The 232,672-nt window shown below is 49.0% G+C and overlaps 1 protein-coding gene across 1 annotated transcript; it reads left to right on the forward strand.

Moving 5' to 3' along the window:
• The first annotated feature begins 66,783 nt into the window (after positions 1 to 66,783).
• On the forward strand, positions 66,784 to 220,461 carry upb1 (ureidopropionase, beta). The gene is made up of 10 exons (XM_068005431.1): positions 66,784 to 67,002; positions 72,878 to 73,049; positions 79,839 to 79,926; positions 95,931 to 96,025; positions 140,343 to 140,504; positions 161,762 to 161,931; positions 165,369 to 165,450; positions 195,678 to 195,720; positions 213,281 to 213,435; positions 219,044 to 220,461. The coding sequence occupies exons 1-10, from the start codon at positions 66,899 to 66,901 to the stop codon at positions 219,125 to 219,127; spliced, it is 1,155 nt and encodes a 384-aa protein (XP_067861532.1). The 5' UTR covers positions 66,784 to 66,898; the 3' UTR covers positions 219,128 to 220,461.
• The last annotated feature ends 12,211 nt before the right edge of the window (positions 220,462 to 232,672 follow it).

A 232,672-nucleotide genomic window follows, 5' to 3' on the forward strand; every position in this document is an offset into this window, starting at 1 on the left:
TGTTCTCTATAATATACACAGGGGCTGCTGTTCTCTATAATATACACAGGGGCTGCTGTTCCCTATAATATACACAGGGGCTGCTGTTCCCTATAATATACACAGGGGCTGGCTGTTCTCTATAATATACACAGGGGCTGCTGTTCTCTATAATATACACAGGGGCTGCTGTTCTCTATAATATACACAGGGGCTGCTGTTCCCTATAATATACACAGGGGCTGCTGTTCCCTATAATATACACAGGGGCTGCTGTTCCCTATAATATACACAGGGGCTGCTCGTCTCTATAATATACACAGGGGCTGCTATTCTCTATAATACACACAGGGACTGCTATTCTCTATAATATACACAGGGGCTGCTGTTCTCTATAATATACACAGGGGCTGCTGTTCCCTACAATATACACAGGGGCTGCTGTTCTCTATAATATACACAGGGGCTGCTGTTCCCTATAATATACACAGGGGCTGCTGTTCCCTATAATATACACAGGGGCTGCTGGTCTCTATAATATACACAGGGGCTGCTGTTCCCTATAATATACACAGGGGCTGCTGTTCTCTATAATATACACAGGGGCTGCTATTCTCTATAATATACACAGGGGCTGCTATTCTCTATAATATACACAGGGGCTGGTATTCTCTATAATATACACAGGGGCTGCTGTTCCCTATAATATACACAGGGGCTGCTGTTCCCTATAATATACACAGGGGCTGCTCGTCTCTATAATATACACAGGGGCTGCTATTCTCTATAATACACACAGGGACTGCTATTCTCTATAATATACACAGGGGCTGCTGTTCCCTACAATATACACAGGGGCTGCTGTTCCCTATAATATACACAGGGCTGGCTGTTCTCTATAATATACACAGGGGCTGCTGTTCTCTATAATATACACAGGGGCTGCTGTTCTCTATAATATACACAGGGGCTGCTGTTCCCTATAATATACACAGGGGCTGCTGTTCCCTATAATATACACAGGGGCTGCTGTTCCCTATAATATACACAGGGGCTGCTGTTCCCTATAATATACACAGGGGCTGCTGTTCCCTATAATATACACAGGGGCTGCTCGTCTCTGTAATATACACAGGGGCTGCTATTCTCTATAATACACACAGGGACTGCTATTCTCTATAATATACACAGGGGCTGCTGTTCCCTACAATATACACAGGGGCTGCTGTTCTCTATAATATACACAGGGGCTGCTATTCTCTATAATATACACAGGGGCTGCTGTTCCCTATAATATACACAGGGGCTGCTATTCTCTATAATATACACAGGGGCTGCTCGTCTCTATAATATACACAGGGGCTGCTATTCTCTATAATACACACAGGGACTGCTATTCTCTATAATATACACAGGGGCTGCTGTTCCCTACAATATACACAGGGGCTGCTGTTCTCTATAATATACACAGGGGCTGCTATTCTCTATAATATACACAGGGGCTGCTGTTCCCTATAATATACACAGGGGCTGCTGTTCTCTATAATATACACAGGGGCTGCTGTTCCCTACAATATACACAGGGGCTGCTGTTCTCTATAATATACACAGGGGCTGCTATTCTCTATAATATACACAGGGGCTGCTGTTCCCTATAATATACACAGGGGCTGCTGTTCTCTATAATATACACAGGGGCTGCTGTTCCCTATAATATACACAGGGGCTGCTGTTCCCTATAATATACACAGGGGCTGCTGTTCTCTATAATATACACTGGGGCTGCTGTTCTCTATAATATACACTGGGGCTGCTGTTCTCTATAATATACACAGGGGCTGCTGTTCCCTATAATATACACAGGGGCTGCTGTTCCCTATAATATACACAGGGGCTGCTCGTCTCTATAATATACACAGGGGCTGCTATTCTCTATAATATACACAGGGGCTGCTGTTCCCTATAATATACACAGGGGCTGCTGTTCCCTATAATATACACAGGGGCTGCTCGTCTCTATAATATACACAGGGGCTGCTATTCTCTATAATACACACAGGGACTGCTATTCTCTATAATATACACAGGGGCTGCTGTTCTCTATAATATACACAGGGGCTGCTGTTCTCTATAATATACACAGGGGCTGGCTGTTCTCTATAATATACACAGGGGCTGCTGTTCTCTATAATATACACAGGGCTGGCTGTTCTCTATAATATACACAGGGGCTGCTGTTATATACTGTGCACAGATCGACATTTAATTTAATATTAATCTGCATGTTTTACTCAGCATTCCATTTGCTGATCGTAAGTATTAGGAGGGCTGATACCATGTAACATTTTGTATTATGGAGTTTATGGGATGGACACATCCAACAACAACTTGCATTTATACAGCGCCTTTAACGTAGTAAAATGTCCCAAGGCTTCACAGGAGCGATTTTCAAACAACATTTGACTCCGAGCCGCATAAGGAGATAATAGAAATAAAACCAGAAAATGCTGGAGAAGCTCAGCAAGTCAGGGAGCATCTGTGGAGAAAGAAACACAGTTAACGTTTCAGGTCAATGGCCTTTCGTCAGAACGGGAAGATGTTCAAAGAGTTAAAGTTTTTAAGCAAGTACAGAGCCAGGAAAGGGGGGAGGAAGAGGGAGGGGGGGAAGGAAAGAACAAAAGGGAAGGTCTGTAATAGGGTGGAGGGCAAGAGTGATTAAATGACAAAAGGGATGATGGTGCAAGGCAAGGAGGGTGGGAATGGGACAAGTAAAGAAACAAAAGATGGATCTAGAGGAGCTGTAAGACAGGTGAGCAAAAGCTTGTTCAAAGAGGTAGGTTTTAAGGAGCTTCTTAAAGGAGGAGAGAGAGGTGGAGAGGCTTAGGGCCTAGGCAGCTGAAGGCACGGCTGCCAACGGTGGAACGATTAAAATCGGGGATGCGCAAGAGGCCAGAATTGGAGGAGCGCAGAGATCTCGGAGGGTTGTAGGGCTGGAGGAGATTACAGAGATAGGGAGGGGTGAGGTCATGGAGGGATTTGAAAACAAGGATGAGAATTTTAAATTTGAGGCGTTCCTGGACCGGGAGCCAATGTAGGTCAGCGAGTGCAGGGGTGATGGGAGAATGGGACTTGGTGCGAGTTAGGATACGGGAAGCAGAGTTTTGGATGAGCTCAAGTTTATGGAGGGTGAAAGATGGGAGGCCAGCCAGGAGAGCATTGGAATAGTCGAGTATAGAGGTAACAAAGGCATGGATGAGGGTTTCAGCAGCAGATAATCTGAGACAGAGGCGGAGATGTTACGGAGGTGGAAGTAGGCTGTCTTGGTGATGGAGAGGATATGTGGTCAGAAGCTCATCTCAGGGTCAAATAGGACACCACGGTTACGAACGGTCTGGTTCAGCCTCAGACAGTGGCCGGGGGAGGGACGGATTCGGTGGCTAGGGAACGGAGTTTGTGGCAGAGACCAAAGACAATGGCTTCGGTCTTCCCAATATTTAGTTGGAGGAGATCTTTGCTCACCCGTACTGGATGTCGGACAAGCAATGTGACAAATGAGAGACAGTGGAGGGATCGAGGGAGGTGGTGGTGAGGTAGAGCTGGGTGTTGTCAGCGTACATGTGGAATCTGATGTTGCATTTTCAGATGATGTCACTGAGGAGCAGCGTGTGGATGAGAAATAGGAGGGGGCCAAGGATAGATCGTTGGGGGACTCCAGAGGTAATGGTGCGGGAGCGGGAAGAGAAGCCATTACAGGTGATTCTCTGGCTACGACTGGATAGATAAGAATGGAACCAGGCGAGGGCAGTCCCAGCCAGCTGGACGATAGAGGAGAGGCATTGGAGGAGGGTAGTGTGGTCAACCGTGTCAAAGGCTGTAGACAGGTGGAGAAGGATGAGGAGGGATAGTTTACCATGGTCACATAGGATGTCATTTGTGACTTTGATAAGGGCCGATTCAGTGCTGTGTCAGGGGCGGAAACCTGATTGGAGGGATTCAAACATGGAGTTGCGGGAAAGATGGGCTCGGATTTGGGAGGCGGTAACACGTTCAAGGACTTTGGAGAGGAAACGGAGGTTGGAGATGGGGAAGTAGTTTGCAAGGACAGAGGGGTCAAGGGTGGGTTTTTTGAGGAGGGGGGTGATGATGGCAGATTTGAAAGGGAGGGGGACAGTTCGTGAGGAGAGGGAACCATTAAGAATATCAGCTAACACACTCGCTCACCTGACGAAGGAGAAAGCCTCCAAAAGCTTGTGATTTTCAAATAAAACAGTTGGACCATAACCTGGTGTTGTAAGATTCCTTACATGAGCTAACATGGGAGCCAGGAAGGGATGTTGGGTGGGCAGCAGTTTGGTGGGAATAAGGTTGAGGGAGCAGGAGGTGGTTTTCACGGTCAAGATGAGCTTGGAGAGGACATGAGGGGAGATAGGAGAGAAACTAGCGAAAGACGCCAGTTCAGGGCTAGGGCAGGGGGGAACCTAGGGGGAGAAGTTTGGCTCAGTGTCTGAACCTTTTCTCTTTTCTTTTGTCGGTATCTTCCAAGCATCTAATTTCCCATCAGCCTTTTTGCCAATTGAGATGTTATTGTCATCCCCAAGAACCAATGGGCTGTCCCAATGTCATCACTATTATATTAGTGCCTGACTAACCTCTGAAGCCTCCCAATCACAGGATGTCCTGCTTTCAGTGACTGACGGCAAGGCAGGGAGACAAACACCTTTCACAGCCTGATTAGCTGCACTTGCCAAAATCCCAGCGATCAGCTCTGTACGGTCAGGGTCAGTAGAGAGGCAGCTGCCAAGCTGTGCCACCTGCTGCAATGGCACTGGCAGCTACCAGGCAACATAGTGATGCCACCTGCAGTGACAGCAATGGTCAGTATTGGCCAGAATCCTGGCTCCCATTCCTTTCAGGCATGCTGCAATGATGGTATGCAGATGGTGCCTGTGGATTGGCACAGTGGGTAATCTCCTCGCACCCACCTCATGCTGCCTCAGGAGCTGAGCAAGCCATCTCCTGCCTCCTCTTTCTTCCTGACGATTCCTCTATTTTTCCTATTGCCAACAACTTCCAAATCCACTTCCTCTCCAGCAGTGCCCAAGACTCCGCATGGGTCAGAGACAATTTATGGCTCTCGAATCTCTCACAATTTGCCCCGTCTTGTGACAATGCCCCTCAGTCCCCTATCCTCCCACTTTAAACTTCACGTGGATGCAGCTTTCCTTTTCCACCAAAGGTGTGATCCTGACACTCACCCAAAAGATGGATACAGGGTGTGTATTACACAGGTGTTTACAGGGTGGGTATTACACAGGTGTTTACAGGGTGGGTATTACACAGGTGTTTACAGGGTGGATATTACACAGGTGTTCACAGGGTGGGTATTACACAGGTGTTTACAGGGTGGATATTACACAGGTGTTCACAGGGTGGGTATTACACAGGTGTTCACAGGGTGGTTATTACACAGGTCTTTACAGGGTGGATATTACACAGATGTTTACAGGATGGGTATTTTTTTTTATTCGTTCATGGGATGTGGGCATCACTGGCAAGGCCAGCATTTATTGCCCATCCCTAATTGCCCTTGAGAAGGTGGTGGTGAGCCGCCTTCTTGAACCGCTGCAGTCCGTGTGGTGAAGGTTCTCCCACAGTGCTGTTGGGTAGGGAGTTCCAGGATTTTGACCCAGCGACGATGAAGGAACGGCGATATATTTCCAAGTTCGGATGGTGTGTGACTTGGAGGGGAACGTGCAGGTGGTGTTATTCCCATGTGCCTGCTGCCCTTGTCCTTCTAGGTGGTAGAGGTCACGGGTTTGGTGTTTACTGGATGGGTATTGCACATGTGCTTACAGTGTGGGTATTACACGGGTCTTTACAGGGTGGATATTACACAGATGTTTACAGGATACGGTAGTATAGTGGTATACTGGACTAGTATATCTGGAATTAAAATACTAGTAACAGTAATGGTGGCCATGAAACTACCGGATTGTCGTAAAAACCCATCTGGTTCACTAATGTCCTTTAGGGAAGGAAACCTGCCATCCTTACCCGGTCTGGCCTACATGTGACTCCAGACCCATAGCAATGTGGTTGATTCTTAATTGCCCTCTGAAATGGCATAGCAAGCCACTCAGTTGTAAAATCTCGCTTAAAAAAAATCACAATAAGAATAAAACCGGACGGACCACTAGGCACCGGACATGACAAAGGCAAACCAAGCCCAGTCGACCCTGCAAAGTCCTCCTCACTAACATCTGGGGACTTGTGCCAAAATTGGGAGAGCTGTCCCACAGACTAGTCAAGCAACAGCCTGACATAGCCATACTCACAGAATCATACCTTTCAGCCAACGTCCTCAGACTCTTCCATCACCATCCCTGGGTATGTCCTGTCCCACTGGCAGGACAGACCCACCAGAGGTGGCGGTACAGTGACATACAGTCAGGAGGGAGTGGCCCTGGGAGTCCTCAACATTGACTCCGGACCCAATGAAATCTCATGGCATCAGGTCAAACATGGGCAAGGAAACCTCCTGCTGATTACCACCTACCGTCCTCCCTCAGCTGATGAATCAGTCCTCCTCCATGTTGAACATCACTTGGAGGAAGCACTGAGGGTCGCAAGGGCACAGAATGTACTCTGGGTGGGGGACTTCAATGTCCATCACCAAGAGTGGCTCGGTAGCACCACTACTGACCGAGCTGGCCGAGTCCTGAAGGACAAAGCTGCCAGACTGGGCCTGCGGCAGGTGGTGAGTGAACCAACACGAGGGAAAAACTTACTTGACCTCGTCCTCACCAATCTACCTGTCGCAAATGCATCTGTCCATGACAGCATTGGTCGGAGTGACCACCGCACAGTCCTCGTGGAGATGAAGTCTCGTCTTCACACTGAGGACACCATCCAACGTGTTGTGTGGCACGACCACCGTGCTAAATGGGATAGATTCAGAACAGATCCAGCAGCACAAAACTGGGCATCCATGAGGCGCTGTGGGCCATCAGCAGCAGCAGAATTGTATTCCAGCTCAATCTGTAACCTCATGGCCCGTCATATTCCTCACTCTACCATTACCAACAAGCCAAGGGATCAACCCTGGTTCAATGAGGAGTGTAGAAGAGCATGCCAGAAGCAGTACCAGGCGTACTTAAAAATGAGGTGCCAACCTGGTGAAGCTACAACTCAGGACTACATGCATGGTAAACAGCGGAAGCAACATGCTATGGACAGAGCTAAGCAATTCCACAACCAACGGATCAGATCAAAGCTCTGCAGTCCTGCCACATCCAGTCGTGAATGGTGGTGGACAATTAAACAACTAACGGGAGGAGGAGGCTCTGCAAACATCCCCATCCTCAATGATGGCGGAATCCAGCACGTGAGTGCAAAAGACCAGGCTGAAGAGTTTGCAACCACCTTCAGCCAGAAGTGCCGAGTGGATGATCCATCTCGGCCGCCTCCCGATATCCCCACCATCACAGAAGCCAGTCTTCAGCCAATTCGATTCACTCTATGTGATATCAAGAAATGGCTGAGTGCACTGGATACAGCAAAGGCTATGGGCCCCGACAACATCCCAGCTGTCGTGCTGAAGACTTGTGCTCCAGAACTAGCTGCGCCTCTAGCCAAGCTGTTCCAGTACAGCTACAACACTGGCATCCACCCGACAATGTGAAAAATTGCCCAGGTATGTCCTGTCCATAAAAAGCAGGACAAATCCAATCCGGCCAATTACCGCCCTATTAGCCTACTCTCGATCATCAGCAAAGTGATGGAAGGTGTCGTCGACAGTGCTATCAAGCGGCACTTACTCACCAATAACCTGCTCACCGATGCTCAGTTTGGGTTCCGCCAGGACCACTCGGCTCCAGACCTCATTACAGCCTTGGTCCAAACATGGACAAAAGAGCTGAATTCCAGAGGTGAGGTGAGAGTGACTGCCCTTGACATCAAGGCAGCATTTGACCGAGTGTGGCACCAAGGAGCCCTAGTAAAATTGAAGTCAATGGGAATCAGGGGGAAAACTCTCCAGTGGCTGGAGTCATACCGAGCACAAAGGAAGATGGTAGTGGTTGTTGGAGGCCAATCATCTCAGCCCCAGGACATTGCTGCAGGAGTTCCTCAGGGCAGTGTCCTAGGCCCAACCATCTTCAGCTGCTTCATCAATGACCTTCCCTCCATCATAAGGTCAGAAATGGGGATGTTCGCTGATGATTGCACAGTGTTCAGTTCCATTCGCAACCCCTCAGATAATGAAGCAGTCCGAGCCTGCATGCAGCAAGACCTGGACAACATCCAGGCTTGGGCTCATAAGTGGCAAGTAACATTCGCGCCAGAAAATGACCATCTCCAACAAGAGAGAGTCTAACCACCTCCCCTTGACATTCAACGGCATTACCATCACCGAATCCCCCACCATCAACATCCTGGGGGTCACCATTGACCAGAAACTTAACTGGACCAGCCACATAAATACTGTGGCTACAAGAGCAGGTCAGAGGCTGGGTATTCTGTGGCGAGTGACTCACCTCCTGACTCCCCAAAGCCTTTCCACCATCTACAAGGCACAAGTCAGGAGTGTGATGGAATACTCTCCACTTGCCTGGATGAGTGCAGCTCCAACAACACTCAAGAAGCTCGACACCATCCAGGACAAAGCAGCCCGCTTGATTGGCACCCCATGCACTACCCTAAACATTCACTCCCTTCACCACCGGCGAACCGTGGCTGCAGTGTGTACCATCCACAGGATGCACTGCAGCAACTCGCCAAGGCTTCTTCGACAGCACCTCCCAAACCCGCGACCTCTACCACTGGGTGGTTATCACACAGGTGTTTGCAGGGTGGGCATTACACAGGTGTTTATAGGGCAGGTGTTAGTTGTTTACAGAGCAGGTGTTAAACATGTATTTACATGGCAAGTATTACTCAGGTGTCCACAGTGTGGGCATTACAGTGTGCGTATTGCACAGATGTTTTTAGGGCGAACATTACACCGGTGTTTACAGGGTTGTTATTACACAGGTGTTTACAGGGCAGATATTACACAGGTGTATACAGGGTGGATATTACACAGGTGTATACAGGGTGGATATTACACAGGTGTTTACAGGGCAGGTATTACACAGGTGTTTACAGGGTGGGTATTAAACAGGTGTTTACAGGGCATGTATTACACGGTGTTTACAGGGCATGTATTACACAGGTGTTTACAGGGTGGGTATTAAACAGGTGTTTACAGGGTGGATATTACACAGGTGTTGATAGGGTGGATATTACACAGGTGTTTACAGGGTGGGTATTACACAGGTGTTTACAGGGTGGGTATTACACAGGTGCTTACAGGGTGGTATTTTACAGGCGATTACATGGCAGGTATTACACAGGTGGTCGCAGCTTGCATATTACAAAAGTGTTTGCAGGTCGATATTGCACTGGTGTTTACAGGGTGGGTATTACAGAGCTGTTTACAAGGTTGGGTACTACACAGGTGTTTACAGAGCAGGTATTACACAGGTGCACTGTTGTTTACAGGGTGGGTGTTACACAGGTATTTACAGGGCCTGTATTACACAGCTATTTACAGGGTAGATATTGCACAGGTGTTTACAGGGTGGCTATTGCACAGGTATTTACAGTGCAGATATTGCACAGGTGTTTACAGGGTGGTATTACACTGGTGATGGCAGTGCAGGTTTTACACAGGTGTCTACAGCGAGGATATTACGCAGGTGTTTACAGGACGGTTATTACACTGGTATTTACAGGGTGGGTATTACGCAGTTAGTTACAGGGTCGGTATTGCACAGGTGTTTACAGGGTGGGTATTACACAGGTGGTTACAAAGTTGGGTATTGCACAGGTCTTTACTGGGTGGATATTGCACAGATGTTTACAGGGTCAGTATTACACAGGTGTTTACAGGGTGGGTATTACACAGGTGTTTACAGGGTGGGTATTACACAGGTGTTTTCAGGGTGGGCATTACACAGGTGTTTACAGGGTGGGTATTACACAGATGTTTACAGGGTGGGTATTACACAGGTCTTTACTGGGTGGATATTGCACAGGTGTTTACAGGGTGAGTATTACACAGGTGTTTACAGGGTGGGTATTACAGAGGTGTTTACAGGGTGGGTATTACACAGGTGCTTACAGGGTGGGTATTACAGAGGTGTTTACAGGGTGGGTATTACACAGATGTTTACAGGGTGAGTATTACACAGGTGTTTACAGGGTGGGTATTACAGAGGTGTTTACAGGGTGAGTATTACACAGGTGTTTACAGGGTGGGTATTACACAGATGTTTTCAGGGTGGGTATTACACAGGTCTTTACTGGGTGGATATTGCACAGGTGTTTACAGGGTGAGTATTACACAGGTGTTTACAGGGTGGGTATTACAGAGGTGTTTACAGGGTGGGTATTACACAGGTGCTTACAGGGTGGGTATTACAGAGGTGTTTACAGGGTGGGTATTACACAGATGTTTACAGGGTGAGTATTACACAGGTGTTTACAGGGTGGGTATTACAGAGGTGTTTACAGGGTGAGTATTACACAGGTGTTTACAGGGTGGGTATTACACAGGTGTTTACAGGGTGGGTATTACACTTATGGTTGCATAAGAACATGGGAACAGGAGGAGGCCATTCAGTCTCTCGAGCCTGTTCCGCCATTCAGTGAGATCATGGCTGATCTGTATCCTAACTCTATCCACCCGCCTTGGCTCCGTATCCCTTAATACCCTTGTCTAGCAAAAATGTATTGATCTCAGATTTTAAATTATTAATTGAGCTAGCATCTACTGCTTTTTGTTCCACACTTGTACCACCCTTTGTGTGAAGAAGTGTTTCCTAACTTCTCTCCTGAATGGCCTGGCTCTGATTTTAAGGTTATGTCCCCTTGCCCTAGACTCCCCCACCAGCGGAAAAGGTTTCTCTTTATCTACCCTATCAATTCCTTTCAAAATCCTAAAAACCCCAATCAAATCACCCCTTAACCTTCTATATTCCAAGGAATCCAAGCCTAGTTTATGTAATCTCTCCTCATAATCTAACACTTGGAACATTCTGGTGAATCTGCACTGCCCTCCTTCCAAGGCCAATATATCCTTTCTAAGGTTCGGTGCCCAGAACTGTACACAGTGCTCCAGATGTGGTCTAACCAGGGCTTTGTACAGTTGGAGCAAAACTTCCTCCCCTTTATATTCCAGTCCTCTAGTTATAAAGGCTAACATTCCATTAGCCTTTTTGATTACTTTTTGCACCTGACTACATTTTAATGATCTGTGGACGGACCCCTAAATCTCCTTGAACCTCCGCTGTTTCGAGCTTTTTACCATTTAAAAAATACTCGGATCGATCCTTTTTTGGTCCAAAGTGGATGACCTCACACTTACCTGCGTTGAAATCCATCTGCCGCAGTTTTGCTCACTCACTTAATCCATCGATGTCTCCTCATAATTTTATGCTCCCGTCAACACTACTTACCATGCAACCAATCTTTGTGTCATTGGCAAACATTGGATATATGGCTCTCTATTGTGTTATCTAAGTCATTATAAATATAGTGAATAGTTGAGGCCCCAGCACAGACCCTTGTGGGTCAGCACCCAGCCCCCAGTCCTCAGTTCCCAGTCCCAGACCCCACTCCCAGTCCCAATCCCCAGTCCCAATCCCCAGTTCCCAGTCCCAATCCCCAATCACAGGCCCCAGTCCTCAGTTCCCAGTCCCAGACCCCACTCCCAGTCCCAATCCCCAGTCCCAATCCCCAGTTCCCAGTCCCAATCCCCAATCACAGGCCCCAGTCCTCAGTTCCCAGTCCCAGACCCCACTCCCAGTCCCCAATCCCAGTCCCAGTCCCCAGTCCCAATCCCCAGTCCCCAGTCCCAATCCCCAGTCCCAATCCCCAATCACAGGCCCCAGTCCCCAATCCCAGTCCCCAGTTCCCTGTCCCCAATTCCAATCCCAATCCCCAATCCCAATTCCCACTCCCAATCCCACTCTCCAGTCCCCCATAGTTGAATAGCCTGTCTAGGTCCCCGGTGACGAAGGATCACTTGAGCAATTCCCAAGTGGTGTAGAATTATACGTCAGCGGGGAGAAGAGAGGGAGAGCCTGACCTGTGAATGACCCTTCTGTCTGCCAGACTATCAGCACTCTCTCTCTTTACAACATGCTCCTTTCTACACCACAAACTGATATTTCTTGGAGTGTGTGTATTTTTCGGTCTGGCCTCACATGCACATTGTGCTCTGCTCTGTCTCCCTCTCACTTCCCACGCAGGCCAGGCCAGGCCAGCACGGAGCTGTGACACTGCTTGTCACATCCCTGTGCACAGGGTCCTCTGTCGCAGTGATTGGTCGGGTGGGACTGGGAGCTATGTTTTTATTGCAGGTTATTCCTGTTTCCCCTGGACAAGGTGAATTTAAAATGTGCAGTGAGCGGGTCACAGGGAAGCCTGAGTGAACAGCACTCGCTCTCGAATAAACTGCAGCAGTCTTGCCAATTAAAAAATTAAAAAATAGGACCTCAAAGGTAGTAATCTCAGGATTGCTGCCAGTGCCACGTGCTAGTCAGAGTAGAAATAGGAGGATATTTCAAATGAATACGTGGCTAGAGGAATGGTGCAAGGGGGAGGGATTCAAATTCCTGGGACACTGGAAACGGTTCTGGGGGAGGTGGGACCAGTACAAACCGGACGGTCTGCACCTGGGCAGGGCCGGGACCGCTGTCCTAGGAGGAGTGTTTGCTAGTGCTGTTGGGGAGGGTTTAAACTAAAGTGGCAGGGGGTTGGGAACCTGAGCAGGGAGAGAGAGGAAAGCGTAACAGGAAGGGACAGAAGGTATGGAGTAATAGGTAAAGTGTTAAAAAAGGAAAAAGCAGGAACTAAGCGTCACAAAACAGATTTGAAAGTTCTTTATCTGAATGCACGTAGCCTTCGTAATAAAATGGACGAGTTAACGGCACAAATAACTACGTATGGGTATGATCTTGTGGCCATTACAGAAACATGGCTGCAGGGTGACAACGACTGGGAATTAAATATGCCAGGGTATTTAACAATCAGGAAGGACAGGCAGGAAGGAAGGGGAGGTGGGGTGGCTATGTTAATAAAGGAAGGAATCACTGTAATACAGAGAAATGATATTGGGACAAAGCATCAAGATAATGAAACAGTTTGGGTGGAGATAAGGAATAATAAGGGAAAAAAAACATTAGTGGGCGTAGTATATAGGCCTCCTAATAGTTGCAACTCTGCTGGAAGAAGTATTAATCAGGAGATAGTCGGGGCATGTAATAAGGGAACAGCCATAATTATGGGGGATTTTAATTATCATATTAACTGGACAAATCAAATTGGGCAGAGCAGCCTTGAGGACGAGTTCATTGAGTGCATCAGGGATGGATTTCTTGAGCAGTATGTAACTGATCCTACAAGGGGGCAGGCAACCTTGGACCTGGTCCTGTGTAATGAGTCAGGATTAATTAATAATGTCCTAGTTAAGGATCCCCTTGGAACGAGCGACCACAACATGATTGAATTCCATATCCAATTAGAGGGTGAGAAGGTTGATTCTCAAACAAGCGTACTGAGCTTGAATAAAGGAGACTATGATGGTATGAGAGCGGAATTGATTAAAGTGGACTGGGAAAATAGATTAAAGGGTAAGACGGTACATGAGCAGTGGTGTTCATTTAGGGAGTTATTTTACAACTTTCAAAATAAATATATTCCACTGAGGAAAAAAGGGTGTAAAAGGAATGACAGCCACCCGTGGCTAAGTAAAGAAATCAAGGATAGTATCCGACTAAAAACAAGGACATATAAGGTAGCCAAACTTAGTGGGAGGATAGAAGATTGGGAATTCTTCAAAAGACAGCAAAAAGTAACTAAAGGATTGATTAAGAAAGGGAAGTTAGATTATGAAAAGAAATTAGCAAAAAATATAAAAACAGATAGCAAGAGTTTCTATAGTTATATAAAAAGAAAAAGGGTGGCTAAGGCAAACATAGGTCCCTTAGAGGATGAGACCGGGAAATTAATGGTGGGAAACATGGAGATGGCAAAAATGCTGAACAAATATTTTGTTTCAGTCTTTACAGTAGAGGACACTAAGAATATCCCAACACTGGACAAACAGGGGACTCTCGGGGGGGAGGAGCTAAATACGATTAAAATCACTCAAGAGATGGTACTCAGTAAAATAATGGGACTCAAGGCAGATAAATCCCCTGGACCTGATGGCTTCCATCCTAGGGTCTTGAGGGAAGTGGCAGTAGGGATTGTGGATGCTTTGGTGATAGTTTTCCAAAATTCCCTGGACTCAGGAGAGGTCCCGGGAGATTGGAAAACTGCTAATGTAACACCGTTATTTAAAAAGGGTAGTAGGCAGAAGGCTGGAAATTATAGGCCAGTTAGCTTAACATCTGTGGTGGGTAAAATTTTGGAGTCTATTATTAAGGAGACAGTAACGGAACATTTAGATAAGCATAATTTAATAGGACAAAGTCAGCATGGCTTTATGAAGGGGAAGTCATGTCTGACAAATTTGCTTGAGTTCTTCGAGGATATAACGTATAGGGTGGATAAAGGGGAACCAGTGGACGTAGTGTATTTAGACTTCCAGAAGGCATTCGACAAGGTGCCACATAAAAGATTATTACTTAAGATAAAAAATCACGGGATTGGGGGTAATATTCTGGCATGGGTGGAGGATTGGTTATCGAACAGGAAGCAGAGAGTTGGGATAAATGGTTCATTTTCGGACTGGCAACCAGTAACCAGTGGTGTTCCACAGGGGTCGGTGCTGGGTCCCCAACTCTTTACAATCTATATTAACGATTTGGAGGAGGGGACCGAGTGCAACATATCAAAATTTGCAGATGATACAAAGATGGGAGGGAAAGTAGAGAGTGAGGAGGACATAAAAAACCTGCAAGGGGATATAGACAGGCTGGGTGAGTGGGCGGAGATTTGGCAGATGCAATATAATATTGGAAAATGTGAGGTTATGCACTTTGGCAGGAAAAATCAGAGAGCAAGTTATTTTCTTAATGGCGAGAGACTGGAAAGTACTGCAGTACAAAGGGATCTGGGGGTCCTAGTGCAAGAAAATCAAAAAGTTGGTATGCAGGTGCAGCAGGTGATCAAGAAAGCCAACGGAATGTTGGCTTTTATTGCTAGGGGGATAGAATATAAAAACAAGGAGGTATTGCTGCAGTTATATAAGGTATTGGTGAGACCGCACCTGGAATACTGCATACAGTTTTGGTCTCCATACTTAAGAAAAGACATACTTGCTCTCGAGGCAGTACAAAGAAGGTTCACTCGGTTAATCCCGGGGATGAGGGGGCGGACATATGAGGAGAGGTTGAGTAGATTGGGACTCTACTCATTGGAGTTCAGAAGAATGAGAGGCGATCTTATTGAAACATATAAGATTGTGAAGGGTCTTGATCGGGTGGATGCGGTAAGGATGTTCCCAAAGATGGGTGAAACTAGAACTAGGGGGCATAATCTTAGAATAAGGGGCTGCTCTTTCAAAACTGAGATGAGGAGAAACTTCTTCACTCAGAGGGTGGTAGGTCTGTGGAATTTGCTGCCCCAGGAAGCTGTGGAAGCTACATCATTAGATAAATTTAAAACAGAAATAGACAGTTTCCTAGAAGTAAAGGGAATTAGGGGTTATGGGGAGCGGGCAGGAAATTGGACATGAAGCTGAGTTCGGATCGGTCAATGCCCTGTGGGTGGCGGAGAGGGCCCAGGGGCTATGTGGCCGGGTCCTGCTCCGACTTCTTGTGTTCTTTAGATTTGTGGTTGGGATCAGATCAGCCATGATCTTATTGAATGGCGGAGCAGGCTCGAGGGGCCGATTGGCCTACTCCTGCTCCAATTTCTTATGTTCTTATGTTCTTATTTGTTTTCTTTAGAAGCCTGACTATCAGCAACTCCAAACACAGTGACAGCCGAGCCAATAGTGTCACTTTTCCCCATTCTGGAACTGACTCTCTGGTTACTCACAGTTCGTTCAGGTCCAACTCCATTGCTATTAACTCCTTCTTGTTAACTTATTGACTGCCTTGATAATTTGGGCCTGTGTGTGTGTGTGTGTGTGAGGCAGGTGTGTGTTTGTGTGTGTGAGTATACGGGACCGATTTTCAGGTGACGGAGTGGGTGCATTGGGGGCGGGGGGGCTTCTGAAAATCGTTGAAATGCCGAACGGATTCGGAGCCCAGCTCCAACCCGACAACTTCCGGGTTCCCCAGTGATGCGTCCGGGTGAGTGTGCAGCCCCGCGTGCGGGAGTCCCACCGGCAATTAAAGCCGGCGGGATGATAATTTGCATAGTTTCTCCGATAGTTGAGATACTTGAACTATTTGATCGACATTTTGGCAGGGGTGTGATTTTGAAGGATCCTCAGCGTGTTTCTCGTGCTGTGGGAAACACTCCCTGTTGGAGCAGACGTGTTTCAGCCAGCCGCCAGTGGGAGATGTAAAGGATTATTTGACAGGTGGGAGGAAAACGTCATTTATTGCAGCAGGGCACTCTGTCACTTCAGACAAAGTTTTGTTGCAACACCTCTGTGTTTCCACTCAAAATTCTCATTTTCCACCCAAAACTCTGCTGTTCAAACATTTTTACCTTCTTTGCGGACCCCCTCAAACTCACACTGTCAGGATGGGGGGGCACCATGGCTGCATTCATCACTTCATCCGAGGACGAGCAACATCACCAACATCACCAGCCTCGCCAGGCACGGTGTCCACCTCCGCCACGTGGAGCTCCACAACACAGCGCTGCGCCACAGGCACCTGCACAACAGCACGAAGGGCAACAACAGAGATAGCGACGTCGCAGGAGGCACTACCCTCGCAACAGGGTCTACAGCTTCCTGGACCTCTCTGAGGAGCAGTGCATACGGAGGCTCAGAGTCAGTCGCCAGGTAGTCGCAGACATCTCCAGCCTCCGTCATGCCAAGCTACTCCCGGCTGAGCCCGAGCAGCATCTCCTTACCTCTCGCTGTCAAAGTCACCACTGCCCTCAACTTCTTCACCTCCGGATCCTTCCAGGGTGCCACCGGGGACATCGCCGGGTCTTTTAGTCGTCTGCACAGAATTGCATAAGGCAGGTCACCGATGGCTTGCTTCGCAGGGCCTCGCACTACGTCGACTTCCCCATGGACGACCTCAGCCAGACGGAGAGGGCAGTGGGATTCCACACTGTGGCTGGTTTCCCACGGGTGCAGGGTGTAATCGATTACACCCATATAGCAATACGAGCACCTCCACGCGAGCCAGGACTGTTCATCAACAGGAAGGGCTATCACTCCATCAACACTCAGCTCATCTGTGACCACCGCAAGAGATTCCTTCACATGTGCGCCAGATACCCTGGCAGCTGCCATGATTCCTTCATCCTCCAGGAGTCCAACAACCCGCCCCTCTTCCACGCACCGAACACCCGCAAGGGCTGACTTCTCAGGGACAAGAGATACCCCCTGCACACGTGGCTCACGACACCTCTGAGGAACCTCCCCACCGAGCAACAGCATCGATATAACGACAGCCACATCGCTACCAGGTCTACAATTGAGCATGGTATAGGGCTGCTCAAGATGCGCTTCAGGTGCCTTGATCGTTCTGGGGGAGCGCTACAATACGCACCAGACAGAGTGGGACACATTATAGTCGTCTGTAGTGCCCTCCACAACATGGCACAACAGAGAGGGGTGCCGCTGGAGGAGGCCCCATCCACACCTGCCACCCATATTGAGGAGGAGGAGCAGGACGAGGAGGAGGAGGAGGAGGACGAGGAGCAACCCATGGGCAGAGCAGCGGCTCACCTGGCTGCTCGTGAGGCCAGGGAGTCATTGATATGTGAACGGTTTTCCTAACATCAGACAGTGTGAAAAGTCCAGTCCTCACCACCTGGATCGAGCAGCACCCACACCAGCTTCCCACCCCACCCCTCCCTGCACAAAACAGTCCTGCAACTACACATACACCCACTGTAGAGTGACCCAATGGGTGGCATCAAGTGACAGCGTTCATGGTGAACCTCATGAAAGGGCCTTATTACGGAAACCAGTCAAGAATGGCCAAGATGTGGCAGTAGTGGTGACAATAATAATATTTAATGTGTGTTTAACAAACACAAAAAACAATAAAAAACATGACCAATTGTCAAACACCCTTGTGCATCCCCTTTGTGTTTACAAAACCTTCACCTTTCGCTTCCGACTACTTCTACGTGGTGCATCCCCTGCGGCTGCAGCAGAGGTAGTGGCAGGTTGCTCTTGTTCATGTCCTGACCGATTAGATGCTTCGGGCCTATGCCCTCTGGGTTTCGGTGCCCCTCCAAAGACTGCTTGACCTGCACCTGTGCAGGGGCAGACTCGGTCACCTGGAGAGGAGGCAGCATTGCGGGTACTGGTTGAGAGGGGGCAACGGATGAGACGCAGGGGCACTTTGAGTGGCGTCCCCACTTCCATGTCCCCTTTTGCCATCGTCGCTCCCCTGGGCCAGGCCCACACCACTCCTACCACTCTGCTGGACGCGTTTGGAGGACATGTGTGAAGCCTTGTAAGGCCAGTGCCAGAGTATCTGCCTGCCTGTTTAAGGCAGCAGAATGTTGTTCACCCTGAGTCCGAAGGGCCGTTGTCAGGGCCTGAATGGACTCATTGTTGAGCCGTGCTTGAAGCTCCATGGAGTCTAGCCTTCCCTCCATCGCAGACATTCCTGCACTTACCCGCGACACTATCTCAGAGATGCCCTCACGTCCCTGTGACAGTATCTCAGAGATTCCCTCACGTCCCTGTGCCACCATTCCACTCATGCAGGAGTTGGACTCCTCCATCCTCTGCGCGATTTTAGAGAGTGTGCATGGCACCTATTCCAGCACCTCGCAAATGTGCTGCTGCCCCTCGATCATTCTCCTTTAAAAGGATGGCCCCCAGGGTTCAGCATCTGTGTCCAGCGAGCAGAGCCTGGAGAGGAGTGCTCACACCGACACGGACTCTCCACAGCTGCCCCTGCCACCAGTGTCTGCTCGTGCTCACACGTGTGTGGTAACTCACCATGTGCGACTCCAACTAACTGTGGACTGGGACCCCCCGAGGTGTGAGTATCTGCGCTGGTGGATGGCTCGCTCAGATGTGACGGTGCCCCCTCAGAGGCCGACAGGTCCTCTGAGGAATCGCCCTCTGCCGCCACAGCGATCGCCGAAGCCCCTGTAAGAGAACAGAAGGCAATATTAAGCATTATCACAAATGTGTCATGTTGCGATGAGCATACTGAGGTGCTGAAGATGGCAAGGTATGTTAACATCAATTCATATTGTGTGTGATGAATGTTAAAGTTCTGTCACCAGACGTTTGTGGGGTGCCAGTCTCAGCTTCCCCGACGGACAGGCACTCGAGGGTTCGGCTGAGCTCCAGTGCCTCCTGCTCTGCATCTGTGAGGACGACGATCTGTTGCAGCCGCCCTCTCTGGTCCTCGTCCTCTCCCGTACATTCTGGGCTCTCTTCTTCTAGAAGGGGAGAAAGAACAGACGTTTGAGTGAGTGATGGTGAAGTGGCCAACTGATGAATACATTGGTTTGGGTGAGGCTGACCGTGAAAGAGATGCATCAGAGGGTGAGTATGAGACAGAGCCATGAGATTGGATGAGGATTGGGGAGAGTGGTAGTGGTGGGGTGACTAATGGGGAGGTGAGGAAGTGCTGAGGAAGTGCAGGTAAGTTGAGGATGAGCCTTAAGTGGGTGTGAGGGGTGATGTGATAGAGTAGTGTTGGCAGTGCAGAAGGAGTTGTGGGGTGGGGGCGGTGATGTGGAAGATGGAGTGTAGGAGAATGAGTAAGTGTACTCACTTTGACTGACCTAGTTAGGTCATTGAAGCACTTCCTGCACTGGATCCATGTGCGGAGATGTTGCTGCCGCTGGTGACCTCCTCTACCACCTCGAGCCAGGTCTTCTTGGTGGCATAGGCAGGCCACCTCCTCCCGTCCGCCGGGTAAAACAGATCCCTCCTCCTCCTCACCTCATCCAGGAGCACCTGGAGTGAGGCAACGTTGAATCTAGGAGTAGCTTTTACCCTGTGCTGCTCCATTGTGGTCTGTGGGTGTTTGCTCCAGGAGCAGCCATTGGAGGACTGCCCCTTTAAACAGAGCTCCTCCAGCTAACTGCCTGTGATGCGGGTGTGCAGTCCGCCCGCTGCGCAGCTTTCAGACGGCAAACCCGGAAGCCACGTTACGTGGCACCAATTACCTCGCGATCGCGTGGGGAACAGACAGATTTTATTGTTCGGTTAACCCGAGCGACCATTCACCCCCCCCACCGCTGCCATCCCACCTCTAATATCAAGGCCATATTTGTGTATGTGAGTGTGCATGTGAGTGTGTCTGTGAGTGTGTGTGTCTGTCTGAGTGTGTCTGTGAGTGTGTGTGTGTTTGTGTCTCTATGAGTGTGTCTGTGAGTGTGTGTGTCTGTCTAAGTGTGTCTGTCTGAGTGTGTCAGTGAGTGTGTGTGTCTGTCTAAGTGTGTCTGTCTGAGTGTGTCAGTGAGTGTGTGAGTGTGAGTGTGTCTGTCTGAGTGTGTCTGTCTGAGTGTGTCAGTGAGTGTGTGAGTGTGAGTGTGTGTGTCAGTGAGTGTGTCTGTCTGAGTGTGTCTGTCTGAGTGTGTGAGTGTGAGTGTGTGAGTGTGAGTGTGTCTGTCTGAGTGTGTCAGTGAGTGTGTGAGTGTGAGTGTGTCTGTCTGAGTGTGTCTGTGAGGTAGTTAATGATTCCTGGCCTAAGACAATAGTTCAGGGGCTAAAATTGGCCACAATGCCTCTGAATTAGGGAAGGGAAAAGTCAGTCAGAACACCCGCTCCTGAACGCGAACCAGTGACCCCGATTGGAAAGTGCACGCAGGTCAGGTCAGGATCGGCCTCAACTGCAATGCCTCCCATGGTGGGATATCTTGCCTTTGCTCACTGTGTGGGCTTTTACATGGAGAACGGGAACTTGGGTGACGAATTGGAAGAGGCAGCTGGCACCGGGGAAACTGTAACCTAGAGAGAGTCAGCACCTTCAGGAACTGTACCCCAAAGAGAGTCAGCACCTTCAGGAACTGTACCCCAAAGAGAGTCAGCACCTTCAGGAACTGTACCCCAGAGGGAGTCCGCACCTTCAGGAACTGTACCCCAGAGAGAGTCAGCATCTTCAGGAACTGTACCCCAGTGAGAATCAGCACCTTCAGGAACTGCACCCCAAAGAGAGTCAGCACCTTCAGGAACTGTACCCCAGAGAGAGTCCGTACCTTCAGGGACTGTACCCCAGTGAGAGTCAGCACCTTCAGGAACTGTACCCCAGAGACAGTCAGCACCTTCAGGAACTGTACCCCACAGAGAGTCAGCACCTTCAGGAACTGCACCCCAAAGAGAGTCAGCACCTTCAGGAACTGTACCCCAGAGAGAGTCCGTACCTTCAGGGACTGTACCCCAGTGAGAGTCAGCACCTTCAGGAACTGTACCCCAGAGACAGTCAGCACCTTCAGGAACTGTACCCCACAGAGAGTCAGCACCTTCAGGAACTGTACCCCAGTGAGAGTCAGCACCTTCAGGAACTGTACCCCACAGAGAGTCAGCACCTTCAGGAACTGTACCCCAGAGAGAGTCCGTACCTTCAGGGACTGTACCCCAGTGAGAGTCAGCACCTTCAGGAACTGTACCCCAGTGAGAGTCAGCACCTTCAGGAACTGTACCCCAGTGAGAGTCAGCACCTTCAGGAACTGTACCCCAGAGGGAGTCCGCACCTTCTGGAACTGTACCCCAAAGAGAGTCAGCACCTTCAGAAACTGTACCCCAGAGGGAGTCCGTACCTTCAGGGACTGTACCCCAGTGAGAGTCCGCACCTTCAGGAACTGTACCCCAGTGAGAGTCAGCACCTTCAGGAACTGTACCCCAGTGACAGTCAGCACCTTCAGGAACTGTACCCCAGTGAGAGTCAGCACCTTCAGGAACTGTACCCCAATGAGAGTCAGCACCTTCAGGAACTGTACCCCAGTGAGAGTCAGCACCTTCAGGAACTGTACCCCAGAGGGAGTCCGCACCTTCAGGAACTGTACCCCAGTGAGAGTCAGCACCTTCAGGAACTGTACCCCAGTGAGAGTCCGCACCTTCAGGAAATGTACCCCCGTGAGAGTCAGCACCTTCAGGAACTGTACCCCAGTGAGAGTCAGCACCTTCAGGGACTGTACCCCAGTGAGAGTCAGCACCTTCAGGAACTGTACCCCAGTGAGAGTCAGCACCTTCAGGAACTGTACCCCAGAGAGAGTCAGCACCTTCAGGAACTGTACCCCAGAGAGAGTCAGCACCTTCAGGAACTGTACCCCAGTGAGAGTCCGCACCTTCAGGAACTGTACCCCAAAGAGAGTCAGCACCTTCAGGAACTGTACCCCAGAGAGAGTCTGCACCTTCAGGAACTGTACCCCAAAGAGAGTCAGCACCTTCAGGAACTGTACCCCAGAGAGAGTCCGCACCTTCAGGGACTGTACCCCAGTGAGAGTCAGCACCTTCAGGAACTGTACCCCAGAGAGAGTCAGCACCTTCAGGAACTGTACCCCAGTGAGAGTCAGCACCTTCCGGAACTGTACCCCAGTGAGAGTCAGCACCTTCAGGGACTGTACCCCAGTGAGAGTCAGCACCTTCAGGAACTGTACCCCAGTGAGAGTCCGCACCTTCAGGAACTGTACCCCAGGGAGAGTCCGCACCTTCAGGAACTGTACCCCAGTGAGAGTCAGCACCTTCAGGAACTGTACCCCAGTGAGAGTCAGCACCTTCAGGAACTGTACCCCAGTGAGAGTCAACACCTTCAGGAACTGTACCCCAGTGAGAGTCAGTGTATGGGGAACTGTACCCCAGAGAGAGTCAGCACCTTCAGGAACTGTACCCCAGAGAGAGTCAGCACCTTCAGGAACTGTACCCCAGTGAGAGTCAGCACCTTCAGGAACTGTACCCCAGAGGGAGTCCGCACCTTCTGGAACTGTACCCCAAAGAGAGTCAGCACCTTCAGGAACTGTACCCCAGAGGGAGTCCGTACCTTCAGGGACTGTACCCCAGTGAGAGTCCGCACCTTCAGGAACTGTACCCCAGTGAGAGTCAGCACCTTCAGGAACTGTACCCCAGTGAGAGTCAGCACCTTCAGGAACTGTACCCCAGTGAGAGTCAGCACCTTCAGGAACTGTACCCCAGAGGGAGTCCGCACCTTCTGCAACTGTACCCCAGTGAGAGTCAGCACCTTCAGGAACTGTACCCCAGTGAGAGTCCGCACCTTCAGGAAATGTACCCCCGTGAGAGTCAGCACCTTCAGGAACTGTACCCCAGTGAGAGTCAGCACCTTCAGGGACTGTACCCCAGTGAGAGTCAGCACCTTCAGGAACTGTACCCCAGTGAGAGTCAGCACATTCAGGAACTGTACCCCAGAGAGAGTCAGCACCTTCAGGAACTGTACCACAGAGAGAGTCAGCACCTTCAGGAACTGTACCCCAGTGAGAGTCCGCACCTTCAGGAACTGTACCCCAAAGCGAGTCAGCACCTTCAGGAACTGTACCCCAGAGAGAGTCTGCACCTTCAGGAACTGTACCCCAAAGAGAGTCAGCACCTTCAGGAACTGTACCTCAGAGAGAGTCAGCACCTTCAGCGACTGTACCCCAGTGAGAGTCAGCACCTTCAGGAACTGTACCCCAGAGAGAGTCAGCACCTTCAGGAACTGTACCCCAGTGAGAGTCAGCACCTTCAGGAACTGTACCCCAGTGAGAGTCAGCACCTTCAGGGACTGTACCCCAGTGAGAGTCAGCACCTTCAGGAACTGTACCCCAGTGAGAGTCCGCACCTTCAGGAACTGTACCCCAGTGAGAGTCCGCACCTTCAGGAACTGTACCCCAGTGAGAGTCAGCACCTTCAGGAACTGTACCCCAGTGAGAGTCAGCACCTTCAGGAACTGTACCCCAGTGAGAGTCAACACCTTCAGGAACTGTACCCCAGTGAGAGTCAGTGTATGGGGAACTGTACCCCAGAGAGAGTCAGCACCTTCAGGAACTGTACCCCAGAGAGAGTCAGCACCTTCAGGAACTGTACCCCAGTGAGAGTCAGCACCTTCAGGAACTGTACCCCAGTGAGAGTCAGCACCTTCAGGAACTGTACCCCAGTGAGAGTCAGCACCTTCAGGAACTGTACCCCAGTGAGAGTCAACACCTTCAGGAACTGTACCCCAGTGAGAGTCAACACCTTCAGGAACTGTACCCCAGTGAGAGTCAGTGTATGGGGAACTGTACCCCAGAGAGAGTCAGCACCTTTAGGAACTGTATCCCAGTGAGAGTCGGCACCTTCAGGAACTGTACCCCAGTGAGAGTCAGCACCTTCAGGGACTGTACCCCAGTGAGAGTCAGCACCTTCAGGAACTGTACCCCAGTGAGAGTCAGCACCTTCAGGAACTGTACCCCAGTGAGAGTCAGCACCTTCAGGAACTGTACCCCAGAGAGAGTCAGCACCTTCAGGAACTGTACCCCAGTGAGAGTCAGCACCTTCAGGAACTGTATCCCAGTGAGAGTCAGCACCTTCAGGAACTGTACCCCAGTGAAAGTCAGCACCTTCAGGAACTGTACCCCAGTGAGAGTCAGCACCTTCAGGAACTGTATCCCAGTGAGAGTCAGCACCTTCAGGAACTGTACCCCAGTGAGAGTCAGCACCTTCAGGAACTGTATCCCAGTGAGAGTCAGCACCTTCAGGAACTGTACCCCACAGAGAGTCAGCACCTTCAGGGACTGTACCCCAGAGAGAGTCAGCACCTTCAGGAACTGTATCCCAGTGAGAGTCAGCACCTTCAGGAACTGTACCCCAGTGAGAGTCAGCACCTTCAGGAACTGGACCCCAGAGAGAATCAGCACCTTCAGGGACTGTACCCCAGTGAGAGTCAGCACCTTCAGGAACTGGACCCCAGAGAGAATCAGCACCTTCAGGAACTGTACCCCAGTGAGAGTCAGCACCTTCAGGAACTGTACCCCAGTGAGAGTCAGCACCTTCAGGAACTGTACCCCAGAGAGAGTCAGCACCTTCAGGGACTGTACCCCAGTGAGAGTCAGCACCTTCAGGAACTGTACCCCAGTGAGAGTCAGCACCTTCAGGAACTGTACCCCAGTGAGAGTCAGCACCTTCAGGAACTGTACCCCAGAGAGAGTCAGCACCTTCAGGGACTGTACCCCAGTGAGAGTCAGCACCTTCAGGAACTGTACCCCAGAGAGAGTCAGCACCTTCAGGGACTGTACCCCAGTGAGGGTCAGCACCTTCAGGGACTGTACCCCAGTGAGAGTCAGCACCTTCAGGAACTGTATCCCAGTGAGAGTCAGCACCTTCAGGAACTGTACCCCAGTGAGGGTCAGCACCTTCAGGAACTGTATCCCAGTGAGAGTCAGCACCTTCAGGAACTGTACCCCAGTGAGGGTCAGCACCTTCAGGAACTGTATCCCAGTGAGAGTCAGCACCTTCAGGAACTGTACCCCAGAGAGAGTCAGCACCTTCAGGGACTGTACCCCAGTGAGAGTCAGCACCTTCAGGAACTGTACCCCAGAGAGAGTCAGCACCTTCAGGGACTGTACCCCAGTGAGAGTCAGCACCTTCAGGAACTGTATCCCAGTGAGAGTCAGAACCTTCAGGAACTGTACCCCAGTGAGGGTCAGCACCTTCAGGAACTGTATCCCAGTGAGAGTCAGCACCTTCAGGAACTGTACCCCAGTGAGAGTCAGCACCTTCAGGAACTGTTCCCCAGTGAGAGTCAGCACCTTCAGGAACTGTATCCCAGAGAGAGTCAGCACCTTCAGGGACTGTACCCCAGAGAGAGTCAGCACCTTCAGGAACTGTATCCCAGTGAGAGTCAGCACCTTCAGGAACTGTACCCCAGTGAGGGTCAGCACCTTCAGGAACTGTACCCCAGTGAGAGTCAGCACCTTCAGGAACTGTACCCCAGTGAGAGTCAGCACCTTCAGGAACTGTACCCCAGTGAGAGTCAGCACCTTCAGGAACTGTACCCCAGTGAGGGTCAGCACCTTCAGGAACTGTACCCCAGTGAGGGTCAGCACCTTCAGGAACTGTATCCCAGTGAGAGTCAGTGTATGGGGAACTGTACCCCAGTGAGGGTCAGCACCTTCAGGATCTGTACCCCTTGCAATGCTGGGTGGGATTTGTGCTGACCTTGGACCTCACCATGACCCTGATCGACTGGCGTCAACAAGTGGGTCAGGGTGTTAAAATATCAGGATTGAGGAACCTGAGCCCAACCCAACCACAACCCGACCTCAGCACGACCTCAAACCGACCCCAACCCGACCCCAACACGATCACAACCCGAACCCAACCTGACCTCAAACCGACCCCAACACGATCACAACCCGACCCCAGCCCGACCTCAACACGCTCACAAGCTGACCCCAATCCGACCTCAATCCGACCCCAACCCGACCTCAGTCCGACCCCATTTTCAGCAATTTAAATGTTTAAAAACCCAAATCAGGCCGTCAACGAGATTTCCGTGAAAGGCAGGAGAATAATTAACATTCAAAAGCCGCAGCCTTAACAACTGGTCACGGGGAGGCCCGGCAGCAGATCTGGAGCAGGAGGAGCCGACGGCCTAAGATCTGCTCCATTAAGCACTCCTTTTGGGCCAGGAGGAACAGGAGATATCCCCCCAGGATTGATCCTGCAGCCTTCGGCCTCCCCTGGGCCTGAACATGGCCCAGAGATTGCAGCCTCCCTACTGACCGCTGGGGGGTTTATAAATCACTCTGTCCCTCCAGTGCTGGGGGTTTATAAATCACTCTGTCCCTCCAGTGCTGGGGGTTTATAAATCACACTGTCCCTCCAGTGCTGGGGGTTTATAAATCACTCTGTCCCTCCAGTGCTGGGGGTTTATAAATCACTCTGTCCCTCCAGTGCTGGGGGTTTATAAATCACACTGTCCCTCCAGTGCTGGGGGTTTATAAATCACTCTGTCCCTCCAGTGCTGGGGGTTTATAAATCACTCTGTCCCTGCAGTGCTGGGGGTTTATAAATCACACTGTCCCTCCAGTGCTGGGGGTTTATAAATCACACTGTCCCTCCAGTGCTGGGGGTTTATAAATCACTCTGTCCCTGCAGTGCTGGGGGTTTATAAATCACACTGTCCCTCCAGTGCTGGGGGTTTATAAATCACACTGTCCCTCCAGTGCTGGGGGTTAAGATATCACTCTTTCGCTCCAGTGCTGAGGCCTTTATATGGCTTTCTTTCCCTCCAGTGCTGGGGGTTTATATATCAGTCTTCCCCTCAAGTGCTGGTTTATATATCACAATGTCCCTCCAGTGCTTGTTTTTTATTATTCGTTCACGGGATGTGGGCGTCGCTGGCGAGGCCAGCATTTATTGCCCATCCCTAATTGCCCTTGAGAAGGTGATGGTGAGCCGCCTTCTTGAACCGCTGCAGTCCGTGTGGTGACGGTTCTCCCACAGTGCTGTTAGGAAGGGAGTTCCAGGATTTTGACCCAGCGACGATGAAGGAACGGCGATATATTTCCAAGTCGGGATGGTGTGTGACTTGGAGGGGAACGTGCAGGTGGTGTTGTTCCCATGCGCCTGCTGCTCTTGTCCTTCGAGGTGGTAGAGGTCGCTGGTTTGGGAGGTGCTGTCGAAGAAGCCTTGGCGAGTTGCTGCAGTGCATCCTGTGGATGGTACACACTGCAGCCACAGTGCGCCGGTGGTGAAGGGAGTGAATGTTTAGGGTGGTGGATGGGGTGCCAATCAAGCAGGCTGCTTTATCCTGAATTGTGTCAAGCTTCTTGAGTGTTGTTGCAGCTGCACTCATCCAGGCAAGTGGAGAGTATTCCATCACACTCCTGACTTGTGCCTTGTAGATGGTGGAAAGGATTTGGGGAGTCACGAGGTGAGTCACTCGCCGCAGAATACCCAGCTTCTGACCTGCTCTTGTAGCCACAGTATTTATGTGGCTGGTCCAGTTAAGTTTCTGGTCAATGGTGACCCCCAGGATGTTGATGGTGGGGGATTCGGCGATGGTAATGCCGTTGAATGTCAAGGGGATGTAGTTAGACTCTCTCTTGATGGAGATGGTCATTGCCTGGCACTTGTCAGGAGCGAATGTTACTTGCCACTTATCAGCCCAAGCCTGGATGTTGTCCAGGTCATGCTGCATGCGGGCTCGGACTGCTTCATTATCTGAGGGGTTGCGAATGGAACTGAACACTGTGCAATCATCAGCGAACATCCCCATTTCTGACCTTATGATGGAGGGAAGGTCATTGATGAAGCAGCTGAAGATGGTTGGGCCTAGGACACTGCCCTGAGGAACTCCTGCAGCAATGTCCTGGGGCTGAGATGATTGGCCTCCAACAACCACTACCATCTTCCTTTGTGCTCGGTATGACTCCAGCCACTGGAGAGTTTTCCCCCTGATTCCGATTGACTTCAATTTTATGAGGGCTCCTTGGTGCCACACTCGAGCAAATGCTGCCTTGATGTCAAGGGCAGTCACTCTCACCTCACCTCTGGAATTCAGCTCTTTTGTCCATATTTGGACCAAGGCTGTAATGAGGTCTGGAGCCGAGTGGTTCTGGCCTCTTTCTTACCCAGTGTGAAGAAGCCCATCAAGAGAGGAATTGCTGCTGGATCTAGTAATGGGAAGTTAACCAGCGCCGATAAAAGAAATAAACGTAGGGGTGTATCTAGGCAATAGCAATCACAACACAACAAGGTTTAAAATAATGATTGAGAGAGACATGAGTGAGAGTGGTGAGAATGTGGAACTTGCTACCACAAGGAGTAGTTGAGATGAATGGAACAGATGCATTTAAGGGGAAGCTATATAAAGAGATGAGGAAGAAAGGAATAGAAGAATATGCTGATTGGGTTAGATGAAGAAGGGAGAGAGGAGGCTCATGTGGAGGGAAAATACCAGCACAGACCAGTTGGGACGAACAGCATGTTTCTGTGCTGTAAATTCTATGTAATATCCTGTCCCATCAACACTCCCAGGTCAGGTGCAGCATGGGTGAGATACTGAGTAAATCTCGCTCTACACTGTCCCATCAAACACTCCCAGGGCAGGTACAGCACGGGTTAGATACAGAGTAAAGCTCCCTCTACACTGTCCCATCAAACACTCCCAGGGCAGATACAGCACTTTTTAGATACGGAGTAAATCTCCCTCAACACTGTCCCAACACTCCCAGGGCAGGCACCGCACGGGTAAGATACGGAGTAAAGCTCCCTCTACACTGTCCCATCAAACATTCCCAGGGCAGGTACAGCACGGGTTAGATACAGAGTAAAGCTCCCTCTACACTGTCCCATCAAACACTCCCAGGGCAGATACAGCACTTTTTAGATACGGAGTAAATCTCCCTCAACACTGTCCCAACACTCCCAGGGCAGGCACCGCACGGGTAAGATACGGAGTAAAGCTCCCTCTACACTGTCCCATCAAACATTCCCAGGGCAGGTACAGCACGGGTTAGATACAGAGTAAAGCTCCCTCTACACTGTCCCATCAAAAACTCCCAGGGCAGGTACAGCACGGGTTAGATACAAATTAAAGCTCCCTCTAAACTGTCCCATCAAACACTCCCAGGGCAGATACAGCACTTTTTAGATACGGAGTAAAGCTCCCTCTACACTGTCCCATCAAACATTCCCAGGGCAGGTATAGCACGGGTTAGATACAGAGTAAAGTTCCCTCTACACTGTCTCATCAAACATTCCCAAGACAGGTACAGCACGGATGAGATACGAGTAAAGCTCCCTCTACATTGTCCCATCAAACACTGCCAGGGCAGCTACAGCTCGGGTTAGATATAGTGTAAAGCTCCCTCCACACTGTCCCATCAATCACTCCCAGGGCAAGCACAGCACGGGTTAGTTACGGAGTAAAGCTCCCTCTCCAGTGTCCCATGAAACACTCCCAAGACAGGTACAGCTCAGGATAGATACAGAGTAAAGCACCCTCTAAAATGTCCCATCAAACACTCCCAGGGCAGGTACAGCACGGGTTAGATGCAGTGTAAAGCTCCCTCTACACTGTCCCATCAAACACTCCCAGGGCAGGTACAGCACGGGTTAGATGCAGAGTAAAGCTCCATCTACACTGTCCCATCAAACACTCCCAGGGCAGGTTCAGCACGGGTTAGATGCAGTGTAAAGCTCCCTCTACACTATCCCATCAAACACTCCCAAGACAGGTACAGCACAGGATAGATACAGAGTAAAGCTCCCTCTACATTGTCCCTTTAAAACTCTCCCAGGGCAGGTACAGCACGGGTTAGATGCAGTGTAAAGCTCCCTCTACACTGTCCCATCAAACACTCCCAAGACAGGTACAGCACGGGATAGATGCAGAGTAAATCTCCCTCTACACTGTCCCATCAAACACTCCCAGGGCAGTTACCGCACTGGTTAGATAGGGAGTAAAGCTCCCTCTGCACGTTCCCATCAAACACTCCCAGGGCAGGTACAGCACGGGTTAGATACAGTGTAAAGCTCCCTCTACACTGCCCCATCAAACACTCCCAGGGCAGGTACCTCACGGGTTAGTTACAGAGTAAAGCTCCCTCTACACTGTCCCATCAGACACTCCCAAGACAAGTACAGCACGGCTTAGATCAGAGCAAAGCTCCCTCTACACTGTCCCATCAAACACTCCCAGGGCAGGTACGGCATGGGTTAGATCAGAGCAAAGCTCCCTCTACACTGTCCCATCAAACACTCCCAGGGCAGGTACGGCATGGGTTAGATACAAGTAAAGCTCCCTCTACACTGTCCCATCAAACACTCCCAAGACCGGTACAGCTCAGGATAGATACAGAGTAAAGCACCCTCTAAAATGTCCCACCAAACACTCCCAGGGCAGGTACAGCACGGGTTAGATACGGAGTAAAGCTCCCTCTACACTGTCCCATCAAACACTCCCAGGGCAGGTACAGCACGGGTTAGATGCAGTGTAATGCTCCCTCTACACTGTCCCATCAAACACTCCCAGGGCAGGTACAGCACGGGTAAGATACGGAGTAAAGCTCCCTCTACACTGTCCCATCAAACACTACCAAGACAGCTACAGCACGGGTTACATACAGAGTAAAGCTCCCTACACACTGTCCCATCAAACATGCATTTATATACCACCTTTAAGTTGGAAAAACGTTGACACTGAGCCAAAGAAGGACATGTGGAGGATGTGCAAGAGGCGGTAGTTGGAGGAACGTAGTGACAAGGTTATAGGGCTGTAGGAGGTTACAGTGAGGGGGTGGGATGAGGCCATTGAGGGATTTAAATACCAGGATGAGAATTTTAAAATTGCGGCTTTGCTGGCGGGAGCCAATGTAGGTCAGCGAGCACAGGGGTGATGGGTGAACGGGACTTGGTGCGAGTTAGGATACGGGCAGCAGAGTGTTGGATGAGCTCAAGTTTACGGAGGGTGGAAGTTGGGAGGCTGACCAGGAGAGCATTGGAATATTCGAATCTAGAGGTAACAAGGCATGGATGAGGGTTTCAGCAGCAGGTGAGCTGAGGGAGGGGGTGATGTTACGGAGATGGATGCAGGCAGCCTTGGTGATGGAGAGGATATGGGGTCGGAAGCTCATCTCAGGGTCAAATAGGACACTGAGATTGTGAACAGCCTTGTTCAGCCTGAGATGGTGGCCAGGAACGTGGATCGAATCGGTGGCAAAGGAATGGAGTTTGTAGCGGGGGCCGAAGACCATGACTTCGATCTTCCCAGTGTTTAATTGAAGGAAGTTAAGGCTCATCCAAAACTGGATGTCGGACAAACGCACAGAGGCAGTGGAGTGGTTAAGAGAGATGGGTGTCGTCAGCGTACATGTGGAAGCTGACCCCATGCCACGGATGATGATGCCAAAGAACAGCATGTAGGTGAAGAAGAGGAGAGGGACAATCTTTGGGAGACATCTGAGGTGATGGTGTAGGGGCAGGAAGAGAAGGCTTTGCTGGAAATGGTCTGTCTATGATTGGATAACCAAGTGAGGGCAGTCCTTCTGAGCTGGATATTGGCGGAGAGGCATTGAAGGAGAATGGTGTGGCCAACCATGTTAATGGCTTCAGAGAGATCAAGGAGGGATAATGCACCTCAGTCATAGCTGCAAAGACTGTCATTCGTAGCTCTGGTAAGGGCTGTTTCATTGCTGCGGGAGGGGCAGAAATCTGATTGGAGAGACCCAAACATGATGTTGCAGTAGTGATGGGCATGGATTTTGGGACGACATGGAGAGGAAAGGGAGGTTGGAGACGGGGTAGTAGTTTTCAAGGATAGAGGGGATGAGGGTGGGTTGTTTTGAGGAGGGGTGATGACAATGTAAAAAATCTTTCTGGCGGTTTTGAAATGGAGAGTAACAGTTTTTTGAGGAAGGAAGCATTTATAACTCGCAAATGTAGTAAACCATGTGGAGGATAGTAACAGACTTCAGGAGGACGTAGACAGACTGGTGAAATGGGCAGACACATGGCAGATAAAATATAATGCAGAGAAGTGTGAAGTGATACATTTTGGCTGGAAGAAAGAGGAGAGGCAATTTAAACTGAATGGTCCAATGTGCACAAATCTTTGAAGGTGGCAGGACAAGGTGAGAAGGTTGTTAAAATAGCATATGGGATCCTGAGCTTTATTAATAAAGGCGTAGAGTACAAAAGCAAGGAAGTTATGTTAAACCTTTATAAAACACTGGTTAGGCCTCAGCTGGAGTATTGTGTTCAATTCTGGGCACCACACTTTAGGAAGGATGTCAAGGCCTTAGAGAGGGTGCAGAGGAGATTTACTAGAATGGTACCAGGGATGAGGGACTTCAGTTATGTGGAGAGACTGGAGAAGCTGGGGATGTTCTCCTTAGAACAGAGAAAGGGAGATTTGATAGAGGTGTTCAAAATCATGAACGGTTTTGATAGAGTAAATAAGGAGAAACTGTTTCCAGTGGCAGAAGGGTCAGTAACCAGAGGACACAGATTTAAGGTGATCGGCAAAAGAACCAGAGGCGACATGAGGAAACATTTTTTAACACAGCGAGTTGTTCTGATCTGGAATGTGCTGCCTGAAGAGGGCGGTAGAAGCAGATTCAATAATAACTTTCAAAAGGGAATTAGATAAATACTTGAAGGGAAAATATTTGCAGGGCTATGGAGAATCTCTGAGTGAGATTACTAAATTAGTGTCAATTTAATCCTGGTGTCCTTGTGACATGTTGGGGAATCAGTCACTGTACTAGATCTTTTGGAGCTTGATCTTTCCCAACATCACCCTAACAGAGGACTCTGTGATGCCCTGGGTTTCTACAAGAACATGTTGAGAATATTGAGGAAGACTCCGAGTTCAGGCAATGACCATTGCTCCAGACTGGTGCACAGCTATCACTGGAAGAAGTACAGGGTACATGGCTTTGCATCCTATGAGAAACAGTCACAATGAGGCCTGATCACATACTCCCCGAGGATTACCCCGGTCCCCATTATTGTCCTTTCTCAGGCTCTCAGCACGAGCCTTTTCACTGATGTGTAGGAGCCACACATGGAAGTGATTGACCATGGAGATAAACAGGATCCCTTGCATAGGGTGGGAAAAGGAAGGAAAAGAAGCAAGACTGGAGCCAGAGTGACACGAAAACCCCCAGCTCACTGACCTGCTGTATCTGCTCCGCAGTGTTAGTCTCCAAGAAGGAGGATGGGCTTTACCCAGAGTGTTCATAAGGAAGATTAGAGTACACTCAGTGTTCAATTGCAGCTAGCTGCTGTAAATAGCAAGATCAAGTGGCCAATGGAAAGGCCAGCATTCCAGGAACAGCTTAGAAGTTTATTTTTCCACCATTTTTTTTTTATTCGTTCATGGGATGTGGGCGTCGCTGGTGAGGCCGACATTTATTGCCCATCCCTAATTGCCCTTGAGAACGACCCTCAGAAAGAATCTGGGGAACTACCATGGGATCACTTGACTCTCTCCACATCAGAGCCTTCACACAACACTGAGTGTACCCCGCCCCTACACCATCTCCCTCAGTGTACCCCACCCCGACACCATCTCCCTCAGTGTACCCCACCCCTACACCATCTCCCTCAGTGTACCCCACCCCGACACCATCTCCCTCAGTGTACCCCACCCCGACACCATCTCCCTCAGTGTACCCCGCCCCGACACCAGCTCCCTCAGTGTACCCCGCCCCTACACCATCTCCCTCAGTGTACCCCACCCCTACACCATCTCCCTCAGTGTACCCCACCCCTACACCATCTCCCTCAGTGTACCCCACCCCTACACCATCTCCCTCAGTGTACCCCGCCCCGACACCAGCTCCCTCAGCGTACCCCACCCCTACACCATCTCCCTCAGTGTACCCCGCCCCTACACCATCTCCCTCAGTGTACCCCGCCCCGACACCAGCTCCCTCAGTGTACCCCACCCCTACACCATCTCCCTCAGTGTACCCCACCCCTACACCATTTCCCTCAGTGTACCCCACCCCTACACCATCTCCCTCAGTGTACCCCACCCCTACACCATCTCCCTCAGTGTACCCCACCCCTACACCATCTCCCTCAGTGTACCCCACCCCGACACCAGCTCCCTCAGTGTACCCCACCCCTACACCATCTCCCTCAGTGTACCCCACCCCGACACCATCTCCCTCAGTGTACCCCACCCCTACACCATCTCCCTCAGTGTACCCCACCCCGACACCATCTCCCTCAGTGTACCCCACCCCGACACCATCTCCCTCAGTGTACCCCGCCCCGACACCAGCTCCCTCAGTGTACCCCGCCCCTACACCATCTCCCTCAGTGTACCCCACCCCTACACCATCTCCCTCAGTGTACCCCACCCCTACACCATCTCCCTCAGTGTACCCCACCCCTACACCATCTCCCTCAGTGTACCCCGCCCCGACACCAGCTCCCTCAGCGTACCCCACCCCTACACCATCTCCCTCAGTGTACCCCGCCCCTACACCATCTCCCTCAGTGTACCCCGCCCCGACACCAGCTCCCTCAGTGTACCCCACCCCTACACCATCTCCCTCAGTGTACCCCACCCCTACACCATTTCCCTCAGTGTACCCCACCCCTACACCATCTCCCTCAGTGTACCCCACCCCTACACCATTTCCCTCAGTGTACCCCACCCCTACACCATCTCCCTCAGTGTACCCCACCCCTACACCATCTCCCTCAGTGTACCCCACCCCTACACCATCTCCCTCAGTGTACCCCACCCCTACACCATCTCCCTCAGTGTACCCCGCCCCTACACCATCTCCCTCAGTGTACCCCGCCCCGACACCAGCTCCCTCAGCGTACCCCACCCCGACACCAGCTCCCTCAGTGTACCCCACCCCTACACCATCTCCCTCAGTGTACCCCACCCCTACACCATCTCCCTCAGTGTACCCCACCCCTACACCATCTCCCTCAGTGTACCCCACCCCTACACCATCTCCCTCAGTGTACCCCACCCCTACACCATTTCCCTCAGTGTACCCCACCCCTACACCATTTCCCTCAGCGTACCCCACCCCTACACCATTTCCCTCAGTGTACCCCACCCCTACACCATCTCCCTCAGTGTACCCCACCCCTACACCATTTCCCTCAGTGTACCCCACCCCTACACCATCTCCCTCAGTGTACCCCACCCCGACACCATCTCCCTCAGTGTACCCCACCCCGACACCAGCTCCCTCAGTGTACCCCACCCCGACACCAGCTCCCTCAGTGTACCCCACCCCTACACCATCTCCCTCAGTGTACCCCACCCCGACACCAGCTCCCTCAGTGTACCCCACCCCTACACCATCTCCCTCAGTGTACCCCACCCCTACACCATCTCCCTCAGTGTACCCCACCCCTACACCAGCTCCCTCAGCGTACCCCACCCCTACACCATCTCCCTCAGTGTACCCCACCCCGACACCATCTCCCTCAGTGTACCCCGCCCCTACACCATCTCCCTCAGTGTACCCCACCCCTACACCATCTCCCTCAGTGTACCCCACCCCTACACCATCTCCCTCAGTGTACCCCACCCCTACACCATCTCCCTCAGTGTACCCCACCCCGACACCAGCTCCCTCAGTGTACCCCACCCCTACACCATCTCCCTCAGTGTACCCCACCCCTACACCATCTCCCTCAGCGTACCCCACCCCTACACCATCTCCCTCAGCGTACCCCACCCCTACACTCTTTCCATAACAAGCTATTAGGCAACAGTTTTATGCCCAGCGGTTCATGGCTGCCCCCGATGGGAGCTGGAAATTTCCTCCAGCCTCCTGCACTCCACCTGCATATAAACGGAGTTTCCACCGAAGTTATGGCCGGGTTGTTGGGGCTGTAAGGAAATTCCCAGCCAGAAAGTTGCCTGGACAATGGTTTTAGGGTCTTGTGAAATCTCATAACCCATTAATCCCGACAAAAGACTGTAGGAAAATAGAAAATCAGTGAAGTGTTAAACTAGTCCCACCTTCTAATCACACACAAACACTGAGGGGCCTCGGAGACATCTCAACCTCAGGTACATTTTCTATGATACTTTACAGCCCAGCCTGGAATATTCAAGGCCCAATGTGGTGAATTCAGGTGTAGCCCCCCTGTCCGATCTTGAGTCTAGCCTCAGACAACCAACATGTCCCACTTTCCACAGGCCCTGGTCCTGGCCACAGACAGGGCCATCCCACAGCACAGACGATTCCAGCTTTATACATATAGCTGGGGACAGGTTACAGGAAACTAGACTCCAATTCCCAGGAGCCATGACCCAATAGCGCAATGATGGCCATGTTTTATTTTATATTCGTTCATGGGATGTGGGCATCGCTGGCGAGGCCGGCATTTATTGCCCATCCCTAATTGCCCTTGAGAAGGTGGTGGTGAGCCGCCTTCTTGAACCGCTGCAGTTCGTGTGGTGAAGGTTCTCCCAGTGCTGCTACGATTTTGACCTAGCGACGATGAAGGAACGGCGATATATTTCCAAGTTGGGATGGTGTGTGACTTGGAGGGAATCGTGCAGGTGGTGTTGTTCCCATGTGCCTGCTGCCCTTGTCCTTCGAGGTAGTAGAGGTCGCAGGATTGGGAGGTGCTGTCGAAGAAGCCTTGGCGAGTTGCAGCAGTGCATCCTGTGGATGGTACCCACTGCAGCCACAGTGCGCCGGTGGTGAAGGGAGTGAATGTTTCGGGTGGTGGATGGTGTTGAGCTTCTTGAGTGTTGTTGGAGCTGCACTCATCCAGGCAAGTGGAGAGTATTCCATCACACTCCTGACTTGTGCCTTGTAGATGGTGGAAAGGATTTGGGGAGTCACGAGGTGAGTCACTCGTCACAGAATACCCAGCCTCTGACTTGCTCTTGTAGCCACAGTATTTATGTGGCTGGTCCAGTTAAGTTTCTGGTCAATGGTGACCCCCAGGATGTTGATGGTGGGGGATTCGGCGATGGTAATGCCGTTGAATGTCAAGGGGAGGTAGTTAGACTCTCTCTTGATGGAGATGGTCATTGCCTGGCACTTGTCAGGAGCGAATGTTACTTGCCACTTATCAGCCCAAGCCTGGATGTTGTCCAGGTCTTGCTGCATGCGGGCACGGACTGCTTCATTATCTGAGGGGTTGCGAATGGAACTGAACACTGTGCAATCATCAGCGAACATCCCCATTTCTGACCTTATGATGGAGGGAAGGTCATTGATGAAGCAGCTGAAGATGGTTGGGCCTAGGACACTGCCCTGAGGAACTCCTGCAGCAATGTCCTGGGGCTGAGATGATTGGCCTCCAACAACCACTACCATCTTCCTTTGTGCTAGGTATGACTCCAGCCACTGGAGAGTTTTCCCCCTGATTCCCATTGACTTCAATTTTACTCGGGCTCCTTGGTGCCACACTCGGTCTGGTGTACTCGATTTTCCTTTCCCTTTTCCCTCTGCAAGGGAGTCCCTATAGGGGGCACTAGTAGCTCTAGGGTGTATCAAGACCAGAGCAAGTCTCAGTACATGGCCGTGGTAAACTGGCCAGGGAGGAAAAGCCAGCCGTGACTGTTCAGGTTCACATGCCAACAAAGACCACCCGAGAGAGGTACCCCGACCCAAGAAATGACGCCTTCTGAAGAGGGAACGGGGAGATGACGGTTCTCACAGACTTAATTATGCGGCAACCAATTTGGGACAGAGTAGTTGTGTTTCATACACTCCCAGAGGACAGGAATCATCAGACTGCACTCACCAAGGCGGCCATGGAGTTTGTTATTGGTTTACAGTTGCTGGCCACACTGCGCATTCCACTCATATCCCAAATAGCTTTAAGTACGGGTCAGTGACTCCCCATCAGCCCCTTGCAATGGCCCCAGGGAGAACCATTCTGTAAATATCAATTACCAGCAAAACGAGAGGATTCTGCTTCTGGACTGATGCCCAATTATATCACAGAACGACTGACCATTGGACGGATACGTGCTGTGCTCAATCTGCCCCTTAATTGGGGCGAACTGCATCAAAATGGGGGACACATTACTCCAGAATTGGGAGCTGTGTCTAATAGTTTTCACAACTTTGGTACAGACATTCCCCACCCCCTGACCACACTCCTACACACACTCCCCACCCCCTGACCACACTCCTACACACACTCCCCACCCCCTGACCACACTCCTACACACACTCCCCACCCCCTGACCACACTCCTACACACACTCCCCACCCCCTGACCACACTCCTACACACACTCCCCACCCCGCCCACACTCCCCACCCCCGCCCACAGTCCCCACCCCCCGCCCACAGTCCCCACCCCCTGACCACACTCCTACACACACTCCCCACATCCGCCCACACTCCCCACCCCCACCCACACTCCTACACTCACTCCCCACCCCCGACTATGACTGAGGTGCATTATCCCTCCTTGATCTCTCTGAAGCCATTAACATGGTTGGCCACACCATTCTCCTTCAATGCCTCTCCGCCAATATCCAGCTCAGAAGGACTGCCCTCACTTGGTTATCCAATCATAGACAGACCATTTCCAGCAAAGCCTTCTCTTCCTGCCCCTACACCATCACCTCAGATGTCTCCCAAAGATTGTCCCTCTCCTCTTCTTCACCTACATGCTGTTCTTTGGCATCATCATCCGTGGCATGGGGGTCAGCTTCCACATGTACGCTGACGACACCCATCTCTCTTAACCACTCCACTGCCTCTGTGCGCTTGTCCGACATCCAGTTTTGGATGAGCCTTAACTTCCTTCAATTAAACACTGGGAAGATCGAAGTCATGGTCTTCGGCCCCCGCTACAAACTCCATTCCTTTGCCACCGATTCGATCCACGTTCCTGGCCACCATCTCAGGCTGAACAAGGCTGTTCACAATCTCAGTGTCCTATTTGACCCTGAGATGAGCTTCCGACCCCATATCCTCTCCATCACCAAGGCTGCCTGCATCCATCTCCGTAACATCACCCCCTCCCTCAGCTCACCTGCTGCTGAAACCCTCATCCATGCCTTGTTACCTCTAGATTCGAATATTCCAATGCTCTCCTGGTCAGCCTCCCAACTTCCACCCTCCGTAAACTTGAGCTCATCCAACACTCCGCTGCCCATATCCTAACTCGCACCAAGTCCCGTTCACCCATCACCCCTGTGCTCGCTGACCTACATTGGCTCCCGCCAGCAACGCCTCAATTTTAAAATTCGTTTTCAAATCCCTCCATGACCTCACCCCTCCCTATCTCTGTAACCTCCTCCAGCCCTACAACACTCCGAGATCTCTGACCTCCTCCAATTCTGGCCTCTTATACATCCTCGATTTTAATTGCTTCACCATTGGTGGCCATGCCTTCAGCTGACTAGGCCCTAAGCTCTGGATTTCCCTCCCTAAACCTCTCCGCCTCTCTACCTCTCTCTCCTCCTTTAAGACGCTCCTTAAAACCTACCTCTTTGGCCAAGCTTTTGATCACCTGTCCTAATATCTCTTTATGTGGCTCAGTGTCAAATTCTGTTTGATAATCACTCCTGTGAAGCGCCTTAGGACGTTTTACTACGTTAAAGGCGCCATATAAATGGAAATTGCTGTTGTTGTTGAGTCATTCATTGCCCTACAGATGCAACTCCGTACCCTATTTGCCTTGCTGATAACTGCTTCACAGCGACCAGATGGTCTAAGAATACAATCAATTATTTTACAAAAGCTTTCCCTTTGCAGGCGAAACATTTCAATGACATTTTGGGGTGTCCTCGTCATCAGACTGAAGGCTCAAGTTGGGAAAATAGAGAGAAAAGTGAGAACCAAACCCAAAGAAGGAATGGATGTGCTGGTGGGAGGGAACGGGTTGATGCTCGGGGAGAGGACCCTTCAATGAAGCAGCTCACACCCTTGGTGTCCACCTGCTTTTTACTTCTCCCAGGCCGCTGGGTCGCTGGGCTTTGCTGGACTTTGGCAGTTTTTCGAGCTGTCATTTCTAGCTGCCTCGACCCCCACCTCCTCAGCTATTCCCTCGTTCTCTTTGTCTTGGGGTATCTTTTATTTCTGTGATTTCTCTCATTCTGCTTCTATTGACTTCATGCTAATATCACCAGCCATGTTTTCTACTCAAGCACTTTACTGGTTATTCAATCTCTTTGTGTGTCTGTGTGTGTGCCTGTGTGTGTCAGTGTGTGCTCATGTGTGTTTGGATGTTGGTGTATGCGTGTGTATGTGCGTGTCTGTATGTGTGTGTCTGTATGTGTTTGCCTGTATTTGTGTGCGTGCATGTGTCAGTGTGTGCTTGTGTGTCTGTTTGTACATGTGCATCTGTGTGCATGTATGCATGTGTGTCTGTGTGTGTTTATATATGTATGTATGTCTGTGTGTATGTATGTGTGTCTGTGCATCTGTATGTGTGTGACTGTGTTTGTGAGTATGTGCCTGTATGTGTATTTGCTTGTCACAAGATTGTGGGTTCGAGTATCAGTACTTTATTGGCTGTAAAGTACTTTGTGACGTCCTGAGGTTGTGAAAGGTGCAAGTTCCTTCCTTTAATCATAGAATCAAAGAAGGAGGCCATTCGGCCCATCGAGCCTGTGCGGCTTTTTGTAAGTGCTAATCCCATTCCCTCACTTTTTCCCCGAAGCCCTGCAAATTTTTCCCTTCAAGTATTTATCCAATTCCTTTTTGAAAGCCACGATTGATTCTGCTTCCATCACCCTTTCAGGCAGTGCATTCCACATCATAATTACTCGCTGCGTAAAAAAGTTTTTCCTCATGTCGCCTTTGGTTCTTTTGCCAATCACCTTAAATCTAGTCCTCTGGTTCAAGACCATTCCACCAAGTGGAACAGTTTCTCTCTATCCACTCTGTCAAGACCCTTCATTAATTTAAAAGCTCTGGCAAGGGAGATGCTGATATTTCACTGTAGGAAAGGGGAGGATAAACCACTGTGGAAGTCAGCCCAGCCACATTCACATATCTCTGACTGGCTCAGGAGGGGCGCAGGTAGATACTTGGGGAGAGAGGGGCAAAGGCCTGCCCACTTAGGCACAGCAGACTGGGATGAGATAAACTTAGTGAGAGAGGAAGTATTAAGGGGATTAGCATCTTTCAAAGTAGATAAATCACCAGGGCCAGATGAAATGTATCCCAGGCTGTTAAGAGAACCAAAGGAGGAAATAGCGGAGGCTCTGACCATCATTTTCCAATCCTCACTGGATACAGGCGTGGTGCCGGAGGATTGGAGGACTGCTAACATTGCACCATTGTTTAAAAAGGGAGAAAGGGATAGACCGAGTAATTACAGGCCAGTCAGTCTAACCTCGGTGGTGGGCAAATTATTGCAATCAATTCTGAGGGGCAGGATAAACCATCACTTGGAAAGGCACGGAGTAATCAAGGACAGTCAGCACGGATTTGTTAAGGGAAGGTGGGGGGGGGGGGAAATTTGATAGGGGTCCGTTTTGGGCGGTGGTAACACGATGCGCTACCACCCTGCATCCGATGGACCCTGCGCAGGCAGGACGCACGTTTGGACCCAAGGGAGCACTTACCTGCAATCAGCGTTCCGTTCCAGGCCTTGCACATGGAATCAATGCAATTCACACCTTCCACCACCAGGGGAGCTCAATCTCTTAAAGGGAGGATGTTACTTCGAAATCTCTTAAAGGTAGCTTGTACCTGTTCTTTGCTGAAAATAACAGTCTACTGTCTGCACGGAGTCTGAACAGAGATCAGACATTGCACACGTAAAACACAGATGCAGGTCCCATCTCTATGTTTACTCATTGATGAGTTATGTTAAAACATTGAATAAAGTTTGCGCATTACTAAATCCCACATCCTCCAATCTGCACGGCAGACCTCACCAATCTGCCGATCTGAGTTTGTACCAGGCCTGTGAGAGTGCGTACACCAAGGTTCTCTGCTGATGCACTCGAGGGACATCCTATATCCGCGGTGGGGGGAGGGGGGGGGGGGGGCAAGAGGCCCTCCAGACATATATCCAAAAGACAGTGGGGGGCAGCGGGGGACGAAGTCAATGCCGGGCGCACAGCATCATGAACATGGAAGTTCAATGTTTTGACATGAGTGGTCAAGGTGAGTGAGATCAACTGTCAAGTGGCGTCTCCTACCAACTGCACCACGCACTACACCCCCCATCACCCACATACCAATAAACTCTTTCCATTAGTACTCAACTCTTCCAATCCAATGCTTCCTCTCACCCTCACACATTACCACTGTTGCAAGCCGCCCACCCACACTGGGAGTTATTCAACCAAGACAGGCACCTCAGACACATGTCCCGCTTTCTGGCAGGAGAAGGTGGCGCATATCAAGAAGCAGCAAGTGGCCGTGGCATTTAGCCCCTCGAGCCTGTACCACCATTCAATGAGATCACGGTTGATCTGTGACCTAACTCCATATACCCGTCTTAGCCCCATATCCCCTAATACCCTTGGTTCACCGAAATCTATCAATCGTAGATTTAACATTCACAAGTGAGCTAGCATCAACTGCTGTCTGCAGAAGAGCGTTCCAAACGTCTCCCACCCTTTGCATGTAGAAGCATTTCCTAACTTCACTCCTGCACGACCTGGCTCTAAATGTTAGGCTATGTCCCCACGTCCTTGTATTCAAGTCTAGGAGACCTCCAAAAACAGTTGCAAATGTCTCGGCAGCCAGAAGCAATAATCCAGCCACTAACCTGTAAATCCTGCATGGTCCCTTTAAATAGCGCTGGTGGGGGGTCCTCCAGGCACTCGAAGACACGTTCAGATGGTCGGGTTAAGACTGTGCGTTGAGTTGAGCGTTAACTCCTAAAATGGTGTCTATCACTTTAAATCAGCGTTGCACGCTGATTAAAGCCATTTTCTCCCTACTTTACATGATTCCAGCGTTCGTTACCTGCGTCTGCGCAAACTCTTATACCAAGATGGCGTCCGGTGCATGTCACACAGGAAACGTGCATGCACATCCAATTCGCCATCTTGGATGTTGGAGAGGCCGTGTAGCACCGAAACAACAGGCGGAACATGACCCAATTTAACGCCCGTCGTGTCGGACTAACTTGATTGAATTTTTTGAGGAGGTAACAAGGAGGGTCGATGAGGGTAGTGCATTTGATGTAATCTACATGGATTTTAGCAAGGCTTTTGACAAGGTCCCACATGGCAGACTGGTCAAAAAAGTACAAGCCCATGGGATCCAAAGGAAAGTGGCTAGTTAGATCCAAAATTGGCTCAGTGGCAGGAAGCAAAGGGTAATGGTCGACGGGTGTTTTTTGAATGGAAGGCTGTTTCCAGTGGGGTTCCACAGGGCTCAGTACTAGGCCCCTTGCTTTTTGTGATACATATTAATGATTTGGACTTAAATGTAGGGGGCATGATTAAGAAATTTGCAGATGATACAAAATTGGCCATGTGGTCAATAGTGAGGAGGAAAGCTGTGGACTGCAGGAAGATATCAATGGACTGGTCAGGTGGGCAGAAAAGTGGCAAATGGAATTCAATCCGGAGAAATGTGAGGTAATGCATTTGGGGAGGGCAAACAAGGCAAGGGAATACACAATAAATGGGAGGATACTGAGAGGTGTAGAGGAACAGAGGGACCTTGGAGTGCATGTTCACAGATCCCTCAAGGTAGCAGGACAGGTAGATAAGGTGGTTAAGAAGGTATACAGGATACTTTCCTTTATTAGCCGAGTCATAGAATATAAGAGCAGGAGGTTATGCCAGAACTGTATAAAACATTAGTTAGGCCACAGCTTGAGTATTGTGTACAGTTCTGGTCACCACATTACAGGAATGATGTAATTGCACTAGAGAGGGTGCAGAGGAGATTTACAAGGATGTTGCCAGGACTGGAGAATTTTAGCTGTGAGGAAAGATTGAATTGGCTGGGGTTGTTCTCTTTGGAACAGAGGAGGCTGAGGGGTAATTTAATTGAGGTGTACAAAATTATGAGGGGCCTAGATAGAGTGGATAGGGAGGACCTATTTCCATTAGCAGAGGGGTTAGTGGCCAGGGGGCATAGATTTAAAGTAATTGGTAGAAGGATTAGAAGGGAGCTGAAGAAAAAAAATTTCATGCAGAGGATGGTGGGGGTCTGGAACTCACTGCCTGAAAGGGTGGTAGAGGCAGAAACCCTCATCACATTTTAAAAGTACCTGGATGTACACTTGAAGTGCCGTAACCTACAAGGCTACAGACCAAGTGCTGGAAAGTGGGGTTAGGCTGAGTGGCTCATCTTCGGCCAGCACGGACACGGTGGGCCAAATGGCCTCCTTCTGTGCCATAAATTTTCTATGATTCTTCTAGGATTCTACATGTGAGGGTAAACATCCCAAATGACTTAACGGGTCGGTGGAGGGGGGTGGGGGCTGCATTTGCAAATTCCTGATTTAATCTGTATTGTACAAGGGTTGTGAGAGGCGGTAAATAAAATTGGGGAGAAAATAAATGTAAAGGGAGTAGGGGGTGAAATTGAATTTTTATAAAAAGGTGGTTTTCAAACTACAGCACCATTTGAGAGAAATTTCTAAAAGTCCTGAAAAAATGGTCATAAAGTAAACAGCAGTGCGATGTTACAGAAAGCTGCTTGTAATCTAAGCAAGGTCACATTGTGATTGAAAGGGTTTATTACCCACTCCATGTTTAGCCTGTGACACTGAGGTCAGTGCTCTCATCCCCTGAACCCAAGTGATGATTAACTCAGCTCAGGGACCCTTGGCCATTACTAACTCAGCTCAATCTGAATACTTGAACTGTAAGCAGACATTTCATTTACTTCCTGCGTTTTAAAAAATTTATTCTCAGGATGTGGGCGTCGCTGGCGAGGCCAGCATTTATTGCCCATCCCTAATTGCCCTCGAGAAGGTGGTGGTGAGCCGCCTTCTTGAACCGCTGCAGTCCATGAGGTGAAGGTTCTCCCACAGTGCTGTTAAGAAGGGAGTTCCAGGATTTTGACCCAGCGACGATGAAGGAACGGTGATATATTTCCAAGTCGGGATGGTGTGTGATTTGGAGGGGAACGTGCAGGTGGTGTTGTTCCCATGCGCCTGCTGCCCTTGTCCTTCTAGGTGGTAGAGGTCGCGAGTTTGGGAGGTGCTGTCGAAGAAGCCTTGGCGAGTTGCTGCAGTGCATCCTGTGGATGGTGCACACTGCAGCCATGATTACATCACTAGGGACGTTACTGAAGATCCCACTGAGACCGCCCTGACCTGGCGGGGACACATCAGCATTTTGCTTGATGCTTTTGTATGGTGGTTTGACATACAGTGGCCCTGAGGCAAAACGCACAAATTATCATATTGTACCGTGCTGTACAATCATCTATCATTGCTACTGTAGCTTTAAACAGTATGATAAACAAGGGGGAGCCTGTTAAACCCTCTTGTGGTTTAGTGGATGTTGTACAATCCAACAACAGCAACAATTTTGCATTTATATAGTGCCTTTAACATAGTAAAACGTCCCAAGGCACTTCACAGGAGCGATTATCAAACAGAATTTAACACATAAGGAGATATTAGGCCAGGTGAACAAAAGATTGGTCAAAGAGATAGGTTTTAAGGAGCGTTTTAAAGGAGGAGAGAGAGGCGGAGAGGTTTAGAGAGGGAATTCCAGAGCTTAGGGCCTAGGCAACTGAAGGCACGGCCGCCAATGGTGGAACGATGAAAATTGGGGATGCGCAAGAGGCCAGAATTGGAGGAATGCAGAGAACTCGGAGGGTTGTAGGGCTGGAGGAGGTTACAGAGATAGGGAGGGGTGAGGCCACGGAGGGATTTGAAAAAAGGATGAGAATTTTAAAATCGGGGCATTGCCGGACCGGGAGCCAATGTAGGTCAGTGAGCACTGGGGTGATGGGAGAACAGGACTTGGTGTGAGTTAGGATACGGGCAGCAGAATTTTGGATGAGCTCAAGTTTATGGAGGGTGGAAGATGGGAGGCCGGCCAGGACCCAGATTTGATTCCCAGTCTGTGCTGCCATTGGATGTCAGCCGGGGTGGCAGTAGGAACATTATAATTGGCCTCAGTGCCTCTGGGCTGGGGACAGAGCGAGGGGAATCAGCCGGGGGTCCCTCTTTGGGCTGAGGACAGAGCGAGGGGAATCAGCCGGGGGTCCCTCTCTGGGCTGGGGACAGAGCGAGGGGAATCAGCCGGGGGTCCCTCTCAGGGCTGGGGACAGAGCGAGGGGAATCAGCCGGGGGTCCCCCTCCGGGCTGGGGACAGAGCGAGGGGAATCAGCCGGGGTCCCCCTCTGGGCTGGGGACAGAGCGAGGGGAATCAGCCGGGGTCCCTCTCCGGGCTGGGGACAGAGCGAGGGGAATCAGCCGGGGGTCCCTCTCAGGGCTGGGGACAGAGCGAGGGGAATCAGCCGGGGGTCCCCCTCAGGTTACTACTCAATGGCCCCTGATGGAATGTGTGTGTGCGGCCTTCAGGTGAAAGCTGGATCAGGTTGGGCTGCGAGGTCTGCCACAGCTGAATAGCCTGCAAACACTCACCGTCCAGGCTTACGTGTGAGGAATGGTGGCAAGGTATAGGAGGGCTGCTGGTGCCCGAGGAATCATAAACCCCAGCCCAACAGGAGCGGAGAGGGAAGAAATGGGAAAGTAATGAATTTTAAGAAATCCTAATTTCTCTGGTCCTCCCCAATGAAATTCTTAATCTTTACAGTCTTATACCATGTTACACCACAAAGGGATAAAAGCCTGCATCAATCCATCAACCTTACCTCAGTGGGTATCACTGTCATCTCTGGGTCAGAAGGCTCTGGGTTCAAGTCCCACTCCAGAGACTTAAGCCCATAATCTAGGCTGACACTCCAGTGCAGTACTGAGGGAGTGCTGCACTGTCGGAGGTATCATCTTTCAGATGAGACATTAAACTGAGGCCCCGTCTGCCCCCTCGGGTAGACGTAAAAGATCCCAGGGCACTAATCAAAGAAGAGCAGGGGAGTTCTCCTGGTGTCCTGGCCAATATTTATTCCTTAACCAACATCATCATAACAGGTGATCATATATCTCATTGCTCTTTGTGGGACCTTGCTGTGTGCAAATTGGCTGCTGTGCTTCTCTACGCTTTATTGGTTGTAAAGCATTCAGGATGCTGTGAGAGGTGCTATATAAATGCAAGTTCTACCTATCTAACAAAGAAATCAGCTGTTGTCAATTAACACAATTTTTCAGTGAAATAAACATCCTTTAGACAGAGACGATCTATCGTCCAGTCAGTATTAAAAAGCTTTGCTTAGACCCCATCTACTGTGTTCAGTTCTGGACACCGTACCTCAGGAAGGATATATTGGCCTTGGAAGGGGTGCAGTGCAGAATGATACCAGGGTTTAGAGGGTTAAATTATGAGGACAGGTTCAAAAGACTGGGTCCAAAACAAGGGGGCATCACCTTAAAATTAGAGCCAGACCATTCAGGGGTGACGTCAGGAAACACTTCTTCACACAAAGGGGAGTGGAAATCTGGAACTCCCTCCCCCCCCCCCAAAAAAAAAGCTGTTGAGGCTTGGGGTCAATTGAAAATTTCCAAACTGAGATCGTTCAGTTTTTGTTAGGTAAGGGTATTAAGGGTTACGGAACCAAGGCGGGTAAATGGAGTTAAGATACACATCAGCCATGATCTAATTGAATGGCAGAACAGGCTCGAGGGGCTGAATGGCCTCCTCTTGTTCTTATGTTCCTTTTTACCCAGATTACCTCATGCACTTGAGAAATGAGCGTCTCTTTCTATTTTGAGTGGTGCGCTGTGGGTAAGATGCATTCACCTGGACATCGAGTGCTCGGCTGAATATAACTGCTTTAGAATGGGAAGTGTAAATCAAATTGAGTGAGCTTTTTGGACTGCCCTCAATCCAGTTGGATCAGACGATAGTTACAAAAATGCATCAGTTTTTCCGCAGACACTTCACTCTCACTGTAACTCTGCTGTTTTACTATAGTATAAAAAGCTTTACTTGCCTCGGAAGTGCCTCTGGTTGTCCGACGGTTCGTATCAGCTGTGCCTCTGTGAGTGGATCATAGAATCACAGAATCTGCCCATCGTGCCTGTGCCAGCTCTTTGAAAGAGTTATCCAATTAGTCCCATTCCTCTGCTCTTTCCCTGTAGCCCTGCAAATTTTTCCTTTTCAAGTATTTATCCAATTCCCTTTTGAAAGCTACTACTGAATCTACTTCTACCGCCCTTTCAGGCAGTGCATTCCAGATCATAACAACTCACTGCATAAAAAAATTTTTCATCATGTCGCCTCTGGATTTTTTGCTAATTACCTTAAATCTGTATCCTCTGGTTACCGCACGATGCCCACGTGTCTCTTTCTTTCATGGTGCCCACGCGTGTCTCACTCTCTCGCGCAATGCCCACGTGTCTCACTCTCTTTCTTTCACGGTGCCCACATGTCTATTTCTCACCACAGTGCCCACGTGTCTCTCTCTCTCGCGCGCGTGCATGCAGTGCCCACGGGTCTCTCACTCTCTCTTGCGATGCCCACATGTGTCTCTCTTGTGCGGTGCCCACAGTTGTTCTCTCTCACACATGATGCCCACGTGTCTCTCTCTCTCACAGTGCCCACGTGTCTCCCTCTCTTTTGCGGTGCCCACGTGTCTCTCTCTCTCACATAGTGCCCATGTGTCTCTCTCTCTTTTGCGGTGCCCACGTGTCTCTCTCTCTCACATAGTGCCCATGTGTCTCTCTCTCTTTTGCGGTGCCCACGTGTCTCTCTCTCTCACATAGTGCCCACGTGTCTCTCTCTCTTTTGCTGTGCCCATATGTCCCTCTCTCTCTCACAGTGCCCACGTGTCTCTCTCTCACATAGTGCCCACGTGTCTCTCTCTCTCACAGTGCCCATGTGTGTGTCTCTCTCTCTCTCTCACAGTGCCCATGTGTCTCTCTCTCTCATAGTGCCCACGTGTCTCTCTCTCTCTCACAGTGCCCACGTGTCTCTCTCTCTCACAGTGCCCATGTCTCTCTCTCTCTCATAGTGCCCACGTGTCTCTCTCTCTCTCGGTGCCCACGTGTCTCTCTCTCTCTCATAGTGCCCACGTGTCTCTCTCTCTCTCATAGTGCCCACGTGTCTCTCTCTCTCTCATAGTGCCCACGTGTCTCTCTCTCTCTCACAGTGCCCATGTGTCTCTCTCTCTCTCATAGTGCCCACGTGTCTCTCTCTCTCACAGTGCCCACGTGTCTCTCTCTCACAGTGCCCATGTCTCTCTCTCTCTCACAGTGCCCACGTGTCTCTCTCTCACAGTGCCCACGTGTCTCTCTCTCTCTCTCTCACAGTGCCCACGTGTCTCTCTCTCTCTCTCACAGTGCCCACGTGTCTCTCTCTCTCTCATAGTGCCCATGTCTCTCTCTCTCTCTCACAGTGCCCACGTGTCTCTCTCTCTCTCTCACAGTGCCCACGTGTCTCTCTCTCTCTCTCACAGTGCCCATGTCCCTCTCTCTCTCTCACAGTGCCCACGTGTCTCTCTCTCTTTTGCGGTGCCCACGTGTCTCTCTCTCTCACAGTGCCCATGTGTCTCTCTCTCTTATGATGCCCACGTTTCTCTCTCGCGCGGTGCCCACGTTTCTCTCCCTCTCTTGCGGTGCCCCCATCGTCCTCTCTCTCATGGTGCCCATATGTCCCTCTCTCTTGCACAGTGCCCACGTGTCTTTCTCTCTCTCACGATGCCCACGTGTCTCTCTCTTTCTTCCACGGTGCCCACATGTCTCTCTCTCTCACGTACAGTGCCCATGTGTCACCTTCTCTCTTGTGCAGTGCCCACATGTGTCTCTCTCTCTCTGGTGGTGCCCACATGTGTCTCTCTCTCTCTGGTGGTGCCCACATGTGTCTCTCTCTCTCTATCACGCGGTGCCAATGTGTGTCTCTCTCGCGGTGCCCACGTCGCTCTCTCTCACGCACAGTGCCCATGTGTCGCTCTCTCTCTCGTGCAGTGCCCATGTGTCTCTCTCTCTCTCTTGCATGGTGCCCAAGTGTGTCTCTCTCTCTCTCTCTTGCATGGTGCCCAAGTGTGTCTCTCTCTCTCTCTCTTGCATGGTGCCCAAGTGTGTCTCTCTCGGTGCCCATGTGTCTCTCTCGCTCGGTGTCCACGTCTCTCTCTCTCGCGTGGTGCCCATGTGTCTCTCTCGCTCGGTGCCCATGTCTCTCTACTTTGGTGCCCATTGGTCTCTCTCCCTTGGTGCCCACATGTCTACTTCTCTCTGTGCCCACATGTCTCTCCCTCTTGCAATGCCCATGTCTCTCTCTCTCAGTGCCCATGTGTCTCTCTCTTGGTGCCCATGTGTCTCTCTCTCTTGGTGCCCACGTGTCTCTCTCTGTCTCTCACGATGCCCATATGTCTCTCGCTTTCTGTGCCCATGAGTCTCTCTCTCTTGTGGTACCCATGTGTCTCTCTCTCTCTCTCTCTCAGTGCCCACGTCTACCTTTCCCTCGGTGCCCATGCGTCTCTCTCCCTTGATGCCCATGTTTCTCTCTCTCTTGGTACCATGTGTCTCTCTCTCTCGGTGCCCATGTGTCTCTCTCTCCCTCAGTGCCCATGTGTCTCTCTCTCTATCTCACGCGGTGCCCATGTGTGTCTCTCTTTCATGTGGGCCCATGTGTCTCTCACTCTCTCTCTCTCTCTCTCTCGCAGTGCCCACCTGTCTCTCTCTCTATTTCACACGGTGTCCATGTGTCTCTCTCTCTATCTCAAGCGGTGCCCATGTGTGTGTCTCTCTCTCATTCACATGGTGCCCACTTGTCTCTCTCTCGCGCGGTGCCCACACGTATCTCTTTCGCAGTGCCCATGTGTCTCTCTTGCACGGTGCCTATGTCTCTCTCCCTCCTGCGGTGCCCACATGTCTCTCTCTCACGAACGCAGTGCCCATGTGTCTGTCTGTCTCTCTCGCGTGGTGCACAAGTATTTCTCTCTCTCACGCAGCGCCCACGTCTCTCTCTCTTGCGGTACCCATGTGTGTCTCTCTCTCTCTCTGTGCCCACGTCTCTCTCTCACAATGCCAATGTGTCTCTCTCGCGCTGTGCCCATGTGTCTCTTTCTCCCTCTCACAGTGCCCACATGTCTCTCTCTCAGTGTCCATGTGTCTCTTTCTTGGTGCCCATGTGGCTCTCTCCCTCTCTCGCAGTGCCCATGTGCCTCTCTCTTTTGCGGTGCCAATGTCTCGCTCTCACTCTCAGTGCCCATGTGTCTATCTCTCCATCTCTCTGTACCCACATGTCTCTCTCGCTCGGTGCCTACATCTCGCTCTCTCGCGCGGTACCCACGTGTCTCTGTCTCACGGTGCCCACGTGTCTCTGTCTCACGGTGTCCATGTGTCTCTCTCTCATGGTGCCCACGTGTCTCCCTGTCTCTCACGGTGCCCACATCTCTCTCTCTCATGGTGCCCACATCTCCCCTCACACTGCCCACCTGTCCCTCTCTCCCTCGGTGCCCAAGAGGCTCTCTCACTCCCTTGGTGCCCACATATCTAGCTCTCTCTCGGTGCCCATGTGTCTCTCTCCCTCTCTGTGCCCAAGTGTCTCTCTCTCCTTCTCTGTGCCCATGTGTCTCTCTCTCTCCCTCTCTGTGCCCAAGTGTCTCTCTCTCCTTCTCTGTGCCCATGTGTCTCTCTCTCTCCCTCTCTGTGCCCATGTGTCTCTCTCTCTCCCTCTCTGTGCCCATGTGTGTCTCTCTCTCCCTCTCTGTGCCCATGTGTCTCTCTCCCTCTCTGTGCCCATGTGTGTCTCTCTCTCCCTCTCTGTGCCCATGTGTGTCTCTCTCTCCCTCTCTGTGCCCATGTGTGTCTCTCTCTCCCTCTCTGTGCCCATGTGTCTCTCTCCCTCTCTGTGCCCATGTGTCTCTCTCTCTCCCTCTCTGTGCCCATGTGTGTCTCTCTCTCCCTCTCTGTGCCCATGTGTCTCTCTCCCTCTCTGTGCCCATGTGTCTCTCCCTCTGTGCCCATGTGTCTCTCCCTCTGTGCCCATGTGTCTCTCTCTGTGCCCACGTGTCTCGCTCTCTCTGTGCCCACATATCTCTCTCCCTCTCTGTGCCCACGTGTCTCTCTCTCTCTGTGCCCATGTCTCTCTCTCAGTGCCCACATATCTCTCGCTCTTGGTGCCTGTCTGTCTCTCTCTCGGTGCCCACATGTCTCTCTCTCTTGGTGCCCACATGTCTCTCTCCCTCAGTGCCCATGTGTCTCTCTCTGTGCCCATGTGTCTCTCCCTCGGTGCCTATGTGTCTCTCTCCCTCAGTGCCCATGTGTCTCTCTTCCTTGGTGCCCAAGTGTCTCTCCCTCTCTGTGCCCATGTCTCTCTCTCTCTCTCTCTCATAGTGCCCACGTCTCTCTCTCTCTCTCACAGTGCCCATGTCTCTCTCTCTCTCACAGTGCCCATGTGTCTCTCTCTCTTTTGCGGTGCCCACGTGTCTCTCTCTCTCACAGTGCCCATGTCTCTCTCTCTCACAGTGCCCACGTGTCTCTCTCTCTCACAGTGCCCATGTCTCTCTCTCACAGTGCCCACGTGTCTCTCTCTCTCACAGTGCCCATGTGTCTCTCTCTCTTATGATGCCCACGTTTCTCTCTCGCGCGGTGCCCACGTTTCTCTCCCTCTCTTGCGGTGCCCCCATCGTCCTCTCTCTCATGGTGCCCATATGTCCCTCTCTCTTGTACAGTGCCCACGTGTCTTTCTCTCTCTCACGATGCCCACGTGTCTCTCTCTTTCTTTCACGGTGCCCACGCGTGTCTCTCACGCTCTCTCTCATGCGGTGCCCATGTGTCTCTCTCTCTTTCTTCCACGGTGCCCACATGTCTCTCTCTCTCACGTACAGTGCCCATGTGTCACCTTCTCTCTTGTGCAGTGCCCACATGTGTCTCTCTCTCTCTGGTGGTGCCCACGTGTCTCTCTCTCTTTCACGCGGTGTCCACATGTGTCTCTCTCTCGTGGTGCCCACATGTCTCTCTCTCTCTCTCACGGTGCCCACATGTCTCTCTCCCTCTCTCTCTCACGGTGCCCACATGTCTCTCTCTCTCTCTCTCTCTCTCACGGTGCCCACATGTCTCTCTCCCTCTCTCTCTCACGGTGCCCACATGTCTCTCTCCCTCTCTCTCTCACAGTGCCCATGTGTCTCTCTCTCTCACGGTGCCCACTTGTCTCTCTCTCACGGTGCCCACGTGTCTCTCCCTCTCTCTCTCGCAGTGCCCACGTGTCTCTCTCTCTTTCACGCGGTGTCCACATGTCTCTCTCTCTCTCTCTCTCACGGTGCCCACATGTCTCTCTCTCTCTCTCTCACGGTGCCCACATGTCTCTCTCCCTCTCTCTCTCACGGTGCCCATGTGTCTCTCTCTCTCACGCTGCCCACGTGTCTCTCTCTCTCTCTCTCTCTCTCGCAGTGCCCACGTGTCTCTCTCTCTCTCTCTCTCGCAGTGCCCACGTGTCTCTCTCTCTCGGTGCCCATGTGTCTTTCTCTCTCTCGCGGTGCCCACGTATCTCTCTCTGTGCCCACGTGTGTGTCTCTCTCTCTTGCGGTGCCCACGTGTCTCTCTCCCTCTCGTGGTGCCCATGTGTCTCTCTCTCTCGCAGTGCCCACATGTCTCTCTCTCTCTCGCGGTGCCCACATGTCTCTCTCTCTCTCTCTCGCGGTGCCCACATGTCTCTCTCTTTCTCTCTCGCGGTGCCCATGTGTGTCACTCTCTCTCGCGCAGTGCCCACATGTCTCTCTCTTTCTCTCTCTCGCGGTGCCCATGTGTGTGTCTCTCTCTCGCGGTGCCCATGTGTCTCTCTCCCTCTCGTGGTGCCCATGTGTCTCTCTCTCTTGCGGTGCCCACGTGTCTCTCTCTCTCTCTCTCGCGGTGCCCACGTGTCTCTCTCTCTCACAGTGACCATGTGTCTCTCTCTCTTATGATGCCCACGTTTCTCTCTCGCGCGGTGCCCACGTTTCTCTCCCTCTCTTGCGGTGCCCCCATCGTCCTCTCTCTCATGGTGCCCATATGTCCCTCTCTCTTGTACAGTGCCCACGTGTCTTTCTCTCTCTCACGATGCCCACGTGTCTCTCTCTTTCTTTCACGGTGCCCACGCGTGTCTCTCACGCTCTCTCTCATGCGGTGCCCATGTGTCTCTCTCTCTTTCTTCCACGGTGCCCACATGTCTCTCTCTCTCACGTACAGTGCCCATGTGTCACCTTCTCTCTTGTGCAGTGCCCACATGTGTCTCTCTCTCTCTGGTGGTGCCCACATGTGTCTCTCTCACGCTGTGCCCACGTGTCTCTCTCTCTTTCACGCGGTGTCCACATGTGTCTCTCTCTCGTGGTGCCCACATGTCTCTCTCTCTCTCTCACGGTGCCCACATGTCTCTCTCCCTCTCTCTCTCACGGTGCCCACATGTCTCTCTCCCTCTCTCTCTCACAGTGCCCATGTGTCTCTCTCTCTCACGGTGCCCACTTGTCTCTCTCTCTCACGGTGCCCACGTGTCTCTCCCTCTCTCTCTCGCAGTGCCCACGTGTCTCTCTCTCTTTCACGCGGTGTCCACATGTCTCTCTCTCTCTCTCTCTCACGGTGCCCACATGTCTCTCTCTCTCTCACGGTGCCCACATGTCTCTCTCCCTCTCTCTCTCACGGTGCCCATGTGTCTCTCTCTCTCACGGTGCCCACGTGTCTCTCTCTCTCTCTCTCTCGCAGTGCCCACGTGTCTCTCTCTCTCTCTCTCTCGCAGTGCCCACGTGTCTCTCTCTCTCGGTGCCCATGTGTCTTTCTCTCTCTCGCGGTGCCCACGTATCTCTCTCTGTGCCCACGTGTGTGTCTCTCTCTCTTGCGGTGCCCACGTGTCTCTCTCCCTCTCGTGGTGCCCATGTGTCTCTCTCTCTCGCAGTGCCCACATGTCTCTCTCTCTCTCGCGGTGCCCACATGTCTCTCTCTCTCTCTCTCGCGGTGCCCACATGTCTCTCTCTTTCTCTCTCGCGGTGCCCATGTGTGTCTCTCTCTCTCGCGCAGTGCCCACATGTCTCTCTCTTTCTCTCTCTCGCGGTGCCCATGTGTGTGTCTCTCTCTCGCGGTGCCCATGTGTCTCTCTCCCTCTCGTGGTGCCCATGTGTCTCTCTCTCTTGCGGTGCCCACGTGTCTCTCTCTCTCTCTCTCGCGGTGCCCACGTGTCTCTCTCTCTCTCGCAGTGCCCATGTGTGTGTCTATCTCTTCTGCATGGTGCCCATGTATCTCTCTCTCTCGCGGTGCCCATGTGTCTCTCTCTCTCTCTCGCGGTGCCCATGTGTGTCTCTCTCTCTCTCTCGCGGTGCCCACGTGTCTCTCTCTCTCTCTCGCAGTGCCCATGTGTCTCTCTCTCTCTCGCGGTGCCCACGTGTCTCTCTCTCTCTCGCAGTGCCCATGTGTGTCTCTCTCTCGCGGTGCCCACGTGTCTATTTCTCTCACGGTGCCCACATGTCTCTCTCTCTCGCGGTGCCCACATGTCTCTCTCCCTCTCTCTTGTGGTGCCCATGTGTCTCTCTCTCTCTCTCATGGTGCCCATGTGTCTCTCTCTCTCTCTCTCTCACGGTGCTCACGTGTCTCTCTCTCTCTCACGGTGCCCACGTGTCTCTCTCTCGCATTGCCCACGTGTCTCTCTCTCTCTCTCGCGGAGACCATGTGTCTCTCTCTCTCTCTCTCTCGCGGTGCCCACGTGTATCTCTCCCTTTCTCTCTCTCGCGGTGCCCATGTGTGTCTCTCTCTCTCGCGGTGCCCACGTGTCTCTCTCTCTCTCACGGTGCCCACGTGTCTCTCTCTCTCTCTCTCGCGGAGACCATGTGTGTCTCTCTCTCTCTCTCTCGCGGTGCCCACGTGTCTCTCCCTCTCGCGGTGCCCATGTGTCTCTCTCTCTCGCGGTGCCCACATGTCTCTCTCTCTCTCGCGGTGCCCACGTGTCTCTCTCTCTCGCGGTGCCCATGTGTCTCTCTCTCTCTCTCGCGGTGCCCATGTGTGTGTCTCTCTCTTCTGCGTGGTGCCCACGTGTCTCTCTCTCTCTTTGTCGCGGTGCCCACGTGTCTCTCTCTCACGGTGCCCATGTGTCTCTCTCTCTCTCGCGGTGCCCATTTGTCTCTCCCTCTCTCACGGTGCCCACGTGTCTCTCTCTCTCACGGTGCCCACGTGTCTCTCTCTCTCAGTGCCCACGTGTCTCTCTCTCTCAGTGCCCACGTGTCTCTCTCTCTCTCGCGGTGCCCATGTGTCTCTCTCTCTCTCTCTCGGTGCCCACATGTCTCTCCCTCTCTCAGTGCCCACGTGTCTCTCTCTCTCTCGCGGTGCCCACGTGTCTCTCTCTCTCACGGTGCCCACGTGTCTCTCTCTCTCTCGCGGTGCCCACGTGTCTCTCTCTCTCACGGTGCCCACGTGTCTCTCTCTCTCTCGCGGTGCCCACGTGTCTCTCTCTCTCGCGGTGCCCACGTGTCTCTCTCTCACGGTGCCCATGTGTCTCTCTCTCTCTCGCGGTGCCCATTTGTCTCTCCCTCTCTCACGGTGCCCACGTGTCTCTCTCTCTCACGGTGCCCACGTGTCTCTCTCTCTCAGTGCCCACGTGTCTCTCTCTCTCAGTGCCCACGTGTCTCTCTCTCTCTCGCGGTGCCCATGTGTCTCTCTCTCTCTCTCTCGGTGCCCACATGTCTCTCCCTCTCTCAGTGCCCACGTGTCTCTCTCTCTCTCGCGGTGCCCACGTGTCTCTCTCTCTCACGGTGCCCACGTGTCTCTCTCTCTCTCGCGGTGCCCACGTGTCTCTCTCTCTCACGGTGCCCACGTGTCTCTCCCTCTCTCAGTGCCCACGTGTCTCTCTCTCTCGTGGTGCCCACGTGTCTCTCTCTCTCTCATGGTGCCCACATGTCTCTCTCTCTCGCGGTGCCCATGTGTGTCTCTCGCTCTCATGGTGCCCATGTGTCTCTCTCTCTCGTGGTGCCCATGTGTCTCTCTCTTTCCTATGTGCCCATATGTCTCTCTCTCTCTCGCGGTGCCCACGTGTCTCTCTCTCTCGCGGTGCCCACGTGTCTCTCTCTCTCGCGGTGCCCATGTGTGTCTCTCGCTCTCATGGTGCCCACGTGTCTCTCTCTCTCTCTCATGGTGCCCACGTGTCTCTCCCTCTCGCGGTGCCCACATGTCTCTCCCTCTCTCGGTGCCCACGTGTCTCTCTCTCACGGTGCCCACGTGTATCTGTCTCACGGTGCCCACGTGTCTCTCTCTCGCGGTGCCCACGTGTCTCTCTCTCGCGGTGCCCACGTGTCTCTCTCCCTCGCGGTGCCCACGTGTCTCTCCCTCTCTCGGTGCCCACGTGTCTCTCCCTCTCACGGTGCCCACGTGTCTCTCCCTCTTGCGGTGCCCACGTGTCTCTCCCTCTCGCGGTGCCCACGTGTCTCTCTCTCGCGGTGCCCACGTGTCTCTCCCTCTCGCGGTGCCCACGTGTCTCTCTCTCTCGCGGTGCCCACATGTCTCTCCCTCTCGCGGTGCCCATGTGTCTCTCTCTCTCGCGGTGCCCACGTGTCTCTCCCTCTCGCGGTGCCCACGTGTCTCTCCCTCTCGCGGTGCCCACGTGTCTCTCTCTCTCTCACGGTGCCCACGTGTGTCTCTCTCTCTTACGGTGCCCACGTGTCTCTCCCTCTCTCGGTGCCCACGTGTCTCTCTCTCCCTCGGTGCCCACGTGTCTCTCTCTCTCGGTGCCCACGTGTCTCTCTCGCGGTGCCCACGTGTGTCTCTCTCTCTCGGTGCCCACGTGTCTCTCTCTCGGTGCCCACGTGTCTCTCCCTCTCGCGGTGCCCACGTGTCTCTCTCTTGCGGTGCCCACGTGTCTCTCTCTCTCTCGGTGCCAACGTGTCTCTCTCTCTCGCGGTGCCCACGTGTCTCTGTCTCTCTCGCGGTGCCCACGTGTCTCTCCCTCTCTTGGTGCCCACGTGTCTCTCTCTCTCGCGGTGCCCACGTGTCTCTGTCTCTCTCGCGGTGCCCACGTGTCTCTCTCTCTCGCGGTGCCCACGTGTCTCTGTCTCTCTCAGTGCCAACGTGTCTCTCTCTCTCGCGGTGCCCACGTGTCTCTCTCTCTCGCGGTGCCCACGTGTCTCTCCCTCTCTCGGTGCCAACGTGTCTCTCTCTCTCGCGGTGCCCACGTGTCTCTGTCTCTCTCAGTGCCAACGTGTCTCTCTCTCTCACGGTGCCCACATGTCTCTCTCTCCCTCGGTGCCCACGTGTCTCTCTCTCTCTCGGTGCCCATGTGTCTCTCTCTCTCGCGGTGCCCACGTGTCTCTGTCTCTCTCAGTGCCAACGTGTCTCTCTCTCTCGCGGTGCCCACGTGTCTCTCACTCCCTCGGTGCCCACGTGTCTCTCTCTCTCTCGGTGCCCACGTGTCTCTCTCTCTCGCGGTGCCCACGTGTCTCTCTCTCTCTCGCGGTGCCCACGTGTCTCTCCCTCTCTCGGTGCCCACGTGTCTCTCTCTCTCTCTCGGTGCCAACGTGTCTCTCCCTCTCTCGGTGCCCACGTGTCTCTCTTTCTCGCGGTGCCCACGTGTCTCTCCCTCTCTCTGTGCCAACGTGTCTCTCTCTCTCGCGGTGCCCACGTGTCTCTCTCTCTCGCGGTGCCCACGTGTCTCTCACTCTCTCGGTGCCAACGTGTCTCTCTCTCTCGCGGTGCCCACGTGTCTCTCTCTCTCTCGCGGTGCCCACGTGTCTTTCCCTCTCGCGGTGCCCACGTGTCTCTCCCTCTCTCGGTGCCCACGTGTCTCTCTCTCTCTCGGTGCCCACTTGTCTCTCTCTCTCGCGGTGCCCACGTGTCTCTCTCTCTCTCGCGGTGCCCACGTGTCTCTCCCTCTCTCGGTGCAAACGTGTCTCTCTCTCTCGCGGTGCCCACGTGTCTCTCCCTCTCGCGGTGCCCACGTGTGTCTCTCTCTCTCGGTGCCAACGTGTCTCTCTCTCGCGCGGTGCCCACGTGTCTCTGTCTCTCTCGCGGTGCCCACGTGTCTCTCCCTCTCGCGGTGCCCACGTGTCTCTCCCTCTCGCGGTGCCCACGTGTCTCTGTCTCTCTCGCGGTGCCCACGTGTCTCTCCCTCTCTCGGTGCCCACGTGTCTCTCCCTCTCGCGGTGCCCACGTGTCTCTCTCTCGCGGTGCCCACGTGTCTCTCTCTCGCGGTGCCATGTCACGTGCCCCCACGTGCTCTCTCCCTCTCGCGGTGCCCACGTGTCTCTCCCTCTCGCGGTGCCCACGTGTCTCCCTCTCGCGGTGCCCACGTGTCTCTCCCTCTCGCGGTGCCCACGTGTCTCTCTCTCTCGGTGCCCACGTGTCTCTCTCTCTCGCGGTGCCCACGTGTCTCTCCCTCTCTCGCGGTGCCCACGTGTCTCTCTCTCTCGCGGTGCCCACGTGTCTCTCCCTCTCTCGCGGTGCCCACGTGTCTCTCTCTCTCGCGGTGCCCACGTGTCTCTCCCTCTCGCGGTGCCCACGTGTCTCTCTCTCGCGGTGCCCACGTGTCTCTCTCTCGCGGTGCCATGTCACGCGCCCCCACGTGCTCTCTCCCTCTCGCGGTGCCCACGTGTCTCTCCCTCTCGCGGTGCCCACGTGTCTCCCTCTCGCGGTGCCCACGTGTCTCCCTCTCGCGGTGCCCACGTGTCTCTCCCTCTCGCGGTGCCCACGTGTCTCTCTCTCTCGGTGCCCACGTGTCTCCCTCTCTCGCGGTGCCCACGTGTCTCTCTCTCTCGGTGCCCACGTGTCTCTCTCTCTCTCTCGCGGTGCCCATGTGTCTCTCCCTCTCTCGCGGTGCCCATGTCTCTCCCTCTCTCGGTGCCCACGTGTCTCTCTCTCTCGCGGTGCCCACGTGTCTCTCTCTCGCGGTGCCCACGTGTCTCTCTCTCTCGCGGTGCCCACGTGTCTCTCCCTCTCGCGGTGCCCACGTGTCTCTCTCTCGCGGTGCCCACGTGCTCTCTCTCTCTCGATGCCCACGTGTCTCTCCCTCTCTCGCGGTGCCCACGTGTCTCTCCCTCTCTCGCGGTGCCCACGTGTCTCTCCCTCTCTCACGGTGCCCACGTGTCTCTGTCTCTCTCGCGGTGCCCACGTGTCTCTCCCTCTCTCGCGGTGCCCACGTGTCTCTCCCTCTCTCGCGGTGCCCACGTGTCTCTCCCTCGCTCGCGGTGCCCACGTGTCTCTCTCTCGCTCGCGGTGCCCACGTGTCTCTCTCCCTCTCTCGGTGCCCACGTGTCTATCCCTCTCGCGGTGCCCACGTGTCTCTCTCTCTCGCGGTGCCCACATGTCTCTCTCCCTCTCGCGGTGCCCATGTGTCTCTCTCTCTCTCGCGGTGCCCACGTGTCTCTCTCCCTCTCTCGGTGCCCACGTGTCTATCCCTCTCGCGGTGCCCACGTGTCTCTCTCTCTCGCGGTGCCCACGTGTCTCTCTCCCTCTCGCGGTGCCCACGTGTCTCTCTCTCTCGCGGTGCCCACGTGTCTATCTCCCTCTCGCGGTGCCCATGTGTCTCTCTCTCGCGGTGCCCACGTGTCTCTCTCTCTCGCGGTGCCCACGTGTCTCTCTCCCTCTCGCGGTGCCCATGTGTGTCTCTCTCTCGCGGTGCCCACGTGTCTCTCCCTCTCTCGGTGCCCACGTGTCTCTCTCTCGCGGTGCCCACGTGTCTCTCCCTCTCTCGGTGCCCACGTGTCTCCCTCTCGCGGTGCCCACGTGTCTCCCTCTTGCGGTGCCCACGTGTCTCTCTCCCTCTCTCGGTGCCCACGTGTCTCCCTCTCGCGGTGCCCACGCGTCTCTCTCCCTCTCGCGGTGCCCACGTGTCTCCCTCTCGCGGTGCCCACGTGTCTCTCCCTCTCTCGGTGCCCACGTGTCTCTCCCTCCCTCGGTGCCCACGTGTCTCTCCCTCTCTCGCGGTGCCCACGTGTCTCTCCCTCGCTCGCGGTGCCCACGTGTCTCTCTCTCGCTCGCGGTGCCCACGTGTCTCTCTCCCTCTCTCGGTGCCCACGTGTCTATCCCTCTCGCGGTGCCCACGTGTCTCTCTCTCTCGCGGTGCCCACGTGTCTCTCTCCCTCTCGCGGTGCCCATGTGTCTCTCTCTCTCTCGCGGTGCCCACGTGTCTCTCTCCCTCTCTCGGTGCCCACGTGTCTATCCCTCTCGCGGTGCCCACGTGTCTATCTCCCTCTCGCGGTGCCCATGTGTCTCTCTCTCGCGGTGCCCACGTGTCTCTCTCTCTCGCGGTGCCCACGTGTCTCTCTCCCTCTCGCGGTGCCCATGTGTGTCTCTCTCTCGCGGTGCCCACGTGTCTCTCCCTCTCTCGGTGCCCACGTGTCTCTCTCTCGCGGTGCCCACGTGTCTCTCCCTCTCTCGGTGCCCACGTGTCTCCCTCTCGCGGTGCCCACGTGTCTCCCTCTTGCGGTGCCCACGTGTCTCTCTCCCTCTCTCGGTGCCCACGTGTCTCCCTCTCGCGGTGCCCACGCGTCTCTCTCCCTCTCGCGGTTACCACGTGTCTCCCTCTCGCGGTGCCCACGTGTCTCTCCCTCTCTCGGTGCCCACGTGTCTCTCCCTCCCTCGGTGCCCACGTGTCTCTCCCTCTCTCGGTGCCCACGTGTCTCTCCCTCTCTCGCGGTGCCCACGTGTCTCTCCCTCTCTCGCGGTGCCCATGTGTGTCTCTCTCTCTCGCGGTGCCCACTTGTCTCTCTCTCTCGCGGTGCCCACGTGTCTCTCTCTCTCGCGGTGCCCACGTGTCTCTCCCTCTCTCGGTGCCCACGTGTCTCTCCCTCTCGCGGTGCCCACGTGTCTCTCCCTCTCGCGGTGCCCACGTGTCTCTCTCTCGCGGTGCCCACGTGTCTCTCTCCCTCTCGCGGTGCCCACATGTCTCTCCCTCTCGCGGTGCCCACGTGTCTCTCTCCCTCTCTCGGTGCCCACGTGTCTCCCTCTCGCGGTGCCCACGTGTCTCTCTCTCGCGGTGCCCACGTGTCTCTCTCCCTCTCTCGGTGCCCACGTGTCTCCCTCTCGCGGTGCCCACGTGTCTCTCCCTCTCGCGGTGCCCACGTGTCTCTCTCCCTCTCTCGGTGCCCACGTGTCTCCCTCTCTCGGTGCCCACGTGTCTCCCTCTCGCGGTGCCCACGTGTCTCTCCCTCTCGCGGTGCCCACGTGTCTCTCTCCCTCTCTCGGTGCCCATGTGTCTCCCTCTCGCGGTGCCCACGTGTCTCTCCCTCTCGCGGTGCCCACGTGTCTCCCTCTCGCGGTGCCCACGTGTCTCTCTCCCTCTCGCGGTGCCCACGTGTCGCTCCCTCCCTCGGTGCCCACGTGTCTCTCTCTCTCGCGGTGCCCACGTGTCTCCCTCTCTCGCGGTGCCCACGTGTCTCTCTCTCTCTCGCGGTGCCCACGTGTCTCTCCCTCTCTCGGTGCAAACGTGTCTCTCTCTCTCGCGGTGCCCACGTGTCTCTCCCTCTCGCGGTGCCCACGTGTGTCTCTCTCTCTCTGTGCCAACGTGTCTCTCTCTCGCGCGGTGCCCACGTGTCTCTGTCTCTCTCGCGGTGCCCACGTGTCTCTCCCTCTCGCGGTGCCCACGTGTCTCTCCCTCTCGCGGTGCCCACGTGTCTCTGTCTCTCTCGCGGTGCCCACGTGTCTCTCCCTCTCTCGGTGCCCACGTGTCTCTCCCTCTCGCGGTGCCCACGTGTCTCTCTCTCGCGGTGCCCACGTGTCTCTCTCTCGCGGTGCCATGTCACGTGCCCCCACGTGCTCTCTCCCTCTCGCGGTGCCCACGTGTCTCTCCCTCTCGCGGTGCCCACGTGTCTCCCTCTCGCGGTGCCCACGTGTCTCTCCCTCTCGCGGTGCCCACGTGTCTCTCTCTCTCGGTGCCCACGTGTCTCTCTCTCTCGCGGTGCCCACGTGTCTCTCCCTCTCTCGCGGTGCCCACGTGTCTCTCTCTCTCGCGGTGCCCACGTGTCTCTCCCTCTCTCGCGGTGCCCACGTGTCTCTCTCTCTCGCGGTGCCCACGTGTCTCTCTCTCTCGCGGTGCCCACGTGTCTCTCTCTCACGGTGCCCACGTGTCTCAATCCCTCTCGCGGTACCCACGTGTCTCCCTCTCGCGGTGCCCACGTGTCTCTCCCTCTCTCGGTGCCCACGTGTCTCTCCCTCCCTCGGTGCCCACGTGTCTCTCTCTCTCGCGGTGCCCAAGTGTCTCCCTCTCGCGGTGCCCACGTGTCTCTCTCCCTCTCGCGGTGCCCACGTGTCTCCCTCTCGCGGTGCCCACGTGTCTCTCCCTCTCTCGGTGCCCACATGTCTCCCTCTCGCGGTGCCCACGTGTCTCTCCCTCTCTCGGTGCCCACGTGTCTCTCCCTCTCTCGGTGCCCACGTGTCTCTCCCTCTCTCGGTGCCCACGTGTCTCTCTCTCTCGCGGTGCCCACGTGTCTCCCTCTCGCGGTGCCCACGTGTCTCTCTCCCTCTCACGGTGCCCACGTGTCTCCCTCTCTCGGTGCCCACATGTCTCTCCCTCTCTCGGTGCCCACATGTCTCTCCCTCTCTCGGTGCCCACGTGTCTCTCCCTCTCTCGGTGCCCACGTGTCTCTCCCTCTCTCGGTGCCCACGTGTCTCTCTCTCTCGCGGTGCCCACGTGTCTCCCTCTCTCGCGGTGCCCACGTGTCTCTCTCCCTCTCACGGTGCCCACGTGTCTCCCTCTCTCGGTGCCCACATGTCTCTCCCTCTCTCGGTGCCCACATGTCTCTCCCTCTCGCGGTGCCCACGTGTCTCTCTCTCTCGCGGTGCCCACGTGTCTCTCTCTCGCGGTGCCCACGTGTCTCTCCCTCTCGCGGTGCCCACGTGTCTCTCCCTCTCTCGGTGCCCACGTGTCTCTCCCTCTCTCGGTGCCCACGTGTCTCTCCCTCCCTCGGTGCCCACGTGTCTCTCCCTCTCGCGGTGCCCATGTGTCTCCCTCTCGCGGTGCCCACGTGTCTCTCTCCCTCTCGCGGTGCCCACGTGTCTCCCTCTCGCGGTGCCCACGTGTCTCTCCCTCTCTCGGTGCCCACATGTCTCCCTCTCGCGGTGCCCACGTGTCTCCCTCTCGCGGTGCCCACGTGTCTCTCTCTCTCGCGGTGCCCACGTGTCTCCCTCTCGCGGTGCCCACGTGTCTCCCTCTCGCGGTGCCCACGTGTCTCCCTCTCGCGGTGCCCACGTGTCTCCCTCTCGCGGTGCCCACGTGTCTCCCTCTCGCGGTGCCCACGTGTCTCCCTCTCGCGGAGCCCACGTGTCTCCCTCTCGCGGTGCCCACGTGTCTCTCTCCCTCTCGCGGTGCCCACGTGTCTCTCTCTCTCGTGGTGCCCACGTGTCTCCCTCTCGCGGTGCCCACGTGTCTCCCTCTCGCGGTGCCCACGTGTCTCTCTCTCTCTCGCGGTGCCCACGTGTCTCTCCCTCTCTCGGTGCCCACGTGTCTCCCTCTCGCGGTGCCCACGTGTCTCTCTCTCTCGCGGTGCCCACGTGTCTCCCTCTCGCGGTGCCCACGTGTCTCCCTCTCACGGTGCCCACGTGTCTCTCTCTCTCGCGGTGCCCACGTGTCTCTCCCTCTCGCGGTGCCCACGTGTCTCCCTCTCGTGGTGCCCACGTGTCTCTCCCTCTCGCGGTGCCCACGTGTCTCTCTCTCTCGCGGTGCCCACGTGTCTCCCTCTCGTGGTGCCCACGTGTCTCTCCCTCTCGCGGTGCCCACATGTCTCTCTCTCTCGCGGTGCCCACGTGTCTCTCTCTCGCGGTGCCCACGTGTCTCTCGCGGTGCCCACGTGTCTCTGTCTCTCTCGCGGTGCCCACATGTCTCTCTCCCTCTTGCGGTGCCCACGTGTCTCTCTCCCTCTCTCGGTGCCCACGTGTCTCTCTCCCTCTCTCGGTGCCCACGTGTCTCTGTCTCTCTCTCGGTGCCCACGTGTCTCTGTCTCTCTCGCGGTGCCCACGTGTCTCTCTCTCGCGGTGCCCACGTGTCTCTCTCCCTCTTGTGGTGCCCACGTGTCTCTCTCCCTCTCTCGGTGCCCACGTGTCTCTCTCCCTCTCTCGGTGCCCACGTGTCTCTCTCCCTCTCTCGGTGCCCACGTGTCTCTCTCCCTCTCGTGGTGCCCACGTGTCTCTCTCCCTCTCTCGGTGCCCACGTGTCTCTGTCTCTCTCTCGGTGCCCACGTATCTCTCTCCCTCTCTCGGTGCCCACGTGTCTCTCTCCCTCTCTCGGTGCCCACGTGTCTCTCTCCCTCTCGCGGTGCCCACGTGTCTCTCTCCCTCTCTCGGTGCCCACGTGTCTCTGTCTCTCTCTCGGTGCCCACGTGTCTCTCTCCCTCTCTCGGTGCCCACGTGTCTCTCTCCCTCTCTCGGTGCCCACGTGTCTCTGTCTCTCTCGCGGTGCCCACGTGTCTCTCTCTCTCGCGGTGCCCACGTGTCTCTCTCTCTCGCGGTGCCCACGTGTCTCTGTCTCTCTCGCGGTGCCCACGTGTCTCTCTCTCTCGCGGTGCCCACGTGTCTCTGTCTCTCTCGCGGTGCCCACGTGTCTCCCTCTCGCGGTGCCCACGTGTCTCTCTCTCTCGCGGTGCCCACGTGTCTCTGTCTCTCTCGCGGTGCCCATGTGTCTCTGTCTCTCTCGCGGTGCCCACGTGTCTCTCTCTCTCGCGGTGCCCACGTGTCTCTGTCTCTCTCGCGGTGCCCACGTGTCTCCCTCTCGCGGTGCCCACGTGTCTCTCTCTCTCGCGGTGCCCACGTGTCTCTCTCTCTCGCGGTGCCCACGTGTCTCTGTCTCTCTCGCGGTGCCCACGTGTCTCTCTCTCTCTCGGTGCCCACGTGTCTCTGTCTCTCTCGCGGTGCCCACGTGTCTCTCTCTCTCTCGGTGCCCACGTGTCTCTCTCTCTCTCGCGGTGCCCACGTGTCTCTCTCTCTCTCGCGGTGCCCACGTGTCTCTGTCTCTCTCGCGGTGCCCACGTGTCTCTGTCTCTCTCGCGGTGCCCACGTGTCTCTGTCTCTCTCGCGGTGCCCACGTGTCTCCCTCTCGCGGTGCCCACGTGTCTCCCTCTCGCGGTGCCCACGTGTCTCTCTCTCTCGCGGTGCCCACGTGTCTCTGTCTCTCTCGCGGTGCCCACGTGTCTCTCTCGCGGTGCCCACGTGTCTCTGTCTCTCTCGCGGTGCCCACGTGTCTCTCTCTCTCTCGCGGTGCCCACGTGTCTCTCCCTCTCTTGGTGCCCACGTGTCTCCCTCTCGCGGTGCCCACGTGTCTCTGTCTCTCTCGCGGTGCCCACGTGTCTCCCTCTCGCGGTGCCCACGTGTCTCTCTCTCGCGGTGCCATGTCACGTGCCCCCACGTGCTCTCTAACGGTTCTGGTGAAAGGCACAAGGTTTGGCGCCAATCAGGACGAGGAGGAGGGGCGATCCGCCTCTGGCAGTTGGTGAGTTGAAAGCGGGCGGTGAAGAGTGGGTCCGGCCATTGTTCGGCAGCCTCGGCAAACATGGCAGCGGAAGAGCTCAGCTCCCTGGAGGAATGTTTGGAGGCCCACCTGCCCCCGGAGCAGCTCCGTCAGATCAAGAGGATTCTTTACGGCAAAGAAATCAGGTTAAAATGGGGACGGCGCAGGGCGTTGTGGGAGATGTAGTTTCCCGCGCTGCCGCTCCGCCTGCAGCCAAGCTGACTGAACTACAACTCCCAGAGGGTAGCGCGCTCACTGCTTCTGCGCAGCCGTGGTGGGCAGCGGCGCCCTCAAGGAAATTAAAGGGTCTGGAGTGGAGCAGCTCGCTGTTCTTGCAGGAACTGACCTGTCACTCACTGCGTACATATCTTAGTTTCATTTCAAATTAAAATAATCGGATACTGACTTGATTAAAACGTTACCCTCCAAAATTTCTTTTAAGCAAAAGAAATTTAAGCAAAAACTTCAGTGCAGTACTGAGGGAGTGCTGCACTGTCGGAGGTGCTGTCTTTCGGATGAGACGTTAAATCAAGGGCCTGTCTGCCCTCTCGGGTGGATGTAAAAGATGCCATGACCCTATTCTAGATTCAGGAACGGTCCCTCTGGATTGGAAAATTGCACATGTCACTCCGCTTTTTAAGAAAGGAGAGAGAGGGAAACCAGGGAATTATAGACCAGTTAGCCAATCATCTGTTGTGGGGAAAATGCTGGAGTCTATAATTAAGGATAGGGTGACTGAACACTTTGACAATTTTCAGTTAATCAGAGAGAGCCAGCATGGATTTGTGAAAGGTAGGTTGTGCCTGACAAACCTGATTGAATTTTTTGAAGAGGTGACTAAAGTAGTGGACAGGGGAATGTCAACGGATGTTATTTATATGGACTTCCAGAAAGCATTTGATAAGGTCCCACATAAGAGACTGTTAGCTAAGATAGAAGCCCATGGAATCGAAGGAAAAGTACGGACTTGGTTAGGAAGTTGGCTGAGCGAAAGGCGACAGAGAGTCGAGATAATGGGTATGTACTCACATTGGCAGGATGTGACTAGTGGAGTCCCGCAGGGATCTGTCTTGGGGCCTCAATTGTTCACAATATTTATTAACGACTTAGATGAAGGCATAGAAAGTCTCATATCTAAGTTTGCCGATGACACAAAGATTGTGGCATTGTAAGCAGTGTAGATGAAAACATAAAATTACAAAGGGATATTGATAGATTAGGTGAATGGGCAAAACTGTGGTAAATGAAATTCAATGCAGACAAATGTGAGGTCATCCACTTTGGATCTAAAAAGTATAGAACAGGGTACTTTCTAAATGGTAAAAAGTTAAAAACAGTGGATGTCCAAAGGGACTTAGGGGTTCAGGTACATAGATCATTGAAGTGTGATGAACAGGTGCAGAAAATAATCAATAAGACCTTTATGTCTAGAGGATTAGAGTACAAGGGGGTAGAAGTTATGCTGCAGCTATACAAAACCCTGGTTAGACTGCACCTGGAGCACTGTGAGCAGTTCTGGGCACCGCACCTTCGGAAGGACATATTGGCCTTGGAGGGAGTGTAGCGTAGGTTTACTAGAATGATACCTGGACTTCAAGGGTTAAGTTACGAGGAGAGATTACACAAATTGGGGTTGTATTCTCTGGAGTTTAGAAGGTTAAGGGGTGATCTGATCGAAGTTTATAAGATATTAAGGGGAACAGATACGGTGGATAGAGAGAAACTATTTCCGCTGGTTGGGGATTTTAGGAGTAGGGGGCACAGTCTAAAAACTAAGAGCCAGACCTTTCAGGAACAAGATTAGAAAACATTTCTACACACAAAGGGTGGTAGAAGTTTGGAACTCTCTTCCGCAAACGGTAATTGATACTAGCTCAATTGCTAAATTTAAATCTGAGAGATAGCTTTTTGGCAACCAAAGGTATTAAGGGATATGGGCCAAAGGCAGGTATATGGAGTTAGTTCACAGATCAGCCATGATCTTATCAAATGGCGGAGCAGGCACGAGGGGCTGAATGGCCTACTCCTGTTCCTATGTACCTATTCAAAGAAGAGTAGGGGGAGCTCTCCTGGTGTCGGAGCCAATATTTGTCCCCCAACAAACATCACTAAAACAAATTACCTGGCCATTTATCTCATTGATGTTTCCCAATGTTACAGCAGTAACTACACTTCAAAAGTACTTAATTGACTGTAAAGACTTTGGGATGTCCTGAGGTTGTGAAAGGTGTTATATAAGTGCAAACCTTTCAAAAAGCTCAAATTGACATGCTAAATAGTTGCTCAAAATGTTTTTCTTGACCTGATCCCTGAAACTGATTTTGTTAATCTGTAAACATGGGCTTTGTTATTAACAGGGAAGAGCGGAAATTTAGTGACCCTACTAACCCATTCCTCGGATCCAAAGAGCACTGGCTGCATTTACAGTGGGCAAAGGATCTGAAATGCTATAGTATTTAAAATTGTGCAAATGACTTTAATTATTCCACAGCTTTGCAGAGCTTCTGGGTTTTCTGAAGGAAATGCATATTGCAGCTGCTGTGTCAGAATTTTGGGAAACCTCAAATCTGCAAGTAGCTGGATTTTGGCATTTTTAACTCTGGCTGTGTTGCTAAAACATACAGAATATCACAAAAATACATTTCTCTGACGACTAACTGGTTTATGTTTTGTACTATAACTCGAACTTGTATAGCGCTTTTTAACATAGAAAATGTCCTGAGGCCCTTCACAGATGGGCGTTGGGAGTGGAGGGCGAGCCAGAAAGAGTGAGATTAGGAGATGAGGTGGAAAGCATAACTGAAGAGTTGGGTTAAGAGTAGATTTTATAGGTGGAAAGAGAGACCGAGAGCTCTAGGGAGAGAGTTCCAGAAAACAGGATCACTGCTCTACCACCATTGGTGGGACATAAAGGAGAGGAGTGAATAGAAGGCCAGACTCCGAGGAGTGGAGCGTGGCCCAAGGAATTTTGCTCCAGTCTAGCTTGGCGTTCACTTTTTAGGTTCCTACAGGAGCAGCAGGCCATGCTGCTGCAAATGCCACTTGATGTTAAAAGTTTTTGGATGAGCAAGTGAAGGATCAGTTGGAGGTTGGAGCTGCCAGCAGAGCCATCTAGCCATTCTTGGCATCATACCTAGGAGCAGGGCTGTCCATCACAGTCACGAATGCCAAGTCTGGAGGCCAAGATAGAGGCTGCAGTACTTTTGTGGATTCTGCTGGGGTTCCAGAGCCCGTATCTTGGTCTGTGATACGTCCATAGCTCGGATTCAGGATGCTCGTTGTAAGAACCCCTTTGGCCCCAAGAGTTTCCTCAGTTATGACTCCTGCCTCCCAAACTCACCAAGCACTTTGTAATCCAAAGGATCATCTCAGGGAGGCCATCAGCAAAGTTATTATCTTTGTTGTCAGCAGGAGCCCCATGTTTCTTTAGTGTTCTGCTCTCCAGCTACTTAGCTGGAGGCAGTACAATGGGTTTCTATAATCTGCCACCATCCAATAGGTTCCTGCAGAGCACGTGGCTTTTAGTCATACTATTTCATGGTTTCAACTTGCAATTATATAGTGCCTTTAATATAGAAATACGTCCCAAGGCGCTTCAGAGGCATAATCAGTCAAAATTGGACACTGAGCTAAAGGAAGAGCTATGTAGGGAGTAACGAAAAGTTTTAGGGAGTGTCTTAAAGGAGGAGGGATGGAGGAGGTTTAAGGGAGGGAATTCCAGTGTGTGGGGCGTTGACGGCTGAAGGCTTGGCCATCAATGATGAGGCAAAGAGAGGGGGGGGGGTGTAGAAAAAGCTGGAGATAGAGTACGGGGTGGTAGTAGGGCTGGAGGAGGTTAGAGATAGGGCAGGTCAAGGATATGAAGAGAGACATTAACACAAAGATAAAAATTTTAAATTTGAGGCATTGGGGGACTGGGAGCCAATGCAGGTCAGCGAGCAGAGTTTTGGATGAGCAGAAGTTTATGGAGGGTGGAAGAAGAGAGGTGGCCTGGAGAGCATTGGAATGGTTGAGCCTGGAGGTGATAAAGACAAGGATGAAAGCTTTAGTGATAGGTGAGCTGAGGCATGGGTGGAGACGGGCAATGAACAGAGGTGGAAGTAGGCGGCCTTGGTGATGGAGAATGGAAGCTTAATTCAGGGTCATAATAGGATGCCAAGGTTGCGAACAGTCTGGTTCAGCCTGAGACAAGGATGGGGAGTGGTGGGTGGTGGAATTGGTGGAGAGGATACGGAGTTTGTGGCAGGGGCCGAAGATAATGGCTTCAATCTTCATGATCTTTATTTGGATGAAATTGTGGCACAGCCATAACTGGATATTGGACAAAAGTCTGGCAGCACAAAGGCATTGAAAGGGTCAAGAGAGGTAGAGCTGGGTGTTTTTAGCGCACATGTGGAAGCTGACCCCATGTCTGCAGTTGGTGTCACTGAGGGACAGCATGAAGATGAGGAACGGGGGTGGGGGGAGGGGACAAGAATAGATCCTCAGACTCCAGAGGGAACTATGCGGGCACAGAAAGAAATGCTCTTGCTATGATTGACTAGATAAAAACGTGACCAAGCGAGGGCAGTTCCACGGAGATGGATAACGGAGGAGGAAGATAGTATGTTAGCCGTGAGGTCGAGGAGAGACAATGCACCATGATCACAGTCCATGAGGATGTCATTCATGAATTTCAGCACTGCAGCAGGAGTGGAAACCTGATCGGAGAGGTTCAAATATGGGGTTCTGGGAAAGATGGACCTCGATTTGGAAGGTGAGAACATGTTCGTGTTTGGATAGAAAAGGAGTTTGGCGATGGGATGGTAGCTTGCAAGGACATGTTGTTGAAGGTGATTTTTTTTTTGAGGAGGGGTTGATGATGGTGGTTTTACAAGGGAAAGGGACAGTTCCTGAGGAGTGGGAAGCATTTACAATGTTAGCTAGCATGGGGGGCCATGAAGAGAAGTTGGATAGTCAGCAGTTTAGTAGGAATGGGGCTCAAGGCAATCGGAGACGGAGGTCTCATGGACAAGTTGAGCTCAGAGACAGCATATGGGGAGATAGGAGAGAAACTAGAGGAAGACGCAGGAGGGTTGGCTTGGTGGGTCAGGGGAAAGGGGGGAAACAGCAGAAGCAGCAGAACGTTCTGGATCTTAGTGAGGTGAGGGTGGAGGGGGCAGGGGAGAGGGGTTTAAGAAGATGGTTGGTAGTGGAGAAGAGAAACCGGGAGTTATCTTTGCTTTCCAGGATGATCCCGCAGCAGTGAGCGGTTTTCGCAGAGGAGTGTGAGGCTCTATAGCGCTTGATGTGGTCCAGCCAGATCTGGCTGGACCACATCAAGCGCTTAGATGGTGCAGAGAGAGAGAGAGAGGGAGAGAGAGTAAAGGTTTTACTAGGAACAAGGGCATCAAAGGTGGACGTGAGCAGACCAGTGGCTGCAGAAGTATCATCGTGAATGGAGGGCCAAAGGATCTCATGCCTCACCCTGTTAATCTCATAAACAAGGGGAGACGTTCAAGACAATTATGGTACCTCCTATTATTCAGGCAGCGTGTACCGGAGACTAGCTGGCTACAAATAGATCCTTTCACATTTATTGTGTTATTTAGGTTTCAGTTCCAGGGTCCTAATTACCAGTACCATTTGCACCCCCCTTTTTCATCCACTCCTCAGGCCCCACGGTCACCATGAAAGGTGTCCCTCTTAATGCAGCCTACCTGTGCTACAACAGATGCATACCCATTAGAAGTGAAAATCCTGCCTGCTTATCCTCTCCCTAGCTCTGGGAAACAGGAAAGCTGCTGTTGCCATAACTGAGATGGGCTGACTCAGCAGTGAACAGCTCCGCACCACATTAGGTCATTTACCCCCTTTGCACTTAGATCCCCAAAGGTTTGATTTATTTTTTTCATTGGTCCTTCCTATATTCCAGAAACTTATATTTTTGAGAAGACACAGTAGTATAAATGAATAAAATTAAAAGCCAAGCTTTTGGAATGTCAAACTTTGATCCTGAATGTTTATTTTGCTCTTTTTCAGAAAGTTGGATTTGCCCCAGTGTGCTGTGGAAGTATCACTGGAAAGAGATTTTGAGCTGCAGGGTTTTGGGTTTGAGGCATCCCCTGAGCAGCTGCGTCAGCCTCGGATTGTCAGAGTGGGACTTATTCAGAACAAGATTCTTCTTCCTACCGATTCACCTGTGTCTGAGCAGGTACGGGGAATGAATGGGTTTATTTTAATGTTTAAATTAAAACTGATACAATGAACACGTGGATGTTATAAGGAATATACAATAACAAAATGCTGTGTAATAATATGAGAAACAGGCTAGGCAATTTTTAAAAATTTTTTTATTCGTTCACGGGATGTGGGCGTCGCTGGCAAGGCCGGCATTTATTGCCCATCCCTAATTGCCCTCGAGAAGGTGGTGGTGAGCCGCCTTCTTGAACCGCTGCAGTCCGTGTGGTGACGGTTCTCCCACAGTGCTGTTAGGAAGGGAGTTCCAGGATTTTGACCCAGCGACAATGAAGGAACGGCGATATATTTCCAAGTCGGGATGGTGTGTGACTTGGAGGGGAACGTGCAGGTGGTGTTGTTCCCATGCGCCTGCTGCCCTTGTCCTTCTAGGTGGTAGAGGTCGCGGGTTTGGGAGGTGCTGTCGAAGAAGCCTTGGCGAGTTGCTGCAGTGCATCCTGTGGATGGTACACACTGCAGCCACAGTGCGCCGGTGGTGAAGGGAGTGAATGTTTAGGGTGGTGGATGGGGTGCCAATCAAGCGGGCTGCTTTATCTTGGATGGTGTCGAGCTTCTTGAGTGTTGTTGGAGCTGCACTCATCCAAGCAAGTGGAGAGTATTCCATCACACTCCTGACTTGTGCCTTGTAGATGGTGGAAAGGCTTTGGGGAGTCAGGAGGTGAGTCACTCGCCGCAGAATACCCAGCCTCTGACCTGCTCTCGTAGCCACAGTATTTATGTGGCTGGTCCAGTTAAGTTTCTGGTCAATGGTGACCCCCAGGATGTTGATGGTGGGGGATTCGGCGATGGTAATGCCGTTGAATGTCAAGGGGAGGTGGTTAGACTCTCTCTTGTTGGAGATGGTCATTGCCTGGCACTTATCTGGCGCGAATGTTACTTGCCACTTATGAGCCCAAGCCTGGATGTTGTCCAGGTCTTGCTGCATGCAGGCTCGGACTGCTTCATTATCTGAGGGGTTGCGAATGGAACTGAACACTGTGCAGTCATCAGCGAACATCCCCATTTCTGACCTTATGATGGAGGGAAGGTCATTGATGATTTAATAATGCTAACTTTATGTTTAACAGCTGGGCCTCTCTATGCCAAATTATAATCTTTACTTAACAGTTGTGCCTGGAGTTTGAGGAGATGCAGGCACAGCAATTGTCTGGCAGTCTGTGATCAATCTTGTGGCTCTGAGGAGATGGTAAATTGCAAGAATGAAACTCAAACAGTTGATAAACATCAGCAGAATTGGGAGATTGAATTATTAGATCAAACTCACTGAGAGAGTGGCTGTTCTTTATAATGTATCATCCATTTTTAAACTAAACTTTCCATAATGGTAAGTACCACATAGATGAAAGGATAATTGCTGGTGATAGTGAGACACTATTATGGGATAATGTGTGGACTGTATCGTGAGTTAATAATAACAACAACTTGCATTTATATGGTGTCTTTTAATGTAGTAAAAAGTACCAAGGCGCTTCACAGGAGTGTTAATCAGACAAAAATTGATACTGAGCCAAAGAAGGAGATATTAGGACAGGTGACTAAAAACTTGGTCAAAGAGGTAGATTTTAAGGAGCGACTTGAAGGCGGAGAGGTTTAGGAAGGAAATTCCAGAGCTTAGGGTCTAGGTGGCTGAAGGCACAGCCGCCAGTGGTGGGGCAAAGGAAGTTGGGGATGCGCAGGAGGCCAGAATTGGATGAACACAGAGAACTTGGAGGGTTGTATGGCCGGAGGATAAGAACAGATAAGACTGAATAACTCAAATAACCATGTGATAGGTGACTTGCCAAGGCTCTCCTCATGGGCCAAAAGTAAGCATTTCATAGTTATCATTGTGCTATGGGTTTTAAAAGTAATTTTAAAAAAAAAAATTGGCCTCATCAAGGTAAGAGATATTCATGATGGGGAATGGGACACTTGCCCATTTTATGGAACTGAATGTCAGCATTGAACACTCCCCAGGTCAGGTATAATGCAGATAGTTGCAGAGTAAAGCTGCAGCACTCTCAGGTCAGAAACAGCAAGCTTGGATGCAGAGTAGCACCCCCTCTACTCTGCCCCATCACTGTGCCAGTCATCCTGGACCTCTCCCTGAATTGGGGCACTGGGTCCCTGCTATTAGAAGCTGGACTGAGACTGGTCCAGATTCATTTCATGTGGGATCCTTACAGCCAACAGACAAAGACTTTCATCTCTGTCAGGGCTGGATTTGATCAAGGGCCTAGAAGTTCCTTGAAATGAGCAAACTCCTCACTTCTGCCTTGATCAGGTAATCCTAGCAGCTGCTGCACCTCATGAATCTCAGTCTAACATACCCTAAATGCAATAACATTGTAAACCTAGGAAACTCACAGCTGTAGCACAACTGACTCTGACATATGTGAATGAGGCCAGTGTGGACTCAGTGGGAAGATCACAAGAAGGATCAAAAAGCATGAGGAGACTTGAGGAAAGCATTTTAAAGGCGCACTGGCCAAATTTCCTTGCTAAAAAACTTTCCTGCACTGCTATTGCGCTGGAAATGATGAGAAAATTCACCCCCCAGGTCCCAACAGTGAAGAGCTAGTGTCTAATAACCCACTGCACCCTCCCATCTCTTAAATCTTCTCAAATAGTTTTTGTGTAATGTTAATGGGCCTATTAGAAGCATGATGAGCATTTAATAATCCCCAAAGTAATTTCCTCTTTTCATTTCTCTTCTTTGAAATCTCCTGAGCAGAGGGATTTGGATGAAACCGTTTGGCTTTATGAATGTGCTTTACTTAAAGTTAGTCTTGAAGCTACTGAATACAGTTTAGCTGCAGGAGTAAACAAATGTGTTTTCTCATGAACTTCACTGATTTGCTCCAAATCGTGGATGCTCTAAATATCAATTAAAATCCTTACTAACATTTCTAGCATCATTTCCATGCAGACATGGCCAGTATCTGTGTTTGGGAGTGAAATGCACAGTCTGTATTCAATGACTGTATGTAATGGCTGGTTTGGAACATGTGAATACAATCTCGGAGTTCAGAATAACTACCCCAGAAAACTCTTTCTGGCCGTTGACTGTTTGCGTTGATTCCTCGCATGATTATTTTATCAGTGCGTAGCTCTGCTGCTTGTTCATAGGAGCACAGGAATTGCTTAGTGAGAAAAAAAGCAAGGTCCATCTAGTTCGTCTTTTACCACCCTGGTAGTCTCCTGATAACAACAATAATGGGAGTGTTGACTAATCGTAGCAATCAATCGCTGTCAGTTTAGTCTACAACAGACCCTGACATGTGGTGAGGAAACCCCAGTGGAGGAGAGCTTTCGGAATCATAGGTCTGTTCCTCCCAAGCATGTTACACTTACCACATGTCATGTCTCAAATTACTCATATATTGTATCCCAGAATATTATTTTCTGAAAGAAATCTATCTAATTTGTGTTTGAATCAATCAACACTTTCTGCTTCCACCGTCTCCCTAGGGAGCCTGTTCCATAGATTGACCACTCACTCACTGAAATAATGTTTCCACAGATTCGTTCTGAATTTACCCCCTTCAAGCATAGGCCGTGTCCTCTGGTTCTACTGTTCTGGACAAGTGAATCAGCTTGTCTTGGTCTACTAGTCCCTTTAGAATCCTAAAAACAGCAATCGGATCACCTCTCAACCTTTTCTTGTTCAATTTTATTTTTATAGTTATTTTTTAGGAGGAATGATTTTGTTGCTAATACTGTTCCCCAGGAGATTGTACTGCAGTAAACATTTAATAAAAAATCTATGAATATTAGAAGCACATTAGTCAGCATTGAAAGACGACTTAACCCTTTGAACTGGAAAGGTCTTCTCCCAAAACATTAGAACATAAGAAATAGGAGCAGGAGTAGGCCATATGGCCCCTTGAGCCTGCTCTGCCATTCATTAAGATCATGGCTGATCTTCGACCTCAACACCACTTTCCCGCCCGATCCCCACATCCCTTGATTCCCTTAGAGTCCAAATATCCATCGATCTCAATCTTCAATATACTCAACGACTCAGCATCCACAGCCCTCTGGGGTAGAGAATTCCTAATACTCACGTTAGCCTGTCTTTACTCTTTTCACATGCAGAATGACCTACTGTGTGCCAGTAGTTTTTTTTTCTTTACATCAGCATTGGCTTCTTCATGATCATGGAGCATCGGGATAGCTTTTCAATTTGCCACCGAGGGGTAAAACTGTTGTTGCAGATTTGCCGCCTGTTATAGAAACCACCCGATTTTCATTTCCACTAAAATAATTGGAAATTAAAGTGAGGCGGCGGATCTGGAACACCAGTTATACCCCTCGGTGGCAAGTTGAAAATCTACCCCAATGTGCCTTGCCAAAAAAAATCCCCTTCCCTTCGAAGTGTCACTTTGGCTCCAGGGTAGCGCTCTCACCTCCTGAGTCAGAAAGTTGTGGCTTCAAACAGACTTGAGCACCTGATCTCAGCTGACACTGCAGTGCAGTACTGCTTGAGCTGCTGTACTTTGAATGAGATATTAAACCAAGGCCTCATCCCCCTTATCGGGTGGAGGTAAAACTTCTCATGGAAGTTTTTTGAAGCAGAGCAGAGAGTTCTCCTGACATCTTGGTTATCCCTCAACCAACACCACTAAAACAGATCAACAGGTTATTGTTCCCAGTTGCTGTTTGTGAGAACTTACTGTGTGTGCATTGGCTTCCGTATTTGCCCACAAAACAACAGTGATTACAGTTCAGAAGTAATTCATTTGCTGTGAAACGCTTTGGAACATAGCAACAGAAGTAGGCCATTCAGCCCCTCGAGCCTGTTCTGCCATTCTATTAGATCATGGATAATCTGATCTGTACTTCAGCTCCATTGACCTGCCATTGCTGCATATCCCTTGAAACACTTGCCTTAGAAAACTCTATTGATGTCCTGAGGATGTGAAAGGTGAATTCTGAGGATGGAAATGAATACAATATTTTAGGGGTATAGAGTGCTTAGAAAACAGGGAGTAGATAAAGAGGGAGGTGGAAAGCTACAAAATGAACTACTATAATTAGGCATTTCCAATTAGACAATTCAGCATGAGGGATCTGCTATAGACTGCCAGATCAGCATCAGAAGAACGATAATTTGCTCTATGCAGAGAAAGGAAGGGTATGTGAGAACAGGAAAATTATTTTAATGAGAGACTTCAATCAATTATCAAAGAAGTTATGCTAAACCTTTATAAAACACTGGTTAGGCCCCAGCTGGAGTATTGTGGTCAATTCTGAGCACCACACTTTAAAAAGGATGACAAGGCTTTAGGGAGGGCACAGAGGAGATTTACTAGAATGGGATGAGGGACTTCAATTATGTGGAGAGACTGGAGAAGCTGGGGTTGTTCTCCTTGGAACAGAGAAGGTTAAGGGGAGATTTGATAGAGGTGTTCAAAATCATGAATGGTTTTGATAGAGTAAATAAGGAGAAACTGTTTCCAGTGGCAGAAGGGTCGATAACCAGAGGACACAGATTTAAGGTGATTGGGGGAAAAAAAACAGAGCGACATGAGGAAACATTATTTTACGCAGCGAGTTGTTATGATCTGGAGTGCACTGCTTGAAAGTGTGGTGGAAGCAGATTAAATAGTAACTTTCAAAAGGGAACTGGATAAATATTTGAAAGGAAAAAATTTACAGAAGTATGGGGAAAGAGCAGGGGCGCTGGACTAATTGGGTAGTTCTTTCACAGGCACGATGGGCCAAATGTCGTCCTCCTGTGCTGTACTATATTACGATACACAATACAATATATGGAATAAATTTCCACATAACATAGTGAAGGTGAAAACCCTGGAATCACTTAAGAAATAATTGGATGCTGCAGTAGGGGGACATTAGGATCTCGCTGGGCGGATGAATTAAGGTGGGCTGAATCACCTTCCCAGTCTTTCCTGATAGTTATAACCTCGGTTCTAGTATTATCCTTGTAAATCTGTTTTGCACCTTCTCCAGTGCCTCTTTTTTTGTAATATGGAGACCAGAACTGTTCACAGTACTCCAAGTGTGGTCTAACCAAGGTTCTGTACAAGTTTAACATAACTTCTCTGCTTTTCAATTCTATTCCTCTAAAAATGACCCCATTCAAGGATGATACTAGAACTGAGAGGGTGTAGCTATCAGGAAAGACTGAATAGGCTGGGGCTCTTTTCTCTAGAAAAGGGAAGACTGAGAGGTGACCGAAGTCTTTAAAATGATGAAGGGATTCAATATGGCAGACGTAAAGAAGATAGTTCCACTTGTGCTGGAGTCCAAAACTAGGGGCCACAAATCCAATAAGGAATTCAGGAGAAACTTCTTTACTCAGAGTGGTGAAAATGTGGAACTTGCTACCACGAGGAGTAGTTGCAGCGAATAGCATAGATGCATTTAAGAGAAAGCGAGATAAGTACACGAGGGAGAAAGGAATATAAGGATATGTTGATAGGGGGAGATGAAGATGGGTGGGAGGAGGCTCATGTGGAGCATAAACACTGGCATAGACCAGTTGGGCCGAATGGCACTGTAAAATTCTATGTAATTCTACTTTTTAATTGAGAGAATTCACCTTCACCACTTTTCAGTGGCCCAATGACAGGTTAAGAGGGGTGTAGGATTAACAGGTCAGTGGAACTTCAGTCACCAAGGCTGAAATAATGCCAACTTTTGTAAAATATTAACTTTTTGCTTTTTTTAGAAAGGGGTTAGTATTTTATTGTGTAGATAATAAATGGACCGTTTCTCTGCTTTTCTTTTAAACCCTCAGGTTGCAGCAATTCACAAACGAATCGGAGACCTTGTGGAAATAGCTGCCATGTGTGGAGTAAATGTCATCTGTTTCCAGGAAGCCTGGAGTAAGTGATCTTCTTCATACAAGGGTCCAGTGAAGCATAACGTGCAAACCCAATACCCACCCAACACCCACAAGGATCCCTGTGCACAGTTCATGCCCTGGGTTTGCTTAGCATCTGCCTGTGACCAGCCACTTTCCTGCCGGCCTCAAGGGATGAATGAATAGTCTCGAAACAGTTGATGAGATGCCTTTACATCTGTACACCCATTTTGTAGTTTTTAGGGATGATTCTGCGATCTGGCGCTCCCAATAAGGAACGCACGTTCGCAGGGAGCACATCGCGGGGAAATCGTGGCCGTGAGTTTCTGTTCATAATAGATTGAAGTTCACTCGCTGCACACTTGGGATTTCCTGAGATGTGCTCCCATGGGAAAATCAGATTTCGAAGTTGCCCCTGTTGACACGCAGGGTTAGATTGTCCCATTGTCAACTATGGTTGGTGTCTCCGGCCCATCCTGTCTCCATTAAGGTAAAGTGCCATTTCTTCACTTGTGTTTTTAAGCCGTTCCCAAGTGTGTGCTTGATTCAGTTGGTAACATTCTGCACTCTGAGTCAGGAAGCTGTGACTCGAGACTTGAGCACATAATCTAGGCTGACACTCCAGTGCAGCGCTGAGTGACTTCTGCACTGTCGGAGGTGTCATACTTTGGATGAAAGGCTGAGTCATTGTTCCATCTGCCTGTTTCAAAAGAAGAGCAGTGGCGAGTCCTGGTATGCTCAATATTCTTCATTCAGCCAACACCACCAGAAATAGATTAACTAGTTATTCATCTTACTGCTGTGTGAATATTGGCTGCAACTTTCACCAACATTATAATGAACTGTAAAGCAGTTCATTGTATGAGAAGTGCTTTGGGATGTTCTTATAAGCCACTATATAAATGCAAATTCTCTCTTCTTTAGTACTCTGTCTTGTGATTCACAGTATATCGAAGTTTTGGAGGGTGCTTCATAGGGTTGCTCTATTTGTGAAAGAGCCATAGCTATACACCTTGTGCCTGAAACTGTTTTTGTGGTCCTTTCTACTCTTCTGGCTCTCATAGCTTAGATCGGTGACCTGGGCAAGTCTTAACTCTTCATCGCCACCACCCCTCACCCACCAATCTTAATCTTGAAATCTGGGCAAGCTTTCAGTGATAACCAACGGGAAACCCTATCTGATTATTTTCAAACATCTGGAATTTATCCTGTGCCTCCAGAGGATCTGTCTCTGACAGTGGTAGATCATTACATCAGACTTTTTTTCAAGTTTGAAATATTAAGCAAGAAATGAATGATCTAACAATGATACAATATAAAATAGAAAGTCTATTGTCAAACTCCTCAGCAGAAAATATCAGTAAAAGAATCACAATCTAATGCTAAGCTATTTCCTTACTTCCACATACAGTCCCCAACACTTAAACCGCCCACGTTTAAATCTGACAAAAAGGGCAACCCTTTTGCCATTACTATTATTGTCAATAACAAAATTACCCCTCACTGTATGTTTAGTGCGCTGGCTATTTCAGGCAGAAACAGATGTTCAGTGAGTAGTTCGTACCCCATTAAGGTGCAATTACTTATTATACTTAATTGTATGATACAGCACAGAAGGAGGCCATTTGGCCCATTGTGCCTGTGCCGGCTCTTTGGTAGGGTTATCCAATTAGTCCCACTCCCCTGCTCTTTCCCCATAACTGTGCTTTTTTTTTTCTCTTCAATTCCCTTTTGAAAGTTACTATTGAATCTGCTTCCACCACCCTTTCAGGCAGTGCATCCCAGATCACAACAACTTGCTGCGTTAAAAAAAAAATTCCTCATGTCTCCTCTTATTCTTTTCCCAATCACTTAAATCTGCCATTTCTGCCACTTGAAACAGTTTCTCCTTATTTACTCTATCAAAACCGTTAATGATTTTGAACACCTCTATCAAATCTCCCCTTAACCTTCTCTGCTCTAAGAAGAACAACCCCAGCTTCTCCAGTCTCTCCACATAACTGAAGTCCCTCATCCCTGGCACCATTCTAGTAAATCTCTTCTGCATCCTCTCTAAGGCCTTGACATCCTTCCTAAAGTGTGAAGCCCAGAATTGAACATAATACACTAGCTGAGGTCTTACCAGTGTTTCATAAAAATTTGGCTTCCTTGCTTTTGTATTCTATGCCTCTATTAATAAAGCCAGGATCCCTTATGCTTTTTTAATAGCCTTCTCAACCTGTCCTGCCACCTTCAAAGATTTGTGTTCATATACCCCCAGGTCTTTGTTCCTGTACCCCCTTTAAAATTGTACCATTTAGTTTATGTTCCCTCTCCTCAATCTTCCTACCAAAATATGTCACTTCACACTTCACTGTGTTAAATTTCATCTGCCATGTGTCTGCCCATTTCATCAGTCTGTCTATGTCCTCCTGAAGTCTGTTACTATCCTCCACATTGTTTACTACATTTGCGAGTTTTGTGTCATCTGCAAACTAAGAAATTATACCCTCTGTACCCAAGTCAGGTCGTTAATATTTATCAACAGAACAATGGTCCTAACACTGACCCCTGTATACTTCCCTCCAGTCTGAAAAACAACCGTTCACTACTACTCTCTGCTTTCTGTCCTGTAGCCAATTTTGTATCCACGTTGCCACTATCCTTTTAATCCCATGGGCTTTAATTTTGCTAACAAGTTTATTATGTGGTACTTTATCAAATATCTTTTGAAAGCCAGTGTATACATCAGTCGCACGACCCTCATCAACCCTCTCCGTTACTTCATCAAAGAACTCAATCAAGTTTGTCAAACATGATTTTCCTTTAACAAATCCATGTTGACTTTCATTTATTAGCCCATACTTTTCCAAGTGTCAATTAATTTTTTCCCAGATTATTAGGCTGACTGGCCTGTAACTGCTGGGCTTATCCTGCTCCCCTTTTTTGAACAGGGGTGTAACATTTGCAATCCTCCGGTCCTAAGAAGGATTGGACGATTGTGGCCAGAGCTTCCGTAATTTCCACCCTTACTTCCCTCAGTAACCTAGGATGCATCCCATCTGGACTGGGTGACTTTTCTACTTTGAGTACTGCCAACCTTTTTAAGTACCGACTCTTTATCTATTTTTATCCTATCCAATATCGCTACTACCTCCTCTTTTACTGCTACAATGGCAGCATCCTCTTCTCTAGTGAAGACCGACGCGAAGTATTCATTTAGTACTTCAGCCATATCCTCTGCCCCCATAAGAAGATCTCCTTTTTTGTCCCTAATCGGTTCCACCCTTTCTTTAATAAGAACATAAGAAATAGGAGCAGGAGCAGGAGTAGGCCACACGGCCCCTCGAGCCTGCTCTGCCATTCAATCAGATCATGGCTAATCTTCGACCTTAACTCTACTTTCCTGCCCGATCCCTATAATCCCATGATTCTCCTAGAGTCCGAAAATCTATCTATCACAGCCTTGAACATATTCAACGACTCAGCATCCACAGTCCTCTGGGGTAGAGAATTCCAAAGATTCACAACCCTCTGAGTGAAGAAATTCCTCCTCATCTCAGTCTTAAATGGCCGACCCCTTATCCTGCGACTATGCCCCCTAGTTCTAGACTCTCCAGCCATGGGAAACAGCATCTCAGCATCCTTTGACTACCCTTTTACTATTTATATGTTTATAAAAGACTCTTGGATTCCCTTTTATGTTAGCTGCTAATCTAGTCTCATATTCTCTCTTTGCCCCTCTTATTCCCTTTTTTAGATCTCCTTTGTACTTTCTGTATTCAGCCTGGTTCTCTATTGTATTATGAAACCTACATTCGTCATACGCCTCCTTTTTCTGTTTCATTTTAATCTCTATACCTTTAGTCATCCAGGGAGCTCTAGCTTTGGATGCCCTTCCTTTCCCCCTCGTAGGAATGTGTCTACTCTGTACCCAAACCAACTCCTCCTTGAAGGCCTCCCATTGTTCAATTACTGTTTCGCCACCAATTTTTGATTCCAATCCACCAGGGCAAGACTCCTTTTTAACTCACTGAAATTAGCCCTCCTCCAGTTAAGTATTTTTATGCTTAATTGTTCCTTGTCCTTTTCCATAACTATTCTAAACTAAATGATATTATGATCACTGTTCCCCAAGTGCTCCCCCACTGAAACATGCTCCGCCTGCCCCACTTCATTCCCCAGAACTAGATCCAGTACTGCTTCCTTTCTCGCTGGACTGGAAACGCATTGATCAAGAAAGTTCTCTTGCATACATTTCAGGAATTCCTCCCCTTCTTTGTCCTTTACACTGTTACTATCCCAGTCTATATTGGGTTAATTGAAGTCCCTCATTATTACTACGCTATAGTTTTTCAATCTTTCTGTAATTTGCCTACAAATTTGCTCCTCATTCTCCTTCCCACTATTTGGTGGCCCATAGTATTTACCTGGTAGTGTAATAGCTCCTCTATTGTTACTTAATTCTAACCAAATAGATTCTGCCAGGTCTCTGTTATTACCACTATATCGTGGTCCCACATGGCGACTTGTGCCTGCAGCTCACCAACCTTATTTACCACGCTACGTGCATATACGCACATGCACTCCAAACTCATCTTAGACTGCCTCGCATTTTCCCCCGTTTGATCCTTCCTATTTTTGAATTACACTTTATTCTAATGCTGTTTATCTCTCCCAGTCCTCTGTGCACTTTGTTTCTCCTCTCTAATGTTACACCCTGGTGTCCATCCCCCTGCCAAATTAGTTTAAACCCTCCCTCACAGCACTAGTTAACATCCCCGCGAGGACATTGGTCCCAGCTCTGTTGAGGTACAACCCGTCCATCTTGAACAGATCCCTCCTGCCCCAGAACTGGTCCCAATGACCCAGGAATCTGAAGCCCTCCCTCCAGCCATGCATTAACCTGTCTTATACTATTATTCCTATACTCACTGGCACGTGGCACTAGGAATAATCTAGACACTACCTTTTGAGGTCCTGCTTTTTAACTTCCTTCCTAGCTCCTGAAATTCTGACTGCAGGATCTCGACCCTTTTCCTTCCTATGTTATTGCTTTCCACATGGACCACAACTTCTGGCTGTTTCCCCCCCCCCCCCCCCCCCACCTCAAAATGTTCTGCCCCCTCTCAGTGATGTCCTTTACCCTGACGCCAGGGAAGCAACACATCACGTCGGAGGTTGCAGAAACGCCTGTCTGTCCTGACTATCGAATCCCCTATAACCACTGCATTCCTGCTTTGCTGTGCCCCCTACGCAGTCCTTTGCCCCATGGTGCCGTGCTCCGGACTGCACTCCTTCGAGGTGTCGTCGCCCTCACCGGTATTCAGTACTGAGAAACGGTTAGTGAGTGATGCACTCCCGAAGGATTCCTGCACTGCCTGCCTCTTCCTACCCCGCTGGATGGCCACCCGCTTATTGTCCTGAGCTCTCTGTGGCTGTGGGGTGAGCACCTCCTGGAACGCACGATCCAAAAAATTCTCAGCCTCCCGTGTGTCCTGCAGTGATTCCAACCACACCCCAAACTCTGAGCTCGAGCAGCCGGAGACACTTCTGAAGTGTCCTGGATTTCCCACGTGGCGCAGGAATTGCAGGCAACGGGTTTCAGCTGTCCCTCCATTCTATTTAGGTTCTACTTATAAATAACATAAGAGGCATATGTATATATGTTTTATCTTCATACCCCTTTAACTCGTATTTATTATTCATTTTTTGAGATAGTTATTTCTCAATCAATGATAACCAACTGCAATTAATCGTAGAATCATAGAAACTTACAGCGCAGAAGGAGGCCATTCGGCCCATCGTGTCCGTGCCGGTTGAAAAAGAGCTATCCGGCTTAATCGCACTTTCCAGCACTTGGTCCGTAGCCCTGTAGGTTACGGCACTTCAAGGGCACATCCAAGTACTTTTTAAATGAGTTGAGGGTTTCTGCCTCTACCACCCTTTCAGGCAGTGAGTTCCAGACCCCCACCACCCTCTGGGTGAAAAAAATTCTCCTCAGCTCCCCACTAATCATTCTACCAATTACTTTAAATCTATGCCCCCTGGTCACTGACACCTCTGCTAAGGGAAATAGATCCTCCTTATCTACTCTATCTAGGCCCCTCATAATTTTATCCACCTCAATTAAATCTCCCTTCAGCCTTTTTTGTTCCAGCCTATCCAATCTTTTCTCATAGCTAAAATTCTTCAGCCCTGGCAACATCTTCGTAAATCTCCTCTGTACCCTCTCTAGTACAATCACATCTTTCCTTTTCCTGTAATGTGGTGACCAGAACTGTACGCAGTACTCGAGCATTGGCCTAACCAATGTTTTATACAGTTCTAGCATAACCTCCCTGCTCTTATATTCTACACCTCTGCTAATAAAGGAAAGTATCCCGAATGCCATCTTAACCACCTTATCTACCTGTCCTGCTACTTTCAGGGATATGTGGACATGCACTCCTAGGTCCCTATGTCACTCTACACCTCTCAGTATCTTCCCATTTATTGTGTATTCCCTTGCCTTGTTTGCTTTCCCCAAATGTATCACCTTACATTTCTCCGGATTGAATTCCATTTGCCATTTTCTGCCCACCCGACCAGTCCATTGATATCTTCCTGCAGTCTACAGCTTTCCTCCTCACTATCAACCACACGGCCAATTTTTGTATCATCTCCAAACTTCTTGATCATGCCCTCTCCATTCAAGTCCAAATCATTAATATATACCACAAAAAGCAAGGGACCTAGTACTGAGCCCTGCGGAACCCCACTGGAAACAAATACACCTGTCAACAATTGCCCTTTGCTTCCGGCCACTGAGCCAATTTTGGATCCAACTTGCCACTTTCCCTTGGATCTCATGGACTTTTACTTTTTTTGACCAGTCTGCCATGTGGGACCTTGTCAAAAGCCTTGATAAAATCCACGTACACTACATCACTACGTCATTGACCCTCCTTGTTACTTGCTCAAAAAATTCAATCAAGTTAGTCAGACACGACCTTCCCTTAACAAATCCATGTTGACTGTCCTTGATTAATCCTTTCCAAATGACGATTTATGCTGTCCCTCAGAATTTATTCCAATAATTTGCCCACCACTGAAGTTAGACTGACTGGCCTATAACTATCCCTTTCTCCTTTTTTATACAACGGCGCAATGTTAGCAGTCCTCCAATCCTCCGGCACCACACCTGTAGCCAGGGAGGATTGGAAAATGATTTCCTCCCTTGCTTCTCTTAATAAATGGGATACATTTCATCTGGGCCTGGCGATTTATCTACTTTCAAAGATGCTAAACTGTTTAATATTTCCCCTCTCACTATGTTTATCCCATCCAATATTTCACACTCCTCCTCCTTAACTATAATCTCTGCATCGTCCCACTCTTTTGTGAAGACAGACGCAAAGTATTCATTCAGAACTGTACCCACCTCTTCTGCCTCCACACATAGGTTAGGTTTTTGGTTTCTAATAGGCTCTACTCTTCCCTTAGTTATTCTCTTGCTCGTTATGTATGTATAAAACATCTTTTGGTTTTCCTTGATTTTACTTGCTAGTATTTTTTCATGTCCCCTCTTTGCTTTCCTAATTTCCTTTTTAATTTCACCCCTGTACTTTCTACACTCCTCTAGGCTATTGAACTCTCAGTATCTGACAAAAGCTTCCCTTTTTTGCCATATCTTATCCTGTATGCTCCTTGTCATCCAGGGGGCTCTAAATTTGGCAATCCCACCCTTTTTCTTTGTGGGAACATGTTTGTTCTGAACCCTCACTATCTATCCCTTGAATGCCTCCCACTGCTCTGACACTGATTTACCTTCAAGTAGCTGTTTCCAGTCCACTTTTGCTAAATCACTTCTCAGTTTAGTAAAATTGGCCTTTCCCCATTTGAGAACTTTTACTCCTGTTCTATCTTTGTCCTTTTCAATAACTATGCTAAATCTAACTGAATTATGATCACTACCGCCAAAATGCTCTCCCACCGATACTCGTTCCACCTGCCCAGCTTCATTCCCCAAAACTAAGTCCAGAACTGCACCCCCCCCCTTGTTGGGCTTGCTACATACTGGCTAAAAAAGTTCTTCTGAATGAAATTTAAGAATTTTGCACGCTCTACACCTTTTACACTGTTTGTCTCCCAGTTAATATTCGGGTAGTTGAAATTCCCGACTATTGCTCCCCTATTGTTTTTGCACTTCTCAGAAATTTGCCTACATATTTGCTCCTCTATCTCCCTCTGACTGTTTGGGGGTCTATAGTACACTCCCAGCAGTGTGACTGCCCCTTTTTTGTTCTTCAGTTCAACCCATATGGCCTCATTTGATGATCCTTCTAACATCATCGCTCCTCACGGCTGTAATTGTTTCTTTAACCAATATTGCCACCCCCTCCCTTTTTTATCCCCCTCTCTATCTCATCTGAAAACCCTGTAACCAGGAATGTTGAGCTGCCATTCCTGCCCCTCTAAGTCACGTTTCAGTAATAGCTAAGATATCGTACTGCCACGTGTCTATCTGTGCTCTCAGCTCATCTGCCTTAATCACTAGATGTGGAGATGTCGGTGATGGACTGGGGTGGACAAATGTAAGGAATCTTACAACACCAGGTTATAGTCCAACAGTTTTATTTGAAAATCACAAGCTTACGGAGCTTACCTCCTTCGTCAGGTGAGTGAGTCACTCACCTGACGAAGGAGGTAAGCTCAGAAAGCTTGTGATTTTCAAATAAAACTGTTGGACTATAACCTGGTGTTGTAAGATTCCTTACATTTAATCACTAGACTCCTTGTATTGAAGTATATACCATTAAGCACTGCCAAACTCTTTTGTTGTCTATTTTCTAACTTTGTTTCCTCTGCCTTCCAAACTTGCTTACTAATCTTTTATCTTCCATTTTCAGCTCTGCTTCTCTCCCTTCTGAATCTACGCTCAGATTCCCATCCCCCTGCCAAGCTAGCTTAAACCCTCCCCAACAGCACCAGCAAACTTCCCCGCGAGGATATTGGTCCCGGCCCTGTTGAGGTGCAACCTGCCTGGCTTGTACAGGTCCCACCTCCCCAAGAACCAGCCCCAATGCCCCAGGAATCTAAAGCCCTCCTTCCTGCACCATCTCTCCAGCCACGTATTCATCTGCTCTATCCTCCTATTTCTATACTCACTAGCGCGTGGCACCAGGAGTAATCCGGAGATTACTACCTTTGAGGTCCTGATTATTAATTTCTTTCTTAGCTCCTTAAAACCTGCCTGCAGGACCTCATCCCTCTTTCTACCTATGTTGTTGGTACCGATATGACCACAACCTCTGGCTGTTCACCCTCTCCCTCCAGCCACTCAGTGACATCCTTGACCCTGGCACCAGGTAGGCCAACATACCATCCTGGAATCACGTCTGCAACCGCAGAAACGCCTGTCTGTTCCCCTAACTATTGAATCCCCTATCACTATCGCTCTCTTGACGTTCCTTCTCTCCCCCTGTACAGTTGATCCACCCATGGTGCTGTGGACTTTGCTCTGGCTGCACTCCCCAGAGGAACCATTGCACTCACCAGTATTCAGAACGAGAGAACGAGATGGACTCCTGAACTACCTGCCTGGTCCTCCTTGTCTGTCTGGTGGTCACCCATTCTCTCTCTGGCTGCACCCTCTATAAAGCTGTAGGGTGACCACCTCCTGAAACATCCCAGCCACGTAGCTCTCGTTAAAGAGTGTAAACTACATTGACTTGCCTTCGCTTTCATGGGCTTCTCCGCTACGTCGACCGTGATGTCACCTTTGCAAATTTGTTTTCCTGTTTTTCCCCAACCCCCCCGACCCACGCTCTGCTCCTGCTCCCCCCGCTCCCGGGGCGCTCCGCGCTCTGCTCCTGCTCCCCCCGCTCCCGGGGCGCTCCGCGCTCTGCTCCTGCTCCCCCCGCTCCCGGGGCGCTCCGCGCTCCGCTCCTGCTCCTCCCGCTCCCGGGGCGCTCCGCGCTCCGCCCCTGCTCCCCCCGCTCCCGGGGCGCTCCGCGCTCCGCCCCTGCTCCCCCCGCTCCCGGGGCGCTCCGCGCTCCGCCCCTGCTCCCCCCGCTCCCGGGGCGCTCCGCGCTCCGCCCCTGCTCCCCCCGCTCCCGGGGCGCTCCGCGCTCCGCCCCTGCTCCCCCCGCTCCCGGGGCGCTCCGCGCTCCGCCCCTGCTCCCCCCGCTCCCGGGGCGCTCCGCGCTCCGCCCCTGCTCCCCCCGCTCCCGGGGCGCTCCGCGCTCCGCCCCTGCTCCCCCCGCTCCCGGGGCGCTCCGCGCTCCGCCCCTGCTCCCCCCGCTCCCGGGGCGCTCCGCGCTCCGCCCCTGCTCCCCCCGCTCCCGGGGCGCTCCGCGCTCCGCCCCTGCTCCCCCCGCTCCCGGGGCGCTCCGCGCTCCGCCCCTGCTCCCCCCGCTCCCGGGGCGCTCCGCGCTCCGCCCCTGCTCCCCCCGCTCCCGGGGCGCTCCGCGCTCCGCCCCTGCTCCCCCCGCTCCCGGGGCGCTCCGCGCTCCGCCCCTGCTCCCCCCGCTCCCGGGGCGCTCCGCGCTCCGCCCCTGCTCCCCCCGCTCCCGGGGCGCTCCGCGCTCCGCCCCTGCTCCCCCCGCTCCCGGGGCGCTCCGCGCTCCGCCCCTGCTCCCCCCGCTCCCGGGGCGCTCCGCGCTCCGCCCCTGCTCCCCCCGCTCCCGGGGCGCTCCGCGCTCCGCCCCTGCTCCCCCCGCTCCCGGGGCGCTCCGCGCTCCGCCCCTGCTCCCCCCGCTCCCGGGGCGCTCCGCGCTCCGCCCCTGCTCCCCCCGCTCCCGGGGCGCTCCGCGCTCCGCCCCTGCTCCCCCCGCTCCCGGGGCGCTCCGCGCTCCGCCCCTGCTCCCCCCGCTCCCGGGGCGCTCCGCGCTCCGCCCCTGCTCCCCCCCGCTCCCGGGGCGCTCCGCGCTCCGCCCCTGCTCCCCCCCGCTCCCGGGGCGCTCCGCGCTCCGCCCCTGCTCCCCCCCGCTCCCGGGGCGCTCCGCGCTCCGCCCCTGCTCCCCCCGCTCCCGGGGCGCTCCGCGCTCCGCCCCTGCTCCCCCCGCTCCCGGGGCGCTCCGCGCTCCGCCCCTGCTCCCCCCGCTCCCGGGGCGCTCCGCGCTCCGCCCCTGCTCCCCCCGCTCCCGGGGCGCTCCGCGCTCCGCCCCTGCTCCCCCCGCTCCCGGGGCGCTCCGCGCTCCGCCCCTGCTCCCCCCCGCTCCCGGGGCGCTCCGCGCTCCGCCCCTGCTCCCCCCCGCTCCCGGGGCGCTCCGCGCTCCGCCCCTGCTCCCCCCGCTCCCGGGGCGCTCCGCGCTCCGCCCCTGCTCCCCCCGCTCCCGGGGCGCTCCGCGCTCCGCCCCTGCTCCCCCCCGCTCCCGGGGCGCTCCGCGCTCCGCCCCTGCTCCCCCCGCTCCCGGGGCGCTCCGCGCTCCGCCCCTGCTCCCCCCGCTCCCGGGGCGCTCCGCGCTCCGCCCCTGCTCCCCCCGCTCCCGGGGCGCTCCGCGCTCCGCCCCTGCTCCCCCCGCTCCCGGGGCGCTCCGCGCTCCGCCCCTGCTCCCCCCGCTCCCGGGGCGCTCCGCGCTCCGCCCCTGCTCCCCCCGCTCCCGGGGCGCTCCGCGCTCCGCCCCTGCTCCCCCCGCTCCCGGGGCGCTCCGCGCTCCGCCCCTGCTCCCCCCGCTCCCGGGGCGCTCCGCGCTCCGCCCCTGCTCCCCCCGCTCCCGGGGCGCTCCGCGCTCCGCCCCTGCTCCCCCCGCTCCCGGGGCGCTCCGCGCTCCGCCCCTGCTCCCCCCGCTCCCGGGGCGCTCCGCGCTCCGCCCCTGCTCCCCCCGCTCCCGGGGCGCTCCGCGCTCCGCCCCTGCTCCCCCCGCTCCCGGGGCGCTCCGCGCTCCGCCCCTGCTCCCCCCGCTCCCGGGGCGCTCCGCGCTCCGCCCCTGCTCCCCCCGCTCCCGGGGCGCTCCGCGCTCCGCCCCTGCTCCCCCCCGCTCCCGGGGCGCTCCGCGCTCCGCCCCTGCTCCCCCCGCTCCCGGGGCGCTCCGCGCTCCGCCCCTGCTCCCCCCGCTCCCGGGGCGCTCCGCGCTCCGCCCCTGCTCCCCCCGCTCCCGGGGCGCTCCGCGCTCCGCCCCTGCTCCCCCCGCTCCCGGGGCGCTCCGCGCTCCGCCCCTGCTCCCCCCGCTCCCGGGGCGCTCCGCGCTCCGCCCCTGCTCCCCCCGCTCCCGGGGCGCTCCGCGCTCCGCCCCTGCTCCCCCCGCTCCCGGGGCGCTCCGCGCTCCGCCCCTGCTCCCCCCGCTCCCGGGGCGCTCCGCGCTCCGCCCCTGCTCCCCCCGCTCCCGGGGCGCTCCGCGCTCCGCCCCTGCTCCCCCCGCTCCCGGGGCGCTCCGCGCTCCGCCCCTGCTCCCCCCGCTCCCGGGGCGCTCCGCGCTCCGCCCCTGCTCCCCCCGCTCCCGGGGCGCTCCGCGCTCCGCCCCTGCTCCCCCCGCTCCCGGGGCGCTCCGCGCTCCGCCCCTGCTCCCCCCGCTCCCGGGGCGCTCCGCGCTCCGCCCCTGCTCCCCCCGCTCCCGGGGCGCTCCGCGCTCCGCCCCTGCTCCCCCCGCTCCCGGGGCGCTCCGCGCTCCGCCCCTGCTCCCCCCGCTCCCGGGGCGCTCCGCGCTCCGCCCCTGCTCCCCCCGCTCCCGGGGCGCTCCGCGCTCCGCCCCTGCTCCCCCCGCTCCCGGGGCGCTCCGCGCTCCGCCCCTGCTCCCCCCGCTCCCGGGGCGCTCCGCGCTCCGCCCCTGCTCCCCCCGCTCCCGGGGCGCTCCGCGCTCCGCCCCTGCTCCCCCCGCTCCCGGGGCGCTCCGCGCTCCGCCCCTGCTCCCCCCGCTCCCGGGGCGCTCCGCGCTCCGCCCCTGCTCCCCCCGCTCCCGGGGCGCTCCGCGCTCCGCCCCTGCTCCCCCCGCTCCCGGGGCGCTCCGCGCTCCGCCCCTGCTCCCCCCGCTCCCGGGGCGCTCCGCGCTCCGCCCCTGCTCCCCCCGCTCCCGGGGCGCTCCGCGCTCCGCCCCTGCTCCCCCCGCTCCCGGGGCGCTCCGCGCTCCGCCCCTGCTCCCCCCGCTCCCGGGGCGCTCCGCGCTCCGCCCCTGCTCCCCCCGCTCCCGGGGCGCTCCGCCCCTGCTCCCCCCGCTCCCGGGGCGCTCCGCCCCTGCTCCCCCCGCTCCCGGGGCGCTCCGCCCCTGCTCCCCCCGCTCCCGGGGCGCCCCGCCCCTGCTCCCCCCGCTCCCGGGGCGCCCCGCCCCTGCTCCCCCCGCTCCCGGGGCGCCCCGCCCCTGCTCCCCCCGCTCCCGGGGCGCCCCGCCCCTGCTCCCCCCGCTCCCGGGGCGCCCCGCCCCTGCTCCCCCCGCTCCCGGGGCGCCCCGCCCCTGCTCCCCCCGCTCCCGGGGCGCCCCGCCCCTGCTCCCCCCGCTCCCGGGGCGCTGCTGTTTAACTACTTGGGGCTGCTCCTTAATCACCCCTATGTACAAAGGGATTTATTAAAGCGCAAAAGCTTGCCTTGAAACAGAGAATAGTGCAAGTACAATGGAATCTTGTTGCATTCAATAGTTTGGGCAAACAAAAATGTTGAACATAACTAAATTCATATAAATCATCCACCACGTATAGCGGGTAAATCATGTTAGCACCATCGCGCCCACTATATGCTGTGGGAACTGTGGATCGTTCTTTTCTTGTAATCTTTTCTGACTGCAGAGGCCAGCTGGTCCCCCTTAACTTTTGGTTCGGCTGTCTTTTATCAGCTCGTTTAATGAGCAGTTCCTGGCATCTTTCCCCTTTCACCAGTTGCTGTGGCTTGTTTTCATTCTCCTAAATTGGCGCTTGAATACAGAAATAATTGGCTATACGAACTAACGAACATACAAAATTAATGGGCAGGAAAAGACCAGTTGTCCATCAAGCCTGCCCCACACTATGATGGCCGGAGCATCCTGACTCAATACTTTCTCCCTCCCCCCTACCCACCAGCTCTTGCCTCTCTTCTCGCCACCACCCCCCCACCCCCCCAACCCCTGGTAGCCATGTAATCTCCTGGGAGAGTCAAAAGCAAAATATCAGTCATACATTTAACTGAACAAGTCACATGATCTGATTTTGTTCAAAAGAAGCTTGGTTCCTCCCCTAAAGCCTACAGTTTGAAAATCCAGTTTGAACTTTCCTTATAACGTATACATCAAATTCAGCTCGGACCTGGCCTATCTTCTATAACTGGGGCAGGTTTGAAATTCTTTGGCCGTGATTTTGACTCCGAGCCGGGAAGGGGGCGGGGGGGTGTTAAATTGCGGACGGGAAACCCGGAAGTACGGGTTTCCCGCATGTCCTTATGATTTAGACATAAGGACGTCTTATTTTTTTGTTGTTGGTTTGCCATCTGACTGACCGACCTGATTGACAGGCTGTTCTCAGTCAGACGGGAGACCAGTCAGGGAGAGGACATGTTCAGGTAAACCTTCAGGTAAGTCGTTGTTTGTATGGACGGGGGGAGGCATGGAGGGCATGGGTTGGCACAGGGGCCATCAGTCATGGGGGGAGGGGGTGTCGGGATTGGGGGTCATCACGGGGGTCCGCTATTGTTGTGGGGGGGAATCGGTGTCAGGGATCTGTGATCGGGTCCGGGGTCCGCGATCGTTGTGGGGGAGGCCGGGATTCCCGGCCCCCTTGGATTGAAATCAGAAACGGGAGGGAAAATGGAGGCCTGAAGCCACCTTGGAAGGTTTTAAGGCCCGACCCGCCCCTCGTCCTGCCACGGTGAAAACCGGAAATTAGTGGGTTGGGGGTGGGTCTGAAATGGTTGCAATTTGAGCATGCCCCCCTGCCCCCAACCCACCTGTTTTTCACTGTTAAAATCATGCCCCTTATGTGTAGTGTGACTGGATGTAAAGGGACAAATACCAAGCCAAAACTAGAATAAACATTTTTTGTCACCCATGTGTATGTTGCAAATCACCTGTCACTCATTGGGAGGGGAGCATGCTCATTTTAAGTTGAATATTTAACCTGTTTTTATGCAAGTATCTCTCAAAACCAGGTAAAATAAAATCTGCTTACATTGCTTGTCAGACTACACCACTCTTCCTGTTCCTAATATGTCCCTGGTATTGGCAGCTCTGGTGTCAGATTATTGTAGTGAGGTGTTGGGGTATTTTATTGTGGTCCATTTCTGTTTGTAATGGTCTGTGATAATAGAAGCTGTGAGAAACCTAGGCAGATAAGGAGGCACAACATTTCTGAACAGTGTTCCTTGGTTGTAGTTTTATTTTTAGCCCAAATTACCACATACTGTTCCCATCAGTGGTGCTCACCTGCTCCAAGGCTAAGTGCTGGAGAATAACTGAATCTTTGTGTCTTTCCTTCCTCCTTATGAGTGTTGGGGTGGAGGGTGAAACCCTGGCTCTTTGCTGGAAGCTTTCCCAGACAGCTGAGAACATGAGCGTTCCCCCAAAGGCAATGTGTAACTGAGCCATAAAAACCAGAAAGTCCTTGGTAGCATCCTGGTCGGTGCTAGTTAGTTGCTATCACTAGGACTTCCACAATTGGCCGCAGTGACCCTAGATTACAGAGGGAGGAGAATCGGCAGATAGCTGGCTGGCAAATCGGCAGATAAGGATAGGATTGAGCATGACTGTGATGTCCCTATGGTTGAATAGCCTGTCACTCACATTTAGTCTCAAGCGAAGATTGGCCAGTTGGATGAAGTAGCAGAGTGTACCTGATCTCTATGGAGCTGAGAACAGGACTGAGATCAGGAACTCGGTGTGTAGAATTGTGAGCGTGAACCTGTATACTAGTACTCCACAATACGCTGTATTAGAGCCGTCACTACTCTCATTCACCTCTTGGAAGGGGAAGGGACGAGCTTCAATGTGCTGACTGGCCTTTCCTCCTCCTTTACTCCAGTTCCTGAGATCCTTGAACATATGACACCTCCTCATCCCTGGCATATTCAAATTACTAAGGAGCTCCAAATGTCTTTTTGAGCAAATTTTGAGAGCATTGCTCAGTTGAATTTTCTGATAGAACTCATTGCAATGTTTCTCTTTGTAGCTATGCCCTTTGCCTTTTGTACCAGAGAAAAGTTGCCCTGGACAGAATTTGCTGAATCAGCAGAAGATGGCCCGACAACTAGATTTTGCCAAGAGGTGAGTGATTAGCTGAAATTAATGAGAACCATTTACTTATCTTCAGGAGCAAAAAGATTAACATTAATTTGTGTCAGCCGTGGATCAGTTGGTAGCACTCTCGCCTCTGAGTCAGAAGGTTGTGGTTCAAGTCCCACTTCAGAGACTTAAGCACAAAATCTAGGCAGATACTCCAGTGCAGTACTGAGGGAGTGCTGCACTGTCCTTCGGCTGTGACATTAAACCAAAGCCCCATCTGCCCTCTCAGGTGGACATAAATGATCCCATGCACTATTTCGAAAAAGAGCAGGAGAGTTCTCTCCGGTGTCCTGGCCAATATTTATCCCTCAACCAACATCATTAAAAAATAGATTATCTGGTCATTATCACATTGCTGTTTGTGGGAGCTTGCTGTGTGCAAATTAGCTGCTGCGTTTCCTACATTACAACAGTGACTACACTTCACAAGTATTTCATTGGCTGTAAAGCGCTTTGGGATGTCCTGAGGTTGTGAAAGGAGCTATATAAATGCAAGTCTTTCTTTTAAAATTAATTTAGTCCGAAACTTCCATTTGCACATGGTTTGCTTGCATGGATGGTGTCAATGGGGATGGTGTTTATTTTGTTTCGGTATGGCAAATAATCTAAGCCTTTTGAGCACTTTGTATCTTTACAAACAAATTTTCTATTATCCAAGATCTGAACTGGAGACCTTGCTGGCTTACTGAAAGAAGTGTTGCCAGAATGTGTGGCACTGCACATTTTAGTCCACGCTAACCTGTGAGTAAATTTACAGGGTCGGATACTGGCGTCTGTGCCACTTCACGTTTCTCACTTGCTTGTTGTGCCACGGTGCCAATTACCTTGGAGCTGGGAGAACTGGAAAGTAAGTCCAGTATGTTGGAAATTTAAACCTGACACTCTGGTGTATTGGAAATATTGTGACGTCACCCTTCCTGTGATATATTACAGATACCAAGAGCTTTCGTAGTATTACTCATGAGAAGTTGGCACAGGCTGTCTCTCCTACCTGTGGCTGTCATATTGTATTGTTGCTCTTCTCTTTTACTTCTCTCCCCCTTTCTGCTTCCTTCTCTGTCCTCTGCTTCTGTTTTCCTTTCTTTTCCAGGTGGGTGGTGGTGGGTGGCATAGCAGGTAAAGGTTGGAGGGCTGTTGATGGCTGCAGGACTCATTTCCCACTGGTGGGTGTGGGGTACTAGTCTGGCGGGGGAGGGAATCGCAGACAACCACAGGCCATGTTTTTGGGTGGTGGGTGTTGGGTATCAGTCGTGGGAGAGATCCTGCGAGAGCTGCGGTCTAGCGGGTGCAGGTGGGGAGGGGGCCTGGTGGAGGAGGGATTGAGTCAGATTGCAGGGTGGTAGCAGAAAGTCACCCAAAGGGAGTGCTGCTGCAGTCCCTTTGGTTAATGTCTGTTCCTGTAGCACCACATCCCATCTTATTCCTATCACCTTCTGACCACCCCCTCGCTCCCGTCACCCCTTTAGCCTGCCCAGTCCATCATTTTCCTGTTGCTTACCTCCTTGTCCTTGTCCCTACAATCCCCTCCTACCCTATATCTCTCTCCTGCTTTGCCCTAGTGCCTCACTCCCATTTGCCTCCACTACCCCTTCAATCTCCACACTACTGCTTTTTCTTCCCACCACCCCTCACTCCATTCCCTCCCCTATCCTCCCTCTTCCTTCAGCTTCAATCTGCCCCCTGTAATATGTCCCTCCGTTCCTTCTCCCTTCACCCCCATTCATTCAACCTCCGTCCCCATTGGCATGCCTCCCCTCCACCCCCCTCTTGCATATCAGTTCGCTCTGCCCCATTCCCTCCACCAAACTGACTGGTTGTTTCACAGCACTAAGATGACAGCCAGTAATTTATTTTTTAGGTAATATAAGTAAATATAGTGCTATACGTGTTTTAGAAAATTGTCAGTTCCAAGCTTGGTGCACGGGGGTAGCTTGAGGGCATGGGATCTGTAGCCAAGGTGCCCCATGTAAGGCAGCGAATGGAACATAGGAACGGGAGAAGCTATTCAAGACCTATAGCCTGTTCCGCTATTCTATTAGAACAAGGCTGATGCTTGGCACAGCAGGAACATTGGAAATATTCTGGGCAGGTAGGGTGGGCAAGGGCGCCCAGAGCTCCAATGATGGGGACATCCCAAGTTGTAGAGTACAGGCAGTCCTTGGGTGGGAAGTGGGCAGGAAGGAGAGAGGCCAAAGTAAGTCAAAATTAACTGGCCCTGTGAGGTTTTAAATAAACTGATGTTCGAAGAGAAATAAATTTAAATAAACTTAAACTTGTCTAAGCTTACCTGCAACCCCACCTAGACAAACTGACCGGGAGGAGCAGCAGCACCATCTAGCACTGGGAGGAGTGAACAGTAAGTGTACATACTAGTGCCCAGGCATGACAAAATTGTGACACAGGAAGTAAGTGTGGCAAGCAGGAAATGCACACAAGAGACACAAGACTTTTATAAAATATTTTTTAAGCAGGGGTCAGTAATCAGGAGCTGGAATCCGGACTGAATCTTTTCTCCTCCTTAGCCTGGGAATGCCGAGCTAGCTCAGCATGGACCACGGATTGAAGCCACAACACACGGTGCATTTGCCCATTAGGGCCTCACTTGACTGATGTTTTTTTTATATATATATAGATAGAAATACAGATATACCGACCGACCGACCACGGCAGGCATCACCAAGCACAGACACATGCCGGAATGTACGGAATGTGACCTTGCATTGTATGACGTAGTAGGCGTCACCGTAATGTCCGAACCCAGAGGTGTGAGGTATGGTGGGCGTGACGTGCCAGGTGCAATTATATTTCTCTTACAATCACAATAGGAACAAAATAGAATTTAGCAATCATTTGCCATTCGCGCTCTCCGTCATTCTTGTCAATCAGTATTTTTAGTTTGTTTTTAAAACACACTACATAGCTCAATTCAGCCTACTCTGGCAAGTTATATCAGCCAGAGGGTAATTGGTTTGGGGAGCTAGCATAGCTCTTGTGATTGAGCTAATATACAGAGTTATATTTTGACTGACTGAAAGTTTTTCAGTGCTGAGAAATAAAGAAGCTTATTTAAAATGTTAGTTAAACGTTGAAGTTGTCTGCACTGTGAATGCAGTTTGTTGTGATTTTAGCACACATAATACACTGAGGGGTTTTGTTAGAGGCAGGAGGGTCGGTGACCAGAGGACACACATTAAGATAATTGACCAACGGACTAGAGGGGAAATGAGGAGAATTTTTTTACACAGCGAGTTGTTATGATCTGGAATGCAGCGCCTGAAAGGGTGGTGGAAGCAGATTCAATAATAACTTTCAAAAGGGAATTGGATAAATACTTGGATAGGAAAAAAATGCAAGGCTACAGGGAAAGAGCAGGGGAATGGGACTAATTGGATAACTCCTTCAAAGCCGATGGGACGAATGGCCTCCTCCTGTGCTGTATGATTCTATGAATGTTTGTGAAGTGCAGGTCTCCATTGCTGTGTTCTGTACTGCTGATGTAGTACCCCCTAAGCTTAAGCACTGTCACACTGAATGAGATGGTCCTTGTGTAGCCCTGTGGAGTAGGCTGCTGTCAGAATGGTTAGCGCCATGTCCATTAACTCCCTTAAAAAGAAGCTGCTGCAATAACTGGTTAAGAGCACGACTTGGGGGTCTGGGGATGAGCATGGACTTGAATGGTCTGTGGACAGTGCAGCTGCAGTCCTGGTTACACTTTGGGAATGTCACCGGGCAATGTTGGACTGGTGTGTTGGAGCTTCCACCTCTAGAGTGTTAAGGAGAAAGTTCTGTGTTTTCTTGGAAATTTTACTTCTGGATAATGACCTCCCTGAGCAGATGAAACAAGCTAGGGATGGTTCATATACGTTGTACAGGGTCTTTTCAGTGGAACCTAATGGGTCAAAATGTCTTCTCTTATATTCCAGTATTCAGAAATTGCTACTACTTGTACAAGTTGCATATATTCCACAAAGGACAAGGAGAATTTACTAATAATGTACCACTGAGCTGAGGAAAAGATCAACTAACTTGTGACTGTTGCATGTACCTATTTCTGTTTATAATAGACTCTGAAGAATTGGCCAGGGCTCCAGCTCCTGGGCCAGGCTATGATGCCCTCCAGGGCCAATATTCTACATAGACAATCACTGTCTAGGCTCACACATTAAGAATGTAGAAGGACATGTTGATGGGGTTAGATGAATAGGGGTGAGAGGAGGCTTGTGTAGAGCATAAACACTGACATAGACCAGTTGGGTCGAATGGCCAGTTTCTGTGCTGTACATTATAAGTAACTCTATGTAATACCTGAAAGTTGTCAGTGTCCATGGAACTGTAGCCCACCAAGAGTCAATGCCTTCGGGAGAGAGGGGAGAAAATGGTAAAAGAAATTCATTTATGACTTTGTCGCTAATTTCCTCTTCATTTTAATTTAAATAAAACAAGAAGCAATAACCTTAATCCATTACACACCAAAGACTTGCAAACAAGAAAAAATAACTTGCATTTATTTGCCTTTCACATCGTCGGGATGTCCCAAAGTGCTTTACAGCCAATGAAGTACCTTTTGAAATGTCACTTTTTTGTAATATAGGGAAATTTGGCAGTCAGTTTGTGTACAGCAAGGTCCCACGAACAGCAGTGAGATAATTGGCCAGTTAATCTGTTCTGGTGATATTGGCTGAGGGATAAATGTTGGCCCGAACACCAAGAGAATTCCACTGCTCTTTGAATGGCGCCATGGGATCTTTTACATTCATCTGACAGTGCAGGTAGACTTTTGTTTAACATCTTAACCGAAAGACGGCACCTCTGATCGTGCAGCATTGCCTCAGTAATTCATTGAAGTGTCAGCCTAGATTATATGGAACTTGAACCCACAACCTTCTGACTCTGAAGCGGGCTACCAATAAGCCAAAGTTTGGTGATGGAGCATATTGTTGATCTAACGAAGTGGGATGGTTTGGGGTTGTATCCAAGATTTCTTGCGTATTGAGGTAATATGCTCAGCTAGACTATCCATGAATTGCGCAGAGAGAAGTGAAGCACATCCCCACACAGAAGGATCGAAGCAAGGAGTGAGAGAAAAATGTTGAGGACAAGACAACCCGGGCTGCCGTTGCACACCTCCTCTACACCTCCTCACAGTTGGTTAGAGTGCTATTGGTGAACATTTGGGAGCAAGTTCTCAGAGCAGAGCACATTACTAATCGTACAATGCAGGGCAAGATAGGAGGAGCCTAAAGAGTGAGAGAAAGTTGATTTTTTTTAAAAGGAGGGAGTGATTGAAAATAATAAAGAGATGGCATCCTCATTGAATATCCATCATCGTGCTGAAAACAGCCTGCACTGATGGCACAGAATCTCTAATTAAAGGTGCGTTTACACTGCAAGATCAGCGTTAGGACAAAGCTGTTTTGGCTTTGGACTGACACTAAACCTGTATACTGTGAATTGGGTGTTAAGGCACTACACCCGGGTGAACTGCAGCAAGACTGCATCCGCTAGGAAGTCTCGCCCAGCCTTGTTCCTGATGGATCTGGTGTCCAATCAGACCATGACTCCAGATTCAGGCTGCATTTACACTATGGCTCCATGTCGGTGCAAAGTGAAATTGACACTACAGTTGTAGTGTAAATGCACTTTGAATAACTAGAGTCAAGAACAATTAGTATTTTTAACTGTCAAGTTTTCTAATCTTACATTTTGGTATTTATTAAGTGTTGCTGCACAGTTGTCATTTGATTTTATCTGATTTGAATTTGTTGCCTGATACAATGAGATCACTAAAGTGTCCAGAAAGCAAGCCTAAAATTTCACCTATCCACTAGCCTGGGTGAGTTACCTGGGTTAGCTTTAAGCTAAAAAAAATTGACATTCTTATTTCTTTTTTTGATCCTCCTTCCTTCCTTTCCTTCCTTCCTTCCTTTTAAGAAGCTTGACGACCGTTTCAGTAAGCACACTGTTTCCTGCGGACCGAAAGCTGCATGCCTGTGTCCAAGCTCGCACCAAGTCCCGTTCACCCATCACTCCTGTGCTCGCTGACCTACATTGGCTCCTATTCCCTGAATACCTCGATTTTAAAATTCTCATCCTTGTTTTCAAATCCCTCTGTGGCCTTGCCGCTCCTATTACACCATTAGACCTCCCCCTTACATCCTGACCAGCTGTACTTCCAATTAAAAATAATTAAAAGGCAAAAACTATAGGTGAGATTAGTATGGAGCACAATCAGCATTTCACACTGGTTACAATTGGGCTGACTGTAGCTTTACAAAGTCGTCTTTTGGTTTCTGCCAGTAACCCCTTAAGAGACAGCCGATGGTGGTATGTACATAAGCACAACTTATAGAACTTTATACACCTTCCATATGTACAACAGCGAAGATGAACAAAATCCAACTGAAGAACACTACATGAGTCCTGATTATAAAGATGTAGCAATTCTCTCAGGCAGTCAGGCAACTAAAGTGTTAGCGCTTTCCATCCCTTGGATAATGGCCTGTGCCAGCTGCATTTCTTTCAACATTTTCACCAGACTGTTTTCATATATGAGCATAACTGGAAATTACATTTCTGTCTGACAATTGCTACAGTCATTACTCCCTCAGCCCTTTCATGAACAGGCCATAGACGTTTCCGGGAGGCCAGAGCAATCCAAAACTAATCCCATTGCTGTACTCTCTCCCCATAGCCTTGTATCTTCCTCTGTTTCAAATATTTATCCACTTATTTGAAAGATGCAATGGCCTCTGCCTCAACCACTCCCTGTGGCAAAGCATTTTGTGCTTCAATACTCTCAGTAAAGAAATTTCTTCTAACCTTTCTCCTCACTCTCTGAATGACCACTTTAAATTGACTTCTAGCAGAGGAGATTGTCTTTCCCTATTCATTCCATCAGATTTATTCATATTTTTAGAAACCTCTATTAAATCTCCTTTTATCTTTATGTGCTCCAGTGGGAATAGTCCCAGTATCTCCAGTCTCGCCTCATAACTATAGTTTCCAACCCTGGCATCATCCCATTGAATCTATGGCTTTAATGTCCTTTCTATTATGGAGCATCCATTACTCTATCTAGGCATACAGTATTCTGACTGTTGCCTTTTTAAAAAATTATTAATACATCTTTACTCTTGTGTTCTATGTCCCTATTTATAAAACCTAAAATACTGTTGGCCCTTTTTTGTGGCTTTATCTACCTGCACTTTCAGGGAATTTTGTATTTGAAACCCTAGATCCCTCTGTTGAATCTTTCTGTTGAGTGTATACTCCCATTCCTTGTTTTTCCTCCCAAAATCTATTACTTTATACCTATCCATATTAAATTGCATCTGCCACCTCTCTGACCATTGTACTAACCTGTCTATGTCTTTTACATTCCTCCTCACTATTTGCCAAATCTCCTACTTTTGTGTCATCAACAAATTTTGAGATTGTCCTCCTTATGCCCAAGTCCAAATCCTATATATATATATATGAGAACAAAAGTGGCCCAGGCTCTGACCCTTGGAGTACACCACTTCTAACCTTTCTCCAATCTGAGTGACAGATAGTTGAATAAGGAGTATCAATCACATTTCTATCCATGCTGCTATATTTCCTCATACCATAGCCCTGACTTTTTGTAACCAGGCTTCTCTGAGACATTTCATTGAGCTTCTTCTGAAAATTCACATACAGACCTTTACTGCATTTCCTTGATCTATCCAGTTCTTCAAAAAAAAACTCTCTTCAATTTGTCAAACATGACTTGCTGTTAACAAATCCATGCTGGCTGTCCATGATTAACCCATGAATTTCTAAAAATGTGCTAATCTTATCTTGAATTATAGATTATTGAATTATATGCTCCTGACATCATCACCACACTCAACAAAATGTGGTCAACAGATTCGACAACTACTCCTGAAGTTCCAAATACACTATTTCTGTCACCTGATGAAACGATATTCCACACCATTACAAGAACACTCTCGGGCACAGTGCAACTGAAATGCCACCATATTATATGTCCCAAAGTGGGATGTATAGGTCTAGTATATGGCACCCTTTGGTGTGCATTTAATGTACTTTGCTATCTAATCTAATGCTTCTGTATACTGCCACAGTGGCTGGAGCATTGGAGGTGGCTGCTGCACTCTTTCTGTCAAAGACTCTTGAGATGATGATGTCTCAACCTCTGTGAGATGGTCCAGCTGTGGGGGGGCAGCCTGCCTTTTCACGCTTTCTGGCGCATTAGCAGTCATTGGATGGGGATGAGTACAGATGTGTTATCATCCAAACAGATAGCGATGTTATCCATACACATTCCGTGCGTACCCCTACCACTGGGCCTGCTCTCAGCTGAGCTGTGTGAGCAGACTTAGTGACAATGTTCAGATTACTGAAGGCCTGGTTGAGAGCCCTCTCAATGTGCAATAACTTGACCAGGGAGGAGGAAACAGCAGACCCGAAGTCTGCACGGCAATCGTATGAACATTCCTGAGAGATGCTATGACTGGTGTTACAGTGGGAGGGGAAAGGAGGCTCTGCCACCTGCTCCAGTGGACTCACTTGAATCAGACTCTGACAAAATCCCAAGGGATGGATGTTCCTGTGCTGATGCTTTTATGGATCAGTGTGAGCGACGGTGTCCGTTCCGAGATGCTTTCTTCCAGCAGCCCCCCGGCCCCCAGCTCTGGAACAGAAAGATAAGATGGACAAGGGTTACAATGTAGCCTTGAAGGCAACTTGGTTACAGCTTCCCTTCTGCAGAATGATTGACAAGGACCTGGGCCCTGATATTACCGGGGAAGGGGGGGGCAACTGGGCATGTGGGTAACCCACCCAGTAAAATCAGTTCGTTCCCCACCCGATCGCGGGTAAATTGGAGCCACTTAACGTGGCTTCCAGGTTTCCCGTCGTCAACCTGCGCAGCGGGCGGACTGCGCACCCGCATCACAGGCTATCAGCTGGAGGAGTCCTATTTAAAGGGGCAGTCCTCCATTGCTGCTCCTGGAGCAAAGACCCAAAATTACAGAATGGAGCAGCCCAGGGTAAAGGCTGCTCCCAGATTTAGTGATGCCTCACTCCAGGTGCTACTGGATGGGGTGAGGAGGCGGAGGGATGTGTTCTACCCGGCGGACGGGAGGAAGTGGCCTGCCTCTGCCACCAAGAAGGCCTGGTTCGAAGTGACAGAGGAGGTCACCAGCAGCAGCAACATCTCCCGCACCTGGATCCAGTGCAGGAAGCGCTTCAATGACCTAACTGGGTCAGCCAAAGTGAGTACACTTACTCATTCTCCTACACTCCGTCTTCCACATCACCGATCCCACCCCACAACTCATTCTGCACTGCCAACACTATTCTATCACATCGCTCCTCATACCCACTCAAAGCTCATCCTCAACTTAACTGCACTTACTCACCACTTCCTCACCTCCCCAGTACTCATCCCACCACCGACACTCAACCCAATCCTCATACAATGTCATGGCTCTGTCTCATACTCACTCTCTGATATATCTCTTTCGCGGTCAGCCTCACCCAAACCAATGCATTCATCGGTTGGCCACGTCACCATCACTCACTCACGCCTCTCTACTTTCTCCCCTTATAGGAGAAGAGAGCCCAGAATGCACGGGAGAGGGCGAGGACCGGAGGGGGGCGCTGCAACATCTAGTCGTCCTCACAGACGTGGAGCAGGAGGCTCTGGAACTGAGCCGCACCCTCTCCTGCCTGTCCGTCTGGGACTCCGAGACTGGCACCCAATAAACGGCTGGTGACAGAACGTTAACATTCAGCACACATAATAGCAATTGATGTTAACGTGCCTTGCCATCATCAGTACCTCAACATCTGTCATCATGCTTAATATTGCCTTCTGTTCTCTTACAGGGCCTTCAGCGACCGCCGTGACGGCGGAGGACGATTCCTCAGAGGACCTGCCTGCTGAACCCTGGGTGCCATCCATGAAAAGGAGAATGATTGAGGGGCAGCAGCAAATTTGCGAGGTGCTGGAACAGGTGCCACGCGCACTCTCCACAATGGCACAGAGGATGGAGGAGTCCAACTCCTGCATGAGTGGAATGGTGACATAGGTAAGGGAGGGCATCTCTGAGGTACCGTCACAGGGACGTGAGGGCATGTGTGAGATAGTGACATGGGTAAGTGCGGAAATGTCTGCGATGGAGGGAAGGCTAGCCTCCTGGAGCTTCAAGCACGGCTCACCAATGAGTCCAATGAGGCCTTGACAACAGCCCTTTGGACTCGGTGAACAACATTCTGCCGGCTTAAACGGGCAGGCAGATACTCTGGCACTGGCCTTAAAAGGCTTCACACATGTCCTCCAAATTGTCGTCCAGCAGAGTGGTAGGAGTGATGTGGGCCTGGCCTAGGGGAGGGAAGATGGCGAAAGGGGACATGGAAGTGGGGACGCCACTCAAAGTGCCCCACGTCTCACCCGTTGCCCCTTTCTCAACCAGTACCTGCAATGCTGCCTCCTCTCCAGGTGGCCGAGTCTGCCCCTGCACAGGGTGCAGGTGGAGCAATCTGTGGAGGGGCCCTCATGGTCACTGAAACCTAGAGGGCATAGGCCCAAAGCATCTAATCAGTTAGGGCATGAACAAGAGCAACCTGCCACTACCTCTGCTGTAGCCACAGGGGATGCACCACGTAGAAGTAATCGGAAGCGAAAAGCGAAGGTTTCGTGAGCACGAAGGGGATGCACAAGAGTGTTTGACGGTTGGTCATGTTTTTTATTTATATTTGATTTTTGTTGATGGCACATTAAATATTGTTATTGTCACCACTACTGCCATGCCTTGGCCATTCTTGACTGGCTTGTGTAATAAGACCCTTTCATGAGGTTCACCAGGAAAGCCCACACTTGATGCCACCAATTGGGTCACTCTACAGTGGGTGTATGTGTAATTGCACGACTGTTTTGTGTGGGGGAGTGGTGGGGGGAACGCTGGTGTGGCCACTGCTCTGTCCAGGTGGTGAGGACTGGACTCTTCACACTACCTGATGATAGGAGAACCGTTCACATATCAGTGACTCGCTGGCCTCACGAGCAGCCAGGTGAGCCGCTGTTCTGCCCATGGGTTCTGCTCCTCCTCCTCCTCCTCCTCAACATGGGTGGCAAGATGTGGATGGGGCCTCGACCAGCAGCACCCCTCTCTGTTGTGCCATGTTGTGGAGGGCACTACAGACGACTATAATGCTTCCCACTCTGTCTGTTGCGTATTGAAGTGCTCCCCCAGAACAATAAAGGCACCTGAAGCGCATCTTGAGCAGCCCTATAGCATGCTCAATTGTAGACCTAGCAGCGATGTGGCTGTCGTTATATCGACGCTGTTGCTCGGTGGGGAGGTTCCTCAGAGGTGTCATGAGCCACGTGTGCAGGGGGTATCCCTTGTCCCCGAAGAGCCAGCCCTTACGGGTGTTGGGTGCGTGGAAGATGGGCAGGATGTTGGACTCCCAGAGGATGAAGGAATCGTGGCAGCTGCCAGGGTATCTGGCGCACACTTGAAGGAATCTCTTGCGGTGGTCACAGATGAGCTGAGTGTTGATGGAGTGATAGCCCTTCCTGTTGATGAACAGTCCTGGCTCATGTAGAGGTGCTCGTATTGCTATATGGGTGTAATCGATTACACCCTGCACCCGTGGGAAGCCAGCCACAGTGTGGAATCCCACTGCCCTCTCCGTCTGGCTGAGGTCATCCATGGGGAAGTTGACGTAGTGCGAGGCCCTGCGAAACAAGCCGTCGATGAACTGCCTTATGCACTTGTGTGCAGACGACTGAGAGACCCCGGTGATGTCCCCGGTGGCACCCTGGAATGATCCGGAGGTGAAGAAGTTGAGGGCAGTAGTGACTTTGACAGCGAGAGGTAAGGAGATGCTGCTCGGGCCAGCCAGAAGCAGCTTGGCATGAAGGAGGCTGCAGATGTCTGCGACTACCTGGCGACTGACTCTGAGCCTCCGTATGCACTGCTCCTCAGAGAGGTCCAGGAAGCTGAGCCTCGGTCTGTAGACCCTGTTGCGAGGGTAGTGCCTCCTGCGACGTCGCTCACTCTGTTGTTGCCCTCTGTGCTGTTGTGCAGGTGCCTGTGGCGCAGCACTGTGTTGTGGAGCTCCACGTGGCGGAGGTGGACACCGTGCCTGGCGAGGCTGGTGATGTTGCTCGTCCTCGGATGAAGTGATGAATGCAGCCATGGCGCCCCCCCCCCCCCCATCCTGACGGTATGAGTTTGAGGGGGTCCACAAAGTAGGTAAATGTGTTTGCATAGCAGAATTTTGGGTGGAAAGTAAGAATTTTGAGTGGAAAGACAAAGGAGTTGCAGCCAAAACTTTATCTGAAGTGACAGAGTGCCCTGCTGCAATAAATTAGGTTTTCCCCCCAACTGTCAAATAATCCTTTACATCTTCCACTGGCTGAAACATGTCTACTACAACAGGGAGTGTTTCCCACAGCTGAGGATCCTTCAAAATTGCACCCCTGCCAAAATCTCCAGTCAATGAGGTCTCTCAAGTACCTCAACGATCTACCTAACTATGTAAATCTGCATCCTGCCAGCTTTATTTGCCGGTGGGAGTCCCGCATTCGGGAGTTCCGCAAGCACCCGAACGCGTTACTGGGGAACCCGGAAGTCAGCGGGTTGGAGCCGGGCTCCGAACCCGCTCCGGGATTCCGCCATTTTACCAGCGCCCCCAACGCACCCGCTTGGCCATCCGAAAATCGGCCCCCTGGTCTGCTTTGATTCCACCGAGCAAAAATTAGTGAAGTGGGAGGACAAGTTGATAAAGCAGGTGGGATTGTAGGTTTTATAGATTGCGGGGGCACTGAGTACAACATCAAAGAGGTAAGGCTAAGCTTCTGCGGATCATTGGTTAGGTTGTAGTTAGTTGTGTCCAGTTTTGGGGGCATTATTTTAGGTAGGATGTCAAGATAACTTCAGGGCATAAATTTAAAATCGTCACCAAAAGAAAGAAGAGAGAGATCAGGAGATTTTTTTTTATGCAGAGTGTTATGCCATATCAGAAAATGTAGGCAAGTAGAAACCACGAGGTGTTACAAGGGAAGTGGATAAATATTTCAAAAAATAAAAAGAATGAAAGAAGAATATGAGGTAAGGACAGCAGTATAGGACTATGTATAACTTTCAGAGAGCATGCTGAGGAAAGATGGGCCGAATGGCCGCTTCCTGTGCTGTAAAATCCTTTGTAGCCGAAGCTCTAGTCTAGAGAGAAGATTAAGGAGGGAACCTCGTTGAAACATGTAAAGTATTAGAATAGATAAGGTGAACCCACAGTATTACAAGTCAAAGGTGAGTGGAACAAGAGGCCATAAGTTTTGAACTAGTGAAGTGTAAATTTAAAACTTGTGCTTTAGAAAAAGTGATTTATTCAATGGGTGAGAAACGTTTGGAATAACTTACCGGGTGAAGTAGTGGAGTCAGAGATATTGAATGCTGGATTGGGAGACCTGGAGTAGGGGATGAACTCTGGGCCAAATGGCCTTTTCTCAACTCTTGAGGTTTTTGTTATGCTTCTCCTCATGTCAGAACTCATCACAGCATCTCCTAACTAAATTTTTCTCAGCAATTCAAAACTCCTCTCCCTCAGTTTTTTCATTCTCGCTGCAACATTCAATGTTTAAAAACACTAGGTCATTGTCACCGAATCACGAACTCCTGATTTGCTTTGTGTCTGCCACTCATCACTTTTGCCAGTTCATTTATACATTTCAGCTACTTTCTAAAAGACTCATTGGCCCTTCTCCAAGCAGCGTTGTTTATTTTCCTCTCTCCCCATTGGAACATTTTGTGAATTTAGCTCATATTTCAGGTTCAAAACATCCTGCCTGACGTTGTATATCAAAAACCAAAGTGGCAACATCAGGAGGCCAAACAGGCACGGTGTATTTATAACGTGTGTCACATTCCATTATTTGGACATCCTCAGAAGATGTATCTGAGAAGAAAGTAATAAATTGTGAACTGAAGTCTGTCCAAAAAAAGTAATAATGACAAAAAAGCAGGTTGACTGTACTAGAGCAACAGATGCTATTAAGCAATGAGATTTATTGAGTCCCTTCTGGCAGTTTTGAGATAATGTTGATTTAAGAGTGCTCTATTTCACTGTAGTGGTATATTTGTTGAGGATGAGAACTTGGATTTAGTGAAACCAGTGAAAGATGGACCAGACCGTACTGTGATATGTATTTGAAAGTCAGTCAATAACAAAACCAGGAGTTATTAAATGGCTGCTTCCAACATTTTCTTAGTGAAAAAGTTTTATGAAAAGGACCAGACTAATATTTTCATAGAATCGTACAGTACAGAAGGAGGCCATTCAACCTGTCATGCCTATGCCGGCTCTTTGAAAGAGTTATCCAATTAGGCACAATCCCCTGCCCTTTCTCCATAGCCCTGCAATTTTATCCTTTTCAAGTATATATTATCTAAAATCTGTGTCCTCTGGTTACCGATCCTCCTGCTAGTGGAAACAGTTTCCCCTATCTACTCTATCAAATGGCATCATAGTTTTGAACACCTCTATTAAATCTCCCCTTAATCTTCTCAGCTCTAAGGAGAACAATCCCAGCCAGTCATTCTTCACATAACTGAAGTCCCTCATCCCTAGTACCATTCTAGTAAACCTCCTCTGTACCCCTCTGAGGCCTTCACATCACTTCTGTGTGGCTCTTGGAATGCTTTGTTCGGCTATCCTGGCCATGCATTCAATTCTGAAATGAGAGGTGCAGAATAACAGGGGAAGGGCCAGCAACCACCATGAGCAGCCTTCCTTCCACTCTGACCTGGCTAATCAATGTCATTTTAATTCATTGTATCATATTAACTTAACTGCTGGCTGTGCAGAAAGAATTTTGCATTTTCTTTTTCATTCTCGGGGTGTTGGCGTTGCTGGCAAGGCTGGCATTTATTGGCCAAGCCTAGTTGGCCTGAGAAGGTGGTGAACCACTGCAGACCGTGTGGTGAAGGTGCTCCCATAAGGCTGTTAGATAGGGAGTTCCATGATTTGGGAGGCCACTTATTCTTTGTAGTGGTTTGATACAACCGAGTGGCTTGCTAGGCCATTTCAGAGGGCTGTTAAGAGTCAACCACATTGGTGTGGGACCGGAGTCACATATAGAACAGAGGACGACAAGTAAGGACGACAGGTTTCCTTCCCTAAAGGGCATTAATGAACCAGTTGGGTTTTTATGTCAATCCGACAGCTTCATGGTCACTTTTACTGATACCAGCTTTTTATTTCTAGATTTTTTTTTTGAACTGAATTCAAATTGTTAAACATGGCGGGTTTTGAACTCAATATTCTCTGGATCACTAGTCCAAGCCTCGAGATTACTAGTCCAGTACATTAACCACCACATTACTGTACCTGTAGCATTCGGCAACTTTACAGCATGGGATGGGGGGGGGAGTGGAGAGAGGCATAGGGCACGGAACATATGGCGGGGTGGTCCTGGGGAATTATTTAGTGTGATGTGATCTCCTCTTCAGATGCTCCAGCTGCATAATGTGGTCATCGCCTATTTGATTGGATGTGGAGATGCCGGTGATGGACTGGGGTGGACAAATGTAAGGAATCTTACAACACCAGATTATAGTCCAACAATTTTATTTTAAAATCACAAGCTTTCGGAGATTATCCCCTTCGTCACTTGACGAAGGGGATAATCTCCGAAAGCTTGTGATTTTAAAATAAAATTGTTGGACTATAACCTGGTGTTGTAAGATTCCTTATATTTGATTGGAAGTCAGGGGCCTAACAAATCTTGTGCACAGGCGCCCAGTGTCCTTAGTGCCCGCCCCCACATTGGGGCATGTTGATCACATTGGACCACAGCCTCCGAAAGCTCTGCAAGGAACTGCCACGAGCAGCAGTGGCTTTGTTTTCCCTCCAAATTCTCTTCCAGTCTCTTGTGCTCACTCAGCCTTTTTCTAGAGCATGCTTTCTTTCTTTTGCCCCTCGGCGACATCATCTGAAAACACACTGTCAGATTCCACATGTACGCTGACGACACTCAGCTCTACCTCACCACCGCCTTTCTCGAAACCTCCACTGTCTCTGATTTGTCGCTGCTTGTCCGACATCCAAAGTTGGATGAACAGAAATTTCCTCCAGTTAAACATTGGGAAGACCGAAGCCACTGTCTTCAGTCCCTGCCATAAACTCTGTTCCCTAGCTACCCTCTCCCTGGCCACCGTTTGAGGCTGAGCCAGACTGTTCGCAACTGTAGTGTCTTATTTGACCCTGAGCTGAGCTTCTGACGCCATAATCCTCTCCATCACCAAGACTGCCTACTTCCACTCCGTAACATCGCCCGTCTCTGCCACTGCCTTGGCTCATCTGCTGCTGAAACCCTCACCCATGCCTTTGTCACCTCCAGTCTTGACTATTCCAAAGTTCTTCTGGTCGGCCTCCCACCTGACACCCTCCGTAAACTTGAGCTCATCCAATACTCTGCTGCCCGTATCCTAACTCGCACCAAGTCCCGTTCTCACATCATTCCCTGTGCTCGCTGACCTACATTGGCTCCCGGTCCGGCAATGCCTCGATTTTAAAATTCTCATCCTTGTTTTCAAGTCCCTCCATGGCCTCACTCCTCCCTATCGCTGTAACCTCCTCCAGCCTTAGAACCCTCCGAGAGCTCTGCACTCCTCCAATCCTGGCTTCTTGCGCATCACCGATTTTAACTGCTCTACCATTGGCGGCCGTGCCTTCAGCTGTCTAGGGCCTCTGGAATTCCCTCCCTAAACCCCTTTTTCCTCTTTAAGAAGCTCCTTAAAACCTACCTCTTTGAATAAGCTTTTGCTCACCTGTCCTAATATCTCCTTCTGTGGCCTGGTGTCAAATTTTGTTTGATAATCGCTCCTATGAAGCACCTTGGGACGTTTTAGTACGTTAAAGATGCTATATAAATGCAAGTTATTGTTGCTGTTATTTAGTATGTTTCTCCCTTTTCCCTCTCAAGTGTGTAATGCTCTGTTTAACTTAAGACAGGGACATCATTTATAGCAGTCTAAATTTTTGGAACAGGATACGCTTTTGCGGTAAAAGCCATGGGGTGGATTTTCAACGTACTGCACGGGTGTAAGACTAGCGATGCGGATTGGCCGCTTGTTGTAGAAACCGCTGATTTTCACTTCACTAAAGGAATGGGAATGAAAATCAGTCAGTTTCTATAACGGGCGGCCGATCCACATCGTCAGTTTACACCCGGGCAGCAAGTTGAAAATCTACCCCAATATGCCCAGTCTTCACGTTGCGTAGCTTCGTCATTTCTTCCAATGCCTGAAGAGCAGCCCTTGAAATAAACTCTCTCTCCCTGTCTCATTCCCTCCTTTGTTACTGAGAGCAGCTAATATTTCATAAACCTTAATGGCTGTCTAACCCCATCATATTTCTTTGCTGCAGACACCGGATAACACTGAAGGTTTCTGCTTTTTCTGGTAGCTCCCATTTTTCTCCTTTGCTGAGTTGCAGACCAATTAACTGTTTACGGGCAGTGTACATGGTAGCCCTCCTCCTCCTTCCAATTTGATTTGGTGGCACTATCAGGCTAAAATTGGAGGAATCAAACATAATTCCACAAATGTACAAAGAGAGAAACTGGCTTATCTCAGTAAATGCATTCCAGAATCATCATTAGTAAACAATAAAATTATGATCTGTGTGCACTCCTTTCCAAATGGCCCCTGAACATGGTAAATGGCAGTTTCATTTCGCTGTTGCTCATTATGTTGTCTTTTTATGATCATCGAAACACAAGGAATGCAATTGTCTGTTTCAACAAACTAAACCCATTTCTAAAAGAAAGAGTAGCATTTATATAGCACCTTATTACATCTCAGTGCTTCACAGATAATGAATTACTTTGAAGTGCAGTGACTGTAATGTACTCTTTTTGCATACTGCAAGATCCCACAAACAAACAATGAGATGAACAATCCGTTTTTGGTGATAAAATTGGGTCTGTTTTGGGAGTAATTCGAGTCGTTTTTGGAAAAATGGAACTTTTCCATCCATGTTCATTCTCATGACAAATAGTAAAATCAGTCATGAGGGAGTTCTGGTAATTGAAACTATCTGCTTGGCTCATTGGCAACTCTCTTGCCTCTGAGTCAGAAATGTGGGTTTAAGCCTCTGTCCAAGATTTGAGCAGGCAATCTGGCTGGCTTTCCAGTGCAGTACTGAAGGAGTGCTGCATTGTTGGAGGTGCCACCCTTCAGATGGGATGTTAAACTTGTCTGCCTGTTGCAGTGATTCAGGTGGACGTTAAAGATCCCATGGCATTATTTGAAGAAAGCTTTCTCTCCCTTTCCTGTCAATGATGTGGAGATGCCGGTGATGGACTGGGGTGGACAAATGTAAGGAATCTTACAACAACACCAGGTTATAGTCCAACAGTTTTTTATTTGAAAATCACAAGCTTTCAGGGCCAGCTTCTTGCTTTAAAATGAGCTGGCCCTGAAAGCTTGTGATTTTCAAATAAAACTGTTGGACTATAACCTGGTGTTGTTGTAAGATTCCGTACATTTTTCCTGTCAATGTTCACCCCTCAAAGCCCCCAAAAATGAGAGAAATGGGAGCAACACTGCTGCTACCAACAAAAGCAGTTTCCTTCAGGGCTTTCTGCAACAGGAAAGAAACAAGGTGGAGGTGCCTGGATTTAACAAGAGCCACTTGGGTTTATGGAACAGAGCTGCTCTCAGTACTGAGGAAAGGATTGAGAGACGAGAGAGAATATGAAACATATCAAGAGAAGGAATGAGTGAGACAAGGAGAGGAAATGAGAGTATGAGAGAGAGAAGGAATGAGAGTATGAGATTTGGAGAGGCTAGGAGAGGGAATCTCGTGGCTCTTTGTGTACAATTTATTTTTGTGTCTCTTGAGCTGTGAAAGATTCCCCATTACTACACTAAACCAAATGTTCCCAAGCTCGATTTTTGGTTGGTGCTGAGTTGGCTATTCTCAGTCAGTACTGTAATTGGCTTCCACATCCCTGGGTGCAGTCAAATAAGCCACTGAGTCTCACTACCTAGGCTCCAATAACAAGGAGATCTAGCACACCACCTCTCTGTAGGAGGTAAAAAATGTTTTTTTTTAATAAATATACCATGGAGCAGTACTTTGAACAAAAAATGTTCTCTTCCCTCTGACTTTCCTTCCCCTCCCTGTGCACCCGGCTTTCCTTCTCCTTCAGTGTCATTGCTTATAAGTTAAGTAGTTATGATGTTGAAAATCCTCACAAGATCTGATTACAAAGGAAACTTACAAGATAAAGCAGCAGCATCCTGGAGATGTATTTGCAGTCTCCAAATTGTCTTTTCTTTCCTTTAACAAGGTAAAATTGTAATAAATTGTGTGTTGTGTAGTGAACACATCCGTAAGGATACCAATCATGTTCACTTAAAAGAATTTTCTGATTAAATTATAGCCGTAGGTCCTAATCTTCCAGAGAAGCAATCTATTCTTTACCAGATTGTTACCTGATGTTAATGCAACACCTGCGGAAATTACCTGTACTCCATGAAATTTAGATGGAATAGATTAGGTTCCGATGACTTAATTAACAATTAGAGCAATGATTAGGGATGAGTAAACAGAGGCAGAGTTCCATTTGTTTGTGTTTGCCATCAATCAGTTTTCAGGTGGGGTTTCATACTGCCAACTCTCTCTTACCAGCACTTTGTCAGATGTATTCTTGCATGAATAATTCAGGCTATAGATCAGTCCTTAACGTTAACTATTATGTAATCTCTGATGCATTTTTATCCCTCAAACAACATCACTAAAAAACAGATTATGTGGTTATTATCTTATTGCTGTGCGCAAATTGTCGTTTCCTACATTTCAACAGTGACTATGCTTCAAAATTGGCTGTAAATTGCTTAGGGACGTTCTGAGGCAGTGAAAGACGTTGTATAAATGCAAGTGCTTTCTTTCTTTCATTGTCTGATATTTTTTGCCTATTGCCCATGATTTCTGAGAAGTTCAAAAACAATAGGGCAGTAATAGTAGGGGATTTCAACTACCCTAATATTAACTGGGATACAAACAGTGTGAATGGTATAGAGGGCGCAGAATTCTTAAATCGCATACAGGAGAATTTTTTTAGCCAGTATATAGCAAGCCCAACCAGTGGGGGAAAGTTCTGGATTTAGTTCTAGGAAATGAAGAGAGGCAGGTGTAAGAAGTAGCATTTTGCTGGTAGTGATCATAATACAGTTACTTTTAGCATAGTTATGGAAAAGGACAAAGACAGAGCAGGAGTTAAAGTTGTCAATTGGGGAAAGGCCAATTTTACTAAACTGAGAAGTGTTTTAGCAGAAGTAAACTGGAAACAGCTACTTGAAGGTAAATCAGTGTCAGAGCAGTGAGAGACATTCAAGGGGGAGATTCAAGGGGTTCAGGGTAAACATGTTCCCGCAAAGAAAAAGGGAGGGGCTGCCAAATCTAGAGCCCCCTGGATGTCAAGAAGCATACAGGGTAAGATAAGGCAGAAAAAGAAAGCCTATGATAGACACTGGGAACTCAATACTGCGGAAAGCTTAGAGAAGTAAACAAAGTGCAGGGGTGAAGTTAAAAAGGAAATTAGGAAAGCAAAGAGAGGGCATGAAAAAATATTAGCAGGTAAAATCAAGGAAAACCCAAAGATGTTTTATAAATACATTAAGATCAAGAGGATAACTAAGGAAAGAGTAGGGCCGATTAGAGACCAAAAGGGTAAACTATGTATGGAGGCAGAAGATGTGGGTATGGTTCTTAATGAATACTTTGCATCTGTCTTCACAAAGGAGAGGGACGATGCAGGGATTGTAGTTAAGGAAGAGGAGTGTGAAATATTGGATGGGATGAACATAGTGAGAGAGGAAGCATTAAGGGGATTAGCATCTTTAAAAGTAGATAAATCACCACAGCCGGATGAAATGTATCCCAGGCTGTTAAAAGAAGCCAGGGAGGAAATAGCGGAGGATTTAACTATCATTTTCCAAACTTCACTGGATACAGACGTAGTGCCGGAGGATTGGAGGACTGCTAACGTTGTACCGTTGTTTAAAAAGGGAGCGAAGGATAGACCGAGTAATTACAGGCCAGTCAGCCTAACCTTGGTGGTGGGCAATTTATTGGAATCAATTCTGAGGGACAGGATAAACTGTCACTTGGAAAGGCACGGACTGATCAAGGACAGTCAGCACGGATTTGTTAATGGGAGGTCGTGTATGATTAACTTGATTGAATTTTGCGAGGAGGTGCAAGGAGGATCGATGAGGGTAGTGCAATTGATGTAGTCTATATGGATTTTAGCAAGGCTTTTGACAAGGTCCCACATGGCAGATTGGTCAAAAAAGTAAAGGCCCATGGGATCCAAGGGAATGTGGCAAATTGGATCCAAAATTGGCTCAGTGGCAGGAAGTAAAGGGTAATGGTCGACGGGTGTTTTTGCGAATGGAAGGCTGTTTCCAGTGGAATGCCACAGGGCTCGGTACTAGGTCCTTTGCTTTTTGTGGTATACATTAATGATTTGGACTTAAATATAGGGAGCATGATTAAGAAATTTGCGGATGACACAAAGATAGGCCGTGTGGTTGATAGTGAGGAGGGAAGCTGTAGACTGCAGGAAGATATCAATGGACTGGTCAGAATGGGCAGAAAAGTGGCAAATGGAGTTCAATCCAGAGAAGTGTGAGGTAATCATTTGGGGAGGGCAAACAAGGCAAGGGGAATACACAATAAATGGGAGGATACTGAGAGGTGTAGAGAAAGTGAGGGATCTTGGAGTGCATGTCCACAGATCCCTGAAGGTAGCAGGACAGGTAGATAAGGTGGTTAAGAAGGCATATGGAATGCTTTCCTTTTATTAGCCGAGGCATAGAATATAAAAGTAGGGATGTTATGCTGGAACTGTATAAAACACTAGTTAGGCCACAGCTTGAGTACTGTGTACAGTTCTGGTCACCACATTACAGGAAGGATGTAATTGCACTAGAGAGGGTGCAGAGGAGATTTACGAGGATGTTGCCAGGACTGGAGAATTTTAGCTATGATAGGCTAGGATAGGCTGGGGTTGTTTTCCTTGGAACAGAGGAGGCTGAGGGATGATTTGATTGAGGTGTACAAAATTATGAGGAGCCTAGATAGAGTGGATAGAAAGGACCTATTTCCCTTAGCAGAGAGGTCAATAACCAGGGGGTATAGATTTAAAGTGATTGGTAGAAGCATTAGAGTGGAAATTAGGAAAAATGTTTTCACCCAGAGGGTGGTGGGGGCCTGGAACTCGCTGCCTGAGAGGGTGGTAGAGGCAGAAACCCTCAACTCATTTAAAAAAAAAAAAATACCTGGATGTGCACCTGAAGAGCCGTGATCTGCAGGGCTATGGACCAAATGCAGGAAAGTTGGAATAGGCTGGGTAGTTCGCTTCTCAGCTGGCGTGGACATGATAGGCCGAATGGCCTCCTTCTGTGCCGTAAATTTTCTATGATTACACTATGTTGTGACAATAGAGTATCCTATGGAGTTGTTGTGGGTGCAATGATGGGAGGAGAGCCTGATCTTGGCCACACATATCACATTGGAAGTCAGATGAGGCGGGGAGATGAGTTGCCTTGTGTGCCAGGCACTTGGCTGTCAGAATCTGCAACCTCGCAGCCTCAAACTCATTCAAACTGACCTGGCAGACCTGCTGCCATCATGGTCTGTCGGTGCCTGTGTCTTCCCAGGGGTCGGAGTTAATATTGCAAGATTTCAAGGTGGCCTTTAGTGTTTAGCGTTTCATCAGCCCACCTCTGTTGCGATATCGGGACTACAGTTCACCATACTAGATGGCTTTGGGAATCCTATAATCAGGCAAGTGAACAACATGTCCAGATCAACACACCTGGACCTTTTTGATCATGGCCTCAATTCCAGTTATATCGCAGCGCTTGAAGACATCAGTGTTGTGCACCTGGTCCTGCCACTCGATGCCAGCGACACGTCATAGACAGGGTACATGGGAATGTCGTTTGATGTGACTACAGCAGCAGATCCACGACTCTGGTCCACATCGTGAGGTGGTGAGCACAACTGCTTGGTCTATAGTGACTTTTGTTGGAAGACTAATTCCTTGTTGCTGCCAAAGTCTCTTCCAGTCTTCCAGTGGCAGAACTGGTGCTGCTAATCCAGTGAGTGATGTCATCGTTGATTGTAGCGTTCTGCGAGAGAGCATTGCCAAGGTTGTACACTGGAATTAAAGACATTACCAGATTTAGTACATGTAACATGTTAATCCAGAAATCTGTTGCTTGTATCCTATCTTGCACCAAGTTCTCTTGCCTATCACACATTGCTTACCTCCATGCCTCCCAGTCCCTCAACACCTCAAATTCTTTATGGCCTCACCCTTCCCTATCCCTATAATCTCCTCGAGCTCTAACCCCCTCCCCGCCCCCTCCCAACTTTCCATTCCTCTGACTCTGGCCTCTCGTGCGTTCGTCCTATCATTGGCGGCTATGCCTTCAATGGTTTAAGCCCCACACTCTGGAATTCCCTCCCTAAACCCCATCAACTCTCCACTTGCCTCACCTCCTTTAAGACCCTCCTCAAAGCCCATCACTTTCACCAAGCTTTTAGTTACCACTCTTAACCTCCTTCTTTAGATCAACATCCATTTTTTTCCTTGATGCCTTGGGCCATTTTCTATGTTAAAGGCACTATATAAACTCAAGTAGTTGTTGTATGATCCATCTCCTTTTTAAAGGTGCCAGTTGAATCAACTGCAGTCTCCTGGAGGCTGTTCCAGGTGGATCCACTCTACTGTGGGGAGACTTTTTTTTCTGATCTTTTAACTTTGCTCAAGACTTCTGATTTATGTACTTTTGCCCTCTACTCTCGCGTTGGTTGTCCAAGATAAACAGCTTGTTTACTTCCACCTCATTCCCTGCCTTACATTATCTTGACCACGTGTCATGTCTCCCCTTAGTCTGCTTTTGTCCATTGGAAATAAGTTCAGCATGCCTTCACAACTCAGTCCTCTGAGTCCTGGAACCATCCTGTCTTCACCTTTCTAATCCATCTATGTCCTGATGAAGGTAGGGTGACCAAAACCGCATGTAATACCCCACAAATGGCCTCATTATTGACTTGTACAATGCCACAGATGTATAAATATAAGATAGTCACTAATAAATCCAATAGAGAATTCAGGAGAAACTTATTTACCCAAAGTGTGACTAGAATGTAGAACTCTTTACCACATAGAGTAGTTGAGGTGAATAGCATAGATACATTTAAGGGGAAATTAGATAAGTACATGTGGGAGAAGGGAATAGAAGGGTATCCTGATAGGGTGAGATGAAATAGGGAGGGAGGAATCTTATGTGGAGCATAAACATCGGCATAGACCAGTTGGGCTGAATGGGCTGTTTCTATGCTGTAAATTCTACACATAACTTATTCTGACTTGTCGGTACATATACCTCAGTACCCAATTTACCATATTAATAACTGTTTACTCTGACAAGTGTTTTCAGGGTATGATTAGTGATCACTTCCAGATCCTCAGCCACTGCAAAACAAACCGAGAGAACTTGGATTTACGTAAAACATTTCATAGTGCTTCACAATCAATGAATTACTTTTGAAGTGCAAATGTAAGGAGTCGTACAACACCAGGTTATAGTCCAACAGCTTTATTTGAAATCACAAGCTTTCGGAGCTTTGCTCCTTCGTCAGGTGAGTGACGAAGGAGCAAAGCTCCGAAAGCTTGTGATTTCAAATAAAGCTGTTGGACTATAACCTGGTGTTGTACGACTCCTTACATTTGTCCACCCCAGTCCATCACTGGCATCTCCACATTTTGAAGTGCAGTTATTGTTATGTAGAGAGATGTGGCAGCAATGAGATAAATGACTGGACAATTTTTTTTGATGGGAGTAATTTTACATTTTATCACCAGGCGAAAAATGGATGATAGCGAATCAGCTGCCAGTTTTACACCCCATCCAATTTTCTTTTTGAAGTCAATAGAAGGAAAAAAGGCGGGGTGTGAACCGGGCGGGGTGTGAACCGGGCAGGGTGTGAAACAGGTGGCCAATTCACTACCACTTGTTTTTTGCCTGGTGATAAAAGTTAAAATTGTCCCCATGATGTCGCTTGATGGAGTATCATTTGCCAGGACACGAGAAGAACTTCCTGTTCTTCAAATTGTGCAACAGGATCATTTTTACATTCACCTGAACAGAGAAGGGTCTCTGTTTTACATCTTGCATGAAAAACAGCACAATTGACAGAGCAGCACTCCGAGTAGTGTATTGAAGTGTTAGTCTGATGCAGAGATGAGAGTGCTACCAACTGAGCCAAGTTGACACTTAGACCCTGTCATGTTATTACATGTTTACTGTTTCTCCTATTTTGTATTACCCAGCATTATGCTCAATAAGATAAATAGAAACATAGAAAATAGGAGCTGGAGTAGGCCAATCGGCCCAGTAAAACATCCTTGCTCCTGTACTCAAATCTTCTTGCAATGAAGGCCAACATGGCATTTGCCTTCCTTGCTGCACCTGCATGTTTGCATTCAGTGTCTGGTGTACAAGGACACCCAGGTCCCCTTGTACATCAACATTTCCCAATCTATCACCATTTAAATAATACTCTGCCTTTTTGTTTTTCCTTCCGAAGTGGATAACTTCACATTTATTTACATTATACTGCATCTGCCACGTATTTGCCCACTCACTCAACTTGTCTAAATCGCCTTGAAATACACTTGCCCCACCTCATCCATCCACATAATTGATCCAAAAGATTTAATGGGCGCTAAATTGGGCCGTGTAGCGCCCATTGTTTCGGCGCTACACGGCCTCTCCGATATCCAAGAGGACCCCCCACCAGTGCTATTTAAAGGGTTCATGCAGGATTTACAGGTTAGTGGCTGGATTATTCCTTCTGGTAGTCAAGACATTTGTAACTGTTTTTGGAGGTCTCCTAGACTTCAATACTAGGACACGGGGACATAGCCTAACATTTAGAGCCAGGACGTGCAGGAGCGAAGTTAGGAAATGCTTCTACATGCAAAGGGTGGGAGACTTTGGAACGCTCTTCTGCAAATGGCAGTTGATGCTAGTTCACTTGTGAATTCTAAATCTGAGATTGATAGATTTCTGTGAACCAAGGGTATTAAGGGATATGGGGCTAAGGCGGGTATATGGAGTTAGGTCACAAGTCCAGCATGATCTCGTTGAATGGTGGAACAGGCTGGAGGGGCTAAATGCCACTGCCACTTGCTGCCTCTTGATATGCGCCACCTTCTCCTGCAAGAAAGCGGGACATGTGCCTGGGTGATGTGCCTGTCATGGTTGAATAGCTGCTAGTGTGTGTGGCCTGTGAGTTGTGGGTGGGCGGCTTGAAACAATGGTAATGTGTAAGGGTGAGAGGAAGCATAGAAAGAGTTTATTGGTATGTGGGTGATGGGGGTATAGTCCGTGGTGCAGTTGGTAGGAGACGCCACTTGACAGTTGACATCACTCACCTTGCCCACTCATGTCAAAGCATTGAATTTCTTCCTGCACTGCATCCTGTTCGTGATGCTGTGTGCCTGGCATTGACTTCGTCCCCCGCTGCCTCTCTCTGCCCTTTGGATATATGTTTGAAGGGCCTCTTGCCCTCCACCACCGCCCCCCCCACCCCCTGCCTGCGGATATAGGCTGTCCCTCCTTCTGTCCACCTCTTGCACCAAGGCCTCTAGTGCATCAGCAGAGAACCTTAGTGCACACTCTCGCAGGCCTGGTACAAACTCAGATCGGCAGATTGGTGAGGTCTGCCGTGCAGATTGGAGGATGTGGGATTTAGTAGTGCGCAACCTTTATTCAATGTTTTACCAAAACTAATCAGCGTGTAAACATAGGGATGGGACCTGCATCTGTGTGCGATGTCTGATCTCCATTCAGACTCCGTGCAGACAGTAGACTGTTATTTTCAGGAAATAACAGGTACCAGCTACCTTTAAGAGATTTCTAAGAAACATCCTCCCTTTAAGAGATTGGGCTCCCCCTGGTGGTGGAAAGTGTGAATTGCATTGATTCCATGTGCAAGGCCTGGAAAGGAACGCTGATTGTCGGAGAGTCCTCAAGTGGGCTGAAACTTGGGTCCTGCCTGCACAGGGGCCATTGGGCGCGGAGTAATAGCACATCACGCTACCTACCTAAAAGTGGCCCCTATCCAATTTTTCCCCCTCTATCTCCTTTCTATTAGTTTTCTGCCCACAGAGCTTTGCGTCATCAGTAAATTTAGAGACATATTCACAAATATTGTAAATAGCGGGGGTCCCACAACAAATGCCTATGGAGCTCCTTGGTTACTATTTCCCTGGCAGAACATTTTCCAATTATCACCAACCTCTGCCTTCTGTTGCCAATCCAGTTCTTAATCTATCTAGACAGTTTGTTCACTAACCTTGAGCCTCCCAACGAGCTTTATTTTGAAAATCCAGGTAAACTATACTTACTGGATTAGCCTTTCCCACTAGCTTAGTAACTTCCTCAAAAGAATTCCAGTAGGTTTGTGAGATATGACCTATTATTTCTAAAACCATGCTGACTGCACCCTTTGATACCTGTGCCCTTGAGATGTTCACCTATAGCATCCTGTGGAACACCATCAACCAATTTGCCCTCTATGGTTATTAAACTGACTGGTCTGTAATTACCATGTTTGTGCTTTTACTCATTTTTCTGTATATGGAAGAACCATCCTCCCGGCCTCAGATACTCTAGTATTTATGGAGCTCCGAAAAATATCAAACAAAACATCATTATGGTGTCGGCCATAGCTCAGTGGGTAGCACTGTCGCCTCTGAGTCAGAAGGTCGTGGATTCAAGTCTCACTCCAGAGACTTGAGCACAAAATCTAGGCTGGTACTTCAGTGTCGTACTGAGGGAGTGCTGCACTCAGAGGTGTCGTCTTTCGGATGTGACGTTAAATCAAGGGCCTCGTCTGCCCTCTCAGGTGGATGTAAAAGATCCCATGGCACTATTTTGATGAAGAGCAGGAGAGTTCTGTCGGTGTCATAGGAACAGGAGTTGGCCATTCAGCCCCTCAAGCCTGTTTCACCATTCAGTGAGATCATGGCTGATCTGTATCCTAACTCTATCCACCCGCCTTGGCTCCGTATCCCTTAATACCCTTGGCTAGCAAAAATCTATCGATCTCAGATTTAAAATTATTAATTGAGCTAGCATCTTCTGCTTTTTGTGGGAGAGAATTTCACACTTCTACCCCCTCTGTGTGAAGAAGTGCTTTCTAGCTTCTCTCCTGAATGGCTTGGCTCTGATTTTAAGGTTATGTCCCCTAGTCCTAGACTCCCCCACCAGCGGAAAAAGTTTATCTCTAACTACCCTATCAATTCCTTTCAAAAACCTCAATCAAATCCCTTAACCTTTTAGATTCTAAGGAATCCAAGCCTAGTTTATGTAATCTCTCCTCATAATCTAACACTTGGAACATTCTGGTGAATCTGCACTGCCCTCCTTCCAAGGCCAATATATCCTTTCTAAGGTTCGGTGCCCAGAACTGTACACAGTGCTCCAGATGTGGTCTAACCAGGGCTTTGTACAGTTGTAGCAAAACTTCCTCCCCTTTATATTCCAGTCCTCTAGTTATAAAGGCTAACATTCCATTAGCCTTTTTGATTACTTTTGCACCTGACTACTACATTTTAATGATCTGTGGACGGACCCCTAAATCTCCTTGAACCTCCGCTGTTTCGAGCTTTTTACCATTTAAAAAATACTCGGATCGATCCTTTTTTGGTCCAAAGTGGATGACCTCACACTTACCTGCGTTGAAATCCATCTGCCGCAGTTTTGCCCATTCACTTAATCTATAGATGTCTCTTCATAATTTTATGCTACCGTCCACACTAGTTACTCTGCAACCAATCTTTGTATCATCGGCAAACTTGGATACATGGCTCTATTGTGTTATCTAAGTCATTATAAATATAGTGAATAGTTGAGGCCGCAGCACAGACCCTTGTGGGTCACCACTAGTCACTTCCTTCCAATTCGAGTACACACCCATTATCCCTACTCTCTGTCTTCTACAGCCTAACCAATCTCCTAACCAGGTCAATAATTTGCCTTCAATTCCATGAGCTTTAATTTTAGCTAACAGTCCCTTATGTGGAACCTTATCGAATGCCTTCTGGAATATAAACTACATCCATAGACATTCCCCTGTCTACTACTTTAGTTACTTCCTCAAAAAATGCAATTGGGTTTGTTGGACATGACCTACCCATTACAAATCCATGTTGGCTCTCTCTAATCAGCTCAAATTTCTCTCAGTGCTCAGTCACTCTTTCCTTAATTATAGATTCCAATAACTTTCCCACAACAGATGTTAGACCAACATATCTATAATTTCCTGGTTTCTCTCTCTCTCTCACCTTTCTTAATGGCCAATATTTAACCCTTAACCACCATCGCTTAAACAGATTCTCTGATCATTATTTCATTGCTGTTTGTGGGACCTTGCTGTGTGCAAACATTGTAATAGTGACTACACTTCAAAAGTACTTCATTGGCTGTAAAGCGCTTTGGGATGTCCTGAGGTTGTGAAAGGCCCTATATAAATGCAAGATCTTGCTTTCTCTCCTTCTCTCTTTTGATCCCTCCCTCTTTGAATTCCTTGATTGTATCCCATTAAGCCCAGTTGCTTTGTGGACATTTAATCCTTCCAGTTTAAGATTGTGACCAACTAACTCAGCACAGTTAGGAATCACACCTGAGACTTTCTGGTGTATGGCTTGTTGAAGCACCAGGTGATGCCTTCACACGTTAAGTAACTGGGGCTACTCTCTGATTGTTGTGTTACCCTTGTTCTAGTACAGCTACAACACTGGCATCTACCTGACAATGTGAAAAATTGCCCAGGTATGTCCTGTCCACAAAAAGCAGGACAAATCCAATCCGGCCAATTATGCCCCATCAGTCTACTCTCAATCATCAGCAAAGTGATGGAAGGTGTCGTCGACAGTGCTTTCAAGCGGCACTTACTCACCAATAACCTGCTCACCGATGCTCAGTTTGGGTTCCGCCAGGACCACTCGGCTCCAGACCTCAAACATGGACAAAAGAGCTGAATTCCAGAGGTGAGGTGAGAGTGACTGGGAGCAGCACTTTTTGTACAGCTCAGTACCACACTAGGCACTGCCTGAGTGAGAAGAGAAGTGAGAAAGTGAATTAATAAATCGAGAGAGAAAGCTGCATCGTGAGATTGTCTAAATGAGAAGGGCAGCAACAAAGTTGTGTAATGAGTGAGATGGAGGAGAGTGGAGATTGATGTGAGCTACAGGTAGTGTTTAAGAGTGAGCGGCATTTGAATTTTTCAGATCAGAGACTTACTAAACTATTTCCTCAAAGTCTAGTAAATCAAAAGTGCAATACAAAAGTCCAGATTTTCTGATCGGCATGATTTTAACCCTGAGGATAATTCATCTTTTATATATTAAAAATACTTCCCCTCCCCTCCTAGAGTCATAGATCGGGGGGAGGAATGGAAGGTTACCTCTCCATCCCCTCCTCCCCATCCACCTGACACACAAACCCTGGTTGGAAGGAATGGGGAGGTTGGGATGAAACTGATAGTTCCTCTGCCTTTGCTCTTCCCCTCCCTCCCCATCCACCTCCAGCTGTCTGTCTGCCTGTCCTATGCGCTCCTCCCTCTCCCCTACCCGGGTCCAGTTATTCCCCTGCCCTCTAACCCTGCTGGACATGAATACTTTACAGCCAATGATGTACTTTTTTTTTGAAGTGTGGTCACTGTTGTAATGTAGGAAATGCAGCAGCCAAATTGTGTGCAGCAAGCTGCCCCAAACAGCAATGTGATAATGACTAGATAATCTGTTTTAGTGATGTTGGTTGAAGGATAAATATTGGCCAGGAAACCGGGGAGAACTCCCCTGCTCTTCTTTGAAACAGTGCCGTGGGATCATTTACGTCCATCTGAGAGGGCAGATGGGGCCTTGGTTTAACGTCTCATCCGAAAGACAGCACCTCCAACAGTGCAGCACTCCCTCAGTACTGCCCTGGAGTGTCAGCCCAGATTCTGTGCTCAAATCTCTGGAGTGGGATTTGCACCCACAGCCTTCTGACTCAGAGGGGAGAGTGCTCCCACTGAGCCATGACTGTCTTCTTCTGTTGCCTTTACTGAAAGGAGAAAAATACAACACTAAGACTAATATGTACAGGTTAAACATAATTGGCCAAATTTACTTACAGATTAATTATTACACAGAAGCTGAATGGTATAGCAAGATAGCACAATACTTAAAAATGATAAAATTATAATCACTCCATAGGGAGTTAAAATATTCTTTAGCACACTCCGATTCTGACTCCAGCCTGATGCTGGTGGGAATGATGTCACGGATCGTGGGGGGATCAGGCCGCTACCGGTGACCCACGGAAACCATCCCCTGCAAGATAAGTCGGGAATGGGGGGTGATCAGAAAAATCCGCGATTGGGAATGCTCTATCTAAAGCACAGTTACATAAATTACGCCATGACCTGTTATAAACTGTAGAGAGCACTCCTACTCCTCCTGGCCCCACAGAGAACCATTAAAAGGTTTTAAAATCCTGTGGCCAAGATCCTGCCAGCCACCAGCTTCCACTGGTGAGTTCGAGACAGTGCGGTTCTTAGTTGCGCCCACAGTTAAAATGTCCCAGTGATGTCCCTTGGCTAAATTCAGGCAAGTTAAGGTGGAGGGGTGGGAATGTGTTGGGAACCGTTCAGACCTAAAGACAATGGGATGACTTGCCAGTACTCACCCAGTCCTAAGGCGTCTGAAACCAGAGTTGTTACTTACCCAAGTTCAAAGGCAACTGGTCAGAACCAGTGCATAGAATGCAAATTGCCAGGTGTTCTTGCGCCATCATTTTATACTGTGACCTAGATCAAAGCTCCATCTTTTGACTAATTTTCAAATTAATCAATCTGGTCTTTCCCAGAGACAACTTGTCTCTGAACTTTATTTTGTACTCGTAAAGGAAAAGCAGCTTCCATTTTAACTCTAGTTTCAAACAGTATGAAAGAAAATTTGGAAATCTCCCTATTTTGTCACTGGCCTATCTTCTCCATTTTGTCTTGGTTTATCTCATTTATTTAAGTAACAGAGAGGGAATTTGCCTCTCTTCATAAGCCCATTCTACTTTCCTTGTAGTGAATTTTTAAATAAATCTTATTAAAACATTTGGTGGCGGTGCAGTTACTTTGACAGACAGAGTTGATATTAGAATAAATTAGCTAAATTGTACTTAAATCTCCAGTAGCAGTTACTCACTTCCCAAGCACCAATTTTCTAAGCTACTATGAAAATAATTTATAGACTTTTTTTCCCACTTGGAGGCCATCTGACTATTCAGCAGTATTCTGTCGAATGCTGCCAATAAATTAGTACAAAATGGGACCCAAAGTAATGAGGAAGTTAATCTCCTTTAAATAAGGCAGTTTATGGGCACAGTACATCGATGTAGCATCCAGTATCAGTGTGTGACCCTGCATGCGCAATTATCTGCACAGCAAGAGGCTACTTGCTTCGCTATGTGAAATGAGGGGAAAACAATTTATCACTCACCTCGAGGCAATCTCGCTTATCACCTCTAGCCTGGACACAATGGCCCTGATATTAGAGTGGAGGTGGGATGGCAGCAGTGGGGGGGCGGTGAATGGCCGCTGGGGTAAACCAAACAATAAAAAATATCCGTTTCCCACGCGATCGCGAGGTAATTGATGCCACTTAACGTGGCTTCCAGGATTGCTGTCCGAAAGCTGCGCAGCGGGCGGACTGCACACCCGCATCACAGGCAGTTAGCTGGAGGAGCTCTGTTTAAAGGTCCATTGCTCCAATGGCTTTTGCTGGAGCAAACACCCACAGACCACAGTGGAGCAGCACTGGGGCAAGGCTGCTCCAAGGTTCAACAATGCCTCACTCCAAATGCTACTGGATGGGCTAAGGAGGAGGAGGGATCTGTTTTATCCGGCGGACGGGAGGAAGTGGCCTGCCTATGCCACCAAGAAGACCTGGCTCGAGGTGGCAGAGGAGGTCACCAGCAGCAGCAACATCTCCTGCACCTGGATCCAGTGCAGGAGGTGCTTCAATGACCTAACTAGGTCAGCCAAAGTGAGTACACTTATTGATTCTTCCAGATTCCGTCTTCCACAAGACCGCCCCCACCCCCCAACTCATTCTGCACTGCCAACATTACTCTATCACATCACTCCTCACACCCACTTAAGGCTTATCCTCAAATTACCTGCACTTCCTCACCTCCCCATTAGTCACCCCACCACTGGGGGGACATGATTGAGGTGTACAAAATTATGAGGGGCACAGATAGGATGGATACTAAGGAGCTTTTTCCCTTCGTTGAGGGTTCTATAACAAGGGGACATAGATTCAAGGTAAAAGGCGGGAGGTTTAGAGGGGATTTGAGAAAGAACTTTTTCACCCAGAGGGTGGTTGGAGTCTGGAACTCACTGCCTGAAAGGGTTGTGGAGGCAGGAACCCTCACAACATTCAAGAAGCATTTGGATGAGCACTTGAAATGCCATAGCATACAAGGCTACGGACCAAATGCTGGAATATGGGATTAGAGTGGACAGGGCTGATGGCCGGCGCGGACACGATGGGCCGAAGGGCCTCTATCCGTGCTGTATAACTCTATGACTCTATGACACTACCACTCACCCCAATCCTCATACAATGTCATGGCTCTGTCTTATACTCACCCTCTAATGCATCTCTTTCACGGTCAGCCTCACCCAAACCAATGCATTCATCGTCACGTCACCATCACTCACTCACACGTCTGTTCTTTCTCCCCTTCTAGGAGAAGAGAGCCCAGAATGCACGCGAAAGGGCAAGGACTGGAGGGAGGCCACAACAAATCGTCGTCCTCACAGACGTGGAGCAGGAGGTGCTGGAGCTCAGCCAAACCCTTGAGTGCCTGTCCGTCGGGGACGCCGAGACTGGCACCCAACAAACGTCTGGTGACAGAACTTTAACATTCATCACACACAATATGAATTGATGTTAACATACCTTGCCATCTTCAGCACCTCAGTATGCTCATCGCAACATGACGCATCTGTGATCATGCTTAATATTGCCTTCTTTTCTCTTACAGGACCTTCAGCGACCGCTGTTACGGCAGAGGGCGACTCCTCAGAGGACCTGCCGGCCTCTGAGGGTGCACTGGCACATTTTAGCGAGCCAACCACCAGCGCAGATACTCACAACTCAGTGTCCTGGTGCTTAGTTAGTTGGGTTGGCACCTGGTGATTTACCACACACGTGAACACGAGCAGACACTTGTTGCAGGGGCAGCTGCGGAGAGTCCACTTTGGTGGGAGCACTCCTCTCCAGGCTCTGCTCAGCTGGGCGCAGATGCGGAACCCTGGGGGCCATCCTTTAAAAGGAGAATGATGAAGGGACAGCAGCACTTATGTGAGGTACTGGAACAGGTGCCATGCGCACTCTCCGCATGAGTGGAATGGTGGCACAGGTATGGGAGGGAACCTCTGAGATACTGTCACAGGGACGTGAGCAGCTCTCTGAGATAGTGTCACAGGTAAGTGACTGCAATGGAGAGAAGGTTAGCCTCCGTTGAGCTTCAAGCAAGGCTCACAAATGAATCCTCCTATGCACTGCTCCTCAGAGAGGTCCAGAAAGCTGAGCCTCGGTATGTAGACCCTGTGGCGAGGGTAGTGCCTCCTGCGACATCGCTATCTCTGTTGTTGCCCTCCGTGCTGTTGTGCAGGTGCCTGTGGCGCAGCACTGTGTTGTGGAGCTCCAAGTGGCGGAAGTGGACTCCATGCCTGGCGAGGCTGGTGATGTTGCTCGACCTCGGATGTAGTGGTGAATGCAGCCATGGCGACCCTCCCCTCCCCCCCCCCCCCCCCCCCCCCCCACCATCCTGATGGTGTGAGCTTCAGGGAGTCTGAAAAGTTGTTAAATATGTGTGAACAGAAGAATTGTGAGTGGAAAGTAAGAATTTTCAGTGAAAACACAAAGATCTCGCAGCCAAAAGTTTGTGTGAAAGAACGGAGTGCCCTGCAGCAAGAACTCACCTTTTCTCCCCATCTGTCAAACAAGCATTTGAATGTCCCACTGGCTGGCGGCTGAAACACTTCTGGTAGAACATGGAGTATTTCCCACAGCGCGGGAATAAAATGAGGATGTTCAAAAATCAGACCCCTGCCTTAATGTGGACAAAATTAAGTACTTTAAGTATCTAAATAAGTGTCTTAACTATCGTCCCGCCGGCTTTAATTGCCGATGGGACTTCCACATTCGGGAGGCGCGCGCGCACCCGGACGTGTCAGTGGGGAACCCGGAACTCAGTGTTGGAGCTGGGTTCCAAACCCGCTCGGGATTTCCGTGATTTTCGGAGCCCCTGCCCCCAACGCACCCGCAATTTCCCTGGAAAATTGAGTCCAATGGATCTGTGTGCAAGGGGAAAATAAAGATAGCTGAAACGTACACTTAAAATTCAGCACTTTTGAGATGCTGTAACCGAGAAAAGGAGGAGTCACATTGCGATCCATTGGACAGAGTAGTTTTACCCTCCGATTTAGCAGCTCCTCCCCTCCTGATACAGTTCCACTGCCGCCAGTAGCCCTCAACTAACTCACCCAAGTGATCATTCTACACATGTGAGCCTAGACACTGAGCGTCAGCAGGCCATTTCACCATGAGGAACATCACAGCCTGTGCTTACTTGACGTCGACATGCACGCACTCACTCACTCAGGCACGCACTCACTCACTCACGTGTTCACTCACTCACTTACGCTTCCACGCACTCACTCGCTCACATTTACTCGCTCACGCACGTGCTCACTCATTCACTCCCTCACGCATTCACTCGCTCACTCGTACTCGTTCATGCGCTCACTCGCTCACACACTCACTCGCTCACTCATGCATTCCCTAGCTCACTCACATACTCGCTCGCTAATGCACTCACTCACACACATTCACTCACGCACTCACATGCACACATACACTCACTCACGTACTCACTCACTCATTCACGCACTCACTCACTCACGCACTAGCTCACACTCTCACTTGCACACGCACTCGCTCATTCAGACATGCACTCGCTCACACACTGACTCGCTCACTCATTCATGCGCTTGCTCACTCATGCATTCACTCACTCACGCATTCACTCACTCGGACTCGCTCGCTCGCTCATGCGCTCACACACTCAAATCACACACTCACTCACTTCCTCACACACACTCAATCACGCACTCGCTCACTCGTGCGTTCGCTCACTCGCCCACGCAGTCACTTGCTGGCTCACTCACTCGTGCACTCACTTACTCGCCCACGCACTCAATCACTCACTCACTCACGCATTCACTCACGTACTCACGCACTCACTCAGGCACTTGCTCACTCACTCACTCGCTCAGGAACTCGTTCACTCACTCACTCGCCCACTCGAGCACTCATTCACACTCACTCGCTCACACACGCGCACGCGCCCATGCACTCGTACACGCACTCACTCACTCCGTCATTCACTCACTCCGTCATTCACTCACTCCGTCATTCACTCACGCACTAATTCACTCGCTCATTCACGCACTCACTCACCCATTCACTCGCTCATTCACGCACTCACTCACCCATTCACTCATTCGTTCATTCACGCACTCACTCACTCACTCATTCACGCGTTCACTCATTCCCTCATTCACTCACTCACTCGTTCACTCATTCACTCACTCACTCGTTCACTCATTCACTCACTCACTCGTTCACTCATTCACTCACTCACTCGTTCACTCACTCACTCGTTCACTCACTCACTCGTGCGCTCATTCATTCACTCATTCACGCACTCACTCACTTGTTCATTCACACACTCATCCAATCACTCATTCACTCACTCAATCATTCACTCGCCCACCCGCTCGCTGGCTCATTCACTCACGCACTCATCCACTCACTCACGCACTCATTCGCTGACTTGCTCATTGTCTCGCTCACTCACTCATTCATTCATTCATTCAGTTTTCACTCATTCACTCGTCCTTTCACTCATTCTTTCACTCACTCTTTCACTCACTCACCCGCTCATTCGCGCACTCACCCGCTCAGTCGTTCACTCACTCACTCCTTAATTTATTCACTCACTCACTCACTCATTCATTTATGCAATCATTCATTTATTCACTCACTCACTCGCTCATTCACTCACTCCCTTGCTCGCTCGCTCATTCACTCACTGACTCACTCATTCACTCGCTCACTTGCTCGCTCATTCATTCATTCATTCATTCACTGATTCATTCACTCACTCATTCACTCACTCATTCATTCATCCCATGCTCACTCACTCACTCGTTCACTCATTCATTCACTCACGCACCCACTCACTCACTCACCCACTCGCTCATTCACTCATGCACTCACTCATTTAGTCGCTCATTCAGTCGCTCATTCACTCGCTCGCTTATTCACTCCCTCACTGACTCATTCGCTCGCTCCCTCACTCGCTCACTCCCTCATTCGCTCACTCCCTCACTCCCTCACTCGCTCATTCGCTCACTCCCTCACTCTCTCACTCGCTCACTCCCTCACTCGCTCATTCGCTCACTCGCTCACTCCCTCACTCCCTCACTCGCTCATTCACTCACTCACTCACCGGCTCATTCACGCACTCACCCGCTCGCTCACGCACTCACCCGCTCGCTCATTCACTCGTTCATTCACGCACTCACTCACACACTCATTCACTCACCCACTCGCTCATTCACTCATTCACTCATGCACTCGCTCACTCACTCACTCGTTCACTGACGCATTCATGCACTCTCACACTCTCACACACTCTTACCACTAGACAGCAATCAGGTGCGGGAACCTTGGCTGAAGTTACCCCTCCCTAGCCCAGGGGACCCTGAGGCCATTTATAACAACATCGTACTGCAACTCGCGTTGAGATCAGTTCACACGCCGGGGGTCAAACCTGAGACTTTGTGGTCTGTATGTTCAGCACTGCACTGGGTGGTGCCTTTCATTACTGGGGAGCTGGATAGTGTATTTATTCAGTGGACAGACCTAGTTGAATTTTTTGGGTCTGCTTTTTCAATAAATGGGTACTCTGTGTGTTTTCTGCTTGCGCTCCTGGCTGTAAAGAAAACGATAACCTTTAAGTAAAGTTAAATGTAAAATTGTTAAACTAAAGGCTGATGTTCTGTCGGTGTAGAGTGACATTGTGAAAGAGTGTTAGTTTTTTGTTTGGCGTTCTTTTATTGATTTCTGACACCTCGCAGTGTATGAATCACTGGATATTGATTTTCTCCTGTTCTTCAGTGACAGTGAAAACCTTTTATCTTTTAACTGTTCAAAGATGCAAATCCTTAATGAAACATAAACAGAAAATGCTGGAAATAGACAAATTCCTCAGCTTCTGAAAGAAAAAAACAGATTAATGTTTCAGGGGGAGTGTGTGTGTGTGTGTGTGTCTATGTGTCTGTCTCTGTGCGTGTGTGTATTTGTGTGTATGTCTGTCTCTGTGTGTGTCTCTGTGTGCATCTGTGTGTGTGTGTGTCTGTGTGTATCTCTGTGTGCATCTGTCTGTGTGTGTGTGTGTGTGCATCTGTCTGTGTGTGTGTGTGTATCTGTGTGTGTGTGTATTTGTGTGTCTGTGTGTGTGTGTATCTCTGTGTGTGTGTGTATGTGTGTATCTCTGTGTGTGTGTGTATCTCTGTGTGTGTGTGTATGTGTGTATCTCTGTGTATGTGTGTGTGTGTCTGTGTGTGTGTGTATATGTGTGTCTGTGTGTGTGTGTATCTGTGTGTATGTGTATCTGTGTGTGTGTATCTGTGTGTGTGTGTGTGTGTGTGTATCTGTATCTCTGTGCATCTGTCTGTGTGTGTGTAATCCACACACCATCACTACATTTCCCACTATGCCACATTTTTAATCCACTTTTAAAAAGCTGGGATCAGTAAAAGTGAGCATGAAGCTGTCGGATTTTCATAAAAACCCAACTGGTTCATTAAGGTTCACTCAACTGATTCCTGGAATGAGGGAGTTATCTTATGAGGAAAGGTTGAACAAGTTGGGCCTGTATACACTGGAGTTTAGAAGAATGAGAGGTGATCTTATTGAAACATATAAGATCCTGAGGGGACTAGAAGGGGTAGATGCTGAGAGGATGTTTCCCCTTGTGGGAGAGACTAGAACAAGGAGCCACAGTTTAAAAATAAGGCGTCTCCCATTTAAGACAGAGATAAGGAGAATTTTTTTATCTCAGAGGGTCGTGAGTCTGTGGAACTCCCTTCCCCAGAGAGCGGTGGAGGCAGGGTCATTCAATATTTTTAAGGCTGAGTTAGATAGATTCCTGATTAACAAGGGAGTCAAAGGTTATAGTAGGTAGACGGGAAAGTAGGGTTGAGGTCACAATCAGATCAGCCGTGATCTTATAAAATGGCAGAGCAGGCTCGAGGGGCCGAATGGCCTACTCCTGCTCTTAATTCATTTATTTGTATCCTTTAGGGAAGGCAACCTGCCGTCCTTACCCGGTCTGGGCCTATATGTGACTTCAGTCCCACACCAACGTGGTTGACTCTTAACTGCCCTCTGAAGTGGCCCAGCAAGCTTCTCAGTTGTACAGGGCAACTAGGGATGGGCAATAAATGCCAGCCTTGCCAGCAACATCCACATCCTAAGAATCAATTTTTAAAAACAGGTGAAGCCAGCAATTGGGCTCCACTGTGATACACTCCACAGTTGCGTAGTCTCCTGACAAACTGTCTGGGTTCACCCCTGAAGAATGTCCACCTGGGCAAGGTACAGGAGGGCTGCCAGAGCCTGTGGGACCATATCCCAGCAAGAATCAGCACCTTCAGGAGCAGGAGACAGAAATGGGAAGGCAATTGGCACAAAAGAAAGTATCATCCATCTATATGTGTATTTATCAATTACACAGCCAATTTTATGATTCCAGTATTGGAAAGACACACTAACTCCCCATTTCTATTAATTTCCCATATTTCACTTTGAGGCCATTAAAATGGTGTATTCAGTGCATGGATTATGACAGCTGTTGTAGCTTTTCTACTTGCCAAACAATCCAGTCTAGAAATTATGCCTGAACACAGTTTTGTAGAATGTCCAAACCTAGGGTGTAACTTTTGTTTTGATGAGAGTTTCTTTTGCCACCTGGGCTCAGGTTTTGTCGCATTGCAGAATGACATTGTTTTATATAATGTACCTCACTCACCGAGTGCAAAAAGGGACCCTCAGAAACATTGGATTTTTATACATCTCTTGATCTGTTTCCAAGATGAAGCTGTTAAGGTGGAACAAGCTGCCTTTCACCCTTTCTGTCTGCACATTGTTGAACACGCAGTTTTACAATCACTGAAAATGTTTGCATGATATGAGAGAAGTTGCTGCTTTGGAAACACTTTTTTACTACTGATCCAGGATGGCATCCTGTGGAGAGGCCGTTAACAGACAGGTCATCACAAATTTACTTAAATCAGCAGATAAAAGTGAGTAAATACATTTTTTTAAAAAAAGGTTTCCCTTCCTCTCTTGAAGCTGCAGATTTGCTGGGAATACAGTTCCACGGGCACCAACCGGCCTTTGGTACCTCACTCGCATGTAAGCCTTGACAGTGAAAGCTGGCAGTATGTTCACCAAGAGAGGCATGGTTGCTGATCTTTTTATAGATATATATAGGAACAGGAGTAGGCCATTCAGCCCCTCATGCCTGCTCCGCCATTTGATAAGATCATGGCTGATCTGTGATCTAACTCCATATACCTGCCTTTGGCCTTAATACTTTTGGTTGCCAAAAACCTATCTATCTCACATTTAAATTTAGCAATTGAGCTAGTATCAATTACCGTTTGCGGAAGAGAGTTCCAAACTTCTACCACCCTTTGTGTGTAGAAATGTTTTCTAATCTCGCTCCTGAAAGGTCTGGCTCTAATTTTTAGACTGTGCCCCCTACTCCTAAAATCCCCAACCAGCGGAAATAGTTTCTCTCTATCCACCCTATCCGTTCCCCTTAATATCTTATAAACTTCGATCAGATCACCCCTTAACCGTCTAAACTCCAGAGAATACAACCCCAATTTGTGTAATCTCTCCTCGTAACTTAACCCTTGAAGTCCGGGTATCATTCTAGTAAACCTACGCTGCACTCCCTCCAAGGCCAATATGTCCTTCCGAAGGTATGGTGCCCAGAACTGCTCACAGTACTCCAGGTGCGGTCTAACCAGGGTTTTGTATCGCTGCAGCATAACTTCTGCCCCCTTGTACTCTAGTCCTCCAGATATAAAGGCCAGCATTCCATTTGCCTTCTTGATTATTTTCTGCACCAGTTCATGACACTTCAATGATCTATGTACCTGAACCCCTAAGTCCCTTTGGACATCCACTGTTTTTAACTTTTTACCATTTAGAAAGTTCCCTGTTCTATCCTTTTTTGATCCAAAGTGGATGACCTCACATTTGCCTACATTGAATTCCATTTGCCACAGTTTTGCCCATTCACCTAATCTATCAATATCCTTTTGTAATTTTATGTTTTCATCTACACTGCTTACAATGCCACCAATCTTTGTGTCGTCGGCAAACTTAGATATGAGACTTTCTATGCCTTCATCTAAGTCGTTAATAAATATTGTGAATAATTGAGGCCCCAAGACAGATCCCTGCGGGACTCCACTAGTCACATCCTGCCAATATGAGTACCTACCCATTATCCCTACTCTCTGTCGCCTTTCGCTCAGCCAACCTCCTAACCAAGTCCGTACTTTTCCCTCGATTCCATGGGCTTCTATCTTAGCTAACAGTCTCTTATGTGGGACTTTATCAAATGCCTTCTGGAAGTCCATATAAATAACATCCATTGACATTCCCCTGTCCACTACTTTAGTCACCTCTTCAAAAAATTCAATCAGGTTTGTCAGGCACGACCTACCTTTCACAAATCCATGCTGGCTCTCTCTGATTAACTGAAAATTCTCGAGGTGTTCAGTCACCCTATCCTTAATTATAAACTCCAGCATTTTCCCCACATCAGATGTTAGGCTAACTGGTCTATAATTCCCCGGTTTCCCTCTCTCTCCTTTCTTAAAAAGCGGAGTGACATGTGCAATTTTCCAATCTAGAGGGACAGTTCCTGAATCTAGAGAACTTTGAAAGATTATAGTTAGGGCATCCGCAATGTGCTCACCTACTTCCTTTAAAACCCTGGGATGGAAACCATCTGGTCCTGGGGATTTGTCACTCTTTAGTGCTATTATTTTCTTCATTACTGTTGCTTTACTTATGTTAATTTTATCAAGTCCCTGTCCCCGATTCAATATTAGTTTTCTTGGGATTTCCAGCATGCTATTCTCTTTTTCGACTGTAAATACTGATGCAAAGTAATTGTTCAACATGTCCGCCATTTCCCCATTGTCAATGACAATATCCCCACTTTCAGTTTTTAAGGGGCCAGCACTGCTCCTGACCACCCTCTTTTTCCTAATATAACTATAAATAAATATATAGTTAAGTTTTCAATCGCTGTTCTCAACCAGACTTAAGAGGTTGTACATGAAATAAAGGCAAGCACGTCAAACCCAGTATGCCAATGCACTTTTCTACAGCAGATACTGAAGTTGGGAGTTATATGATTGCCCCAGAGCTTGTGGTCATCACTGGTGGAAGAAGAACAAGATTATGCGGGTCTGTGTAGAATGACCTGACACAGGCTGACACGTTGTGCCTCACGCAGTGGAGATTGAGGAGCTCTTCTGAAGTTGGGGCTGGGGCAGAGTAGAGTGAGGTAGAAGTGCTTGATGCTGACAGTAGACAGGGTGATAATACTGCTACCAAGGCCCAATATCTTTGGGTGCAGAGACCTGAGCCCTATTCCATGCCTGATCCTTTAAACAAACTGCAATGTGGGTGGGAAGCACAAGGCTGATTAAGGGCACGGATTTTATTTAAATTTGGAGTCACCCCCATAATGTGACTGGAACACTGTAGAAGAGGTCAGATTTAAAAATGTCACTCTTTCTCCTGGGAGGCCGTCTCCATGAAATAGGACCAACTTCCGTAAACATGTCACTGCGAAAGCTGATTAAAATATTTCAGTATCATGTGAGGTCAGTTCAGTTGGGTGCAGATGCAGAGAGCTCCTCATGAGCTGTGGGCCCAGCATTCTCCACCTCTGTGTGTCTGAAATAGAAAGTGTCCCCAACACTAACATCACTCACCTTGATGTGCATGAAGTAAAAAAATGTTTTTAAAATACTTGTATAATATTAATTTTGAGTGGGTACAATAATTTTGAGTGGGTATAATATTTTTTTGTGTTACTTGCCACCCTCAAAGAGCTGTAATTTGAAAGGTGGCCATCCCTAGTCTGACCAAGTTCTCCAGCAGCATATGGGGCACTCGAGATGGGTTCACGATCGTCTCATTCATTCCAGCTGGTCTGGAGGGACTGTGTTTGGGATGCTCTATAGATATGCCAGTGTCTTGTCAGAGGTGAAACTCTATTAACATACCGGTCAGAAAGAAAACTTGCTTTAATATTGGTTTTATAGTCTGGTGGTGCTGCTGGCTCCCGACGCACAGCTCTTGCAAGGCTGGCGGTAACTCCAAAGTAAACTTGCCACATTGGCTAAGGTCGAGCACCGGGAGGACCTGTTTTTTTTAGCATTGCTTTAATGGATCTGACAAATTTATTTTACTGATGGCGCTGGCTGTGAGATCAGCACATTGGGAACCAGCGGCACTAACTGGGCATGAAGCCAATATAAAGCAAATGGAGAGCCTGGTTCCAGGCAGAACACTGCAGTGAGACCGAAGGTTGTAGAAGTGGAGTGGACATGCCTCTTCCTCCATTTCTCTCTCTATGGGGAGGCGAGAGTTGATGCCTGTCCTTGGTGTCTCCCAACAATTGCTCATCTGAGACTGGGAATTCCACATGGAGGATGGTCATGGTCCAATCACATGCCCCCGCTCGGTGGCAGAGCTTGCTGGTGCCTTGCACTGTCCCTGTTTCAAACATTCTCATGTTGAGGTTACACGTGATAAAATATGGAATGTGTGAATATGTGGAACTGGTTTGGGAGGGTTCTGCCTCTTTAACTTCTTTGCTTTCAGCTTAAAACTGAAAGCAACAAACCTAGCTCTCAATACATTCTTGTTTTTTCTTCTCTCTCTCTCCTCCTCTCTCTTCTCCCCCTTCCCCTCCTCCTCCTGCAGCTTGCAAGAAAATACAACCTGGTTGTGGTGTCTCCGATCTTGGAGCGAGATGATGTTCATGGCGAGACACTGTGGAACACTGCGGTAGTGATTTCTAACTCCGGCAGCGTTCTTGGCAAGACCAGGAAGAACCACATTCCCAGGGTCGGAGACTTTAATGAGGTAAGAACATGGAGTTAAACAGTGAGTACTGCAATGTGTAAAACCCACGAGAATTGCAGCGATGGGCAATTCTGTCTTGTGAAAATCCTATATTCTGGTCTTTTTGTCTAGTCAAAAGGAAACTTTCCTACAATTGTAGTGAGGTGATCGGCAAAAGAACCAAAGGTGACATGAGGAACAACGTTTTTTACACAGCGAGTAGTTATGATCTGGAATGCGCTGCCTGAAAGGGCGGTGGAAGCAGATTCAATCGTGGCTTTCAAAAAGGAATTGGATAAATACTTGAAGGGAAAGAATTTGCAAGGCTACGGGGAAAGAGCGGGGGAGTGGGACTAACTGGATTGCTGTTACAAAGAGCCAGCAAGGGCTCAATGGGCTGAATGGCCTCCTTCTGTGCTGTAACCATTCTATGATTCTAGGTTATGTGGAGTAAAATGCACCTCCTAACGTGGAACTAAGCCAAACAGAGCAGGGAACTCCCAGCTTCGATCTCTGCTCGGTATTGAGTAGGTTCATCATTGCTGGGATGGTGATGGGGTGCTACAGGTGACACCATCACCTCTGGCCCAGGGAAGGGGAGAAGCTAACCAGGGTGCCCACTCCCGGTTGGTATCCATTGATTCCTGCTGCGGATTGTGGATTGGTGAGGACAGGGTCAGGCTCGGCTGTGATGCCCTCCATTGTGGAATACCATGTTGACAAACACTATCTAAGCCCGCATACAAAGAATGGCTACAAGTGCAGGCATTGGTGGGCACCCAGGACCTGTGGAGCCATACCCTAGCAATAGTCAATACCTTAAGGAGAAGATGGGAGAAAATTAGAGGATATCTCTTGATAGTTTCCGTGTTAATGTACATCACAAGAACACAAGGTAATTACAGATGAGGAAAGCTATAAGGCCCATCTTGTTCCATCCACCAACAAACACCCCATAGTCCTCCATGCAGCATGCAACTGTTTCTTAAATGATTCCAGGGTTTTTGTCTCCACTATTATGTCTGGAGGTTTATTCCACATGTTGATCACTCTTTGTGTGAAAAAGAATTTCTGATACAATCCTAAATTTACCTTTTACAAGTGTGAGCCTGTGCCCTCTTGTTCTACTTGTGCAATTTATACTTAAAAGTACTATTCTGGATTTACTTTTTCTATACCCTGAACTATCTTGCCTGCCTCTATAAGAGCACCTCCCAGATGCCTCCTTTCTAAACTGAATGCCTCCCCTGTGTCTTGGTGACCTGAACTGGAACCAGGAGTCAAGGTGCAGTCTCACCAGAGCCCTGTACAGTTTGATCATGCATTCCTCTAACTTGCATTCTACTGTTTTGGCTATATAGTTCAGCATTCTGTTGATTGCTGCTCTGTGTTGGTTGGACATTTAGTCTACTAAGACTCCAAGTCACTTCCAGCAATAGTCATGCAGGACATTCTTTTTCCTTCCTATGTACAGTACTTTACACTTGTTAAATTTTATCTGCCATTTTCCTGCTGCTTACATCTTTTGTCCAACTCATTCTGTAATTTCTGAGTTCCCTCCTCCAATTCCAATGCACCTCCAAGTATGGTATCATCTGCAAATTTGACTACTTTGCATTGAGTTTCTGAATCCTAGTCATTTATGTAAATTAAAAACAGAAGTGGTCCCAACACTGAGGCACCTGAAGTACCCCACTCAGCACCTCCCAACCCCACTTTGACATAACTCCTCTAACGAGTACTCATTGTTCCCAACCCTTCAACCAGTTTCTTAACCGTTCCCAGGGTTTACCCTGAATCCCCACAGCTTCGAGTTTTAGTAATCACCTTTTGAGTTACACCACATCATAGGGCTTCCCACAGTCCACTTGGGTTGCGACTTCCTTAAAGAGTGATAAGGTTGGTCAGGCAGGAATTTTCCCTCCTTAGGGCTCATGGGATTAGGGATAATATATTAACATGGATAGAGGATTGGTTAACAGACAGAAAATAGAGAGTAGGAATAAACGGCTCATTTTCAGGTTGGCAGGCTGTAACTAGTGGGGTGCCACAAGGATCAGTGCTTGGGACTGGGCTATTTACAATCTATATTAATGACGTAGATGAAGGGACCGAGCATAATGTATCCAAGTTTGCTGGTGATGCAAAGCTAGGTGGGAAAGTAAGCAGTGAGGAGGATGCAAAGAGGCTGCAAAGGGATATAGACAAGTTAAGTGAGTGGACGAGAAGGTGACAGATGGAGTATAATGTGCGGAAATGTGAAATTATCCACTTTGGTAGGAAGAGTAGAAAAATAGAACATTTTTTAAAAGGTGAGAGACTAAGAAATGTTGATATTCAGAGGGAGGTGGGTGTCCTTGTACACGAATCACTGAAAGTTAATATGCAGGTACAGCAAGGAATTAGGAAGGCAAATGTATGTTAGCCTTTATTGCAAGGGGGTTGGAGTATAAGAGTAAGGAAGTCTTGCTACAATTATAAAGGGCACTTTTGAGACCACACCTGGAGTACAGTTTTGGTCTCCTTACCTAAGGAAGGATATACTTGCCTTAGAGGGGGTGCAACGAAGGTTCACTAGATTGATTCCTGGGATGAAAGAGTTGTCCTCTGAGGAGAGATTGAGTAGAATGGGCCTATATTCTCTGGAGTTTAGAAGAATGAGAGGTGATCTCATTGAAACATATAAAATTCTTAAAGAGCGTGACAGGGTAGATGCTGCGAGTCTGTTTCCCCTGGCTGGAGAGTCTAGAATTAGGGGTCATAGTCTCGAGATAAGGGGTCGGCCATTTAAGACCGAGATGAGGAGAAACTTCTTCACTCGGAGGGTTGTGAATCTTTGGAATTCTCTACCCCAGAGGGCTGTGGATGCTCAGTCATTGAATATATTCAAGACTGCAATCGATAGATTTTTGGACACTAAGGGAATCAAGGGATATGGGGATCGGGCAGGAAAATGGAGTTGAGGTAGAAGATCAGCCGTGATCTTATTGAATGGTGGAGCAGGTTCGAGGGGCCGTAGAATCATAGAAAGGTTACAGCACGGAAGGAGGCCATTCGTCTCATCGAGTCCGCGCCAGCTCTGTGCAAGAGCAATCCAGCTAGTCTCACTCCCCCGTCCTATCCCCGTAGCCCTGCAAATTTTTTCTTTTCAAGTACTTATCCAGTTCCCTTTCGAAGGCCATGATTGAATCTGCCTCCACCACCCCCTCGGGCAGTGCATTCCAGATCCTAACCACTCATTGTGTAAAAAAGTTTTTCCTCATGTCACCTTTGGTTCTTTTGCCAATCACTTTAAATCTATGTCCTCTGGTTCTTGACCTTTCTGCCAATGGGAACAGTTTCTCTCTATCTACTCTTGCAGGACCCTTCATGATTTTGAACACCTCTATCAGATCTCCTCACAACATTCTCTGTTCCAAGCAGAACAACCCCAGCTTCTCCAGTCTATCCATGTAACTAATGTCCTTTATCCCTGGAATCATTCTAGTAAATCTCTTCTGCCCTAAGGCCTTCACATCTTACCCGGGCCAGATCTGTTCTCATCCCATTGAAATTGGCCCTCCTCCAATTGAGTATTTTTACTTTAGAATAGTCCGTGCCCTTTTCCATAGCTATCCTAAACCTTGTGATACTATGAACGCTGTTCCCTAAATGTTCCCCCACTGACACTTGCTCCACTTGGCCCGCCTCATTCCCCAGAACCAAGATCCAGCAATGCCTCCTTCCTCGTTGGGCCGGAAATGTACTGGTTAAGAAAGTTACCCTGAACACATTTCAAAAATTCCTCCCCCTCTTTGCCCCTTATTATTATTGTTATCCCGGTCTATATTAGCATAGTTGAAGTCCCCAGTTACCACTACTCTATAGCTTTTGCACCTCTCTGTAATTTCCCTGCAAATTTGCTCCTCTATATCCTTCCCACTAGCTGGTGGTCTGTAGAATACACCCAGTAGTGTCATGGCACCTCTTTTATTTCTTAACTCTAACCAAATAGATTCTGTCCTTGACCCCTCCAGGACATCCTCTCTCTCCAATACTGCAATATTCTCCTTAATCAATACTGCCAACCCCTCCTCCTCCTTTCTTTCCTTCCCTATCTTTCCTGAACATCTTGTATCCAGGAATATTTAGTATGGCCTATTCCTGCTCCTATTTGAGGTATATAAAATTATGATGGGACTAGATAGAGTGGATAGGAAGGACCTATTTCCCTTAGCAGAGGGTTCATTGACCAGGGGGCATAGATTTAAAGTAATTGGTAGAAGGATTAGAGGGGAGCTGAGGAGAAATTTTTTCACCCAGAGTGGTGGGGGTCTGGAACTCACTACCTGAAAGGGTGGTAGAGGCAGAAACCCTCATCACATTTAAAAAGTACTTGGATGTGCACTTGAAGTTTCGTAACCTACAGGGCTACGGACCAAATGCTGGAAAGTGGGATTAAGCTAGATAGCTCTTTTTCAGCCAGCACAGACACGATGGGCTGAATGGCTGCCTCCTGTGCCATAACTTTCTATGATTCTATACTATGATTCTTTTCTTATATTCTTATGAATCCACACTGACAGCTGCACGTTGGGTTATTGTTGAACAGATAAGCCTCAAGTTTACTCCTAATAATTGATTCCATTATTTTACATGGAATGGAAGTGAGACTAATAGGTCTGTAGTTGCCTGTGTCTATTTTGCCCCCCTTTTTGAATATTGGTACCACATTAGCCTGTTTCCAATCTACTGGTAGTTCCCCAGTGTTCAGTGACTTCTCATAATGATTAGCAGTGCCTCACAAACCTCCTTAGTTTCTCATAGCACTATGGGATAAGTACCATATATTTCTGGTGATTTATTTGTTTTAAACTCTTTTAATCTGTCTGCGGCAGCAATCACTTTATATTAGTCACTGATTTACTTACGTTATCTCTGAGGAGGGCATGTTGCTCATGTCTTCCCTTGTGATGCTTGGAGAAAAAGGTCATTCAGTGTAATTATTATCTAGTGTTCATGCTCTGTTTAACGTCCATTTTTATCTCCTCTGACTGCCTTCTTACTGTTGAAGTACTAGAAGAACTTTGTATTGTTTTATTTAATTACAGAGTGTGGGGCCGTGATGGCTGTTACACGGCCGGCAGTGATGGGATGAAAGGAAGGGGATGCACAAACGGCCAGTCAGAGGAACGGAGAGCTCGGAGTGAGGGTTGTGGGGCAGGAGGAGGTTACAGAGATAGTGGGGGGGGGGGGGGGCGAGGCCAGGGAGGGATTTAAACAGGAGGATGAGAATTTTAAATTGGAGGCGTTGGGGTACCGGGAGCCAATGTAGGTCAGCAAGCATAGGAGTGAAGGTGAGTGGGATAACTAGGTGTCAACTGTAGCCCTCTAAACCACTTGGCTGAGATCAGCTAACAGTACACACTAGGGATTGGACCAGGGACCATTCCTGGTCAATGAATAAACTTACTGAGGCATTTGGGAGCTCACGTTGTATGAACATTTATGACTTTGCACCTTTAACAGACGAATTATAGCAAATGCCATCGCTGAAATATCTGTACTGTGATGTGACCGGGCCCAGAAGCAAAAGCAATTATCACACACGCAGCCATGATGAACATTCATCTGCCATTAAATGCAATGGGACTCTAAATATAGGAAAGCAGATAGCTGGCAGCAAGTCAGCAGCCAGCAATTCTAAGAACATCACTATTGTACTGTATTAACACTGGCAAATGTGCTCAATTGAATAGCTGGCTAATCTGTTTATTTTTATATGATGCTGCATCTTTTGTATATTCAAACAAAAAGCTGTCAAGGTGTGTGCAGTAAAAGTTAAGTGAGGTAGGAAAGGGTAATAAAAAGATGCAGAGTTTACTTCAGCAGATTACTGAGAATTAGCCTGTACGCAATGTTTTTTTCCTGGAAAAATGATTAGTTGTTCAAGCCTTTACCAAGTCATTTCAGACTCTCCACATTATATGAGCTCAAATAGTTTGTTAGGTTTTCTCTGGCTATTACTTCTATTACTTTCTGATACTATAACTTTTCCATTTATACCATGTAACCTATACTTACTCTTTCTCCCCGCCCCGTGTAATAATTCCACATATATCAGTCCCCCCCCCCCTCGCAAAATACAACACACTACTGTACATCAACAAATATTTTTCTAATTTTTTCAACCATAATTTACCCTGTTACAGTAATTTTAACCATATCCTGGCCATCCCTCCTGTTATGGCCACTGTCTTTGCTTCTTTTAGTCCAAGGGGCTCAGATTTGAGGGTAACTGGTACACAACTGGTTTTGCCATCCATTGCCAGATCTGACTGGGCCACATCAAGGTCTGTTGGGCCTCACCTTCCTCTGTCAAACTGCTCACTACTCCAGCAATGTTATCCTTGCTTCCCAAATCCATGCTCATCTTTTCTGCAACTCTGTTTGAATCTCTCCAATCAGGTTTCTGCTCCTGCCACAGCACTGAAATGGCCCTAACCAAAGTCACAAATGACCTCCTCTCAGACTGTGACCTTGGTGTACCATTTCTCCTCAATCTCCTTGCAGCCTTTGACATAGTCAACCATACCATCTCTTCCAATACCTCTTATCATTTATCTAGCTCAGTGGGACTGCCCTCGCCTGGTTGCACTCTTACTTACTGTAACCATAGCATCTCCAGAAATGGCCTCTCTTCCTGTCCCCACACCATTACCTCTGGAGTCTCCAAGGAGCTGTCCTTGGCCTTCTCCTCCATATCTACATGCTGTCCCTTGGCAATATCATCTGAAGACATGGGGTCAACTTCCACGTGAATGCTGACGATTAAAGCTGAGAATTTTAAATTGGATGAATTCGGGACCGGGAGGCAATGTAGGTCCTCATTGCGAGGACAGGGTCGATGGTATAGAAAAGGATACGGGCAGCTGCCAATATCCACCACTATGTCTCCATCACCTGTCTCAATGTTTCACAATCTTTCTTGATCCCTCCACTGCCTCTGTCATGTCAGACTACTTGTCTGAAATCCAATCTTGGATGAGCTGCAATTTCCTCCAGTTAAACTTTGGGAAGGCCGAAGCCATCATCTTCGGCCCTCACAACAAGCTCTATGTGCTTGGCGCTGATTCCATTCCCCATCTCCAGCCACTGCCTCATGCTGAACCAGACTGTTTATAACCTCAGTATCCTATTCAACCCTGAGCTGAGTTTCCAACTCCATATCCTCTCCAACACCAAGACCGCCTGTCATCGTCCTTGCCTCAGTTTATCTGCTGTTGAAACCCTCATCTATGCTGTTGTCACCTCCAGACTCAACTATTTCAATGCTCTGCTGGCCGGCCTCCCATCCTCCACCCTCCATAAACTTGAGCTCATCCAAATCTTTGCTGCCTGTATCCTAACACGCACCCCAAGCCCCGTTCACCCATCACCCCTGTCCTCGCTGACCTTCATTGGCCGTCAGTACCTATGGTACAATACCTCAGCAAGTAGTAAGCAGCCTCAGGAAAGGGAGAAAATTGGTGGAAAATGAATGAATGAACAAGTGTACGACTTTAGAGCATTGGCAGATTTTTCTAGGTGGTATCATGTAGCTGAAAGATCCAAAATCTGAGCGAGCTTGGACATTGCCAGTGTTCTCTTCCCGATATATCATTTGTATATTGATACTGATTATTTGTAGAGGTTTGTGGTTGGCCAACACAGTGTCTGGGCACACTTCAACTTCTTTCTCTTCCCAGCTGTGCTGCTGTGGGGAGGTACCAAGTGGGGTTCAGGCATTATTCCTCAGCAGGAAAGAAAGAGGGATTGAAGGGAGAGTAATCCCTGGGCAACTTCTGCTCCTTCCAAGAAGTCAGTTGTCTCCTTTCTCACCCACAGTTGGTGTATGGTTCAGGGTGACCAGGAGAGTTGGGGAGAGAATAGGAAGATGCTCCCCTGATGGTGCAGTTGGTGTGTAATTGGGCCATACACACCCAGAAGACCCAGGTTCAATCGCTGCTTGTGCTGATTGGTTTCAGCACTTCTTGGCCGGGGTGCGGGGCTGGGGCAGGTGAAAGTCAACCAGGGTTCCTTCAGATTGGTATCCAGTGACCCCTACTGGAAAGTGTGCATGGGCAAATATTGGATCAGTTCCGGCTGCCATGTCCTGCACGGTCAAACAGTCTGTCGACATCTAGATTCGCACATGACAAAAGACCACTGCGACAAGGTACCAGAAGGTGCTCAGCAAGCGTGGAACCAAATCTCAGCATCTTCAGGAATGGAGGGATTTCGAACATCAGGAAAAACTAGGTCACATTGGGCTGTAAGGGCGTGAGGATAAGAAATGTCCATCAAGATCCCTTGCACTTGACACTGAGGCTAATAGATGTTTAAGTTAGAAAAGAATGTGGTTAGTCCAGTGTTGTTTAGTCTGGTATAAAAACAGAAAATGCTGGAGAAGTTCAGCAAGTGAGGCAGCATCTGTGGAGAAAGAAACAGAGTTAACGTTTCAGGTCGAAGACCTTTCGTCAGAACTGAGCAGTTATTAACTTCCCCAAAACCCATTGCAGTGCTCAACATTGTCCATTCCTGTTCCTCTACACATTTCCAACATCTGCAGTATTTTGCTTTTGATTCAGTATTTAATTCACGGCCACTTCTCTTCCAGGAATGCCCCACCTTGAAGAAGTTCTGCTCTTCTCTCCGACGGGATTTCCGTTTGTCTCTTTTACCTTCTTCACCTTCGTTGCTTTCTGTTTCCCTTCTCGTGTTTGATCAGGTTTCTTCTAAAACTCGCTTTCACAGCCACATCCCTTTCTTCAGCAACTGTTTTCAGTTCCGACAGTTCTGACAAAAGGTCTTTGACCTGAAATGTTAATTCTGTTTCTTGCCTGACTTGCTGAGCTTCTCCAGCATTTTCTATTTTTATTTCAGATTTCCAGCATCCACAATATTTTGCTTTTGTTTAGTCTCGTGGTTAAAGGACTGACTCTTATTTAGTAGCAAATCACTCTCTAATTCTGCCAATAGAAGTTCTATAAACTTCACTGGGAGGTGCATGGGAGAGTCTTCAAGCCAATTAGCTTATTTTCCTCTTTTTCTTCCCCCGTCTGGTGGGGACGTGGCTGACCTCTGCTCACCACCTTATCCAAGCTCACACGGCCACATCCTATCACCACAATGTGCCACATGCCTTTCATGGACTACTGTCTTATCATTTTCAAGAAGGTTTCTAACAATCCAACTATCTGTAATCTACTACTTTGACCCTGATACCGGTGAAGTGGAGCTTGCCTCTCCCAAGTAAAATGTAAAGCAATCTGCTCAAGATAATGGAAGTGATTAGTTTTGTCTTCAAAAGCATTCAGCTATGTTCTGTGTGAGAAATTAGATTGATGTGTAAATACTACATGTTCGATCTTAGCTTACAGATGGAGTTTTCTAATTCCAATTTCTCTCCAAAGAAAGCCGATAATTTCATGTAATGGATTTGGTTTCAGGCTAACAATAGCTGCAGACTGTATTAGAAACATTGGGATTGCTTACAGATGGAACACTTGTGTCAGGAATAATAACCCTTATTTTTGAAACTCAAAAACCATTAAAGTAATTCATTGTATTTTGTAGCTTGTCCTTTAAAAAAGCCTTAATGTGCTTTGATTTATGGGAAGAAGTTAAATAGGTCCATTAAAACCGATTAAATCTTGCGTAATACGACAGCCAGGCAACTTCTAGAGGTGTATAAATGACATTGCTGCCACTCCACTCATGAGAATCTTAGGCATTCTTTGTACCCAACTACCTGAAAAAGTGACTTTGATACTTTTATCTCTTTAATGCATTTATGATCAGCTGAAAAGATGTCACATCTCTGCCAAATACCCATTTTTACTGAAACTGCTAATAGTATGGGGGTAATTTTCACTTTGGGTGCGGGTGGAAAATCTGCGGATTGTGGATTGGTCACCTATTGTACACCCTGCCCGATTTTCCAAGTGTACCATTCCATTAACTGTGACCGACGGCAATAATCAGTGCTTGCATTGCCTGCCATTCTGCATGTCACATTGGCCTCAGAGTTTTGGCAATTCAATGGGAATGTCTAAGTTGGATGTTCTATTATGCAGGTTGAAAATGATGAAAAGCATTGCAAGAGGCAAAAGAGTGATGGTCATTCCCTATCAGCTGTTGGTGTGAAACCACTGGTACCAGTTGGTACCAAGTGCATCTTAGGCCAAAGAAATCATCAGAGTAAACAGATACTGATCTCTTCCATTCTGGAGACACTAACTGGAAGAAAATTTGCCTCACAAAGTTGGGAGCCATTGGTACTGATGGGTGCATTGTGCCAAACGAACCTCAGATAAGAACTCCGGCTACTCCCAGCTGGCCATCTCCAGTTTCCCGGCAGCATTGGTTTATATTGTGCACCAAACAGGCCTCATCTCTTCAGCTACACCCAAGTAAAAAAAAAAGATTTTACCCCCACCATCAAAAGCCTTCTCAAAACCTACTTTTTCAACTGTGCTTTCACTGCTGCTGATCGGGCCTGACTCTAAACTGTGAAGTGCCTTGGGACATTAAAGGCACTATATAAATATATAGTTGTTGTTAGATCCTCAGCTGTATATTATGGCTATTATTTCCTTCTGCCCATCCTCAGTCCACTCACTGAAACTCCTGAAGGTGTTCAGCTGCTCTTCATCTTCTGGCTTTCAATTCAGATGCCAAGATCCCTGTGCTAGTCACCAGAAACATCACCTCTCTTTTTTCAAGGCTGGTGATTAGTGAAAGTGCCTACTTGTTGATGCAGAGTGGTCCATAATGAGTTGAAGATCATGCTCTGACTGAGCCACCAAGGAACAATCATCTGTAATATAAATGATAGACCTTCATTTATGCTCAAAGTTGGTTCAGTCATCCTGAAGCTGATATACATGCCAACATTTTCATCAAGATATCATAGTGCATCAGCAAAATAGCAGCTGAGAACAGTATGAAACAGTAAGAACAGGATTGGGGAAAGCTTCTGAACAGTCTCTGTCTGAGATCAGTCGGCCATTGCCGAGCCCTCAGGCAATGCTGATAAGGTTGGCGAGACACCACACTGTTACCAGGATATCCCACAAATCTTTCCTGTTCACGATATTGAATGTTTTAATTGGTTCAACACATAGCTAGAACAGGTCTTGGTTCTGCTTTATGGCTTTCCCAACACTTAACGAAGTGTGACGGTCATGCTTTAGTGCTGCAGTTGGTTTATAACGTCTGCACAGGCTGTAATGACAAGTCTGTTTAAGGACTGATGAGGATCTTTGCAGCAATCCCAAGCAGGTATACCATGATCATTGCAACTTGATCAGTCTCCCTTGTGCTTGTAGATTGTGACAAGCAGCAAAACACAGCTGCAATCACATTACCCTAGTGTGCCAACAATTAATTTACATATTTAGATCATTACCCGACTAAATGTATTGCTACATGTATGGGGACAAACACTGGGTGGGAGTACTTCATCCATCTTTCAGTACCATGTCCAGTTTTTGTCACAAAGACACAAGGAAGACCTATCCTGGAGGCGATGCAGAGAGCACTGATCTCCAGCATTGGGGATTGATTATGAGAAAGGAGTGGAGAAACTTGGGCTCAAAAGTCTTGAAAGGAGAGAGCTTATTGAGGTATATAAGAAAGATGGACAGCATAAAAGATGGATGAGTTAAGAAGAGCCGAGTAGCTTAACGTCAGTGATAGGAAAGATATTGGAATCTTTAATCAAAGATGTAATAGAAAAATACCTAGAAACTGAAAATATAATAAAGAATAGTCAGCATGGATTTCAAAAGGGAAGGTCATGTTTCACCAACCTTATTGAATTCTTTGAATAAGTAACAAAGAGTAGACAAGGGTAATGCAGTAGATGTAATATATTTGCATTTTCAAAAGGGCTTTGATAAGGTACCACATAGTAGACTCACGACTAAGACCAGAGCATGTGGAGTCAGGGGACAGGTAGCAGAATGGATAGCAAGTTGGCTACAAAACAGAAAACAGAGAGTAGGGATTAAGGATAGCTACTCAGACTGGCAAAAGGTGGGAAGTGGTGTTCCACAAGGATCGGTACTTGGACCACTGTTGTTCACAGTTTACATAAACGATTTAGACTCGGGAATCGGAAGTATAATTTCAAAATTTGCAGACGACACTAAATTGGGGGTATAGTTAATACTGAGGAAGAATGCAACAAAATACAAGAAGACATTAATAAACTTGTAGAATGGGCATGTAAGTGGCAAATAAATTTCAATACAAATAAGTGTGAGATGGTGCACTTTGGTAGGAAGAATAAGGAGTCCATGTACTCCTTGGTAAATAAGAGTCTAAATGGGTTGATGAGCAAAGGGATCTAGAGGCACAGATGCACAAAAGTAGCCACGCAGGTGAATAAGGCCATAAAAAAGCAAACAAAGCACTGGGATTCATTTCTAGAGGGATAGAATTGATAAGCAGAGAAGTGGGCATCGCTGATGATTGCACAGTGTTCAGTTCCATTCGCAACCCCTCAAATAATGAAGCAGTCCGAGCCCGCATGCAGCAAGACCTGGACAACATCCAGGCTTGGGCTCATAAGTGGCAAGTAACATTCGCGCCAGACAAGTGCCAGGCAATGACTATCTCCAACAAGAGAGAGTCTAACTACCGCCCCTTGACATTCAATGGCATTACCATCGCCGAATCCCCCACCATCAACATCCTGGGGGTCACCATTGACCAGAAACTTAACTGGACCAGCCACATAAATACTGTGGCTACAAGAGCAGGTCAGAGGCTGGGTATTCTGCGGCGAGTGACTCACCTCCTGACTCCCCAAAGCCTTTCCATCATCTACAAGGCACAAGTCAGGAGTGTGATGGAATACTCTCCACTTGCCTGGATGAATGCAGCTCCAACAACACTCAAGAAGCTCGACACCATCCAAGATAAAGCAGTCTGCTTGATTGGCACCCCATCCACCACCCTAAACATTCACTCCCTTCACCACCGGCGCACTGTGGCTGCAGTGTGCACCATCCACAGGATGCACTGCAGCAACTCCCCCAGGCTTCTTCGACAGCACCTCCCAAACCTCTACCACCTAGAAGGACAAGAGCAGCAGGTACATGGGAACAACACCACCTGCACGTTCCCCTCCAAATCACACACCATCCCGACTTGGAAATATATCGCCGTTCCTTCATCGTCACTGGGTCAAAATCCTGGAACTCCCTACCTAACAGCACTGTGGGAGAACCTTCACCACACAGACTGCAGCAGTTCAAGAAGGCGGCTCACCACCACCTTCTCAAGGGCAATTGGGGATGGGCAATAAATGCTGGCCTTGCCAGCGACGCCCACATCCCATGAACGAATTTTAAAAAAGTTATATTAAACTTTAGTTAGACCACACTTGGAGTACTGTGCACAATTCTGGTCTCCATATTATAAAAATGAATTCATTTCCACACCAGTCACCTGAGGAAGGAGGAAGCCTCCGAAAGCTTGTGGAATTTAAAATAAATTTGTTGGACTATAACTTGGTGTTGTAAAATTGTTTACAATTGTCAACCCCAGTCCATCACTGGCATCTCCACATCGTGATAATACTGACAGATGGCAACAGATTGAAAAGCCATAATCCTTTGCAAAAACTCTCAGAAACTTCGGCATGCCACTAGATTGCTCTGAGAAATTTTGAAATGGAATAATTTTCTCCAGTTTAAACTTTAGGTCTAAGAATTTATTTCCAAGCAGTTAATTTTATTCAGTAGTTGATGGTTTTCTTTAAAATTGTGCTCATTGAGGTGAGGAACATCAGTGTTGTGCAATCTCAGGCATTCAGTGGCAACATCAAGCACTCCCATGTTAGATATAGTACAGCAAAATTGAGAGTCCCTCTATGCTGCCCCAACCTCAGAAAAACACCATGATCTACACCAGTGTGACATTTTCCATTACCCTCACCAACCATCTTGGAGTTCTGATGAAAGGTCATCGACCTGAAACGTTAACTCTGTTTCTCCCTTCACAGATGCTGCCTGACTTGCTGAGTGTTTCCAGAATTTTCTGTTTTTATTCCATCCTGTAGCTGGGCTGAGTCAGGTTGCCAACTTAATGACAGGTTGTCCCAGTTTAGTGCTGTGAGTCCACAGTTAAAGGAACTGGTTGAAACTTCCCAAACCAGCAGAAAAACAGAGAATTTCATCCCATCTGTATTGGACCTCAGATCCCAGACATGTGAATGGCTAACCTACTGCATCATGCATTCCACCCAATGTTAATGTTCAAAAAAACCTCATATGATAGTATAATGTCACAATCCTATGGTCAAAGTTGAAATTCTAACATCCTTAACAGGAAAGAATGATGAATAACCATTTGACCTATCTGGCTTTCCATTATTTGTTGTCTAGGTCCATATATCGTACCTGTTGGTCCATTTTCATCTCCCCCCTTCCTTGGTTGACATTCAGTTGCTTCTCTAATTGTTCGGAGGTGCAGCGTTCACCCTTGTTGTTCGAGCAGCAATATCCGTCCTTCATACTGTGGGTATATGTCCCATTGTATTTCAAAAAACAAACGTGAAACAGGTTAATGGAGTCTGAACCGTGGAATTCTTGGTCAGCATTAGAACAGGGGCTGTAAGATCCAAGTAAACCAGTGCAGGAACTGAAAGTCCAGCACTTCCCCTGTCTCTTGTGGGAGTCTCACAGCTCTGTAAAATTAGAATTCAATAATTATTTTTGTGAAAAAAGGAAAAAAAGTGTAAATGCTGGAAATCTGAACTGAAAACCGAAAATGCTGGAAATACATAGTGCAGGCAACTGTAAAGAGAAAAGACAGGTTTTTTAAAATTCATCTCACTTATCCAAAAGAAGGTGTCGATAGCAAGACCGGCATTTATTGCTCATCCCTGGTTGAACATAACATAACAACATAAGAAATAGGAGCAGGAGTAGGCCAATCGGCCCCTCGAGCCTGCTCCGCCATTCAATAAGATCATGGCTGATCTGATCCTAACCTCAAATCTAAATTCATGTCCAATTTCCTGCCCGCTCCCCGTAACCCCTAATTCCCTTTACTTCTAGGAAACTGTCTATTTCTGTTTTAAATTTATTTAATGATGTAGCTTCCACAGCTTCCTGGGGCAGCAAATTCCACAGACCTACCACCCTCTGAGTGAAGAAGTTTCTCCTCATCTCAGTTTTGAACGAGCAGCCCCTTAGTCGAAGATTATGCCCCCTAGTTCTAGTTTCACCCATCCTTGGGAACATCCTTACCGCATCCACCCGATCAAGCCCCTTCACAATCTTTTATGTTTCAATAAGATTGCCTCTCATTCTTCTGAACTCCAATGAGTAGAGTCCCAATCTACTCAACCTCTCCTCATATGTCCACCCCCTCATCCCCGGGATTAACCGAGTGAACCTTCTTTGTACTGCCTCGAGAGCAAGTATGTCTTTTCTTAAGTATGGACACCAAAACTGTATGCAGTATTCCAGGTGCGGTCTCACCAATACCTTATATAACTGCAGCAATACCTCCCTGTTTTTATATTCTATCCCCCAGCAATAAAAGCCAACATTCCGTTGGCCTTCTTGATTACCTGCTGCACCTGCATACTAACTTTTTGATTTTCTTGCACGAGGACCCCCAGATCCCTTTGTACTGCAGTACTTTCCAGTTTCTCGCCATTAAGATAATAACTTGCTCTCTGATTTTTCCTGCCAAAATGCATAACCTCACATTTTCCAATATTGCATTGCATCTGCCAAATCTCCGCCCACTCACCCAGCCTGTCTATATCTCCTTGCAGGTTTTTTATGTCCTCCTCACTCTCTACTTTCCCTCCCATCTTTGTATCATCTGCAAACTTTGATATGTTACACTCGGTCCCCTCCTCCAAATCGTTAATATAGATTGTAAAGAGTTGGGGACCCAGCACCGACCCCTGCGGAACACCACTGGCTACTGGTTGCCAGTCCGAGAATGAACCATTTATCCCAACTCTCTGCTTCCTGTTAGATAACCAATCCTCCACCCATGCCAGAATATTACCCCCAATCCAGTGATTCTTTATCTTGAGCAATAATCTTTTATGTGGCACCTTGTCGAATGCCTTCTGGAAGTCTAAATACACTACATCCACTGGTTCCCCTTTATCCACCCTGTATGTTATGTCCTCAAAGAACTCAAGCAAATTCGTCAGACATGACTTCCCCTTCATAAAGCCATGCTGACTTTGTCCTATTAAATTATGCTTATCCAAATGTTCCGCTACTGTCTCCTTAATAATAGACTCCAAAATTTTACCCACCACAGATGTTAGGCTAACTGGTCTATAATTTCCAGCCTTCTGCCTACTCCCCTTTTTAAATAAGGGTGTTACATTAGCAGTTTTCCAATTTTTTTTTTATTCGTTCACGGGATGTGGGCGTCGCTGGCGAGGCCAGCATTTATTGCCCATCCCTAATTGCCCTCGAGAAGGTGGTGGTGAGCCGCCTTCTTGAACCGCTGCAGTCCGTGTGGTGACGGTTCTCCCACAGTGCTGTTAGGAAGGGAGTTCCAGGATTTTGACCCAGCGACAATGAAGGAACAGCGATATATTTCCAAGTCGGGATGGTGTGTGACTTGGAGGGGAACGTGCAGGTGGTGTTGTTCCCATGTGCCTGCTGCTCTTGTCCTTCTAGGTGGTAGAGGTCGCGGGTTTGGGAGGTGCTGTCGAAGAAGCCTTGGCGAGTTGCTGCAGTGCATCCTGTGGATGGTACACACTGCAGCCACAGTGTGCCGGTGGTGAAGGGAGTGAATGTTTAGTGTGGTGGATGGGGTGCCAATCAAGCGGGTTGCTTTATCTTGGATGGTGCCGAGCTTCTTGAGTGTTGTTGGAGCTGCACTCATCCAAGCAAGTGGAGAGTATTCCATCACACTGCTGACTTGTGCCTTGTAGATGGTGGAAAGGCTTTGGGGAGTCAGGAGGTGAGTCACTCGCCGCAGAATACCCAGCCTCTGACCTGCTCTTGTAGCCACAGTATTTATGTGGCTGGTCCAGTTAAGTTTCTGGTCAATGGTGACCCCCAGGATGTTGATGGTGGGGGATTCGGTGATGGTAATGCCGTTGAATGTCAGGGGGAGGTGGTTAGACTCTCTCTTGTTGGAGATGGTCATTGCCTGGCACTTATCTGGCGCGAATGTTACTTGCCGGGACCTTTGCTGAGTCCAGAGAATTTTCAAAGATTATTACCAAAGCATCCACAATCCCTATTGCCACTTCCCTCAAGACCCTAGGATGTAAGCCATCAGGTCCAGGGGATTTATCCACCTTGAGTCCCATTAATTTACTGAGTACCAATTCTTTAGTGATTTTAATCGTATTTAGCTCCTCCCCCCCAGAGCCCCCTGTTTGTCCAGTATTGGGATATTCTTAGTGTCCTCTACCGTAAAGACTGAAACAAAATATTTGTTCAGCATTTTTGCCATCTCCATGTTTCCCACCATTAATTTTCCGGTCTCATCCTCTAAGGGACCTACGTTTGCCTTAGCCACCCTTTTTCCTTTTATATATCTATAGAAACTCTTGCTATCTGTTTTTATATTTTTTGCTAATTTATTTTCATAATCTATCTTCCCTTTCTTAATCAATCCTTTCGTTACTTTTTGCTGTCTTTTGAAGACTTCCCAATCTTCTATCCTCCCACTAAGTTTGGCTACCTTATATGTCCTTGTTTTTAGTCGGATACTTAATTTCTTTACTGAGCCACGGATGGCTGTCATTTCTTTTACACCCTTTTTTCCTCAGTGGAATATATATTTTTTGAAAGTTGTAAAATAACTCCTTAAATGAACACCACTGCTCATGTACCGTCTTACCCTTTAATCTATTTTCCCAGTCCACTTTAATCAGTTCCGCTCTCATACCATCATAGTCTCCTTTATTCAAGCTCAGTACGCTTGTTTGAGAACCAACCTTCTCACCCTCTAATTGGATATGGAATGTAACCATGTTATGGTCACTCATTCCCAGGGGATCCTTAACTAGGACATTATTAATTAATCCTGGCTCATTACATAGGATCAGGTCCAAGGTTGCTTGCCCCCTTGTAGGATCAGTTACATACTGCTCAAGAAATCCATCCCTAATACACTCAATAAACTCTTCCTCAAGGCTGCCCTGCCCAATTTGATTTGTCCAGTTAAAATAATAGTTAAAATCCCCCATAATTATAGCTGTTCCCTTATCACATGCCCCGACTATTTCCTGATTAATACTTCTTCCAGCAGAGTTGCAACTATTAGGAGGCCTATATACTACGCCCACTAGTGTTTTTTCCCTTTATTATTCCTTATCTCTACCCAAACTGTTTCATTATCCTGATCCTTTGTCACAATATCATTTCTCTGTATTACAGTGATTCCTTCCTTTATTAACATAGCCACCCCACCTCCCCTTCCTTCCTGCTTGTCCTTCCTGATTGTTAAATACCCTGGCATATTTAATTCCCAGTCGTTGTCACCCTGCAGTCATGTTTCTGTAATGGCCACAAGATCATACCCATACGTAGTTATTTGTGCCGTTAACTCGTCCATTTTATTACGAATGCTACGTGCATTCAGATAAAGAACTTTCAAATATATTTTGTGACACTTAGGGCCCGATGTTAGCAGGGCTGCGGGTTCTCGGCGGGGGGGCTATCGGGCGCGTGGGTAACGCGCCCGGTGAAATTAGTCAGCTTCCCGCGCGATTGTAGCACACAATCCACTAATTGGATCCACTTACCTGCTCTTCCGGGTTCCCCACTGCTGATCTGCGCGTCGGGCGGTCTGCGCATGCGCAGTAAGATCTGTCAGCTGGAGGCGCTCTATTTAAAGGGGCAGTCCTCCACTGACACATGCTGCAAGAAATAGCAAAAATTGCAGCAAGGAGCAGCCCAGGGGGAAGGCTGCTCCCAGTTTAATGATGCCTCACTCCAGGTATCAATACATGGGGTGAGGAGGAGGGGGAGGACAGAGATCTTCCTCCCGGCGGGCGGGAGGAAGCGGCCTGCCTCTGCCACCAGGAAGGCCTGGCTCGAGGTGGCAGAGGAGGTCACCAGCGCAACCAACATATCGCCCACCTGCATACAGTGCAGGAGGCGCTCCAATGACCTCAGTAGGTCAGCCAAAGTGAGTACACGTAGTCTTTCCCCTACACTCCGTCTGCCACATCACTGCCCCCACCCCACATCTCCTTCAGCACTGCCAACACTACTCTGTCACATCACCCCTCATACCCACTCAAACCTCATCCTCATCTTACCTGCACTTACTCACCTCGCCAGTACTCATCCCGCCACTACCACTCAACCCAATCCTCATACAATCTCATGGCTCTATCTCATACTCACCCTCTCGTGCATCTCTTTCACGGCCAGCCTCACTCAACCTGCCACTACCTGTGCTGCAGCCACAGGGCATGCATCATATATGTTCAGTAGGCAGCGTAAGGCAAACATGTCGTGAGCATGAAGGGGATGCACAAGGGTGTTTGAGGGTTTGTCATGGGAGTTACTTATATTGAATTTCTGAACAACTCACATTACATATTATATTGGCACCACTACTGCCATGTCTTCGCGAATCCTGTCTGGTTTGTGCAATAATGCCCGCTCCTGAGGATCACTATGAGGACCCACAACTGATGCCACCCATTGTGTCACTGCAGAGTGGGTGTAGGTGTATTTGCAGGGCTCTTCTGCGCAGACGACTGAGAGACATCGGCGATGTCCCCGGTTGCACCCTGGAAGGATGCGGAGGAGAAGTTGTTGAGGGCAGTGGTGACTTTGACAGCGACAGGTAAGAAGATGGTGCTCGGGCCAGCCAGGAGCAGCTCGGCATGAAAGAGGCTGCAGATGTCCACGACTACATGACGAGTGACTCTGAGCCTCCGTGTGCACTGCTGCTCAGAGAGGTCCAGGAGGCTGAGCCTCGGTCTGTGGAACGTGTGGCGAGGGTAGTGCCCTCTGCGACGCATCTCTCTCTGCGGTAGCCTCCCTCCTGCTGTACAGGTGGATGTGTCACAGCACTCTGTTGTGGAGCTCCACGTGTCAGAGGTGGACGGCGTGGCCGGCGAGGCTGGTGATGCTGTTCGCCCTCCGAGGAGGTCATGACTGCAGCTACGGCGGCCCTCATCCGCAAGATGTACATCTGAGGGGGTCCGCAAGGTAGGTACATGTCTCCGGACCCCGGGGTAAGTGTGCAGGTTGGTGACTTTGACCGTCAGGAGGGGGGTGGTGGAGGCCAAACTTTGTCCCAAGTGACAGAGTGGCCTCCTGCAATGGGTGAGGGTCTCCCCTGCCCCCCACCTGTCAAATGGACCTTTGCAGCTGCCACAGGCTGACAGCTGCAACACGTCCATTTGACCTGGGAGTGTTTCCCCCAGTGTGTGAAACAGTCCCAGTTTGTTCTAAAATCCCACCCCTCCTCACATAATCCCTTAATCAGGTCAGTTAATGACCTGAAATACCTAAATAAATACTTTCAAGTGGCACCCCGCTGGCTTTAATTGCCTGCGGGATTCCCACCAGCGGGGGCTGCGTGCGCACGCCGGCGCGTCAGCGGGGAACCCGGAAGTGGGCGGGTTAGAGCTGGGCTCCGGTCCCGCTCCAGGATTCTCCGATTTTCAGAGCCCCCCCCACCAGGAACGCACCCGATAGCGGGTGCTAAAATGACGCCCATGGTTCCTGCTTTTTCCTTTTTTAACACTTTACCTTTTACTCCATACCTTCTTTCCCTTCCTGACACGCTTTCCTCTGTCTCCCTGCTCAGGTTCCCAACCCCCTGCCACTCTAACTTAAACCTTCCCCAACAGCACTAGCAAACATCCCCGCGAGGACATTTGTCCCGGTCCTGCTCAGGTGTAACCAGTCTTGCTTGTACAGGTCCCACCTTCCCCAGAACCGGTCCCAATGTCCCAGGAATCTAAATCCCTCCCTCCTAACCATCCCTGCAGCCACGCATTCATCCTGTCTATTCTCCTGTTCCTATACTCACTAGCACTGGTTGCCCCTTGAGAAGGTGGTGGTCGGCCTTCTTCTTGAACCGCTGCAGTCCGTGTGGTGAAGGTTCTCCCACAGTGTTGTTAGGTCGGGAGTTCCAGGAATTTCACCCAGCAATGATGAAGGAGCGGCCGATATATGTTCAAGTCAGGATGGTGTGTGACATAGAGGGGAACTTGGAGGGATTTCGGGTGTGAATTGATACTTGTGACTTTGGTTACAGATGTATTTCTTTTCCCATAGTCTACATACTACATGGAGGGAAACACAGGACACAGAGTGTTTCAGACTCAGTTTGGACGGATCGCTGTTAATATCTGCTACGGTCGGCACCACCCTTTGAACTGGTTCATGTACAGCATTAATGGAGCTGAAATTATCTTCAACCCCTGTGCTACTGTGGGGGAACTGAGGTAAGAGAACAGTGTAACTGAATTTAGTGTAACCTATGGCCACATTACACTCTTAGCTTGGCTGGAGCCCTGAATTGTTTTAGCCAAATAGCTATTGATGTAATTGAGCACATTGCTTCCACTGATTTGTTTCATTACAAATCCTTACAGACTGATTAGCCTGTAATACAAACCCAATTAACCAAACGAGGATATTATTGGAAAGCTATGCAAGGTACAGATGGAAGTCCTCTTCACCAGATGGAACCTTTCTAATTCAATATCAACATGTTATCACATTTAAATCCAGAACACAAGCATATTGTATCTTTCAGCTGTTACAAAGTGGTGTTGGTAGAGCAGTTTTAACATTGACACTTAATTTATAAGACCTCTGCCAGATATAATCCTAGGAATCTTACAACACCAGGTTATGGTCCAACAATTTTATTTTAAAATCACAAGCTTTCGGAGATTATCCCCTTCGTCAGGTGAATGAAGGGGATAATCTCTGAAAGCTTGTGATTTTAAAATAAAATTGTTGGACTATAACCTGGTGTTGTAAGATTCCTTACATTTGTCCACCCCAGTCCATCACCGGCATCTCCACATCACAGATATAATCCTGAGTGATAACGTGAGCTGGAGGTGTGTGTGAAATGAACTCGTAACTTTGGAATAAACGTGTGAGGCTGTACGTGGAGAGCAGTTGGTGCATTTTCTGTTAAAGGAAAGTTAGGTTGCTGAGAACACATGGCGCGCGGTGCACTTTACTAGGACTGAGATGGAGAACAGACTGAGCTTTCGATCAAAATCCAGGAACGAAAAGTATGCGATTCCCATTCCTGCAGTACAGGGAACACAGATTGACTGGGCTGGTGTCAGAAGTGTGTATCTCCAGCCTTTCAGCTGACCTGAAATATTGGGGGCGATTTTCAGTGGTCTTCAGTCGGGCATTGGAAGGAGCGCTCACACCGTCTGCCTGAAGTCTTTTCTGTGAGGCCTGAGACAATTCGATGGGTCGAGCCTTGTTTGATAGCTGCAAGTGCTGTGTCAGCGCTCGGGGCAGCAAACCGGTTAGGGGGTCGAGAATTCCGGTGGTTCCTACATGGAGCCAAACCAGAAAATGCACTTAAGGGGGGGAGAGGCAGTCATTCGGGGGTGGGGGGTGGGTGTGAACATTCATGCTGCTCCTGGCCCCACAAAAATCTTTAAAACAAACGTACCTGAGTTGTTTTGTGAGCGGCCTGCAGTGGTTCCTCCACTCAATGCCTGGTACATAAGAACATAAGAAATAGGAGCAGGGGTAGGCCATACGACCCCTCGAGCCTGCTCCGCCATTCAACAAGATCACGGCTGATCTTCTACCTCAACTCCACTTTCCTGCCCTATCCCCATATCATAGAAAGGTTACGGCACGGAAGGAGGCCATTCGGCCCATCGAGTCCACACTGGCTCTATGCACGAGCCATGCAGCTAGTCCCACTCCCCTGCCCTTATCCCCTGCATATTTTTTCGTTTCAAGTACTTATCCAGTTCCCTTTTGAAGGCATTGATTGAATCTGCCTCCACCACTCACTCAGTGCATTCCAGATCCTAACCACTCACTGTGTAAAAACGTTTTTCCTCATATCATCTTTGGTTCTTTTGCCAATCACCTTAAATCTATGCCCTCTGGATCTTGACCCTTCCGCCAATGGGAACAGTTTCTGTGATTTCAAATAAAACTGTTGGACTATAACCTGGTGTTGTAAGACTCCTTACATTCCTCCTAACTTAGTGTTAGAGATAATGTTAAACATATACAAATCATTACCTAGGTTGGAATATTAGGAGTCTCACTTTAGGAAGGGTGTCAAGGCCATGAAAAAGTGTAGAAAAGATTTACTAAGATATTATAATAGGTGAGAGGCTTTCATTAAGAGTTAAATAAAGTCTACAGTATAGAAACAGGCCATTCGGCCCAACTGGTATGCTCCACGCGAGCCTCCTCCCACCCTCTTCATCTAACTCTATCAACATATCCTGCTATTCCTTCTCCCTTATGTGTTTACCTAGCTTCCCCTTAAATGCATCTCTGATATTCGCCTCAACTACTCCATGTGGTAGCATGTTCCGCATTCTTATCACTCCTGAATTTCCTATTGGATTTATTAGTGGACTATTTTATATTTATAACTTCTAGTTTTGGACTCCCCCACAAGTGGAAACATTTTCTCTACGTCTACCCTATCAAACTCTTTCATAATCTTAAAGACCTCTATCAGTCACCCCTCAGCCTTCTCTAATTGAGAGAAAAGAGCCCCAGCCTGTTCAGCCTTTCCTGATAAGTATAATCCTCTCAGTTCTGGTGTCATCCTTGTGAATCTTTTTGCACCTTCTCCAGTGCCTCTATATCCTTTTTATAATATGGAGACCAGAACTGTTCACACTACTTCAAGTGTGGTCTAACGAAGATTCTATACAAGTTTAAGAAAGTTTCCCTGCTTTTCAATTCTATCCCTCTAGAAATGAACCCCAGTGCTTGGTTTGCTTTTTTATGGCCTTATTAACCTGTGTCACTACTTTTAGTGATTTGTCTATCTGTACCCCAAGATCCCTCTGCTCCTCAACCTCATTTAGACTCTTATTATCCAAGCAGGAGAGATAGAGAAAGTGAGGCTCTGTTCAGTAGTGTAAAGGTGTTCAAACTATGATGCATTTTGACAAGGTAAATAGGGAAAGCTATTTCCACTGTTGGGTGATACAGGAGCTAGAGGGCTGCATTATGCTTAGCTCTGCCCCTTAACCTTTAGTGATGTAAACTTATATAATATTGGCAATTGTTCACTGATATTTGCTGCTTTTGTAGTTCTGACTGTCTGATTACAGAATGATTCCATAAGCACTTGGCAGCAGCCTTGTGAAAAGGTCAGGAAAGGCAGAACTCATTAATGAGAGCCAGATTATTTACTGTCCTGGTCTTCAGTCATGTTGGCAGATTAGGGTGCAGGCTCTGTTTTTAACTCCTTGATTAAAGAAGCTGATACCGTGCTAAATCTTAGAGAAATATGCTTAATTTTTGTCACAAGCACATTGGTAATAGTGTAAGGAGAGTTTTACCTTCTGCCTGACCTGTGCTTTATTTACCAGTTGCACTGAGTTTTCTTTCAGCAAGTTTTTATTTATGTTAAATATAATGGGGTACAGTTTCCAAGGTGGTTCCTCCATCTCCTGCTATCACTTCAGCAGAAGTCTGGCGGAAACCCTGAAGAAACGGTGTAGATGGCCATTTAGGCCTTTCCTCTGCGATTTCTGCTGAAGCTACAGTGGGAGATCAGCAGACAATTCCAACGGAGAATTCCAGACCAGAATAGTTTTCCCTCCTACTGTCGGGGAAGATGATTTTCTCACCAATAAAAAATGTGCCCTATCCAAGGAAGTGCCTCTTTAAGCTAACTGTTGTTTAAATGTTCCAGTGAACCCATGTGGCCCATTGAAGCAAGAAACGCAGCCATTGCCAACCACTGTTTCACCTGCGCCATCAACCGAGTAGGGACGGTGAGTAGCAGCTTCTAACCTAACCCCGCGCTTGCTGACTGGTCAGTGGGACAGGGCCTCGGGGCACAATAATACTCAAACCTGAAGTCTTTTCTTTCAATGGGAGCAGTACAGGCTAGAGGCTCCTTTCACTCTGATTAAATGCCACAAAAAATAAAAACAAATCCCAGGAATTTATTTCTTTATAATTTCACCTATCGATTACTGATCTGCTTAAATTGAACAGGATGTGGACAAAAGGTGTTGGGCTGAATTGTAAGTTTTTAGGAATCTTTATCAAATCTTTACAAGATTTTTCTGTTCTTAGTACTTATGATCACAATCTGCCCTTGGTTGATAATCTATTCATCAAATTAATAAAGCAGTAACTATTCTTTCTGAATCCCCATTTAAATATAGTTTTTTAAGGACATGATGATAAAAGATTCATGACATAACTGAACGATTTGTGTCTGAGACTGATCAGAAACAACAACAACTTTCATTTATATATCACTTTCAATGTAGTAAAACATTCCAAGGCGCTTCACAGAAGCATATTCAGACAAAAATGGAAGCTGAGCCAAAGAAGGAGGTATTAAGAGGGATGACCGAAAGCTTGGTCAAAGATGTGGGTTTTAAGGAGGAAAGGGAGGTAAAGGGGTTTAGGGAGGGAATTCCAGAGTGCAGGGTATAGATGACTGAAGGCACTGCTGCCAATGGTGGGGTGAAGGGAGTAGGAGATGCACAAGAGACCAGAGTTGGAAGAATGCAGAGTTCTGAGGGACAGGATGTAGTTCTGGGATGAGGTTGCAGAGATAGGGAGGGGCGGGCCAGGGAGGGATTTAAACAGGAACAGCTAAAACAGTTTAGGAACAATTTTAAAAAAAAATATCCATCGTACTGAAACATCCATTTTATTTATCAAATATCTTGTACAATCCTTCTCACAGGATTCCTGAAAATTCAGCCTCTTCATGTTTAATGCGTTTGCTATAGTTAGTATCTGGAAAGGCATCAAACAAGTTTGTTGTATTCTATTGTCTGTTGTCAACTTGTATCTTAGAAAGACGATCATTTCATACAATAATAAATCGGAGATCAGTAGAAAAGTGGGGAGTATTGAAGCAACATTTGGGGAGACTACAATTGAAATTTATTCCAATCAAATCAGAACAGCTGAAAGCCACTGGAAACTAGGATGGTTACGTAGGTGTGTAAAAAGTATTAGGAATAGCAGAAGGTTTTCAAAACATAGGAGGAATCAGGAAAGATTGGCTGAATAGTCGTAAATAATAAAAACTGTAAATGCAGGTAAAAAAATTAAGAAAAGGAACATTGAATGTAAGATTGCTAAGAACCTCTCAAGTAGCAGTAAAAGGTTTGTCAAATACATATGCAGTAAACAAAGGGTGAAAGAAAGTATAACTGCCAATTGGAAGCTGAAATATAGGGACATGGAATAATTATTAATTGTTTCTATGTGTTCTGCTACTCAGGAAGAACATAATATTGTCAAACTCAGCTTTCCAGAAACAGCAATTAATATGAAATGATGGTAGATTTGGTTATAAAAGGTTAGAAGCTCTTAAAATCTTAGACTGAAATTAGTAAAGCCTTAATTGACGTTTTTATAAGCTTGCTATAGATGGGAAAGTTTCATGAAGATTGGCTAGTATAACTCCATGATTTAAAATACGCGAAAAGACAAACTATAAAACAAGAGGTTTAATGCCTGTTGTGTGCAGAGTATCCAGTGTTTGCCAGTGCTTTCCTGGGCTGGATGGCTCCAACTGCCCCCCAGCCTGGTCCAAGCTCTGAACCACCATTGCTTTCAATCAGTTGCGTTAGCTTCTCCCTGTGGGTAACATTGCAGAGCAGCCTAGCAGCGAGGACGAGATCCATCTCACCAGGTCTCCCTTCAGGTAAAGATTTGGGAACTCATTTTCCACACAGGATCAATGAGGAGCAGCGCACAGAGGATAATCAGGAAGGGAGGATTACATACCTGTTAACTCCTGCTGATCTTCTGTCCATTAATATTTTAAAAAATTTTCAAGGTTCACTTTTATGTAGATTATATTCTTTGAATATTATTTATCCAGAATGGCACTGAACAAAGTATCTGCAAGAGCGACAGAAGACAGCACGAGGCAGTCATTCATGTTGAGAAGAAAAAACATTAATGTTGCTATGTAGTACATAAAATAATGTTCTTGTAAATATGTGCGTATGATTAATGTACTCTCTATAAACTATTCAGTTTCAAAGTATATCCAGTAAAAAATGTTGGAGGCTGGTACAACAGTGGGTTAACCTCTGGGTTTCAAACCAGCCCCAACTGATGGGGTAAAAGTCTTTGGCTATAAAGGATGCATAGGAATACGAAATTAGTTTGGGCATTCTCAACCCAGATCCTACTGGGAATTAGTCCACAGCACAAAAATGTTCCTAATTTAACACTAACATCATCAGTTACACTCTGAGGCATAAGGATGGACATTGTGAATAATGGAAATATTGCATTGGTGTATTGGGGCTACTGTTCTTCCGTCGTGCGATTAGTAATTGTTGAGGCAGGATGTCGCAATCTTGGCTCTGACTTTCATCTCCTTGGTGCTCTAGGACTTCTCCGTTTCAGGGTTCAAAGCAGATGAGCAGTGGATTACACCTAGGCTTGCCCAAGGGAGCAGGTGCAAGCTGGGCAAGCCCATACAGATGAGGTGAGAGGGACTGACGGTGCCTTTCGCCTCGTTTTCCTCCGTCTTTGTGGGCGGAGATGCATTCGGAGGGGCATCAGAAGAAGTTGGAGTTAGGTCTAGTGCCAATCTCAGCTTTGACCAAAGAATCCAAGAGGGCAAGCAGTAAGGCCATGAAAGCTGAGAAAGCCAAGTGCTAACAGGGCTGTTGGAACACTCTCAGGGCTGGAGGCTACTAGATACTGCGTATGGACAGCAGCCAGAAGACTCCGCAGCCTTGGCCATTGTCACCCCCTGATTCTGGGTGCAGACCCTGCTGGGGGGCAGGCCATGATAATAACCTGAACCCAGAAACATAGGAAGGCCCAGGTCATATCAGGCAGTGTGCACATAGTGCGCTCCTGACTTGGATTTCCTCGATATTAATACCTGGCCCCAGAAATAGAAAAGTGTTCATCTTGGAAGAAAAAGAGCAAGTCATCAGTTGAAGATCATTCTTTAAGAGATCTTATAAACGAGACTTTACATCTGTGTCCTCTGTCTGAAAATCTTATCCTAGAATGTGACCCACCTTGTAAGTGTGGCTTTGGTCCCTGCTCCTTACTGGTGATACTGACCCAGATAGGACTGTACTGGGCAGCATTGAACCTCCTCCCCACCACCAATGTCAGTACGTAACTCAGTTAATATAGCAGAAGCATTGGGTCACCTATCAGAATACCTAGGCATCCAGAGAGACAGCAGAAGCACAGCTGAGTGCCCTCTTCTTCTTTCCTAAAGATGAAGCTAAGGAACATGAGTGAGAGGAGGAGGACCAGGGCATAATAGGAACAGGATTAGGCCTTACAGCACCTCGAGCTATTCCACTATCTGTACCTACCGTTACTCTATAGCCTTTGATACCCTTATAAGTGATGAGTTTACCTCTCAGGCCTCAGGGGATCCTGGCAAAGCTAGCTGAATGAAAATCATTTGATTAGTTTAACACCAGGATTACTTCCCAGCCAGCTTTGGCCCTAGACTTAGTCTGGTAAGGACAAGGATATATACTGGATCTGGTAGAGGTAGCTGTTAAGTGCTCATTTGTTGAATTGATTTGTCCCATGTAATTTGCAACAAAGATAGTCTATGAGAGTTTGCCCCAGATGGCAGTGGTGGCATTCAGGCCAGATAGCCTGCGCCATGCAGCTCAGGTTTCCGAACAAGTAGCCACTGCTGTCCTGGAGACAAATACCAGAATGTACACCCAAGGTATTGCATTCCGTTGTTTGGTTTAGAATGTAGATTTATAAGAAAGATTGCAGGAGCTACTTTTCTGGGTTACAGACCTTTGAGAGACCATATTGAAGCAGCTTCTGAGGGCTTTAAGAGGCAGAGCTTATGGCTCATTACAGGAATTGCCCTTCCAAAATCAGCATCAGGCCAGGCATCCTGGGATTAAAAAGCAGCAGGCTTTAAGTCTAAGGACATTAAATGACTTGCCAGTGTAGCGAGCAGGGCTTTAAGTAGAGGAAGCCCCAGGCCCCTCTGCTATATCAGCTGCTCAGTGGAGAACCTCATCTCCCAGCCCCTGGATGGGATGACCCTGGAGGATTCCTTCAGGAATGGCTTTGGATTCCCCCAGTGCTTGGGTAGCAAATGCTGAGAGTGGAGGCTACTCCTTACTTATTGTGAGGTCTCTGCAGGTGTCAGTCGTGGCTCAGTAGTAGCACTGTTGCCTTTGAGTCAGAAGATCATGGGTTCATAGCCTCACTCTGAGCACATAATCCAGGCTGACACTCCAGTGTAGTACTGAGAGAGTGCTGCACTGACGGAGGTGCTGTCTTTCTGATGAGCCCTTAAACTGAGGCCCCGTCTGCCATCAAGTGGATATAAAAGATCCCACGTCACTATTTGAAGTAGAACAGGGGAGTTCTCCCTGATTCTTGGCCAATATTTATCCTTCAACCAACATCACTAAAACAGATTATCTGATCATCATCTCACTGCTGTTTGTGGGACCTTGCTGTGCACAAATTGGCTGCTGAGCTTCCTACATTACAACAGTGACCACGCTTCAAACGTACTTAATTGGCTGTAAAGTGCTTTTCGACGTCCGATGGTCTTTTTTTTTATTCGTTCATGGGATGTGGGCATCGCTGGCGAGGCCGGCATTTATTGCCCAGCCCTAATTGCCCTTGAGAAGGTGGTGGTGAGCTGCCTTCTTGAACCGCTGCAGTCCGTGTGGTGACAGTTTTCCCACAGTGCTGTTAGGAAGGGAGTTCCAGGATTTTGACCCAGTGACGATGAAGGAACGGCGATATATTTCCAAATCGGGATGGTGTGTGACTTGGAGGCGAATGTGCAAGTGGTGTTGTTCCCATGTGCCTGCTGCCCTTGTCCTTCTAGATGGTAGAGGTCGCGGGTTTGGGAGGTGCTGTCGAAGAAGCCTTGTATTCTCTGGAGTTTCGAAGGTTAAGGGGTGACCTGATCGAAGTTTATAAGATATTAAGGGGAACAGATAGGGTGGATAGAGAGAAACTATTTCCGCTGGTTGGGGATTTTAGGAGTAGGGGGCACAGTCTAAAAATTAGAGCCAGACCTTTCAGGAGCGAGATTAGAAAACATTTCTACACACAAAGGGTTGTAGAACTTTTGAACTCTCTTCCGCAAACGGCAATTGATACTAGCTCAATTGCTAAATTTAAATGTGAGATAGATAGGTTTTTGGCAACCAAAGGTATTAAAGGATATGGGCCAAAGGCAGGAATATGGAGTTAGATCACAGATCAGCCATGATCATATCAGGCACGAGGGGCTGAATGGCCTACTCCTGTTCCTATGTTCCTATGAGTTGCTGCAGTGCATCCTGTGGATGGTACACACTGCAGCCACTGTGCGCCAGTGGTGAAGGGAGTGAATGTTTAGGGTGGTGGATGGGGTGCCAATCAAGCGGGCTGCTTTGTCCTGGATGGTGTTGAGCTTCTTGAGTGTTGTTGGAGCTGCACTCATCCAAGCAAGTGGAAAGTATTCCATCACACTCCTGACTTGTGCCTTGTAGATGGTGGAAAGGCTTTGGGGAATCAGGAGGTGAGTCACTCGCCGCAGAATACCCAGCCTCTGACCTGCTCTTGTAGCCACAGTATTTATATGGCTGCTCCAGTTAAGTTTCTGGTCAATGGTGACCCCCAGGATGTTGATGGTGGGGGATTCAGCGATGGTAATGCCGTTGAATGTCAAGGGGAGGTGGTTAGGCTCTCTCTTGTTGGGGATGGTCATTGCCTGGCACTTGTCTGGCGCGAATATTACTTGCCACTTATCAGCCCAAGCCTGGATGTTGTCCAGGTCTTGCTGCATATGGGCTCGGACTGCTTCATTATTTGAGGGGTTGCGAATGGAACTGAACACTGTGCAATCATCAGCGAACATCCCCATTTCTGACCTTATGATGGAGGGAAGGTCATTGATGAAGCAGCTGAAGATGAAAGACACTATATAAATCCAAGTCTTTCTTTTCTTTTTTTGATGGGATCACTATCATGGGACAGCTTAAAGATCCTCTGGAACAAGGTCAGAAAGCTGTTGCTAATAGGAACAACAGAAAAAGTTTCCCAGGGACAAAGAACATTGTTTTACTCCTCTTACTTTGTAGTTTTCAAAAGTGTGGGAAGTTTTTGGCTAATTTTTGACCTTCGGACTCTAGATGCCTTCGTCTTAAACAAGTAGTTCAGGACATTGGCCACAAAGCATGACCATTTTAGTAAGCTTGCAGTTCCAACCACCTCCTGAGTTTCTCCCAATAACCTAATATGTCTCTCCTGTAAGATGTTGAACTTGCCTGCAGTAAGCTTGAGAACAAGACATGTCAGGGCCCTCACGTACAATACTTGGCACATTAACAGGCTTCCTTACTGCATTAAATGAAAGTCTTTTCTCTTTTTCCTTAAGCTACAAACTTGTTGGTGTCAAAGGATAAGTTTGAAACAAGTCTGTGAGGTGTACACAAGCAACAAGGTTATATTACTGGACTAGTAATCCAGAGGCCTGGACTAATATTCTGGAGTCATGAGTTCAAATCCCACCATGGCAGGTGGGGAATTTAAATTCAATTAACTAAGTAAAACCTGGAATTTAAAAAAAAAATTGGTATCATTAATGGTGGCCATGAAACTACTGGATTGTTGTAAAACCCATTACTAATGCCCTTTAGGGAAGGAAACTTGCTGTCCTTACCCAGTCTGGCCTATATGTGACTCTAGACCCACAGCAATGTGGTTGATTCTTAATGGCCTAGCAAGCCACTCAGTTGTTCAAAAAGGCTGCTCATCACCACCACCTTCTCAAAGGGCACTTTGGGATAGGCAATAAATGCTGGCCTTGCCAGCAATGCCCACATCCCATGAGCAAATATAAAAAAAACATGACCCTGGTCTGTCACACTGTCTCTGCCTCAATAGAATACAGTATAATTATTCTCAAAAGGGAATTCTGTAGAATGATGTAGGCAATAGGATATGGTGAAAATATCGGTAAGCAGAGTTGCAATCAGTTATAGAATAGGAACAGGAGTAGGCCATTCAGCCCCTTGAGTCTGTTTTGCCCTTCAATTAGATCATGGCTGATCTGTACCTCAACTTTGCTCCATATCCCTTGATACCCTTACCCAACAAAAATCTATTGATCTCAGTCTTGGAAATTTCAATTGACCCCCAGCATCCACAGCCTTTTGAGGGAGACTGAGTTCCAGATTTCCACTACTCTTAGCTTCCTGATTTCACTCCTGAATGGCCTAGCTCTAATTTTAAGATTATATCCCCTTGTTCTGGATTCCCCCACCAGAGGAAATAGTTTCTCCATATCTACCCTCTCAAATACCTTTTGATGTGCTTCTTTGGCCAGTTGGCCTTTTACTGTTCTCAGAAATTCTTCTTACGGAGGCAGGGGCCGCCTGTGGGAGTCTGTCAGCCTGGAAACCATCCGGCATTATGCTGAGAAAGGACTAAGGGAACTTTTGTATCTCTCATCTTCCTTCAAAAATTGAAAAGTCTCAATGCAGGTTAAGCTTGTGGCGTACAGGATGTGTCCAATCAGTTCTGCTTATTATTCACAGCTTCCAAACATGCAATGGCATTACTTCCTTTGGCCCTTGTGTGAGATCCAGAACAAAGCTGTAAGGTGGATTTGCGACAAGAAAGGGAATTGGTTACAGGAAAGAAGGACCTCTGGTCTACACTGGCCTATCACACAGCAACCTTGAGGGAAAGTCAGCCTCATGATGGGTATGTCTCTTAGCTAAGGCTCCTCACATAAGCACTTGGATTAAGCAGTTAATGACGAGTATGCCTGGTTTGTAGCACTGGACTTAGACACCTACAACATCAAGGTAGCAGGCACGACACTAACCGCTCTGGGTAGGTGCTTCCACTTTCCATCATATAGCTGACGAGGAACCTATGAGTCTCAAGACAACATCTACTGGAAGTTGTTATCTAGAGGCCATATATGAGAACAAAACATTCATCTATCCAGGACTCAGCGCCTACTAAGATTGAGTTTCAGTGGCAAACTGCTGCTGCGGAAGCTTTGTACCTCCAACTGGTGGAACCACTGTTCAGTAGAGTATGGTGTGTGTTCCTGCTGTGGTCAGGCAGATGGTGGCAATGTTCTCACACATTTTATGGCAAGTTGCGTTTCTTACGATGCCACTAGTTTGAAGTTCATGGTACCTCCTCTCTACATCAAGAGGGCTCATAGCCATATTTCTCAGTCGTCTAATTACCAACTAGTGACTACCTTCCTTGGGAGGGATGTATGCGGGGGTCTCTTTGGGATCGAGGTTCACTTCGAGTTGAATTGACTGGTGATGGAAGTTCAGAGCTGTCAATTCCTGTGTGTCAGACTTGGTAATCCGATACCTGAGCCCGCCAGATATGTAGTACTCAAGGGACTGTTGAGGATTCACCAGCTGGCCTGGCCCTTTAATGTAATCTGATGGGGGTAGATCTGTCACTGGGGACTGGGATCCTTCTCACTTACTTCCAGATAACTGTGCAGGCCAAAGCCCTAATGGGTCAGGTGAACCTTGTTGAATGAGCTGGGGGAGCGTACCACTTAGGTAAGTGTCCCTACAGAGAGAGAGAGAGAGAGAGAGAGAGTTCACCCTGTATTTGGCTGTATATTTCTCAGTTGCTTGATTTGGAGATTAGGCGGGGAATGCCTCCTGATCGCTAAAAGAAGGAATTGGGGAGAATAGGGGAGGCCTACAGGCAAAGAAGAGGGGGAGGGAGAGCAAGAGCAAGAAGATCAACAAGGCAGAGATGCCCGGCTGATCGGACACTGGTGCTGGCAGTGCAATACTTAACATGTGAGTCATCCGCTATGTGTTCGGTTGTAGCAAAGGAACATTCGCAGGAGCAGGAAGGGGTTGCGAGGATTCTTGTGGTACCTCCGCACATAGGTGGTAAGTTGCAGATAGTGTTCAATGCAGGGAGGGCATGGTGGGCGTGACTGGGAAAGATATTTATTGCAGCACATTGTTACAAGGTATGACTACCTCCTGTTGCCTGCACTCACTGTCAAGGCCACTTCCTTCCGTGGACCTCCATCCCTCATGACCAAAAGGCTGGGCCTTCCTTTTCTGGATTACAAACAGCAACACCTCGATTGAAGAGCATGTAAATCTGTGGACTCGCTGCCCTGAAGAAGCATCATCCTCAGACTGCAGTGAACCACATTGTTACAGACACAAAGTGGCCCTTTCACTGCTGCAGCAGCACTGGTCTTTCCTCCCCGGTAGTTGACTCCCTATAGAGGGTATTAATGGCCGTGAATATTTAACGAAGTTCTCGGCAGTATGTCCCCAGCGGGAGAGAGTGCTGCTTGAGTCCACGTCCGGCATTAACCCCGCCAAAGAGGTTACAGTTTAAACCCAGGTTGCCATGAACTTGCAGATATCTCAGGTTGCTGATACTCACAGACTTTGGAGTTCTGATTTAGAGTTTATCCACCGTTGAGGTAACAGTGTTGGGAATCACCCTTTCCAAACCTCTAGGCTCACAAAATTCAAATAGGACAAGCCAGAAAATCAAAAATATAAGCGCAGGTAGGACTGAGTGGCCTGGGCCTCGAGAGCTGGGTGGCCTGGCCTGGCCTGGGTGGAGATCTCGCCCCAGGGGGTCCGGTTGGACCTCAGGGTCTCAGGTTGAGCCCCCGGCCCGGCCAGGCCTACTGTAGAAAGAGGAAGAACAGATGGTCATTATCTTGTTTCTGATGTGAGAGTCTTGTGTTGTTTCTATAAAGGGAGACTATGTCATTACTGTTGTGGGGGATATTACCGCTTCAGGCATGCAGCGTAGCCTAATGCTGACAACATTCTGCATATCTTTGTTCCAGCCCTCCCTCAGTACATGTACCCACACTCCTATACTGCTCTTCCTGAGGCTGCACTGCCTCCCTCAGATCCGTCTCTTGCAGACACTATGAAGAAACGCCATTAGACAATGAGTAGTTTCAGACTGGAATCATTGTTCTGCTGTCAGACAGTCTGAAACTCTGCTTCACTCAGCCTCATCTGACAGGCTTGCTCATAACTGCTTGCCCTGTCCCAGTATCGATTACTCTCAGGAACGCACTCTGCTATATCTGTAAACCATCATGATGACCCTGCCTGTTAATTATCCGTTTAACTCTCAATCCCATTCCTAACTAGGCATTAAGATTTTGTTCAATACACATTCACTGTATACACATCCAATGCACACAGTGTGAAGGTATTAATCACCACACTAAGCCTTTTTAGAATATTTAATGGGGTGCACTCCATTGCTGTTGAGAATCTTTAGATACAGAAAAACCCCACCAAGCATATCCCTTCTTCACGGATCAGCCCCCAACTTCTAACTGTATCCCGCATTCCTTTGTGTCCTGAACAGTTTTATACGGTCTGCTTCAATGTTCTTACCTCATAACCTGCTGCACAATTCTGTACCCTTTGTGTAAAATCAGCCAACGTCCCAGACTCGTCCATCACCATCCCTGGGTATGTCCTGTCCCACCGGCAGGACAGACCCACCAGAGGTGGCGGTACAGTGATATACAGTCGGGTGGGAGTGGCCCTGGGTGTCCTCAACATTGACTCCGAACCCCATGATGTCTCTTGGCATCAGGTCAAACACGGGCAAGGAAACCTCCTGCTGATTGCCCGCTACCGCCCTCCCTCAGCAGATGAATCAGTCCTCCATGTTGAACACCACTTGGAGGAAGCACTGAGGGTAGCAAGAGCACAGAATATACTCGAGTTGGGGGATTTCAATCACCAAGTGAGGCCCAGTAGATCTGGAATGCACTGCCTGAAAGGATGGTGATGATGTGGAGATGCCGGTGATGGACTGGGGTTGACAATTGTAAACAATTTTACAACACCAAGTTATAGTCCAACAAATTTATTTTAAATTCCACAAGCTTTCGGAGGCTTCCTCCTTCGTCAGGTGAACGGTGTGGAAATGAAATTTTCGAATCCTTCGCATTTGAAAATCACAGAACAATGCCTGATGATTACTGCCCGTTGCCAAGGCAATCACAGTGAGCAGACAGAAAGGTGTCACCTAAAAGGCCACCGAATATACAAACCCCCAAAAAAAAAGAGAGAGAGAGAAGGAAGACAGTCAATGACCCGTTATATTAAAAACAGATAACATTTGTTCGCTGGTGGGGTTACGTGTAGTGTGACATGAACCCAAGATCCCGGTTGAGGCCGTCCTCATGGGTGCGGAACTTGGCTATCAATTTCTGCTCGACGATTTTGCGTTGTCGTGTGTCTCGAAGGCCGCCTTGGAGAACGCTTACCCGAAGGTCGGTGGCTGAATGTCCATGACTGCTGAAGTGTTCCCCGACAGGGAGAGAACCCTCCTGTTTGGCGATTGTTGCGCGGTGTCCGTTCATCCGTTGTCGCAGCGTCTGCATGGTCTCGCCAATGTACCATGCTCTGGGGCATCCTTTCCTGCAACGTATGAGGTAGACAACGTTGGCCGAGTCACAGGAGTATGAACCGTGCACCTGGTGGGTGGTGCCCTCTCGTGTGATGGTGGTATCTGTGTCGATGATCTGGCATGTCTTGCAGAGGTTACCGTGGCAGGGTTGTGTGGTGTCGTGGACGCTGTTCTCCTGAAAGCTGGGTAATTTGCTGCGAACGATGGTTTGTTTGAGGTTGGGTGGCTGTTGAAAGGCGAGTAGTGGAAGTGTGGGGATGGCCATAGCGAGGTGTTCATCATCATTGATGACATGTTGAAGGCTGCGGAGAACATGGCGTAGTTTCTCCGCTCCGGGGAAGTACTGGACGACAAAGGGTACTCTGTTGGTTGCGTCCCGTGTTGGTCTTCTGAGGAGGTCTACGCGATTTTTCGCTGTGGCCCGTCGGAACTGTCGATGGATGAGTCGAGCATCATATCCCATTCTTACTAGGGCGTCTTTCAGCGTCTGTAGGTGTCCATCGCGTTCCTCCTCGTCTGAGCAGACCCTGTGTATTCGCAGGGCCTGTCCATAGGGGATGGCCTCTTTGACATGGTTAGGGTGGAAGCTGGAAAAGTGGAGCATCATGAGGTTGTCCGTGGGCTTGCAGTAGAGTGAGGTGCTGAGGTGCCCGTCTTTGATGGAGATTCGTGTGTCCAAGAAAGAAACTGATTCTGAGGAGTAGTCCATGGTGAGCTTGATGGTGGGATGGAACTTGTTGATGTTATCGTGTAGTCTCTTTAGTGATTCCTCACCGTGGGTCCATAGAAAGAAAATGTCGTCGATGTATCTGGTGTATAGTGTTGGTTGGAGGTCCTGTGCAGTGAAGAAGTCGTGCTCGAACTTGTGCATGAAAATGTTGGCGTATTGGGTTACATCGAGGGCATCCTGAAACCCATCGTGCAGGGAACCCCCAGCTTCTGTCGCGACACTACAGACTTTCTACAAAAACTCAGCACCCACGGACCAGTCGAACCAGGAACACTTCTCGGCACTCTACACCAGTATCCCCCACGATGACGGCATCGCTGCAACAGCCTCAGTACTCAACACCAACAACAGCCAATCTCCGGACGCCATCCTACAACTCATCCGCTTCATCCTGGATCACAATGTCTTCACCTTCAATAACCAGTTCTGTACCCAAACACACGGAACAGCCATGGGGACCAAATTCGCACCCCAATACGCCAACATTTTCATGCACAAGTTCGAGCACGACTTCTTCACTGCACAGGACCTCCAACCAACACTATACACCAGATACATCGACGACATTTTCTTTCTATGGACCCACGGTGAGGAATCACTAAAGAGACTACACGATAACATCAACAAGTTCCATCCCACCATCAAGCTCACCATGGACTACTCCTCAGAATCAGTTTCTTTCTTGGACACACGAATCTCCATCAAAGACGGGCACCTCAGCACCTCACTCTACCGCAAGCCCACGGACAACCTCACGATGCTACACTTTTCCAGCTTCCACCCTAACCACGTCAAAGAGACCATCCCCTATGGACAGGCCCTGCGAATACACAGGGTCTGCTCAGACGAGGAGGAACGCGATGGACACCTACAGACGCTGAAAGACGCCCTAGTAAGAACGGGATATGACGCTCGACTCATCGATCGACAGTTCCGACGGGCCACAGCGAAAAATCGCGTAGACCTCCTCAGAAGACTAACACGGGACGCAACCAACAGAGTACCCTTCGTTGTCCAGTACTTCCCCGGAGCGGAGAAACTACGCCATGTTCTCCGCAGCCTTCAACATGTCATCAATGATGACGAACACCTCGCTATGGCCATCCCCACACCTCCACTACTCGCCTTTAAACAGCCACCCAACTTCAAACAAACCATCGTTCGCAGCAAATTACCCAGCCTTCAGGAGAACAGCGTCCACGACACCACACAACCCTGCCACGGTAACCTCTGCAAGACTTGCCAGATCATCGACACAGATACCACCATCACACGAGAGGACACCACCCACCAGGTACATGGTTCATACTCTTGTGACTCGGCCAACGTTGTCTACCTCATACGTTGCAGGAAAGGATGCCCCAGAGCATGGTACATTGGCGAGACCATGCAGACGCTGCGACAACGGATGAACGGACACCGCACAACAATCGCCAAACAGGAGGGTTCTCTCCCTGTCGGGGAACACTTCAGCAGTCATGGACATTCATCCACCGACCTTCGGGTAAGCGTACTCCAAGGCGGCCTTCGAGACACACGACAACGCAAAATCGTCGAGCAGAAATTGATAGCCAAGTTCCGCACCCATGAGGACGGCCTCAACCGGGATCTTGGGTTCATGTCACACTACACGTAACCCCACCAGCGAACAAATGTTATCTGTTTTTAATATAACGGGTCATTGACTGTCTTCCTTCTCTCTCTCTCTTTTTTTTTGGGGGGGTTTGTATATTCGGTGGCCTTTTAGGTGACACCTTTCTGTCTGCTCACTGTGATTGCCTTGGCAACGGGCAGTAATCACCAGGCATTGTTCTGTGATTTTCAAATGTGAAGGATTCGAAAATTTCATTTCCACACCGTTCACCTGACGAAGGAGGAAGCCTCCGAAAGCTTGTGGAATTTAAAATAAATTTGTTGGACTATAATTTGGTGTTGTAAAATTGTTTACAATTGAAAGGATGGTGGAAGCAGATTCATTAGTAACTTTCAAAACGGAATTGGATAAATACCTGAAGGGAAAAAATGTACAGGGCTATAGGGAAAAAGCAGGGGAGTGGGACTAAATGGATAGCTCTTTCAAAGGCCCCCCGAATGACCCCCTCCTGTGCTGTACCTACTATGATAGTGTGACATCGCTGCTGGACTGGGCTTGTGACAGGTGATGAGAACACCAACTCCTATTGCAGTGTGTTGGTGCTCCAGTGGGTGGTGTTATTGTGCTGCTCCCAGTCACAGCCACAGGGGAAGAGCTTTCGCAAACAGTGCCGCTGTTGATTCCCTCAAGTGTCATTGGTTGCTCACAGAAGGTAGATACATGAGGCTGCAGCTCCCCTCTGTGGTGAAAGGTTTCTTCAGCATTCACAGTTGTCAGCAATGCCACAGAAAAGTTTCATAAAAGTATCATGAACAGCACTTGATCCTGGGCAGACCAGCAGTAATAGTGAGGCAGCTTCCTGCTCCAGCATAAAGCAATGCTGAACTTTACTATCCACACAAAGCCTGCAAGGAAAATGGAGCAGTGAGACTAGGGTTGCCAACCCTCCAGGAATGTCCTGGAGTCTCCAGGAATTAAAGGTTAATGTCTTGGAGATACTACCTCAAGTAAACTGAGAGAAAACTCACAGGGGCATTGAAAAAGTGGTGTACTTTTTTTTTCATTTTCTTTGAACACTTTCATTAATTATAAAAATATTGGAAATGGGGGAGGGGAAGGTCTGTTTGAGTGGATGGAGTGATTGGAGGCAGGAGGTCATGTGATGAAACCTCCAGGAATACGGCCAACCAGAGTTGGTAATCCTACATGAGACTTGATTTTAAGCCAGGGTGAGTTTGGGTCAGGTAGGGGTACAGGCCGAGAGAGAACCCCCTCCCCCATGGAGAGCTGAGTGTGAGGCCTGGGCCATTTAAATTCTCAGGCCTCATGAGCGTAATCCATCACTGTCTGCCTCCCGAAGCTGGCGGGCGGGAGATGGACATTAGGCGGGAGGCCAACGCCACCGGGGACCTAAAGGAGGAGGTGGGGAGGGGAGCCTCCAAAGAGCCGTGGGGGGAGGGAGAGGCCCAAGGATTCCTTGTGGGGCCCGGAGGATTCTTCCAAAAATGATCAGACTTCATTTACCTTGACCTCTCCTGATCACGCTGCCACCTCACGCCGAGTGTCGCTGGCGGCTTTTGGGGCTGTGCAGGCTTCCCGCGATTTGAAGTTAAAATCCTGCTAGGTCGCCGATGATGTTGTTGGGCCGTGACTTTCCCATTTTAATTAGGCCCCCGTCTGCCAGTGAGGGGCGACCTCCTCGATACCGGAATCCCGCAGGTAATATGGCGGCGGAGGAGGGGCGGGAACAGAGCAGCTTCCGGCCGGCCGCCATTTTAACCTGTTGCCGCTGGGCTGGCTGGGTTAAAATCACGGCCTAGCAATATAGGAATTGGGTAATACAGGTTTAAAGGCTCAGTAAGGGTGCAGAAAAGGTACCTTTCAATATCATAATGGGAAAAAATGGTGGGGGAGGAAGGGACGTGAGGGACGCTAAAGGATAAAAGTGGTGGTGAAATTGCAGACAAAGGACTTGAATTTCTATAGCCCCTTTCACATCCTCAGGACATTACAGCCAATGAAGTACTTTTGAAGTGTAGTCACTGTTGTAATGTAGGAAATTTGCGCACAGCACGATCCCACAAACAGCAATGTGATAAATGATCAGATAATATGTTTAAGTGATAAATACTGGCCCGGACACCGGGAGAACTCCCCCGCTCTTCTTTGAACGGAGCACGGAGCACTATGTGAGAGGCTGAGGAGAAGATTTAAAAAGAGCGGCGGCAGCAAAATCGGCAGAGCAGGGCAGGGTGAAATCAAAAACAAACAAAAAAAATCAACCAGTGACACCACAGGACAGTTGGTTGGTGAGTGTTACCGTTTTTTTTATCTCTAAGCTAGGGCAGTGGTTTAAACTAAGAGCTGAGAAACTGTAACTATTACTTTATTAAATTAATAACTTAAACTAGTTAAACTAATTAGTTAATATAGTTAAAAATATCAAGTGAATAAAAACTTTAGCGAATTAAATATATAAAACAAGGTTAGATAGGGGTGGCAGGGCAGGTGGTGTGTTGTAACTGCAGCATGTGGGAGTTGGTGGACAGCAGCGAGACTCCAGGCAACCACATCTGCAGTAAGTGTCTGCAGCTCGAGGAACTTCGGCTCAGAGTTGCTGGGCTGGAGTCCGAGCTGCAGACATTGCGATGCATCAGGGAGGGGAGAGTTATCGGGACACTTTTATCCAGGAGGCAGTCACACCCGTTTAGATTTGGTCTGTGGTCAGGGACAGGCGGATGACACTGCGAGTCGGGTAGGTAAGGGGACCCAGGAAGTAGTGATTTTTTTTTATTCGTTCATGAGTGGGCGTCACTGGCGAGGCCGGCATTTATTGCCCATCCCTAATTGCCCTTGAGAAGGTGGTGGTGAGCCGCCTTCTTGAACCGCTGCAGTCCGTGTGGTGAAGGTTCTCCCACAGTGCTGTTAGGAAGGGAGTTCCAGGATTTTGACCCAGCGACGATGAAGGAATGGCGATACGTTTCCAAGTCGGGATGGTGTGTGACTTGGAGGGGAACGTGCAGGTGGTGTTGTTCCCATGTACCTGCTGCTCTTGTCCTTCTAGGTGGTAGAGGTCGCAGGTTTGTGAGGCGCTGTCGAAGAAGCCTTGGCGAGTTGCTGCAGTGCATCCTGTGGATGGTACACACTGCAGCCACAGTGCGCCGGTGGTGAAGGGAGTGAATGTTTGGGGCGGTGGATGGGGTGCCAGTCAAGCGGGCTGCTTTGTCCTGGATGGTGTCGAGCTTCTTGAGTGTTCTTGGAGCAGCACTCATCCAGGCAAGTGGAGAGTATTCCATCACACTCCTGACTTGTGCCTTGTAGATGGTGGAACGGCTTTGGGGAGTCAGGAGGTGAGTCACTCGCTGCAGAATACCCAGCCTCTGACCTGCTCTTGTAGCCACAGTATTTATATGGCTGGTCCAGTTAAGTTTCTGGTCAATGGTGACCCCCAGGATGTTGATGGTGGGGGATTTGGCGATGGTAATGCTGTTGAATGTCAAGGGGACGTGGTTAGACTCTCTCTTGTTGGAGATGGTCAGACTCTCTCTTGTTGGAAATGGTAATTGCCTGGCACTTGTCTGGTGCAAATGTTACTTGCCACTTATGAGCCCAAGCCTGGATGTTGTCCAGGTCTTGCTGCATGCGGGCTCGGACTGCTTCATTATTTGAGGGGTTGCAAATGGAACTGAACACTGTGCAATCATCAGCGAACCTTAGCCTTTGACCTTGTCTAACAGGTATGAGGTACTTGCTACCTGTATGGATGAGAACAAAGACTGCAGGAAGGATGGGCAAACTGACCACGGCACCATGGTAAAAGGAGGCCATTCAAGTGGGGGGAGTAAAAAGGAATGTGGTAGTAGTAGGGGATAGTGTGGTCAGGGGGATAGACACTGTTCTCTGCAGCCACAACCAGGAGTCCTGAAGGCTGTGTTGCCTGCCCGGTGCCAGGGTCAATGATATCCCCTCGCAGCTGGAGAAGAACTTGGAGCATGAGGGGGAGGATCCAGTTGTCATGGTCCATGTAGGAACCAATGACATAGGCAGAACTAAGAATGGGGTTCTGCTGAGGGAGTTTGAGGAGCTAGGGTCCAAATTAATAAGCAGAATCTCAAAGATAATAATCTCTGGATTACTACCTGAGCCACATTCAAATTGGCATAAGGACAAACAGATCAGAGAGTCAAATGCATGGCTCAAAGAGTGGTGTGGGAGACAAGGGTTTCAATTCATGGGGCACTGGCACCAGTACTGGGGAAAGAGGGAGCTGTTCTGTTGGGACAGACTCCACATAAACCGGGCTGGGACCAGTGTCCTGGCGAATCGAATGTCTAGGGCAGTAGGTAGGGCTTTAAACTAAAAAGCCGGGGTGGGGGGATGGTGCGGTTTAGGTAAGGGTAAATTTATAAATCTAAAGAGAAAAGTCAAGGCCGTAGGGCAGTGTAGCGATTTGGGTAAAGCTAAGCAGAGTGTGTCAGGAGGGGACAGAGAATTTAACGGTAATAGTGCATCAGTGAACAACGTCAAATCAGGGAAAAATAATAAAAAGTTAAAATTAAAGGCCCTTTATCTCAATACACAAAGGATTCGTAACAAGGTAGATGAATTAATGGCACAAATAGAGATAAATGAGTTTGATCTAGTAGCCATTACTGAGACGTGGGTACAAGGTGACCAAGGTTGGGACCTAAATATTCCAGGGCACTTGACTTTTCGAAAAGACAGACAAAATGGAAAAAGACAGACAGGTGGGGGGCAGTCCTGATTATAAAGGATGACGGGTAGTGAGAAAGGATCTTGGCTCGGAAAATCAGGAAATAGAATCAGTTTGGATGGAGATAAGAAATAACCAGGGGCAGAAAACACTGGTGGGAGTAGTTTATAGGTCCCCTAACAGTAGTTATACTGTTGGACAAGGTATTAATCAAGAAATAAGAGGAGCTTGTAATAAAGGTAATGCAATAATCATGGGGGACTTTATTCTTCATATAGACTGGGCAAGTCAAATTGGCAAAGGTAGTTTGGAGGATGAGTTCATGGAATGTATTCGAGACAGTTTCCTAGAACAGTATGTCGTGGAACCAACCAGGGAACAGGCCATTTTAGATCTTGTCATGTGTAATGAGACAGCGTTAATTAGTAATCTCATAGTAAGGATCCTCTGGGGAAGAGTGATCACAATATGATAGAATTTCATAGTACTTAAGTCCGAAACTTAAAATTAAATAAAGCCAATTACATAGGTATGAGGGGCAAGTTGGCTAAAGTTGATTGGCAAATTAGAGTAAAAGATATGACGGTAGATCAGCAATGGCGAACATTTAAAAAAAAATTCATAATTCTCAACGAATATACATTCCATTGATGAATAAAAACCCCACAGGAAAAGTGATCCATCCGTGGTTAACTAAAGAAGTTAAGGATAGATTAAAAGAAAAGGCTTATAATGTTGCCAAGAAGAGTAATAAGTCTGAGGGTTGAGAGAGTTTTCGAAATCAGCAAAAGATGATCAAAAAATTAATAAAGAGGGAGAAAATAGAATACGAGAGTAAACTAACAAGAAATGGGACTGAAAGTCAATAAATCCCAAGAACTTGATGATCGACATCCCAGGGTTTTGAAAGAGGTGGCTATAGAGATAGTGGATGCATTGGTTGTCATCTTCCAAAATTCTATAGATTCTGGAACGGTTCCTGCAGATTAGAGGGTGGCAAATGTAACCCCACTATTTAAGAAAGGAGAAAGAGAGAAAACAGGGAACTACAGACCTGTTAGCCTGACATCAGTAGTAGGGAAAATGCTAGAATCTATTATAAAGGATGCGATAACAGGACACTTAGAAAATAATAATAGGATTTGGCAGAGTCAACATGGATTTATTAAAGGGAAATCATGTTTGACAAACCTATTGGAATTCTTTGAGGATGTAACTAGTAGAATAGATAAGGGGAACCAGTGGATGTGGTGTATTTGGATTTTTTTTTATTTGTTCACGGGATGTGGGCGTCACTGGCGAGGCCAGCATTTATTGCCCATCCCTAATTGCCCTCGAGAAGGTGGTGGTGAGCCGCCTTCTTGAACCGCTGCAGTCCGTGTGGTGAAGGTTCTCCCACAGTGCTGTTAGGAAGGGAGTTCCAGGATTTTGACCCAGCGACAATGAAGGAACAGCGATATATTTCCAAGTCGGGATGGTGTGTGACTTGGAGGGGAACGTGCAGGTTGTGTTGTTCCCATGTGCCTGCTGCTCTTGTCCTTCTAGGTGGTAGAGGTCACGGGTTTGGGAGGTGCTGTCGAAGAAGCCTTGGCGAGTTGCTGCAGTGCATCCTGTGGATGGTACACACTGCAGCCACAGTGCGCCGGTGGTGAAGGGAGTGAATGTTTAGGGTGGTGGATGGGGTGCCAATCAAGCGGGCTGCTTTATCTTGGATGGTGTCGAGTTTCTTGAGTGTTGTTGGAGCTGCACTCATCCAAGCAAGTGGAGAGTATTCCATCACACTCCTGACTTGTGCCTTGTAGATGGTGGAAAGGCTTTGGGGAGTCAGGAGGTGAGTCACTCGCCGCAGAATACCCAGCCTCTGACCTGCTCTCGTAGCCACAGTATTTATATGGCTGGTCCAGTTAAGTTTCTGGTCAATGGTGACCCCCAGGATGTTGATGGTGGGGGATTCGGCGATGGTAATGCCGTTGAATGTCAAGGGGAGGTGGTTAGACTCTCTCTTGTTGGAGATGGTCATTGCCTGGCACTTATCTGGCGCGAATGTTACTTGCCACTTATGAGCCCAAGCCTGGATGTTGTCCAGGTCTTGCTGCATGCAGGCTCGGACTGCTTCATTATTTGAGGGGTTGCGAATGGAACTGAACACTGTGCAGTCATCAGCGAACATCCCCATTTCTGACCTTATGATGGAGGGAAGGGTATTGATGAAGCAGCTGAAGATGGTTGGGCCTAGGACACTGCCTTGAGGAACTCCTGCAGCAATGTCCTGGGGCTGAGATGATTGGCCTCCAACAACCACTACGATCTTCCTTTGTGCTAGGTATGACTCCAGCCATTGCAGAGTTTTCCCCCTGATTCCCATTGACTTCAATTTTACGAGGGTTCCTTGGTGCCGCACTCGGTCAATTTTCAGAAGGCTTTCAATAAGGTCCCACACAGGAGGTTGGTGAACAAAGTTAGAGCACATGGAATTGGGGGTAACATACCGGCATGGATTGAGAATTGGTTAACAGACAGAAAACAGAGAGTAGGGATAAATGGGTCTTTTTCAGGTTGGCAGACTGTGACTAGTGGGGTACTGCAGGGATCGATGCTTGGGCCCCAGCTATTCACAATCTATATCAATGATTTGGATGAGGAGACCAAATGTAATTTTTCCAAGTTTGCTGATGACACAAAACTGGGTGGGAATGTGAGGAGGATGCAAAGAGGCTTCAAGGGGATATAGACAGGCTAAGTGAGTGGGCAAGAACATGGCAGTTGGAATATAATGTGGAAAAATGTGAAGTTATCCACTTTGGTAGGAAAAACAGAAATGCAGGGTATTTTTCAAATGGTGAGAGATTGGGAAATGTTGATGTTCAAAGGGACCAGGGTATCCTTGTACATGAGCCACTGAAAGCTAACATGCAGGTGCAGCAAGCAATTGGCCTTTATTACAAGAGGATTTGAGTACAGATGTCTTACTGCAATTATACAGGGCCTTGGTGAGATTGCACCTGGAGTATTGTGTACAATTTTGGTCTCCTTACCTAAGAAAGGATATATTGCCATAGAGGGAGTGCAACAAAAGTTCACCAGACTGATTCCTGGAATGGTGGGATTGTCGTATGAGGAGAGATCGAGCAGACCAGGCCTATATTCTCTAGAGTTTAGAAGAATGAGAGGTGATCCCATTGAAACATACAAAATTCTTACTGGGCTCGATAGGGTAGATGCAGGGAGGATGTTTCCCCTGGCTGGGGAATCTAGAACCAGGGGTCACAGTCTCAGAATAAGGGACAGGCCATTTAGGACTGAGATGAGAAATTTCTTCACTCAGAGGGAATCTTTGGAATTCTCTACCCCAAAGGGCTGTGGAGGCTCAGTCATTGAGTACATTCAAAACAGAGATCGATACATTTCTAGATATTAAAGGCATTAAGGGATATGGGGATAGTGCAGGAAAATGGCATTGAGGTAGAAGATCAGCCATGATCTTGTTGAATGGTGGAGCAGGCTCAGGGGGCTGGATAGCCTACTCCTGCTCCTATTTCTTATTTTCTTATGTTCTTATTGTAAGAGCTTCTACAAGTATGTAAAAAGGAAGAGAGTAGCCAAAGTAAACGTGGGTCCCTTAGAGACTGAGACTGGAGAAATTATAATGGGGAATAAGGAAATGGCAGAGATATTATCTGTAGAAGACACAAAAAACATACCAGAAATAGTGGGGAACCAAGGGTCTAATGAGAGTGAGGAACTTAAAGTAGTTAATATTAGTAAAGAAAAAGTACTGGAGAAATTAATGGGACTAAAAGCCAACAAATCCCCTGGACCTGATGGCCTACATTCTAGGGTTCTAAAAGAGGTGGCTGCAGAGATAGTGGATGCATTGGTTGTGATCTTCCAAAATTCCTTAGATTCCAGAATGGTTCCAGCGGATTGGAAGGTAGCAAATATAACGCTGCTATTCAAGAAAGGAGAGAGAGAGAAAACAGCGAACTACAGGCCAGTTAGCCTGACATCAGTAGTAGGGAAAATGCTGGAATCCATTATTAAGGATGTGGTAACAGGGCACTTAGAAAATCATAATATGATTAGCCAGAGTCAACATGGTTTTATGAAAGGGAAATTGTGTTTGACAAATCTGCTAGAGTTTTTTGAGGATGTAACTAGCAGGATGGATAAAGGGGAATCTGTGGATGTCGTGTATTTGGTTTTTCAAAAGGTGTTCGATAAGGGTTGAGGGTAATATATTAGCATGGATAGAGGATTGGTTAATGGACAGAAAACAGAGAGTAGGAATAAATGGATCATTCTCAGGTTAACAGGCTGTAACTAGTGGGGTGCCGCAAGGATCAATGCTTGGGCCTCAGCTATTTACAATCTAGATTAATGACTTAGACGAGGGGACCGAGTGTAATGTATCCAGGTTTGCTGACGGTACAAAGCCAGGTGGGAAAGTAAGCTGTGAGGAGGACACAAAGAGTCTGCAAAGGGATATTGACAGGAAGAGTGATTGGGCAAGAAGGTGGCAGATGGAGTATAGTGTGGAGAAATATGAGGTTATTCACTTTGGTAGAAGGAATAGAAAATCAGAATATTTTTTAAATGGTGAGAAATTATTAAATATTAGTGTTCAGAGAGATTTGGGTGTCCTTGTACACGAAACACAGGAAGACATTGGGTCGACTAGGCCTATATTCACTAGAGTTTAGAAGAATGAGAGGTGATCACATTGAAATATATAAAATTCTAACAGGACTAGACAGACTAGATGCAGGGAGGATGTTCCCGATGGCTGGGGAGTCCAGAACGAGGGGTCACAGTCTCAGGATACGGGGTATGCCATTTAGAACCGAGATGAGGAGAAATTTCTTCACTCAGAGGGTGGTGGACATGTGGAATTCTCTACCACAGAAGGCAGTGGAGGCCAAGTCATTAGATGTATTCAAGAAGGAGATAGATATATTTCTTAATGCTAAAAGGATCAAGGGATATGGGGGAAAAGCAGGAACAGGGTACTGAGTTAGACGATCAGCCATGATCATTTTGAATGGCGGAGCAGGCCCGAATGGCCGACTCTTGCTCCTATTTTCTATGTTTCTATGTTTAACATGCAGGTACAGCAAGCAATTAGGAAGGCAAATGGTATGTTAGCCTTTATTGCAAGGGGGTTGAAGTATAAGAGTAAGGAGGTCTTGCTGCAATTATACAGGGCTCTGGTGAGACCTCACTTGGAGTACTATGTACAGTTCTGGTCTCCTTACCTAAGGAAGGATATACTTGCTTTAGAGGAAGTGCAACAAAGGTTCACTAGATTAATTCCTGGGATAAGAGGGTTGTCCTATGAGGAGAGATTGAGTAGACTGGGCCTATACTCTCTGGAGTTTAGAAGAATGAGAGGTGATCTCATTGAAACATATAAGATTCTGAGGGGGCTTGACAGGGTAGAGGCTGAGAGGCTGTTTCCCTGGCTGGAGATTCTAGAACTAGGGGGCATGGTCTCAGGATAAGGGGTCGGCCATTTAAGACTGAGATGAGGAGGAATTTCTTCATTCAGAGGGTTGTGAATCTTTGGAATTCTCTACCCCAGAGGGCTGTGGATGCTCAGTTGTTGAGTATATTCAAGAATGAGATCGATAGATTTTTGGACTCTAGGGAAATCAAGGATATGGGGATCGGGCAGGAAAGTGGAGTTAAGGTTGATCAGCCATGATCTTATTGAATGGCTCGAGGGGACGTATGGCCTACTCCTGCTCCTATTTCTTATATTCTTATCTTATGTTATTAAGTGCCATGGGATCTTGTACATCCAGCTGAGAGGGCAGACGGGGCCTCGGTGTAATGTCTCATCCGAAAGACGGCACCTCCATCAGTGCAGCTCTCCCTCAGTACTGCCCTGGAGTGTCCGCATGGATCTTGTGCTCAAATCTCTGGAGTGGGACTTGAATCCACAACCTTCTGACTCAGAGGTGAGAGTGCTACCCACTGAGCCACGGCTGATACTTGGAAAATGGTCAGCAGGCCTGGAAGTGGCAAGGGTATCAATTCTGACCCAAGCACCTAGAGGTCCATTAGCCTGATATCAGCAGCAGGTAAAATAATGGAATCTGTTCTAGGGAGTACCTGTCTGGTAATAATGGGCCCGATATTACCAGGGCGGCGGGTTCACGGCGGGGGTGGGGGGCGATTGGGCGCGTGGGGAAAGCACCCGGTGAAATCAGTCTGCCCCGCGCGCAATCGCAGGTTGATTGGATCCACTTACCTGGTCTTCCGGGTTCCCCGCTGCTGAGCTGCGCGTCGGGCGGGCTGCGCATGAGCAGTAAGGTCTGTCAGCTGGAGGAGCTCTATTTAAAGGGGCAGTCCTCCACTGACTGATGCTGCAAGAAATAGGAAAAATTACAGCATGGAGCAGCCCAGGGGGAAGGCTGCTCCCAGGTTAATGATGCCTCACTCCAGGTATCATTGGATGGGGTGAGGAGGAGGGGGAGGACAGAGATCTTCCCCCCGGCGGGCGGGAGGAAGCGGCCTGCCTCTGCCACCAAGAAGGCCTGGCTCGAGGTGGCAGAGGAGGTCACCTGCACCACCAACATATCGCGCACCTGCATACAGTGCAGGAGGCGCTGCAATGACCTAAGTAGGTCAGTCAAAGTGAGTACACTTACTCATTCCCCTACACTCCATCTGCCACATTACTGCCCCCACCCCACATCTCCTGCACTGCCAACACTACTCTGTCACATCACCCCTCACACCCACTCAAAGCTCATCCTCATCTTACCTGCACTTACTCACCTCGCCAGTACTCATCCCGCCACTACCACTCAACCCAATCCTCATACAATCTCATGGCTCTATCTCATACTCACCCTCTCATGCATCTCTTTCACGGTCAGCCTCACTCAACCTGCCACTACCTGTGCTGCAGCCACAGGGTATGCATCACATATGTGCAGTAGGCAGCGTAAGGCAAACGTGTCGTGAGCATGACGGGGATGCACAAGGGTGTTTGAGGGTTTGTCATGGTTTTTACTTATATTTAATTTCTGAGCAACTCACATCACATATTATATTGGCACCACTACTGCCACGTCTTTGCGAATCTTGTCTGGTTTGTGCAATAATGCCCTTTCCTGAGGATCACAATGAAGACCCAAACCTGATGCCACCCATTGTGTCACTGCAGAGTGGGTGTAGGTGTATTTGCAGGGCTCTTTTGTGCAGACGACTGAGACGTCGACGATGTCCCTGGTGGCACCCTGGAAGGATGCGGAGGAGAAATTGTTGAGGGCAGTGGTGACTTTGACAGCGACTGGTAAGAAGATGGTGCTCGGGCCAGCCGGGAGCAGCTCGGCATGAAGGAGGCTGCAGATGTTCACGACTACATGTCGAGTGACTCTGAGCCTCCATGTGCACTGCTGCTCAGAGAGGTCCAGGAAGCTGAGCCTCGGTCTGTGGACCCTGTAGTGAGGGTAGTGCCCTCTGCGATGCATCTCTCTCTGCGGTTGCCCTCCCTCCTGCTGTGCAGGTGGATGTGTCACAGCACTCTGTTGTGGAGCTCCACGTGTCAGAGGTGGACGGCGAGGCTGGTGATGCTGTTCGCCCTCCGAGGAGGTCATGACTGCAGCTACGGCGGCCCCCATCCGAAAGATGTACATCTGAGGGGGTCCGCAAGGTAGGTACATGTGTCTGGACACCGGGGTAAGTGTGCAAATTGGTGAATTTTATTGTTAGGAGGAGGGTGGTGGAGGCCAAACTTTGTCCAAAGTGACAGAGTGGCCTCCTGCAATGAGTGAGGGTCTCCCCCCACCACCTGTCAAATGAACCTTTGCAGCTGCCACAGGCTGACGGCTGCAACACGTCCATTTGAACTGGGAGTGTTTCCCCCAGTACGGGAAACAGTCCCAGTTGTTTGTAAAATCCCACCCCATGTAAAATATCTCCTTAATCAGGTCTCTAAATGACCTGAAATACCTAAATAAATACTTTAAGTGGCACCCCGCCGGCTTTAATTGCCTGCGGGAGTCCCACATGCGGGGGCTGCACGCGCATGTCAGCGCGTCTGTGGGAAACCCGGAAGTGGGCGGGTTGGAGCCGGGCTCCCGACCCGCTCCGGGATTCCCCAATTTTCGGAGCCCCCCCGCCAGGAACGCACCCGATAGCGGGTGCTAATATCGAGCCCCATGTCTCTTCTAACCCTGACCTGTTCACCCCGGGCATGCTCCAAGGCTCCGTTCTTGGTCACCTGCTCTTTTAATATTAAAAAGCATGCTGTCAACCCGGAGCAACATGTTGTGATGTCATGGGTATTAATCAGCTGCCCATAGTTTACACCCACAACACATTTTGCTAATAATAGATTACCACAACATGAATGATCCGCCATTTGCAGCTCAGTCCAGCTCAATGGGGTCCAGCTCACGTGAAGTAGCACACACCAGACTCCTGCATAGAAAGGCTCATTCTGCACCCCAATAGGGAAACTATGCTTTAAAGGGACACAAGCCAGAGGTGGGGCTAAAATATTGTAGCTTCAATTCTCCAAGCTGTGCTCCCTGCTGTCATGGCTCCCCGCTGGGAGTGTGAGATCATGGATTATGGCCAGATGGTCCCACATAAAATGCTGGAAATTGCACCAAATGAAGTGATAGAAAATCAACTTGTCTTGGGGGAAGGGATGGGCATACCCCAAGCCTCTCCCAGAAAATAAATCAATATACCCACTTCTGAAATTGCCAGATTACTACACATCTGCATTGACCAGGCTTGACAATCATAGACCCGATGTTACAGGTGTTTCTGGGTATGGGGATGGATCCCTCGATGTCAGAATGACTGGAGAGCAGGGAGATTTTGTTGCTAATATATCTGTCCCAAACAGTAGCCAGACCACTGAGTTTGCAGAGACAGCCTCCTTCTTTCTTTTGGTTAGCCAAGTGTCTGACTTGTGGAAACCCGACACCTTGTTTTAAGAATCTTCAATCCGAGTTACTAAGAAATCCACACACACAGCTTTTTTTTGCCCAATACAAAGTGGGCACTCTCTCCCCGTAAGGACACACCCTGAGGGGTTAGATGTAGGTTGGTAGAGCTGGGCTGGTGGCCAATCACTAACACTCCCTGGAGTACTGCGGACCTGCCAGCCAGGGATCTGATCACCGAGTCTACCACAGGCAGTTGGTTTTTCTGTCCTTTTCACTCACAGTTTTGCCTTCTGTATTTTGGACCGCTATGGTAGATAAGCCCCAGATCCCTGTCCCTTGAGAGTGTTTTCACTTACCTGATTAGGTAATTTTCATAATGTGCCCAGAAAACCCTTTGAAGATTCCTTCAGCTCCTGGTTCTACTCTGCACCTCCACATGACCCCCCTCCTCAGTCTTCGAAAGCTGCAGAGTAACACTACACTCGATCTTGTTTTAACTTTTAAATGCCAACCGAGTTTATCACTCAGCAAATGAACAAATGAATAATAGCAGCAACAGAACATACACATTTAGCAATAGATAAGCTTCATATGGAAAATAATAAATAATGTGCAACTCTAATGCTAAAATTATGACTGTAATACTGCATAGTGATTCTTTTTTCCTTTTCACACCACCTATAGGAGCTCTATCTCAACTAACTCTTCAGAAATTACAGCTCTTGTTAAAATGTATTGGGGTGATTTTAACTTTGGACAGACTATAGAGGAACGGCAGGGTGAGGCCTCGCAGTGCACGTCCGAAGTCCTTGCTGCGAGGCCCCAGGCTTTTTAGGGCCGGGCCTCACTTGTTTAGAGCCAGTGAGCTGTGAGCGCTGTGGGGAGTGTCCGTGGATCTTGTCTATATGGGCTTCCAGAAGGCATTCGAAAAGGTTCCGCGCAAGAGATTCCAAATTGGAACTGGAGGTAACCTTTCAACATGTATTGGTAATTGGTTGGGAGGTAGGAGACTGAGAGTAGGGATAAAGGGAACGTAGTCTGATTGGTGGGATGTGACAAGTGGTGTTCTCCACTCCTGTTCCTAAGTTTCTATGTCAGTCCTCCACAAAACTGGGCTGTAAGAGAGATGGGGAGGCAACTAGTGGGGTGTCGGGGGGTGGTGGGATGGGCCGGTAGAGTAGCGGAAGATTTTTGTGGGGCCCGAAGAAACATTAATACTCCTCCATACCCCACAAAAATCCAATACACTTGTACTTGCCTGCAGCAGTCCCTTTAAGGACGGCTGGTTAGACTGCTCCACGCCTGGTACCAATGGTGCAAACACCGCCCATCGGTACCTCAAAATTGATTCAGAGTCCGATGTACATCATAGGACCCCAATTGGCATATTACAAGTAGGCACCCGCCTGAAACAGGCTTGAGCCTGGACTGCCCATCTGAAGACCCCAATACAAATATTGCTGAATGGGCCGGGAGTGCAAATGAGGCACCAAGTTTAGGGCACTATCGCCCCATTCCCACTGGGCGGAGGCTCTCAATGATTCGGGGCCAATGATTTGAAGAGTGGAAGTTAATAAATACCCCTGAAAACAATAACCAGAACCAAGCAGGCATTTAAATAACTTTGTTAATGTTAGTTCAAAAAGCTGCCAGTGACACATATCTGAACAAGTCAGACAAGGTTTATATTTGAACTGAGTGGCTTGGCTTCCCCCTCAAGCAAACTGTTCAATGCCTGATCGAACAACAGCTGCAGCATTTTAAGGTGTTAAGCTGGGACATGACTTCAGTGAGTGAAGCTGGTTTTTAACCCCTTATGTGCTGTGACAGAATTAAAGAAGCCAATTTCAGACAAAAGTGCTTTGTTTTTGTCACACTCAATTTCCATCGCCACCTCAATCCCAAAGAGATGAGGCTTCTTGCGATGGAAGTTCAGAACCAGGTCATCCCCTGCGGCAGTAATCCAATATTCTTGAGCCAGCGATGGTCTTAAAATGCCGTGATTCAAATTGTATGCTCAGATGATACATCAGCATAACTCTACCCAGCAGGCCAACATAATGGTGAATCACAAGGTACCATATTGTTATCAAATATGATATTCAAATCCCTCCATGCCCTCACCCCTCCCTATCTCTGTAACCTTCTCCAGCCCTACAACCCTCTGAGATCTCTGCATTCCGCCAACTCTGGCCTCTTATGCATCTCCCACTTCATTCACCCCACCATTGGCTGCTGTGCCTTCAGCCGTCTCGGCCCTATGCTTTGGAATTCCCTCCAAACCTCTCCATGTCCTTTAAGACTAGGCTTAAAACCTACCTTTTTGACCAAGCATTTGGTTCTAATGTCTCCTTTTTTGGCTCAGTGTCAATTTTTGTTTGGATATGCTCCTGTGAAGTGCCTTGGGACGTTTTACTACGTTAAATGTACTATATAAATGCAAGTTGTTGTTATCAAAAGGACAACATTATTAGCCACTCGGAGCAAAGTCTTGCATCACTCCAAGTCTCCTTCAGCCAACACCAGGTATAATGAATAACAACCTTCCACCAGCCCCCTCGCACTGGTCTGTACACTGTGTAGACTGCTTCTTACACTCAAAACACTTTGTCTCATTTGCTATGTTTACCACCCAGGAATATTTCAAGAATGAATTTACATCGGGCGATGGAAAGAATGGTAAGCTGGAAGCTTTTCCAGGTTGTTTTTCCTCTTTTGTGAGTTGTATTCTGGTGTCACTGATATTACTAACAATCATGTCCATGGCTTTCATTAAATGACACTTCTTTCTTAGTTTAGCATTTGTATAATTTAATGTCAATTCTTAAAGCAGCTTGGTTTATTAAGATTGAGCTGATTTTGCCTGTGCCCGGGAGGTACAATGGGTTAGTGTACAGTCCTCTATCTCTCACTGACACAGTCAGACACAAACCACCAAAATACAGACAATTGTTTTTAACTGCTTACAGCAACCTCGGTCCCGCTCTGTGTATCACCTTTACCCACCTCTTAAACCCGTGCAGGAGGTGCTCCAATTCTTGCACTGCCTCAGTTATGCTGAGTTCACGCAGCACTGAGTGTGGGTTCTATCTGAGATCAGAGGTGAAGTATTAACTAGGCAAATGCTCCTTATGATGCAGTGACTGAAACGGGCCAACTCCATCGACCCATCAACCGGTAAAACTCAGCATCTCTGTGCTGCTCATGTTCAAGTTCCTGTTTGCAAGAATCAAGACACAGGCCGCTTTTTAATGCAGTATTGCTTCTGCGATTGATGCTGTCTGCAGCTCAGGGCGACTCTCCTTTCGGTATATGGTTCCCTCCTATGGGGAGCAGTCTGGCTCCTTCCCAGCACCTTGCCATGGCTGCGATCAGCAGCTTAAGATAATGCCACATCCCAGCACTGCCCTGTGCTGCAGCACCCTCCGCAATTCTCACTTTCCGTTATTCAGTGTGATAACGGGCTGAAGTATTACACACCTTCAGCCCCCGCATTACCTACAACATAAAAGCAAGGCTTCACCACCAAAGATACCTCTTTAAGATCAAAATCCAACTCCAGTGGCCCCTCGACCACCCTCCATCCGCTGTTTTTAATCATTGAGTGACACTGGCAGTCAGTGGCCAACAAGTGGCTACAGGCATCGTTTCAGCAGTTTGAGCGCAAAAACAAACTAATGCAACCCCCACGTACAATTAGGAATCACTTTCAGCCCACGGGAAACAAATGAGCTGAGGTACTGTCCCTTCAAGGGAATGTGCAGTCTGAGCATTCAGCTAAAGAGAGAATATGAGAAAAGATTAGTGGCTAACATAACTTTTATAAACATATAAGTAAAAGGATAGTTGAAGGAATGGTGGGGCCGATTAGGGACAAAGAAGGAAATCTTGTGGAGATTGAGGTACTAAATGAGTACTTTGCATCTGTCTTCACAAAGTAAGAGGATGGTTAATCTCGCAGTAGAGTAAGAGGGAGTAGAGATATTGGATAGGATAAAAATAGATAGAAAGGAGGTGCTAAATAGGTCGGCATCACTCAAAGTTAACAAGTCACCCGGTCCAGAAGCGATGCATTCTAGGTTGCTGAAGGAAGCTAGGGTGGAAATTGCAGAAACTCTGACCACAATCTTTCAATCCTTGGATATGGGAGTGGTGCCAGAGGACTGGAGGATTGCAAATGTTAAACCACTTTTCAAAAAAGGGGAGAGGGATAAACATGGTAACTACAGGCCAATCAACCTAAGATCAGTAGTGGGAAAACTACTAGAGACAATTGTCAAGGACAAAATTAATTCTCACTTGAAGAAGCAGAGGTTAATAAGGGACAGCCAGCATGGATTTGTTAATGGCAAATCATGTCTGACTAACCCGATTGAGTTCTTCGATGAAGTATCAGAGAGGGTTGATGAAGGTAGTGCAGTAGATGGTGTGTGTATATATATATATACTTTCAAAAGGCATTTGATAAAGTACCACATAACAGACTTATTCAGAAAATAGAAGCATTTGGTATTAAAGGGACAGTGGTAACTTACGTACGTAATTGGCTATGGCATAGGAGGCAGAGAGTAGTGGTGAACGGATGTTTTTCTGACTCGAGAGAAGTATGCAGTGGGGTCCCCCAGGGTTTGGTATTAGGACCATTGCTTTATTTGTTATATATAATTGACCTGGACTTGGGTATAGGGAGTACAATTTTCAAGTTTGTGGATGATACAAAACTTGGCAACATAGCAAATAGTGAGCAGGATAGTAGCAAACTTCAGGAGGACATTGACAGACTGGTGAAATGGGCAGACACATGGCAGATGCAATTTATTGTGGATAAGTATGAAGTGATGCACTTTGGGAGGAGAGGCAATATAAGCTAACAGTACTATTTTGAGGGGGGTGCAAGAGCAGAGGGATCTGGGGGTGCATATTCACAAATCTTTGAAGGCAGTTAAGAAAGCTTATGGGATACTTGGCTTTGTAAATAGGGGCATTGAATACAAAAACAAGAAAGTCACGCTAAATCTTTACAAATCACTGATTAGGCCTCAGCTGGAGAATTGTGTACAATCCTGGGCACTGCACATTAGGAAGAATGTCAAAGCCTTGGAGAGGATACAGAGGAGGTTTATCAGGATGATACCTGGGATGAGGGACTTCAGTTATGTGGAGAGATTGGAGAAGCTGGGATTGTTCTCCTTACAGCAGAGAACGTTAAGGGGAGACCTAATAGAGGTATTCAAAAAATTGAGGGGTTTCAATAGAGCAAATAGGGAGGAACTGTTTCCAGTGATAAGTGGGTCACAGATTTAAGATAATTGGCAAAAGAACTAGAGGGGAAATGAGGAATTTTTTTGTTCACACAGAGGGTTGTTAAGATCTGGAATGCACTTCCTGAAAGGGTGGTGGAAGCAGATTCCATAGGAACTTTCAAAAGGCAATTGGACCTGTTCTTGAAAAGGAATAATTTGCAGGGTTATGGGGGAAAAAGCTGGGGTGTGGGACTAATATGTTCCAGGGGGGCCCGTTGTTCCAGGGGGGCCCGTTGTTCCAGGGGGCCCGTTGTTCCAGGGGGCGTGTTGTTCCAGGGGGGCGCGTTGTTCCAGGGGGGCGCGTTGTTCCAGGGGGCCCGTTGTTCCAGTGTGTGCATTGTTCCGGGGGAGCCCGTTGTTCCAGGGGGCCCGTTGTTCCAGGGGGGCCCGTTGTTCCAGGGGGGCCCGTTGTTCAAGGGGCCCGTTGTTCAAGGGGCCCGTTGTTCCAGGGGGCGTGTTGTTCCAGGGGGCCCGTTGTTCCAGGGGGTGTGTTGTTCAAGGGGCCCGTTGTTCCAGGGGGCGTGTTGTTCCAGGGGGCCCGTTGTTCCAGGGGGTGTGTTGTTCAAGGGGCCCGTTGTTCCAGGGGGCCCGTTGTTCCAGGGGGCCCGTTGTTCCAGGGGGTGTGTTGTTCAAGGGGCCCGTTGTTCCAGGGGGCGTGTTGTTCCAGGGGGCCCGTTGTTCCGGGGGCCCGTTGTTCCGGGGGCCCGTTGTTCCGGGGGCCCGTTGTTCCAGGGGGGCCCGTTGTTCCAGGGGGGCCCGTTGTTCCAGGGGGGCCCGTTGTTCCAGGGGGGCCCGTTGTTCCAGGGGGGCGTGTTGTTCCAGGGGGTGTGTTGTTCCAGGGGGTGTGTTGTTCCAGGGGGGCGTGTTGTTCCAGGGGGTGTGTTGTTCCAGGGGGTGTGTTGTTCCAGGGGGTGTGTTGTTCCAGGGGGTGTGTTGTTCCAGGGGGGCGTGTTGTTCCAGGGGGGCGTGTTGTTCCAGGGGGCGTGTTGTTCCAGGGGGTGTGTTGTTCCAGGGGGTGTGTTGTTCCAGGGGGGCCCGTTGTTCCAGGGGGCGTGTTGTTCCAGGGGGTGTCTTGTTCCAGGGGGTCCCGTTGTTCCGGGGGCGTGTTGTTCCAGGGGGGTGTGTTGTTCCAGGGGTGTGTTGTTCCAGGGGGCGTGTTGTTCCAGGGGGCGTGTTGTTCCAGGGGGTGTGTTGTTCCAGGGGGTGTGTTGTTCCAGGGGGTGTGTTGTTCCAGGGGGTGTGTTGTTCCAGGGGGGCGTGTTGTTCCAGGGGGTGTGTTGTTCCAGGGGGTGTGTTGTTCCAGGGGGTGTGTTGTTCAAGGGGGGCGTGTTGTTCCAGGGGCGTGTTGTTCCAGGGGGTGTGTTGTTCCAGGGGGGTGTGTTGTTCCAGGGGGGTGTGTTGTTCCAGGGGGGTGTGTTGTTCCAGGGGGGTGTGTTGTTCCAGGGGGGTGTGTTGTTCCAGGGGGGCGTGTTGTTCCAGGGGGGCGTGTTGTTCCAGGGGGGCGTGTTGTTCCAGGGGGGCGTGTTGTTCCAGGGGGGCGTGTTGTTCCAGGGGGGCCCGTTGTTCCAGGGGGCCCGTTGTTCCAGGGGGCGTGTTGTTCCAGGGGGGTGTGTTGTTCCAGGGGGTGTGTTGTTCCAGGGGGGTGTGTTGTTCCAGGGGGGTGTGTTGTTCCAGGGGGCGTGTTGTTCCAGGGGGTGTGTTGTTCCAGGGGGTGTGTTGTTCCAGGGGGCGTGTTGTTCCAGGGGGTGTGTTGTTCCAGGGGGCGTGTTGTTCCAGGGGGTGTGTTGTTCCAGGGGGTGTGTTGTTCCAGGGGGTGTGTTGTTCCAGGGGGGCCCGTTGTTCCAGGGGGTGTGTTGTTCCAGGGGGCGTGTTGTTCCAGGGGGCGTGTTGTTCCAGGGGGGCCCGTTGTTCCAGGGGGTGTGTTGTTCCAGGGGGTGTGTTGTTCCAGGGGGTGTGTTGTTCCAGGGGGTGTGTTGTTCCAGGGGGTGTGTTGTTCCAGGGGGTGTGTTGTTCCAGGGGGGTGTGTTGTTCCAGGGGGACCCGTTGTTCCAGGGGGACCCGTTGTTCCAGGGGGCGTGTTGTTCCAGGGGGCGTGTTGTTCCAGGGGGCGTGTTGTTCCAGGGGGCGTGTTGTTCCAGGGGGCGTGTTGTTCCAGGGGGACCCGTTGTTCCAGGGGGCGTGTTGTTCCAGGGGGCGTGTTGTTCCAGGGGGCGTGTTGTTCCAGGGGGCGTGTTGTTCCAGGGGGTGTGTTGTTCCAGGGGGGTGTGTTGTTCCAGGGGGGCCCGTTGTTCCAGGGGGGCCCGTTGTTCCAGGGGGGCCCGTTGTTCCAGGGGGTGTGTTGTTCCAGGGGGTGTGTTGTTCCAGGGGGTGTGTTGTTCCAGGGGGGCGTGTTGTTCCACGCCCCCTGGAACAACACGCCCCTGGAACAACACACCCCCCTGGAACAACACGCCCCCTGGAACAACACGCCCCTGGAACAACACACCCCCCTGGAACAACACGCCCCCTGGAACAACACGCCCCCTGGAACAACACACCCCCTGGAACAACACGCCCCTGGAACAACACACCCCCCTGGAACAACACGCCCCCCTGGAACAACACGCCCCCTGGAACAACGGGCCCCCTGGAACAACGGGCCCCCTGGAACAACGGGCCCCCCTGGAACAACGGGCCCCCTGGAACAACACGCCCCTGGAACAACGGGCCCCCTGGAACAACGGGCCCCCTGGAACAACGGGCCCCCTGGAACAACGGGCCCCCTGGAACAACACGCCCCCCTGGAACAACACGCCCCCCTGTTCCAGGGGGCCCGTTGTTCCAGGGGGCCCGTTGTTCCAGGGGGGCCCGTTGTTCCAGGGGGGTGTGTTGTTCCAGGGGGCGTGTTGTTCCAGGGGGGCCCGTTGTTCCGGGGGCGTGTTGTTCCAGGGGGCGTGTTGTTCCAGGGGGTGTGTTGTTCCAGGGGGGCCCGTTGTTCCGGGGGCGTGTTGTTCCAGGGGGCGTGTTGTTCCAGGGGGCGTGTTGTTCCAGGGGGCCCGTTGTTCCAGGGGGCCCGTTGTTCCAGGGGGCGTGTTGTTCCAGGGGGCGTGTTGTTCCAGGGGGCCCGTTGTTCCAGGGGGGTGTGTTGTTCCAGGGGGCCCGTTGTTCCAGGGGGCGTGTTGTTCCAGGGGGCGTGTTGTTCCAGGGGGCCCGTTGTTCCAGGGGGCCCGTTGTTCCAGGGGGCCCGTTGTTCCAGGGGGGCGTGTTGTTCCAGGGGGCCCGTTGTTCCAGGGGGCGTGTTGTTCCAGGGGGCGTGTTGTTCCAGGGGGCGTGTTGTTCCAGGGGGCGTGTTGTTCCAGGGGGTGTGTTGTTCCAGGGGGGTGTGTTGTTCCAGGGGGGTGTGTTGTTCCAGGGGGTGTGTTGTTCCAGGGGGCGTGTTGTTCCAGGGGGTGTGTTGTTCCAGGGGGTGTGTTGTTCCAGGGGGTGTGTTGTTCCAGGGGGCGTGTTGTTCCAGGGGGCCCGTTGTTCCAGGGGGCCCGTTGTTCCAGGGGGCCCGTTGTTCCAGGGGGGCGTGTTGTTCCAGGGGGCCCGTTGTTCCAGGGGGCCCGTTGTTCCAGGGGGCCCGTTGTTCCAGGAGGCCCGTTGTTCCAGGGGGGCCCGTTGTTCCAGGGGGCCCGTTGTTCCAGGGGGCCCGTTGTTCCAGGGGGCCCGTTGTTCCAGGGGGGCCCGTTGTTCCAGGGGGGCGTGTTGTTCCAGGGGGGCCTGTTGTTCCAGGGGGGCGTGTTGTTCCAGGGGGCGTGTTGTTCCAGGGGGCGTGTTGTTCCAGGGGGGCGTGTTGTTCCAGGGGGGTGTGTTGTTCCAGGGGGGTGTGTTGTTCCAGGGGCGTGTTGTTCCAGGGGGCGTGTTGTTCCAGGGGGCGTGTTGTTCCAGGGGGCGTGTTGTTCCAGGGGGGTGTGTTGTTCCAGGGGGGCGTGTTGTTCCAGGGTGGTGCGTTTTTCCAGAGGGTGCTTTGTTTGTACAGCTGTTGTATCATAATATGTTACAGCACAGAACGAGGCCATTCGGCTCATCGTGCCTGTGCCGGCTCTTTGAAAGAGCTGTCCAATTAGTCCCACTCCCTGCTCTTTCCCCATAGCCCTGCAAATTTTTTCCTTTCAAGTATTTATCCAATTCCCTTTTGAAAGTTATTATTGAATCTGCTTCCACCACCCTTTCAGGCAGTGCATCCCAGATCATAACAAGTCGCTACATAAAAAAATGTTTCCTCATATCACCTCTGGTTCTTTTGCCAATCATGTTAAATCTGTGTCCTCTGGTTACCGACCCTTCTATCACTAGAAACAGTTTAGAATCATAGAACCATAGAAAAGATACAGCACAGAAGGGGGCTATTCGGCCCATCGTGTCCGCGCCGGCTCGAAGAACAACCAGGTGCCCATTCTAATCCCACCTTCCAGCACCCGGTCCGTAGCCCTGCAGCTTACAGCACGTTAGGTGCTGGTCCAGGTACTTTTTAAAAGAGTTGAGGGTCCCTGCCTCTACCACCAATTCAGGCAGCGAGTTCCATACACCCACCACCCTCTGGGTAAAAAGGTTTTTCCTCATGTCCCCTCGAATCCTTCCGCCAATCAGCTCAAATCTATGTCCTCTAGTTCTTGAACTCTCCGCTAGGGGAAACAGGTACTTCCTGTCTACTCTATCTGGGTCCCTCATAATTTTGTAGACCTCAATCAAGTCACCCCTCAGCCTCCTCTGCTCCAAGGAAAACAACCCCAGCCTATCCAATCTCTCCTCATAGCTGCAATTTTCAAGCCCTGGCAACATTCTTGTAAATCTTCTCTGCACTCTCTCCAGAGCAATTACATCCTTCCTGTAATGTGGTGACCAGAACTGCACACAATGCTCTAGCTGTGGCCTTACCAGGGTTTTATACAGTTCCATCATTACATCCCTGCTTTTGTATTCTATACTTCAGCTAATAACGGAGAGCATTCCCTATGCCTTCTTCACAACCTTATCTACCTGTACTGCCACCTTCAGGGACCTGTGCACATGCACTCCAAGGTCTCTCACTTCCTCTACCCCTCTCAATATATTCCCGTTTACTGCGTATTCCCTTTTACTGTTTGCCCTCCCTAAGTGCATTACCTCACATTTCTCCGGGTTGAACTCCATTTGCCACTTTTCCGCCCACTCCACCAACCCATTGATATCTTCTTGGAGTCTACAGCTATCCTCTTCATTATCAACTACCCGGCCAATTTTTGTGTCGTCTGCAAATTTGCCAATCATGCCCCCTACATTCAAGTCCAAATCATTAAGATATACCACAAACAGCAAGGGACCCAACACTGAGCCCTGTGGCACACCACTGGAAACGGATTTCCATTTGCAAAGACATCCATCGATTTTTCCCCTTTGTTTCCTATTACTGAGCCAATTTTGGATCCAATTCGCCACATTTCCCTGTATCCAATGGGCTTTTATCTTTCTGATCAGTCTGCCATGTGGGACCTTGTCAAATGCCTTACTAAAATCCATGTAGACAACATCCACTGCACTACCCTCATCAATCCTCCTTGTCACTTCCTCAAAGAATTCAATCAGATTTGTAAGGCATGACCTTCCCTGAACAAATCCATGCTGACTATCTCTGATTAAACCATGTCTTTCCAAGTGACAGTTTATTCTCTCTCTCAGTATTGATTCCAATAGTTTGCCCACCACCGAGGTAAGACTGACCGGCCTATAATTGTTCGGCCTTTCCCTCGTACCCTTTTTAAACAATGGTGCTACGTTTGCAGTCTTCCAGTCCTCCGGTATCTCCCCTGTATCCAGTGAGGATTGGAAAATGATCCTCAGAGTATCCGTTATATCCTCCCTGGCTTCCTTCAATAGCCTAGGAAACAATCCATCCGACCCTGGTGACTTATCAACTTTAAAGGATTCCAGTCCCTCTAGCACTTCCTCTCTTGTAATGTTTACCTTATCCAATATTTCACACCTCTCCTCTTTAACTACTGCGTCCGGATCATCCCTTTCCTTTGTGAATACGGAGACAAAATATTCATTTAAAGCCCTACCCACATCCTTTGCTTCTACACACAAGTTACCCTTATCATCCCTGATAGGTCCCACCTTTTCCTTAGCTATGCTCTTGTTCTTAATGTACTGATAAAACATCTTTGGGTTTTCTTTAATTTTACCAGCTAATATTTTTTCATGCCCTCTCTTTGCTTTCCTTGTTTCCTTTTTTACGTCATCCCTGTACTTTTTATACTCCTTTAGGCTTTCTGCAGTATTTAGTTTTCTGTGACTGTCATAAGCTTTCTTTTTCTGCTTTATACTTCTAGATAACCAGGGGGCTCTAAATTTGGCAGTGCCACCCTTTTTCTTCGAGGGGCCGTGTCTGCATTGTACCCATAGAATTTCACTTTTTAGTGCCTCCCACTGGCTTGCCACTGATTTCTCCTCAAGTAGTTGTGTCCAGTCCACTTCTGCCAAATCACCTCTTAGTTCTGTAAAATTTGCCTTCCCCCAATTTAAAATGTTTACTCCTGATTTAACTCTGTCCTTTTACATAATGCTAAAACTAACTGAATTGTGGTCACTATCCCCAATATGGTCACCCACTGTCACTTCACCCACTTGCCCATCTTCAGTTCCCAGGACTAAATCTAGAATTGCATCCCCTCTTGTTGGGCTTGTCACGTACTGGCTAAAAAAGTTCTCCAGGACACCAATCAAGAATTTTGCGCCCTCTGTGCCCCTCACACTGTTTGAATCCCAGTTGATGTTAGGGTAGTTGAAGTCCCCTACTATTATTGCCCTCTTATTTTTGCACTCAGAAATTTGCCGACATATTTGTTCTTCTATCTCCCTTTCGCTATTCGGGGGTCTATAGTACACTCCTAGTAGTGTGACTGCCCCTTTTTTATTTCTTAACTCAACCCATGTGGCCTCGATTGATGATCCATTTAGCATATCATCCCTTCTCACAACTGTAATTGATTCTTTAACCAATAATGCTACCCCGCCTCCTTTTTATCATCCACTCTATCCTGCCTGAAAATTCTATATCCAGGGATATTGAGCTGCCAAATTTTTTGTTATTCGTTCATGGGATGTGGGCGTCGCTGGCGAGGCCGGCATTTATTGCCCATCCCTAATTGCCCTTGAGAAGGTGGTGGTGAGCCGCCTTCTTGAACCGCTGCAGTCCGTGTGGTGACGGTTCTCCCACAGTGCTGTTCAGAAGGGAGTTCCAGGATTTTGACCCAGCGACGATGAAGGAACGGCGATATATTTCCAAGTCGGGATGGTGTGTGACTTGGAGGGGAACATGCAGGTTGTGTTGTTCCCATGTGCCTGCTGCTCTTGTCCTTCTAGGTGGTAGAGGTCGCGGATTTGGGAGGTGCTGTCGAAGAAGCCTTGGCGAGTTGCTGCAGTGCATCCTGTGGATGATACACACTGCAGCCACAGTGCGCCGGTGGTGAAGGGAGTGAATGTTTAGGGTGGTGGATGGGGTGCCAATCAAGCGGGCTGCTTTATCTTGGATGGTATCGAGCTTCTTGAGTGTTGTTGGAGCCGCACTCATCCAGGCAAGTGGAGAGTATTCCATCACACTCCTGACTTGTGCCTTGTAGATGGTGGAACGGCTTTGGGGAGTCAGAAGGTGAGTCACTTGCCGCAGAATACCCAGCCTCTGACCTGCTCTCGTAGCCACAGTATTTATATGGCTGGTCCAGTTAAGTTTCTGGTCAAGGGTGACCCCCAGGATGTTGATGGTGGGGGATTCGGCGATGGTAATACCGTTGAATGTCAAGGGGAGGTGATTAGACTCTCTCTTGTTGGAGATGGTCATTGCCTGGCACTTATCTGGCGCGAATGTTACTTGCCACTTATCAGCCCAAGCCTGGATGTTGTCCAGGTCTTGCTGCATGCGGGCACGGACTGCTTCATTATTTGAGGGGTTGCGAATGGAACTGAACACTGTGCAATCATCAGCGAACATCCCCATTTCTGACCTTATGATGGAGGGAAGGTCATTGATGAAGCAGCTGAAGATGGTTGGGCCTAGGACACTGCCTTGAGCGACTCCTGCAGCCATGTCCTGGGGCTGAGATGATTAGCCTCCAACAACCACTACCATCTTCCGTTGTGCTAGGTATGACTCCAGCCACTGGAGAGTTTTCCCCCTGATTCCCATTGACTTCAATTTTACGAGGGCTCCTTGGTGCCACACTCGGTCAAATGCTGCCTTGATGTCAAGGGCAATAAATCTCACCTCACCTCTGGAATTCAGCTCTTTTGTCCATGTTTGGACCAAGGCTGTAATGAGGTCTGGAGCCAAGTGGTCCTGACGGAACCCAAACTGAGCATTGGTGAGCAGGTTATTGGTGAGTAAGTGCCGCTTGATAGCACTGTCGACGACACCCCTCTTATCCCCCTCTTTAAGCCAGGTTTCCGTTATAGCAATGATATCATGCTGCCATGTGTCTATCTGTGCCCTTAGCTCATCTGCTTTGTTTGTAATACTCCTTGTATTGAAGTATATACCCTTTAACCCCATCAAATTCCTGTGCTGAACACTATTTAACCTTTGCCTCTTTTGCCTTTCTGAGTCGCTAACTACGTCACTAACTGCTTTTCTATTTACTGTTTCCTGGTCTGAATTTGTCCTATCTGTACCTGCCCTTTGGTTCCCATCCCCCTGCCATACTAGTTTAAACCTTCCCCAACAGAACTAGCAAATGCCCCCGCGAGGATATTGGTCCCGGTTCTGCTTGGGTGCAACCCGTCCAGCTTGTACAGGTCCCGCCTTTCCCAGAATCGGTCCCAATGCCTCATGAATTTAAACCCCTCCCTCCTACACCATTTCTCAAGCCACGCATTCATCTGGTCTATTCTCCTATTTCTGCTCTCGCTAGCACGTGGCACTGGGAGTAATCCTGAGATTACTACCTTAGAGGTCCTGCTTTTTAATTTATTTCCTAACTCCTAACTAATAAGTTTCTCCTTATTTACTCTTATCAAAACCGTTCATGATTTTGAAGACCTCCATCAAATCTCCCCTTAAACTTCTCTGTTCTAAGGAGAACAACCCCAGCTTCTCCAGTCTCTCCACATAACTGAAGTCCCTCATCCCTGGTACCATTCTAGTAAATCTTTTCTGCATCCTTTCTAAGGCGTTGACATCCTTCCTAAAGTGTGGTGCCCAGAATTGAACACAATACTCCAGCTGAGGCCTAAGGCGTGTTTTATAAAGGTTTAGCATAACTTCCTTGCTTTTGTACTCTGTGCCTCTGTTAATAAAGCCCAGGATCCCGTATGCTTTTTTAACAGCCTTCTCAACTTGTCCTGTCATCTTCAAAGATTTGTGTACATACACCCCAGGATCTCTCTGTTCCTGCGCCCCCTTTAAAATTATACCATTTAGTTTAAATTGCCTCTCCTCAATCTTCCTGCCAAAATCTATCACTTCACACTTCTCTGTGTTAAATTTTATCTGCCATGTGTCTGCCCATTTCATCAGTCTGTCTATGTCCTCCTGAAGTCTGTTACATAGGAACAGGAGTAGGCCATTCAGCCCCTCGTGCCTGCTCCGCCATTTGATAAGATCATGGCTGATCTGTGATCTAACTCCATATACCTGTCTTTGGCCCATATCCCCTAATACCTTTGGTTGCCAAAAAGCTATCTATCTCACATTTAAATTTAGCAATTGAGCTAGTATCAATTGCCATTTGCGGAAGAGAGTTCCAAACTTCTACCACCCTTTGTGTGCAGAAATGTTTTCTAATCTTGCTCCTGAAAGGTCTGGCTCTAATTTTTAGACTGTGCCCCCTACTCCTAAAATCCCCAACCAGCGGAAATAGTTTCTCTCTATCCACCCTATCTGTTCCCCTTAATATCTTCTAAACTTTGATCAGATCACCCCTTAACCTTCGAAACTCCAGAGAATACAACCCCAATTTGTGTAATCTCTCCTCGTAACTTAAACCTTGAAGTCCGGGTATCTATCCTCCACATTGTTTACTACATTTCCAAGTTTCATGTCATCTGCAAACTTTGAAATTATACCCTCTATACCCAAGTCCAGGTCATTAATATGTATTAAAAAGAGCAGTGGTCCTAATACTGACCCCTGGGGAACACCACTATATACTTCCCTCCAGTCTGAAAAACAACCATTCACCACCACTCTCTGCTTTCTGTATCTTAGCTAATTTTGTATCCACGCTGCCACTGTCCCTTTAATCCCATGGGCTTCAATCTTGCCATCAAGTCTATTATGTGGTCCATTATCAAATGCCTTTTGACAGTCCATATACACAACATCAACCGCACCAGCCTCATCAACCCTCTCCGTTACTTCATTAAAGAACTCAATCAAGTTAGTCAAACACGATTTTCCTTTAACTAATCTGTGCTGACTTTCATTTATTGGCCCATATTTTTCCTAGTGCCAATTAATTTATCCCAGATTATTGTCTCTGAAAGTTTCTCCACCACCGACGTTCGGCTGACTGGCCTGTAATTGCCGGGTTTATCTCCCTTATCTTTTTTGAACAGGGGTGTAACATTTGAAATCCTCCAGTCCTCTGGCACCACCCTCATATCTAAGGAGGATTGGAAGATTGTGGCCAAAGCCTCGAAAATTTCCACCCTTACTTCCCTCAGTAACCTAGGATGCTTCCCATCTGGACCGGGTGACTTTTTTATTTTGAATAGTGCCAATCTTTTATCCTATCCTGTATTGCTATTGCCTTCTCCTTTACTGCTACAATGGCAGCATCCTCTTCTCTAATGAAGACCGACGCGAAGTATTCATTTAGTACCTCAGCCATGCCCTCTGCCTCCACGAGATCTTTATTTTTTTTTATTCGTTCGTGGGATGTGGGCATCGCTGGCAAGGCCAGCATTTATTGCCCATCCCTAATTGCCCTTGAGAAGGTGGTGGTGAGCCGCCTTCTTGAACCGCTGCAGTCCGTGTGGTGAAGGTTCTCCCACAGTGCTGTTAGGAAGGGAGTTCCAGGATTTTGACCCGAATTGCCCGTAATCGGTCCCACACTTCCTTTGACTACCCTTTTACTGTTTATATGTTTATAAAGACTTTTGGGTTCCCTTTTATGTTAGCTGCTAATCTATTCTCATACTCTCTCTTTGCCCCTCTTAATTCCTTTTTAGATCTCCTTTCTACTTTCTATATTTAGCTTGGCTCTGTACTACATTATGAACCCCTGTGCTCGCTGACCTACAATGGCTCCCGGTCCAGGAATGCCCCAATTTTAAAATTCTCATCCTTGTTTTCAAATCCCTCCATGGCCTCGCCCCTCCCTTTCTCTGTAACCTCCTCCAGCCCTACAACACTCTGAGATCTCTGCGGTCCTCCAATTCTTGCCTCTTACGCATCCCCGATTTTAATCGTTCCACCATTAGTGGCCAGGCCTTCAGCTGCCTAGTGCCTAAGCTCTGGAATTCCCTCCCTAAACCTCTCTCCTCCTTTAAGACACTCCTTGAAACCTACCTCTTTGACCAAGCTTATGGTCACCTGACCTAATATCTTCTTATGTAGTTCGATGACAAATCTGATTTGATAATCACTCCTGTGAAGCACATTGGGACATTTTACTACATTAAAGGTACTATATAAATGCAAGTTGTTGTTGTTGTTGAACCTTACATTTGTCATAAGCCTCATAGAGTCATAGAGTCATACAGCACGGATAGAGGCCCTTCGGCCCATCGTGTCCGCGCCGGCCATCAAGCCCTGTCTACTCTAATCCCATATTCCAGCATTTGGTCCGTAGCCTTGTATGCTATGGCATTTCAAGTGCTCATCCAAATGCTTCTTGAATGTTGTGAGGGTTCCTGCCTCCACAACCCTTTCAGGCAGTGAGTTCCAGACTCCAACCACCCTCTGGGTGAAAAAGTTCTTTCTCAAATCCCCTCTAAACCTCCCGCCTTTTACCTTGAATCTATGTCCCCTTGTTATAGAACCCTCAACGAAGGGAAAAAGCTCCTTAGTATCCATCCTATCTGTGCCCCTCATAATTTTGTACACCTCAATCATGTCCCCCCTCAGCCTCCTCTGCTCCAAGGAAAACAAACCCAATCTTCCCAGTCTCTCTTCATAGCTGAAGCGCTCCAGCCCTGGTAACATCCTGGTGAATCTCCTCTGCACCCTCTCCAAAGCGATCACATCCTTCCTGTAGTGTGGCGACCAGAACTGCACACAGTACTCCAGCTGTGGCCTAACCAGTGTTTTATACAGCTCCATCATAACCTCCTTGCTCTTATATTCTATGCCTCGGCTAATAAAGGCAAGTATCCCATATGCCTTCTTTACCACCTTATCTACCTGTTCCGCCGCCTTCAGGGATCTGTGAACTTGCACACCAAGATCCCTCTGACCCTCTGTCTTGCCTAGGGTCCTCCCATTCATTGTGTATTCCCTTGCCTTGTTAGTCCCTCCAAAGTGCATCACCTCGCACTTTTCCGGGTTAAATTCCATTTGCCACTGTTCCGCCCATCTGACCAACCCATCTATATCGTCCTGCAGACTGAGGCTATCCTCCTCGCTATTTACCACCCTACCAATTTTTGTATCATCAGCGAACTTACTGATCATACCTTTTACATTCATATCCAAGTCGTTAATGTAGACCACAAACAGCAAGGGACCCAGCACCGATCCCTGTGGTACCCCACTGGCCACAGGCCTCCAGTCACAAAAACAACCTTCGACCATCACCCTCTGCCTTCTGCCACTAAGCCAGTTTTGTATCCAAAGTGCCAAGGCACCCTGGATTCCATGGGCTCGTACCTTCTTGACCAGTCTCCTGTGGGGGACTTTATCGAAGGCCTTACTGAAATCTATGTATACCACATCCACTGCGTTACCCTCATCCACACGCCTAGTCACCCCCTCAAAAAATTCAATCAAGTTAGTCAGACATGATCTTCCCTTGACAAAGCCATGTTGACTATCCCTGATTAATCCTTGCTTCTCCAAGTGGAGACTAATTTTGTCCTTCAGAATTTTTTCCAATAATTTTCCTACCACTGATGTTAGGCTCACTGGCCTGTAGTTCCCCGGTTTTTCCCTACTCCCCTTCTTAAATAATGGTACTACATTAGCGGTTCTCCAGTCCTCTGGCACATCCCCTGTGGCCAGAAAGGTTCTGAATATATGTGTCAGAGCCCCCGCAATCTCCTCCTTTGCCTCACACAGTAGCCTGGGATACATTTCGTCCGGGCCTGGGGATTTATCCATTTTTAGGCCTGCTAAAACTGCCAATACCTCCTCCCGCTCGATGTTAATATGTTCGAGTATATCACAGTCCCCCTGCCGTATTTCTATGTCGACATCGTCCTTCTCCATAGTGAAAACAGATGCAAAAAATTCATTTAGAAGCCCTCCTACATCTGCCGGCTCCACACACAGATTGTCATTTTTGTCCCTAATGGGCCCTATTTTTTCCCTAGTCATCCTCTTACCCTTAATATACTTATAAAACATCTTAGGATTTTCCTTTATTTTGCTCGCCAGTGTTATTTCATGGCCCCTCCTTGATCTCCTAATTTCTTTTTTAAGTATCCCCCTGCACTTTTTGTACTCCTCTAGGGCTTCCTCCGTCTTTAGCCTTCTGTATCTGCCAAAAGCCCTCCTTTTTTTCCTAATCCATTCTTGTATATCCCCTGACATCCAAGGTTCCCTGGAGTTCTTGGAACCACCCTTGACCTTTACGGGAACATGTTGCCATTGTATGGTCTCAATCTCCCTTCTGAAAGACTCCCATTGCTCCGATGCGGATTTTCCTACAAGCTGCTGTTTCATTTTAATCTCTATATCTTTAGTCATCCAGGGAGCTCTGGCTTTGGATGCCCTTCCTTTCTCCCTCGTAGGACTGTGTCTACTCTGTACCCGAACCATCTCCTCCTTGAAGGCCTCCCATTGTTCAATTACTATTTTGCCTACCAATTTTTGATTCCAATCCACCAGGGCAAGATCCCTTTTTAACTCACTGCAATTAGCCCTCCTCTAGTTGAGTATTTTTATGCTTAATTGTTCCTTGTCCTTTTCCATAACTATTCCAAACTCAATGGTATTATGATCACTGTTCCCCAAATGCTCCCCCACTGAAACATGCTCCGCCTGCCCCACTTCATTCCCCAGAATTAGATCCAGCACTGCTTCCTTCCTTCCTCGTTGAGCTGGAAACACACTGATCAAGAAAGTTCTCTTGTACACAAGGGCAAAGGAATTCCCCGTCCCCCTTTGCCCTTTGCACTGTTACTATCCCAGTTTATATTGGGATAATTGAATCCCCCATTATCACTACTCTATAGTTCTTGCATCTTTCTGTAATTTGCCTGCAAATTTGCTCCTCTATCTCCTTCCCACTATTTGGTGGCCTATAGTATACACCCAGTAGTGTAATAGCTCCTCTATTGTTCCTTAATTCTAACCAAATAGATTCTGTCTTTGACCCCACAACTACATCATCCCTTTCCAGTGCTATAATAGTTTCTTTGATCAATACTGCCTTTTTCCCCTTCCCTATCTTTTCTGATTACCTTGTAGGAATAATAAGTACCCAATCCTTCCCTTCTTTGAGCCAGGTCTCTGTTATTCCCACTATATCATAGTCCCATGAGACGACTTGTGCCTGCAGCTCACCAACCTTATTTACCACGTTACGTGCATTTACGCACATGCACTTCAAACTCATCTTAGACTGCCTCGCATTTGCCCCGTTTGATCCCTCCTATTTCTGAATTACACTTTATTCTAATGCTGTTTATCTCTCCCAGTCTTCTGTGCACTTTGTTTCTCCTCTCTAATGTTTCATCCTGGTGCCCACCCCCTGCCAAATTAGTTTAAAATCCCCTCCCACCAGACTAGTTAACTTCCCTTGTCTGTATTAATGCTTTTTTCTTTTTCTCTTTGAAAGCTCATCATGACTTTGGCCATTTCTACGGCTCCAGTTACGTTGCTGCTCCTGATGGTAGTCGGACTCCTGGTCTGTCACGTACCAAGGATGGGCTGCTTGTTACCGAGCTGGATCTTAACCTGTGTAGACAGATGAGTGATAAATGGGCCTTCAAGGTGAGTCAAAGCAAAGATAAACGTCAAGGTCTTTCGTGCAATGCTGTCCAAGCACCCATATCACCTCCTTTTAAGAGTTTCCCACTGGAGTGATGAGGTGCTGCTTAGTGTGCCCCAGGCCAGCTTCCCTTGTGCACAGTTTTGATCTCCTTATCTAAGGAAGGATATACTTGCCTTAGAGGCAGTGCAACGAAGGTTTACGACATTGATTCCTGGGATGAGAGGGTTGTCCTATGAGGAGAGATTGAGTAAAATGGGCCTATACTGTCTGGAGTTTCGAAGAATGAGAGGTGATCTCATTGAAACTTATAAAATTCTAAGAGGGCTTGACAGGGTAGATGCTGAGAGGTTGTTTCCCGTGGCTGGAGAGTCTAGAACTAGAGGGCATAGTCGCAGGATAAGGGGTCGGCCATTTAGGACTGAGATGAGGAGGAATTTCTTCACTCAGAATCTTTGGAATTCTCTACCCCAGAGGGCTGTGGATGCTCAGTCGTTGATAATATTCAAGGCTGAGATCGATAGATTTATAGACTCTAGGGGAATCAAGGGATATGGAGATCGGGCGGGAAAATGGAGTTGAGATCGAAGATCAGTCATGATCTCATTGAATGGTGGAGCAGGCTCGAGGGGCCCTATGGCCTACTCCCGCTCCTATTTCTTATGTTCTTATGTTCTAAAAATCAGAGTGGTGTGCACAAAGGAACTGATGGCCTGTCACAGACAGACAGGTGTGTGAGAAGAACTCGGCTAGTGTGTAAAAATAGAAGTGGGCCACTGTGAGAGTGTGGAATGGGCGGTGGGACAGTGTGAGAGGGAGTGGGGGGGGAATGGGCGGTGGGACAGTGTGAGAGGGAGTGGGGGGAATGGGCGGTGGGACAGTGTGAGAGGGAGTGGGGGGAATGGGCGGTGGGACAGTGTGAGAGGGAGTGGGGGGAATGGGCGGTGGGACAGTGTGAGAGGGAGTGGGGGAATGGGCGGTGGGACAGTGTGAGAGGGAGTGGGGGGAATGGGCGGTGGGACAGTGTGAGGGGGAGTGGGGGGATGGACGGTGGGACAGTGTGAGAGGGAGTGGGGGGATGGACGGTGGGACAGTGTGAGAGGGAGTGGGGGGAATGGGCGGTGGGACAGTGTGAGAGGGAGTGGGGGAATGGGCGGTGGGACAGTGTGAGAGGGAGTGGGGGAATGGGCGGTGGGACAGTGTGAGAGGGAGTGGGGGGAATGGGCGGTGGGACAGTGTGAGAGGGAGTGGGGGGGGAATGGGCGGTGGGACAGTGTGAGAGGGAGTGGGGGGAATGGGCGGTGGGACAGTGTGAGAGGGAGTGGGGGGATGGGCGGTGGGACAGTGTGAGAGGGAGTGGGGGGGAGTGGGCGGTGGGACAGTGTGAGAGGGAGTGGGGGGAATGGGCGGTGGGATAGTGTGAGAGGGAGTGGGGGGAATGGGCGGTGGGACAGTGTGAGAGGGAGTGGGGGGATGGGCGGTGGGACAGTGTGAGAGGGAGTGGGGGGGAGTGGGCGGTGGGACAGTGTGAGAGGGAGTGGGGGGAATGGGCGGTGGGACAGTGTGAGAGGGAGTGGGGGGAATGGGCGGTGGGACAGTGTGAGAGGGAGTGGGGGGATGGGCGGTGGGACAGTGTGAGAGGGAGTGGGGGGGAGTGGGCGGTGGGACAGTGTGAGAGGGAGTGGGGGGAATGGGCGGTGGGATAGTGTGAGAGGGAGTGGGGGAATGGGCGGTGGGACAGTGTGAGAGGGAGTGGGGGGGATGGACGGTGGGACAGTGTGAGAGGGAGTGGGGGGAATGGGCGGTGGGACAGTGTGAGAGGGAGTGGGGGGAATGGGCGGTGGGACAGTGTGAGAGGGAGTGGGGGGAATGGGCGGTGGGACAGTGTGAGAGGGAGTGGGGGAATGGGCGGTGGGACAGTGTGAGAGGGAGTGGGGGGGATGGACGGTGGGACAGTGTGAGAGGGAGTGGGGGGATGGGCGGTGGGACAGTGTGAGAGGGAGTGGGGGGAATGGGCGGTGGGACAGTGTGAGAGGGAGTGGGGGGGGAATGGGCGGTGGGACAGTGTGAGAGGGAGTGGGGGGAATGGGCGGTGGGACAGTGTGAGAGGGAGTGGGGGGAATGGGCGGTGGGACAGTGTGAGAGGGAGTGGGGGGAATGGGCGGTGGGACAGTGTGAGAGGGAGTGGGGGGAATGGGCGGTGGGACAGTGTGAGAGGGAGTGGGGGGAATGGGCGGTGGGACAGTGTGAGAGGGAGTGGGGGGAATGGGCGGTGGGACAGTGTGAGAGGGAGTGGGGGGGAATGGGCGGTGGGACAGTGTGAGAGGGAGTGGGGGGAATGGGCGGTGGGACAGTGTGAGAGGGAGTGGGGGGGATGGACGGTGGGACAGTGTGAGAGGGAGTGGGGGGAATGGGCGGTGGGACAGTGTGAGAGGGAGTGGGGGGAATGGGCGGTGGGACAGTGTGAGAGGGAGTGGGGGGAATGGGCGGTGGGACAGTGTGAGAGGGAGTGGGGGAATGGGCGGTGGGACAGTGTGAGAGGGAGTGGGGGGAATGGGCGGTGGGACAGTGTGAGAGGGAGTGGGGGGAATGGGCGGTGGGACAGTGTGAGAGGGAGTGGGGGGGAATGGGCGGTGGGACAGTGTGAGAGGGAGTGGGGGGGATGGACGGTGGGACAGTGTGAGAGGGAGTGGGGGGGAATGGGCGGTGGGACAGTGTGAGAGGGAGTGGGGGGGAATGGGCGGTGGGACAGTGTGAGAGGGAGTGGGGGGAATGGGCGGTGGGACAGTGTGAGAGGGAGTGGGGGGGAATGGGCGGTGGGACAGTGTGAGAGGGAGTGGGGGGATGGGCGGTGGGACAGTGTGAGAGGGAGTGGGGGGATGGGCGGTGGGACAGTGTGAGAGGGAGTGGGGGGGAGTGGGCGGTGGGACAGTGTGAGAGGGAGTGGGGGGAATGGGCGGTGGGACAGTGTGAGAGGGAGTGGGGGGAATGGGCGGTGGGACAGTGTGAGAGGGAGTGGGGGGAATGGGCGGTGGGACAGTGTGAGAGGGAGTGGGGGGATGGACGGTGGGACAGTGTGAGAGGGAGTGGGGGGGATGGGCGGTGGGACAGTGTGAGAGGGAGTGGGGGGGAATGGGCGGTGGGACAGTGTGAGAGGGAGTGGGGGGAATGGGGGGTGGGACAGTGTGAGAGGGAGTGGGGGGAATGGGCGGTGGGACAGTGTGAGAGGGAGTGGGGGGGGAATGGGCGGTGGGACAGTGTGAGAGGGAGTGGGGGGAATGGGCGGTGGGACAGTGTGAGAGGGAGTGGGGGGGGATGGACGGTGGGACAGTGTGAGAGGGAGTGGGGGGAATGGGCGGTGGGACAGTGTGAGAGGGAGTGGGGGGGATGGACGGTGGGACAGTGTGAGAGGGAGTGGGGGGGGATGGACGGTGGGACAGTGTGAGAGGGAGTGGGGGGAATGGGCGGTGGGACAGTGTGAGAGGGAGTGGGGGGAATGGGCGGTGGGACAGTGTGAGAGGGAGTGGGGGGAATGGGCGGTGGGACAGTGTGAGAGGGAGTGGGGGGAATGGGCGGTGGGACAGTGTGAGGGGGAGTGGGGGGAATGGGCGGTGGGACAGTGTGAGGGGGAGTGGGGGGAATGGGCGGTGGGACAGTGTGAGAGGGAGTGGGGGGAATGGGCGGTGGGACAGTGTGAGAGGGAGTGGGGGGAATGGGCGGTGGGACAGTGTGAGAGGGAGTGGGGGGGAATGGGCGGTGGGACAGTGTGAGGGGGAGTGGGGGGAATGGGCGGTGGGACAGTGTGAGAGGGAGTGGGGGGGGAATGGGCGGTGGGACAGTGTGAGAGGGAGTGGGGGGAATGGGCGGTGGGACAGTGTGAGAGGGAGTGGGGGGAATGGGCGGTGGGACAGTGTGAGAGGGAGTGGGGGGAATGGGCGGTGGGACAGTGTGAGAGGGAGTGGGGGGAATGGGCGGTGGGACAGTGTGAGAGGGAGTGGGGGGAATGGGGGGTGGGACAGTGTGAGAGGGAGTGGGGGGAATGGGCGGTGGGACAGTGTGAGAGGGAGTGGGGGGAATGGGGGGTGGGACAGTGTGAGAGGGAGTGGGGGGAATGGGCGGTGGGACAGTGTGAGAGGGAGTGGGGGGAATGGGCGGTGGGACAGTGTGAGAGGGAGTGGGGGGGATGGACGGTGGGACAGTGTGAGAGGGAGTAGGGGGAATGGGCGGTGGGACAGTGTGAGAGGGAGTGGGGGGGGAATGGGCGGTGGGACAGTGTGAGGGGGAGTGGGGGGGAATGGGCGGTGGGACAGTGTGAGAGGGAGTGGGGGGGAATGGGCGGTGGGACAGTGTGAGGGGGAGTGGGGGGGGAATGGGCGGTGGGACAGTGTGAGAGGGAGTGGGGGGGGAATGGGCGGTGGGACAGTGTGAGAGGGAGTGGGGGGAATGGGCGGTGGGACAGTGTGAGGGGGAGTGGGGGGAATGGGCGGTGGGACAGTGTGAGAGGGAGTGGGGGGGGATGGACGGTGGGACAGTGTGAGAGGGAGTAGGGGGAATGGGCGGTGGGACAGTGTGAGAGGGAGTGGGGGGAATGGGCGGTGGGACAGTGTGAGAGGGAGTGGGGGGAATGGGCGGTGGGACAGTGTGAGAGGGAGTGGGGGGGAGTGGGGGGAATGGGCGGTAGGTTGCTGTGCTTTTGTAGACCCCAATGGGGATTCAAACCCAGCCTGACACTTACGTTAGCATTACGTTAGTGATTAGCATCACTTTAACGCAAGCAATGACTGCAAGATTGGCCATCCATGATCGACCTGGAGAACTAGTTTTCCCTCATCCTAGTCAGGAAGCCCAGAGAAAGTAGGCCAAGGTTTCACATCGTTTGGATATCTGCAGGAGAAGGTTCTGCCATTCAGCCTCCCCTTAACCCTTCTGCACCCACCCAGGGTCTAGGTGCAGTTCCAACCTCCTGAGTGTTTATCTAGACCTGGATAACTGACTGATTTGGGCACATCACCAAATACAGCAGGGGAGGTGGTCTAGCTGGGGATCGCAGTCGATTCTGGTGTAAGACCTGACCATCAAAGAGGTCCAGTTCCAGACAGGGTGAATTTCTCCTTTCACCACTGGACAACTTTGCCACAATTCAAACAAAATCCTCTCCAAATCAGGCGGACTGCTAGCTACAAGAACAGCTTTACCTGCACACACTAAGCCTGGTGGTGCCAACAACACTGCATATACACCTGTTCATTCAACTGCTACAGCTGAAAATTCTCATATATTGATTCCCTGCACAGTCCACCACAGATCAAAGTGCATTCAACAGTCCAGTGGAACTAGCCAGAATGGTGCAATCTGCATCACAGAGCTCTCTATAGTCTCTGTCCTGGGCTAGCTCCTCTGTGCCAAGGACTGTAAAAGGTTAATGGTGGAGGGGTGGACGTGCATGGTAACATTAAGCTGCAAATGATAGGAGGAGTGCTGAGAGACGAAAGGGTGTCCTTGACTTTCACTGAGCTCAACAATTAGAGGAAGTGAGCAGGAAATGTCTCCATTGGGTGACCAGTTATTCCTGACCCTGCTTCTGTTTCTTAATTCTTCTCCTCTTCACAGATGACGGGGAGGTTTGAGATGTACGCTGAAGAACTTGCTAAGGCCGTGCAACATGACTTTCAGCCCAACGTGGTCATGAAGTAAGGATAAAGGATCTGCCTGCAAGATCCGGAGATTTGGTGTTTTACCATGAAATATATCGATTTGCTGAGGCACGTTCTCTTATTTCCTACTTCCTTTCGCCCAAGGATATAGTTGTAGTGATTTTACACCAGGTATTTTCTTGGGGTCGGTGTCACCCCTCCAGTATACAGAACTCACTTCTTATCCTGTACAACAGGCTACCACTTGAAAATTAACTCAGCAGCTCTGCTAAAACCTCAAAACATAGAGCACTTAGGCTGCTGTCTACAGGAATGAAACTGACACATGATATCCCCTATAATTCCTTCATTGGTAACCTCTGGGACTTAAAAAGGGTTCCAGTCAATCAGTGACCCTGCCCCCATCCTCAAGGGTCTCAGACAGAGCTACCAATCAAACCCTCTATCCAGGCTCAAGCCTGATTCTTTGTTTCATGTCAAGGTGGCAATAGCACTGTCTCTGCAGCTATACTGATACAAAAGGCGGTTAACAGCTGCATCTCTCATCATTACATCGGTAAGGAATTTGCTAATGCACTCACCATTATTTATGCACAAATCGCACAGCAACTTCAGGCGAGGGCAGTGTGGTTAATCGTGAAAATCCAAAAGTTGCTGTCTGAGATGCATCGCTCCGCGATTAGCTTCACGAAAACAGCATCTCACTGTCTGACTCACCACTGAACGGCGTGAAGTTCCTGTATTTGCGCGGTAGATAAAAACTAAACTCGCCACAGAAAGTTAGAGCTTGTCTATTTCAGTCTAAGTACCCTTTTAACGGGGTGATAAGTGTTAATTACTGTCAGTCACTCTCTGGCACTAAAAATCTACCATTGTGGTGTGTCATTCCTTCAGCTTTTAATTGGTGTTGGAGATACTTTTTCTTTCTGTCTCTTTTTTTCTCTCGCTCTTAATCTAATCTTTCTTTCCCACTCTTTATTTCTCTTTCTGGACCTGGTTTGACATTGAATTCACCCACTCCAACTTACACTTCCTTGTTCAGACTCTGTGCTCTTAATTTTACAATCATTCAATCTGATTGATTAAAGAGATACCCAGTTGCTTGCCCTGTTCACTCCAATCCCAGATGTGCTGAAGAGGGCGTGCGCCGTTTCCATCTCCCACTTGCAGCGCAAAATATGGAGATTAAACGGGCAAGGGCAAGTTTAACTAACAGCAGGCACCGTTCATTGACTGGCTACAGCAAATTCTGGGCTAACAGATCAAATCAGCCATTCTTCAATATTGAATAGATGACTAACCTTTGACAATGGGAAAGATGTTTATGATGAATGGGATGGCTGTGGTTCAATTAAACGACTAAAACCCAGACAAGCTATTGCATTTGCCTCAGAAATTTGAACCTTGTGGAGCCCTCTTTAGCCAACATGTCTCATCTGAACTGATGCTTATCTGTTGAAAAATACTTTGTGTGACCTTGGGTATTAACCCCTAACATGCTGTTTCTGACAGCAAAATACAAGTTAAAAATTCAACACAGACAAATGTACACTTTTGTCACGGAAATCCATTCAAGCTGCTTTGGGGTGAGAATTAAATCTATAGTTTTCTGGTTAGCCAAGTGTCTGACATAAGAACATAAGAAATAGGAGCAGGGGTAGGCCATACGGCCCCTCGAGCCTGCTCCGCCATTCAATCAGATCATGGCTGATCTTATACCTCAACTCCACTTTCCCGCCCGATCCCCACATCCTTGATTCCAAAAATCTATCGATCTCAATCTTGAATATAATCAACGACTGAGCATTCACAGCCCTCTGGGGTAGAGAATTCCAAAGATTTACAACCCTCTGAGTGAAGACATTTTTCCTCATCTTGGTCCTAAATGGCCGAACCCTTATCCTGAGACTATGACCTCTAGTTCTAGACTCTCTGCCAGGGGAAACAGCCTCTCAGCATCTACCCTGTCAAGCGCACCAATAATTTTATACATTTCAATGAGATCACCTCTCGTTTGTCTAAACTCCAGAGAATATAGGCCCATTCTACACAATTTCTCCTCATAGGACAACCCTCTCATCCCAGGAATCAATCTAGTGAGCCTTTGTTGCATCCTTTCTAAGGCAAGTATATCCTTCCTTAGGTAAGGAGACCAGAACTGTACACAGTACTCCAGGTGTGGTCTCACCAGAGCCCTATATAATTGTAGCAAGACCTCCTTACTCTTATACTCCAACCCCCTTGCAATAAAGGCTAACATAACATTTGGCTTCCTAATTGCTTGCTGTACCTGCATGTTAACTTTCTGTGATTTACATACAAGGACACCCAAATACCAACATTTCTTAGTCTCTCACCTTTTCAAAAATATTCTGCTTTTCTATTCTTCCTACCAAAGTGGATAATTTTACATTTCCCCACATTATACTCCATCTACCACCTTCTCCCACTCACTTAACCTGTCTCTATCCCTTTGCAGCCTCTTTGCGTCCTCCTCGCAGCTTACTTTCCCACCTAGCTTTGAATCGTCAGCAAACTTGGATACATTACACTCGGTCCCCTCATCTAAATCATTAATATAGAATCATAGAAATTTATGGCACAGAAGGAGGCCATTCAGCCCATCATGTCTGTGCCGGCCGAAAAAGAGCTATCCCGTATGATCCCACTTTCCAGCACTTGGTCCGTAGCCCTGTAGGTTACGGCACTTCAAGTGTACACCCAAGTACTTTTTAAATGAGTTGAGGGTTTCTGCCTTTACCACCCTGTCAGGCAGTGAATTCCAGACCCCCACCAGCCTCTGAGTGAAAAAATTTCTCCTCAGCTCCCCTCTAATCCTACCAATTACTTTAAATCTATGCCCCCGGTCACTGACCTCTCTGCTAAGGGAAATAGGTCCTTCCTATCCACTCCATCTAGGCCCCTCATAATTTTATCCACCTCATAAATGTCCCCTCAGCCTCCTTTGTTCCAAAGAAAACAACCCCTATCCTATCTTTCCCCATAGCTAAAATTCTCCAGTCCTGGCAACATCCTCGTAAATCTCCTCTGTACCCTCTCTAGTGCAAGCACATCTTTCCTGTAATGTAGTGACCAGAACTATACGCAGTACTCAAGCTATGGCCAAACTAGTGTTTTATACAGTTCTAGCATAACCTTCCTGCTCTTATAGTCTGTGCCTTGGCTATTAAAGGAAAGTATCCCATATGCCTTTTTAACCACCTTATCTACCTCTCCTGCTACCTTCAGGGATCTGTGGACATGCACTCCAAGGTCTCTCTGTTCCTCTACACCTCTTAGTATCCTCCCGATTATTGTGTATTCCCTTGCCTTGTTTGCCCTCCCCAAATGCCCTCCCCTCACACTTCTCCAGATTGAATTCCATTTGCCACTTTTCTGCCCACCTAATCAGTCCATTGATATCTTCCTGCAGTCTACAGCTTTCCTCCTCACTATCAACCACACGGTCAATTTTTGTATCATCTGCAAACTTCTTAATCATGCCCCCTACATTTAAGTCTAAATCATTAATATATACCACAAAAAGCAAAGGACTGAGCCCTGCGGAGTCCCACTGGAAACATCCTTCCAGTCACAGAAACACCTGTCGACCATTACCCTTTGCTTCCTGCCACGGAGTCAGTTTTGGATCCACTCTCCCTTGGATTCCATGGGCTTTTACTTTTTTGACCAGTCTGCCATGTGGGACCTTGTCAAAAGCCTTGCTAAAATCCATGTACACTACATCAAACTCGCTACCCTCATCATTACCTCCTCAAAAAATTCAATAAAGTTAGTCAGACAAGACCTTCCCTTAACAAATCCATGCTGACTGTCCTTGATTAATCCGCGCCTTTCTAAATGACGATTAATACTGTCCCTCAGAATTGATTCCAATAATTTGCCCACCACCGAGATTAGGCTGCCTGGCCTGTAATTACTCGGTCTATCCCTTTCTCCCTTGTTTAACAACAGTACAAAGTTAGCAGTCCCCCAATCCTCCAGCACCACGCCTGTAGCCAGGGAGGATTGGAAAATGATGGTCAGAGCCTCCGCTATTTCCTCCCTTGCTTCTCTTAACAGCCTGGGATACATTTCTCCTGGGGCTGGCGATTTATCTACTTTCAAAGATGCTAAGCCCCTTAATACTTCCTCCCTCACTCTGTTTATCCCATCCAATATTTCACACTCCTCCTCCTGAACTACAATCTCTGCATCGTTCCCCTCTTTTGTGAAGACAGACACAAAGTATTCATTCGGAACCATACCCACATCTTCCGCCTCCACACACAGGTTACCTTTTTGGTCTCTAATAGGCCCTACTCTTTCCTTAGTTATCCTCTTGCTCTTTATGTATGTATAAAACATTTTTGGGTTTCCTTAATTTTACTTGCCCTCTCTTTGCTTTCCTAATTTCCTTTTTTAATTTCACCCCTGCACTTTCTATACTCCTCTCTGCTTTCTGCAGTATTGAGCTCTCAGTATCTGACATAAGCTTCCCTTTTTTGCCGTATCTTATCCTGTATGCTCCTTGACATCCAGGGGGCTCTAGATTTGGCAGTCCCACCCTTTTTCTTTGTGGGAACATATTTGCTCTGAACCCTCAATATCTCCTCCTTGAATGCCTCCCACTGCTCTGACAGTAAACAGCTGAGGCCCAAGCACTGATCCTTGCAGCACCCCACTAGTTACAACCTGCCAACCTGAGAATGACCCGTTTATTCCTACTATCTGTTTTCTGTTCGTTAACCAATCCTCTCTCCATGCTAATATATAGTATCATATTAGGTACAGCAAAAGAGGAGGCCATTCGGCCCGTTGTGCCTGTGCCGGCTCTTTGAAAGAGCTTTCCAATTAGTCCCATTCCCTTGCTCTTTCCACATAGCCCTGTAATTTTTTCTCTTCAAGTATTGATTTAATTCTCTTTTGTCGGCATCGGCAATACCATTGAGGTCCTTGAAGCGGCCACGTGTAAATTGAAGCAGAGTTGAGCAGGCTCTTTGACGTTGATGGCATTTGTGTGGATAAAACACTGATGTCAGAATCGGGAGTCAAACCCACGCCCCTAGAAAGGGACCAGAATTTACCAACCTTTAGTAAGGTAAGGATAAGCAGTCCTCGAGTCTGGCGCCTTAGACCATTCGGCCATCCTGTACGTGCAATGCTTCAAAAGTGTCCTCCAAAATCTGTACCCTTACTGAGCTGCCTCGTACTGATTCCTCCGAAGCAAAACACAAAACACTGTCCTTGCATGACTTATCAGGCAGTGCCAGTCATGAAGTTCACCATCCCCCGCAGTGAAACCAACATTCACACACACATTTCTCACAACAACTCGCATTTTACAACCTATCGCTTAACATCGTCCTCGCCTACATTTCTGCTTGTTCAACTTGACAAAACACAAGCAGCACAGCCGCATGCAAACACATGCCATTCAAAAACAAATCACAATCCAACATTCATTCCAAGCAGGACTTTTCAGTCTCTCATTCTTGTGCATTTCCTTTTCTCACAGTACATTTACTTTATGTGACAAGTGCTATTTGGAGCCCGGCTCCCCAGAAAATCACCAGGATCTACCTAACGTTGTGGGGGGAAACAAGCCACTCTGCAGGGCTTGTGCCCTTGGCCTAAAGCATTAATCTGAGCACTGCCACCTGAACGGCCCGGCCTACAAAGTCATGAACTCTGGCAACTTTTACGTGCTGATGACTGAATTGCTTGGCTCTGGTGTCTATTTTTCTGGCAAACTGTTAATGTCAGAAGTTTTAAAATTGTTGGACTATAACTTGGTGTTGTAAAATTGTTTACAATTGTCAACCCCAGTCCATCACCGGCATCTCCACACAATGTCAGAAGTAACATTGGAAGTAATTCCCTGAGTAACGGAGCAGAATCAGCAGCCTTTGTGTGGAAGAAGTTTCATTCTATGACTCTGGTGCCCTTTTTCTGAGTAACACCACTGTCTGCAGTGGGATTGAAAGCCACAATACTAGAAAGCAATGTGCAGTGCAGCAGTGGAGGTGGGGTAAAAATGTAATTTTCTATTTGTGCTGCCTTTTGGTGCATGGGAAAGGAGAAGTGTGATGTGAAATCTTATCCCAGAGGAAAGGGTTAGAATGTTGCAAGTTTTGTGAGGAAAAGAAGTCTGTGAGTCGTGCCTTTTATTTAATAGTATCATGTACAGCACAAGGGCAGACCATTCGGCCTCTTTGAAAGAGCTGACCAATTAGTCCCATTCCCTTGCTCTTTCCACATAACCCTGAACATTTTTTCCATATTCCCCAATCCCATGAGCCCTAATCTTGTGTAACAACCTCTTGTGTGGCACCTTCTCGAATGCCTTTTGAAAATCCAAATATACGACATCCCCTTTATTTAGCCTGCGAGTTATATCCTCAAATAGATTTGTCAAACACGATTTCCCGTTCAAAAAACCGTATTGACTCTGCCTAATTATATTATGATTTTCTAAGTGCCCTATTATTACATCCTTAATAATGGATTCCAGCATTTTCCCGATGACTGATGTCAGGCTAACTGGCCTGTAGTTCCCTGTTTTTTCTCTCCCTCCTTTCTTGAATAGCGGGGTTACATTTGCTACCCTCCAATCCGTGGGGACCGTTCTAGAATCTAGGGAATTCTGGAAGATCAGAACCAATGCATTCGCTATCTCTGCAGCCACCTCTTTTAGAACCCTGGGATTTAGGTCATTAGGTCCAGGGGATTTGTCAGTTTTTAGTCCAATTAATTTCTCCAGTACACGCAAAAAAATCATCAGGGGTTAAATTTGATAACCCCCGAATCCAGGCGCAGGGGTCATGGTGCGCTATTAACCATGCAGGAAGCACGTGAGATTTGTGCTATCTGCTCACTTACCTGATTCCAGCGCAAGCAGCCAGGCCTAGCTGCATTGTTCAGTGACTTCTCACCAGCAGGGAGTCCAATATCGCGTGAGTGGCTCGCACTTCTTAAAGGCAGCCTGCACCTCTTATTTGCAAAAAATAAGATACGGGTCTGCACGGAGTCTGAACAGAGATCAGACATCACACACAGATGCAGGTCCTGTCCCTATGTTCACAAACTGATGAGCTATGTTAAAACATTGAATAAAGGTTGCACACTACTAAATCTCACATCCTCCAATCTGCACGTCAGACCTCACCAACCTGCCAATCTGAGTTTGTACCAGGCCTGCGAGAGTGCATGCACCAAGGTTCTCTGCTAATGCACTAGAGGTCTTGGTGCAAGAGGTGGACAGAAGGAGGGGCATCCTCAGGGGGGCAAGAGGCCCTCCAGACATATGCTCAAGAGGCAGTGGGAGATAATGGGGATGAAGTCAATGCCAGGCGCACAGCACCATGAACATGGATGCAGTGCAGGAAGAAGTTCAGTGCTTTGACATGAGTGGTCAAGGTGAGTGAGGTCAACTGTCAAGTGGCGTCTCCTACCAACTGCACCACTAGCTGCATCCACTGCTGCACGCACTACACCCCCCCATCACCCCCTACCAACAAACTCTTTCCATCAGTACTCAACTCTTCCGATCAGATGCTTCCTCTCACCCTCACATATTACCACAGTTGCAAGCCACACACCCAGAACTCACAGGTCACACACACTGGCAGTTATTCAACCATAACAGGCACACTATCCAAACATTCTGCAGGACACTCACCGACACACGTCCCGCTTTCTTGCAGGAGAAGGTGGCGCATAACAGGAGGCAGAAAGAGGCAGTGGCATTCAGCCCCTCGAGCCTGTTCCTCCATTCAATAAGATCATGGTTGGTCTGTGACCTAACTCCATATACCCGCCTTAGCCCCATATCCCTTAATACCTTTGGTTAACAAAAGTCTATCAATCTCAGATTTAAAATTCACAAGTGAGCTAGCATCAACTGTCATTTGCAGCAGAGCGTTCCAAACTTCTACCACCCATTGCATGTAGAAGCGTTTCCTAACTTCACTCCTGCAAGTCCTGCCTCTAAATGTTAGGCTATGTCCCCTAATCCTAATAGTCAAGTATAGGAGACCTCCAAAAACAGGTACAAATGAATCAGCAGCCAGAAGTTTAGGAGGTCGACAGCAGCAGAGGTGCGTGGCAGGTGGAGAGCCAGAGGGGAGAGAGCTGGGAATTCAAGGGAGAAGTTATGAGAGAGCTAATGGGGAGTAATCTCCATGAGTGAATGTTGAGGGTAGTGGGATTTGAGGAGATTAGTGAGAAAGTGAGGGGTAAGAGAAATGAGGAAGTGGTCAGACATATCATTGGTGATCAGAACGTTAGGTACAGAATGGTCATAAGAGATGGCAAGGTGTGGAGGATGGCTATGGGTAACGGTGTGGAAAGTATGGGGAGATTAGATGAGGATAACGGTAGGAAAGTTGGAGGAGGGGGGCTAAGGGAATTTGGGCGTAGGCTGACGTCACGAGCAGAAGGTATGGCTCAATGCAAAGACAAAGGGAGGAGGGAAGGGAGGATGACTGTGAGGAAGTCAACATGAGGCTTGGGAGGATTGTTCCAGTGATATGTGCCTTGAGATAGGATTATTTTGGGCTGAACTGGGCATAGAATTTATCCCATCCCCAACTGAAGCTTTGATTTCATTAAGACATCTGGTCAGTTGTTGACCTCCCACTGAAGAAACATAGCACAAGCTCACTAGAAATATCTTCAAGCAAGCAGTGGAAAACCACAGGATTGTGTTTCTCCAAAGTGAACATTGCGGACTCTAAGCCTGTCCTTCTATTAAGAGATCTAAGTTTATGAATCAATCCTGTTGCTTTCCTTTGAATGTTCCCTGAAGCTTCCAAATCCATCAGCAGATGACTAAAACTGGACACAGGACTTCAAGTGTGGATGCACCAAACTGTTATATAATCATACAAATAAAAAACAGAAGATTCTAGAAACACCGAGTGGGTCAATGAGCATCTGTAGAGAGGTTAACATTTTGGATGTAACCCTTCAGTGGAACTGATGAAACATTAACTGGTCTATTCTCTGCACAGCGGCCGATTGACCCACTGAGTGCAGCTTTTTCTGTTTTTGTTCCTTCTTTGTTTTACTCGTGGGCAAATCTGTGCAGATACATCAACTCACTGGCCATGAGGACAGTGGTAAAAGAATGAGTGGATGAGAAAAACAGCCTCCAAGTTGATCATTCCAGTGGTTTGTGTCATGAGATGGGGCTGAACTGGGCACAGAACTTGTCCTATCTCCAGCTGGATCTTTGATTTCATTAACTCATCTGGTCTGTTGTTGACCTCCCGCTGAAGAAACATGGCACAAGCTCACTAGAAATATCTTCAAGCAAGCAGTGGAAAACCACACTGAGCACGCCCGGTCCATGAGTAGCAGAGTCATTGGCAGCTAGGGTTTCATCACATCACCTCCCACTTCCCCACCTGGTCAAACAGCCTTTTTTGCTATCTCCAATATTTTTATAACTAATAAACAAAAATGTTCAAAGAAAATGAAAAAAAAAACAATTTTTTAATGCCCCTGTGATTTTTCTCCCAAGTTACTTGCAGCAGTGGCCGGGAGATTAATCTTTAATTCCAGGAGACTCCAGGACAATCCTGGGGGGTTGGTGACCCTACTTAGAGTGGGAACTGTGCCTGAAGAGCTGACCATTTTAATGAAACTTACCCCTATCATTTCTACCATGTCTCCCTGTCACCTTCACTCAGTACAGAAGGCTACTGGTTCGATCCGTGCTTCAAAATAATTGACCAGTATCAGTACAAGCTGAAATGGATCTGTCGGGAGAATTCTTTGTCTGCGTGGAGTCATAGAGTCATAGAGTCATACAGCACGGATAGAGGCCCTTCGGCCCATCGTGTCCGCGCCGGCCATCAAGCCCTGTCTACTCTAATCCCATATTCCAGCATTTGGTCCGTAGCCTTGTATGCTATGGCATTTCAAGTGCTCATCCAAATGCTTCTTGAATGTTGTGAGGGTTCCTGCCTCCACAACCCTTTCAGGCAGTGAGTTCCAGACTCCAACCACCCTCTGGGTGAAAAAGTTCTTTCTAAAATCCCCTCTAAACCTCCCGCCTTTTACCTTGAATCTATGTCCCCTTGTTATAGAACCCTCAACGAAGGGAAAAAGCTCCTTAGTATCCATCCTATCTGTGCCCCTCATAATTTTGTACACCTCAATCATGTCCCCCCTCAGCCTCCTCTGCTCCAAGGAAAACAAACCCAATCTTCCCAGTCTCTCTTCATAGCTGAAGCGCTCCAGCCCTGGTAACACCCTGGTGAATCTCCTCTGCACCCTCTCCAAAGCGATCACATCCTTCCTGTAGTGTGGCGACCAGAACTGCACACAGTACTCCAGCTGTGGCCTAACCAGTGTTTTATACAGCTCCATCATAACCTCCTTGCTCTTATATTCTATGCCTCGGCTAATAAAGGCAAGTATCCCATATGCCTTCTTTACCACCTTATCTACCTGTTCCGCCGCCTTCAGGGATCTGTGAACTTGCACACCAAGATCCCTCTGACCCTCTGTCTTGCCTAGGGTCTTCCCATTCATTGTGTATTCCCTTGCCTTGTTAGTCCCTCCAAAGTGCATCACCTCGCACTTTTCCGGGTTAAATTCCATTTGCCACTGTTCCGCCCATCTGACCAACCCATCTATATCGTCCTGCAGACTGAGGCTATCCTCCTCGCTATTTACCACCCTACCAATTTTTGTATCATCAGCGAACTTACTGATCATACCTTTTACATTCATATCCAAGTCATTAATCCGAGTCACATGTAGACAACTGCAGGGTCCTTTTACAACTATCACACTATTCCTGAATTACAATCAGAGCGAGCAGGCTCTCAAACCATACCCAACATGTATGGATCTGCCTATAATTCCCATAGAGTAACAAAGGTTCAACAAAAGTCAAAAACAGGCCACAGTGTCACTTGCCAAATTCCCACACTGAATCATTTTGCTTTTGTAGGTTTTACTTTGGGAGTTTGAGCCTTTTATGATTTTATGGGAAAAATAGCCTCAGTTTGGCATATTGTGAGTGTAACCGTGTGTGACCGTTAAATAGAGGAGATTTAAATGGAGAGAGATTGCAGAACTCTGAGGTACAGAGGGATCTGGGTGTCCTTGTACATAAATCACAAAAAGTTAGAATGCAGGTACAGCAGGTGATTAGGAAGGCAAATGGAATGTTGTCATTTATTGCAAGGGGAATGGAATATAAAAGTAGAGATGTTTTGCCACAGTTGTACAGGGCATTGGTGAGACCACATCTAGAATACTGTGTGCAGTTTTGGTCTCCTTATTTAAGAAAGGACATAATTGCTTTAGAGGCGGTTCAGAGAAGGTTCACTCGACAGATTCCTGGGATGAGGGGGTTATCTTATGAGGAAAGGTTGGACAAGTTGGGCCTGTATACACTGGAGTTTAAAAGAATGAGAGGTGATCTTATTGAAAGATCCTGAAGGGACTCGAAGGGGTAGATGCTGAGAGGATGTTTCCCCTTGTGGGAGAGACTAGAACTAAGGGCCACAGTTTAAAAATAAGGGGTCTCCCATTTAAGATGAAGATGAGGGGAAATGTTTTTTCTCAGAGGGTCGTGACCCTGTGGAACTCCCTTCCCCAGAGAGTGGTGGAGGCAGGGTCATTGAATATTTTTAAGGCTGAGTTAGATAGATTCCTGATTAACAAGGGAGTCAAAGGTTATAGCAGGTAGACGGGAAAGTAGGGTTGAGGTCACAATCAGATCAGCCATGATCTTATCAAATGGCAGAGCAGGCTTGAGGGGCCGAATGGCCGACTCCTGCTCTTAATATGTTTGTATGTAGATCAGGGAGCCAAGAACAGCAAGTGCATCCAGGGTTAAAAAAAAACCTTAGAGATGGGGAGACTAGTTCATCTGTTCAGAAATCATAGTTTCACACGATTCATCCACAGATGAGACCTTGCCTTGTTGGAGGAGGATTTTTTTTAATTTGCTCATGGGATGTGGGCGTCGCTGGCGAGGCCGGCATTTATTGCCCATCCCTAATTAAGGACAGAGATGGCATAACAAATCCCATACATCAGACATTCACTGGGCATGACACAACCAAGAAAAGAAAAGTGCATGTGGGATGAATGGAGCTTTTAAGGACAGGAGCAGGTCATTTGGTTCCACACACCTGTTCCCTTATGGTCGAACAAGTTGCAACCTCCTCCCGAGGGGTGTTGCATACTGCCTGGAGGATGCCCTAAAGCACCCATCTGTTGCCTGGGTTCGACATCAGATCAATGTCCCGGCACAGACCAGTGTCCCATCACTAAGTGGGTGCGACACGCGGCACTATACCTGACAGCGGCCCTCAGACATTGCAGCCCTTGACAAAGACATAACAACCAGGGCTCAAAAGCAAAATACTGCAGATGTTGGAAATCTGAAATAAAAACAGAAAATGCTGGAAATACTCAGCAGCATCTGCGGAGAAAGAAACAGAGTTAACGTTTCAGGTCGATGACCTTTCGTCAGAACTTCTTGAAGAAGTTGACAATTTAACAGTTTTTAAGCAACTACAGAGCCAGGGAAAGTGGGAGGAAGGGGAGGAAAGAACAAAAGAGAAGCTCTCTGATAGGGTGGAGGGCAGGAGTGATTAAATGACAAAAAGGATGATGACAGCCCTGCTCGTGGTGCCTTGCACCATCAGTGCCCGCCAGCCCATGACTCTCCCCCCGATAACACTGCTCAAGACAGTACAATGCCATCTGTACAAGTGTTTGATGCAATGCCAAATTCAAAAGTGCCCGATTGAAGGCTTGCAAAGACCCAGAGCTTGCCGTCTAGTTCTAATTAATGACCTCAGGTAGTGAACCACTATGGCCCATTCTAAGACTGTGCTGAACCAACTTTCTAATTACACACTGGAAATTCTGAGACCACTTCTTAATAAGGAGCCTGACTGTTGGGGTCAGTGTGAGGCAAATAATGCCCCTGATTGGCCCATGGGCCATTCAGGATTTACTATAGAGCCTAAGGGTCCACATACAGGGGCCGATTTTCGGGTGGTGGAGCGGGTGCGTTGGGTCTCCAAAAATCGCTAAAATGCCGAGCGGGTACGGAGCCCGGCTCCAACCCGCTGACTTCCCCAGCGACGCGTCCGGGTGCATGCGCGCCTCCTGAATGCAGAAGTCTCACCGGCAATTAAAGCCGGTGGGATGATCATTTGCATAGTTTCTCCAACAGTTGAGGTACTTGAACTACTTGACTGACTCGACATTTTGGCAGGGGTGCGATTTTGAAGGATCTTAAGCGTGTTTCCCGTGCTGTGGGAAACACTCCCTGTTGCAAAAGACATGCTTCAGTCAGCAGCCAGTGGGAGATGCAAATGCTAATTTGACAGGTGGGGAGAAAACGTCATTTATTGCAGCAGGGCACTCAGTCACTTCAGACAAAGTTTTGGCTGCAAGACCTTTGTGTTTCCACTCAAAATTCTTACTTTCCACCCAAAACTCTGTTGTGCGAACATATTTACCTACTTTGCAGACCCCCTCAAACTCACACTATCAGGATGGGGGGGAGCCATGGCTGCATTCACCACTGCATCCGAGATCGAGC

Source organism: Heptranchias perlo, chromosome 25, assembly GCF_035084215.1.
Source record: "Heptranchias perlo isolate sHepPer1 chromosome 25, sHepPer1.hap1, whole genome shotgun sequence".
In the NCBI taxonomy this organism is placed as follows: Eukaryota; Metazoa; Chordata; class Chondrichthyes; order Hexanchiformes; family Hexanchidae; genus Heptranchias; species Heptranchias perlo.

What these genes read in the sequence shown, in the direction of transcription:
- upb1 (XM_068005431.1), top strand. Translation starts at nt 66,899, where the DNA reads ATGGCAGCGGAAGAGCTCAGCTCCCTGGAGGAATGTTTGGAGGCCCAC. An exon ending in ATTCACCTGTGTCTGAGCAG is followed by an intron (nt 73,050 to 79,838) that starts GTACGGGGAATG and finishes TTAAACCCTCAG; the next exon opens with GTTGCAGCAATTCACAAACG. An exon ending in ATCGGGCGATGGAAAGAATG is followed by an intron (nt 195,721 to 213,280) that starts GTAAGCTGGAAG and finishes TCTCTTTGAAAG; the next exon opens with CTCATCATGACTTTGGCCAT.